The sequence below is a fragment of the Oncorhynchus nerka genome, linkage group LG3 (assembly GCF_034236695.1).
Source record: "Oncorhynchus nerka isolate Pitt River linkage group LG3, Oner_Uvic_2.0, whole genome shotgun sequence".
Taxonomy (NCBI): Eukaryota; Metazoa; Chordata; class Actinopteri; order Salmoniformes; family Salmonidae; genus Oncorhynchus; species Oncorhynchus nerka.
In genome coordinates this window covers 73790822-74079179 of record NC_088398.1, presented here as the reverse complement: position 1 = coordinate 74079179, position 288358 = coordinate 73790822, and the positions used below count along the sequence as shown (strand labels likewise).

The following is a 288358-nucleotide window of genomic DNA, read 5'->3' as shown; positions in this document are numbered from 1 at the left end:
CACCATAGCATGGGAAAACACTACAAACTAATCTCTCCCTTTCTTTCTCATTGCCTTTAAAATACTCTAGACTCTAAGCCCTGTCTAAGACAGGGGAGGGGACAGGGGACAGGGCGGATCATACCAAGGATCATTTAGCTATTGGATTTTTAATTTTAATAGGTATCAAAAAAATATATGAAAAAAATTATTGGATGAAACATTGAATTTGGCATTACATGGAACAACAGACAATCTTATAGAGAATCTAAAGGAAGTTTGTTCTGAAGTGTCCTGTATCTGAGAGATATAAGAATTATCAGGAAACTTTATTTTGTTATTTTTCATTTAGCCCTTATTTAGGAACTAAACTATCTCCATATATACTACCATTCATTGTTTTAAACTGGCGAACACCATCGTGTTAGTTGGAGTCTCATCTTTTAACAGAGTAATTCATCAGAATTAAACCGTTCGGACGCTACAGACATGTAAGAAGATGAATGTTTTCTCATGGTCCGACAAACACGATCTAGCTTTGCCACCTTTCAAATCCAATACAAATGTATTGGTCACACAGCTCCGACAGTGCAGTAATATCTAACAAGTAATATCTAACAATTACACAACATATACCCAAATACACACACATCTAGTAAAGGAATGGAATTAAGAATATAAAATATATGGACGAGCAATGTCATAGTGGCATAGAATAAGATACAGTAGAATGTTATACAGGTGTGTGCCTTTCCAAATCATGTCTAATCAATTGAATTTACCACCCTGTGGAGATACAGTATACGCATATGAGATGCAAGATATGTAGACATTATTAAAGTGACTAGTGTTCCATTTATTGTTCTTGTGATGGCTATTTAACAGTCTGATGGCCTTGAGATAGAAGCTGTTTTTCAGTCTCTCGGTCCCAGCATTGATGCACCTGTACTGACCTTGTCTTCTGAATGATAGCGTTTTGAACAGGCAGTGGCTCGGGTGGTTGATGTCCTTGATTATCTTTTTGGCCTTCCTGTGACATGGGGTGCTGTAGGTGTCCTGGAGGGCAGGTAGTTTGCCCCCGGTGATGTGTTGGGCAGACCACACCATCCTTCTGGAGAGCCCTGCGGTTGAGGACGGTGCAGTTGCCGTACCAAACGGTGATACACCCGGACAGGATTCTCTCGATTGTGCATCTGTAAAAGTTTTAGGGTTTTAGGTGACAAGCCAAATGTCTTCAGCCTCCTGAGGTTGAAGAGGAGCTGTTGTGCCTTTTTCACCACACTTCACCACACTGTCGGTTTAGGCTCCTGAGTGGCGCAGCGGTCTAAGGCACTGTATCTCAGTGCTAGAGGTGTCACTACAGAAACCCTGGTTTGAATCCAGGCTGGTAGAGGAAGATGTGGAGGGGCGATATCGGTGGATGCGGTGGATACGCAGCTCTAGCTTAAACATTTCCCGCGGGAAATTGTAGGCTAAGGGTTTAATAAATAAGATCCTCAGCTATTGGAGATTCTACTAAGCTAACATATGGAATTGTTTTAGGATGGTCATACCATGGATCATTTAGCTGTTTGATTTAGAATTTTAGGACCCCTGTAGGTATCCCCCCAAAATATTTTTAAAATGTTTGATAAAATATTGAATTAGGCCTTCTACTTTAGCCCATTGAAACGCATTGAAAAACACATTCATAAATGGCAAAACAGACAGTAAAAATAAATCATATGGAATAAGGTTTTGAGGTGTGTGTCCTATACAGTATACTTGTAAAGTATTCAGACCCCTTGACTTTTCCCACATTTTGTTAAGTGACAGCCTTATTCTATAATGTATTAAATTGTTTAATTTCCTCACCAATCTACACACAATACCCCATAATGACAAAGCAAAATTTATTTTAAATAAAAAACTGAAATATCACATTCAGACCCCTTTACTCAGTACTTTGTTGAAGCACATTTTCCTCATCAATCTACACACAATAACCCATAATGACAAAGTGAAACAGGTTTTTAGAAATGTTTGCAAATGTATTAAAAACAGAAATACCTTGCTTACATAAATATTCAAACCCTTTGCTTTGAGACTCAAAATTGAGCTCAGGAACACCCTGTTGCCATTAATAATACTTGAGATGTTTCTAAATCTTGATTGGAGTCCACCTGTGGTCAATTCAATTGATTGGACATGATTTGGAAAGGCACACACCTGTTTGACAGTTGACAGTGCATGTCAGAGCAAAAACCAAGCAATGAGGTCGAAGGAATCATCTGTAGAGCTCCAATACATGATTGTGTTGAAGCACAGATCTGGGGAATGGTACCAAAACATTTCTGCAGCATTGAAGGTCACCAAGAAACACAGTGACCTCCATCATTCATAAATGGAAGAAGTTTAGAACCACCAAGACTCTTCTTAGAGCTGGCCACTTGGCCAAACTGAGAAATCGGGTCAGGGAGGTGACCAAGAACCCGATGGTCACTCTGACAGAACTCCAGAGTTCCCCTGTGGAGATGGGAGAACCTTCCAGAAGGACAACCATCTCTGCGGCACTCCACCAATCAGGCTATAGTAGAGTGGCCAGATGAAAGCCACTCCTCATTAAAAGGCACATGACAGCCCGCTTGGAGTTTGCCAAAAGTCACATAAAGGACTCTCAGACCACGAAAAACAAGATTCTCTGGTATGATGAAACCAAGATTGAACTCTTTGGCCTGAATGCCAAACGTCACGTCTGGAGGAAACCTGGCACCATCCCTACGGTGAAGCACGGTGGTGGCTGCATCATGCTGTGGGGATGTTTTTCAGCAGCAGGGATTGGGAGACTTTTTAAATGTATTTTTTATTTTACCTTTATTTAACTAGGAAAGTCAGACAAATTCTTATTTCCAATGCTCTAACCACTAGGCTACCTGCCGCGATTAGTCAAGATTGAAGGAAAGATGAACATAGAAAAATAGATTCTTGTTGAAAACCTGCTCCAGAGTGCTCAGGACCTCAGACTGGGGCAAAGGTTTACCTTCCAACATGACAATGACCCTAAGCACACAGCCAAGACAATGCAGGAATGACTTCGGGACAAGTCTCTGAATGTCCTTGAGTGGCTCAGCCAGAGCCTGGACTTGAACCCGATCGAACATTTCTGGAGAGACCTGAAAATAGCTGTGCAGTGACACTCCCCATCCAACCTGACAGAGCTTGACAGGATCTGCAGAGAGGAATGGGAGAAACTCCCCAAATACAGGTGTACCAAGCTTGCCAAGAAGACTCAAGGCTGTAATCACTGCCAAAGGTGCTTCAACAAAGTTCAGAGTAAAGTGTCTGAATAGTTACGTAAATGTTTTTTAATTAGATTTTTTAAATAAATGTTTGCTTTGTCATTATGGGTTATTGTGTGTGGATTGATAAGGATTTTTAAAAAAAAATCTATTTTAGAATAAGGCTGTAACGTAACAAAATGTGGAAAAAGTCAAGGGGTCTGAACACTTTCCGAATGCACTGTATCCAGAGATATAAAGGAAATGTATCAGTTTTCTGGACACAGATTTTACCAAATTTTTTGTTGCCACAAAACTACCTCCATACTTTCATTCATTTTTTAAACCGGTACCAGGTTACCTTCAGACAGTCCCATGACACTTGTGGGGAATGTTGAGCAAAACGGAGAACACAATCGTATTGGTGAGAGTCTGACAAACGCTACTGTACTGTAACTTGGCCACCTTCCACCGCAGATTCAGAAAGCTGACATAGGCAGATGTGCAGCAGAGACAGTATTTTTAGTTTAAACTGACGGATTTTGATGGGGATATTTTTATTATGCTACTTAGATTGACGTACAGGTGCATCAATACACTCTTAAGGGTTGCCTTAATAAGCTCCTCATTCCCCCCAAATGTCCCAAAGCCAAAAATAAAGATATGTTTCTGGTGGTTAAGCACTGACTATACAAAACATTAAGAACTCCTGCTCTTTCCATGAAATAGACTGAATAGGTGAATCCAGGTTAACGCTATGATCCCTTATTGATGTCACTTGTTAATTCCACTTCAATCAGTGTAGATAAAGAGGAGGAGACAGGTTAAACAAGGATTTTTTTAGCCTTGAGACAATTTAGAAACGGATTGTGTATGTGTGCCATTCAGAGGTATGGTAGTAGGTGCCAGGTTTGTGTCAAGAACTGAAACACTGCTGGGGTTTTTACGCTCCCATGTGTGTCAAGAATGGTCCACCACCCAAAGGACATCCAGCCAACATGACACAACTGTCGGAAGCATTGGAGTCAATCTGGGCCAGCATCCCTATGGAAGGCTTTGGACACCTAATAGAACCCATGCCCCGATGAATTGAGGCTGTTCTGCGGGCAAAAAGGGAAACTTCACAACTTGACACTATTTGGGGTATTTTTCCTGTCTCCCTACATAATTCTGAGTGATGAGAGGATGATTCAGACATAAATATGCCCTATAGCTGTATTTAAAAAATATATTTCACACCGGGAAATTTCAACCAATGACATCATTGGTTGATTGATCCTGCTGTCTGATTAACAAAATAATATAGTCATGTTTTGTAGTCTTTATGTTTCTCCAACAGCACTTTATGTTTCCTCAACCGCACTTTATGTTCCTCCAATAGCACTTTATGTTTCCTCAACCGCACTTTATGTTTCTCCAACCGCACCTTGTTTCCTCAATCGCACTTTATGTTTCTCCAACCGCACTTTATGTTTCTCCAACCGCACCTTATGTTTCTCCAACCGCACCTTATGTTTCTCCAACCGCACCTTATATTTCTCCAACCGCACCTTATGTTTCTCCAACCGCACCTTATGTTTCTCCAACCGCACCTTATGTTTCTCCAACCGCACTTTATGTTTCTCCAACCGCACTTTATGTTTCTCCAACCGCACCTTATGTTTCTCCAACCGCACCTTATGTTTCTCCAACCGCATCTTATGTTTCCTCAATCGCACCTTATGTTTCTCCAACCGCACCTTATGTTTCTCCAACCGCACCTTATGTTTCTCCAACCGCACTTTATGTATCTCCAACCGCACCTTATGTTTCTCCAACCTCACCTTGTTTCTCCAACCGCACTTTATGTTTCCTCAACCGCACCTTATGTTTCTCCAACCGCACCTTATGTTTCTCCAACCGCACCTTATGTTTCTCCAACCGCACCTTATGTTTCTCCAACCGCACCTTATATTTCTCCAACCGCACCTTATGTTTCTCCAACCTTATGTTTCTCCAACCGCACCTTATGTTTCTCCAACCGCACCTTATGTTTCTCCAACCGCACCTTATGTTTCTCCAACCGCACCTTATGTTTCTCCAACCGCACCTTATGTTTCTCCAACCGCACCTTGTTTCTCCAAATGGTTGTCCTTGTTCAGTGGAGACATTGGACTTTCCTCAACGATATTCCTTTCTGACTGGACATGGCAGGATATCTAGGTTGACTCATTTTCTCTGGCTTTGTAAAGTCTACGGCCTGTAAGCAAGCCATACTTCTTTTTACTCACCCTCAAAGGCAGTCTTTCAAAGGCAGTCTTTCAAAGGCAGGCTTTTCAAAACAGGGGCGGTACCAGCTTACAGGTTCACTGTCTATCCGAGACTGCTAAATAATTAGCTACAATGGCTGCTTCTGATGATTCCTGTTTTCAAGAAGAGACTGACGCTGACATTTTTTTAAATATTATTTTAAAAGGAACATACAATCCTATTAAATTGAGCTGGAATACACTGAAGAGGAGTTGAGACGACGAGAAAAATAATTGTGAGACCAGCAAGCAGTGGCGACAGCCTAGACCAGCTGGACCTGGACTCAGGAGGGTAAATTACAAAACGAGTAAATAGTTTTGCTGTCGGTAGCTAGCTAGCAATATAATCTCTCTTTTAACCGAGGCAGTGTTGTTCAGTACAATTTGATGATTGATTTGGCCATAACTGGGCTTGCTAGAACCACTACAAGCCAAGCTAGCTGCGTTGTTCACTATACGTAGAATGTACTGTAGTCTAACATTATAGCTAGCTAACTAGCCTTGCTAGCCTCAGTGTCTCTGTATAAATGTTTTGATGATGATGGCGGAGAGTAAAGGAATGACTTTGGCTTGATGACTCAAGTTAGTCTGAATCTAGCTAGCTACCATGTGTCTGTGACATTTCTCCTATTCTACACCATGCTGCTACGGTAAGAACACAGACAGTACTCAACGATCTCCCATGAATGTCTTATAGTATTTTTCGTCTTTCTCTCACAGACAATATCTCTTGGATACAAATACGCTGATGACTCTCAATAAGAGATGTGAAAGGTCCCATAACAACAAACTCCCCTTGTATTAAAGTGACTCACTGCACCACCCAAACACACCATATGCCAGTATTCCCTTTGTAGAACTGTAGTATTTATTATAAGCATTAGTAGTATATTTTTCTTCTACTGTATATATATCATAAAATGCCATAACTGTTCCTGCATACTGCTGTGTAAACTCACCTCGGTCTCCAGAGCAAATAAACTTTGTCTTGAATACAAGTCATGTCTACTTATGTGCTGTGTTGACAGACTAATCTACTGTTTTATTATTAAGATATGTTTACTTGCCAACAAATTAGTTTAAATGATACACCAACTCCCTGCATCGTTTGTATTAGCAGTAAGACTGAAGCTAGTTTATCCAAATACATTTCATGAATATCACAATGAATTGATCATTAAGTTAAAATGAACTCTTTCTGATGCAGCTGGAATCATTTAGTCATTTAGTATAATACAGAATGCCTAATATACTCACCACTGCATTGTGGTATAGAAATTGCTAGCTGTTGTACATACAGTATGTATAAAATTGTGTTTTCATAATTATTTACATCAGTCTAACTGAATATGGATGTGTTGGTTGAATGTTTCAGGCAGGATCCAGAATGTTCTTTAGCTGGTGTGTTGGGGAATGACAGCTGGTTTAGAATAGAATTTAATAAAACTTTATTGTCAATCCAGGATGGACATTTTTCTTTGGCATCACCTTCCATTAAAAGGATCACATACGTACGTACATTCTCACATCATACACATTTAAACACATTTAAAATATCCAAGATGGCGTAGCAGTCAGGCATCTTTGTCTTGTCTCGTCCAATGTGTACATATCATTTTCTTCATGTTCTTTTTAATATTTTTCCTAAACCTCAACTTCAAAATACTCTCCTGCAACCCGCCTCACCCAATGTGGTGTGGATCTGTTTATTTTTGACTAAAGTTTTTCTATTTACCTCCGAACTGGAATACCTCAACTGAAGCTAGCTAGCTACCAGCTATCAATCAGCTAACCACTGCTAGCGGTCATCAGCTAACCTTTAGCTCGGAAAACTCTCGCCAGTTCATACAACGCGCTTCAAACCAGAGCATACCGGACCTGTTTTTCTCTCCATATCCCCAAATTCCTACCTCAAACTCTGAACCTTTTCATCTGGATCATCACAGCTAGCTAACCACAACCCGGGTTGACTACTCCTGGCTAATGTTTCCGTCCCGGAGCTAGCACCAACTAGCCTGGGGCTAGACCATGCTAGACCCATCTCCTGGCTCACTCCTGGGCTACAATATCCGGACCCCTTCTATTGCCGCTATGGGGCACGGAACCCCACCGATCCCATTCTGCTAACCTGCTAGGCCTGCTAGCTACCTGGAGCTACTTGGAACCCTACTAACTCCACGACTGGTCTATCAACGTCACTGCACGACTTACCCCCATCGCGACGTCCCCCAAAGGCTAACTTGTTAGCCCCGATCTACTAACTGCTAGCTTGCCTGCCCCGGTCTGCTAACTGCTAGACCCTGCTAACTGCTTGCTTGCTAACCTGGTCTGCTAAACGCTAGCTTGTTTAGCCCCGGCCTACTAACTGTTATCATTGGCCTGCTAACTGTCTGAATCGCCGTGTCCCCCAGTCAGCCCAACCACTCACTGGACCCATATGTTCACTTGGCTACGCATGCCTCTCTCTAATATCAATATGCCTCGTCCATTACTGTCCTGGTTAGTGACTACTATCTTATTTCACTGTAGAGCCTCTAGCCCTGCTCAATATGCCTTAACCAACCATGTTGTTCCACCTCCTACATATGCGATGACATCACCTTGTTTAAACGTCTCTAGAGACCAGATCTCTCTCATCATTACTCAATGCCTAGGTTGACCTCCAATGTACTCATATCCTACCTTACAAGTGTCTGTACACTATGCCTTGAAACTACGCTATCGTGCACAGAAACCTGCTCCTTTTACTCTCTGTTCCGAACATGCTAGACGGCCAGTTCTTATAGCATTTAGCCTTACCCTTATCCTACTTCTCCTCTGTTCCTCTGGTGATGTAGAGGTTAATCCAGGTCCTGCAGTTCCTAGCTCCACTCCCACTCCCCAGGTGCTCTCGTTTGTTGACTTCTGTAACCGTAAAAGCCTTGGTTTCATGCATGTTAACATTAGAAGCCTACTCCATAAGTTTGTCTTACTCACTGCTTTAGCACACTCTGCTAACCCGTATGTCTTAGCTGTGTCTGAATCCTGGCTTAGGAAAACCACCAAAAACCCTGAAATCTCCATCGCTATCTATAACATTTTCCTCCAAGATAGAACTGCCAAAGGGGGCGGTGTTGCAATCTACTGCAAAGATAGCCTGCAGAGTTCTGCATTACTATCTAAGTCTGTACCCAAACAATTCGAGCTTCTACTTCTAAAAATTCACCTTTCTAGAAACAAGTCTCTCACTGTTGCCGCTTGCTATAGACCTCCTTCTGCCCCCAGCTGTGCCCTCATTTACATTTACATTTAAGTAATTTACATTTAAGCTCTCTTATCCAGAGCGACTTACAAATTGGTGCTTTCACCTTATGACATCCAGTGGAACAGCCACTTTACAATAGTGCATCTAGGTCTTTTAAGGGGGGAGGGGATGCCATATGTGAGTTGATTGCCCCCCATCTATCTTCTGAGCTCGTGCTACTAGGTGACCTAAACTGGGACATGCTTAACACCCCGGCCATCTTACAATCCAAGCTTGATGCCCTCAATCTCACACAAATGATCAATGAACCTACCAGGTATAACTCCAAATCCGTAAACACGGGCACCCTCATAGATGTCATCCTAACTGACTTGCCCTCCATATACACCTCTGCTGTTTTCACGACCACCCCTCATCACTGTCAAACGCTCCCTAAAACACTTCTGCGAGCAGGCCTTTCTAATCGACCTGGCCGGGGTATCCTGGAATGACATTGACCTCATCCCGTCAGTAAAGGATGCCTGGCTATTCTTTAAAAGTGCCTTCCTCACCATCTTAAATAAGCATGCTCCATTCAAAAAATTGTCCTTGATTCACTCCAGACCTGTCTGCCCTTGACCAGCACAAAAACATCCTGTGGCATTCTGCATTAGCATCGAACAGCCCCCGTGATATGCAACTTTTCAGGGAAGTTAGGAACAAATATACACAGGCAGTTAGGAAAGCTAAGGCTAGCTTTTTCAAACAGAAATTTGCATCCTGTAGTTCTAACTCAAAAAAGTTCTGGGACACTGTAAAGTCCATGGAGAATAAGAGCACCTCCTCCCAGCTGCCCAGTGATCTGAGGCTAGGAAACACTGTCACCACTGATAAATCTACTATAATTGAAAATTTCCAAAAGCATTTCTCTACGGCTGGCAATGCTTTCCACCTGGCTACCCCTATCCCGGTTAACTGCCCGGCACCCTCCACAGCAACCCGCCACAGCCCCTACCATTTCTCCTTCACCCAAATCCAGATAGCTGATGTTCTGAAAGAGCTGCAAAATCTGGACCCCTACAAATCAGCCGGGCTAGACAATCTGGACCCTCTCTTTCTAAAATGATCTGCCTAAAATTGTTGCAACCCCTTTTACTAGCCTGTTCAACCTCTAATTTGTATCGTCTGAGATTCCCCAAAGAATGGAAAGCTGCCGCGGTCATCCCCCTCTTCAAGGGGGGAGAAACTCTAGCCCCAAACTGTTACAGACCTATATCCATCCTGCCCTGCCTTTCTAAAGTCTTCGAAAGCCAAGTTAACAAACAGATTATCGACCATTTCGAATCCCACCGTACCTTCTCCGCTATGTAATCTGGTTTAAGAGCAGGTCATGGGTGCACCTCAGCCACGCTCACGGTCCTAAACGACATCATAACCGCCATCGATAAGAGACAATACTGTGCAGCCGTATTCATCGACCTGGCCAAGGCTTTCGACTCTGTCAATCACCACATTCTTTGGTTTCTCAAATGATTGCCTCACCTGGTTTACCAACTACTTCTCTGATAGAGTTCAGTGTGTCAAATCGGAGGGTCTGTTGTCCGGACCTCTGGCAGTCTCTATAAGGGTGCCACAGGGTTCAATCCTCGGGCCGACTCTCTTCTCTGTATACATCAATGATGTTGCTCTTGCTGCTGGTGATTCTCTGATACACCTCTACGCAGACGACACCATTCTGTATACTTCTGGCCCATCTTTGGACACTGTGTTAACTAACCTCCAGACGAGCTTCAATGCCATACAACTCTCCTTCCATGGCCTCCAACTGCTCTTAAACGCAAGTAAAACTAAATGCATGCTATTCAACCGATCACTGCCTGCACCTGCTCGCCCGTCCAGCATCACTACTCTGGACGGCTCTGACTTAGAATATGTGGACAACTACAAATACTTAGGTGTCTCCTTCCAGACTCACATTAAGCATCTTCAATCCAAATTTAATCTAGAATTGGCTTCCTATATCGCAACAAAGCATCCTTCACTCATGCTGCCAAACAAACCCTCGTAAAACTGACCATCCTACCGATCCTCGACTTCGGGTGATGTTATCTATAAAATTGCCTCCAACACTCTACTCAACAAACTGGATGCAGACTATTACAGTGCCATCAGTTTTGTCACCAAAGCCCCATACACTACCCACCATTGCGATCTGTACGCTCTCGTTGGTTGGTCCTCGCTTCATACTCGTCACCAAACCCACTGGCTACAGGTTATCTACAAGTCTCTGCTAGGTAAAGCCCCACCTATCTCAGCTCACTGGTCACCATAGCAGCACCCACTCAAAACGTGCGCTCCAGCAGGGTATATCTCACTGGTCACCCCCAAAGCCAATTCCTCCTTTGGTCGTATTTCCTTCCAGTTCTCTGCTGCCAATGATTGGAACGAACTTCAAAAATCCCTGAAGCTGGAGACTCATATCTCCCTCACTAGCTTTAAGCACCAGCTGTCAGGGCAGCTCACAGATAACTGCACCTGTACATAGCCCATCTGAAAACAGCCCATCTACTGTATCTACCTACCTCATCCCCATTATTTATTTATCTTGCTCCTTTGCACCCCAGTATCTCTACTTGCACATTCATCTTCTACACATCTACCATTCCAGTGTTTCAATTGCTATATTGTAATTACTTCGCCACCATGGCCTATTTATTGCCTTAACTCCCTTAAGAACCTCATTTGCACTCACTGTATATCATATTTTTGCTTTATTTTGTTCTTGTGTATTATTGACTATGTTTTGTTTATTCCATGTGTAACTCTGTGTTGTTGTATGTGTCGAACTGCTTTGCTTTATTTTTGGCCAGGTCGCAGTTGTAAATGAGAATTTGTTCTCAACTAGCCTACCTGGTTAAATAAAGGTGAAATAAGTAATAAATAATAAACCAGTCTGTCATCATGTTGCATACTAACAAAATAGAGGACATTGATACATTCACTCAAAACAAACCGCTGTCCCAACTGCACTAGATAGATCAGTACATATACAAATACAATGTACTTAGCATTTAGTAGTCCAACAGCATAAGGAACGACTGAATGTTTGAACACGTTCTTCTTAGCTATGGGTACTCTGAAGTGCCGGCCAGAGGGAAGACTCTCCAACTGATGGTATAGAGGGTGGGAAGGGTCTCCCCCTGATGGTGTAGAGGGTGGATGGGTCTCCAACTGAGGGTGTAGAGGGTGGGAAGGGTCTCCAACTGAGGGTGTAGAGGGTGGATGGGTCTCCAACTGAGGGTGTAGAGGGTGAGAAGGGTCTCCACCTGATGGTGTAGAGGGTGGGAAGACTCTCCACCTGATGGTGTAGAGGGTGGGAAGTGTCTCCAACTGATGGTGTAGAGGGTGGGAAGGGTCTCCAACTGATGGTGTAGAGGGTGGGAAGACTCTCCACCTGATGGTGTAGAGGGTGGGAAGGCTCTCCAACTGATGGTGTAGAGGGTGGGAAGACTCTCCAACTGATGGTGTAGAGGGTGAGAAGGCTCTCCAACTGATGGTGTAGAGGGTGGGAAGACTCTCCAACTGATGGTGTAGAGGGTGGGAAGACTCTCCAACTGATGGTGTAGAGGGTGGGAAGGCTCTCCAACTGATGGTGTAGAGGGTGGGAAGACTCTCCAACTGATGGTGTAGAGGGTGGGAAGGGTCTCCAACTGATGGTGTAGAGGGTGGGAAGGGTCTCCAAGACTCTCCAACTGGTGGTGTAGAGGGTGGGAAGACTCTCCAACTGATGGTGTAGAGGGTGGGAAGGCTCTCCAACTGATGGTGTAGAGGGTGGGAAGACTCTCCAACTGATGGTGTAGAGGGTGGGAAGACTCTCCAACTGATGGTGTAGAGCACATATGTCAGAGTCAAGGCCCGCGGGCCACATCCGGCCCGCAAGAAGGTTTTTTACGGCCCCTGGGATGATCTTGATTTATTATTAGAACCGGCCCGCAGCAAGCCGGCAGCCCGCAGATCTTTTACACGCACCAATACTACATTTCCCACAATGCAAAGGTGACGCACCGAGCAGTAGGCTGCTTCATTTCAATATTTATTGGCACAGCAGTCGTCAGCATCACAGTAAAATTAACTTTCAGATACCCATCAAAAATGGCAAAACGGAAGGTGGATACTGAGAACCGGGGGTTTCAAACAAGGTGGGAGTCGGAGTATATGTTCACGAAGGTAGCTGGAAAACCTGTGTGTCTTCTGTGTGGAGAAAGTGTGGCGGTACTGAAAGAGTATAATCTGAGACGACATTATGAAACGAAACACGCGGACAAAAACAAGAATATGGACATGGAACAAAGGCTACAAAAAGGCAGAGGAATTAAAACGAGGCCTCAAATCTCGACAGGCTCTGTTCAAAAAAGCCAAATCACAAGGCCAGGCTGCTGTCAAGGCCAGTTTTATTTTGGCAGAAGAGATCGCTAAATCAGCCCGGCCATTTACGGAGGGGGATTTCATCAAAAACTGCATGATTAAAGTTTGTGACGAAGTTTGCCCAGAAAAAGGCAACTCTTTTAAATGTGAGTCTGAGCAGAAACACCATTGCCGAGAGAGTAGACCAGTTGTCCATCAATCTAAAAGAGCAGCTTGTGAAAAAGGGAAAAGATTTTATTGCATATTCCTTGGCTGTGGATGAGAGCACCGACATTTCTGACATTGCCCAGTTGTCAATTTTCATCCGCGGAGTGGACTCCAACCTAAGCGTGACAGAGGAGTTTTTGGCTTTACGTCCTATGCATGGCACAACTACGGGGCATGATTTGTATGAAGAGGTGTCAAGATGTGTAAATGAGATGGAGCTGCCTTGGGGAAAAACTCGTGGGTTTGACAACCGACGGAGCACCTGCGATGTGTGGACACAGGAGCGGACTGGTGGCGAAGATACGGGAAAAGATGCAAGAGGAAAACGCGACAGGTGAGCTGACAGCTTATCATTGTATCATACACCAGGAAGCGTTGTGCGGTAAAGCCTTGAAAATGGAGCATGTAATGAGCATCATCACGCGCACAGTTAACTTTATCAGAGCCAAAGGTTTGAATCACCGCCAGTTCAAGGCATTTCTGACGGAGTTAGAAACGGAGCATGGTGATTTGCCTTATCACACAGAGGTGCGATGGCTAAGCCAGGAAAGGTGCTTCAAAGATGTTTCGAGCTTCGTGAGGAGATTTGTCTGTTCTTGGACAGCAAAGGGAAAGACACAACACAACTCCGAGACGAAATGTTTCTGTGTGAAATGGCTTTTCTGTGTGACATTACGAGTCATCTGAATGCAATAAACTTGCAGCTGCAGGGTCGGGATCGTGTCATCTCTGATATGTACAGTACAGTGAAGGCATTTAAAACCAAACTGACTCTGTGGGAGACGAGATGCGGAAAGAAAATTTGAGCCACTTTCCCAGCTGCCAGACCATGAAAGAGAAGCTCTCTACCAGTGCGTTCCCGAGCACACAGTTGGCTGATAAAATAGGTATGCTTGCCGCTGACTTTCGACGCCGATTTGCTGACTTTGAAGCACAAAAAAGCAGGTTGGAACTGCTCGGTAACCCATTTGCTGTTGACGTGGAAAGCTCACCACCAAACCTCCAAATGGAGTTGATTGACCTCCAATGCAATGATGCACTGAGGGCAAAATATGCGGCAGTGGGTGCTGCGGAGTTCGCCCGTTTCCTCCCGGCACAATGCCCCAGCTGCGCATCCAGGCTGCTCAAACGTTGTCTATGTTTGGCAGCACATACCTGTGTGAACAACTGTTTTCTTTGATGAACCTGAACAAAACATCACACAGAAGTCGACTTACTGCTGAACACCTCCACTCAATTCTGAGGATTTCTTCAGCTCAGAGCCTTACCCCGAACATTGATGAACTTGTGGAAAAGATGGGACACCACCAAGTATCACCCTCAACCTCAAACAAGTGAACATTACTGTGCAATCACATATTTAGAGTTTTTACTCAGTTCAAGTTTAAAAGTTAAAATTTAATATTTGTTTTCACTGCATGTTACTTCTCCTTAAACAAAGTGTTGTTTTTGATTAATAGATTTTTGCACTTTATTTTTTTGTATTTCAATCCAATTATATTTTAAAAATATTTCAGTTGAGTGGATGATAGAAAATTGCTATTATTGTTTTTCTTTGAAGTAAATTTAGCCCACTTTTGCTAAAATAGAAAATATAGTCTACTGATGGTGCCTTGAATACCGGTTTCTTTCATTTAATGTTCATGTTATGGGGATATTTATATAAAGGAAATTTGTCTTTTGTGTCTGTTGAAAATTAAAGATTACTGACAGAGCCATAAGAAAATATTGCTTTATTTATCTGATCATATTGTAATATATTTGTTAGGTTTTCAGTAGGTTCAATTAGGTTCACTAGACTATATGCGTCATTTAAAAAATTTTCAATGAACATTCGAACAGTCCGGCCCTCGTCTTGTAGCTGATTTTTTTATTTGGCCCTCCGTCCATTTGACTTTGACACCCCTGGTGTAGAGGGAGGGAAGACACTCCAACTGATGGTGTAGAGGGTGGGAAGGGTCTCCAACTGAGGGTGGGAAGGGTCTCCAACTGATGGTGTAGAGGGTGGGAAGGGTCTCCAACTGAGGGTGTAGAGGGTGGGAAGGGTCTCCAACTGATGGTGTAGAGGGTGGGAAGGGACTCCAACTGACGGTGTAGAGGGTGGGAAGGGTCTCCAACTGATGGTGTAGAGGGTGGGAAGGGACTCCAACTGATGGTGTAGAGGGTGGGAAGGGTCTCCAACTGATGGTGTAGAGGGTGGGAAGACTCTCCAACTGATGGTGTAGAGGGTGCGAAGGGTCTCCAACGACAGCCAGTGTCTTCTTTTTGGTTGCTCAAATGTGCCTGTGGTCGACCAATTACTTTGCTAGCTGTGTTTACTATTCTGGTCAGTTTGCTTTTGCTCCTCATGCTCAGATGACCATACCAGACTGTCATATTGAATGTGAGGATGCTCTCCAACAAGCTGCTGTACACCCTCTCCAGAACATCCTTGCTGACCCCAAACCCCTTCAATTTCCTGATTAAGAACAGGCGTTGGCTTGCTTTAAAAAAAATACAGTCTGCATTCTATGTAAAACTCATCTTGTTATCAATTTGTGTCCCTAGGTATGTGAAACACTCAACCACCTCCACTGGATGGTCTTTCAGAGAGCGTGGTTGGGACATTGGTAAGCCACCTCAGTCTCTGTTATCTGGATAGGAGAGGATTTGGGGATGAATATGGTTTATTAGCAAGCTTTGGCACTGTGGTGATGTTACGTTTGGGAGGATGCGACTCTGGCTCCTCCTGGTTCTTTCTACACTCCACAGCCAGGTGGACAAGCCTCTCCTACACTTTATTCACCACCCACTGCTTTGACCTTTTGTAGAAGATTTGTTTGTACTGAAAGTCCCCTGGAAAGACATGAAGACTGATGACGAGGATGTGTAAAACATGAAGACTGATCATGAGGATGTGTAAAACATGAAGACTGATCATGAGGATGTGTAAAACATGAAGACTGATCACGAGGATGTGTAAAACATGAAGACTGATCATGAGGATGTGTAAAACATGAAGACTGATCATGAGGATGTGTAAAACATGAAGACTGATCATGAGGATGTAAAAAAACATGAAGACTGATCATGAGGATGTGTAAAACATGAAGACTGATCATGAGGATGTAAAACATGAAGACTGAAAAAAACATGAAGACTGAGGATCATGAGGATGAGGATGTGTAAAACATGAAGACTGATCATGAGGATGTAAAAAAACATGAAGACTGATCATGAGGATGTAAAAAAACATGAAGATTGATCATGAGGAGGTGTAAAACATGAAGACTGATCATGAAGATGTGTAACCATATATGAAACCATGTTCATATGTAAACGAAATAGACTGATATGTGTTTTGTTACTCTCAGAGTCAATAATGGGGCACTGAGATTTGCTGTTAGCAAAGATGTGAAAGGTTTGAGGGGAGCTTGACTTGTAGACAGTCTAGTTGTGTATTGTTGTCTACGAGTGCCGACAGTCATGCTGTTGAGTAGACAAGCAATGCCAACAATAGAGTGAATATGCTAGAAGAGTACACTAACAGCCCCTCTCCTGCATGCCAAAGAACTGTCTGCAGTGGTGTGAAAAGTGTGAGGAGCACTTGTCTTAATGACAGTATAGTGTTTTGGTGATTTTGTTTTCTAAAGAGGGTATTGTGCTTTTATAAATACCTTTGGCTGTCCTGGCTTGTTTCATAGTCAGATGATGTTGAGCTTGAGCTTGTTGCAGGCTGAGATATTTTATCCAGTGTGTCTACAGGCTCTGTACTACAAAAGCTGGTGACAAGATCAACGTCATCAGCAACAGGATGTCTGTAGGACTCACAGTAGTTAGTCAAATCAAGTCAAAGTTGATATGTCACATGCACCAAATACAACAGGTAGACCTTACAGTGAAATGCTTACTTACTAAACAACAGTGTAATTTGTAAGTAAAAACATGGGTATTAGGTGAACAATAGATAAGTAAAGATATAAAAACAGTAAAAAGACAGTGAAAAATAACAGTAGCGAGGTTATATACAGTAGGGAGGCTATAACAGTAGCAAGGCTATATACAGGCACCGGTTAGTCAGGCTAATTAAGGTAGTATGTACATGTAGGTATGGTTAAAGTGACTATGCACATATGATAAACAGAGAGTAGCAGCAGGGTAAAAGAGGGAGGGTGGGGCACAATGCAAATAGTGATTACCTGTTCAGGAGTTTTATGGCTTGGTGGTAAAAACTGTTGAGAAGCCTATTGGTCCTAGACTTGGAACTCTGGTACCGCTTGCCATGCGGTAGTAGAGAGAACAGTCTATGACTGGGGTGGCTGGGGTCTTTGACAATTTTTAGGGCCTTCCTCTGACACCGCCTGGTGTAGAGGTCCTGGATGGCAGACAGCTTGGCCCCAGTGATGTACTGGGCCGTACGCACTACCCTCTGTAGTGCCAAATCTTTTCAGTTTCCTGAGGGGGAATAGGCTTTGTCGTGCCCTCTTCACAACTGCCTTGGTGTGTTTGGACCATTCTAGTTTGTTGGTGATGTGGACACCGTGGAACTTGAAGCTCTCAACCTGCTCCACTACAGCCCCGTTGATGAGAATGGGGGTGTGCTCGGCCCTCCTTTTCCTATAGTCCACAATCATCTCCACGTTGAGGGAGAGGTTGTTATCCTGGCACCACACGGCCAGGTCTCCGACCTCCTCCCTATATGCTCATCGTTGAAAATGTCAGTGAAGACACTTGCCAGTTGGTCAGCACATGCTCGGAGTACACATCCTGGTAATCAGCCAGAGCATTTAGAAATGGAACTGAAGTTTCAACTGATTGGGTTGCCATGTTGTCGAATGTTGAAAAGTGATACCATTCTATCAGTTTTCCCCTTCACATCAAATAGGGAGCTATCCGATCAGCCAACATCAGCATTGCAGAAAATAAGTCAAGCTGAGGTAATGTAGCTAACTTTACCTAGATAACTAGCTAGCTAGCGAACAACATTTGTTTATCTAAACCAATATCTAGCTAGCTAGCTTTCATAATACGCTGGCTAGAAATTCCAAAGCACATCAATGATTTGCAACTTAGCAAGCTAACCTTAGTTTCGTTAGGTTACGTTAGCCAACATTAGCTAGCTAGCAAACTAGTTTACATACACCATAGCCAAATACATTGAAAGTCAGTTTTCACAATTCCTGACATTTAATCCTAGTAAAAATTCCCTATCTTAGGTCAGTCACTTTATTTTAAGAATGTGAAAAGTCAGAATAATAGTAGAGAGAATTATTTATTTTAGCTTTTTTTTCTTTCATCACATTCCCAATGGGTCAGAAGTTTACATACACTCAATTTGTATTTGGTAGCATTGCCTTTAAATTGTTTAACTTGTGTCAAACATTTCGGGTAGCCTTCCACAAGCTTCCCACAATCAGTTGGGTGAATTTAGGCCCATTCCTCCTGACAGAGCTGGTGTAACTGAGTCAGGTTTGTAGGCCTCCTTAATCACACAGACTTTTTCCAGTTCTGCCCACAAATTTTCTATGGGATTGAGGTCAGGGCTTTGTGATGGCCACTCCAATACCTTGACTTTGTTGTCCTTAAGCCATTTTGCCACAACTTTGGAAGTATGCTTAGCGTCATTGTCCATTTGGAAGACCCATTTGCGACCAAGCTTTAACTTCCTGACTGATGTCTTGAGATGTTGCTTCAATATATCCACATCATTTTCCGCCCTCATGATGCCATCTATTTTGTGAAGTATACCAGTCCCTCCTGCAGCAAAGCACCTCCATAACATGATGCTGCCACCCCCGTGCTTCACGGTTGGGATGGTGTTCTTTGGGCTTGCAAGGCTCCCCCTTTTCCTCCAAACATTACGTTGGTCATTATGGCCAAACAGTTCTATTTTTCTTTCATCAGACCAAGTACGATCTTTGTCCCCATGTGCAGTTACAAACTGTAGTCTGGCTTTTTTGTGGTGGTTTTGGAGCAGTGGCTTCTTCCTTGCTGAGCGGCCTTTCAGGTTATGTCGATATAGGACTCGTTTTACTGTGGATATAGGTACTTTGTACCTGTTTCCTCCAGCATCTTCACAAGGTCCTTTGCTGTTGTTCTGGGATTGATTTGCACTTTTCGCACCAAAGTACGTTCATCTCTAGGTGACAGTACGCGTCTCCTTCCTGAGTGGTATGATGGCTGCGTGGTCCCATGGTGTTTATACTTGCGTACTATTGTTTGTACAAATGAACGTGGTACCTTCAGGCATTTGGAAATTGCTCCCAAGGATGAATCAGACTTGTGGAGGTCTACATTTGATTTCTTTTTATTTTCCCATGATGTCAAGCAAAAAGGCACTGAGTTTGAAGGTAGGCCTTGAAATACATCCACAGGTACACTTCCAATGAAGTCAATTAGCCTATCAGAAGCTTCTAAAGCCATGACATCATTTTCCAAGCTGTTTAGAGGCACAACTTAGTGTATGTAAACTTCTACCCCACTGGAATTGTGATACAATGAATTATAAGTTAAATAATCTGTCTGTAAACAATTGTTGGAAAAATGTCATGCACAAAGTAGATGTCCAAACCGACTTGCCAAAACAACAGTTTGTTAACAAGAAGTTAGTGGAGTGGTTGAAAAGCGAGTTTTAATGACTCCAACCTAAGTGTATGTAATCTTCCTACTTCAACTGTATATATATATATTTTTTTACTTATATATTTTTTACTTAACACTTATTTTTCTTAAAACTGTTTTGTTGGTTAAGGACTTGTAGGTAAGGATTTCACTGTACGGTCTACACCTGTTGTATTCGGCGTTTGTGACGCATTTGATTTGATTTGATTATACCGTACCTAACGGGCCCAAAGCTGGGCATTCTACTTCTTTATCCCCTTCAGTTATCAAGTCTATAGATTTGTCAATACATGTTGTAGTTTAATATCGAGGGGGGCCTCGGCTACATGGCTGAGGGGGTATTGCGTTATAAGTGTGTGTGTGTGTGTTCCTGCGGGTGTGTGTGTGTGCCTGCGAGTGTGTGTGTGCCTGCAGGTGTGTGTGCTTGCAGGTGTGTGTGCTTGCAGGTGTGTGTGTGTGTGTGTGTGTGTGTGTGTGTGTGTGTGTGTGTGTGTGTGTGTGTGTGTTATAGCAAGGCTGGGGGGTACAGCCTATTTCTGAATACTTCCTGTGAGGAAGAGCTAAGAGTGCCCCATTCTCTAGCTTCCCATTGCTGGTTTTAGGAAGAGAATGCAGGTAACTTTTTATAACTTATTATTGGAGCATGCCCGTGTGTAAACCAACCACTTCCTTCTGCCCGTGTGTAAACCAACCACTTCCTTCTGCCCGTGTCTAAACCAACCACTTCCTTCTGCCCGTGTCTAAACCAACCACTTCCTTCTGGCCGTGTGTAAACCAACCACTTCCTTCTGGCCGTGTGTAAACCAACCACTTCCTTCTGGCCGTGTGTAAACCAACCACTTCCTTCTGGCCCGTGTCTAAACCAACCACTTCCTTCTGCCCGTGTCTAAACCAACCACTTCCTTCTGCCCGTGTCTAAACCAACCACTTCCTTCTGCCCGTGTGTAAACCAACCACTTCCTTCTGGCCGTGTGTAAACCAACCACTTCCTTCTGCCCGTGTCTAAACCAACCACTTCCTTCTGCCCGTGTCTAAACCAACCACTTCCTTCTGCCCGTGTGTAAACCAACCACTTCCTTCTGGCCGTGTGTAAACCAACCACTTCCTTCTGCCCGTGTCTAAACCAACCACTTCCTTCTGCCCGTGTCTAAACCAACCACTTCCTTCTGCCCGTGTGTAAACCAACCACTTCCTTCTGGCCGTGTCTAAACCAACCACTTCCTTCTGCCCGTGTCTAAACCAACCACTTCCTTCTGCCCGTGTCCAACCACTTCCTTCTGGCCGTGTCTAAACCAACCACTTCCTTCTGCCTGTGTCGTTCATTCTGCCCGTGTCTAAACCAACCACTTCCTTCTGCCCGTGTAAAACCAACCACTTCCTTCTGCCCGTGTAAAACCAACCACTTCCTTCTGCCCGTGTAAACCAACCACTTCCTTCTGCCCCAACCACTTCCTTCTGCCCGTGTCTAAACCAACCACTTCCTTCTGCCCGTTCCAACCACTTCCTTCTGGCCGTGTAAACGTGTAAACCAACCACTTCCTTCTGGCCGTGTGTAAACCAACCACTTCCTTCTGCCCGTGTCTAAACCAACCACTTCCTTCTGCCCGTGTCTAAACCAACCACTTCCTTCTGCCCGTGTCTAAACCAACCACTTCCTTCTGCCCGTGTGTAAACCAACCACTTCCTTCTGCCCCACTTCCTTCTGTGTCTAAACCAACCACTTCCTTCTGCCTGTGTCTAAACCAACCACTGTGTCTAAACCAACCACTTCCTTCTGCCCGTGTCTAAACCAACCACTTCCTTCTGCCCGTGTGTAAACCAACCACTTCCTTCTGCCCGTGTCTAAACCAACCACTTCCTTCTGCCCGTGTCCAACCACTAAACCAACCACTTCCTTCTGGCAAACCAACCACTTCCTTCTGGCAGTGTGTAAACCAACCACTTCCTTCTGGCCGTGTCTAAACCAACCACTTCCTTCTGCCCGTGTCTAAACCAACCACTTCATTCTGCCCGTGTCTAAACCAACCACTTCCTTCTGCCCGTGTGTAAACCAACCACTTCCTTCTGCCCGTGTGTAAACCAACCACTTCCTTCTGCCCGTGTCTAAAGCAAACACTTCCTTCTGCCCGTGTCTAAACCAACCACTTCCTTCTGCCAGACTGACAGACTGACAGACTGACTGACTGACTGACTGACGGGACGTTTTTGGTGTACAGTACTTTCCCACAGCTAAAACAAGAGACATGTCTGACTACTTCTCCTAATCAAATGTTTCTCTAAAATAAAAGTCGCACAGCATAATGACAGCAGTCAGGACAACGGATCAATCTTGGCAATGCTTAGCAACTCTCTGTGATGGAAATAAAACCCAAGTAGATTCCTTTAATAATTTAAAATTGAAAGTTTAATTCAACATGAATGAGTCAATTGTATCGTATGGGATTGGACTGCCAGTGTAGCTGTTTGGTGTAATAAGAAGGGACTGTTACAGTCCAACAGCCAACCATAACACAGATAAATAGCAAGGCCAAAATCCTCAAACTGCCTTGGATTTCAGACCTCCGCAGAAAAATGGAGTGGTAGAAAAGTTCAAACTTGATATCCACCAGAGTTGACATGGGTGATGAAGGGAGACAGGGAGAGAGGGAGACAGGGAGACAGGGAGAGAGGGAGTGGGACTGGGAGGCGCTGGATACAATGGGTGTGTGTGTGCCTGTGTGTCTGTGTGTGAGAAAGAGAGCAAGAGAGAGAGCAAAAGGAGAGAGTGTGAGAGAGAGAAAGTTAGACAGAGAGGGAGAATGGTTTATTACAACAATTGGAGCCATTACAAAGTATCAATAGCAGCGTAGATGAGATCGGAGGCTCCAGCTGCTCTTTGTGTACCACCAGGGTTCTATGAATCTATGAGTCCAGGAAAGGTGTAGGGGAGCTTGGGGAGAGGACCGCAGTTTGCCCCCTACTCCTCTCTGGCCCTCTGCCCTCCTCTCCCCCTCTGCCCAATTAAGGGGGACTCAAACTGACCACACACACACACACACACACACACACACACACACACACACACACACACACACACACACACACACACACACACACACACACACACACACACACACACACACACACACACACACGTGTCCCTTGCTCTAACCACTACTCTCAGGGATTGAGGGTTCCCCTTACACGGGCACACACACAAGACTAATAAAACTAGAAACCTGAAACACGCAACGTACGCTCACACACCAGCCCTTCATACCAGCCCTTCACTGTCCTCATGTTGTTCTGGATGCCCCCATCTTCTCTGCTCTAGCTGCCCTGCGAGACCATGTGTTGGTGCCACCAGATCACTGAGCTCATATGAGTGGCAATCACAGACAGACTAAGTAGCATCTGTAGTCACCTTGCACACAGGGATGTCCCCGACTTGAATAGCATAGAGCTGAAGCATAGCATAGAGCTGAAGCATAGCATAGAGCTGCAGCAGAGCAGTCTTGGCTGGCTGGCTGGATGGCTGGATGGCTGGCTGGCTGGCTGGCTGGCTGGCTGGCTGGATGGCTGGCTGGCTGGATGGCTGGCTGGCTGGCTGGCGGCTTGTCAATGTCATTTATGGTGAATGGTTGCCTGTTAATTGCTTGTGAATTAGTTTTGTCTATGGAGTGGAGTATTGGCTGCTAACAGGTAATGACGCAAACGATTTGATTTAGCTGCATTTCTGTAAAAGGGTGGAGTGAACAAGAGCTAGAAAGCAGAGGAAAGCTAGAGAGAGAAAGAGAGAGGTAGAGAAAGAGAGAGAGAGACAGAGAGAGATACAGACGTCCTAGTACTAAGGGTTGACACAATGTGAACTTTGGGACATCTGTCCGTCTGTCCCTTCATTTGTCTGTCTGCCTGTATGTCCCTCTGTCTGTCTGCTTGTATGTCCCTCTGTCTGTCTGCCTGTATGTCCCACTGTCTGTCTTCCTGTATGTCCCTCTGTCTATCTGCCTGTATGTCCCTCTGTCTGTCTGCCTGTATGTCCCTCTGTCTGTCTGCTTGTATGTCCCTCTGTCTGTCTGGCTGTATGTCCCGCTGTCTGTCTGCCTGTATGTCCCTCTGTCTGTCTGTCTGTCTGCCTGTATGTCCCTGTGTCTGTCTGTCTGCCTGTATGTCCCTCTGTCTGTCTGCCTGTATGTCCCTCTGTCTGTCTGCTTGTATGTCCCACTGTCTGTCTGCCTGTATGTCCCTCTGTCTGTCTGCCTGTATGTCCCTCTGTCTGTCTGCCTGTATGTCCCTGTGTCTGTCTGTCTGCCTGTATGTCCCTCTGTCTGTCTGCCTGTATGTCCCTGTGTCTGTCTGTCTGTCTGTCTGTCTGCTTGCATGTCCCTCTGTCTGTCCGTCTGCCTGTATGTCTCTCTGTCTGTCTGCCTGTATGTCCCTGTGTCCGTCTGTCTGTATGTCCCTGTGTCTGTCTGTCTGTCTGTCTGTCTGTCTGTCTGTCTGTCTGTCTGTCTGTCTGTCTGTCTGTCTGTCTGTCTGTCTGTCTGTCTGTCTGTCTGCCTGCCTGCCTGCCTGTATGTCCATCTGTCTGTCCGTCTGCCTGTATGTCCCTGTGTCTGTCTGCCTGCCTGCATGTCCCTCTGTCTGTCCGTCTGCCTGTATGTCCCTCTGTCTGTCCGTTGGTCTTTCTCCACGTACAAATTAATCCATCTGTCTCTCTGTACTTTAGATTGTGTGTTTTATAGAGCGTGTGTCTTATAGTGTGGGTGTGTGTATATGTGTTACAGTGTGTGTGTGTTATAGTGTGTGTGTATGTGTTAGTGTGTGTGCGTTATAGTGTGTGTGTTACAATGAGGATGTGTTATAGTGTGTGTGTGTGTGTGTGTGTGTGTGTATAGTGTGTGTGTGTGTTAAAGTATGTGTGTGTGTGTTATAGTGTGGGTGTGTTATAGTGTGTGTGTGTGTTACAGTGCGTGTGTATGTTATAGTGTGTGTGTGTGTTATAGTGTATGTATGTGTGTTATAGTGTGTGTGTGTTATAGTGTATGTGTGTGTGTTATAGTGTGTGTGTGTTACAGTGTGTGTGTGCGTGTGTTACATTTTGTGCGTGTGTGTGTGTTATAGTGTGTGTGTGTGTTACAGTGTAAGTGTGTGTGTTGTACTGTGTGTGGGTTATAGAGTGTGTGTGTTGTAGTGTGTGTGTGTTATAGTGTGTGTGCCATTAAGTCGGTGAGGGTATAATGTCGGTGACAGAGGAGTATTGTTGACAGATCCTGTGTCTTAAAGTGTGGGTCTGTGTGTATGTGTTAGTGTGTGAGTGTGAGTGTGAGTGTGGGAGTGGGAGGGGAGTGGGAGTGGGAGTCAGGAGCACGTGGGTGTGTGATGCATGAGATGACCTGGCAGCCTCTCCAATGTTATTCCCACACTCCCTCTACACACACACACAAGCACGAACGCTTGCACGCATACACACACACACACACACACACACACACACACACACACACACACACACACACACACACACACACACACACACACACACACACACACACACACACACACACACACACACACACACATAGAGAACTCAGTTATTTTATTACAAAGAGAAGAAACCCAATACAAGCACAAACAACCTCGGGCCAGACTCTTTCTTCTCCTCCAGGAATGACTTTTCATTAAAACAAATTGCTCTCCCAACAAGTTCTCTCATGACTGCTAAGCCACCGCCCTCCATACTACATATTTTCATGATTTACTTTTTTTTTCCTGAGATCTTTTGTTTTTTATTGTTCTACTGACAAATGGCATTGGTGTTAAGAGATTGTTGGGCAGTTAGGGGTGGGTATGGAGGGGTGGTGTGTGGGGGGTTGGGAAAGCAGTGTGTGCGCGTGTGTGCATCCTTTTGTGCGCGCGCGTGTGTGTGTGTGTGGGTGTGTGTGTGTGTGTGTGTGAAGGCCGTGGCTCACTGTCTCGAGACCCTCTCAGTAACAGGACTTCAGATCAGGGACTGGCCCTCTCAGTAACAGGACTTCAGATCAGGGACTGGCCCTCTCAGTAACAGGACTTCAGATCAGGGACTGACCCTCTCAGTAACAAGACTTCAGATCAGGGACTGACCCTCTCAGTAACAGGACTTCAGATCAGGGACCTCTCAGTAACAGGACTTCAGATCAGGGACCTCTCAGTAACAGGACTTCAGATCAGGGACCTCTCAGTAACAGGACTTCAGATCAGGGACTGACCCTCTCAGTAACAGGACTTCAGATCAGGGACCGACCCTCTCAGTAACAGGACACCAGATCAGGGACTGACCCTCTCAGTAACAGGACTCCAGATCAGGGACTGACCCTCTCAGTAACAGGACTCCAGATCAGGGAGTTCCCTGTTCCTACAGAGGAAATTATCATTGTGGGACTTTTGACATAATAATGAAGAGTTAGATAGATTAGAAAGGATTAGAAAGGACTAGAAAGGATTAGAAAGGATTAGAAAGGATTAGAAAGGACTAGAAAGGATTAGAAAGGATTAGAAAGGACTAGAAAGGACTAGAAAGGATTAGAAAGGACTAGAAAGGATTAGAAAGGATTAGAAAGGACTAGAAAGGACTAGAAAGGATTAGAAAGGACTAGAAAGGATTAGAAAGGACTAGAAAGGATTAGAAAGGATTAGAAAGGACTAGAAAGGATTAGAAAGGATTAGAAAGGATTAGAAAGGATTAGAAAGGACTAGAAAGGATTAGAAAGGATTAGAAAGGATTAGAAAGGACTAGAACTGATTAAAAGGGACTAAAGGATTAGAAAGGACTAGAACGGATTTGAAAACACAAATAGCTGTGGAATCAATTGAGATCCTACCATTTCCTGCTATGACTTCAATAGCTACTATAACAGTATAAATCACAAACGTTTGGAAACGATGTATCCCTTGTGTGTAGTCCATGAGGAGCCAGAGAAAAACACAAAGGTCCGGAGCTCTTCTGTAAATGTATTAATTCATACCACTGATTGTCCAGGGATTCTACTCACCTAGTGTCCCAGGTCTGAATCATTCCCTGATTAGAGGGGAATAATATAAACCACACAGTACTTTTCACCTTAACATCTTAGTTTGAGAAAAGGGGCTTCAGAAAATAGAGATGACCCACCTCTCGCCCCGTCTGTCTCTCCCTCTCTTTCCAGATCCAGACCAATAGACAGGAGAGATGGAGAGGTCCAAGAAGAGGACCAACAGAAGCAGCAGTACCCTTGGCCAAGGCTAGGAGCTCCACACCAACGCCCACTGTAAACCCTAACGCATTTTGAACTAAAATACTTCTAGTAAGTGGAACTCAAAGTTGATGAAAAGTCATTATTACTTCAAATGTTTATGTGGATCCGACTCAAGCTCACATCAACTCTATTTTTTTAGTTATGATAACATGGAAATGGAAAGGAAATGTTTTACCCAGCATGCTCTACTGCAGGCATATTTTGGGGGAATTGTTTAATATCTGTGTTTTTGCATGTACATTGAATGATTGATTAATCTTATGCTACACAAAGATAAATAACATACATTTTTGTAAACTAACTTTTTTGCACCTGTTACTGAAATGGTTGTTCCAGTTTAAACAGCTTAGGTCGTCTCCTCAAACAGTTCCTAACCCTGGCAGTCATTATGAATGCAGGTTGCAGGTGAATAACACCGCTAACTGGTCGATAGCAAAGCTCAGGATTCCAATAGGAATGGCACCTCACTTTGAAAGCCAGCATAATGTGACTTGCAGGTGGGGTTGCAAAAGTCTGGTAAATGTCCCAGGTTTTTCAGAAATCCTGGTTGGCTGATTCCTGAACATTTGTGGAAAGTTAGCCTGAATTATGCAACCCTACTTGTAGGCCTGATTTGGCTTGTAAACCATGAGTTTCAGGCCACTGTATTAGGTTGACGATAGGCCTCAAAATAAGGCCTTATAAGCTATGTAAATGTATTGTCATAAAGAGTTTAATGACAACATTGAAAATGAACTGAAAATGAATGAATTCAACAACCATGTCTCTGTCACTAACAAATACAGTCATCGGGGGTAACCCTACAATTCACTCGAAAAGACAAGTCACACTGGGAAATTATATTGGAGGCTTAGCTTAGCTAGGGCGTTTCTCAAAATGTTCAATCTGATACAACTCAAATCTGGACCCCTGCAGCAGGGCTGTTGAACTTATTCCATGGGGGGCTTAGTGTCTGCATGGAATGAGTAGTTGTTCCTTTCAATTAAGCCCTAGACAACCAGGTGTGGGGAGTTACTTTCTAATTAGTGATCTTAATTCATCAATCAGGCACGAGGAAAGAGCAAAAACCAGCAGACACTCACTCGGGTCCAACGTGGAGTGAGTTTGACAGGTGTTCTACAGGGTCACAGTGACTCTATCGGTTTGAGTAATGACTACAAAATAATTTTAAGTAACTGTAGGCTACTCAGACATATTAAGTGCAACAGGTTTGCTAAAAAAAATGGAGTAATGACAGCACAATGGGGTTTACACTGCCAATACAGAGAGAGAAGCAGGGAAAGCCTCACTCCATCACGTCAGTAAAGAGAACAAGAAAGAAACCGAAACAGAGAGAGAAAAGTCACTCCCAGTGAGAAGAGATGCAAACAGACAAACAGAGAGAGAAAAGTCACTCCCAGTGAGAAGAGATGTAAACAGACAAACAGAGAGAGAAAAGTCACTCCCAGTGAGAAGAGATTTAAACAGACCAGTGAGAAGAGATTTAAACAGACAAACAGAGAGAGAAAAGTCACTCCCAGTGAGAAGAGATGCAAACAGACAAACAGAGAGAGAAAAGTCACTGAGAAGAGATGCCCAAACAGTGAGAAGAGATTTAAGTGAGAAGAGATGCAAACAGACAAACAGAGAGAAGAAAAACAGACAAACAGAGAGAGAAAAGTCACTCCCAGTGAGAAGAGATGCAAACAGACAAATAGAGAGAGACAAGTCACTCCCAGTGAGAAGAGATTTAAACAGACAAACAGAGAGAGAAAAGTCACTCCCAGTGAGAAGAGATGCAAACAGACAAACAGAGAGAGAAAAGTCACTCCCAGTGAGAAGAGATTTAAACAGACAAACAGAGAGAGAAAAGTCACTCCCAAACAGACAAACAGAGAGAGAAAAGTCACTCCCAGTGAGAAGAGATGCAAACAGACAAACAGAGAGAGAAAAGTCACTCCCAGTGAGAAGAGATGCAAACAGACAAATAGAGAGAGAAAAGTCACTCCCAGTGAGAAGAGATGCAAACAGACAAATAGAGAGAGAAAAGTCACTCCCAGTGAGAAGAGATGCAAACAGACAAATAGAGAAACAGGCATAGAGAGAGAAAACAGTCGGAGAAGAGATGGACAAACAGGGAGAAAAGAAAGAAGAGGTGTCCAAAGAAGAGATGCAACAGACAAATAGAGAGAGAAAAGTCACTCCCAGTGAGAAGAGATGCAAACCCAGAGAGAAAAGTCTCTGTGTCTCCCTCTGAAATTCCTCCATGCCACTTTGACTTTACCCCCTATTCCCTACACCCATCCCACTTCCCAGCCAGCCCTCCCTGGCACCAGTATGCGGCCCCCAGCCCCCCTTTCTCCCCCCTCAGGGCTGCTGCTGTTGCTGGTCTTCTGCCCCCTAGTGGTTGTAGCGCAGGCCAGCAGCAGTAAGACGGAGAGCGGACACAGCACACACCATGGAGACACAGACCCAGACCGCTGTATGAGGCATCACTTCGTGGAGACCATCACACACTCCATCTACAAGTGCCACTCCAATGTAAGTCAGCTGAATGTGCACACACACACACACACACACACACACACACACACACACACTAGAATGTACACACACGCTCTTTCACACGCAGACAACGATACACTAGCAGATACCTAATGATAAAGAAGGTCAGAACATCCTGTAAATCAAAACAAACACGTATGCAGACACACACACACACACACACACACACACACACTCACACGCACACACACACACACACACACACACTGTAAGCCAATCCAGTGTTCCACCCCTAGTCTTCCTGCTAAGAAGCTGTTTAAGATAACAGGGCCAGTCCAGCTGACAAAGGAGCAGGAGCTTTTACATGATAAATATCAGAAGAGATCTGCCCCAAACCTCCAAAGCAGACCCCTGGGACTACAGATAGGGAACTCTCTCTAATGAGTCTAGTGAGTAGGTATTTTTCACTCTATGTTTCTCTGTCTGTATGTCCCTCTCTTTCACTGTCCCTCTCTTTCGCTCTCTCTGTCTCCGTTTCTCCCTCTCTCTGTCTCTCTCTCTCTGTCTCCGTTTCTCCCTCTCTCTGTCTCTCTCTGTCTCTCTCTCTCTGTCTCTTACGGTCTCTGTGAGTTCCTCAACCCAGACCAAAATTAAACAAGCCCCCATAGATAGAGCAGCAAATGTCTGCAGTGTGGCCCACATCCAACACCTCACTCAACAGCAGCGTGACTCACCTAGACCAGACAGAGAGAGAGAGAGTGAGAGAGATGGGGAAGGCAGAGATAAATAGAGGGGGTAGAGATAGAGACGGAGAGAGGGAAGAGAGTGGAGAAAGAGAGAGACGGAAAGAGAGGTGAGAGAGAGAGGTCTAATAGAAAGAGAGAAAGAAGAAGAGTGGAGAGACTAGAAAAAGATTGTGGCAAACAGCTGCTGAGTAACCCTAGTAACCCTGGTGTAGCGGTATAAGGCACTGCACCTCAGTGCAAGAGGTGTCACTACAGTCCCTGGTTCAAATCCAGGCTGAATCACATCCAGCTGTGATTGGGTGTCCCATAGGGCGGCGCACAATTGGCCCAGCGTCGCCGGGGTAGGCCGTCATTGTAAATAAGAATTTGTTCTTGACTGACTTACCTAGTTTTAAAAAATGAGGAGAGTTAGTTTCTCCCTCCCGGAGGCGTAATATACGGCATGTAGACAGGACAGCACTGGGGATCTGTAGTGATGAGTGACACTGGGGATGTGTAGTCGTGAGTGACAGTTCCTGATGTAAACGAGTTTAAATGAGTGTAAGTGATCCCTCACAGGGGACAGTTAATGGAGGGGGGCTGTCATTCCGTCTTTCTATTCTTCCCCCTCTCTCTCCCACCATGAGTCCATTTCATACATGCAGGGCCGTGGTTGTGTGTGCGCATTCAAGTGCTTGCAACTGTGTATGTAGGTGTTTGTGTGTCTGTAAGTGGGTAGGTGAGTACCCATCTGTTGTCATCTTGCCATGCGGTTCCCAATCTCCAGACCCTTCTCCTCTCTTTCCCTCTCCTTATCTCCCCTCTTCTCTTCCCTCCCAACACACACTGACACAAAGCCCTCAGCTCCCAACCTCTCTCTGTGAAAATACTAAAACACTTCCTAGCTGATAGCTCATCTTCTAGTCCTCAGAAGGAAGTTTCATCTAATGTTTACTGCATTTTTTTTATTGCTTATTTAACTTTTGTTTATATCCCCTGGCCCTAGCTATTGTTAGAGAGGGTCACATCGGTGGCGACACGAGGCAGTTGACAGGGGACATGACACAGGAGTCCACTTACAGTGTGTGTGTGTGTGTGTGTGTGTGTGTGTGTGTGTGTGTGTGTGTGTGTGTGTGTGTGTGTGTGTGCGCGCAGTGGTCACATTGCAGGCAGACCATCACCTCTAGATGAGGATCCGCTAGGAACATAGTGAAACAGGTTATCCATGTTGTGTAGCTAGGAACACAGTGAAACAGGTCATCCATGTTCTATAGCTAGGACCACAATGAAACAGGTCATCCATGTTATGTAGCTAAGAACACAGTGAAACAGGTCATCAATTATGTGTAGCTAGGAACATAGTGAAACAGGTAATCAATGTTGTGTAGCTAAGAACACAGTGAAACAGGTCATCTATGTTCTGTAGCTAGGAACACAGTGAAATGGGTCATCCATGTTGTGTAGCTAGGAACAGAGTGAAACAGGTCATCTATGTTGTGTAGCTAGGAACACAGTGAAATGGGTCATCCATGTTGTGTAGCTAGGAACAGAGTGAAACAGGTCATCCATTATGTGTAGCTAGGAACACAGTGAAACAGTTAATCAATGTTGTGTAGCTAGGAACACAGTGACACAGGTCATCCACGTTGTGTAGCTAGGAACACAGTGAAACAGGTCATCCATGTTGTGTAGCTAGGAACACAGTGAAACAGGTCATCCATGTTATGTAGCTAGGAACAAAGTGACACAGGTCATCCATGTTGTGTAGCTAGGAACAAAGTGAAACAGGTCATCCATGTTGTGTAGCTAGGAACACAGTGACACAGGTCATCCATGTTGTGTAGCCAGGAGCACATGGGTCATCTATGTTCTGTAGCTAGGAACACAGTGAAACAGGTCATCCATGTTCTGTAGCTAGGAACACAGTGAAACAGGTCATCCATGTTCTATAGCTAGGAACACAGTGAAACAGGTCATCCATGTTATGTAGCTAAGAACACAGTGAAACAGGTCATCCATTATGTGTAGCTAGGAACACAGTGACACAGGTCATCCACATTGTGTAGCCAGGAGCACAGTGAAACAGGTCATCCATGTTTTGTAGCTAGGAACACAGTGAAACAGGTCATCCATGTTGTGTAGCCAGGAGCACAGTGAAATGGGTCATCTATGTTCTGTAGCTAGGAACACAGTGAAACAGGTCATCTATGTTCTGTAGCTAGGAACACAGTGAAACAGGTCATCCATGTTGTGTAGCTAAGAACACAGTGAAACAGGTCATCCATGTTCTGTAGCTAGGAACACAGTGAAACCGGTCATCTATGTTCTGTAGCTAGGAACACAGTGAAACAGGTCATCTATCTTCTGTAGCTAGGAACACAGTGAAACAGGTCATCCATGTTGTGTAGCCAGGAGCACAGTGAAATGGGTCATCTATGTTCTGTAGCTAGGACCACAATGAAACATGTCATCCATGTTCTGTTGCTAGGAACACAGTGAAACAGGTAATCAATGTTGTGTAGCTAAGAACACAGTGAAACAGGTCATCCATGTTCTGTAGCTAGGAACACAGTGAAACCGGTCATCCATGTTATGTAGCTAGGAACACAGTGAAACAGGTCATCCATGTTATGTAGCTATGAACACAGTGAAACAGGTCATCCATGTTATGTAGCTAAGAACACAGTGAAACAGGTCATCCACGTTGTGTAGCTAAGAACACAGTGACACAGGTCATCCATGTTGTGTAGCTAGGCACACAGTGAAACAGGTCATCCATGTTATGTAGCTAGGAACACAGTGAAACAGGTCATCCATGTTATGTAGCTAGGAACACAGTGAAACAGGTCATCCATGTTATGTAGCTAAGAACACAGTGAAACAGGTCATCCATGTTGTGTAGCTAGGAACACAGTGACACAGGTCATCCACGTTGTGTAGCTAGGAACACAGTGAAACAAGTCATCCATGTTGTGTAGCTAGGAACACAGTGAAACAGGTCATCCATGTTATGTAGCTAGGAACAAAGTGACACAGGTCATCCATGTTGTGTAGCTAGGAACACAGTGAAACAGGTCATCCATGTTGTGTAGCTAGGAACACAGTGACACAGGTCATCCATGTTGTGTAGCTAGGAACACAGGTACACAGGTCATCCATGTTGTGTAGCCAGGAGCACATGGGTCATCTATGTTCTGTAGCTAGGAACACAGTGAAACAGGTCATCCATGTTCTGTAGCTAGGAACACAGTGAAACAGGTCATCCATGTTCTATAGCTAGGAACACAGTGAAACAGGTCATCCATGTTATGTAGCTAAGAACACAGTGAAACAGGTCATCTATTATGTGTAGCTAGGAACACAGTGACACAGGTCATCCACATTGTGTAGCCAGGAGCACAGTGAAACAGGTCATCCATGTTTTGTAGCTAGGAACACAGTGAAACAGGTCATCCATGTTGTGTAGCCAGGAGCACAGTGAAATGGGTCATCTATGTTCTGTAGCTAGGAACACAGTGAAACAGGTCATCCATGTTGTGTAGCTAAGAACACAGTGAAACAGGTCATCCATGTTCTGTAGCTAGGAACACAGTGAAACCGGTCATCTATGTTCTGTAGCTAGGAACACAGTGAAACAGGTCATCTATCTTCTGTAGCTAGGAACACAGTGAAACAGGTCATCCATGTTGTGTAGCCAGGAGCACAGTGAAATGGGTCATCTATGTTCTGTAGCTAGGACCACAATGAAACAGGTCATCCATGTTCTGTTGCCAGGAACACAGTGAAACAGGTAATCAATGTTGTGTAGCTAGGAACACAGTGAAACAGGTCATCCATGTTCTGTAGCTAGGAACACAGTGAAACAGGTCATCCATGTTATGTAGCTAGGAACACAGTGAAACAGGTCATCCATGTTATGTAGCTATGAACACAGTGAAACAGGTCATCCATGTTATGTAGCTAAGAACACAGTGAAACAGGTCATCCACGTTGTGTAGCTAAGAACACAGTGACACAGGTCATCCATGTTGTGTAGCTAGGCACACAGTGAAACAGGTCATCCATGTTATGTAGCTAGGAACACAGTGAAACAGGTCATCCATGTTATGTAGCTAGGAACACAGTGAAACAGGTCATCCATGTTATGTAGCTAAGAACACAGTGAAACAGGTCATCCATGTTGTGTAGCTAGGAACACAGTGAAACAGGTCATCCATGTTGTGTAGCTAGGAACACAGTGAAACAGGTCATCCATGTTATGTAGCTAGGAACACAGTGACACAGGTCATCCATGTTGTGTAGCTAGGAACACAGTGAAACAGGTCATCCATGTTGTGTAGCTAGGAACACAGGTACACAGGTCATCCATGTTGTGTAGCCAGGAGCACATGGGTCATCTATGTTCTGTAGCTAAGAACACAGTGAAACAGGTCATCCATGTTATGTAGCTAGGACCACAGTGAAACAGGTCATCCATGTTCTATAGCTAGGAACACAGTGAAACAGGTCATCCATGTTATGTAGCTAAGAACACAGTGAAACAGGTCATCCATTATGTGTAGCTAGGAACACAGTGACACAGGTCATCCACATTGTGTAGCTAGGAACACAGTGAAACAGGTCATCCATGTTGTGTAGCCAGGAGCACAGTGAAATGGGTCATCTATGTTCTGTAGCTAGGAACACAGTGACACAGGTCATCCATGTTGTGTAGCTAAGAACACAGTGACACAGGTTATCCATGTTGTGTAGCTAGGAACACAGTGAAACAGGTCATCCATGTTATGTAGCTAGGAACACAGTGAAACAGGTCATCCATGTTATGTAGCTAGGAACACAGTGAAACAGGTCATCCATGTTATGTAGCTAAGAACACAGTGAAACAGGACATCCATGTTGTGTAGCTAGGAACACAGTGAAACAGGTCATCCATGTTGTGTAGCTAGGAACACAGTGAAACAGGTCATCCATGTTATGTAGCTAGGAACACAGTGACACAGGTCATCCATGTTGTGTAGCTAGGAACACAGTGAAACAGGTCATCCATGTTCTATAGCTAGGAACACAGTGAAACAGGTCATCCATGTTATGTAGCTAGGAACACAGTGAAACAGGTCATCCATGTTGTGTAGATAGGAACACAGGTACACAGGTCATCCATGTTATGTAGCTAGGAACACAGTGACACAGGTCATCCATGTTGTGTAGCTAGGAACACAGTGAAACAGGTCATCCATGTTGTGTAGCTAGGAACACAGGTACACAGGTCATCCATGTTGTGTAGCCAGGAGCACATGGGTCATCTATGTTCTGTAGCTAGGAACACAGTGAAACAGGTCATCCATGTTCTGTAGCTAGGAACACAGTGAAACAGGTCATCCATGTTCTATAGCTAGGAACACAGTGAATCAGGTCATCCATGTTCTGTTGCTAGGAACACAGTGAAACAGGTAATCCATGTTCGGTAGCTAGGAACACAGTGAAACCGGTCATCCATGTTATGTAGCTAGGAACACAGTGAAACAGGTCATCCATGTTATGTAACTAGGAACACAGTGAAACAGGTCATCTATTATGTGTAGCTAGGAACACAGTGAAACAGGTCATCTTATGTTAACATGTTGTCATCCATGTTGCTAGCTAAGAACACAGTGAAACAGGTCATCCATGTTGTGTAGCTAAGAACAACAGTGAAACAGGTCATCCATGTTCTGTAGCTAGGAACACATGTGAAACAGGTCATCCATGTTATGTAGCTAATAATACAGTGAAACAGGTCATCCATGTTATAAAGCTCAGGAACACAGTGAAACAGGTCATCCATGTTCTGTAGCTAGGAACACAGTGAAACAGGTCATCCATGTTCTGTAGCTAGGAACACAGTGAAACAGGTCATCCATGTTGTAAAATAGCACAGTGAAAAACATATGTTATGAGCTAGGAACACAGTGAACAGGTCATCCATGTTCTGTAGCTAGGAACACAGTGAAACAGGTCATCCATGTTCTGTAGCTAGAACACAGAACAGGTTATCCATGTTGTGTAAAACACAGTGAATCCATGTTGTGTAGCTAGGAACACAGTGAAACAGGTCATCCATGTTATGTAGCTAGGAACACAGTGAAACAGGTCATCCATTAGCTAGGAACACAGTGAAACAGGTCATCCATGTTATGTAGCTAGGAACACAGTGAAACAGGTCATCCATGTTGTGTAGCTAGGAACACAGTGAAACAGGTCATCCATGTTCTGTAGCTAAGAACACAGTGACACAGGTCATCCATGTTGTGTAGCTAAGAACACAGTGACACAGGTTATCCATGTTGTGTAGCTAGGAACACAGTGAAACAGGTCATCCATGTTATGTAGCTAGGAACACAGTGAAACAGGTCATCCATGTTATGTAGCTAGGAACACAGTGAAACAGGTCATCCATGTTATGTAGCTAAGAACACAGTGAAACAGGACATCCATGTTGTGTAGCTAGGAACACAGTGAAACAGGTCATCCATGTTGTGTAGCTAGGAACACAGTGAAACAGGTCATCCATGTTATGTAGCTAGGATCACAGTGACACAGGTCATCCATGTTGTGTAGCTAGGAACACAGTGAAACAGGTCATCCATGTTCTATAGCTAGGAACACAGTGAAACAGGTCATCCATGGTATGTAGCTAGGAACACAGTGAAACAGGTCATCCATGTTGTGTAGATAGGAACACAGGTACACAGGTCATCCATGTTATGTAGCTAGGAACACAGTGACACAGGTCATCCATGTTGTGTAGCTAGGAACACAGTGAAACAGGTCATCCATGTTGTGTAGCTAGGAACACAGGTACACAGGTCATCCATGTTGTGTAGCCAGGAGCACATGGGTCATCTATGTTCTGTAGCTAGGAACACAGTGAAACAGGTCATCCATGTTCTGTAGCTAGGAACACAGTGAAACAGGTCATCCATGTTCTATAGCTAGGAACACAGTGAATCAGGTCATCCATGTTATGTAGCTAAGAACACAGTGAAACAGGTCATCCATTATGTGTAGCTAGGAACACAGTGACACAGGTCATCCACGTTGTGTAGCTAGGAACACAGTGAAACAGGTCATCCATGTTGTGTAGCCAGGAGCACAGTGAAATGGGTCATCTATGTTCTGTAGCTAGGAACACAGTGACACAGGTCATCCATGTTGTGTAGCTAAGAACACAGTGACACAGGTCATCCATGTTGTGTAGCTAGGAACACAGTGACACAGGTCATCCATGTTGTGTAGCTAGGAACACAGTGAAACAGGTCATCCATGTTCTGTAGCTAGGAACACATCCATGTGAACACAGTCATCATCCATGTTCTGTAGCTAGGAACACAGTGAACACAGTGAAACAGGTCATCCATGTTCTGTAGCTAGGAACACAGTGAAACAGGTCATCCATGTTGTGTAGCTAGGAACACAGTGATCCATGTTGTGTAGCTGTAACACAGGAAACAGGTCATCCATGTTCTATAGCTAGGAACACAGTGAAACAGGTCATCCATGTTATGTAGCTAGGCACACAGTGAAACAGGTCATCCATTATGTGTAGCTAGGAACATAGTGAATCAGGTCATCCATGGTATGTAGCTAAGAACACAGTGACACAGGTCATCCATGTTGTGTAGCTAAGAACACAGTGACACAGGTTATCCATGTTGTGTAGCTTTGAACACAGTGAAACAGGTCATCCATGTTATGTAGCTAGGAACACAGTGAAACAGGTCATCCATGTTATGTAGCTAGGAACACAGTGAAACAGGTCATCCATGTTAAGTCGCTCTGGATAAGAGCGTCTGCTAAATGACTTAAATGTAAATGTAAATGTAGCTAAGAACACAGTGAAACAGGTCATCCATGTTGTGTAGCTAGGAACACAGTGAAACAGGTCATCCATGTTGTGTAGCTAGGAACACAGTGAAACAGGTCATCCATGTTATGTAGCTAGGAACACAGTGACACAGGTCATCCATGTTGTGTAGCTAGGAACACAGTGAAACAGGTCATCCATGTTGTGTAGCTAGGAACACAGGTACACAGGTCATCCATGTTGTGTAGCCAGGAGCACATGGGTCATCTATGTTCTGTAGCTAGGAACACAGTGAAACAGGTCATCCATGTTATGTAGCTAGGAACACAGTGAAACAGGTCATCCATGTTCTATAGCTAGGAACACAGTGAAACAGGTCATCCATGTTATGTAGCTAGGAACACAGTGAAACAGGTCATCCATTATGTGTAGCTAGGAACATAGTGAATCAGGTCATCCATGGTATGTAGCTAGGAACACAGTGACACAGGTCATCCATGTTGTGTAGCTAAGAACACAGTGACACAGGTTATCCATGTTGTGTAGCTAAGAACACAGTGACACAGGTCATCCATGTTGTGTAGCTAGGAACACAGTGAAACAGGTCATCCATGTTGTGTAGCTAAGAACACAGAACACAGTTTTGAAAACAGGTCATCCATGTTGTGTAGCTAGGAACACAGTGAAACAGGTCATCCATGTTGTGTAGCTAAGAACACAGTGAAACAGGTCATCCATGTTTTGTAGCTAGGAAGACAGTGAAACAGGTCATCCATGTTGTGTAGCTAGGAACACAGTGAAACAGGTCATCCATGTTGTGTAGCTAGGAACACAGTGACACAGGTCATCCATGTTGTGTAGCTAGGAACACAGTGAAACAGGTCATCCATGTTGTGTAGCTAGGAACACAGTGAAACAGGTCATCCATGTTATGTAGCTAGGAACACAGTGAAACAGGTCATCCATGTTGTGTAGCTAGCCAGGAGCACATGGGTCATCTATGTTCTGTAGCTAGAACACAGTGAAACAGGTCATCCATCCATGTTCCATGTTCGGTAGCTAGGAACACAGTGAAACAGGTCATCCATGTTATGTAGCTAGGAACACAGTGAAACAGGTCATCCATGTTATGTAGCTAGGAACACAGTGAAACAGGTCATCCATGTTATGTAGCTAGGAACACAGTGAAACAGGTCATCCATTATGTGTAGCTAGGAACATAGTGAATCAGGTCATCCATGGTATGTAGCTAGGAACACAGTGAATCAGGTCATCTATGTTCTGTAGCTAGGAACACAGTGACACAGGTCATCCATGTTGTGTAGCTAAGAACACAGTGACACAGGTTATCCATGTTGTGTAGCTAAGAACACAGTGACACAGGTCATCCATGTTGTGTAGCTAGGAACACAGTGAAACAGGTCATCCATGTTATGTAGCTAGGAACACAGTGACACAGGTCATCCATGTTGTGTAGCTAGGAACACAGTGAAACAGGTCATCCATGTTGTGTAGCTAGGAACACAGTGAAACAGGTCATCCATGTTATGTAGCTAGGAACACAGTGAAACAGGTCATCCATGTTATGTAGCTAAGAACACAGTGAAACAGGTCATCCATGTTGTGTAGCTAGGAACACAGTGACACAGGTCATCCATGTTGTGTAGCTAGGAACACAGTGACACAGGTCATCCATGTTCTATAGCTAGGAACACAGTGAAACAGGTCATCCATGTTATGTAGCTAGGAACACAGTGAAACAGGTCATCCATGTTATGTAGCTAGGAACACAGTGAAACAGGTCATCCATGTATGTAGCTGGAACACAGTGAATCAGGTCATCTATGTTCTGTAGCTAGGAACACAGTGAAACAGGTCATCCATGTTGTGCTAGCACAGTGAAACAGGTAATCCATGTTCGGTAGCTAGGAACACAGTGAAACCGGTCAACCATGTTATGTAGCTAGGAACACAGTGAAACAGGTCATCCATGTTTTATAGCTAGGAACACAGTGAAACAGGTCATCCATGTTATGTAGCTAGGAACACATCCATTATGTGTAAACAGGTCATCCCATGTTGTGTAGCTAGGAACACAGTGAATCAGGTCATCTATGTTCTGTAGCTAGGAACACAGTGACACAGGTCATCCATGTTGTGTAGCTAAGAACACAGTGACACAGGTTATCCATGTTGTGTAGCAAAGAACACAGTGACACAGGTCATCCATGTTGTGTAGCTAGGAACACAGTGACACAGGTCATCCATGTTGAGTAGCTAGGAACACAGTGAAACAGGTCATCCATGTTGTGTAGCTAAGAACACAGTGACACAGGTCATCCATGTTTTGTAGCTAGGAACACAGTGACACAGGTCATCCATGTTGTGTAGCTAGGAACACAGTGAAACAGGTCATCCATGTTCTATAGCTAGGAACACAGTGAAACAGGTCATCCATGTTATGTAGCTAGGCACACAGTGAAACAGGTCATCCATTATGTGTAGCTAGGAACATAGTGGTGTAGCTATGACACAGGTCATCCATGTTGTGTAGCTAAGAACACAGTGACACAGGTCATCCATGTTGTGTAGCTTTGAACACAGTGAAACAGGTCATCCATGTTATGTAGCTAGGAACACAGTGAAACAGGTCATCCATGTTATGTAGCTAGGAACACAGTGAAACAGGTCATCCATGTTATGTAGCTAAGAACACAGTGAAACAGGTCATCATCCATGTTTTGTAGCTAGGAACACAGTGAAACAGGTCATCCATGTTGTGTAGCTCATGAGACCATCCATGTTTTGTAGCTAAGAACACAGTGAAACAGGTCATCCATGTTTTGTAGCTAGTTCATCCATGTTGTGTAGCTAGAACACAGTGACACAGGTCATCCATGTTGTGTAGCTAGGAACACAGTGAAACAGGTCATCCATGTTGTGTAGCTAGGAACACAGTGAAACAGGTCATCCATGTTCTATAGCTAGGAACACAGTGAAACAGGTCATCCATGTTATGTAGCTAGGCACACAGTGAAACAGGTCATCCATGGTATGTAGCTAGGAACACAGTGACACAGGTCATCCTATGTTCTGTAGCTAGGAACACAGTGAAACAGGTCATCCATGTTGTGTAGCTAGTGAACACAGTTGAAACACAGGTCATCCATGTTGTGTAGCTAGGAACACAGTGAAACAGGTCATCCATGTTGTGTAGCTAGGAACACAGTGAAACAGGTCATCCATGTCATCCATGTTGTGTAGCCATAGGAACACAGTGAAACAGGTCATCCATGTTATGTAGCTAGGAACACAGTGAAACAGGTCATCCATGTTATGTAGCTAGGAACACAGTGAAACAGGTCATCCATGTTATGTAGCTAAGAACACAGTGAAACAGGTCATCCATGTTGTGTAGCTAGGAACACAGTGAAACAGGTCATCCATGTTGTGTAGCTAGGAACACAGTGAAACAGGTCATCCATGTTATGTAGCAGGTCATCCATGTTGTGTAGCTAGGAACACAGTGAAACAGGTCATCCATGTTGTGTAGCTAGGAACACAGTGATCCATGTTGTGTAGCAGGGTCATCTATGTTCTGTAGCTAGGAACACAGTGAAACAGGTCATCCATGTTCTGTAGCTAGGAACACAGTGAAACAGGTCATCCATGTTCTATAGCTAGGAACACAGTGAAACAGGTCATCCATGTTATGTAGCTAGCACAGTGAAACAGGTCATCCATTACAGTGAATCAGGTCATCCATGTTATGTAGCTAGGAACACAGTGAATCAGGTCATCTATGTTCTGTAGCTAGGAACACAGTGACACAGGTCATCCATGTTGTGTAGCTAAGAACACAGTGACACAGGTTATCCATGTTGTGTAGCTAAGAACACAGTGACACAGGTCATCCATGTTGTGTAGCTAGGAACACAGTGAAACAGGTCATCCATGTTGTGTAGCTAAGAACACAGTGAACAGGTCATCCATGTTTTGAAAACAGGTGACATCATCCATGTTGTGTAGCTATGAACACAGTGAAACAGGTCATCCATGTTTTGTAGCTAGGAACACAGTGAAACAGGTCATCCATGTTGTGTAGCTAGGAACACAGTGAAACAGGTCATCCATGTTGTGTAGCTAAGAACACAGTGACACAGGTCATCCATGTTGTGTAGCTAGGAACACAGTGACACAGGTCATCCATGTTGTGTAGCTAGGAACACAGTGAAACAGGTCATCCATGTTCTATAGCTAGGAACACAGTGAAACAGGTCATCCATGTTATGTAGCTAGGAACACAGTGAAACAGGTCATCCATTATGTGTAGCTAGGAACATAGTGAATCAGGTCATCCATGGTATGTAGCTAGGAACACAGTGAATCAGGTCATCTATGTTCTGTAGCTAGGAACACAGTGAAACAGGTCATCCATGTTCTATAGCTAGGAACACAGTGAAACAGGTCATCCATGTTGTGTAGCTAGGAACACAGTGAAACAGGTCATCCATGTTGTGTAGCTAGGAACACAGTGAAACAGGTCATCCATGGTATGTAGCTAGGAACACAGTGACACAGGTCATCCATGTTGTGTAGCTAAGAACACAGTGACACAGGTTATCCATGTTGTGTAGCTTTGAACACAGTGAAACAGGTCATCCATGTTATGTAGCTAGGAACACAGTGAACAGGTCATCCATGTTTTGTCATCATCCATGTTGTGTAGCTAGGAACACAGTGAAACAGGTCATCCATGTTGTGTAGCTAAGAACACAGTGACACAGGTCATCCATGTTGTGTAGCTAGGAACACAGTGAAACAGGTCATCCATGTTGTGTAGCTAAGAACACAGTGACACAGGTCATCCATGTTTTGTAGCTAGGAACACAGTGACACAGGTCATCCATGTTGTGTAGCTAGGAACACAGTGAAACAGGTCATCCATGTTGTGTAGCTAGGAACACAGTGAAACAGGTCATCCATTATGTCATCCATGTTTCATCCATGTTATGTAGCTAGGAACACAGTGAAACAGGTCATCCATGTTCTGTAGCTAGGAACACAGTGAAACAGGTCATCCATGTTCTGTAGCTAGGAACACAGTGAAACAGGTCATCCATGTTCTGTAGCAGGTCATCCATGTTCTGTAGCTAGGAACACAGTGAAACAGGTCATCCATGTTCTATAGCTAGGAACACAGTGAAACAGGTCATCCATGTTATGTAGCTAGGAACACAGTGAAACAGGTCATCCATTATGTGTAGCTAGGTCATCCATCCATGTTATGTAGCTAGGAACACAGTGAATCAGGTCATCCATGTTCTGTAGCTAGGAACACAGTGAAACAGGTCATCCATGTTGTGTAGCTATGACACAGGTCATCCATGTTGTGTAGCTAGGAACACAGTGAAACAGGTCATCCATGTTGTGTAGCTAGGAACACAGTGAAACAGGTCATCCATGTTGTGTAGCTAGGAACACAGTGAAACAGGTCATCCATGTTGTTTTGTAGCTAGGAACACAGTGACACAGGTCATCCATGTTCTGTAGCTAGGAACACAGTGAAACAGGTCATCCATGTTCTGTAGCTAGGAACACAGTGAAACAGGTCATCCATGTTATGTAGCTAGGAACACAGTGAAACAGGTCATCCATGTTGTGTAGCTAGGAACACAGTGAAACAGGTCATCCATGTTGTGTAGCTAAGAACACAGTGACACAGGTCATCCATGTTGTGTAGCTAGGAACACAGTGAAACAGGTCATCCATGTTCTGTAGCTAGGAACACAGTGAAACAGGTCATCCATGTTGTGTAGCTAGGAACACAGTGAACACAGGTCATCCATGTTGTGTAGCTAGGAACACAGTGAGGTCATCCATGTTATGTAGCTACACAGTGAACAGGTCATCCATGTTGTGTAGCTAGGAACACAGTGACACAGGTCATCCATGTTGTGTAGCTAGGAACACAGTGAAACAGGTCATCCATGTTGTAGCTATGAAACAGGTCATCCATGTTTTGTAGCTAGGAACACAGTGAAACAGGTCATCCATGTTGTGTAGCTAAGAACACAGTGACACAGGTCATCCATGTTGTGTAGCTAGGAACACAGTGACACAGGTCATCCATGTTGTGTAGCTAGGAACACAGTGAAACAGGTCATCCATGTTATGTAGCTAGGAACACAGTGAAACAGGTCATCCATTATGTGTAGCTAGGAACATAGTGAATCAGGTCATCCATGGTGTGTAGCTAGTGAACACAGGTCATCCATGTTCTGTAGCTAGGAACACAGTGAAACAGGTCATCCATGTTCTGTAGCTAGGAAAACAGGTAGTGAATCATCCATGTTCATGTAGCTAGGAACACAGTGAAACAGGTCATCCATGTTGTGTAGCTACAGAAACAGGTCATCCATTATGTGTAGCTAGGAACAGTGAATCAGGTCATCCATGTTGTGTAGCTAGGAACACAGTGACACAGGTCATCCATGTTGTGTAGCTAAGAACACAGTGACACAGGTTATCCATGTTGTGTAGCTTTGATGTTCCATGTTATGCTAGGAACACAGTGAAACAGGTCATCCATGTTATGTAGCTAGGAACACAGTGAAACAGGTCATCCATGTTATGTCATGAAACAGGTCATCCATGTTGTGTAGCTAGGAACACAGTGAAACAGGTCATCCATGTTGTGTAGCTAGGAACACAGTGAAACAGGTCATCCATGTTATGTAGCTAGGAACACAGTGACACAGGTCATCCATGTTGTGTAGCTAGGAAAACAGGTCATCCATGTGAGCACAGGTCATCCATGTTGTGTAGCCAGGAGCACATGGGTCATCTATGTTCTGTAGCTAGGAACACAGTGAAACAGGTCATCCATGTTATGTAGCTAGGAACACAGTGAAACAGGTCATCCATGTTCTATAGCTAGGAACACAGTGAAACAGGTCATCCATGTTATGTAGCTAGGAACACAGTGAAACAGGTCATCCATTATGTGTAGCTAGGAACATAGTGAATCAGGTCATCCATGGTATGTAGCTAGGAACACAGTGAATCAGGTCATCTATGTTCTGTAGCTAGGAACACAGTGACACAGGTCATCCATGTTGTGTAGCTAAGAACACAGTGACACAGGTTATCCATGTTGTGTAGCTAAGAACACAGTGACACAGGTCATCCATGTTGTGTAGCTAGGAACACAGTGAAACAGGTCATCCATGTTATGTAGCTAGGAACACAGTGACACAGGTCATCCATGTTGTGTAGCTAGGAACACAGTGAAACAGGTCATCCATGTTATGTAGCTAGGAACACAGTGAAACAGGTCATCCATGTTGTGTAGCTAGGAACACAGTGAAACAGGTCATCCATGTTGTGTAGCTAAGAACACAGTGACACAGGTCATCCATGTTGTGTAGCTAGGAACACAGAACACAGTGACTAGGACAGGTCATCCATGTTCTATAGCTAGGAACACAGTGAAACAGGTCATCCATGTTATGTAGCTAGGAACACAGTGAAACAGGTCATCCATTATGTGTAGCTAGGAACATAGTGAAACAGGTCATCCATGTTATGTAGCTAGGAACACAGTGAACACATCTATGTTCTGTAAACAGGTCATCCATGTTGTAGCTAGGAACACAGTGAGGTCATCCATGTTGTGTAGCTAGGAACACAGTGAAACAGGTCATCCATGTTAGTGTAGCTCATCCAGGTAACAGGAACAGTGAAACAGGTCATCCATGTTCTGTAGCTAGGAACACAGTGACACAGGTCATCCATGTTGTGTAGCTAAGAACACAGTGACACAGGTCATCCATGTTGTGAGCTAAACAGGTCATCCATGTTGTGTAGCTAGGAACACAGTGAAACAGGTACACAGGTCATCCATGTTTGTAGCTAGGAACACAGTGAGCATCCATGTTGTGTAGCTAAGAACACAGTGAAACAGGTCATCCATGTTCTGTAGCTAGGAACACAGTGAAACAGGTCATCCATGTTATGTAGCTAGGAACACAGTGAAACAGGTCATCCATGTTCTATAGCTAGGAACACAGTGAAACAGGTCATCCATGTTATGTAGCTAGGAACACAGTGAAACAGGTCATCCATTATGTAGTGAATCAGGTCATCCATGGTATGTAGCTAGGAACACAGTGAATCAGGTCATCTATGTTCTGTAGCTAGGAACACAGTGAAACAGGTCATCCATGTTCTATAGCTAGGAACACAGTGAAACAGGTAATCCATGTTCGGTAGCTAGGAACACAGTGAAACAGGTCATCCATGTTATGTAGCTAGGAACACAGTGAAACAGGTCATCCATGTTCTGTAGCTAGGAACACAGTGAAACAGGTCATCCATGTTATGTAGCTAGGAACACAGTGAAACAGGTCATCCATGTTCTGTAGCTAGGAACACAGTGACACAGGTCATCCATGTTGTGTAGCTAAGAACACAGTGACACAGGTCATCCATGTTGTGTAGCTAGGAACACAGTGAAACAGGTCATCCATGTTGTGTAGCTAAGAACACAGTGAAACAGGTCATCCATGTTTTGTAGCTAGGAACACAGTGAAACAGGTCATCCATGTTGTGTAGCTAAGAACACAGTGACACAGGTCATCCATGTTGTGTAGCTAAGAACACAGTGACACAGGTCATCCATGTTGTGTAGCTAGGAACACAGTGACACAGGTCATCCATGTTGTGTAGCTAGGAACACAGTGAAACAGGTCATCCATGTTGTGTAGCTAGGAACACAGTGAAACAGGTCATCCATGTTATGTAGCTAGGAACACAGTGAAACAGGTCATCCATTATGTGTAGCTAGGAACATAGTGAATCAGGTCATCCATGTTATGTAGCTAAGAACACAGTGAAACAGGTCATCCTATGAAACAGGTCATCCATGTTCTGTAGCTAGGAACACAGTGAAACAGGTCATCCATGTTCGTAGCTAGGAACACAGTGAAACAGGTCATCCATGTTGTGTAGCTAGGAACACAGTGAATCAGGTCATCCATGTTATGTAGTAGCTAGGAACATCATGTTATGTAGTGAACACAGTGAAACAGGTCATCCATGTTATGTAGCTAGGAACACAGTGAAACAGGTCATCCATGTTATGTAGCTAGGAACACAGTGAAACAGGTCATCCATGTTGTGTAGCTAGGAACACAGTGACACAGGTCATCCATGTTGTGTAGCTAGGAACACAGTGAAACAGGTCATCCATGTTGTGTAGCTAGGAACACAGTGACACAGGTCATCCATGTTGTGTAGCTAGGAACACAGTGACACAGGTCATCCATGTTGTGTAGCTAGGAACACAGTGAAACAGGTCATCCATGTTCTGTAGCTAGGAACACAGTGAAACAGGTCATCCATGTTCTATAGCTAGGAACACAGTGAATCAGGTCATCCATGTTATGTAGCTAAGAACACAGTGAAACAGGTCATCCATTATGTGTAGCTAGGAACACAGTGACACAGGTCATCCACGTTGTGTAGCTAGGAACACAGTGAAACAGGTCATCCATGTTGTGTAGCCAGGAGCACAGTGAAATGGGTCATCTATGTTCTGTAGCTAGGAACACAGTGAAACAGGTCATCTATGTTCTGTAGCTAGGAACACAGTGAAACAGGTCATCCATGTTGTGTAGCTAAGAACACAGTGAAACAGGTCATCCACGTTCTGTAGCTAGGAACACAGTGAAACCGGTCATCTATGTTCTGTAGCTAGGAACACAGTGAAACAGGTCATCTATGTTCTGTAGCTAGGAACACAGTGAAACAGGTCATCCATGTTGTGTAGCCAGGAGCACAGTGAAATGGGTCATCTATGTTCTGTAGCTAGGACCACAATGAAACAGGTCATCCATGTTCTGTTGCTAGGAACCAAGTGAAACAGGTAATCCATGTTCGGTAGCTAGGAACACAGTGAAACCGGTCATCCATGTTATGTAGCTAGGAACACAGTGAAACAGGTCATCCATGTTATGTAGCTAGGAACACAGTGAAACAGGTCATCCATGTTATGTAGCTAGGAACACAGTGAAACAGGTCATCCATGTTATGTAGCTAGGAACACAGTGAAACAGGTCATCTATGTTCTGTAGCTAGGAACACAGTGACACAGGTCATCCATGTTGTGTAGCTAAGAACACAGTGACACAGGTTATCCATGTTGTGTAGCTAGGAACACAGTGAAACAGGTCATCCATGTTATGTAGCTAGGAACACAGTGAAACAGGTCATCCATGTTGTGTAGCTAGGAACACAGTGAAACAGGTCATCCATGTTGTGTAGCTAAGAACATCAGCTAGGAACACAGTGACACAGGTCATCCATGTTGTGTAGCTAGGAACACAGTGAAACAGGTCATCCATGTTGTGTAGCTAGGAACAGGTCATCCATGTTTTGTAGCTAGGAACACAGTGAAACAGGTCATCCATGTTGTGTAGCTAGGAACACAGTGACACAGGTCATCCATGTTGTGTAGCTAGGAACACAGTGAAACAGGTCATCCATGTTCTATAGCTAGGAACACAGTGAAACAGGTCATCCATGTTATGTAGCTAGGAACACAGTGAAACAGGTCATCCATGTTGTGTAGCTAGGAACACAGTGACACAGGTCATCCATGTTGTGTAGCTAAGAACACAGTGACACAGGTCATCCATGTTGTGTAGCTAGAACACAGTGAAACAGGTCATCCATGTTTTGTAGCTAGGAACACAGGAAACAGGTCATCCATGTTATGTAGCTAGGAACACAGTGAAACAGGTCATCCATGTTATGTAGCTAGAACACAGTGAAACAGGTCATCCATGTTGTGTAGCTAGGAACACAGTGAAACAGGTCATCCATGTTGTGTAGCTAGGAACACAGTGAAACAGGTCATCCATGTTGTGTAGCTAGGAACACAGTGACACAGGTCATCCATGTTGTGTAGCTAGTGAAACAGGTCATCCATGTTATGTAGCTAAGAACACAGTGAAACAGGTCATCCATGTTGTGTAGCTAGGAACACAGTGAAACAGGTCATCCATGTTGTGTAGCTAGGAACACAGTGAAACAGGTCATCCATGTTCTGTAGCTAGGAACACAGTGAAACAGGTCATCCATGTTATGTAGCTAGGAACACAGTGAAACAGGTCATCCATGTTGTAGCTAGGAACACAGTGAAACAGGTCATCCATGTTGTGTAGCTAGAACACAGTGAAACAGGTCATCCATGTGAGCTAGGAACACAGTGAAACAGGTCATCCATGTTGTGTAGCTAGGAACACAGTGAAACAGGTCATCCATGTTGTGTAGCTAGGAACACAGTGAAACAGGTCATCCATGTTCTATAGCTAGGAACACAGTGAAACAGGTCATCCATGTTATGTAGCTAGGAACACAGTGAAACAGGTCATCCATGTTCTGTAGCTAGGAACACAGTGAAACAGGTCATCCATGGTACTAGGAAGAACACAGTGAAACAGGTCATCCATGTTGTGTAGCTAGGAACACAGTGAAACAGGTCATCCATGTTGTGTAGCTAAGAACACAGTGAAACAGGTCATCCATGTTTTGTAGCTAGGAACACAGTGAAACAGGTCATCCATGTTGTGTAGCTAGGAACACAGTGACACAGGTCATCCATGTTGTGTAGCTAGGAACACAGTGAAACAGGTCATCCATGTTCTATAGCTAGGAACACAGTGAAACAGGTCATCCATGTTCATCCATGTTGTATAGCTAGGAACACAGTGAAACAGGTCATCCATGTTCTGTAGCTAGGAACACAGTGAAACAGGTCATCCATGGTATGTAGCTAAGAACACAGTGACACAGGTCATCCATGTTGTGTAGCTAAGAACACAGTGACACAGGTCATCCATGTTGTGTAGCTAAGAACACAGTGACACAGGTTATCCATGTTGTGTAGCTTTGAACACAGTGAAACAGGTCATCCATGTTATGTAGCTAGGAACACAGTGAAACAGGTCATCCATGTTATGTAGCTAGGAACACAGTGAAACAGGTCATCCATGTTATGTAGCTAAGAACACAGTGAAACAGGTCATCCATGTTGTGTAGCTAGGAACACAGTGAAACAGGTCATCCATGTTGTGTAGCTAGGAACACAGTGAAACAGGTCATCCATGTTATGTAGCTAGGAACACAGTGACACAGGTCATCCATGTTGTGTAGCTAGGAAGACAGTGAAACAGGTCATCCATGTTGTGTAGCTAGAACACAGTGACACAGGTCATCCACAGGTGGGTCATCCATGTTCTGTAGCTAGGAACACAGTGAAACAGGTCATCCATGTTTTGTAGCTAGGAACACAGTGAAACAGGTCATCCATGTTCTATAGCTAGCACAGTGAAACAGGTCATCCATGTTATGTAAGGAACACAGTGAAACAGGTCATCCATTATGTGTAGCTAGGAACATAGTGAATCAGGTCATCCATGGTATGTAGCTAGGAACACAGTGAATCAGGTCATCATGTTCTGAGCTACAGGTCATCCATGTTGTGTAGCTAAGAACACAGTGACACAGGTTATCCATGTTGTGTAGCTAAGAACACAGTGACACAGGTCATCCATGTTGTGTAGCTAGGAACACAGTGAAACAGGTCATCCATGTTGTGTAGCTAAGAACACAGTGACACAGGTCATCCATGTTTTGTAGCTAGGAACACAGTGACACAGGTCATCCATGTTGTGTAGCTAGGAACACAGTGAGACAGGTCATCCATGTTGTGTAGCTAAGAACACAGTGAAACAGGTCATCCATTATGTGTAGCTAGGAACATAGTGAATCAGGTCATCCATGTTGTGTAGCTAGGAAGACAGTGAAACAGGTCATCCATGTTGTGTAGCTAGGAACACAGTGACACAGGTCATCCATGTTGTGTAGCTAGGAACACAGTGAAACAGGTCATCCATGTTCTATAGCTAGGAACACAGTGAAACAGGTCATCCATGTTATGTAGCTAGAACACAGTGAAACAGGTCATCCATGTTGTGTAGCTAGGAACACAGTGAAACAGGTCATCCATGTTATGTAGCTAGGAACACAGTGAAACAGGTCATCCATGTTCTGTAGCTAGGAACACAGTGAAACAGGTCATCCATGTTATGTAGCTAGGAACACAGTGAAACAGGTCATCCATGTTCTGTAGCTAGGAACACAGTGAAACAGGTCATCAGGTCATGGTATGTAGCTAGGAACACAGTGAATCAGGTCATCTATGTTCTGTAGCTAGGAACACAGTGACACAGGTCATCCATGTTGTGTAGCTAAGAACACAGTGACACAGGTCATCCATGTTGTGTAGCTAAGAACACAGTGACACAGGTCATCCATGTTGTGTAGCTAGGAACACAGTGAAACAGGTCATCCATGTTGTGTAGCTAAGAACACAGTGACACAGGTCATCCATGTTTTGTAGCTAGGAACACAGTGACACAGGTCATCCATGTTGTGTAGCTAGGAACACAGTGAGACAGGTCATCCATGTTGTGTAGCTAAGAACACAGTGAAACAGGTCATCCATGTTTTGTAGCTAGGAAGACAGTGAAACAGGTCATCCATGTTGTGTAGCTAAGAACACAGTGACACAGGTCATCCATGTTGTGTAGCTAGGAACACAGTGACACAGGTCATCCATGTTGTGTAGCTAGGAACACAGTGACACAGGTCATCCATGTTGTGTAGCTAGGAACACAGTGAAACAGGTCATCCATGTTCTATAGCTAGGAACACAGTGAAACAGGTCATCCATGTTATGTAGCTAGGAACACAGTGAAACAGGTCATCCATTATGTGTAGCTAGGAACATAGTGAATCAGGTCATCCATGGTATGTAGCTAGGAACACAGTGAATCAGGTCATCTATGTTCTGTAGCTAGGAACACAGTGACACAGGTCATCCATGTTGTGTGAAACAGGTCATCCATGTTGTGTAGCTAGAACACAGTGACACAGGTCATCCATGTTGTGTAGCTAGGAACACAGTGAAACAGGTCATCCATGTTGTGTAGCTAGGAACACCATGTGTAGCTAAACACAGGTCATCCATGTTGTGTAGCTAGAACACAGTGACACAGGTCATCCATGTTGTGTAGCTAGGAACACAGTGACACAGGTCATCCATGTTGTGTAGCTAGGAACATGAAACAGGTCATCCATGTTGTAGCTAGGAAACACAGTGAACAGGTCATCCATGTTCTGTAGCTAAGAACACAGTGAAACAGGTCATCCATGTTGTGTAGCTAGTGAACACAGTGAAACAGGTCATCCATGTTGTGTAGCTAAGAACACAGTGACACAGGTCATCCATGTTGTGTAGCTAGAACACAGTGAAACAGGTCATCCATGTTGTGTAGCTAGGAACACAGTGACACAGGTCATCCATGTTGTGTAGCTAGGAACACAGTGAAACAGGTCATCCATGTTCTATAGCTAGGAACACAGGTCATCCATGTTGTGTAGCTAGGAACACAGTGAAACAGGTCATCCATGTTATGTAGCTAGGAACACAGTGAAACAGGTCATCCATGTTGTGTAGCTAGGAACACAGTGACACAGGTCATCCATGTTCTGTAGCTAGGAACACAGTGAGACAGGTCATCCATGTTGTATGTGAAACAGGTCATCCATGTTCTGTAGCTAGGAACACAGTGAAACAGGTCATCAATGTTGTGTAGCTAGGAACACAGTGACACAGGTCATCCATGTTGTGTAGCTAGGAACACAGTGAAACAGGTCATCCATGTTCTGTAGCTAGGAACACAGTGAAACAGGTCATCCATGTTATGTAGCTAGGAACCACAGTGAAACAGGTCATCCATGGTATGTAGCTAGGAACACAGTGAATCAGGTCATCCATGTTGTGTAGCTAGGAACACAGTGACAGGGTCATCCATGTTGTGTAGCTAGGAACACAGTGAAACAGGTCATCCATGTTGTGTAGCTAGGGAACACAGTGAAACAGGTCATCCATGTTGAGTAGCTAGGAAACAGGTCATCTTTGTGAAACACAGGAATCAGGTCATCCATGTTGTGTAGCTAGAACACAGTGAAACAGGTCATCCATGTTGTGTAGCTAGGGACACAGTGACACAGGTCATCCATGTTATGTAGCTAGGAACACAGTGACACAGGTCATCCATGTTGTGTAGCTAGGAACACAGTGAAACAGGTCATCCATGTTATGTAGCTAAGAACACAGTGAAACAGGTCATCCATGAGACAGGTCATCCATGTAGCTAGGAACACAGTGAAACAGGTCATCCATGTTGTGTAGCTAGGAACACAGTTGTGTTACACAGGTCATCCATGTTGTGTAGCTAGGAACACAGTGAAACAGGTCATCCATGTTCTATAGCTAGGAACACAGTGAAACAGGTCATCCATGTTATGTAGCTAGGAACACAGTGAAACAGGTCATCCATTATGTGTAGCTAGGAACATAGTGAATCAGGTCATCCATGGTATCCATGTTTTGTAGCTACACAGGTCATCCATGTTGTGGGAACACAGTGACACAGGTTATCCATGTTGTGTAGCTTTGAACACAGTGAAACAGGTCATCCATGTTATGTAGCTAGGAACACAGTGAAACAGGTCATCTATGTTGTAGTAGGAACACAGTGAAACAGGTCATCCATGTTGTGTAGCTAGAACACAGTGAAACAGGTCATCCATGTTGTGTAGCTAAGAACACAGTGAATCAGGTCAGGTCATCCAGTGTTCCATGTTGTGCTAGGAACACAGTGACACAGGTCATCCATGTTCTTGTAGCTAGGAACACAGTGAACACATCCATGTGAAACACAGGTCATCCATGTTCCATGTTGTGTAGCTAGGAACACAGTGAAACAGGTCATCCATGTTCTGTAGCTAGGAACACAGTGAAACAGGTCATCCATGTTATGTAGCTAGGAACACAGTGAAACAGGTCATCCATGTTGTGTAGCTAGGAACACAGTGAACAGGTCATCCATGGTATGTGTAGCTAGGAACACAGTGAAACAGGTCATCCATGTTCTGTAGCTAGGAACAAACAGTGAAACAGGTCATCCATGTATGTGTAGCTAGGAACACAGTGAATCCATGTTATGTAGCTAGGAACACAGTCATCATCATGTTGTAGCTAGGAACAGGTCATCAGGTCATAAACAGGTCATCCATGTTATGTAGCTAGGAACACAGTGAAACAGGTCATCCATGTTGTGTAGCTAGGAACACAGTGACACAGGTCATCCATGTTGTAAGAACACAGTGAGGTCATCCATGTTGTGTAACACAGTGACACAGGTCATCCATGTTGTGTAGCTAGGAACACAGTGAAACAGGTCATCCATGTTGTGTAGCTAGGAACACAGTGAAGGAACACAGTGACAGGTCATCCATGTTGTGTAGTTCTAGGAACACAGTGAAACAGGTCATCCATGTTGTGTAGCTAAGAACACAGTGACACAGGTCATCCATGTTTGTAGCTAGGAACACAGTGACACAGGTCATCCATGTTGTGTAGCTAGGAACACAGTGACAGGTCATCCATGTTGTGTAGTAGGAACACAGTGAAACAGGTCATCCATGTTGTTGTAGCACAGGAACACAGGAATGTCATCCATGTTAGCTATCCATGGAACACAGTGAAACAGGTCATCCATGTTGTGTAGCTAGGAACACAGTGAATCAGGTCATCCATGTTTCCATGTTGTGTAGCTAGGAACACAGTGAAACAGGTCATCCATGTTGTGTAGCTAGGAACACAGTGAATCAGGTCATCCATGTTGTGTAGCTAGAACACAGTGAAACAGGTCATCCATGTTTTGTAGCTAGAACACAGTGAAACAGGTCATCCATGTTATGTAGCACAGTGAAACAGGTCATCCATGTTGTGTAGCTAGTGAACAGTGAAACAGGTCATCCATGTTGTGTAGCTAGGAACACAGTGAACAGGTCATCCATGTTATGTAGCTAAGAACACAGTGAAACAGGTCATCCATGTTGTGTAGCTAGAACACAGTGACACAGGTCATCCATGTTCCATGTGTAGCTAGGAACACAGTGAAACAGGTCATCCATGTTCTGTAGCTAGGAACACAGTGAAACAGGTCATCCATGTTGATGTAGCTAGGAACACAGTGAAACAGGTCATCCATTATTAGCTAGAGTGAAAGGTCATCCATGTTGTGTAGCTAAGAACACAGTGACACAGGTCATCCATGTTGTGTAGCTAGAACAGTGAAACAGGTCAGTGTAATCACAGTGAAACAGGTCATCCATGTTATGTAGCTAGGAACACAGTGAAACAGGTCATCCATGTTGTGTAGCTAGGAACACAGTGAAACAGGTCATCCATGTTGTGTAGCTAGGAACACAGTGAAACAGGTCATCCATGTTGTGTAGCTAGGAACACAGTGAACAGGTCATCCATGTTGTGTAGCTAGGAACACAGTGAAACAGGTCATCCATGTTGTGTAGCTAGAACACAGTGAAACAGGTCATCCATGTTTGTGTAGCTAGGAACATGTTGTGTAGTGAATCAGGTCATCCATGTTATGTCAGCTAGGAACACAGTGAAACAGGTCATCCATGTTATGTAGCTAGGAACACAGTGAACAGGTCATCCATGTTCTATAGCTAAGAACACAGTGAAACAGGTCATCCATGTTTTGTAGCTAGGAAGGTTATCCATGTTGTGAAACAGGTCATCCATGTTATGTAGCTAGGAACACAGTGAAACAGGTCATCCATGTTGTGTAGCTAAGAACACAGTGACACAGGTCATCCATGTTGTGTAGCTAGAACACAGTGAAACAGGTCATCCATGTTGTGTAGCTAGGAACACAGTGAACAGGTCATCCATGTTGTGTAGCTAGGAACACAGTGAAACAGGTCATCCATGTTCTGTAGCTAGGAACACAGTGAAACAGGTCATCCATGTTGTGTAGCTAGGAACACAGTGAAACAGGTCATCCATGTTCTATAGCTAGAACACAGTGAAACAGGTCATCCATGTTATGTAGCTAGGAACACAGTGAACAGGTCATCCATTTGTGTAGCTAGGAACATAGTGAATCAGGTCATCCATGGTTGTAGCTAGCACAGTAGGAACAGGTCATCCATGTTGTGTAGCTAGAACACAGTGACACAGGTTATCCATGTTGTGTAGCTTTGAACACAGTGAAACAGGTCATCCATGTTATGTAGCTAGGAACACAGTGAAACAGGTCATCCATGTTATGTAGCTAGAACACAGTGAATCAGGTCATCCATGTTATGTAGCTAGGAACACAGTGAAACAGGTCATCCATGTTTGTGTAGCTAGGAACACAGTGACACAGGTCATCCATGTTGTGTAGCTAAGAACACAGTGAAACAGGTCATCCATGTTGTGTAGCTAGCTGAGAACACAGTGAAAACAGTGTTCATCCATGTTCTGTAGCTAGGAACACAGTGAAACAGGTCATCCATGTTGTGTAGCTAGGAACACAGTGAAACAGGTCATCCATGTTGTGTAGCTAGGAACACAGTGACACAGGTCATCCATGTTGTGTAGCTAGCACATGGAACACAGTGACAGCTAGGAACACAGTGAAACAGGTCATCCATGTTATGTAGCTAGGAACACAGTGAAACAGGTCATCCATTAGTGTAGCTAGGAACACAGTGAATCAGGTCATCCATGTTCTATGAATCAGGTCAGTTCTGTAGGAACAGGTCATCCATGTGAAACAGGTCATCCATGTTGTGTAGCTAGGAACACAGTGAAACAGGTCATCCATGTTGTGTAGCTAGGAACATAGTGAAACAGGTCATCCATGTTATGTAGCTAGGAACACAGTGAAGGAACAGGTCATCTATGTTCTGTAGCTAGGAACACAGTGAACAGGTCATCCATGTTGTGTAGCTAAGAACACAGTGAAACAGTTTTTGTAGCTAGGAAGACAGAAACAGCTGACACAGGTCATCCATGTTGTTGTGTAGCTAAGAACACAGTGAAACAGGTCATCCATCCATGACACAGGTTCCATGTTGTAGCTAGAACACAGTGAAACAGGTCATCCATGTTCTATAGCTAGGAACACAGTGAAACAGGTCATCCATGTTATGTAGCTAGGAACACAGTGAAACAGGTCATCCATGTTGTGTAGCTAGGAACATAGTGAATCAGGTCATCCATGTTCTGTAGCTAGGAACACAGAGTCATCCAACAGGTCATCCATGTTCCATGTTCTATAGCTAGGAACACAGTGAAACAGGTCATCCATGTTGTGTAGCTAGGAACATAGTGAATCAGGTCATCCATGGTATGTAGCTAGGAACACAGTGAATCAGGTCATCCATGTTGTGTAGCTAGAACACAGTGACACAGGTCATCCATGTTGTGTAGCTAGGAACACAGTGACACAGGTCATCCATGTTGAGTAGCTAGGAACACAGTGAAACAGGTCATCCATGTTGTGTAGCTAGGAACACAGTGAACAGGTCATCCATGTTGTGTCATCCATTCCATGTTGTGTAGGTCATATGGAACACAGTGACACAGGTCATCCATGTTTTGTAGCTAGGAACACAGTGAAACAGGTCATCCATGTTGTGTAGCTAGGAACACAGTGAAACAGGTCATCCATGTTGTGTAGCTAAGAACACAGTGACACAGGTCATCCATGTTGTGTAGCTAGGAACACAGTGACACAGGTCATCCATGTTGTGTAGCTAGGAACACAGTGAAACAGGTCATCCATGTTCTATAGCTAGGAACACAGTGAAACAGGTCATCCATGTTATGTAGCTAAGAACACAGTGACACAGGTCATCCATGTTGTGTAGCTTAGAACACAGTGAACAGGTCATCCATGTTGTGTAGCTAGGAACAGTGAAACAGTTGAGCTAGGAACACAGTGAAACAGGTCATCCATGTTATGTAGCTAGGAACACAGTGGTCATCCATGTTCTATAGCTAGTGAAACAGGTCATCCATGTTCTGTAGCTAGAACACAGTGAAACAGGTCATCCATGTTGTGTAGCTAGGAACACAGTGAATCAGGTCATCCATGTATGTAGCTAGGAACACAGTGAAACAGGTCATCAGGTCAGGTCATCCATGTTCTATAGCTAGGAACACAGTGAAACAGGTCATCCATGTTATGTAGCTAGGAACACAGTGAAACAGGTCATCCATGTTGTGTAGCTAAGACAGCCCAGGAACACAGTGAAAACAAGTCATCCATGTTATGTAGCTAGGAACACAGTGAAACAGGTCATCCATGTTGTGTAGCTAGGAACACAGTGAAACAGGTCATCCATGTTATGTAGCTAGGAACACAGTGACACAGGTCATCCATGTTGTGTAGCTAGAACACAGTGAAACAGGTCATCCATGTTCTGTAGCTAGGAACACAGTGAAACAGGTCATCCATGTTGTGTAGCTAGGAACACAGTGAAACAGGTCATCCATGTTGTGTAGCTAAGAACACAGTGAAACAGGTCATCCATGTTGTGTAGCTAAGAACACAGTGACACAGGTCATCCATGTTGTGTAGCTAGGAACACAGTGAAACAGGTCATCCATGTTGTGTAGCTAGGAACATCAGTGAACACAGGTCATCCATGTTATGTAGCTAGGAACACAGTGAAACAGGTCATCCATGTTATGTAGCTAGGAACAAAGTGAATCAGGTCATCCATGTTGTGTAGCTAGGAACACAGTGAAACAGGTCATCCATGTTGTGTAGCTAGAACACAGTGAAACAGGTCATCCATGTTGTGTAGCTAGGAACACAGTGACACAGGTCATCCATGTTGTGTAGCTAGGAACACAGTGAAACAGGTCATCCATGTTATGTAGCTGTAGCTAGTTAACACAGTGAAACAGGTCATCCATGTTGTGTAGCTACAGTGAAACAGGTCAACACAGTGAAACAGGTCATCCATGTTGTGTAGCTAGGAACACAGTGAAACAGGTCATCCATGTTGTGTAGCTAGGAACACAGTGAAACAGGTCATCCATGTTGTGTAGCTAGGAACACAGTGACACAGGTCATCCATGTTGTGTAGCTAACAGGTCACACACAGTGAAACAGGTCATCCATGTTAGGACCACAGTGAAACAGATTATCCATGTTGTATAGCTAGGAACACAGTGAAACAGGTCATCCATGTTATGTAGCTAACACAGAACACAGTGAAACAGGGTCATCCATGTTATGTAGCTAAGAACACAGTGACACAGGTCATCCATGTTGTGTAGCTAAGAACACAGTGAAACAGGTCATCCATGTTGTGTAGCTAGGAACACAGTGAAACAGGTCATCCATGTTGTGTAGCTAGGAACACAGTGAAACAGGTCATCCATGTTATGTAGCTAGGAACACAGTGACACAGGTCATCCATGTTGTGTAGCTAGGAACACAGTGAAACAGGTCATCCATGTTGTGTAGCTAGGAACACAGTGAAACAGGTCATCCATGTTCATAGCTAGAACACAGTGAAACAGGTCATCCATGTTATGTAGCTAAGCACACAGTGAAACAGGACATCCATTATAGTAGCTAGGAACATCCAGGTATGAATCAGGTCATCCATGGTATGTAGCTAGGAACACAGTGACACAGGTCATCCATGTTGTGTAGCTAAGAACACAGTGACACAGGTTATCCATGTTGTGTAGCTTTGAACACAGTGAAACAGGTCATCCATGTTATGTAGCTAGGAACACAGTGAAACAGGTCATCCATGTTATGTAGCTAGGAACACAGTGAAACAGGTCATCCATGTTGTGTAGCTAGGAACACAGTGAAACAGGTCATCCATGTTGTGTAGCTAGGAACACAGTGAAACAGGTCATCCATGTTGTGTAGCTAGGAACACAGTGAAACAGGTCATCCATGTTGTGTAGCTAGAACACAGTCATCCATGTTGTGTAGCTAAAACAGGGTCATCCATGTTATGTAGCTAGGTGAAACAGGTCATCCATGTTGAGGAACACAGTGAAACAGGTCATCCATGTTGTGTAGCTAGGAACACAGTGAAACAGGTCATCCATGTTGTGTAGCTAGGAACACAGTGAAACAGGTCATCCATGTTGTGTAGCTAGGAACACAGTGAAACAGGTCATCCATGTTATGTAGCTAGGAACACAGTGAAACAGGTCATCCATGTTATGTAGCTATGTAGCTAGGAACACAGTGAAACAGGTCATCCATGTTATGTAGCTAGGAACACAGTGAAACAGGTCATCCATGTTGTGTAGCTAGGAACACAGTGACACAGGTCATCCATGTTGTGTAGCTAGAACACAGTGACACAGGTCATCCATGTTGTGTAGCTAGGAACACAGTGACACAGGTCATCCATGTTGTGTAGCTAGGAACACAGTGAAACAGGTCATCCATGTTGTGTAGCTAGGAACACAGTGAAACAGGTCATCCATGTTGTGTAGCTAGGAACACAGTGAAACAGGTCATCCATGTTGTGTAGCTAAGAACACAGTGACACAGGTCATCCATGTTGTGTAGCTAGGAACACAGTGTTGTGTAGCTAGGAACACAGTGAAACAGGTCATCCATGTTGTGTAGCTAAGAACACAGTGACACAGGTCATCCATGTTGTGTAGCTAAGAACACAGTGACACAGGTCATCCATATTGTGTAGCTAGGAACACAGTGACACAGGTCATCCATGTTGTGTAGCTAGGAACACAGTGAAACAGGTCATCCATGTTCTGTAGCTAGGAACACAGTGAAACAGGTCATCCATGTTATGTAGCTAGGAACACAGTGAAACAGGTCATCCATGTTGTGTAGCTAGGAACATAGTGAATCAGGTCATCCATGGTATGTAGCTAGGAACACAGTGACACAGGTCATCCATGTTGTGTAGCTAAGAACACAGTGACACAGGTTATCCATGTTGTGTAGCTTTGAACACAGTGAAACAGGTCATCCATGTTATGTAGCTAGGAACACAGTGAAACAGGTCATCCATGTTCTGTAGCTAGGAACACATGTTAGCTAAGAACACAGTGAAACAGGTCATCCATGTTGTGTAGCTAGGAACACAGTGAAACAGGTCATCCATGTTGTGTAGCTAGGAACACAGTGAAACAGGTCATCCATGTTGTGTAGCTAGGAACACAGTGACACAGGTCATCCATGTTGTGTAGCTAGGAACACAGTGAAACAGGTCATCCATGTTGTGTAGCTAGGAAGACAGTGAAACAGGTCATCCATGTTGTGTAGCTAGGAACACAGTGAAACAGGTCATCCATGTTATGTAGCTAGGAACACAGTGAAACAGGTCATCCATGTTGTGTAGCTAGGAACACAGTGAATCAGGTCATCCATGGTATGTAGCTAGGAACACAGTGAAACAGGTCATCCATGTTGTGTAGCTAAGAACACAGTGACACAGGTCATCCATGTTTTGTAGCTAGGAACACAGTGAAACAGGTCATCCATGTTGTGTAGCTAGGAACACAGTGAAACAGGTCATCCATGTTGTGTAGCTAGGAACACAGTGAAACAGGTCATCCATGTTGTGTAGTAAGAACACAGTGAAACAGGTCATCCATGTTGTGTAGCTAGGAACACAGTGAAACAGGTCATCCATGTTGTGTAGCTAGAAAAACAGTGAAACAGGTCATCCATGTTATGTAGCTAGGAACACAGTGACACAGGTCATCCATGTTGTGTAGCTAGGAACACAGTGAAACAGGTCATCCATGTTGTGTAGCTAGGAACACAGGTAGCAGGTCATCCATGTTGTGTAAGGAGCACATGGGTCATCTATGTTCTGTAGCTAGGAACACAGTGAAACAGGTCATCCATGTTATGTAGCTAGGAACACAGTGAAACAGGTCATCCATGTTCTATAGCTAGGAACACAGTGAAACAGGTCATCCATGTTATGTAGCTAGGAACACAGTGAAACAGGTCATCCATTATGTGTAGCTAGGAACATAGTGAATCAGGTCATCCATGGTATGTAGCTAGGAACAGGAATCATCCATGTTTGTAGCTAGGAACACAGTGACACAGGTCATCCATGTTGTGTAGCTAAGAACACAGTGACACAGGTTATCCATGTTGTGTAGCTAAGAACACAGTGACACAGGTCATCCATGTTGTGTAGCTAGGAACACAGTGAAACAGGTCATCCATGTTGTGTAGCTAAGAACACAGTGACACAGGTCATCCATGTTTTGTAGCTAGGAACACAGTGACACAGGTCATCCATGTTGTGTAGCTAGGAACACAGTGAGACAGGTCATCCATGTTGTGTAGCTAAGAACACAGTGAAACAGGTCATCCATGTTTTGTAGCTAGGAAGACAGTGAAACAGGTCATCCATGTTGTGTAGCTAAGAACACAGTGACACAGGTCATCCATGTTGTGTAGCTAAGAACACAGTGACACAGGTCATCCATGTTGTGTAGCTAGGAACACAGTGACACAGGTCATCCATGTTGTGTAGCTAGGAACACAGTGAAACAGGTCATCCATGTTCTATAGCTAGGAAAACAGTGAAACAGGTCATCCATGTTTTGTAGCTAGTTAGACAGTGAAACAGGTCATCCATGTTGTGTAGCTAGGAACACAGTGACACAGGTCATCCATGTTGTGTAGCTAAGAACACAGTGACACAGGTCATCCATGTTGTGTAGCTAGGAACACAGTGACACAGGTCATCCATGTTGTGTAGCTAGGAACACAGTGAAACAGGTCATCCATGTTCTATAGCTAGGAACACAGTGAAACAGGTCATCCATGTTTTGTAGCTAGGAAGACAGTGAAACAGGTCATCCATGTTGTGTAGCTAAGAACACAGTGACACAGGTCATCCATGTTTTGTAGCTAGGAACACAGTGACACACATCCATGTTGTGTAGCCAGGAACACAGTGAGACAGGTCATCCATGTTGTGTAGCTAAGAACACAGTGAAACAGGTCATCCATGTTTTGTAGCTGAACACAGTGTCATCCATGTTGTGTAGCTAAGAACACAGTGCTAAGAACAACAGGTCATCCATGTTGTGTGTAGGCACAGGACACAGGTCATCCATGACACAGTGAAACAGGTCATCCATGTTATGTAGCTAGGAACACAGTGAAACAGGTCATCCATGTTTTGTAGCTAGGAAGACAGTGAAACAGGTCATCCATGTTGTGTAGCTAAGAACACAGTGACACAGGTCATCCATGTTTTGTAGCTAAGAACACAGTGACACAGGTCATCCATGTTGTGTAGCTAGGAACACAGTGACACAGGTCATCCATGTTGTGTAGCTAGGAACACAGTGAAACAGGTCATCCATGTTCTATAGCTAGGAACACAGTGAAACAGGTCATCCATGTTGTGTAGCTAGGAACACAGTGAACAGGTCATCCATGGTGTAGCTAGGAACATGAACATGTCATCCATGTTATGTAGCTAAGGAACACAGTGAAACAGGTCATCCATGTTCTGTAGCTAAGAACACAGTGAAACAGGTCATCCATGTTCTGTAGCTAAGAACACAGTGAAACAGGTCATCCATGTTCTGTAGCTAGGAACACAGTGAAACCGGTCATCCATGTTATGTAGCTAGGAACACAGTGAAACAGGTCATCCATTATGTGTAGCTAGGAACATAGTGAATCAGGTCATCCATGTTATGTAGCTAGGAACACAGTGACACAGGTCATCTATGTTCATGACCATCCATGTTGTGTAGCTAAGAAACACAGTGACACAGGTCATCCATGTTGTGTAGCTAGGAACACAGTGACACAGGTCATCCATGTTGTGTAGCTAGGAACACAGTGAAACAGGTCATCCATGTTGTATAGCTAGAACACAGTGAAACAGGTCATCCATGTTTTGTAGCTAAGAACACAGTGACACAGGTCATCCATGTTGTGTAGCTAGGAACACAGTGAAACAGGTCATCCATGTTGTGTAGCTAAGAACACAGTGAAACAGGTCATCCATGTTGTGTAGCTAGGAACACAGTGAAACAGGTCATCCATGTTCTGTAGCTAGAACACAGTGAAACAGGTCATCCATGTTGTGTAGCTAGAACACAGTGAAACAGGTCACCACAGTAGAAACAGTGAAACCGGTCATCCATGTTGTGTAGCTAGGAACACAGTGAAACAGGTCATCCATGTTCTATGTCATCCATGCTAGGAGGAACACAGTGAAACAGGTCATCCATGTTGTGTAGCTAGGAACACAGTGACACAGGTCATCCATGTTGTGTAGCTAGGAACACAGTGACACAGGTCATCCATGTTGTGTAGCTAGGAACACAGTGACACAGGTCATCATGTTGTGTAGCTAGGAACACAGTGAACAGGTCATCCATGTTGTGTAGCTAAGAACACAGTGAAACAGGTCATCCATGTTGTGTAGCTAGGAACACAGTGAAACAGGTCATCCATGTTGTGTAGCTAGAACACAGTGACACAGGTCATCCATGTTTTGTAGCTAGAACACAGTGACACAGGTCATCCATGTTGTGTAGCTAGGAACACAGTGAAACAGGTCATCCATGTTGTGTAGCTAGGAACACAGTGAAACAGGTCATCCATGTTGTGTAGCTAGGAACACAGTGAAACAGGTCATCCATGTTATGTAGCTAGAACACAGTGAACAGGTCATCCATGTTGTGTAGCTAAGAACACAGTGAAACAGGTCATCCATGTTGTGTAGCTAGGAACACAGTGACACAGGTCATCCATGTTAGGAACACAGTGAAACAGGTCATCCATGTTCTATAGCTAGGAACACAGTGAAACAGGTCATCCATGTTATGTAGCTAGGAACACAGTGAAACAGGTCATCCATGTTGTGTAGCTAGAACACAGTGACACAGGTCATCCATGTTGTGTAGCTAGGAACACAGTGAAACAGGTCATCCATGTTGTGTAGCTAGGAACACAGTGACACAGGTCATCCATGTTGTGTAGCTAGGAACACAGTGAAACAGGTCATCCATGTTCTAGGAACACAGTGAAACAGGTCATCCATGTTATGTAGCTAACACAGTGAACAGGTCAGTGTAGCTATGGTGGAGCTACACAGGTCATCCATGTTCTGTAGCTAGGAACACAGTGACACAGGTCATCCATGTTGTGTAGCTAAGAACACAGTGAAACAGGTCATCCATGTTGTGTAGCTAGGAACACAGTGACACAGGTCATCCATGTTGTGTAGCTAGAACACAGTGAAACAGGTCATCCATGTTCCATGTGTAGCTAAGAACACAGTGACACAGGTCATCCATGTTGTGTAGCTAGGAACACAGTGACACAGGTCATCCATGTTGTGTAGCTAGGAACACAGTGAAACAGGTCATCCATGTTGTGTAGCTAGGAACACAGTGAAACAGGTCATCCATGTTCTGTAGCTAGGAACACAGTGAAACAGGTCATCCATGTTTTGTAGCTAGGAACACAGTGAAACAGGTCATCCATGTTGTGTAGCTAAGAACACAGTGACACAGGTCATCCATGTTGTGTAGCTAGGAACACAGTGACACAGGTTCAGCTAGGATCCATGAAACAGGTCATCCATGTTCTGTTGCTAGGAACACAGTGAAACAGGTAATCCATGTTGTGTAGCTAGGAACACAGTGAAACAGGTCATCCATGTTGTGTAGCTAGGAACACAGTGAAACAGGTCATCCATGTTATGTAGCTAGGAACACAGTGAAACAGGTCATCCATGTTCTGTAGCTAGGAACACAGTGAAACAGGTCATCCATGGTATGTAGCTAGGAACACAGTGAATCAGGTCATCCATGTTCTGTAGCTAGGAACACAGTGACACAGGTCATCCATGTTGTGTAGCTAGGAACACAGTGACACAGGTCATCCATGTTGTGTAGCTAGGAACACAGTGACACAGGTCATCCATGTTGTGTAGCTAAGAACACAGTGAAACAGGTCATCCATGTTGTGTAGCTAGGAACACAGTGAAACAGGTCATCCATGTTGTGTAGCTAAGAACACAGTGACACAGGTCATCCATGTTGTGTAGCTAAGAACACAGTGACACAGGTCATCCATGTTGTGTAGCTAGGAACACAGTGACACAGGTCATCCATGTTCTGTAGCTAGGATCACAATGAAACAGGTCATCCATGTTATGTAGCTAGGAACACAGTGAAACAGGTCATCCATGTATGTGAGGAACAGTGTCATCCATGTTATGTAGCTAGGAACACAGTGAAACAGGTCATCCATGTTGTGTAGCTAGGAACACAGTGACACAGGTCATCCATGTTGTGTAGCTAGGAACACAGTGAACATCATGTTATGAAACAGGGTCATCCATGTTGTGTAGCACAGTGAAACAGGTAGGAACACAGTGAAACAGGTCATCCATGTTGTGTAGCTAGGAACACAGTGTCATCCATGTTCTGTAGCTAGGAACACAGTGAAACAGGTCATCCATGTTGTGTAGCTAAGAACACAGTGACACAGGTCATCCATGTTGTGTAGCTGTGTCCAGCTAGGAACACAGTGAAACAGGTCATCCATGTTGTGTAGCTAGGAACACAGTGAAACAGGTCATCCATGTTGTGTAGCTAGGAACACAGTGAAACAGGTCATCCATGTTCTATATCCATGTTCTGTAGCTAGGAACACAGTGAAACCGGTCATCCATGTTCTGTAGCTAGGAACACAGTGAAACAGGTCATCCATGTTCTGTAGCTAGGAACACAGTGAATCAGGTCATCCATGGTATGTAGCTAAGAACACAGTGACACAGGTCATCCATGTTCTGTAGCTAGGAACACAGTGACACAGGTCATCCATGTTTTGTAGCTAGGAACACAGTGACACAGGTCATCCATGTTGTGTAGCTAGGAACACAGTGAGACAGGTCATCCATGTTGTGTAGCTAAGAACACAGTGAAACAGGTCATCCATGTTTGTAGCTAGGAACACAGTGAAACAGGTCATCCATGTTGTGTAGCTAAGAACACAGTGACACAGGTCATCCATGTTGTGTAGCTAGGAACACAGTGACACAGGTCATCCATATTGTGTAGCTAAACACAGTGACACAGGTCATCCATGTTGTGTAGCTAGGAACACAGTGAAACAGGTCATCCATGTTCTGTAGCTAGGAACACAGTGAAACAGGTCATCCATGTTATGTAGCTAGGAACACAGTGAAACAGGTCATCCATGTTATGTAGCTAGAACACAGTGAAACACATCCATGTTATGTAGGAACATAGTGAATCAGGTCATCCATGTTGTGTAGCTACAGTGACACACAGTTGTGTAGCTAACAGGTCATCCATGTTGTGTAGCTAGGAACACAGTGAAACAGGTCATCCATGTTGTGTAGCTAGGAACACAGTGAAACAGGTCATCCATGTTATGTAGCTAGGAACACAGTGAAAGAGGTCATCCATGTTGTGTAGCTAGGAACACAGTGAAACAGGTCATCCATGTTATGTGTAGCACAATGACACAGGTCATCCATGGTGTAGCTAGGGAACACAGTGAAACACATCCATGTTGTGTACAGTGAAACACAGGTACACAGGTCATCCATGTTGTGTAGCTAGGAACACAGTGAAACAGGTCATCCATGTTGTGTAGCTCACAGGTTTCCATGTTGTGTAGCTAGGAAGACAGTGAAACAGGTCATCCATGTTGTGTAGCTAAGAACACAGTGAAACAGGTCATCCATGTTTTGTAGCTAGGAACACAGTGACACAGGTCATCCATGTTGTGTAGCTAGGAACACAGTGACACAGGTCATCCATGTTGTGTAGCTAGGAACACAGTGAAACAGGTCATCCATGTTCTATAGCTAGGAACACAGTGAAACAGGTCATCCATGTTTTGTAGCTAGGAAGACAGTGAAACAGGTCATCCATGTTGTGTAGCTAAGAACACAGTGACACAGGTCATCCATGTTGTGTAGCTAAGAACACAGTGACACAGGTCATCCATGTTGTGTAGCTAGGAACACAGTGACACAGGTCATCCATGTTGTGTAGCTAGGAACACAGTGAAACAGGTCATCCATGTTCTATAGCTAGGAACACAGTGAAACAGGTCATCCATGTTATGTAGCTAGGAACACAGTGAAACAGGTCATCCATTATGTGTAGCTAGGAACATAGTGAATCAGGTCATCCATGGTATGTAGCTAGGAACACAGTGAATCAGGTCATCTATGTTCTGTAGCTAGGAACACAGTGACACAGGTCATCCATGTTGTGTAGCTAAGAACACAGTGACACAGGTTATCCATGTTGTGTAGCTAGGAGCACAGTGACACAGGTCATCCATGTTGTGTAGCTAAGAACAGAGTGAAACAGGTCATCCATGTTGTGTAGCTAGTAACACAGTGAAACAGGTCATCCATGTTGTGTAGCTAAGAACACAGTGACACAGGTCATCCATGTTGTGTAGCTAAGAACACAGTGACACAGGTCATCCATGTTGTGTAGCTAGGAACACAGTGACACAGGTCATCCATGTTGTGTAGCTAGGAACACAGTGAGACAGGTCATCCATGTTGTGTAGCTAAGAACACAGTGAAACAGGTCATCCATGTTGTGTAGCTAGGAACACAGTGAAACAGGTCATCCATGTTGTGTAGCCAGGAGCACAGTGAAATGGGTCATCTATGTTCTGTAGCTAGGATCACAATGAAACAGGTCATCCATGTTCTGTTGCTAGGAACACAGTGAAACAGGTAATCAATGTTGTGTAGCTAGGAACACAGTGAAACAGGTCATCCATGTTCTGTAGCTAGGAACACAGTGAAACCGGTCATCCATGTTATGTAGCTAGGAACACAGTGAAACAGGTCATCCATGTTCTATAGCTAGGAACACAGTGAAACAGGTCATCCATGGTATGTAGCTAGGAACACAGTGAATCAGGTCTTCTATGTTCTGTAGCTAGGAACACAGTGACACAGGTCATCCATGTTGTGTAGCTAAGAACACAGTGACACAGGTCATCCATGTTGTGTAGCTAGGAACACAGTGACACAGATCATCCATGTTGTGTAGCTAGGAACACAGTGAGACAGGTCATCCATGTTGTGTAGCTAAGAACACAGTGAAACAGGTCATCCATGTTGTGTAGCTAGGAACACAGTGAAACAGGTCATCCATGTTGTGTAGCTAAGAACACAGTGACACAGGTCATCCATGTTGTGTAGCTAAGAACACAGTGACACAGGTCATCCATGTTGTGTAGCTAGGAACACAGTGAAACAGGTCATCCATGTTATGTAGCTAGGAACACAGTGAAACAGGTCATCCATGTTATGTAGCTATGAACACAGTGAAACAGGTCATCCATGTTGTGTAGCTAAGAACACAGTGAAACAGGTCATCCACGTTGTGTAGCTAAGAACACAGTGACACAGGTCATCCATGTTGTGTAGCTAGGAACACAGTGAAACAGGTCATCCATGTTATGTAGCTAGGAACACAGTGAAACAGGTCATCCATGTTATGTAGCTAGGAACACAGTGAAACAGGTCATCCATATTATGTAGCTAAGAACACAGTGAAACAGGTCATCCATTATGTGTAGCTAGGAACACAGGTCATCCATGTTCTGTAGCTAGGAACACAGTGAAACAGGTAATCAATGTTGTGTAGCTAAGAACACAGTGACACAGGTCATCCATGTTGTGTAGCTAGGAACACAGTGACACAGGTCATCCACGTTGTGTAGCTAGGAACACAGTGAAACAAGTCATCCACGTTGTGTAGCCAGGAACACAGTGAAACAGGTCATCCATGTTGTGTAGCTAAGAACACAGTGAAACAGGTCATCCATGTTCTGTAGCTAGGAACACAGTGAAACCGGTCATCTATGTTCTGTAGCTAGGCACAGTGAAACAGGTCATCCATGTTGTGTAGCCAGGAGCACAGTGAAATGGGTCATCTATGTTCTGTAGCTAGGACCACAATGAAACAGGTCATCCATGTTCTGTTGCTAGGAACACAGTGAAACAGGTAATCAATGTTGTGTAGCAAAGAACACAGTGAAACAGGTCATCCATGTTCTGTAGCTAGGAACACAGTGAAACCGGTCATCCATGTTATGTAGCTAGGAACACAGTGAAACAGGTCATCCATTATGTGTAGCTAGGAACATAGTGAATCAGGTCATCCATGGTATGTAGCTAAGAACACAGTGACACAGGTCATCCATGTTGTGTAGCTAAGAACACAGTGACACAGGTCATCCATGTTGTGTAGCTAGGAACACAGTGAAACAGGTCATCCATGTTGTGTAGCTAAGAACACACTGACACAGGTCATCCATGTTGTGTAGCTAAGAACACACTGACACAGGTCATCCATGTTGTGTCCCTCTGACAGACACACAGTGAAACAGGTCATCCATGTTGTGTAGCTAAGAACACACTGACACAGGTCATCCATGTTGTGTCCCTCTGACAGACACACAGTATGGAGCCATTAGAACAACCAACATCACTAATTAGGGCGTTGATACCGGGTGTGTCACCCCTGTTATGCTGCTCTAACGGAGCGAACACAAGTCTTCAGGTCTCAGGCGAGGTTACTTCCTTGCTGAGTGGCCTTTCAGGTTATGTCGATATAAGGACTAATTTTACTGTGGATATAAATACTTTTGTACCTGTTTCCTCCAGCATCTTCACAAGGTCCTTTGCTGTTGTTCTGGGATGATTTGCACTTTTCGCACCAAAGTACGTTCATCTCTAGGAGACAGAACATGTCTCCTTCCTGAGCGGTATGATGGCTGCGTGGTCCCATGGTGAACCAAACTTGTGGAGGTTTACAATTATTTTTGGCTGATTTCTTTTGATTTTCCCGTGATGTCAAGTTTAAGGTAGGCCTTGAAATACATCCACAGGTACACCTCCAATTGACTAAAATGATGTCAATTAGCCTATCAGTAGCTTCTAAAGCCATGACATCATATTCTAGAATTTTCCAAGCTGTTTATAGGCACAGTCAACTTAGTGTATGTAAACGTCTGAACCACTGGAATTGTGATACAGTGAATTGTAAGTGAAATAATCTGTCTGTAAACAATTGTTGGAAAAATTACTTGTGTCATGCACAAAGTAGATATCCTAACCGACTTGCCAAAACTATAGTTTGTTAACAAGAAATTTGGAGAGTGGTTGAAAAATGAGTTTTAATGACCCCAACCTAAGTGTATGTATACTTCCGACAACTGTATATCCTCTTTGAAAATATGTTGAAAAACAATATCTTGAAATTAATGTCTCTATCAGCAACTGTCAATTACTGTCTCCTTCCGGAGACACCTGAAACCCCACCTCTTTAAGGAATACCTAGGATAGGATAAAGTAATCCTTCTCACCCCCCTTAAAAGATTTAGATGCACTATTGTAAAGTGGCTGTTCCACTGGATGTCATAAGGTGAACGCACCAATTTGTAAGTCGCTCTGGATAAGAGCGTCTGCTAAATGACTTAAATGTAAATGTAAATGTTACTCATGTGATTTACATGTGTGTGTGTGTGTGTGTGTGTGTGTGTGTGTGTGTTTGTGTGTGTGTGTGTGTGTGTGTGTGACTAACTCAGAGCTTTCAATGTCAACAATGAGACAGCCTAGCCAAACTCCTATTACTGCACGTGCCAGGCCACAGATTAGGTCAGACTGCAGGCTCTAGATTACACTAAATCGAATCAAATTAAATGTATTTGTCACATACACATGGTTAGCAGATGTTAATGCGAGTGTAGCGAAATGCTTGTGCTTCTAGTTCCGACAATGCAGTAATAACCAATGGGTAATCTAACCTAACAATTCCAAAAGTACTACCTTATACACACAAGTGTAAAGGGATAAAGAATATGTACATAAAGATATGTGAATGAGTGATGGTACAGAGCGGCATAGGCAAGATGCAGTAGATGGTATCGAGTACAGTATATACATATGAGATGAGTAATGTAGGGTATGTAGACAAAGTGGCATAGTTTAAAGTGGCTAGTGGTACATGTATTACATACAGATGCAGTAGATGATAGAGTACAGTATATACATATACATATGAGATGAATAATGTAGGGTATGTAAACATTATATTACGTAGCATTGTTTAAAGTGGCTAGTGATATATTTTACATCAATATCCATCAATTCCCATTATTAAAGTGGCTGGAGTTGAGTCAGTGTGTTGGCAGCAGCCACTCAATGTTAGTGGTGGCTGTTTAACAGTCTGATGGCCTTGAGATAGAAGCTGTTTTTCAGTCTCTCGGTCCCTGCTTTGATGCACCTGTACTGACCTCGCCTTCTGGATGATAGCGGGGTGAACAGGCAGTGGCTCGGGTGGTTGTTGTCCTTGATGATCTTTATGGCCTTCCTGTGACATCGGGTGGTGTAGGTGTCCTGGAGGGCAGGTAGTTTGCCCCTGGTGATGCGTTGTGCAGACCTCACTACCCTCTAGAGAGCCTTACGGTTGTGGGCGGAGCAATTGCCGTACCAGGCGGTGATACAGCCCGACAGGATGCTCTCGATGGTGCATCTGTAGAAGTTTGTGAGTGTTTTTGGTGACAAGCCGAATTTCTTCAGCCTCCTGAGGTTGAAAAGGCGCTGCTGCGCCTTCTTAACGATGCTGTCTGTGTGGGTGGACCAATTCAGTTTGTCTGTATTGTGTACGCCGAGGAACTTAAAACTTACTACCCTCTCCACTACTGTCCCATCGATGTGGATGATGTGGATAGGGGGACTAGAGAATGTGGACTAGAGAATACAAAGCCTGACTGGTGACAGTGACTATATAGACTACAGCTCTTATATAGACTACAGTATATAGACTACAGCTCTTTGAACAGGTTAACATAACTTTATTGTTTTCTAAACTCCCTTGAAGTGCTCATGTATGTTTTTTCTCCTTTCCTCCCCTCTCCTCCCTCTCCTCTCCTTCTCTCTCCTCTCCTCCCTCCCTCCCTCTCCTCTTCTCTTCTTCTCTCTCCTCTCCCCCCTCTCCTCTCCTCTCCTCCCCTCCCCTCTCCTCCCTTCCTCCTCTCCTCCCTCTCCTCTCCTTCTCTCTCCTCCCTCCCTCTCCTCTTCTTCTCTCTCCCCTCTCCTCTCCTCTCCTCCCCTCCCCTCTCCTCCCTTCCTCCTCTCCAGATGGTGTTGCTAGCTCGGTGCGAGGGCCACTGCAGCCACACGTCCCGCTCCGACCCTCTCATCTCCTTCAGCTCGGTGTTGAAGCAACCCTTCAAGAGTACCTGTTTCTGCTGCAAGCCCCACACCTCCAAGCTGAAGGCTGTGAGACTCCGCTGCGCCGGAGGGAGCCGCATCACAGCAACCTACCGCTACATTCTCGCCTGCAACTGTGAGGAGTGCAGCTGAGCTGGGAAAAATACTTTTTAAAACTCTAGAACTCTAGAACTCTAGAACTGTCTCCTTGAGAACGTTTCTGCACCTGCGAGTCGACAGCTGTGAAGAGTGGAATCCTAGAACATGTAAATTAGAAGAACCTGCACCTTTGTAGAACCTATAAGTCCAGGCCCTACCCATGGACCGAGTCAGTGTTTTTGGTCCCTGTATAATGATTAAATTACGATGATTTAAACTTCCCCTGGCCTTCATTTGCAAGTAGTGGAACCCTTAGTGCCCAATAGAACTCTAGAACCTGAGAGTATAGGCTAGACCCATGGAGGAATCTAGAACCGTCATGCCTGTTTGTGATGAGGACTCCAGCGCCCCAACGACTATCTGCCTTTTAGAATGTTGTTCCTAGGGAAGGGAGGGCAGGAGATTTCTGAACCAATAACAATAATGGATTGGACTTATATAGCGCATTTCTACCAACTGAACTACTCCAAGCGCTTTACATAGTAACTCACCTCATACACCACTTGGAGGAATGTACCATTTCATGGTTCTACATCTGTTTCTAGACCTGACTGAGAAGTCAGTCATGAGATCCTTCATTCTTCTTGACTCTTTGTCAAATTGCTTTGTCAATCCTCTAAATATACCACTTATCAGTCTGGACCAAGACTCACCTGAGCTCCTGTCCTCATCCAGTAGCTCAGTCCCCAAACTGAGACTCATTAGGAACCCTGTTCCCAAATTCTGTGTGTCTAGAACCAAGAGAACACTCGGCTCCTCAAGGCTCCCAGAAGGAGTTAGTCCTGCTAATCCATCGAGGGTAGATGACATTTCCCAGAATCCTATAGAACACTGTCTTCTCCCTCATGTGTTCAGACCCAGAAACAACTAATTACACACACCGTCTCCCCACTCTCACCACTAATTACATCTATAAATGTATGGTGCCGACGTCATAAAACCCAACAGCACAACATGCATAATTAAAAGCAGCATGGGACAGAGCAGGCCGTGTATCCTATGAGATACATGTGTAATGACTGTGCTTAACTACACCTTCCCCCTGTCTCCTAGCCAGGCCATAAACATGTAACATACTCCACCAGATCTTCACCTACAGTTGAAGTTGGTAGTTTACATACACCTTTGCCAAATACATTTCAACTCAGTTTTTCACAATTCCTGACATTTAATCCTAGTAAAAATTCCCTGTTATAGTTCAGTTAGGATCACCACTTTATTTTAAGAATGTGAAATGTCAGAATAATAGTAGAGAGAATGATTTATTTCAGCTTTAATTTCTTTCATCACATTCCCAGTGGGTCATAAGTTAACATACACTCAATTAGTATTTGGTAGCATTGTCTTTAAATTGTTTAACTTGGGTCAAATGTTTCGTGTAGCCTTCCACAAGCTTCCCACAATACGTTTGGTGAATTTTGGCCCATTCCTCCAGATAGAGCTGGTTTAACTGAGTCAGGTTTGTAGGCCTCCTTGCTCGCACACGCTTTTTCATTTCTGCCCACAAATCTTCTATAGGATTGAGGTCAGGGCTTTGTGATTGCCACTCCAATACCTTGACTTTGTTGTCCTTAAAGGCACAGTCAACTTAGTGTATGTAATCTTCTGACCAACTGGAATTGTGATACAGTCAATTATAAGTGAAATAATCTGTATGTAAACAATTGTTGGAAAAATTACTTGTGTCATATACAAAGTTGATGTCCAAACCGACTTGCCAAAACTATAGTTTGTTAACAAGAAATTTGTGGAGTGGTTGAAAAACAAGTTTTAATGACTGGAACCTAAGTGTTTGTAAACCTCCGACTTCAACTGTATCTGTGTGAAACATGATGAACCCTGGCAGGCCATATCACCAGCTGATGTACTCTCAGAGAACAGACTCTTACACAATGAGTGCTTTGGCCATAGCCCAGGGGAATATAACGCAAAATGCATCAGAGTGCAAAAGTGGAGTTTCCAGAGGGACATTCTGTTGTTGGGATGGCTACACGCTATGTTTGGGAGATACAGTGATGGGAAACCATTGTGCGCAGTGGTATATGGACTGAAAAATGGTCTGTCAATGCTCTGTGAAACTGATGATTTGGTGGTTGTTATTGTTGAAACTATTAATATTATTATCGTGCCAGAGTTTATGATTACTGACACATGATTTGCTATCATTAAGTACTTCACTAATTATGTAATTTCAATATTTAGATACTTTGAGAATGGAATCTGTGTGTTACAGCTCGTGCTGCTCACAATTCAAATACATTTTTTTGACTTACTCTGGATTTGTGCATGTTACCACTTTAGTGCATTTAAGACAGTCCCAAACCATTGGATTTATCAGGAGTCAGGTACTGTGTCTATCTACCAGACGAAGGTATGGGGAGAGGGTTCCATTTTAGAATCGAGCAGAATGGTGTTAAGATAATGATGGACTAAAGAAAAGACCTCAGAGTCCCACAGAAGTGATGACTGAAGTGCTTCGAAATCCTGTTGAGAAAGAGATCACACACACAAACACACATGCACACGCACACACACACACACACACACACACACACACACACACACACACACACACACACACACACACACACACACACACACACACACACACACACACACACACACACACACCTTTGTTCTTAGCTATGGCCTCTAACTGTGCCGTCCTCTAGGAAATCATACAAATTGCTGGTTTGATTTGTTAATGCAGATCATGACTGACAGCGCGACTGGCTGCGTCACACGTCAACCTAATAAACAGTCCTTTTGTTTCTGCCTGTCTCCTCTCTGTGTGTGTCTTCCTCACCAGCACACACACACACACACACACACACACACACACACACACACACACACACACATAAACACACACACACACACACAAACACACATAAACACACACACACAGTAGTCATTCTAATAACATAAACAACACCCTCAAATATCAGCTTTAGAATTCATTTCAGTTCCTGGGTCGTGTCCAGGTGACACAATAAGGCGCATATAGTATTTTCATAACGTCTCAAATCATCCATATTATAACACAGACCTTTACTTTTCTCAAAAAGAGTGATAATAATACAAATCATCCAAAGGAAATGGTTTGATTACGCACAGCCCTAGGTTTCTATATCAAATCAAATGCATTTGTCAAATCTAATCAAATCTAAATGTTTAAAAATCTAATCTAATCAAATCAAATCTAATCTAATTGTATTTGTCGCACGCACCGAATGCAAGAGGTCGAGCTAGATCTTACTGTGAAATTATGACTTACAAGCCCTTAACCAACAATGCAGTTAAGAAGTAATATTAAGAAAATATTTACTGAATAAACTAAAGTAAAAAATAAAAAAGAACACACTAAAATTACATATCAATGACATATCAATCAAGCAAGTCAATGTGCGGGGTACAGATGGGTTGAGGTAGTTTGTACATGTAGGTAGGGGTAATGTGACTATGAATGATAATTATAAACAGAGCGTAGCAGAAGTGCAAAAATGTGCGGGTGGAAGCTGTTAATGAGCCTTTTGCACATAGACTTGGCGCTCCGATACCGCTTGCCATGCGGTCGCAGAAAGAACAGTCTATGACTAGGGTGGCTGGAGTCTTTGACAATTTTTAAGAACTTCCTCTGACACTGCCTGGTATAGAGGTCCTGGATGGCAGGAAGCTTGGCCCCAGTGATGTACTTGGCCGTACATTGCCCTTTGTAGCGCCTTACGGTCGGATTCTAAGCAGTTGCCATAGCAGGCGGTGATGCAATCTGTCACAGCGCTCTCGATGGTGCAGCTGTATAACTTTTTGAGGATCTGGGGACCCATGCCAAATCCTTTCAGTCTCCTGAGGGGAAAAAGGTGTTGTCGTACCCTCTTCACGGCTATCTCAAATCAAATCAAATGTTATTTGTCACATACACATGGTTAGCAGATGTTAAAGCGAGTGTAGCGAAATGCTTGTGCTTCTAGTTCCGACAATGCAGTAATAACCAACAAGTAATCTAACTAACAATTCCAAAACTACTGTCTTATACACAGTGTGAGGGGATAAAGAACATGTACATAAAGATATATGAATGAGTGATGGTACAGAGCAGCATAGGCAAGATACAGTAGATGGTATCGAGTACAGTATATACATATGAGATGAGTATGTAAACAAAGTGGCATAGTTAAAGTGGCTAGTGATACATGTATTACTTAAGGATGCAGTAGATGATATAGAGTACAGTATATACGTATGCATATGAGATGAATAATGTAGGGTATGTAACATTATATTAGGTAGCATTGTTTAAAGTGGCTAGTGATATATTTTACATCATTTCCCATCAATTCCCATTATTAAAGTGGCTGGAGTTGAGTCCGTGTCAGTGTGTTGGCAGCAGCCACTCAATGTTAGTGGTGGCTGTTTAACAGTCTGATGGCCTTGAGATAGAAGCTGTTTTTCAGTCTCTCGGTCCCAGCTTTGATGCACCTGTACTGACCTCGCCTTCTGGATGATAGCGGGGTGAACAGGCAGTGGCTCGGGTGGTTGTTGTCCTTGATGATCTTTATGGCCTTCCTGTAACATCGGGTGGTGTAGGTGTCCTGGAGGGCTGGTAGTTTGCCCCCGGTGATGCGTTGTGCAGACCTCACTACCCTCTGGAGAGCCTTACGGTTGTGGGCGGAGCAGTTGCCGTACCAGGCGGTGATACAGCCCGCCAGGATGCTCTCGATTGTGCATCTGTAGAAGTTTGTGAGTGCTTTTGGTGACAAGCCGAATTTCTTCAGCCTCCTGAGGTTGAAGAGGCGCTGCTGCGCCTTCTTCACGATGCTGTCTGTGTGAGTGGACCAATTCAGTTTGTCTGTGATGCGGACACCAAGGAACTTGAAACTCTCGACCCGCTCCACCAGCCCCGTCGATGTGAATGTGGGGCTTGTTTGGCCCTCCTTTTCCTATAGTTCAACGATCAGTTCCTTAGTCTTGCTTACATTGAGAGAGTGGTTGTTGTCCTGGCACCACACTGCCAGGTCTTTGACCTCCTCCCTATAGGCTGTCTCATTGTTGTCGGTGATCAGGCCTACCACTGTTGTGTTGTCAGCAAATGTAATGATGGTGTTGGAGTCGTGCTTGTCCACACAGTTGTGGGTGAACAGGGAGTACGGAATGGGACTAAGCACGAACCCCAGAGGGGCCCCTGTGTTGAGGATCAGCGCGGCAGATGTGTTGCTACCTACCCTTACCACCTGGGGGCAGCCCCTCAGGAAGTCCAGCATCCAGTTGCAGAGGGAGGTGTTTAGTTCCAGGATCCTTAGCTTAGTGATGAGATTTGTGGGCACTATGGTGTTGACCAATGAGCTATAAGGACGGATGATGACTTCACAGTCTGATGCTCTTTAGAACGGTGCAAAACACAACATGATCAGTTTGACCTGTTGCTGCTGGGTAAAGTATGGTTGGAAGGAATATCCTACGTTGTTTTAATCATATAGTGCATTTCAGGTCTTTATATTAGACATGAAGATTACCTGTACTAGTGGTGAACCATGCAAGGTAAAAAGTGGATGTGTCGAGAGTTGTGTGTATAGATACAATACACTACACACACTGTTAATGTACACCAACATTATGTACTGGACACTACACACACTGTTAATATAGACCAACATTATGTACTGGACACTACACACACTGTTAATATAGACCAACATTATGTACTGGACACTACACACACTGTTAATATAGACCAACTTTATGTACTGGACACTACACACACTGTTATTGTAGACCAACTTTATGTACTGGACACTACACACACTGTTAATATAGACCAACATTATGTACTGGACACTACACACACTGTTAATATAGACCAACATTATGTACTGGACACCACACGCTGTTATTGTAGACCAACTTTATGTACTGGACACTACACACACTGTTATTGTAGACCAGCTTTATGTACTGGACACTACACACACTGTTAATATAGATCAACTTTATGTACTGGACACTACACCCACTGTTAATATAGACCAACTTTATGTACTGGACACTAAACACACTGTTATTGTAGACCAATATTATGTACTGGACACTACACACACTGTTATTGTAGACCAACATTATGTACTGCGAAAGTAAATAAACAAAAACACAGGAACACACACAGTAATATTCAGTGGATCAATAGGAAGATAACAGAGGCACTGCTGAGAGAACATGGATCAAGTATGTTGATGTCATTAAACTTGAGCAAAATAACTTACAGTTATTTTTTTTCTCATTTTCTATTGCTCTCCAAAGTCACAGAAGATAGTGTACTATCCTCTTTATTACAGTAAAGCATCAATCCATCCATCACCATCCTTTGTAGTTACTGAAAACGTACACTAATCTTTAATTGTGTTTCCAGAACACAGTCAACAACAAAAACAAGTTACAATCTGCCTTCTAAAATCAACTGTATTTATACAACCCAATCCCTCAGGTTTTTATTTAACTAGGCAAGTCAAGTTAAGAACAAATTCTTACTTACAATTACAACCTACCCCAGCCAAACCCAGACGATGCTGGGCCAATTGTGCCCCACCCTATGGGACTCCCAATCACAGCCAGATGTGACACAGCCTGGATTTGAACCAGGGACTGTAGCAACAGCTCTTACACTGAGATGCAGTGCCTTAGACCACTTTGCTACTTGGGAGCCCATTATCGTTGTTATAGGTGTAAAGCTCCTCTAGATTCATTGGGAGCCTTAGATTAGCCATCACCAAACATAACATATTTATTCCACTTATCTGGTCCTTTCAGATCTGGTAACCCCAAAGCTGTATAGGACTGTGGGTAATTTTTGGATTGGGTACATGAAATTAACCCTGTCCTCCAGAGCGCGGTTTCTCAAACTCGGTCCTGGGGCCCCACCTGGGTGCACCTTTTGGTTTTTGCCCTAGCACTACACATCTGATTAAAATCATCAAAGCTTCATGAGTTGGTTGTTTAAATCAGTGGTGTTGTACTATGGCAAAACCAAAATGTGCACCCAGGACCGAGTTTGGGGAACCCTGCTCCAGGGTAAAAGGTATTGTGTGACATTGTCGCCCTCTGTTGGGCCATTGGAATACACACACCCTGTTAAATAAACTCTACTCTCAATAATTGCCTGCAGTTTGGGCAAACTCCATCCATTCCAAATCCAGTTACTGATAGCTACATTCCATCTCCTCTCTTCTTGCCAATCCATGGCTTCTTTAACCAACATCAACATATACTACCATAGACTGTTCTCTCTGCTTGCTGTGCGGGAGCAGTACCAAGTCTGGAACCAACAGGACCGTGAAAAGCTTTTACCCCCAAGCAATAAGACCGCTAATTATCTCATTGAATGGCTACCTGGACTACCTGCGTTAACTCTATGCATTGACTCTATGCACACACACTGGACTCTAACCACGCACTCACACATACTTACACTGACACCCCAACACACACTGCAACCATAGCACAGCACAGTTAAAGTGGCAAATGGACAGTTTCTCTCAGTTCTGGGGAGCTGGTCCACAGTCATGAACATTGACAGTTTGAATCTAACCTGGGATTTTGTAGTCGCTAGCGACGCAAACCAGGGTGCACCGATACGGACAAACTTCCTAGTAAAATACGGGGTTGTACTTGATTTGAGAAAGAAAAACATGTTGTGTTTTGGGGAAGCAGATTCCGTTGATTTTCAGGGGAGGGGCAGGGGGAGTGTGTAAAGTGGTGATTAATGACACGATTATTCCCTCCAGAAGTGAAATGTTTATAACTGGTTAAGTTGAGGGGACAGTAAACAATGACAAAACTGAGGGTGTTGAAATATTTGACAAGAGCAACCTGTTGCTGGCATGTACCGTTGGTATCTCAGTGAAGGAGAAACTGCCCGTTTGTGTGATGAATGTTACTCCGGAATCACAGTTACTGAGGGAGGGCACTGAACTGTGGGTTTCTCTATCTGGGAGAAGGGTAATGAAGACACTATCATTGCTAGCCTACAGGATTCTAGCCAGCTGCTGTACTCTCCCATCACACTGAACTGTGGGGTTTCTCTATCTGGGAGAAGGGTAATGAAGACACTATCATTGCTAGCCTACAGGATTCTAGCCAGCTGCTGTACTCTCCCTTCACACTGAACTGTGGGGTTTCTCTATCTGGGAGAAGGGTAATGAAGACACTATCATTGCTAGCCTACAGGATTCTAGCCAGCTGCTGTACTCTCCCATCACACTGAACTGTGGGGTTTCTCTATCTGGGAGAAGGGTAATGAAGACACTATCATTGCTAGCCTACAGGATTCTAGCCAGCTGCTGTACTCTCCCATCACAGCAAAGTGGGACAAAGAACAGTTATTGCAAGAGATGGACATACAGTTAAAGTGGGAAGTTTACATACACTTAGATTTGAGTCATTAAAACTTGTATTTCAACCACTCCACAAATGTCTTGTTAACAAACTATAGTTTTGGCAAGTCAGTTAGGACACAAGTCACTTTTCCAACAATTGTTTACAGACAGATTATTTCACTTATAATTCACTGTATCACAATTCCAGTTGGTCAGAAGATTACATACACTAAGTTGACTGTGCCTTTAAACAGCTTGGAAAATTCCAGAAAATGATGTCATGGCTTTAGAAGCTTCTGATAGGCTAATTGACATAATTTGAGTCAATTGGCGGTGTACCTGTGGATGTATTTCAAGGCCTACCTTCAAACTCAGTGCCTCTTTGCTTGACATCATGGGAAAAATCAAAAGAAATCAGCCAAGAACTCAGAAAAGAATTGTAGACCTCCACAAGCCTGGTTCATCATTGGGAGCAATTTCCAAACACCTGAAGGTACAATGTTCACCTGTACAAACAATAGTACACAAGTATAAACCATGGGACCACGCATGTAACGGCTGTCTTCCTCCGACGACGATGAGGAGGAGTAGTAAGGATCAGAGGACCAATGCGCAGCGTGGTACATGTTCATGCCCTTTATTAAAACAAGCAAACACTGAAACAAAACAATAAATGACACGTGAAATAACTAACCGAAACAGTTCCGTGTGGAACACACAGACACAGAAAATAAACACCCACCAAACACAAGTTGGAAAAGGATACCTAAGTATGATTCTCAATCAGAGACAACTAATGACACCTGCCTCTGATTGAGAACCATACCAGGCCAAATGCAAACACAACATAGAAAATGGACAAACCCACCCAACTCACGCCCTGACCCTACTAAAACAAAGACATAACAAAGGAACTAAGGTCAGAACGTGACAACGCAGCAATCATACTGCTCAGAAAGGAGACGCTGTCTCCTAGAGATGAACGTACCTTGCGAAAAGTGCAAATCAATCCCAGAACAACAGCAAAGGACCTTGTGAAGATGCTGGAGGAAACAGATACAAAATTATCTATATCCACAGTAAAACGAGTCCTATATCGACATAAACGGAAAGGCTGCTCAGCAAGGAAGAAGCCACTGCTCCAAAACCGCCATAAAAAAGCCAGGCTACGGTTTGAAAATGCACATGGGGACAAAGACCGTACTTTTTGGAGAAATGTCCTCTGGTCTGAGGAAACAAAAATAGAACTGTTTGGCCATAATGACCATCGTTATGTTTGGAGGAAAAAGAGGGAGACTTGCAAGCCGAAGAACACCATCCCAACTGCAAAGCACGGGGGTGGCAGCATCGTTTGGTGGGGGTGCTTTGCTACAGGAGGGACTGGTGCACTTCACAAAATAGATGGCATCATGAGGACGGAAAATGATGTGGATACATTGAAGCAATATCTCAAGACATCAGTCAGAAAGTTAAAGCTTGGTCACAAATAGGCCTTCCAAATGGACAATGACCCCAAGCATACTTCCAAAGTTGGGGCAAAATGGCTTAAGGACAACAAAGTCAAGGCATTGGAGTAGCCATCACAAAGCCCTGACCTCAATCCTATAGACACTTTGTGGGCAGAACTGGAAAAGCGTGTGCGAGCAAGGGAGGCCTACAAACCTGACTCAGTTACACCAGCTCTGTCAGGAAGAATAGGCCAAAATGTACCCAACTTATTGTGGGAAGCTTGTGGAAGGCTACCCGAAATGTTTGACCCAAGTTAAACAATTTAAAGGCAATGCTTCCAAATACTAATTGAGTGTATGTAAACTTCTGACCAACTGGGAATGTGATGAAAGAAATAGAAGGTGAAATAAATCATTCTCTCTACTATTAATCGGACATTTCACATTCTTAAAGTAAAGTGGTGATCCTGACTGACCTAAGACATGGAATTTCTACTAGGATTAAATGTAAGGAATTGTGAAAAACTGAGTTTAAATGTATTTGGCTAAGGTGTATGTAAACTTCCAACTTCAACTGTAGATTGTAGCTGAGAGTTGTAAAGGAAATGATGGGGAGGTATGTGGGAGTGTGGGTTGCACAAAACTAGTCCATCATAGGATTGACACAGGGGACACCAGGCCTATCAAACAGGCATTGAGGAGGGTGCCTGTTGCAAGCAGAGTTTTACAAGCATTTGCAGGACATGTTAGAAACGGGAGTAGTTAACCCATCCAGCAGTTCATCGCCAGCACCAGTGGTGTTAGTAAGAAAGAAGGACCGCTCAATAAGGTACTGTGCGGATTACAGAAGGTTAAGCGAGAACACTGTTAATGATGCTTATCCACTTCCTACGATCGACGAAACCTTGGAATTGCTTGCTGGTGCTCAGTGGGAACTGACAAATCAAGATGCACCCAGAGTATCATTGCAAAACTGCGACAAAGAGAGGGCTTTTCAAATTCCAGGTCGTGGGGTTTGGTTTGAGAAATTCTCCAAGCAGCTTCCAGTGTCTCATGCACCTGGTTTTGGCTGATTTACAGTGGACAACATGTTTGGTGTATTTAGATGACATCATAGTGTTTGGTCATACATTCCAAGAGCATATGAAGCGTTTAGACAAGGTTGGTGTATTTAGATGACATCATAGTGTTTGGTCATACATTCCGAGAGCATGTGAAGCGTTTAGACAAGGTTGGTGTATTTAGATGACATCATAGTGTTTGGTCATACATTCCAAGAGCATGTGAAGCGTTTAGACAAGGTTTTCAGCAGATTGGAGCATTTAATTAGGGTTAATTAAGGATTTAATTAAGGTGAAGCCATTTGTTCAGGTCACAGGTGAGCTACCACTGACCCCATGAAAACAGAGAAAGTCACATCATGGCCTAGCCCCGAGTCACAGACAGAGGCTAGAAGCTTTTTAGGCCTGGCGTCATACTACAGGATAGTAATAATAAACATTCATGAAAATACAAGTGTTATACAATGGTTAAAAGATTCTTGTTAATCCAGCCGCTTTGTCAGATTCAAAAAGGCTTTACGGCGAAAGCCTAACATGTGATTATCTGAGGACAGCACCCACAGTCAAAAGCATATAAACATTTTCCAACCAAGCAGAGGAGTCACGAAAGTCAGAAATAGCAATAAAATAAATCACTTACCTTTCAAGATCTTCATCTGGTTGCAATCACAAGGGTCCCAGCTACATAATAAATGGTACTTTTGTTCGATAAAGTCCTTCTTCATATCCCAAAACTCTGTTTTGTTGGCGCGTTTTGTTCAGTAATCCACTGGCTCAAAGGTGGTCAAAACATGCAGACGAATACATCCTAATAGTACCGGTAAAATTTGTCAAAACATGTCAAACGATGTTTATAACTAATCCTCAGGGTGTCAATTATCTAAATAATCAATAATATTTCAACCGGACAATAGCGTATTCAATAGAAAGGAAAAACAACGAAGAGCGTGCACACAGTCACGCGCACAAACCAGTACTGCATGATTCCCCAGTCCCCTGACCAAAAGGTCTCATTCTTCTTCATTTTTCAGAAAACAAGCCTGAAACCATGTCTAAAGACTGTTGACATCTAGTAGAAGCGATAGGAACTTTAATCTAGGCCCTAACCATTACATAGTCAATAGGCATTCAATGGAAAACCACTCACATCAAAAAAATCCCACTTCCTGGATGGATTTTCCTCTGGTTTTCACATGCGATATCAGTTCTGTTATACTCACAGACATTACTTTAACAGTTTTAGAAACTTCAGAGTGTTTTCTATCCAATACTACAAATATATGCATATCCTAGCTTCTGGGCCTGAGTAACAGGCAGTTTACTTTGGGCATGTCATTCATCCGAATTTCTGAATACTAGGGGCATCACTAAAAGGTTTAACATTTCCGATACTTTTTGCTGGGGAGGACATTTCTACATTCTGAACTGATCACATCTCACTGAGGTGGCTGAGTAACTTCAAAACAACCTGAGGGACAGTTGGCTCGATGGTTAGAGAAACTGGATCAGTTTGACTATGATATCGTCCACAGGCTAGGGACACTGCACAGTAATGCGGATGGTGTGTCACGCCAACACACACAGTCAGAGAGTGTGGACACAGCCGTCTCACAGGAGGCCGCTGTCAGTCTGAAAGCCATCGTAAACAAGCCTCAGGATGTCACTATTGAGCCTGTAGTTGGAGCTCAAACAAGCCAGACAGTACCCAAAAATGCAGCTTTCCTTTTGGAAGCACAGGATAGAGACCCAGTGGTCTCCCAGTTAAAGACATGGACAAAAGAGAGTAGAGCAGAGCTCCCTGTGGAGTTGCAATTGGAGCCAAAGTTCACGCCTTTCAAACAAGTGTGGGGGCATTACATGTGAATAATGGAGTGTTATTCCTTAAGAGTCAGAACTATGAGACAGATGACACCATCTGGACAGGGGTTGTACCAGATGAGCTACGAGATACTTACCTTTATCCACCAATGATGGAACAGGAGGCCATTTAGTTGTTGAAAAACTCACCAGTAAAATTAGAGCAAGATTTTATTGGCCAGGCTGACAGAGAGCCATAATGCAGTGGTGTAATAGCTGCACTGCATGTAAGTTACAGGGTCCAGCCCCCAGAGCACCCATGACAAGTTCTGTCACAAGCAGACCTTTTGAGAGGATAGCTGTAGGCTTAATGGGTCTGTTTACAGAGACGGGACGAGGTAATTATGGTAGTGCTAGATGGTAATGGTTATGGTAGTGTTAGTCTGACACTACATTATTACTGCATCATTCCTGGGAGACGAGGCCATACTCCAAACTATTTAATAAAATGATGTTTTTGCTTTCTGTCTCTATTGGATATTCAGTTAGAGAGCGCTTGTCAAGAAGGGTGGTTGGTGTGATGACATCTTTGCGCAATCTGTTTCAGGGTTGATGGGAAAAGAAGGCCACCAGTGGTTTGTCCAACATTTGGAAATCCCTGTAGGTCTCTTCCACCTTCAGCACAGACAGACCCGGCAACAGTCCAACCATTCCTTTGTACAACATAGAAACAGGAAGCACAACTGGCACACTGAGCTGAGAGAAGTATGCCGTCTGGAAGAGCAATCCGACTGCATGATTGTAAGGAGCAGTGCCTGTTACACATGTGAAATCTACGATGGGGGGAGGACGACAGGGTCAGAATCTCAAAGAACAATCTAAACAGATCCCAGAGACAGAAAAGCATGTGATTAGAGATATTGTTAAAAACCAACTGCCAAATACAGTATATTTAGGCCTACTTAACCAACTGCCAAATACAGTATATTTAGGCCTACTTAACCAACTGCCAAATACAGTATATTTAGGGCTACTAAACCAACTGCCAAATACAGTATATTTAGGCCTACTTAACCAACTGCCAAATACAGTATATTTAGGCATGCCAAATACAGTATATTTAGGCCTACTAAACCAACTGCCAAATACAGTATATTTAGGCCTACTAAACCAACTGCCAAATACAGTATATTTAGGCATGCCAAATACAGTATATTTAGGCACACTAAACCAACTGCCAAATACAGTACATTTAGGCCTACTAAACCAACTGCCAAATAGAGTATATTTAGGCCTACTAAACCAACTGCCAAATACAGTACATTTAGGCCTACTAAACCAACTGCCAAATACAGTATATTTAGGCCTACTAAACCAACTGCCAAATACAGTATATTTAGGCATGCCAAATACAGTATATTTAGGCGAACTAAACCAACTGCCAAATACAGTACATTTAGGCATGCCAAATACAGTATATTTAGGCCTACTTAACCAACTGCCAAATACAGTATATTTAAGCCTACTTAACCAACTGCCAAATACAGTATATTTAGGCCTACTAAACCAACTGCCAAATACAGTATATTAGGCCTACTTAACCAACTGCCAAATACAGTATATTTAGGCACACTAAACCAACTGCCAAATACAGTATATTTAGGCCTACTTAACCAACTGCCAAATACAGTATATTTAGGCCTACTAAACCAACTGCCAAATACAGTATATTTAGGCCTACTTAACCAACTGCCAAATACAGTATATTTAGGCCTACTTAACCAACTGCCAAATACAGTATATTTAGGCCTACTTAACCAACTGCCAAATACAGCATATTTAGGCCCACTAAACCAACTGCCAAATACAGTATATTTAGGCACACTAAACCAACTGCCAAATACAGTACATTTAGGCCTACTAAACCAACTGCCAAATACAGTATATTTAGGCCTACTAAACCAACTGCCAAATACAGTATATTTAAGCCTACTGTATGTGTTGGTATTTAAGCCTACTGTATGTATTGGTATTTAAGCCTACTGTATGTGTTGGTATTTTAGCCTACTGTATGTGTTGGTATTTAAGCCTACTGTATGTGTTGGTATTTAAGCCTACTGTATGTGTTGGTATTTAAGCCTACTGTATGTGTTGGTATTTAAGCCTACTGTATGTGCTGGTATTTAAGCCTACTGTAAGTGTTGGTATTTAAGCCTACTGTATGTGTTGGTATTCAAGCCTACTGTATGTGTTGGTATTTAAGCCTACTGTAAGTGTTGGTATTTAAGCCTACTGTATGTGTTGGTATGTAAGCCTACTGTATGTGTTGGTATTTAAGCCTACTGTATGTGTTGGTATGTAAGCCTACTGTATGTGTTGGTATTTAAGCCTACTGTATGTGTTGGTATTTAAGCCTACTGTATGTGTTGGTATGTAAGCCTACTGTATGTGTTGGTATTTAAGCCTACTGTATGTGTTGGTATTTAAGCCTACTGTATGTGTTGGTATTTAAGCCTACTGTATGTGCCGGTGTTAAAACATTAAGGACACAGCATACAAAACATTTTAGACAGTGTATATCCTGTACAGCCAGCAGTTTTTGTAACCTGATGTCTAATCCTAACACTTACCCTCCCTGGCCAATTAGACCCCTAACCTTTGGATCTGCCGGCTGATTGTGCAACATCCAACATTTAAACTTGACACTTAAACATCTGAACATAGACTTGTTGCAAAATTTGAACAATCCTATGCTAGCTTTCTCCCTACTCTCACACTGTGTCGCTTCTTGTTCTTATTTAGTAACCTTGTCCGAGAGAGATTTACACTGTTGTCTAAACGGCACGCCAGAGTAAGCCTACGCGAAACACAGCCCTTATTTTAAGTGTTTCAAAAATTCCGCTATTGGAAAAATGAATGGTAGAAAAAACGAAAGACACTAACCCGTGAAAAATGGTGGTAAAGAATGTAGTGTCATTTTGGAGTCACTTTTACTGTAAATAAGAATAGAATATGTTTCTAATCACTTCTAGATGAATGTGGATGCTACCATGATTACGAATAATCCGAATGAATCATGAATAATGATGAGTGAGAAGTTACATAAATACTCAGCTCCTGCCCAAGTCAACCACTGTGACATATCAGATGTGCTGGTACTCAGCTCCTGCCCAAGTCAACCACTGTGACATATCAGATGTGCTGGTACTCAGCTCCTGCCCAAGTCAACCACTGTGACATATCAGATGTGCTGGTACTCAGCTCCTGCCCAAGTCAACCACTGTGACATATCAGAGGTGCTGGTACTCAGCTCCTGCCCAAGTCAACCACTGTGACATATCAGAGGTGCTGGTACTCAGCTCCTGTATAAGTCAACCACTGTGACATATCAGAGGTGCTGGTACTCAGCTCCTGCCCAAGTCAACCACTGTGACATATCAGAGGTGCTGGTACTCAGCTCCTGCCCAAGTCAACCACTGTGACATATCAAACACAGATATGGGAATGGCATTGGTTAACTACTGGGCAGCTATTCTGGTCATTGTGTCTGGGTAAACCACCACAAATATACACACACATACACACACGCTGTTATGGGATTTTTATGAATAATGACTAAATTATGTATACATTTAACTTAGAACTATGTGTCTGTCTATCCCTGTTCTCTCCTCTCTGCACAGACCATACAAACGCTCCACACCGCATGGCCGCGGCCACCCTAATCTGGTGGTCCCAGCGCGCACGACCCACGTGGAGTTCCAGGTCTCCGGTAGCCTCTGGAACTGCCGATCTGCGGCCAACAAGGCAGAGTTCATCTCAGCCTATGCCTCCCTCCAGTCCCTCGACTTCTTGGCTCTGACGGAAACATGGATCACCACAGACAACACCGCTACTCCTACTGCTCTCTCTTCGTCCGCCCACGTGCTCTCGCACACCCCGAGAGCTTCTGGTCAGCGGGGTGGTGGCACCGGGATCCTCATCTCTCCCAAGTGGTCATTCTCTCTTTCTCCCCTTACCCATCTGTCTATCGCCTCCTTTGAATTCCATGCTGTCACAGTTACCAGCCCTTTCAAGCTTAACATCCTTATCATTTATCGCCCTCCAGGTTCCCTCGGAGAGTTCATCAATGAGCTTGATGCCTTGATAAGCTCCTTTCCTGAGGACGGCTCACCTCTCACAGTTCTGGGCGACTTTAACCTCCCCCACGTCTACCTTTGACTCATTCCTCTCTGCCTCCTTCTTTCCACTCCTCTCCTCTTTTGACCTCACCCTCTCACCTTCCCCCTACTCACAAGGCAGGCAATACGCTCGACCTCATCTTTACTAGATGCTGTTCCTCCACTAACCTCATTGCAACTCCCCTCCAAGTCTCCGACCACTACCTTGTATCCTTTTCCCTCTTGCTCTCATCCAACACTTCCCACACTGCCCCTACTCGGATGGTATCGCGCCGTCCCAACCTTCGCTCTCTCTCCCCCCGCTACTCTCTCCTCTTCCATCCTATCATCTCTTCCCTCTGCTCAAACCTTCTCCAACCTATCTCCTGATTCTGCCTCCTCAACCCTCCTCTCCTCCCTTTCTGCATCCTTTGACTCTCTATGTCCCCTATCCTCCAGGCCGGCTCGGTCCTCCCCTCCCGCTCCGTGGCTCGACGACTCATTGCAAGCTCACAGAACAGGGCTCCGGGCAGCCGAGCGGAAATGGAGGAAAACTGCCTCCCTGCGGACCTGGCATCCTTTCACTCCCTCCTCTCTACATTTTCCTCCTCTGTCTCTGCTGCTAAAGCCACTTTCTACCACTCTAAATTCCAAGCATCTGCCTCTAACCCTAGGAAGCTCTTTGCCACCTTCTCCTCCCTCTTGAATCCTCCTCCCCCTCCCCCTCCTCCCTCTCTGCAGATGACTTCGTCAACCATTTTGAAAAGAAGGTCGACGACATCCGATCCTCGTTTGCTAAGTCAAACGACACCGCTGGTTCTGCTCACACTGCCCTACCCTGTGCTCTGACCTCTTTCTCCCTCTCTCTCCAGATGACATCTCGCGTCTTGTGACGGCCGGCCGCCCAACAACCTGCCCGCTTGACCCTATCCCCTCCTCTCTTCTCCAGACCATCTCCGGTGACCTTCTCCCTTACCTCACCTCGCTCATCAACTCATCCCTGACCGCTGGCTACGTCCCTCCCGTCTTCAAGAGAGCGAGAGTTGCACCCCTTCTGAAAAAACCTACACTCGATCCCTCCGATGTCAACAACTACAGACCAGTATCCCTTCTTTCTTTTCTCTCCAAAACTCTCGAACGTGCCGTCCTTGGCCAGCTCTCCCGCTATCTCTCTCAGAATGACCTTCTTGATCCAAATCAGTCAGGTTTCAAGACTAGTCATTCAACTGAGACTGCTCTTCTCTGTATCACGGAGGCGCTCCGCACTGCTAAAGCTAACTCTCTCTCCTCTGCTCTCATCCTTCTAGACCTATCGGCTGCCTTCGATACTGTGAACCATCAGATCCTCCTCTCCACCCTCTCCGAGTTGGGCATCTCCGGCGCGGCCCACGCTTGGATTGCGTCCTACCTGACAGGTCGCTCCTACCAGGTGGCGTGGCGAGAATCCGTCTCCTCACCACGTGCTCTCACCACTGGTGTCCCCAGGGCTCTGTTCTAGGCCCTCTCCTATTCTCGCTATACACCAAGTCACTTGGCTCTGTCATAACCTCACATGGTCTCTCCTATCATTGCTATGCAGACGACACACAATTAATCTTCTCCTTTCCCCTTCTGACGACCAGGTGGCGAATCGCATCTCTGCATGTCTGGCAGACATATCAGTGTGGATGACGGATCATCACCTCAAGCTGAACCTCGGCAAGACGGAGCTGCTCTTCCTCCCGGGAAGGACTGCCCGTTCCATGATCTCGCCATCACGGTTGACAACTCCATTGTGTCCTCGTCCCAGAGCGCTAAGAACCTTGGCGTGATCCTGGACAACACCCTGTCGTTCTCAAATAACATCAAGGCGGTGGCCCGTTCCTGTAGGTTCATGCTCTACAACATCCGCAGAGTACGAACCTGCCTCACACAGGAAGCGGCGCAGGTCCTAATCCAGGCACTTGTCATCTCCCGTCTGGATTACTGCAACTCGCTGTTGGCTGGGCTCCCTGCCTGTGCCATTAAACCCCTACAACTCATCCAGAACGCCGCAGCCCGTCTGGTGTTCAACCTTCCCAAGTTCTCTCACGTCACCCCGCTCCTCCGCTCTCTCCACTGGCTTCCAGTTGAAGCTCGCATCCGCTACAAGACCATGGTGCTTGCCTACGGAGCTGTGAGGGGAACGGCACCTCAGTACCTCCAGGCTCTGATCAGGCCCTACACCCAAACAAGGGCACTGCGTTCATCCACCTCTGGCCTGCTCGCCTCCCTACCACTGAGGAAGTACAGTTCCCGCTCAGCCCAGTCAAAACTGTTCGCTGCTCTGGCCCCCCAATGGTGGAACAAACTCCCTCATGACGCCAGGACAGCGGAGTCAATCACCACCTTCCGGAGACACCTGAAACCCCACCTCTTTAAGGAATACCTAGGATAGGATAAAGTAATCCTTCTCACCCCCCCTTAAAATACCTAGATGCACTATTGTAAAGTGGCTGTTCCACTGGATGTCATAAGGTGAAAGCACCAATTTGTAAGTCGCTCTGGATAAGAGCGTCTGCTAAATGACTTAAATGTAAATGTAAATGTAACTATAAAACTAAACAGAATCCTACTCTGTTACTGTATGAATGTATGAATCTTATTATAATCATAATACTGAATATAATGTGTGTGGTTTTAGTCAAGAATTAGAACAAGGACTTTCTGTTCCTTGTTAGAAACTAATGGAGCTGTCGTCAGACCGGCTGGAATACTGTGTTCCTTACAGGACATTCTGTCCCTACCCAGGGAGGGGAGAGACCTTGGGCTTGTAGTAGATTGTTTAACAGGTGGCAGACAATGTGAGAAGGCTTGTGAACTATATTGCCATTGTATCTGAGAGGAGGAGGGACATTTATGATGAAATGTGAGGTATATAAACCACTGTAAATGGTATTATGACCAGAGCTCTCGAGAATAAACACTATTGGCTCATTTTGGTGGCTGGTCTCTATCCATTTTATTTATTTTTTATTTTTTATTTAACCTTTATTTAACCAGGTAGGCAAGTTGAGAACAAGTTCTCATTTACAATTGCGACCTGGCCAAGATAGAGCAAAGCAGTTCGACACATACGACACTGTAACGGCTTTCTAATGGTGAAGGAGAGTCGGACCAAACTGCAGCGTGTCTATTGTGATTCATCTTTAATAACCAAACGTAACACACAACAAAACACTAACACTACAAAACGAAAACCGAAAACAGCCTATACAAGTGTCTACTAACCTCTAACCAGGACATCAAGACACACAGGACAATCACCCACAATACAACCAAAGAATATGGCTGCCTAAATATGGTTCCCAATCAGAGACAACGGTAAACACCTGCCTCTGATTGAGAACCACTTCAGACAGCCATAGACTCTCCTAGAACACCCCACTAAGCTACAATCCCACTATACACACATTCCAAAATCCCAAGACAAAACACACCACAATACAAAAACTCTATGCCACACCCTGTCCTGACCCAATACATGAAGAAAACCCAAAATACTTAGACCAGGGCGTGACAGAACCCCCCCTAAGGTGCGGACTCCCGAACGCACCTCAAAACAAATAGGGAGGGTCCGGGTGGGCGTCTGTCCATGGTGGCGGTTCCGGCGCGGGACGTGGACCCCACTCAATTAATGTCTTAGTCCCCTCTCCTCGCGTCCCTGGATAGTCCACCCTCGCCGCCGACCATGGCCTAGTAGTCCTCACCCAGAAACCCACTGGATTGAGGAGCAGATCGGGACTGAGGGGCAGCTCGGGACTGAGGCAGCTCGGGACTGAGGGGAAGCTCAGGAGTGAGAGGAAGCTCAGGAGTGAGAGGAAGATCAGGAGTGAGAGGAAGCTCAGGAGTGAGAGGAATCTCAGGCAGGTTAATGGATCTACCAGATCCTGGCTGGCTGGTGGTTCCGACAGATCCTGGCTGACTGGCGGATCCTGGCTGACTGGCGGATCCTGGCTGACTGGCGGATCCTGGCTGACTGGCGGATCCTGGCTGACTGGCGGATCTGGCAGATCCTGGCTGACTGGCGGATCTGGCAGATCCTGGCTGACTGGCGGATCCTGGCTGACTGGCGGATCCTGGCTGACTGGCGGATCCTGGCTGACTAGCGGTTCTGGCAGATCCTGGCCGACTGGCGGATCCTGGCTGACTAGCGGATCTGGCAGATCCTGGCTGACTGGCGGATCCTGGCTGACTAGCGGATCTGGCAGATCCTGGCTGACTGGCACTTCTGGCGGATCCTGGCAGACTGGCGGATCCTTGCTGACTGGCGGATCCTGGCACACTGGCGGATCCTGGCTGAATGGCGGATCTAACTGATCCTGGCAGACTGGCGGCACTGGTGGCGCTGGGCAGACTGGCGGCGCTGGGCAGACTGGTAGCTCAGGCGGCGCTGGGCAGACTGGCGGCACTGGCGGCGCTGGGCAGACGGGTGGCTCAGACGGAGCTGGGCAGACTGGCGGCGCTGGGCAGACTGGCGACGCTGGGCAGACTGGCGGCGCTGGGCAGACTGGCGGCGCTGGGCAGACTGGCGGCGCTGGGCAGACTGGGAGCACTGGCGGCGCTGGGCAGACTGGCGATGCTGGGCAGACTGGCGGTGCTGGGCAGACTGGTAGCTCAGGCGGCGCTGGGCAGACTGGCGGCACTGGCGGCGCTGGGCAGACTGGCGGCGCTGGGCAGACTGGTAGCTCAGGCGGCGCTGGGCAGACTGGCGGCACTGGCGGCGCTGGGCAGACGGGCGGCTCAGACAGACGGGCAGCTCAGACGGCGCTGGGCAGACGGGTAGGCGCTGGGCAGACGGGTAGCGCTGGGCAGACGGGTAGCTCAGACGGCGCTGGGCAGACGGGTAGCTCAGACGGCGCTGGGCAGACTAACAGCTCTGGATGCTTCATGCAGGCTGACAGCTCTGGCTGCGCTGAACAGAGGAGTACTGGTGCCTCTGGAATGAGGGGCTCTGGCGCCTCTGGCATGAGGGGCGGTAGCTCTGACAGCGCCGGACAGGCGGGAAGCTCCGGCAGCGGCGCCGGACAGGCGGGACGCTCCGGCAGCGGCGCCGGACAGGCGGGAGGCTCCGGCAGCGGCGCCGGACAGGCGGGAGGCTCCGGCAGCCCGGACAGGCGGGAGGCTCCGGCAGCGGCGCCGGACAGGCGGGAGGCTCCGGCAGCGGCGCCGGACAGGCGGGAGGCTCCGGCAGCGGCGCCGGACAGGCGGGAAGCTCCGGCAGCGGCGCCGGACAGGCGGGACGCTCCGGCAGCGGCGCCAGACAGGCGGGACGCTCCGGCAGCGGCGCCGGACAGGCGGGAGGCTCCGGCAGCGGCGCCGGACAGGCGGGACGCTCCGGCAGCGACGCCGGACAGGCGGGAGGCTCCGGCAGCGGCGCCGGACAGGCGGGACGCTCCGGCAGCAGCGCCGGACAGGCGGGAGGCTCCGGCAGCGGCGCCGGACAGGCGGGACGCTCCGGCAGCGACGCCGGACAGGCGGGAGGCTCCGGCAGCGGCGCCGGACAGGCGAGAAGCTCCGGCAGCGGCGCCGGACAGGCGGGACGCTCCGGCAGCGCTGGACAGGCGGGACACACTGTAGGCCTGATGCGTGGTGCTGGCACTGGTGGTAATGAACCGAGGACACGCACAGGAAGCCTGGTGCGGGGAGCTGCTACCGGAGGGCTGGGGTGTGGAGGTGGTACTGGATAGACCGGACCGTGCAGGCGCACTGGAGCTCTTGAGCACCGAGCCTGCCCAACCTTTCCTGGCTCGATGCCCACTCTAGCCCGGCCGATACGAGGAGCTGGAATATACCGCACCGGGCTATGCACCCGCACTGGGGACACCGTGCGCACCACTGCATAACAAGGTGCCTGCCCGGTCTCTCTAGCCCCCCGGTAACCACAGGAAGTTAGCGTAGGTCTCCTACCTAGCGTAGCCATACTCCCTGTGAGCCACCCCCCAAGAAATTTTTGGGGCTGACTCTCAGGCTTCCATCCGCTCTGCCGTGCTAGCTCCTCATAATGCCGCCTCTCTGCTTTTGCTGCCTCCAGCTCGGCTTTGGGGCGACAATAATCTCCAGGCTGATCCCAGGGTCCTTTACCGTCCAGTACCTCCTCCCATGTCCATTTCTCCAGGTAGTGCAATCTCTCCCACTGTAGCTGCTGCTCTGGCATGAGGGGCGGTAGCTCTGACAGCGCCGGACAGGCGGGAAGCTCCGCGGCGCCGGACAGGCGGGACGCTCCGGCAGCGGCGCCGGACAGGCGGGACGCTCCGGCAGCGGGACAGCGGGAGGCTCCGCGGCGCCGGACAGGCGGGACGCTCCGGCAGCGGCGCCGGACAGGCGGGACGCCCGCAGCGGCGCCGGACAGGCGGGACGCTCCGGCAGCGGCGCCGGACAGGCGGGAGGCTCCGGCAGCGGCGCCGGACAGGCGGGAGGCTCCGGCAGCGCTGGACAGGCGGGACGCACTGTAGGCCTGATGCGTGGTGCTGGCACTGGTATGCCGTGCATACTATGCCACGCCAACAGCTTTCTTTCTACTCTGTCCACTACATCCTCCACACTCTCAGACTCAGCACTCTGCTTCGCCGACAGCTCCAATTCCATCCATGGCTCTGCCCAGGGTCCTTTTCCGTCAAGGATCTCCTCCCAAGTCCATTTATCCAAAGAGTGCAGCCTCTCCCACTGCTGCTGCTGCCTCTGTTGCTTCTCCTGCTGCTGCCTTTGCTGCTGCTGCTGTTGCTCCTGCTGCACCTGTCGCTTCTCCTGTGGCTCCTGCCTGTTGACACGCTGCTTGGTCCTGTGGTGGGTGATTCTGTAACGGCTTTCTAATGGTGAAGGAGAGTCGGACCAAACTGCAGCGTGTCTATTGTGATTCATCTTTAATAACCAAACGTAACACACAACAAAACACTAACACTACAAAACGAAAACAGCCTATACAAGTGTCTACTAACCTCTAACCAGGACATCAAGACACACAGGACAATCACCCACAATACAACCAAAGAATATGGCTGCCTAAATATGGTTCCCAATCAGAGACAACGGTAAACACCTGCCTCTGATTGAGAACCACTTCAGACAGCCATAGACTCTCCTAGAACACCCCACTAAGCTACAATCCCACTATACACACATTCCAAAATCCCAAGACAAAACACACCACAATACAAAAACTCTATGCCACACCCTGGCCTGACCCAATACATGAAGAAAACCCAAAATACTTAGACCAGGGCGTGACAGACACAGAGTTACACATGGAGTAAAACAAACATACAGTCAATAATACAGTAGAAACAAGTTAATATACAATGTGAGCAAATGAGGTGAGATAAGGGAGGTAAAGGCAAAAAAAGGCCATGGTGGCAAAGTAAATACAATATAGCAAGTAAAACACTAGAATGGTAGATTTGCAGTGGAATAATGTGCAAAGTAGAAATAAAAATAATGGGGTGCAAAGGAGCAAAATAAATAAAATAAAATAAATACAGTAGGGAAAGAGGTAGTTGTTTGGGCTAAATTATAGGTGGGCTATGTACAGGTGCAGTACTCTGTGAGCTGCTCTGACAGCTGGTGCTTAAAGCTAGTGAGGGAGATAAGTGTTTCCAGTTTCAGAGATTTTTGTAGTTCGTTCCAGTCATTGGCAGCAGAGAACTGGAAGGAGAGGCGGCCAAAGAAAGAATTGGTTTTGGGGGTGACCAGAGAGATATACCTGCTGGAGCGCGTGCTACAGGTGGGTGATGCTATGGTGACCAGCGAGCGGAGATAAGGGGGGACTTTACCTAGCAGGGTCTTGTAGATGACCTGGAGCCAGTGGGTTTGGCAACGAGTATGAAGCGAGGGCAGCAAGGTCGCAATGGTGGGTAGTATATGGGGCTTTGGTGACAAAATGGATGGCACTATAATAGACTGCATCCAATTAGTTGAGTAGGGTATTGGAGGCTATTTTGTAAATGACATTGGCGAAGTCGAGGATTGGTAGGATGGTCAGTTTTACAAGGGTATGTTTGGCAGCATGAGTGAAGGATGCTTTGTTGTGAAATAGGAAGCCAATTCTAGATTGAACTTTGGATTGGAGATGTTTGATATGGGTCTGGAAGGAGAATTTACAGTCTAACCAGACACCAAGGTATTTGTAGTTGTCCACGTATTCTAAGTCAGAGCCGTCCAGATTAAATAAAATCAAATCAAATCAAATTTTATTTGTCACATACACATGGTTAGCAGATGTTAATGCGAGTGTAGCGAAATGCTTGTGCTTCTAGTTCCGACAATGCAGTGATAACCAACAAGTAATCTAACTAACAATTCCAAAACTACTGTCTTATACACAGTGTAAGGGGATAAAGAATATGTACATAAGGATATATGAATGAGTGATGGTACAGAGCAGCATACAGTAGATGGTATCGAGTACAGTATATACATATGAGATGAGTATGTAGACAAAGTAAACAAAGTGGCATAGTTAAAGTGGCTAGAGTAGTGATGTTGGACAGGCGGGCAGGTGCATGCATTTAGTTTTACTTGTATTTAAGAGCAGTTGGAGGCCACGGAAGGAGAGTTGTATGGCATTGAAGCTTGCCTGGAGGGTTGTTTAAAACCGTGTCCAAAGAAGGGCCAGAAGTATACAGAATGGTGTCGTCTGCGTAGAGGTGGATCAGAGACTCACCAGCAGCAAGAGCGACATCATTGATGTATACAGAGAAGAGAGTGGGTCCAAGAATTGAACCCTGTGGCACCCCCATAGAGACTGCCAGAGGTCCGGACAACAGACCCTCCGATTTGACACACTGAACTCTATCAGAGAAGTAGTTGGTGAACCAGGCGAGGCAATCATTTGAGAAACCAAGGCTGTCGAGTCTGCCGATGAGGATGTGGTGATTGACAGAGTCGAAAGCCTTGGCCAGATTAATAAATACGGCTGCACAGTAATGTTTCTTATCGATGGCGGTTAAGATATCGTTTAGGACCTTGAGCGTGGCTGAAGTGCACCCATGACCAGCTCTGAAACCAGATTGCATAGCGGAGAAGGTATGGTGAGATTCGAAATGGTCGGTAATCTGTTTGTTGACTTGGCTTTCGAAGACCTTAGAAAGGCAGGGTAGGATAGATATAGGTCTGTAGCAGTTTGGGTCAAGAGTGTCCCCCCCTTTGAAGAGGGGGATGACCGCAGCTGCTTTCCAATCTTTGGGAATCTCAGACGACACGAAAGAGAGGTTGAATAGGCTAGTAATGAGGGTGGCAACAATTTTGGCAGATCATTTTAGAAAGAAAGGGTCCAGATTGTCTAGCCCGGCTGATTTGTAGAGGTCCAGATTTTGCAGCTCTTTCAGAACATCAGCTGACTGGATTGGGGAGAAGGAGAAATTATGCAAATAAGAACCTTACAAATCCTTAGAAACAGACAGTGTTTTAATTGAATTGGTTAGTGAACACATAAGAACTAAATTTATCAGACACACGCTGACCACTTCCAGTGTAGGTTCCCCTTGACCCCCCAGCCCCTCAACCCCCTAAACCCTCTCAACCCCCTCAACCCCACTGACCTAGAGAGAGTGGACAGTGATGTACTAGTGTGGAGCTTTACTAGCTTAACTCATATGGAATCCAACTCGGATTATAGGATTAACCACAATATACCCATTATGAATCATATACTACACCCTTCTGGACACCCACTAGGGACACAGATCTCAGTCTACACACTCTCTATATACTACAGTGCTCTATACCACATACCACTCTCATTGATATCCTCCATATAAGACTAGACTCGTATGGTGGTAAGGCTAGGTCCCCAGACACCTCAAGTAGTTACCACAGCGATCTAGAGTCACTGAAGGGCCAGGGCTAGAGGAATAGGCTCAGTTAGCTGGAGGTTGTTTTGGACCCCCGAGGCGTCATGCTCATCAGAGGCACGTGCCTCCTCAGATTTGCCCAGTTTTTTTTACAATTGTTTTTTTGTTGTTGCTTCTCTGTAATACTACTAGCCACCTAGCAATTTTATGAAGTTGGCTTTAGCTAGCTCTCAGATACTGTGGGTTACCAATCTCCCAACCTCACATCTAGCTACCCAGAAGCCATTTCAGGCTGTCAATCAAGTTAGAGTAGCTAGCTTATGTAACTATCTTAGGCGGCATGGCTGCTGGCAAGGTGGGTTGACTTCAGAAAAGCAATAAATAACTAAATGTACTGGATAACATGACTTTCAACATTTTACCCAGATTTCAGCAGAGTTGCAGCGAAACATATTCAGTTAAATTTTTTAAAATAACTCTAGTCAGGAGTATACAGACAGCTCAAGCGACATGCTTAGATATGTAGAAAAATACACATTTTTGTTTTGTTTACATAGAATTAGACTTTTACTGCAGTGGGCTAAATCAGGGTCACGCAGAGTGATTCTTGATAGTCTAAAACAAATCTACTTTGAAACTAAAGTCTACACCTCACACACATTGTTTGTCTGTCTGTCTGTCTGTCTGTCTGTCTGTCTGTACAATGTCCAAATCATATCTGAGCAACTAACCGATCGCTGCAGCTGTACATAGTCTATCGGTAAATAGCCCACCCATTTTTACCTACCTCATCCCCATAATGTTTTTATTTATTTACTTTTCTGCTCTTTTGCACACCAATATCTCTACCTGTACATGACCATCTGATCATTTATCACTCCAGTGTTAATCTGCAAAATTGTAATTATTCGCCTACCTCCTCATGCCTTTTGAACACAATGTATATAGACTCCCCTTTTTTTTCTACTGTGTTATTGATTGTTAATTGTTTACTCCATGTGTAACTCTGTGTTGTCTGTTCACACTGCTATGCTTTATCTTGGCCAGGTCGCAGTTGCAAATGAGAACTTGTTCTCAACTAGCCTACCTGGTTAAATAAAGGTGAAATATATATTTATTTATTTTAAATAAAAAAAATATCATACAGTAAGTAGAAGCCTATTGTTTTATTGGAGGCAATGAGCGGTTTCTTTCTAGGACAAGGAGCAATGATTGTGCCTCTCACCTGTCATATCACCACAGAATCATGCAGAGTAGGCTACAACCCGTAGGCGGAGTCGGTTAAATTGGGCCTGTCTCCGCCGCTTTTAATACAGATGCGATCCTCTGTCCTCGTGGCGTTTAGCACCACCGAGCAAGGCGAGCGAACGGCAGGGTTGGTAGAGAGCGAGAGATAGACAGTGTGAGAAAGAGAGAGCGGCATAACAACACCATGACAGCACAGAACACATACGACGTTATAGTTATTGGAGGAGGAATATCAGGTACGTGCAATTTAAAGGAACGCTTCCAAAGATTTTGCTGCATTTAGCAAATAGACTAGTGGAAATATTACAATAGTACGCGAGACAGGGAATTGAAAGCAACTCAGGGTGATATTGCACGAATCTCAGCCACTTCGCTTTATGTAAGTAGCCAACTGTTGCATAGACATATTTTCAACATTGTAGCCTGAAACGAAACGTGCGCTGTTATTGTAATGCAATATAGGCTGCAATAACCATGCTCTGTTTTTGATTCAAAGTTGAATAGGCGTTGTGCTTATTATGGACTTACTGTGCAGTTTCAGTTCATTTGCTTTGCACATAGACAATCTCCTCCGTGATGCTGAATCCCCTGATAAAATGTCGCCTTATAGGAAGTAGTGTTCAAATGCAACATATTGGACCACAATATTATAATATAATATTGCTCTATTATAAACTATATTGCTTACAATACAACAACTGGCTTATCTTTGTACGTGCTATTTTTTTGTTGTTTTATGCACATGAACATGAAATTGGCAAGGGATCATCAACTAGATTCAGTCACGGTCTGATTTGTTCTTGCGAGGATGGTCAGGAAGCTGGAACTAATCCTCTAATCGTTTGTTGACGGCAAATTGACTGCAAGAAGCCCAAACATATATAATATGTGAATAGCGGTTAAGAGCGTTGGGCCAGTAACTGAAAGGTTGCTGGTTAGAATAGCTGAGCCGATTTGGTTAAAACAATCCGTCGATATGCGCTAGAGTAACCCACATTTCTCCTGCAAATCGCTCTGGATAAGAGCGTCAGCTAAAATGTAAATGTAAAACAGAATCAATTCAAAAACTTGTTTACATTTGTAGACGATCACATATACAGTATCCTTATATTATAGGTGGGAATACTTTGGAACAGATTTCACATATTGAAATCACTTGGAGTTGATTTGCTGGTGTTTTTACAGTCTTAAATCGAACAATAAAAAATAAAAAAATGTGCTCAGAACTTGGGGGGAAATATAATCGCCCACGGGCTGCCAGTTGGGGAACCCCGCAGTAGGCTATAGGCGGACATTCATCTTACCGACTAAGGTTGCTGTAATTCTACATATTACAGACACAAACTTCAAAAATCATACCTTACCTTATTCTAATGATCTCACCTCAAACAAACGGCTATCTCGTAGGCTATTTGAGGCAGGAGGGGAATAGCCTTGTTATGCAACAGGTGGAACTCTCATGTCAGCATTTAACACAACTAGTAGTCACAGTTTGTCTGATATGTCATTCCCTGGGATGTCATTTGAGTTGCTGATGAAGTTTCATCTCATCTGAAACATAAAGCTGTGTCCTGATTTGAAAGTCTGACTATCCCCACATTTTACACACAGCTGAGTTGTGTGGCATTTTTTTTGTCCGTGTGCAAATTACTGTATGGGGGTAGACTCATACAGGGCTGGACACTCTCATAAGAAATTAAGGATCCCTTAGAAAAGGTTTAAGCGTCTGGTAAAAATAGTGAGAATAGGCTACTGTACAGATCTGTCCCATGACATATAGTTAGTTCTCTGTGGCTGTGTTTACAGGCAATTCTTTTTTTTCACACTAATTTGTCTTTTGACCAGTCAGATCAGCTCTGAAAAAGATATGATGTGAAAGATCTTATGTGATTGGTCAAAATACCAATTCATGAAAAAATCTATTAGAATTGGACTGCCTGTGTAAACTCAGCCTATTGCAGCTTGAGGTTGGGTCTCCTCCCTCATGAAATATGTTGGATTAGAGCGTGTCAAATGTTATTGCCAATGGCCGCTCAAGCCATGAACTTTCTAATGACTATCCAGCTCATGTTGTTGTGATGTTGTTTTGTCTAAATTGCAAGTCTTTCTGTTGCTTCAAACATTTTGAGATTCTTTATGTAATGATTAGCGCTATGAAAGTTGAATACATTATTATTACTATTATTATTATTAAAACAGGGTGGAAAAGAATGCTTATGTTAACAGAAATACTGAATGTCTACATCCTATGGCTGAATCAATGTCTCTAGTCATGTCTGAACTCCAGACAGTATTTGTTTTTGAGACAGGGAATCATTTAGTTGCAAATCATCCATCATAATCTGTTGGGGATCATGTCAGCTTTGGCACTGATCATATACAGCCTCCGGTGTTTCCTAATGTCACTCAGTGGGTGTTTTAGATGTAGAAATATAATTTATAGAACGGATTCCCATTCAAGAGTATTTTGTGACGGTTGAACACATTCTATTTCTATAGTTGTAGAAGAGTGGTGAGGTAATAAATAGTAAGCTAACTCTTCTTTCCTGGAGACATCAATAATTATATAATATATGCGATTTAGCAGGCATTTTTATCCTAAGCAACTTACAGTCATGTGTGCATCATTTTTTACGTACAGTGCAGTGAAAAAGTATTTGTCCCCTTACTGATTTTCTCTATTTTTCCATATTTTGGATACGGAATGTTATCAAATCGTCAACCAATACCAAATATTAGAAAAAGGGACCCTACGTTTACAACAAAAAAATATATACAGTGGGGAGAACAAGTATTTGATACACTGCCGATTTTGCAGGTTTTCCTACTTACAAAGCATGTAGAGGTCTGTAATTGTTATCATAGGTACACTTCAACTGTGAAGTGTGAAGTTTTTCTGAATCCAAAAAATCACATTGTATGATTTTTAAGTAATTCATTTGCATTTTATTGCATGACATAAGTATTTGATCACCTACCAACCAGTAAGAATTCCAGCTCTCACGGACCTGTTCGTTTTTCTTTAAGAAGCCCACCTGTTCTCCACTCATTACCTGTATTAACTGCACCTGTTTGAACTCGTTACCTGTATAAAAGATACCTGTCCACACATTCAATCAAACAGACTCCAACCTCTCCACAATGGCCAAGACCAGAGAGCTGTGTAAGGACATCAGGGATAAAATTGTAGACCTGCACAAGGCTGGGATGGGCTACAGGACAATAGGCAAGCAGCTTGGTGAGAAGGCAACTGTTGGCGCAATTATTAGAAAATGAAAGAAGTTCAAGATGACGGTCAATCACCCTTGCTCTGGGGCTCCATACAAGATCTCACCTCGTGGGGCATCAATGATCATGAGGAAGGTGAGGGATCAGCCCAGAACTACACGGCAGGACCTGGTCAATGACCTGAAGAGAGCTGGGACCACAGTCTCAAAGAAAACCATTAGTAACACACTACGCCGTCATGGATTGAAATCCTGCAGCGCACGCAAGGTCCCCCTGCCAATGACCATCTGGATGATCCAGAGGAGGAATGGGAGAAGGTCATGTGGTCTGATGAGACAAAAATAGAGCTTTTTGGTCTAAACTCCACTCGCCGTGTTTGGAGGAAGAAGAAGGATGAGTACAACCCCAAGAACACCATCCCAACCGTGAAGCATGGAGGTGGAAACATCATTCTTTGGGGATGCTTTTCTGAAAAGGGGACAGGACGACTGCACCGTATTGAGGGGAGGATAGATGGGGCCATGTATCGTGAGATCTTGGCCAACAACCTCCTTCCCTCAGTAAGAGCATTGAAGATGGGTCATGGCTGGGTCTTCCAGCATGACAACGACCCGAAACACACAGCTAGGGCAACTAAGGAGTGGCTCCGTAAGAAGCATCTCAAGGTCCTGGAGTCGCCTAGCCAGTCTCCAGACCTGAACCCAATAGAAATTATTTGGAGGGAGCTGAAAGTCCGTATTGCCCAGCGACAGCCCCGAAACCTTTCTGCTCACTCTTGCATGCAGAGCTGCTTTAACTCAGCAACATTTGTGGATTTTCAAGCATATGCAAAAGCAGATATAGTATTTTCTCCCTTTTTATAATTTTATCACAGCACTGTATGGGTATTGAAAGCAATATCCTGGTGTTGCAAGAGCCAAAGCTGAGCCATGCTCTACCAACTGAGCTAAAGAGGACCGCATGAGGTGTCAAATGTTGTGGTTGAGGAAGTGTCACACTGGGCTACTACAGCAGTTGACAAGAGGGACCTGTGTAGAACTCTGCACCCAAAGACTGTTTCTATGAGAAGAACTCAGAGTTGAGCTTGACCACTAATCCTTGGTACTAACCACATATCTATATTTTACTGTATTAATTCCTGTATTAAGACAAAACCCTGCACACTGCTCTGTCTAGTTCTAAGAGTAAAACATCCTGGTGATATTTGATTAATGTGCTTAAACTGGCACGTTTGGGTGATGCAACCATCATCAGGGTCTGTATAACTCTTCCTCGGCCCGCTCTGAATGATACGGCTGGGACTCGTCCAAAGTCCCACTTCCTGATTTCATAACTTCTGTCTTGAGCTCAGTCCAGTTGCGTACAGTCCAGCTCCAGTACGGAATATAATTAGAATACAATACAATATAATAGAAATATAAATCCTTAATTGTCTACACTGTGGTGAAATTAACCACGATCCTGTTCGAGGCTCGACGATCAGGAGACGGAAATGTTGACTCCCGATCCCTTTAAAATACCACACAGTGTCAGTCATCTCCACTGCAGCAGCTCACTACGCAAGAGCTGGTTGATGAAGATAGGGTATGCATAGAAGTAGAATGATCTTCTATTTCAAATCAAATTGTATTTGTCACATGCGCCGAATACAACAGGTGTAGACCTTACAGTGAAATGCTGAATACAACAGGTGTACTTACAGTGAAATGCTGAATACAACAGGTGTACTTACAGTGAAATGCTGAATACAACAGGTGTAGACCTTACAGTGAAATGCTGAATACAACAGGTGTAGACCTTACAGTGAAATGCTGAATACAACAGGTGTACTTACAGTGAAATGCTGAATACAACAGGTGTAGACCTTACAGTGAAATGCTGAATACAACAGGTGTAGACCTTACAGTGAAATGCTGAATACAACAGGTGTACTTACAGTGAAATGCTGAATACAACAGGTGTAGACCTTACAGTGAAATGCTGAATACAACAGGTGTACTTACAGTGAAATGCTGAATACAACAGGTGTAGACCTTACAGTGAAATGCTGAATACAACAGGTGTACTTACAGTGAAATGCTGAATACAACAGGTGTAGACCTTACAGTGAAATGCTGAATACAACAGGTGTACTTACAGTGAAATGCTGAATACAACAGGTGTAGATCGTACAGTGAAATGCTGAATACAACAGGTGTAGATCGTACAGTGAAATGCTGAATACAACAGGTGTAGATCGTACAGTGAAATGCTGAATACAACAGGTGTAGATCGTACAGTGAAATGCTGAATACAACAGGTGTAGATCGTACAGTGAAATGCTGAATACAACAGGTGTAGATCGTACAGTGAAATGCTGAATACAACAGGTGTAGATCGTACAGTGAAATGCTGAATACAACAGGTGTAGATCGTACAGTGAAATGCTGAATACAACAGGTGTAGATCGTACAGTGAAATGCTGAATACAACAGGTGTAGATCGTACAGTGAAATGCTGAATACAACAGGTGTAGATCGTACAGTGAAATGCTGAATACAACAGGTGTAGATCGTACAGTGAAATGCTGAATACAACAGGTGTAGATCGTACAGTGAAATGCTGAATACAACAGGTGTAGATCGTACAGTGAAATGCTGAATACAACAGGTGTACTTACAGTGAAATGCTGAATACAACAGGTGTAGACCTTACAGTGAAATGCTGAATACAACAGGTGTACTTACAGTGAAATGCTGAATACAACAGGTGTAGATCGTACAGTGAAATGCTGAATACAACAGGTGTAGATCGTACAGTGAAATGCTGAATACAACAGGTGTAGATCGTACAGTGAAATGCTGAATACAACAGGTGTAGATCGTACAGTGAAATGCTGAATACAACAGGTGTAGATCGTACAGTGAAATGCTGAATACAACAGGTGTAGATCGTACAGTGAAATGCTGAATACAACAGGTGTAGATCGTACAGTGAAATGCTGAATACAACAGGTGTAGATCGTACAGTGAAATGCTGAATACAACAGGTGTAGATCGTACAGTGAAATGCTGAATACAACAGGTGTAGATCGTACAGTGAAATGCTGAATACAACAGGTGTAGATCGTACAGTGAAATGCTGAATACAACAGGTGTAGATCGTACAGTGAAATGCTGAATACAACAGGTGTAGATCGTACAGTGAAATGCTGAATACAACAGGTGTAGATCGTACAGTGAAATGCTTACTTATGAGCCCCTAACCAACAATGCAGTAAAAAAATACAGATAAGAATAAGAAATAAAAGTAACAAGTAATTAAAGAGCAACAGTAAAATAACAATATTGAGACTATATATCAAATCAAATCAAATCAAATTTTATTTGTCACATACACATGGTTAGCAGATGTTAATGCGAGTGTAGCGAAATGCTTGTGCTTCTAGTTCCGACAATGCAGTGATAACCAACAAGTAATCTAACTAACAATTCCAAAACTACTGTCTTATACACAGTGTAAGGGGATAAGGAATATGTACATAAGGATATATGAATGAGTGATGGTACAGAGCAGCATACAGTAGATGGTATCGAGTACAGTATATACATATGAGATGAGTATGTAAACAAAGTGGCATAGTTAAAGTGGCTAGTGATACATGTATTACATAAGGATGCAGTCGATGATGTAGAGTACAGTATATACGTATGCATATGAGATGAATAATGTAGGGTAAGTAACATTATATAAGGTAGCATTGTTTAAAGTGGCTAGTGATATATTTACATCATTTCCCATCAATTCCCATTATTAAAGTGGCTGGAGTTGGGTCAGTGTCAATGACAGTGTGTTGGCAGCAGCCACTCAATGTTAGTGGTGGCTGTTTAACCGGTACAGAGTCAATGTGATGGGGCACTGATTAGTTGAGGTAATATGTACATGTAGGTAGAGTTATTAAAGTGACTATGCATAGATGATAACGACAGAGAGTAGCAGTGGTGTAAAAGGTGGGGGTGCAAATAGTTCAACAATACAGTTTAAAAAAGAGATAAGAATAAGAAATAAAAGTAACAAGTAATTATAGAGCAGCAGTACAATAACAATAGCGAGGCTAAATACAGGGTAGCGTAGCAGTTTTTCTGTAGGGGAGCAGAGCTGCATTTACATGCAATTGTTCTCCAATACAATTTGACCTTATTCTGTCTTTCTGGTACTCCTATAAGTCTTTAGCCAGAATGTTCTGGCTTAGAGCTTATCCTGTATAAACATTGGTACTGAATGGCTCATCTTGTTATTGTTCTGGATAAAAGCTTTCACATCGCTGTCTGTCTGACTGTCTTGTCTGTTTGTTGGTCGGTCGATAGGTTGGTCGGTTCCTGTGTTTTACTTGTATTTTTATTTCACCTTTATTTAACAAGGTAGGCTAGTTTAGAACAAGTTCTCATTTACAATTGTCACCTGGCCAAGATAAAGCAAAGCAGTGCGACATATACAACAACACAGAGAATTACACATAGAATAAACAAACATACAGTCAATAATACAGTAGAAAAAAAGTATATATACAGTGTGTGCAAATGAGGTAAGATAAGGGAGGTAAGGCAATAAATAGGCCATGGTGGCGAAGTAATTATAATATACCAATTAAACACTGGAGTGATTGATGTTCAGAAGATGAATGTGCAAGTAGAGATACTGGGGTGCAAAGGAGCAAGATAAATAAATAAATACAGTATGGGGATGAGGTAGTTGGATGGGCTATTTACCAATGGGCTATGTACAGGTGCAGTGATATGTGAGCTGCTCTGACAACTGGTGCTTAAAGCTAGTGAGGGAGATATGAGTCTCCAGCTTCAGTGATTTTTGCAGTTCGTTCCAGTCATTGGCAGCAGAGAACTGGAAGGAAAGGCGACCAAAGGAGGAATTGGCTTTGGGAGTGACTAGTGAGATATACCTGCTGGAGCGCGTGCTGCTATGGTGACCAGTGAGCTGAGATAAGGCAGGGCTTTACCTCGCAGAGACTTGTAGATGACCTGGAGCCAGTGGGTTTGGCGACAAGTATGAAGCGAGGGCCAGCCAACATTCACATAATGAACCACATACGTTTTTTTTCAGATTCGATATCATCAGTGTGCCATATTACAGGTTACTTTATCAGTTCCAGCTGTTGAATGTTGTATCACAGATGTAATTTTGGCCTGTCTGTGAATTACTATGATTTATGATTGAGAAATGAATTCCATAGAGAGAGTTCCAGAACAGATTTTGAGTTCTGAGGAATAAGCCAGGTTTCCTCACTCCTGTGAGTCTTCCCAATGACGTTGTTTTCATGGAAGAAATACATATTTCTCAATTACTCCTTTGTGTTTATAAAAGCATGTGACAGACATGCAAGTTGATGTTACTACAAATTTGCACATGATTAGAAGTGTGTTCATCTTTTCTCCTCTCTCTCTCTGCTTCCTTCTCTCTCAATTCCTGTTTCTCCCTCTCTCTCCTCACTCTCTCTCTCTGTCACACTAGGTCAAGGTTTAAATTGCTCTATTTATCTGAGCTGTTCCTCTTTTAGAAGGTGACAATGAGGTCCACTTATGACAATCACTGTCTCTAATCAAAGGAGAGAGATTTGGAGGGAGGTGTTCTTATGTACTGAGCAGTGGAGAGCTGAGTTCTTCTGGCTGCAAATGCAATTGTCATCTGCCAGCCTTCACCCAGCCACCAGCCCATTGGTCCCCAGGGGAGCTAGCAACAGCAGCAGCACATTCCTAGAGAACTGTTACTAAACCAATGGCACAGGAGAGGGAAAGGAACAATAGAAGAAGTGGAGAATAATCCTACTGAGCGAGAAAGGGAGGAACTTAGTTTGAGAAAGCAAGAGGGGGAAGAGAGGTAAAGAAAAGGGAGATATAGGAAGGGTAACCCACTGAAACCACTTTCTACTATAAGCAAACAAGTTAATAACTTTTGACAACCGACTGTGGTAGGTCAGGCTATCATTCACTATGCATCTCGAAGTAGGAATGCTGATCTAGGATCAGGTCCTCCTCGTCCATGTAATCTTATAAATTATGATCTAAAAGGCAAAACTGTTCCTAGACCAGCACTCCTACTCTTTATGCTTTATATAGGCCCAGGACTCCAAACAGCCCCAGAAGATTTTACTGGCTAGCTTTGACTGGGCCGTTGACTAAGGGCCAGAAGTTTCTAGAAAGTGGCTGGATTCCACTTCTGCTGAACCTTTCCCCTGGAACGTTGGTGTTAAAGTTAAGTAGGTATGTAATTGCATCACGCTTAATGGAAATCCTGGGTCAAGACACAGTAGATGTTTCTAAAGGCCTCCAGTTTGCCTTTTGTATTGATGTTAGTGGAGGCAGAGAGCCCTGGGATCAGTGTACTGTGTAACACGGATAAATGTGTTGTAGTGCTGTACTGTTTATACGGTCTTCGATTTGGAACAAATGTTCAGGGGCTTCAGGGCCTAAAGCAATGAAGGTTGGGGAGAGGTAGTGCGTGTCTGTGTGTGCTCCATTTGTGTGTCTTGATTCCTTGTCGGACTTGCTTAAGAGCATTGGTATTTAGGAATCTGGAAGAAAGCCAGGGAAAACAATACCACCAGCGTGCACACGCACGCACACACACACTCTCTAACTTTCACCTAAGAACTGGGCTGGGCTTAGTGGCCTGTAGCTGCCATGCAGCCAATGGTTATAATTAGGGATGGATATAAAGCTAGCCCGAGGCTAGTACTTTTGAGACTTGGCTAGTAGAACATTTTCCCAACTAGCCTGATAGGCCAGTAAAATGTGGTTATTTTCAAACATCGCATGACACATCATTTGGACTTGAATGTTAACCGGGCTAGTATAAATCTACTAGCCCTGCTGGCCAGTGCCCAAAACCCTTTAATTCAGTTCAACCTCTCTTTCGTATCGTCTGAGATCGTATCGTCTGAGATCTGAGATCTCCAAAGATTGGAAAGCTGCTGCGATCATCCCCCTCTTCAAAGGGGGAGACACTCTAGAATCAAATCAAATCAAATGTATTTATATAGCCCTTCTTACATCAGCTGATATCTCAAAGTGCTGTAGAGAAACCCAGCCTAAAACCCCAAACAGTAAGCAATGCAGGTGTAGAAGCACAAACTGCTACAGACCTATATCTATCCTACCCTGCCTTTCTAAGGTCTTCGAAAGCCAAGTTAACAAAAAGATCACCAACCATTTTGAATCCCACCGTACCTTCCTTCACTATGCAATCTGGTTTCAGAGCTGGTCATGGGTGCACCTCAGCCACGCTCAAGGTCCTAAACGATATCATAACCACAATCGATAAGAGACAATACTGTGCAGCCGTATTCATTGACCTGGCCAAGGCTTTCGACTCTGTCAATCACAACATTCTTATCGGCAGACTCAACAGCCTTGGTTTCTCAAATGATTGCCTCGCCTGGTTCACCAACTACTTCTCAGACAGAGTTCAACTCTTTTCTCTGTATACATCAATGATGTCACTCTTGCTGCTGGTGATTCTCTGATCCACCTCTACACAGACGACACCATTTTGTATACTTCTGGCCCTTCTTTGGACACTGTGTTAACTAACCTCCAGACGAGCTTCAATGTCATTACAACTCTCGTTCCGTGGTCTCCAACTGCTTTTAAATGCAAGTAAAACTAAATGCATGCTCTTCAACTGATCGCTGCCCATACCTGCCCACCTGTCCAGCTTCGCTACTCTGGATTGTTCTGACTTAGAATATATGGACCACTACAAATACCTAGGTGTCTGGTTAGACTGTAAACTCTCGTTCCAGACTCACATGAAGCATCTCCAATCCAAAATTAAATCTAGAATCAGCTTCCTATTTCACAACAAAGCACCCTTCACTCATGCTGCCAAACATACCCTCGTAAAACTGACTATCCTACCGATCCTTGACTTCGGTGATGTCATTTACAAAATAGCCTCCAACACTTGACTCAGCAAATTGGATGTAATCTATCACAGTGCCATCTGTTTTGTCACCGAAGCCCCATATACTACCCACCACTGCGACCTGTATTCTCTCGTTGGCTGGCCCTCGCTTCATATTCGTCGCCAAACCCACTGGCTCCAGGTCATCTATAAGTCTTTGCTAGGTAAAGCCCTGCCTTATCGCAGCTCACTGGTCACCATAGCAGCACCTATCCGTAGCACGTGCTCCAGCAGGTATATCTCACTGGTCACCACCAAAGCCAATTCCTCATTTGGCTGCCTCTCCTTCCAGTTTTCTGCTGCCAATGACTGGAACGAACTGCAAAAATCACTGAAGCTGGAGACTCATATCTCCCTCATTAGCTTTAAGCACCACAGATCACTGCACCTGTTCATGGCCCATCTGTAAATAGCCCATCCAACTACCTCATCCCCCATACTGTTATTCATTTGATTTAATTTTCTCCTTTGCACCCCAGTATCTCTACTTGTACACTCCTCTACTGCACATCTATCACTCCAGTGTTTAATTGTTGTATTGTAGTTATTTCGCCACTATGGCCTATTTATTGCCTTAATTCACCTCATTTCTATTGTGTTATTGACTGTATGTTTTGTTTATTCCATGTGTAACTCTGTGTTGTTTGTGTCGCACTGCTTTGCTTTATCTTGGCCAAGTCACATTTGTAAATGTTGTTCTCAACTAGCCTACCTGGTTAAATAAAGGTGAAATAAAATATATAATAATAATAATAATAAAAAATTCCATCCATGGCTAACCTCTCTAAAGAGGACACTGTGTTGTGTAGTGTAGTGTTGTATAGTGTTGTGTAGTGTTGTATCCTCCGTGTACAAATTTAAAAAACAAATAATGCATGCAGAGCAGAATTAGGCCGACACCCACTAATTATCAAAATCCAGAAAAGAGCCGTTAAATTCTACAACCACCAAAAAGAAAGTGATTCCTTAACCTTCCATAACAAAGCCATTACCTACAGAGAGATGACATTTACATTTACATTTAAGTCATTTAGCAGACGCTCTTATCCAGAGCGACTTACAAATTGGTGCATTCACCTTATGACATCCAGTGGAGCAGCCACTTTACAATAGTGCATCTAAATCTTTTAAGGGGGGTGAGAAGGATTACTTTATCCTATCCTAGGTATTCCTTAAAGAGGTGGGGTTTCAGGTGTCTCCGGAAGGTGGTGATTGACTCCTCTGTCCTGGCGTCGTGAGGGAGTTTGTTCCACCATTGGGGGGCCAGAGCAGCGAACAGTTTTGACTGGGCTGAGCGGGAACTGTACTTCCTCAGTGGTAGGGAGGCGAGCAGGCCAGAGGTGGATGAACGCAGTGCCCTTGTTTGGGTGTAGGGCCTGATCAGAGCCTGGAGGTACTGAGGTGCCGTTCCCCTCACAGCTCCGTAGGCAAGCACCATGGTCTTGTAGCGGATGCGAGCTTCAACTGGAAGCCAGTGGAGAGAGCGGAGGAGCGGGGTGACGTGAGAGAACTTGGGAAGGTTGAACACCAGACGGGCTGCGGCGTTCTGGATGAGTTGTAGGGGTTTAATGGCACAGGCAGGGAGCCCAGCCAACAGCGAGTTGCAGTAATCCAGACGGGAGATGACAAGTGCCTGGATTAGGACCTGCGCCGCTTCCTGTGTGAGGCAGGGTCGTACTCTGCGGATGTTGTAGAGCATGAACCTACAGGAACGGGCCACCGCCTTGATGTTAGTTGAGAACGACAGGGTGTTGTCCAGGATCACACCAAGGTTCTTAGCGCTCTGGGAGGAGGACACAGTGGAGTTGTCAACCGTGATGGCGAGATCATGGAACGGGCAGTCCTTCCCCGGGAGAAGAGTCCCCTAAGCAAGCTGGTCCTTGGGCTCTGTTCACAAACACAAACAGACCCCAGAGAGCTCCAAGAATGCAATTAAACTCAACCAAATCATGAGAAAACAAAAATAAATTTACTTGACACATTGGAAACAATCAACAACAAAAAAACTGTGCAAACTAGAATGCTATTTGGCCCTAAACAGAGAGTACACAGTGAAAGAATACCTGACCACGTGACTTTGACTATGTACAGACTCCGTGAGAATAGCCTTGCTATTGAGAATGGCCGCCGTAGGCAGACCTGGCTCTCAAGAAAAGACAGGCTATGTGCTCACTGCCCACAAAATGAGATATAAACTGAGCTGCACTTCCTAACCTCCTGCCAAATGTATGACCATACTAGAGACACATATTTTCCTCAGATTACACAGACCCACAAAGAATTTGAAAATAAACCCAATTTTGATAAACTCCCATATCTACTATGTGAAATACCACAGTGTGCCATCACAGCAGCAAGATTTGTGGCAATATTTGTCACAAGAAAAAGTGAAGAACAAACACAATTGTAAATACATATTTCTGTTTATTTATTTACCTTTTTGTTCTGTACTTGACCTTTTTGTTCTGTACTTTACCTTTTTGTTCTGTACTTTACCTTTTTGCACATCGTTACAACACTGTAGATAGACATAATATGACATTTGAAATGTCTTTATTCTTTTGGAACATTTGTGAGATTAATGTTTACTGTTATTTATTTTAAGTTTATTTCTCTTTTGTTTGTCTGTTTCACTTGCTTTGGCAATGTAAACATATGTATTCCATGCCAATAAATCTGTTAAATTGAAATTGAATTGGAGGTAGGGGGAGGTGGAGAGGGAGGGGAGCTGAGTGTAACATGTTTAGGGAGGACAGCTTTCATGGACCAGAAGCTTTATTCACCCAGGAATAATCAGCTACAGACTAGAGAAAAATGTATTCTCCCAATCAGTCAGATGAACAAACATACAGTATTTCAAACATAATGTATTCCAACCCATAGCTGCCATTGTGTCTAGAGTGAGAGAGACATCTATAGTCTGATTCATCTATAGCAGGTAAATATAAACACACATACTACTGAGATATCTAATGATAAAAGTGAGTTGTGCTTTTTTCTTGTTTGCTCAGCTGGAGAGACAGAGGGGGTAATCTCAGGCTTCTGTCTGTGTCTCTCTCACTCTGTGTGTGTGTGTGTTTTATTGTAATTGGGCAAACAGAAAGGGAATATAGATGAGGGTGGCTGAGGGAATTTTAGAAACACTTCAAATAAGGTCTGTTTCGTGTCGGCTTTTGATAACCATGTAAATGTCACTCGGACAAGGTGACTTTTATCAATATATTCGGCTATTATGACATCATAGAGCCTCTGACTCTGCAGATCTCTGATTTATGTAAATCTCAGATAATCTCAATCGTTTTGTTCTGGACATAACCACCATTTGTTTTTGTTCCGTTCCATTGTTCCGACCAGCAAAATAAAGTCCCGAACTGGTTCTCACCCTCCAAAAAGTACCGGTTCTTATCGTTCTTTTGTGTTTTTATTTCATTTAGCTCATTAGATAACTTCCTCAATTAGTGCGGATAGAGCAACTTGCTATGGAACGGACAAGCTAGATGCGACGGACCTTTTGCAGGTGGGGAAAGAGGGTGGAGGAGGAGGCTCATCTTGTGATGACATGCGTTATCTCAATTACACCCATATCATTATACCTACGGAGGAGCGGCCTCTATGGAGGAACTTTGCATTTCTTTGGACTTATGAGAGTTGGCTGGACCAGAGCAAGCTAGGTAACAAGCTAGGTAACAAGCTAGGTAACAAGCTTGTGTGTGCAGAGCGGTAGCAGAGCGGTAGCAGAATTAGAAACATGTCTTCCCTTTTTGTAGTTGATACATCCAATGTGAAACATGATAACGATAGTATCCCTAACTAGCATTGTAAATTAATTCTTGACTAATAAATAAAGTATCTTTCCCTATCTTCTGAATGGGGTTTGCAACGTTATGGGGGGTAGCCTACACATGTGCACACACTGGCAAATATTTCCTGCCAGACTCTTACTGAAATAAGTCTGACTCACAGAGTGGCAGGCAGACTGACTGAAATAAGTTTCTGAGTGAAAGAGTGAGGGCTTTGAATAGGGGCTTTGTTGCATTTTTTTGTGGGACTCAAATTTTTTCCTTTTTTTCCCCAAAGCTACTTAGCACCTAGACTCAGGGCATACAATAATAGAGCTGAAGAACTCAACATAGAGCACGCCAATCTTTCTGTAGATGGTTATTAGTTCTCTGATGGACTCACAGGCAGCATAATCAACAGCTATTATTCATGCTGTGTTAGTGTAGCTAGTTGTACTCTCTCTCTATCCTGTTGTACTCTCTCTCTATCCTGTTCTACTCTCTCTCTATCCTGTTCTACTCTCTCTATCCTGTTGTACTCTCTCTCTATCCTGTTCTACTCTCTCTCTATCCTGTTGTACTCTCTCTCTATCCTGTTGTACTCTCTCTCTATCCTGTTGTACTCTCTCTCTATCCTGTTGTACTCTCTCTCTATCCTGTTGTACTCTCTCTCTATCCTGTTCTACTCTCTCTCTATCCTGTTGTACTCTCTCTCTATCCTGTTGTACTCTCTCTCTATCCTGTTGTACTCTCTCTCTATCCTGTTCTACTCTCTCTCTATCCTGTTCTACTCTCTCTCTATCCTGTTGTACTCTCTCTCTATCCTGTTCTACTCTCTCTCTATCCTGTTCTACTCTCTCTCTATCCTGTTCTACTCTCTCTCTATCCTGTTGTACTCTCTCTCTATCCTGTTGTACTCTCTCTCTATCCTGTTCTATCCTGTTGTCTCTCTATCCTGTTGTACTCTCTCTCTATCCTGTTCTACTCTCTCTCTATCCTGTTGTACTCTCTCTCTATCCTGTTGTACTCTCTCTCTCCTGTTCTACTCTCTGTTCTACTCTCTCTCTATCCTGTTCTACTCTCTCTCTATCCTGTTGTACTCTCTCTCTATCCTGTTCTACTCTCTCTATCTGTTCCTGTTCTACTCCTGTTCTACTCTCTCTCTATCCTGTTCTACTCTCTCTCTATCCTGTTGTACTCTCTCTCTATCCTGTTCTACTCTCTCTCTATCCTGTTGTACTCTCTCTCTATCCTGTTCTACTCTCTCTCCTGTTCTATCCTGTTGTACTCTCTCTCTATCCTGTTGTACTCTGTCTATCCTGTTCTACTCTCTCTCTATCCTGTTCTACTCTCTCTATCCTGTTGTACTCTCTCCTGTTCTCTATCCTGTTCTACTCTCTCTATCCTGTTCTACTCTCTCTCTATCCTATTCTACTCTCTCTCTATCCTGTTCTACTCTCTCTCTATCCTGTTCTACTCTCTCTCTATCCTGTTCTACTCTCTATCCTGTTCTACTCTCTCTCTATCCTGTTCTACTCTCTCTCTATCCTGTTGTACTCTCTCTCTCTCTCTCTCTATCCTGTTGTACTCTCTCTCTATCCTGTTGTACTCTCTCTCTATCCTGTTCTACTCTCTCTCTATCCTGTTGTACTCTCTCTCTATCCTGTTGTACTCTCTCTCTATCCTGTTCTACTCTCTCTATCCTGTTCTACTCTCTCTCTATCCTGTTGTACTCTCTCTCTATCCTGTTCTACTCTCTCTCTATCCTGTTCTACTGTTGTACTCTCTCTATCCTGTTGTACTCTCTCTCTATCCTGTTGTACTCTCTCTATCCTGTTGTACTCTCTCTCTATCCTGTTGTACTCTCTCTCTATCCTGTTCTACTCTCTCTCTATCCTGTTGTACTCTCTCTCTATCCTGTTGTACTCTCTCTCTATCCTGTTCTACTCTCTCTCTATCCTGTTCTACTCTCTCTCTATCCTGTTGTACTCTCTCTCTATCCTGTTGTACTCTCTCTCTATCCTGTTGTACTCTCTCTCTATCCTGTTCTACTCTCTCTCTATCCTGTTGTACTCTCTCTCTATCCTGTTGTACTCTCTCTCTATCCTGTTGTACTCTCTCTCTATCCTGTTGTACTCTCTCTCTATCCTGTTGTACTCTCTCTCTATCCTGTTCTACTCTCTCTCTATCCTGTTGTACTCTCTCTCTATCCTGTTGTACTCTCTCTCTATCCTGTTGTACTCTCTCTCTATCCTGTTGTACTCTCTCTCTATCCTGTTCTACTCTCTCTCTATCCTGTTGTACTCTCTCTCTATCCTGTTGTACTCTCTCTCTATCCTGTTGTACTCTCTCTCTATCCTGTTGTACTCTCTCTCTATCCTGTTGTACTCTCTCTCTATCCTGTTGTACTCTCTCTCTATCCTGTATCTACTGTACTCTCTCTCTATCCTGTTGTACTCTCTCTCTATCCTGTTCTACTCTCTCTCTATCCTGTTGTACTCTCTCTCTATCCTGTTGTACTCTCTCTATCCTGTTGTACTCTCTCTCTATCCTGTTGTACTCTCTCTCTATCCTGTTGTACTCTCTCTCTATCCTGTTGTACTCTCTCTCTATCCTGTTGTACTCTCTCTCTATCCTGTTGTACTCTCTCTCTATCCTGTTGTACTCTCTCTCTATCCTGTTGTACTCTCTCTCTATCCTGTTGTACTCTCTCTCTATCCTGTTGTACTCTCTCTCTATCCTGTTGTACTCTCTCTCTATCCTGTTCTACTCTCTCTCTATCCTGTTGTACTCTCTCTCTATCCTGTTGTACTCTCTCTCTATCCTGTTCTACTCTCTCTCTATCCTGTTGTACTCTCTCTCTATCCTGTTGTACTCTCTCTCTATCTGTTGTATCCTGTTCCTGTACTCTCTCTCTATCCTGTTGTACTCTCTCTCTCCTGTTGTACTCTCTCTCTATCCTGTTGTACTCTCTCTCTATCCTGTTGTACTCTCTCTCTATCCTGTTGTACTCTCTCTCTATCCTGTTCTACTCTCTCTCTATCCTGTTGTACTCTCTCTCTATCCTGTTGTACTCTCTCTCTATCCTGTTCTACTCTCTCTATCCTGTTGTACTCTCTCTATCCTGTTGTACTCTCTCTATCCTGTTCTACTCTCTCTCTATCCTGTTGTACTCTCTCTCTATCCTGTTCTACTCTCTCTCTATCCTGTTGTATCCTGTTCTCTCTCTATCCTGTTGTACTCTCTCTCTATCCTGTTGTACTCTCTCTCTATCCTGTTGTACTCTCTATCCTGTTGTACTCTCTCTCTATCCTGTTCTACTCTCTCTCTATCCTGTTGTACTCTCTCTCTATCCTGTTGTACTCTCTCTCTATCCTGTTCTACTCTCTCTCTATCCTGTTCTACTCTCTCTCTATCCTGTTGTACTCTCTCTCTATCCTGTTCTCTCTCTCTATCCTGTTCTACTCTCTCTCTATCCTGTTCTACTCTCTCCTCTACTCTCTTCTATCCTGTTCTCTCTCTCTATCCTGTTCTACTCTCTCTCTATCCTGTTGTACTCTCTCTCTATCCTGTTGTACTCTCTCTCTCTATCCTGTTGTACTCTCTCTCTGTCCTGTTCTACTCTATCCTGTTCTACTCTCTCTCTATCCTGTTGTACTCTCTCTCTATCCTGTTGTACTCTCTCTCTATCCTGTTCTACTCTCTCTCTATCCTGTTCTACTCTCTCTCTATCCTGTTCTACTCTCTCTCTATCCTGTTGTACTCTCTCTCTATCCTGTTGTACTCTCTCTCTATCCTGTTCTACTCTCTCTCTATCCTGTTGTACTCTCTCTCTATCCTGTTCTATCTGTTCTCTCTCTATCCTGTTCTACTCTCTCTCTATCCTGTTCTACTCTCTCTCTATCCTGTTGTACTCTCTCTCTATCCTGTTGTACTCTATCCTGTTCTATCCTGTTGTACTCTCTCTATCCTGTTGTACTCTCTCTCTATCCTGTTCTACTCTCTCTCTATCCTGTTCTACTCTCTCTCTCTATCCTGTTCTACTCTCTCTCTATCCTGTTGTACTCTCTCTCTATCCTGTTGTACTCTCTCTCTGTTCTACTCTCTCTCTATCCTGTTGTACTCTCTCTCTATCCTGTTCTACTCTCTCTCTATCCTGTTGTACTCTCTCTCTATCCTGTTGTACTCTCTCTCTATCCTGTTGTACTCTCTCCTGTTCTACTCTCTGTTCTACTCTCTCTCTCCTGTTGTATCCTGTTGTACTCTCTCTCTATCCTGTTGTACTCTCTCTCTATCCTGTTCTACTCTCTCTCTATCCTGTTGTACTCTCTCTCTATCCTGTTGTACTCTCTCTCTATCCTGTTGTACTCTCTCTCTATCCTGTTGTACTCTCTCTCTATCCTGTTGTACTCTCTCTCTATCCTGTTGTACTCTCTCTCTATCCTGTTGTACTCTCTCTCTATCCTGTTCTACTCTCTCTCTATCCTGTTCTACTCTCTCTCCTGTTGTACTCTCTGTTGTACTCTCTCTCTATCCTGTTCTACTCTCTCTCTATCCTGTTCTACTCTCTCTCTATCCTGTTGTACTCTCTCTCTATCCTGTTGTACTCTCTCTCCTGTTGTACTCTCTCTATCCTGTTGTACTCTCTCTCTATCCTGTTGTACTCTCTCTCTATCCTGTTCTACTCTCTCTCTATCCTGTTCTACTCTCTCTCTATCCTGTTGTACTCTCTCTCTATCCTGTTCTACTCTCTCTCTATCCTGTTCTACTCTCTCTCTATCCTGTTGTACTCTCTCTCTGTTGTACTCCTGTTCTACTCTCTCTCTATCCTGTTCTACTCTCTCTCTATCCTGTTGTACTCTCTCTCTATCCTGTTCTACTCTCTCTCTATCCTGTTGTACTCTCTCTCTATCCTGTTGTACTCTCTCTCTATCCTGTTGTACTCTCTCTCTATCCTGTTCTACTCTCTCTCTATCCTGTTCTACTCTCTCTCTATCCTGTTCTACTCTCTCTCTATCCTGTTCTACTCTCTCTCTGTCCTGTTCTATCCTGTTCTACTCTCTCTATCCTGTTGTACTCTCTCTCTATCCTGTTCTACTCTCTCTCTATCCTGTTGTACTCTCTCTCTATCCTGTTGTACTCTCTCTCTATCCTGTTCTACTCTCTCTATCTATTCTACTCTCTCTCTATCCTGTTGTACTCTCTCTCTATCCTGTTCTACTCTCTCTCTATCCTGTTCTACTCTCTCTCTCTATCCTGTTGTACTCTCTCTCTATCCTGTTGTACTCTCTCTCTATCCTGTTGTACTCTCTCTCTATCCTGTTCTACTCTCTCTATCCTGTTGTACTCTCTCTCTATCCTGTTCTACTCTCTCTATCCTGTTCTACTCTCTCTCTATCCTGTTCTACTCTCTCTCTCCTGTTCTACTCTCTCTCTATCCTGTTGTACTCTCTCTCTATCCTGTTCTACTCTCTCTCTATCCTGTTGTACTCTCGCTCTATCCTGTTGTACTCTCTCTCTATCCTGTTCTACTCTCTCTCTATCCTGTTCTACTCTTTCTCTATCCTGTTCTACTCTCTCTCTATCCTGTTGTACTCTCTCTCTATCCTGTTCTACTCTCTCTCTATCCTGTTGTACTCTCTCTCTATCCTGTTGTACTCTCTCTCTATCCTGTTCTACTCTCTCTCTATCCTGTTCTACTCTCTCTCTATCCTGTTCTACTCTCTCTCTATCCTGTTCTACTCTCTCTCTATCCTGTTCTACTCTCTCTCTATCCTGTTGTACTATCCTGCAGAAATGACCAATCTAACATGCTATTTCACATCTCTCCTCCCTATAATTGCTTTTCGATACGGCCACTTTGTTTGTTAGATTTGAAATGGCAAATCACTGTCTGAGCCCCGAAAACATGAGACGGGAAATGTGATTGCCGCATCTTGTAAATGTCTCCCCTCTGCAGATCAATATATAGCGTTTTTAGGGCCTAGGGACAGTGACAGAAGGTACTCTTGGATTTTTGTTTTGTTTTGTGTTGCTGTTCTGTTTAGGTAGAGCAGGGAAAGAACGTTCCACGTTGTCAGAGGCAGAACTGTTTCATCTCACTGTTTTGAGACGTCTTTGAGTTTCACACGCACACACAAACACAGGAAGGAAGGAGGGAGGGAGAGAAGGAAGGAAGGAAGGAGGAGGTAGTTAGGGGAAGAGAGGGGTGGGAGAAAGAGAAAGGAGAGTAAAAAGAGGGATCAAAGTTGAGCATAGAGGGATATACGAGCTGAGTGATTATGTGTCTGCTCTGATTGGGTTAGACAGTGGTCAAATCTAGTACCAGGCTAGAGTCTCATCTATTACAGGTAGATTACTAGGGATAATTTACGATCATAGTTGGGCTCCTGGTCCTGTGCTCAAACAGCATCTCAGAGTAAGAGTACTGATCTAGGATCAGGTTCCCCCTGTCCATAACATATTATTCAATATGATCTGAAAGACAAAACGGATCCTATTGTCTATCAGCACTCTGAGACTTTGTGAATACGGGTCCTGGCCTTGTTTGGCCCCTGAGATGACCATGGGGCCTGAATGTGTCTACTTTCAACAACCTTAAACACTATAATAAATTCCTTATCGATGCAACAACTTGGGACTGTCGTGACAGCTTGTAAGCTATTGAACAAAATACACTCCTAGTGTTTTGTGCTGTGTATTATTAGTCTATTATAGCATTGTACCTATGTAGTAAGATGAGCTGCTTATGTCACCCCTACTAAGGAGGACCGGCTGTAAGCTGGTTTTGGTCCTCTGAATAGTAGAGGCAAGGCAATCGGACAACAATGAAAACATTTACCTCTGCCAACACACACACACACACACACACACACACACACACAAGTGGCTCCATCTCTACATTTACTGTTGTCATGGTAACGAGGCTGTCCTCACAATCTTGTTGCCCAGTAATAAGCACTGTGTGTATTGACACTGGTAGAAGCCAGATGAGCATATGTTTGTGTGTTGCGGTGGATGTTTTGTAACCCAAGATCTTTCATGTTTAAACGCTGAGATGACGGTGCACTCCTGTGGTTTAGTTCCTTGGGTGTGCACATGAGTGCATGGGTGTTGGTGCTGTGTATGTGCGTGTGACTGTGTATTTATCACACAAACTCTGTAGTTTCATCTGTAGCATTTCTTAATATTATTCAGTTCCTTTGGCTTTGATGCCTCTGCGATCTGACAGGGGTGTCAGTGGCCTGACTGTGAACACTTTGAAAGCCTCTGGGTTGGGGTCAGTGATAAAGTAGTCTACAGTACTACTGCCAAGAGGTGAGCTATAGGTGTACCTACCGTAGGAGTCCCCTCGAAGCCTACCATTGACTATGTACATGCCCAGCGTGCGACAGAGCTGCAGGAGTTGTTGGTTATGTTGTTGTAGTTGTGCCTAGGGGGGCATATGGGGGAGGGAATGCTATCACCTTCAGGCAGGTGTTTGTTCCCCTGTGTGCTGAGGGTGTTAGGTTCTTGTCCAGGCATTTAGGTCGCCACAGACTAGTACATGTCCCTGGGTCTGGAAATGATTGGTTTCCCCCTCCAGGGTGGAGAAGCTGTCTTCATTAAAGTGGGGGGATATAGAAAGCACACAGGAGGACATTTTTCTGTCATGAAGTGGCCCTTTCTGGGTATAGATAGTGGCTCCTCCCCCTCTCTTTCACTCTCTCTCCTACACCCAGGTTTTGTTATCTCAGGTCATAAATTCCTGGTGGAGACTCTCACCCCATGGTCATGCAGAAAGAGTGGGAGAGAGCACAGAGAGAATAAAGAACTTCACTTGGCCGAACTCCTAAATCCCCAAAATGGGAGATTAAACACTATTGCTACTTTTGAGAATGTGGGAATAGTCCATGGACACTTAAGGGACAGTTGTGACGAGTGTGTTTTCATTTGGTGATCTCATGACGTACAAGAAACACACATAACTGTATCTCTTAAAGTGTACATTTCCCAGCTGTCAGGTTTACATGTAAATAATGTGAAAAGTATGTGATTAAACATGAAACTATTTGTGAAAATATGTCATGTGATATTAACCTTCTAAATGAGAGTATGGATTCTGTCAATTATATGCATATTCTAGCATCTTGTCCTGACAAAACATCCCGTTTACTATCTGTCCACCAATAGAAGCTCAACAGAAGTTGGGTGATGCAACAGGACAACGACCCAAAACACAGAAGTAAATCAACAACAGAATGGCTTCAACAGAAGAAAATACGCCTTCTGGAGTGGCCCAGTTAGAGTCCTGACCTCAACCTGAGTGGCCCAGTCAGAGTCCTGACCTTCTGGCGTGGCCCAGTTAGAGTCCTGACCTTCTGGAGTGGCCCAGTTAGAGTCCTGACCTCAACCTGAGTGGCCCAGTTAGAGTCCTGACCTTCTGGTTTCAGTTCAGCAATATTCCTAGGATGTCTGGTGTGAACCGCTCTCTTGAGGTCATGCCACAGCATCTCAATCTGCTTGAGGTCAGGACTCTAACTGGGCCCCTTCAGAAGGTCAGGACTCTAACTGGGCCACTCCAGAAGTTCAGGACTCTAACTGGGCCACAGCATCTCAGTTAGAGTCCTGAACTTCTGGAGTGGCCCAGTTAGAGTCCTGACCTTCTGGAGGGGCCCAGTTAGAGTCCTGACCTCAAGCAGATTGAGATGCTGTGGCATGACCTCAAGAGAGCGGTTCACACCAGACATCCTAGGAATATTGCTGAACTGAAACCGGTTTGTAAAGAGGAATGGTCCAAAATTCCTCCTGACCGTTGTGCAGGTCTGATCCGCAACTACAGAAAACGTTTGGTTGAGGTTATTGCTGTCAAAGGAGGGTCAACCAGTGATTAAATCCAAGGGTTCACATACTTTTCCCACCCTGCACTGTGAACAGTGTGTTCAATAATGACATGAATAATTGTTTGTGTATAATTGTTTGTTTGTGTGTTATTAGTTTAAGCAGACTGTGTTTATATATTGTTGTGACTTAGATGAAGATCATACCAAATTTGTTGACCAATTTATGCAGAAGTCCAGGTAACTCCAAAGGGTTCACATACTTTGTCTTGCCACAGTATGTGTTCAAATGAGTTCTCCACCACTACATGATGAAAGAGTTAGTGAAATGACACACCATTCCCTGTATAGAGCACTACTTCTGACCAGAGTGCCATGTAGAGCCCTAGGCTAAATGAGAAGTGGGTTACCATGTATTGGAGCTGAAGTTAGCCTAGTGGTTAGAGCGTTGGCCAGAAACTGAAAGGTTGCTGGATTGAATCCCTGAGCTGACAAGGTAAAAAAATCTGTCGTTCTGCCCCTGAACAAGGCAGTTAACCCACTGTTCCCCGTCCCCACAGTGACCGTACGTACAGCTGAGTTCGGAAGTTTACATACACTTAGGTTGGAATCATTAAAACTCATGTTTCATATCCTAAGTTGACTGTGCCTTTAAACAGTTTGGAAAATTCCAGAAAATTATGTCATGGCTTTAGAAGCTACTGATAGGCTAATTTACATTATTTGAGTCAATTGGAGGTGTACCTGTGGATGTATTTCAAGGCCCAATTTCAAACTCAGTGCCTCTTTGCTTTCCCTTTCATCATGTAGTGGTGGAGAACTCATTTGAACACATACTGTGGGAAAATCAAAATAAAGGCATTTTTTGCAGGCCTCCACAAGTCTGGTTCATCCTTGGGAGCAATTTCCAAACTCCTGAAGGTACCAATGTTCATCTGTACAAACAATAGTACGCAAGCATAAACACCATGGGACCACGCAGCCGTCTTACCGCTCAGGAAGGAGACACATTCTGTCTCCTAGAGATGAAGGTACTTTGGTGTGAAAAGTGCAAATCAATCCCAGAACAACAGCAAAGGACCTTGTGAATATGCTGGAGGAAACGGGACCAAGGTATCTATATCCACAGTAAAACGAGTCCTATATTGCCATAAACTGAAAGGCCGCTCAGCAAGGAAGAAGCCACTACTGCAAAACCACCAGACAAAAGCCAGACTACGGTTTGCAACTGCACATGGGGACAAAGATTGTACTTTCTGGAGAAATGTCATCTGGTCTATTGAAACAAAAATAGAACTGTTTGGCCATAATGACCATTGTTATATTTGGAGGAAAAAGGAGGGAGGCTTAAGAACACCATCCCAACCGTGAAATACGGGGGTGGCAGCATCATGTTGTGGGGGTGCTTTGCTGCAGGAGGGACTGGTGCACTTCACAAAATAGATGGCTTCATGAGGCAGGAAAATTATGTGGATATATTGAAGCTGCATCTCAAGACATCAGTCAGGAAGTTAAAGCTTGGTCCCAAATGGGTCTTCTAAATGGACAATGACCCCAAGCATACTTCCAAAGTTGTGGCAAAATGGCTTAAGGACAAAGTCAAGGTATTGGAGTTGCCATCACAATGCCCTGTCTTCAATCCGATAGAAAATTTGTGGGCAGAAATGAAAAAGCGTGTGCGAGCAAGGAGGCCTACAAACCTGACTCAGTTACTCTAGCTCTGTCAGGAGGAATGGGCCAACATTCACCCAACGTATTGTGGGAAGCTTGTGGAAGGCTACCCAAAACGTTTGACCCAAGTTAAACAATTTAAAGGCAATGCTACCAAATACTAATTGAGTGTATGTAAACGTCTGACCCACTGGGAATGTGAATGAAATAAAATCTGAAATAAATCATCCTCTACTAGTATTCTGACATTTCACATTCTTACATGAAGTGGTGATCCTAACTGACCTTGGGGCGGCAGGGTAGCCTAGTGGTTAGCGCGTTGGACTAGTAACAAGTTCAAACCCCCGAGCTGACAAGGTACAAATCTGTCCTTCTGCCCCTGAACAGGCAGTCAACCCACTGTTCCTAGGCTGTCATTGAAAATAAGAATTTGTTCTTAACTGACTTGCCTAGTTAAATAAAGGTAAAATTAAAAAAAAGACAGGTTATTTTGTACTAGGATTAAATGTCAGGAATTGTGAAAACACCGTTCAAATGTATTTGACTAAGGTGTATGTAAACTTCCGCCTTCATTTGTTTATATATATATATATATATATATATATAGCAACACCTCTCCCATAAGCATTTCAGTCTCTGCTATAGATGTTATATCCTTATTTTGCTACTGCTGTATCATCAAACAAATTATCTAAGTGAGTCTCAGAATTGGCTAATATATGAATGTTATCTGATGTAAGGAAATTTTTGATTTCATGAACCTTATTTCTTAAGCTACATATATTAATATGGGCTCTTTTCAGCCCTTTCCTGAGTAGCTTATCAGAGAGACATAATATGAAAAAGAGCAAACAAAGCAAGAAAAATAATACGTTCAGCAGTGAATCTTTTAAGCAATGGCTTTTTTTTCTGGCCACTCTTCCGTAAAGCCCAGTTCTGTGGAGTGTACGGCTTAAAGTGGTCCTATGGACAGATACTCCAATCTCCGCTATGGAGCTTTGCAGCTCCTTCAGTGTTATCTTTGGTCTTGTTGTTGCCTCTCTGATTAATGCCCTCCTTGGCTGGTCAGTGAGTTTTGGTGGGCGGCTCTCTCTTGGTAGGTTTGTTGTGGTGCCATATTCTTTCTATTCTTCGTGGGATGTTCAAAGTTTATGATATTTTCTTATAACCCAATCCTGATCTGTACTTCTCCACAACGTTGTTCCTGACCTGTTTGGAGAGCTCCTTGGTCTTCATAGTGCCGCTTGCTTGGTGGTGCCCCTTGCTTAGTGGTGTTGCAGACTCTGGGGCCTTTCAGAACAGGTGTATATATATATACTGAGATCATGTGACACTTAGATTGCACACAGGTGGACTTTAGTTAACAAATGATGTGACTGACTTCAGTGGTCAAATGCTCACCTTCGATGACCACAGGCATGCTAGAGAAGTTTGCTCTTCCCAGTTTCAACTGTACTGGACAGATTGCAGGCGTTGTTGTCCAGCGGTTTGCTGATGTCAACGCTTTGAACAGAGTGCCCCATGGTGGCTGTGGGGTTATGGTATGGGCAGGCATAACCTATGGACAATGTACACCATTGCATTTTATCGATCTCCATTTGAATGCACAGAGTGCACTCCGTGACGAGATCCTAAGGCCCATTTTCATGCCATTTATCCGCTGCCATCACCTCATGTTTCAGCATGATAATGCACGGCCCCATGTCTCAAGGTTCTTAACACAAATCCTGGAAGCCGAAAATGTCCAGTTCTTCCATGGCCTGCATACTCACCTGACGTCACCCATTAAGCAGGTTTGGGATGCTTTGGCACAACCTGTACGACAGCGCGTTCCAGTTTCCATCAATATCCAGCAGGCTACAGACAATAGAAGCTGTAAAGGATGAAATCAAACAAAAATAGACCAAGTATTGAAACTTTGCATGACAAAATAACATTTATTGACCCCCAACTTCAAGCAATAAGATAAAAGTACAAAGCCACCTGTAATGTTTCTTGTTCTCCCTCGCTCATCTCCTACTTGTGGTGACAGCAGGTTTATGCTGAAAGACAAATTCCAGAAAAATAGGTTAAAACATTAATTAATTAATCCCCTATAGCTTGTTGTTGCCTGTTGACTGCTACAACTGTACTAAAATGCCCTTTACACACCAGTGGAGGTTAGTATGAGGCGCTATACGAGGAAGGGCTCATTGTAACGTCTGGAATGGAATAAATGGAACAGAGGAAAAAAGTAGTTTCCATGTGTTTGACAACGTTCCTTTTTTTCCATTCCTGACAATTCATTGAGTCCATCCTCTTATACCTCCTCCCACCGGCCTCCTCTGGTACACACTCAACCTGCTTCCAACCAAACAACCATCTATACTGAACAAAAATATAAATGCAACAATTTCAAAGATTTTACTGAGTTACAGTTCATATAAGGAAATCAGTCAATTTAAATAAATTAGGCCCTAATCTATGGGTGCAGCCATTATAACATACAGAAAATGACACATATATAGATGTTGCCAAAAAAATTATTGCTAAATGTTGAATTAATATGGAAATGACTAAAAGTAAAGTGGGGTTAGGCCCACCCACCTGGGAGCCAGGCCCACCCATTTGGAAGCCGGAACCAGGCCCAGCCAATCAGAATGAGTTTTTTTTCCCCACTAAAGGGCTTTATTACAGATAAATTCTCCTCAATTACATTAGCTGTCCAGATGTGGAAGTCCTGGGCTGGCGTTACATGTGGTCTGCAGTTGTGATGCCGGTTGAACGTACTGCCAAATTCTCAAAAACAATGTTGGAGGCGGCTTATTGTAGAGAAATTAACATTCAACTATCTGGCAACCGCTCTGGTGGACATGCCTGCAGTTAGCATGCCAATCTGTGGCGTTGTGTGACAAAACTGCACATTTTAGAGTGGGTTTTTATTGTCCGCAGCACAATGTGCACCTGTGTAATGATCATGCTGTTTAATCAGCTTCTCGATATGCCAAACCTGTCAGGTGGATGGATTATCTTGGCAAAGGAGAAATGCGCACTAACAGGGATGTAAACAAGTTTGTGCGCTATATGAGAGAGCTTTTTGTGCATATGGAACATTTCTGGATCCTTTTATTTCAGCTCATGAAACATGGAACCAACACTACATGATGCGTTTTATATTTTTGTTCAGTATATATTTAGCTTCATATTTACTGCATATTACTGCAACTCGCTGTTGGCTGGGCTCCCTGCCTGTGCCATTAAACCCCTACAACTCATCCAGAACGCCGCAGCCCGTCTGGTGTTCAACCTTCCCAAGTTCTCTCACGTCACCCCGCTCCTCCGCTCTCTCCACTGGCTTCCAGTTGAAGCTCGCATCCGCTACAAGACCATGGTGCTTGCTTACGGAGCTGTGAGGGGAACGGCACCTCAGTACCTCCAGGCTCTGATCAGGCACTACACCCAAACAAGGGCACTGCGTTCATCCACCTCTGGCCTGCTCGCCTCCCTACCACTGAGGAAGTACAGTTCCCGCTCAGCCCAGTCAAAACTGTTCGCTGCTCTGGCCCCCCAATGGTGGAACAAACTCCCTCACGACGCCAGGACAGAGGAGTCAATCACCACCTTCCGGAGACACCTGAAACCCCACCTCTTTAAGGAATACCTAGGATAGGATAAAGTAATCCCTCTCACCCCCCTTAAAAGATTTAGATGCACTACTGTTCCACTGGATGTCATAAGGTGAATGCACCAATTTGTAAGTCGCTCTGGATAAGAGCGTCTGCTAAATGACTTAAATGTAAATGTAAATGTATGTGACTTCTGAAGGTAATTGGTTGCACCATATCTTATTTAGGGGCTTCATAGCAAAAGGGGTGAATACATATGCACGAACCGCACCACTTTCCGTTTTGGATGTCGATTTTTTTTTAAACAAGTTCTTTTTTTCATTTCACTTCACCAATTTTGGCTATTTTGTGTATGTCCATTACATGATATCCAAATAAACATGAATTTAAATGACAGGTTGTAATGTAACAAAATAGGAAAAATGCCAAGGGGGATGAATACTTTTGCAAGTCACTGTAGTGATGGAGAACTCATGTGAACACAGAGTTGCAAAGAAAAAGCCATACTGTATCTCAGGCTGGCCAATAAAAGATTAAGATGGGCAAAAGAACACAGACACTGGACAGAGGAACTCTGCCAAGATGGCCAGCATCCCGGAGTCGCCTCTTAACTGTTGACGTTGAGACTGGTGTTTTGTGGGTACTATTTAATGAAGCTGCCAGTTGAGGACTTGTGAGACGTCTGTTTCTCAAACTAGACACTTGTCCTCTTGCTCAGTTGTGCACCAGGGCCTCCCACTCTTTCTATTCTGTTTGCGCTGTTCTGTGAATGGAGTAGCACACATTGCGTTGCACGAGATCTATATTTTCTTGACAATTTCTCACATGGAATAACCTTCAGTTTTCAGCTGTGCTAACATATTTGCAAAAGGGTTGTCTAATGATCAGTTAACAACAAATGGATCATTATCATTTTAAAAGGCTATTTTAAAATTGACAAAAACATGTGCTTTTCTTGCAAAAACAAGGGCATTTCTAAGTGACCCCAAACTTTTGAACGGTAGTGTAAGCTTTGCACAGTGACAAGTCACGCTCCTGAATAAGGTTTGAGTGTGTCAGTCTGATGGAACCACCCTTTTTGAACAAACTGCATATAATGATGGGTTAAGAAAATACACATCAGACCAGAGGGCCATAAAGCTGCAGCTTACGTTTAAAGTGGTCTGAACTCTGAATCTCAACACGAGGTAGAGACGATAAACTGACCTCCCGGACAATCGCTGGTACAGCTGATTAGCTGTCTTAAGTAAAGTATCTTTGAAAGTGATATTAAGTGGGACCATTCTACTACTCTGTTCAAACCATCATATTACGTTACTCTCATCACCCCACTGGGAACCATCGGCACGGCTGGCTAGCCTTTCTTCAAAGAAGCATCTTCCAGTGCGAATGGAGGGAGAAACTCTGTAGTTCTGTTCAGGACTACACGACAAGTCACCGGATACCGGACAACTGCAGAGGAGAACAACAGAAGACTTGTTGGAACCTTTTTGGACAATCAGAGCCTTACAAGCGTGCCGCAAAATGGCCCAACCCCCTCTCCAAGTTGGCCCGGTTCCGAGAGAGATACACGGTGAACCAAGGCATTTCATCCATGATTTCTTACTCCAAGCAGGCGGTGGTTCGTGTGCAAAATATAGGATTACTGTATGTGAGAGTAGTTTCTAAGTGTACCAACGTTAAATGTTTCTGTCCATCTCTCTCTCGCCCTCCATGTCTTTTTTAACAAGCAGCCATATTGTTGTCAGTCCGCTAGGGACCTGTTTTTAAAGTATTAAGTGTGTATGTTACCATTTTAAAGTAGCTTGTAAATATATAATTAAACCAATTTGTGTAGTACTGAACCATATGGCACCGGAGAGGATGGCTGACTGTTTTACGTGCTCCTAACCAATTGTGCTATTTTTTTATTTTATTTTTTGAGTTGTGTAACTTATTTTTTTTTACTAATTTTGTCCATCATGTTGCTTCTACTGTCACTTATGACTGAAAATAAATTCTGGACATCAGAACAGTGATTACTCACCTCGAACTGGAAGAAGCTTTTTCCTTTTAATGAGACCGAAGCGAAGTACATACTGCTTTCTCGGGAACAGGCCCAAATCCCTGTAATTTGCATGAAGAAAAAAGACGGAGAAAAAGGGTGCGGAGGTCGGGCTGCCTTTTGAGAATTAGAGTGTTCATTTCAACTCGAATAGACAGCACAGCAAAAACTGGACATCCAGAGTGCATCAAACATGATTTAGAGCCTGTTTATGGAAAACAAGTTCTCTGTATTTCAATGTTGCAACTTGCTGAAAACTGTCCACAATGTTCATTTCATTATTAACTCCCAACTCCTCCCTCTAAATACAACCCATATTTATGTTTATTTATTTTCCCTTTTGTACTTTAATTATTTGCTCATAATATTACATTTGAAATGTTTTTTTGTTTTTGTTTTACTTTTGTGAGTGTAATGTTTACTGCCATTTTTTTAATTGTTTATTTCACTTTTGTTTGTCACGTTCTGATCTTTTATTTCCTTTGTTTTGTCATTATTTAGTATGGTCAGGGCGTGAGTTGGAATGGGCAGTCTATGTTTGTTGTTCTATGATTTGGGGATTTCTATGTTTCGGCCTAGTATGGTTCTCAATCAGAGGCAGGTGTCATTAGTTGTCTCTGATTGAGAATCATACTTAGGTAGCCTGGGTTTCACTGTTTGTTTGTGGGTGTTTGTTTCCGTGTCTGTGTTTTTCACCACACCACACTGTACTGTTTTGGGGTTCGTTCCACATTTATTGTTTTTGTATTTCAGTTGTGTTCATGTGTAGTATATCTTATTAAAAGAACCATGGACACTTATATTGCATATTGGTCCTCCGATCCTTCTCGCCTCTCCTCTTCGGAAGAAGAGGAGGAAATCCCTTACATTGTTCATTATCTATTTCACTTGCTTTGGCAATGTAAACATATGTTTCCCATGCCAATAAAGCCCTTAAATTGAAATGTTATTGAGAGAGAGCAAGAGAGAGAGAGAAACCGGAATTGAGAGGGAAGCAAAGACCTTCATTCTCCCAGAGAAGTCATTATCTTCTAGCATTTCATTCAAAAACTCACTGACCTTTTCCTCAATGGTAGTAATCCCTTTAGGGCCATTCTCCATGCTTCACCCGGCCATTCTCCATCGTTCACCCAGCCATATTCCTTGTGGTTCACCCAGCCATATTCTCCATGCCTTACTCCATAGTGGAGAGTAAACAACCCAGCACCACTCCACGTTCTACTGCAAACACTAGCCCTATAACCCTATCCTGTATCAAGACTTCAAAATAGTCTCTTTTGTACCTTTATACAGTATTCACTGCATTGTGTACTGAACAGCAATTTAAAAAGCAACAATTTCAACGATTTTATTGAGTTACAGTTCATATACGGAAATCAGTCAATTGAAATAAATTCATTGGGCCTAATCTATGGATTTCACATGACTGGGCAGGGGCAAAGTCATGAGTGGGCCTGGAAGGCTATCCAGACCTGCCAATTAGAATGAGTTTTTCCCCACAAAAAGGTTTTATTGCAGACAGAAATACTCTTCAGTTTCATCAGCTGTCCAGGTGGCTGGTCTCACACAATCCAGCTGGTGAAGAAGCCGGATCTGGAGGTCCTGGGCTGGCATGGTTACATGCGGTCTGCGGTTGTGAGGCATGTTGGACATACTGACAAATTCTCTAAAACGATGTTGAAGGCGGCTTATAGTAGAGAAATGAACATTAAATTCTCTAGTAACAGCTCTGGTGGACATTCCTGCAGCCTCACCTTGAGACATCTGTGGCATTGTGTTGTGTGACAAAACTGCACATTTTAAAGTGGCCTTTTAATGTCCCCAGCACAAGGTGCACCTGTGTAATGATCATGCTGTTTAATCAGCTTCTTGATATGTCTCTACTTCCAAGTGAAAGGGAAAACACCCATTGAATGTAAAAGGCTCTTTCAGAGAATGTGCCTCTCTCTCAATTCAATTCAATTTGCTTTATTGGCATGACGTAACAATGTACATATTGCCAAAGCTTATTTAGGATATTTACAATATAAAAAAATGAGAATCAAAATTGTCAACGGGACATCAGTAACAACAATAACCAAGGGTCAAAATAACCGTACATTCAACAATAACAATAAGCATACAGTAGAGTACATGTGCTGGTTGATTGGTCTGTCAGACACTGTCCCTCAACTTATGGCAGGCAGCAATGTCGTGCTCTGCCAACCCACAGCTCTCTGCGTCCTCCCCCATCAGGACAGGTAGCCTACTCTCATCAGAGAGGTCTTTGAAACCTTGAATAAGGGTTTCAAATCTGGGGAAATTACACTCTAATTGTTTTATACTTTTTACATTTTGTCAGGAAATGCAGCTCCGTCTCAGGTTCTGCTGTTGTGCAGTGGTTGCACAGCCATTCCTCTACAGGGAGCCAGGTTTTCCTGTGTCTACCCTTCTCAATGGCAAGGCTGTGCTCACTCAGCCTGTACTTTGTCAAAGTTTTTCTAAGGTTTTGATCAGTGACCATGGTCAAATATTTAGCCATGGTGTACTGTTGATTTAGGGCCAGATAGCACTGCATTTTGCTTTGTGTTTGTGCTTGTGTTTCCCAATAAACAATGTAGTTTTGTTTGGACTGTGTTGTAATTTGGTTTATTCTGATTGATTGGATGTTCTGGTCCTGAGGCTTCTGTGTGTTAGTAGAACAGGTTTGTGAACTCAGCTCCAGGACCAGCTGGGCAAGGGGACTCTTTTCTTTGCTCAGCTCTTGGCATTGCAGGGCTTGGTAATGATATGAGAGGGGGTCACTGTATTTTAGATGTTTCCAAAACTTAATGGCTCTTTTTTTAGTTTTTTTTATTAGTGGATATTGGCCTAATTCTGCCCTGCATGCATTGTTTGTAGTGTTCCTCTGAACGTGTAGGAGAATCTTACTCTGCATGCAGGGTTTCAATGGGATGTTTGTCCCATTTTATGAAATCTTGTTTTGCATGTGGACCCCACACCTCGTTGCCATAAAGTGCAATTGGTTCAATGACATATTCAATTAGTTTTAGCCACATTTTAATAGGTATTTCAATTTGAATTAGCTTTTTAATGGCGTAGAATTCCCTGCGTAATTTCCCTCTCAGTTCATTCACTGCCCTATTAAGGTGTCCAGTTGAGCTAAGTAGTTGTAGTGTGTGCAGTACTCTATATATTTTGTACCAATTGAAAACTTTGGTGTCACGTGACTAGGGTGGGCATTCTAGCTTCTTTATTTCTATGGTTTGGCGGGTATGGTTCTCAATCAGGGACAGCTGTCTATCATTGTCTCTGATTGGGAATCATACTTAGGCAGCCTTTTTCCCACATGTGTTTTGTGGGTAGTTATTTTCTGTTTTCTGTATAGTTTATGCACCTGACAGAACTGTTTCGGTATTCCCTCTTGTTTATTTTGTTCGAGTGTTTTGTGATCAAATAAAATCATGAACGCTTACCCCGCTGCGCTTTGGTCCGATCCTCATTACGACGAGAGCCGTGACATTTGGTCTAATTCCCTGAGATCTGGATCTTCTCTGGAAAATCATTATTTTAGTATTTTTGTGGTTTACTGCCAGGGCCCACATCTGGCAGTACTGCTCTTGCAGGTCCAGGCTCTGCTGTAGGCCATGTGCTGTGGGTGACAGCAGGCATAGGTCATCTGCGAAGAGTAGGCATTTAACTGAATGCCTACTCCACTGAATTGTGGAGACTAACACAAGGGAATGAGGATTTTTCTAGAATAGTGGCCAATTCATTGATGTACATTTTGAAGAGTGCAGGGCTCAGATTGCAACCCTGACGAAGGCCCCGCCCCTGGTTAAAGAATTTGGTTATTTTCTTGCCAATTTTAATGCTACACGCATTGCCAGTATACATTGATTTAATTATGTCATGTTTTACCCCCTACACCACTTTCAATAACTTTGTAGAACAGTCCTGTATGCCAAATCGAATCAAATACTTTTTGGAAGTCGATAAGTATTTGGTATTATTTTGGTGGACATGTTTATCTCTCAGGTTGTGTAGGGTGTAAATATGATCAGTTGCACGATGTTTTGGTATTAAACCAATTTGGCATTGTGCTTATTAAGGAAGTTTAGAACTCATACATTTATAATACTACAGAAAACCTTCCTCCGGTTACTGTTCACACCAATGCCTCTCTAATTGTTAGGGTCAAATTTGTCTCCGTTCTTAAAGATTGGGGTTATGAGTCCTTGATGTCAGGGAAATAACCTACACTCAGGATCAAATTAAACAGTTTTAATATAGCCAATTGAAATGTTGCACTAGTGAGTTTGAGCATCTCATTTAGGATGCCATCAGGTCCGCATGCTTGTTTTACATTTGATGGCCTGAAGTTTCTTATAGAGCTCCTGGTCAGTAATTGGGGAGTCCAGTGGATTTTGATTGTCCTTTATAGTTTTTCTAATCCATTCAACTTCTCATGAATTTGGTGTTGTTCTGCGTTTGTGTCAATTTGAACGGTGTTGTAGAGTGTTTTAAAATGGGTTGTCCATATGTCACCATTTTGTATCGCTAATTCCTCTTGTTTCGATTATTTATTTTTTTCTTCCAATTTTGCCAGACGTTGTTTGTTTATGGACTCCTCAATTAGTGTCAGCTGCTTGCTGTTGTACTGTGCTTTTTTTGGTTCTGAGTGGTACGTTTATAGAGTTTTAAAGTCTCACAGTTATGAAGGCGTAATTCTCTGTGCTTTTGTTGGATAGTGTTCTACGTTTTTTCCTTATAATTTTACAATCTGCATCAAACCATTTGTCATCTGTGATCATAAAAAAAAAAAAAAAAGTTTTATCAATTTCAATTGTGCTTCTTTTGCCATTTGCCTGAATATATAGTTGATGTTTGTACTGCTAGATTGATGCCTTCTTTACTGTGAGTGAAAGTGGTATCCAGAGAGTTATCTTAGAGTGTTTGGATATTTTGGTTACAGGTTGCTTTCTGGTATTCTTCTGTGCTGTTTTGGGCCCATCTGTATGAATGTCTGATGTTCTACATCTCACTGGGCTGTGAACGCATGGTTGTTTCTATGTCTGTTCTTTTGAGGAACAATGTCATTTGGCTCTGATCAGACAGAGGTGTTAGTCACTTGACAGTGAATGACTTGGGAGAGAAGGGGTCCACGTCTGTGATCATATAGTCTACTGTACTGTGGCCAAGAGATGAGCAGTAGGTGAATCTCCCCAAAGAGTCCCCCCGTAACCTACCATTGACAAAGTACAGACCCAGGCTTCTTACAGAGCTGCAAACGATTCTTTCTCCGTCTCTCTCTCTTGTCTGTGTTTGTGTGTGTGAGAGCATATGGCATCAGGCTCATTTCATGTCTTTTATCACACAATCATTGTTGTTTGTCCAATTCAGACAAATGACCTCTCTCCAAATGGAACTGAGCAACAAAAAAATCCTTTGATGTTAGGAAGGATTCACTATTACACCCCCCCCCTCAAAATGTTGTTTCTCAAAGCAATACTCAGAGTGAAGTTATCTTATTTTTCCAGAGTGCTGTTGGCATAAACAACAAAGTGAAACGGTCAGAGCTTGTTTTTGTTTTGAACAATTGAGCTTGTCTGACCTTTGGATAGAGAACACCTAATAGTATCAATTTACTTAAAATAAATAGTACTCACCCAGAGTGGTGTGTGTGTGTGTGTGTGTATGGGGGTGTAGAAGCTTGGTAAAAGTATACTTACTTACTTATACCCTGGTAGCTTTCCAGACTTAAGCGTGCTCTGGAGAGATGGAGGGATACACGTCTGGAGGGATGGAGAGGGATGGGGGCCATAAAAACATTTAGACAGATGTGAGCACCTGTTGAGAGATTGCAACATAGACTGTGAAGAGGAATACAATATGTATTTCTTTATCAAGTCCATCTCTCTCTCTCTCATTTTGTCCCTCTGTCTCTTGTCTCTTGCGCACTTTCTATCTCTTTCTCTCTGGGACATTGCTGCCTGTGCGTCTTCTGTCTGAATGACCGCTTGACTGACAAAGGACAGAGAATCCACTGTGTGTGTGTGTATGTATGTATGTATGTATGTATGTATGTGTGTGTGTGTACGTGTGCCATTGTGACCTTGCCTAGCTTCAACTGTAATTACACGTGTGAAATGTGATGACTTATTGAATCACGCTATAGACAGAGATGGCCTTAGGGTCACTATGGTAACTGTGAAAGAATATAATGCACTCACACTGCAATGACAAACTGGTCTGAAGTCAATGCAACATGCAGCCATTGGCTAAGTGAGCCTGCTGGAGGGACAGTGGACACCCATGCTGGAGACCCTAGTATCAACTCATCTGTCCACAACAATATTGAAAAGCCGGAAACAAGACCGCCAGATTATGATTGGGAGTCGTCTGACTGTTGAGCAGCAGAGGAAAACCAGACTAGTCTTATCTGTGGAGAAAGAATGTTGTGTCTTAAATTACACCCTATTGCCCATGTAGGGAACTACGATTCCTCAGATGTGTGTGTTGAGGGTGTGGAAGTCTTGTGCTCTTTCCTATTCTGCTTTCTATACTCACATGATATTGAGGTGAGCAGGTGGTCACTGAGTACAGAGGTCAAGGGTGGCATATACAGTATAGGGGCTTATGTAGAGAGAGAGAGAGAGAGAGAGAGAGAGAGAGAGAGAGAGAGAGAGAGAGAGAGAGAGAGAGAGAGAGAGAGAGAGAGAGAGAGAGAGAGAGAGAGAGAGAGAGAGAGAGAGAGAGAGAGAGAGAGAGAGAGAGAGAGAGAGAGAGAGAGAGAGAGAGAGAGAGAGAGAGAGAGAGAGAGAGAGAGAGAGAGAGAGAGAGAGAGAGAGAGAGAGAGAGAGAGAGAGAGAAAATATGGGTTTACGTCCACCATTGTTCCTGTACACAAGAAAGCAAAGGTTACTAAACTAAATGACTATCACCCCGTAGCACTCACTTCTGTCATCATAAAGTGCTTCGAGAGGCTAGTTAAGGATCATATCACCTCTAGCTTACCTGACACCTGAGACCCACTTTAATGTGCTTTACCGCCCCATCCTGGACTTCCTGAAGGGTTAAAGGTAGGAAACAACACCTCCACTTTACTGATCCTCAACACAGGGGCCCAGCAAGGGTGCATGCTCAGCCCCCTCCTGTACTCCCTGTTCACCGATGACTGCGTGGCCACGCACGCCTCCAACTCAATCAAGTTTGCAGATGACACAACAGTAGTAGGCCTGATTACCAACAATAATTAGCCTATAGGGAGGAGGTGAGGGCCCTGGGAGTGTGGTGTCAGGAAATTAAACTCACTCGACGTCAATATCCGGGCCCCTTCTACTGCCGGTACGGGGCACGGAACTCCGCCGATCATTCACGACTCGACTACGACTTATTCTACTCGAGGGGGTACTCAACTGGCCTCTACATCGTGACCACCCCTGAATGCCCATCCGCAAGCCGCATCCCGCTAGCTGTCTAGAGCATATTGGACTGTTAGCTGTATAGATTCATTGGGCAATTTCTTGGGCCACTATACCTATTTTGCCAATTGGACTTGGACCCCTCTGCTACTCGGAACCCTACTAATCCATCACGACTGGTCTATTGACGTCACCAACGCGGAGGCTAAAATAGACTTTACTCCGTTGAGACGTCCCTCTAAGGCCCTTCTGCTAGCTTGCTAGCCCCAGTCTGCTAGCTTGTAGCCCCGGCCTGCTAGCTGTCTGAATCGCCATGTCTCCAGCCAGCCCAACCACTCACTGGACCCCCATTGATCACCCGGCTATGCATGCCTCTCCCTAATATCAATATGCCTTGTCCATTACTGTCCTGGTTAGTGATTATTGTCTTATTTCACTGTAAAGCTTCTAGCCCTGCTCAATATGCCATAACCTACCATTTAGTTCCACCTCCGACATAAGCGGTGACATCACCTGGCTTAAATGTTTCTAGAGACAATATCTCTCTCATCATTACTCAATGCCTCCAATGTACTCCTACCATACCTCTGTCTGTACATTATGCCTTGAATCTATTCTCTCACACCCTGGAACCTGCTCCTTTTACTCCCTGCTCTGAACGCACTAAAAGACCAGTCCTGTTAGCCTTTAGCCGTACCTTCATCCTACTGCTCCTCTGTTCCTCTGGTGATGTAGCAGTTAATCCAGGCCCCACTGTTAACATTAGAAGCCTCCTCCCTAAATTTGTTTTATTCACTGCTTTAGCACCCTCAGCCAACCCGGATGTCCTAGCCGTGTCTGAGTCCTGGCTTAGGAAGTCCACCAAAAACCCTGAAATTTCCATCCCTAACTATAACATTTTCCCGACAAGATAGAACTGCCAAAGGGGGCGGTGTTGCAATCTACTGCAGAGATAGCCTACAGAGTTCTGTCTTACTATCCAGGTCTGTACCCAAACAAATCAAACTTCTACTTCTAAAAATAAATTTTTCCAGAAACTGTTAACGCTTGCTATAGACCACCCTCTGCCCCCAGCTGTGCCCTGGACACCATATGTGAATTGATTGCCCCCCATCTATCTTCAGAGCTCGTGCTGCTAGGTGACCTATACTGTGACATGCTTACCACCCCGGCCATCCTACAATCTAAGCTTGATGCCCTCAATCTCACACAAATTATCAATGAACCCACCAGGTACAACACGGGCACCCTCATAGATATCATCCTTATCAACTTGCCCTGCAAATACACCTCTGCTGTTTTCAACCAAGATCTCAGCGATCACTGCCTCATTCCCTGCATCCATAATGGGTCTGCGGTCAAACGACCACCCCTCATCACTGTCAAATGCTCTCTAAAACACTTCAGCGAACAGGCCTTTCTAATCGACCAGGCCTGGGTATCCTGGAAGGATATTGACCTCATCCCGTCAGTAGAGGATGCCTGGTTATTCTTTAAAAGTGCCTTCCTCACCATCTTAAATAAGCATGCCCCATTCAAAAAAAATTGAACCAGGAACAGATATAGCCCTTGGTTCACTTCAGACCTGACTGCCCTTGACCAGCACAAAAACATCCTGTGGCATTCTGCATTAGCATTGAACAGCCCCCTTGATATGCAACTTTTCAGGGAAGTTAGGAACAAGTATACACAGGCAGTTAGGAAAGCTAAGGCTAGCTTTTTCAAGCAGAAATTTGTGTCCTGTAGCACAAGCTCAAAAAGTTCTGGGACACTGTAAAGTTCATGGAGAATAAGAGCACTTCTTCCCAGCTGCCCACTGCACTGAATCTTGGAAACACTGTTAGCACCGATAAATCCACATAAATTGAGAAATTCAATAAGCATTTTTCTACGGCTGGCCATGCTTTCCACCTGGCTACCCCTACCCTGGTCAACAGCTCTGCGCTCCCCACAGCAACTCTCCCAAACCTCCCCCACTTCTCCTTTCCCCAAATCCAGATAGCTGATGTTCTGAAAGAGCTGCAAAATCTGGACCCCTATAAATCAGCCGGGCTAGACAATCTGGACCCTCTCTTTCTAAAAGTATCTGCAAAAAATTGTTGCAACCCCTATTGCTAACCTGTTCAACCTCTCTCAACCTCGTATTGTCTGAGATTCCCATAGATTGGAAAGCTGCCACGTTCACATCCCCCTCTTCAAAGGGGGAGACACACTAAACCCAAACTGCTACAGACATATATCTATTCTACCCTGCCTTTCTAAGGTCTTTGAAAGCCAAGTTAACAAACAGATTTCCAACCATTTCGAATCTCACCGTACCTTCTCCGGTATGCAATCTGGTTTCAGAGCTGGTCATGGGTGCACCTCAGCCACGCTCAAGGTCCTAAACGATATCATAACCGCCATCGATAAAAGACATTACTGTGCAGGCGTATTCATCGACCTGGCCAAGGCTTTCGACTCTGTCAATCACAACATTCTTATTGGCAGACTCAACAGCCTTGGTTTCTCAAATGATTGACTCGCCTGGTTCACCAACTACTTATCCGATAGAGTTCAGTATGTCAAATCGGAGGTACTGTTGTCCGGACCTCTGGCAGTCTCTTTGGGGGTGAGCTGAGATAAAACCAAATGCATGCTCTTCAACCGATCGCTACCCACACTTGCCCGCCCGTCCAGCATCACTACTCTGGACGGTTCTGACTTAGAATATGTGGACAACTAAAAATACCTATGTGTCTGGTTAGACTGTAAACTCTCATGCCAGACTCACGTTAAACATCTCCAAACCAAAATTAAATCTAGAATCGTCTTCCTATTTCGCGAACAACATACCCTCATAAAATTGGCCATCCTACCGATTCTCCACTTCGGTGATGTCATTTACAAAATAGCCTCCAACACTCTACTCAACAAATTGAATGCAGTCTATCACAGTGCCATCCGTTTTGTCACCAAAGCCCCATATACTACCCACCATTGCGACCTGTATGCTCTCTTTGGCTGGCTCTCGATTCACACTTGTCGCCAAACCCACTGGCTCCAGGTCATCTACAAGTCTCTGCTAAAGCCCCGCCTTATCTCAGCTCACTGGTCACCATAGCAGCACCCACTCGTAGCAAGCGCTCCAGCAGGTATATCTCACTGGTCACCCCCAAAGCCAAAGCATTCCTTTGGCCGCCTCTCCTTCCAGTTCTCTGCTGCCAATGACTGGAACGAACTGCAAAATTCTCTGAAGCTGGAGACTCATACCTCCCTCACTAGCTTTAAGCACCAACTGCCAGAGCAGCTCACCGATCACTGCACCTGTACATAGCTCATCTGTAAATAGCCCATCCAATCTAACTCATCCCCATACTGTATTAATTTATTTAACTTGCTCCTTTGCACCCTAGTAACTCTACTTGCACATTCATGTTCTACACATCCTACCATTCAAATGTTTAATTGCTATATTGTAATTACTTTGCCACCATGGCCTATTTATTGCCTTCATCCTACCTCATTTGCACATACTGAATAAATATTTTTCTACTGCATTATTGATTGTATGTTTGTTTATTCCATGTGTAACTCTGTGTTGTTGTATGTGTCGCACTGCTTTGCTTTATCATGGCCAGGTCGCAGTTGTAAATGAGAACTTGTTCTCAACTAGCCTACCTGGTTAAATAAAGATGAAATGAATTCATTAATTAAAACAAAACAAAGGAGCTGATCGTGGACTTCAGGAAACAGAGGAGGAAACGCCTCCACATCGACTGGATCACAGTGCAGAAGGTAGAAAGCTTCAAGTTCCGCAGAGTACACGTCACTGACGATCTGAAATGGTCCACCCACACAGACAGTGGTGAAGAAGGCGCAACAGCGCCTCTTCGACCTCAGGAGACTGAAGAAATTTGGCTTGGCCCCTAAAACCCTCACAAACTTGTACAGTTGAGCGCATCTGTCAGGCTGTATCACCACCTAGTACGGCAACTACACCGCCCGCAACTGCAGGGCTCTCCAGAGAATGTGCAGTCTGCCCAACGCGTCATCGGGGTCAAACTACCTGCCCTCCAGGACACCTACAGCACCCGATGTCACAGGAAGGCCAACAAAAATCATCAAGGACAACAACCACCCGAGCTACGGCCTGTTCACCCCGCTATCATCCAGAAGGCGAGGTCAGTACAGGTTTATCGAAGCTGGGGCTGAGAGACTGAAAAACAGCTTCTATCTCAAGGCCATCACTGTTAAATAGCCATCACTAGCCGGCTTCCACCCCGTTACCTAACCCTGCACCTTAGAGTCTGCTGCCCTAGACTTTGGAATCTCTGGCCACTTTAATAATGGAACACTAGCCACTTTAATAATTGTTTAAATAAATGTTTACATACTGCTTTACTCATCTCATCTGTGTGTGTATATACTGTATTCTATTCTACTGTATTTTACTCAATGCCTCTCTGACATTGCTCAATATAACATTTATATATTTCTTAATTCCATTCTTTTACTAGATTTGTGTGTATTGTTGTGAATTGTTAAATACTACTGCACTGTTGGAGCTAGGAACACAAGTATTTCACTACACCAGCAATAACGTCTGCTAAATACATGTGACCAATAATGATTTGATTTTGATTTGATTTAAAGTTCCTAAATTATGACACCATTCTCCTTGATTCTTACCAATGTTGTACTACTATTTTTACTGACTTGGCCAAAGCTTCTGATACGGTAGACCATTCCATTCTTGTGGGCCGGCTAATGAGTATTGGTGTCACTGAGGGGTCTTTTGCCTGGTTTGACATTTGAAATGTCTTTATTCTTTTGGAACTTCTGGGAGTGTAATGTTTACTGTTAATTTTTGTATTGTTTATTTCACTTTTGTTTATTATCTATTTCACTTGCTTTGGCAATGTTAACCAATGTTTCCTATGCCAATATAGCCTTTAAATTGAAATGTATCAGTGTTCCTCCACTGGGCCAAGGAGCTGTACCTCTAGCCTTCTGCTTTCTCACAGACTCATACTGTATCACAACCTGCCATATTACATGGTTCTCCTCTCCTGATCTACACAACAGAACAAAGCACAGGGAGGTTGATAGGGGGAAAGGTTGATAGAGGGGGAAGGGATGAGAGGGGGAAGGGATGAGAGGGGGGAATGATGAGAGGGGAAGGATGAGAGGGGGAAGGTAAACAGATGTGAAAAGTGGGGATAGTTTATATACAAAATATTTTTATCATATATTCAGCATCATGTCTCTCTCTCGCTCTATCAGAGGGGATCGTTGGATAGTTTATATACAAAATGTTTCATATAATCAGCATCATGTTTACACTTACCTCTCCTCCTCTCTCTCTGTCTGTTTCTCGCTCTCTCTGGCCGTCTGTCTCTTTCTCAGGGCTGAGTGCAGCTAAGCTGTTGAAGGAGAAAGGGCTGAGTCCTGTGGTTCTGGAAGCTAGAGACCGGGTTGGTGGACGGACCTTCACCGTACAGGTAAGACCTGTCAGACCAAAGGCCAGTCAATGTGTAATCCCTATAAGAATCAGCTTTACATGTTCATAGCGAAAACATTTTTAAGCAACTGATTTGGTTATAGATTCAAACACAATTGATCTATGGGATTAGGATTGTGCACTCTCTCTCTCCCCCCCCTTCCCCAGAATGAGCAGACTAAGTATGTTGACCTGGGCGGGGCCTACGTCGGGCCTACTCAGAATCGTATCCTCCGATTGGCTAAAGAGTGTGGAGTCAAGACCTACAAAGTCAACGAGGAGGAGAGACTGGTGCATTATGTAAAGGTCTGTGTGCGCGTGTGCCTGTTTGCTGAAAACCAGTGTAGGACCAGTATTAGCCACATCTGTCCCTCAAAAACAGTGGCAATTGTTATCCAGGGAGGCCTGAACAGACAGATCCATCATAGATCCATTGGTTTCTCTGAAACACTGTGGCCGCAGGGCTTTGCTTCGGCCAGTATTGACCACTTCCATTAGATAACAGATAACTTCCTGCTCTGGCCATCTCACACTCTAATGCACAGGAAATGCACGTCTCTCTTTCAGTCATGACTATGTTTTGAAAGAACAGAATACTAAATCAAATGTTATTTGTCACATGCACCGAAAACAACGGGTGTAGACATTAACATGAAATGCTTGCTTACGAGCCCTTCCCAACAATGCAGAGTAAAAAATGAATTAAGCTATATACAGACAGCACTTAGGGCAATTACGGTGACCATTTTACTGCCACACCAGCGGTTACGAGTCATGAAGGCAGTCAAATTCCAAATGACTGTTTAGGCACGGTAATTCGATTTCTCCAAGATCTGATGCTGCTGCTGGTCATTGGTAGCGTACCAAACTTGCTACCTGCCTGGGGAAGTGGTTCTTCCTTTAAAAGTTGCGGCACACTGCAGCACAGCTTGTGAGGTGCTGCAGAATATATATATTTATATATATATAAAAATGCACCTTTATAATAAAATCATTATATGCATAATTGCATTTGCGATCACTTGATAATGTTTTTTTCTGCTAATGGAAGATTCAAGCTTACAGCCTATTACCATGTGGACATTGCTGTGCTTATAATGTGAAGAAATAGCCTAATAGGTTATCAACATTTTAAGCTAAACGTTCTGATCTGTTGCATCAGCCACATTGTATAAAACATTTTGTTTTATGCTAGGGGTTGTATTAATTTGGGATCTATCGCATCCCACAACTGTCCCAGACTCTTTTGAATATTTATTTCTCACACAGAATAGGTGGACTTTTGTACTATGGGGGATAGTAGATTGACATGGGCTAGTGCTTTTGCTGTTCATTAGGTCGACTCTTTTTGTTGGCTGACGAGAAGTAAATGTGGACAGTTCTTCCAATATCTTCAATATGCACCTCGGAGTTGCATTAGAACGCATTCAGTTGCGTCCCCAATGTGTCCGTCTTCACTTGAAGCCTTTAAGAAAGACCTGATCACGTGACGGAGAGCCATGTGAGTGAGAGGACTTCCAATTGCACAGCACACTCAGGGAGAAGGGCACATCGCAGCACTCCGGGCCGCAAAAGGCATGTTTTTTTAGGGTGCATTACGGCCAAAAAGGGGATGCTGCCGTGAAATTCAAGGCATTATCACGTGCTTGTCAAATTGTGAATGAGAGACTATTTGAGTGTAAACAGCCTGCACAAAAACTAAGCAGAGCTCATGCCTTTTAAGTGACTTTTAACAAGTCATCATTAGAGTCGCATCATGCAGCCTTACAATGTATTAAACATCTAAACATATATCCCAACGTTTGTAGAACAACTAAAGTTACATAAATTAACTCTAAAATGAAGCATTTGCTAACCGCTCAATACAGAGGATGATATTCTTCTCTTCTGAAATGGACAATTTTCTTAATTTCATGCATCTTTAGACTTGTCTAAAACACAAATGATGGATTTATTATGAAGGTGTAAGCTATATTACATGGATTTATTAGACTTTTTAAAATGACTTGTATGCTATATGTGGAAGCCAGGAGATGGGTTAATTGTTAAATAACAGTCAATTACCGTGAGACCGACCGACTGTCACAGCCCTAGGAGCACTAGTACCAGATTACTAGTATCAGAACCCTAGACTAGGTACCCCTTTTCCCCCTTACCCCTTAGCCTCAACCACAACCCTAACCTCTACTCCACATAGTTGCTCATAAGTTCTGATGACAATATGGTCATTTCCAGCATGGCCATCTAGTGACCATCCACCCGTGTGCCCAGCCTCTCTGGAGCATTAGCAGTGAGCATTAGCAGTGAGCGTTAGCAACTGGAGATGCTAATCTCTGCCTGAAGGAGTTTTCTAATGTGGTTTCTCCTCCCCAGAGTGGCCCGGAGAGAGGGAGGAAAGAGAGAACAGAGAGAGAAAAAAGAAAGCCCTGCAGCCACCCCCCTTTCTCTTTCTTTCTCCCCCCTCTCTCTCCTTTCTTTCTTTTTCTCTCCCCCCTCCATCTTTATCCTCTCTCTCCAATATATCCCTCATATATTGTTACACTAGTAGCAGCATTATTCTTAACACACAGTATTGTCTACCTCCATATTAGATTGGTCCCTCTGGCTTCAGCCTTACACCCAGGTTAACCTACTCCCTCCACTGTAAATCAGTGGGCTCTCTGAACTGGTTTCTACTGTATGGGGCTGATCTCAATACCCTTCCTGTGTGATGGGGCATGTTGAGGGAGGATGTTAGCAAACGCTGAAACCATAAAAACATGGACTTTGGAGTCATTCACTATCAATCACACACACATGACCAGACATGCGCACGTAGGCCTATGTACACACACACACACTAGTGTGACCCCCCCCCCCCCTCCACTACACACACACACATACACACACACACACAGCAGTAAAGTAGAATGCAGTAGAGTGGTCATGTGGATGATGTCACAGGGTTCCGTGGGTTCTCGTGGAAGAGCCCTCTGGCACATGACATCATTCAACCCTGCTCTACTAGGCATGCCCAGAACCACCCCTACATCTCAATAGTTTGCTTCTTTCCTCATCTCCTTCCTTTTGTTATAAGGAAATGTATTTCATTAGTCTTGTACTGTATAATATTTGTGTATTTATTATGGCAATTGAACCAGAGAACAGTGTGTTTAGGGACAGTGGCCTGGTCCCATGCTACATAGATCTGGGACCAGGCTATGACATGTCTACTGCTGTTAAATAACAGTATGCCTAGCTTCAGTAGACTCAGATCTCAGATCTCAACCCTAACCCTAGCTTTATCTCTACATCCCTGTTTAACCTTAAAGCTAGGGTTATCTCCCTGTTCAATCCTAACCCTAGCTTTATCTCTACACCCCTGTTTAACCTTAACCCTAGCTTTATCTCTACATCCATGTTTAACCTTAACCCTAGCTTTATCTCCCTGTTCAATCCTAACCCTAGCTTTATCTCCCTGTTCAACGTTAACCCTAGCTGTATCTCCCTGTTCAACCTCAACTATAGCTTTATCTCCCTGTTCAACGTTAACCCTAGCTGTATCTCCCTGTTCAACCTCAACCCTAGCTTTATCTCATTGTTCAACCTTAACCCTAGCTTTATCTCCTTGTTCAACCTTAACCCTAGCTTTATCTCCCTGTTCAACCTCAACCCTAGCTTTATCTCCTTGTTCAACCTTAACCCTAGCTTTATCTCCCTGTTCAACCTTAACCCTAGCTTTATCTCCCTGTTCAACCTTAACCCTAGCTTTATCTCCCTGTTCAACCTTAACCCTAGCTTTAGCTCCTTGTTCAACCTTAACCCTAGCTTTATCTCCCTGTTCAACCCTAACCCTAGCTTTATCTCCCTGTTCAACCCTAACCCTAGCTTTATCTCCTTGTTCAACCTTAACCCTAGCTTTATCTCCCTGTTCAACCTTAACCCTAGCTTTATCTCCCTGTTCAACCCTAACCCTAGCTTTATCTCCCTGTTCAACCTTAACCCTAGCTTTATCTCCCTGTTCAACCTTAACCCTAGCTTTATCTCCCTGTTCAACCTTAACCCTAGCTTTATCTCCCTGTTCAACCTCAACTATAGCTTTATCTCCCTGTTCAACGTTAACCCTAGCTGTATCTCCCTGTTCAACCTCAACCCTAGCTTTATCTCATTGTTCAACCTTAACCCTAGCTTTATCTCCTTGTTCAACCTTAACCCTAGCTTTATCTCCCTGTTCAACCTCAACCCTAGCTTTATCTCCTTGTTCAAACCCTAACTCCTAGCAACCCCTAACCCTTTTATCTCCTGTTCAACCTTAACCCTAGCTTTATCTCCCTGTTCAACCTTAACCCTAGCTTTATCTCCCTGTTCAACCCTAACCCTAGCTTTATCTCCCTGTTCAACCTTAACCCTAGCTTTATCTCCCTGTTCAACCTTAACCCTAGCTTTATCTCCCTGTTCAACCTTAACCCTAGTTTTATCTTAGAGCACTTGGCAGTCCAGTTCTGTGAGCTTTTAAGGTTTACCACTTCGCGGCTGAGCCGTTAGTCCTAGACGTTTTCACTTCACAATAAAAGCACTTACAGTTGACCGGGACGAACTGACTTGTTGGAAAGCTGGCATCTTATGACGTTGTCACGTTTGAAAGTCACTGAGCTGTTCAGTAAGGCCATTTTACTGCCAATGTTTGTCTATGGAGATTGCATGGCTGTGTGCTTGATTTTATACACCTGTCAGCAACAGGTGTGGCTGAAATAGCCGAGTCCACTAATTTGAAGGGCGTCCAAATACTTTTGTATATATAGTGTACCTCCCTCCATCACTACAGTATCCCTACACATGTAAATATGGTATTGGAACAAAATAATATATATATTTCCTGTGTATATAGTATGCTTACTTCCTTTATTTCGTATTTCCTATTTTAAAAGTTTAGTTTTTTATGTAATATATTATATATTACATTGTTATTGATTATTGCATTGTTGGGGTTTGAGTTTGCAAGAAAGTCATTTCACTCTACTTGTGCATAATGTAATAAAACATTTGAAACTTCTTCTCTTTCCCTCTCTCCCTCCTTCTCTTGCGCTCTCCTTCTCTCTGGCTCTCAATCGAATTTGTTCTTAATGCTTTTCTGGCAGACAACCTGTTTCTTTGTAAAATCATTTCACTTCATTAATCCCATCACAGTGACAGAGAGAGCGCTAAATATACCTTAGCCGCTAATGCTAGGTCAATGCCAGCTGCCCACTGTCATTAGCCTATGCATTGTCCAAACGCACAGCTAACATCTGTTAGCTAGCGATTACAACATCTTTCATCTAATTTCTCATATGTGATGTCTTGGGAAAGGACACGTGTTACAGAGAAAAGAGGCATGGTTGTGTATAGGACTCTAGGGTTAGAGTTGAACAGGGATGTGGACATGAAGCTAGGGTTAGAGTTGAACAGGGATGTGGACATGAAGCTAGGGTTAGAGTTGAACAGGGATGTGGACATGAAGCTAGGGTTAGAGTTGAACAGGGATGTGGACATGAAGCTAGGGTTAGAGTTGAACAGGGATGTGGGCATGAAGCTAGGGTTAGAGTTGAACAGGGATGTGGACATGAAGCTAGGGTTAGAGTTGAACAGGGATGTGGACATGAAGCTAGGGTTAGAGTTGAACAGGGATGTGGACATGAAGCTAGGGTTAGAGTTGAACAGGGATGTGGACATGAAGCTAGGGTTAGAGTCAGGGATGTGGACACGAAGCTAGGGTTAGAGTCAGGGATGTGGACATGAAGCTAGAGTTAGAGTCAGGGATGTGGACATGAAGCTAGGGTTAGAGTTGAACAGGGATGTGGACATGAAGCTAGGGTTAGAGTTGAACAGGGATGTGGACATGAAGCTAGGGTTAGAGTTGAACAGGGATGTGGACATGAAGCTAGGGTTAGAGTTGAACAGGGATGTGAACATGAAGCTAGGGTTAGAGTTGAACAGGGATGTGGACATGAAGCTAGGGTTAGAGTCAGGGATGTGGACATGAAGCTAGGGTTAGAGTTGAACAGGGATGTGGACATGAAGCTAGGGTTAGAGTCAGGGATGTGGACATGAAGCTAGGGTTAGAGTTGAACAGGGATGTGGACATGAAGCTAGGGTTAGAGTCAGGGATGTGGATATGAAGCTAGGGTTAGAGTTGAACAGGGATGTGGACACGAAGCTAGGGTTAGAGTCGGGGATGTGGACATGAAGCTAGGGTTAGAGTTGAACAGGGATGTGGACATGAAGCTAGGGTTAGAGTTGAACAGGGATGTGGACACGAAGCTAGGGTTAGAGTCAGGGATGTGGACATGAAGCTAGGGTTAGAGTCAGGGATGTGGACATGAAGCTAGGGTTAGAGTTGAACAGGGATGTGGACATGAAGCTAGGGTTAGAGTTGAACAGGGATGTGGACATGAAGCTAGGGTTAGAGTCAGGGATGTGGACATGAAGCTAGGGTTAGAGTTGAACAGGGATGTGGACATGAAGCTAGGGTTAGAGTCAGGGATGTGGACATGAAGCTAGGGTTAGAGTCAGGGATGTGGACATGAAGCTAGGGTTAGAGTTGAACAGGGATGTGGGCATGAAGCTAGGGTTAGAGTTGAACAGGGATGTGGACATGAAGCTAGGGTTAGAGTCAGGGATGTGGACATGAAGCTAGAGTTAGAGTCAGGGATGTGGACATGAAGCTAGGGTTAGAGTTGAACAGGGATGTGGACATGAAGCTAGGGTTAGAGTTGAACAGGGATGTGGACATGAAGCTAGGGTTAGAGTTGAACAGGGATGTGGACATGAAGCTAGGGTTAGAGTTGAACAGGGATGTGGACATGAAGCTAGGGTTAGAGTTGAACAGGGATTTGGACATGAAGCTAGGGTTAGGGATGAACTGGGATGTAGAAATGAATTAGGGTTGAACAGGGATGTGGAGATAAAGTTAGGGTTGAACAGGGATGCAGAGATAAAGCTAGGGTTTGGGTTGACCAGGGATGTGGACATGAAGCTAGGGTTAGAGTTGAACAGGGATGTGGACATGAAGCTAGGGTTAGAGTTGAACAGGGATGTGGACATGAAGCTAGGGTTAGAGTTGAACAGGGATGTGGACACGAAGCTAGGGTTAGAGTCAGGGATGTGGACATGAAGCTAGGGTTAGAGTCAGGGATGTGGACATGAAGCTAGGGTTAGAGTTGAACAGGGATGTGGACATGAAGCTAGGGTTAGAGTTGAACAGGGATGTGGACATGAAGCTAGGGTTAGAGTCAGGGATGTGGACATGAAGCTAGGGTTAGAGTTGAACAGGGATGTGGACATGAAGCTAGGGTTAGAGTCAGGGATGTGGACATGAAGCTAGGGTTAGAGTCAGGGATGTGGACATGAAGCTAGGGTTAGAGTTGAACAGGGATGTGGGCATGAAGCTAGGGTTAGAGTTGAACAGGGATGTGGACATGAAGCTAGGGTTAGAGTCAGGGATGTGGACATGAAACTAGAGTTAGAGTCAGGGATGTGGACATGAAGCTAGGGTTAGAGTTGAACAGGGATGTGGACATGAAGCTAGGGTTAGAGTTGAACAGGGATGTGGACATGAAGCTAGGGTTAGAGTTGAACAGGGATGTGGACATGAAGCTAGGGTTAGAGTTGAACAGGGATTTGGACATGAAGCTAGGGTTAGGGATGAACTGGGATGTAGAAATGAATTAGGGTTGAACAGGGATGTGGAGATAAAGTTAGGGTTGAACAGGGATGCAGAGATAAAGCTAGGGTTTGGGTTGACCAGGGATGTGGACATGAAGCTAGGGTTAGAGTTGAACAGGGATGTGGACATGAAGCTAGGGTTAGAGTTGAACAGGGATGTGGACATGAAGCTAGGGTTAGAGTTGAACAGGGATGTGGAGATAAAGTTAGGGTTGAACATGGATGCAGAGATAAAGCTAGGGTTTGGGTTGACCAGGGATGTGGACATGAAGCTAGGGTTAGAGTTGAACAGGGATGTGGACATGAAGCTATGGTTAGGGATGAACTGGGATGTAGAAATGAATTAGGGTTGAACAGGGATGCGGAGATAAAGCTAGGGTTTGGGTTGACCAGGGAGTGTGCATAGATACAGTGCAAAGATTTAAATATAAGGTCAATAAAGATACAAGGTTAACTCAGTACGTATTACTACAGTGCATTCGGAAAGTATTCAGACATTTTCCATATTTTGTTACGTTACAGCCTTATTCAAAAATGGATAAAATATTGTTTTCCCCTCATCAATCGACACACAATACCCCATAATGACAAAGCAAAAACAGTTTTGTAGAAATGTTTCAAATGTATTAAAAATAACATCTGAAATATCAAGCTTGAATCACCTGTATTTGGGGAGTTTCTCCCATTCTTCTCTGCAGATCCTCTCAAGCAGCTCTGTCAGGTTGGATGGGGAGCGTCGCTGCACAGCTATTTTCAGGTCTCTCCAGCGATGTTTTATCAGGTTCAAGTCCAGGCTCTGGCTGGGCCACTCAAGGACATTCAGAGACTTGTCCCAAAGCCATTCCTGTGTTGTCTTGACTGTGTGCTTAGGGTCATTGTCCTGTTGGAAGGTGAATCTTCACCCCATCTGAGGTCCTGAGCACTCTGGAGCAGGTTTTCATCAGGGATCTCTCTGTACTTTGCTCCGTTCATCTTTCCCTCGATGCTGACTAGTCTCCCAGTCCCTGCCGCTGAAAGACATCCCCACAGCATGATACTGCCACCACCGTGCTTCACCGTAGGTATGGTTACAGGTTTCCTACAGACGTGATGCTTGGCATTCAGGCCAAAGAATTCAATCTTGGTTTCAGACCACAGAATCTTGTTTCTTATGGTATGAGAGTCCTTTAGGTGCCTTTTGGCAAACTCCAAGCAGGCTGTCATGTGCCTTTTACTAAAGAGTGGCTTCCATCTGGCCACTCTACCATAAAGGCCTGATTGATGGAGTGCTGCAGAGATGGTTGTCCTTCTGGAAGGTTCTCCCATCTCCACAGAGGTACTCTGGAGATCTGTCAGACCATCAGGTTCTTGGTCACCTCCCTGACCAAGACCTTTCTCGCCCGATTGCTCAGTTTGGCTGTGCGGCCAACTCTAGGCAGAGTCTTGATGGTTCCAAACTTCTACCATTTAAGAATGATGGAGGCCATTGTGTTCTTGGGGACCGTCAATGCTGCAGACATTTTTTGGTACCCTTCCCCAGCTCTACGGAAAGTTTCTTCGACCCCGTGGCTTGGTTTTTGCTATGACATTCACGGTCAACTGTGGGACCTTAAATAGACAGGTGTGTGGCTTTCCAAATCATGTCCAATCAATTGAATTTACTACAGGTGGACTCCAATCAAGTTGTAGAAACATCCCAGGGATGATCAACGGAAACAGGATGCACCTGGCTCAACCCCTTCAGTCATTGATCAAGGCTTTATAGCACAACCTTGGACACTACACCACACTACACTCCACTCTGTACTACACTCCACTCCACTAAACTACACTATATTACACTCTATTAAACTGCACATTAGCCAGAATTAGCCAATCAAGGTCCAGCCATCCAGCTGCTTGCCAACCCATTGTGTAATTAGGGATAGCGTCCACACTAGCTGCTAATCAGCTTTACTACTAGCGAGCGCTAATACTAATCCAAAAGGCCAATCCTGGTTCCTCATATCAGCAAACTACTGCCTTACACTGTCTATCAGCTGCCTGCTGCAACCTCAGCACTGCTTTGGTTAATGCTTGAGGAATCGCTATCAGAAATTGAGAAAGAGGCCACCCACTGGGCACAGACGTCATTTCAACGTCCTAGTTTTGATTTACATTTGGTTGAGTTGTCAACTAACGTGAATTCAACGCGATATCAAGAAAACATGTCGTTTGATTTATGGTTAAAAGTTGGGTAGGAAAAAAAGAAAGAAATTCCCTTATGTTGATGACTTTGCTAATCCAATCAGTTTTTTCCAAGTTGATTCACAACGTCATCACATCAACATTTTTGTTGAAATGATGTGTAAACATTGTTGATTTAATACGTTTTCCCCCAGTGGGCAGTAATTATTAAATTGATATGCGGAACTTTTTGAAGTACAGTTGCTAATTGGCTAATGATAAATCGCTATCAGATATTGAGAAACAGTGAACGGCTTTGATGTCATGCCCGTTATTTCATCATAATTTTCAGTGTAGTAATGGTGACCTGTATTCATTGGACTAATAAAAGAGTTCCTAACACACTGGGAGACGTAAAACACTACAACACCTGCTTACAGCCGTCGCACCTGTTTACAGCCGTCGCACCTGTTTACAGCCGTCTCACCTGTTTACAGCCGTCGCACCTGTTTACAGCCGTCGCACCTGTTTACAGCGCACCTGTTTACAGCCGTCGCACCTGTTTACAGCCGTCGCACCTGTTTACAGCCGTCGCACCTGTTTACAGCCGTCGCACCTGTTTACAGCCGTCTCACCTGTTTACAGCCGTCGCACCTGTTTACAGCCGTCGCACCTGTTTACAGCCGTCTCACCTGCTTACAGCCGTCGCACCTGTTTACAGCCGTCGCACCTGTTTACAGCCGTCGCACCTGTTTACAGCCGTCTCACCTGTTTACAGCCGTCGCACCTGTTTACAGCCGTCGCACCTGTTTACAGCCGTCTCACCTGCTTACAGCCGTCGCACCTGTTTACAGCCGTCGCATCTGTTTACAGCCGTCTCACCTGTTTACAGCCGTCGCACCTGTTTACAGCCGCCGCACCTGTTTACAGCCGTCTCACCTGTTTACAGCCGTCGCACCTGCTTACAGCCGTCTCACCTGTTTACAGCCGTCTCACCTGTTTACAGCCGTCTCACCTGTTTACAGCCGTCGCACCTGCTTACAGCCGTCGCACCTGTTTACAGCCGTCGCACCGCACCTGTTTACAGCCGTCTCACCTGTTTACAGCCGTCGCACCTGTTTACAGCCGTCGCACCTGTTTACAGCCGTCTCACCTGTTTACAGCCGTCGCACCTGTTTACAGCCGTCGCACCTGTTTACAGCCGTCGCACCTGTTTACAGCCGTCGCACCTGTTTACAGCCGTCGCACCTGTTTACAGCCGTCTCACCTGTTTACAGCCGTACAGCCGTCGCACCTGTTTACAGCCGTCTCACCTGTTTACAGCCGTCTCACCTGTTTACAGCCGTCGCACCTGTTTACAGCCGCCGCACCTGTTTACAGCCGTCTCACCTGTTTACAGCCGTCTCACCTGTTTACAGCCGCCGCACCTGTTTACAGCCGTCGCACCTGTTTACAGCCGTCTCACCTGTTTACAGCCGTCTCACATGTTTACAGCCGTCTCACCTGTTTACAGCCGTCGCACCTGTTTACAGCCGTCTCACATGTTTACAGCCGTCTCACCTGTTTACAGCCGTCGCACCTGTTTACAGCCGCCGCACCGGTTTTAAAAGTATACTTTAACATAACACAATGTACTGTACTGCATACATTATTAAGTCAGCCCTCTGCCCCTCCTTGATCCAGAGGGGTTGGGTAGAATGTGGAAGACATATTTCGGTTGAATGCATTCAGTTGACTGACTAGGCATCCCCTTTCCCTTCCCTTGTGTTTTCTATTCTATGTTGTTTCACTTTCTGCTCTGTAGCAAATTCACAACAGATGCTGTGATATATCCTCCTCCTCTCTTTTCCCCGTTTCCATGGTAACAGACCTGTTGCTCTCTCCACAGCGCTGGGCAATGCATTTTCAGACTCTCTGTATTTCATGCATGCGTGTGTGTGTGACACATCTATCATCCAGGGTATGAAATAACCGCTGTCAGGGCCTTCAGACCGACCCATTTAACTGTCAACCTTTGTGCTTTACACAAGTTATGTAAGAGTAACACACACACACACACACAAACTATCCCCCAGTGCACTTGCAGTTAACTGAACTGATATGGCTTCCCCAGCCTTTTTTTTAAAGCCACACGCCCCCTTGGAAATGAAGCACAGATAAGGTATTCAATCTGTATCACTGAGGCGTGAAAGAAATGTAAAGGTCATTTCAGAATGAGCCGACACATGCAGCGTTCACCATGAATGCAGTCTGCGATAAGGCGGGAACATTGTCTTTAAATTTCAATCACGCCATAACGCTGAACTCCTACGATACGGATTGAATAGAGCCATTTAGGATCCTTAACGCCAAATACAGCCTTTTCATTCACAGTGAAAGTGTCAGTGACAGGCTTCCAGGATGCTAAACTCTCTCTCGGCGGGGTTATTAGAGGTGTAGTGTGACATCCTACACGATTACCAGTATACAAGGCTAGCCTGGATAAACCACACTGAATTCTGCATTCACCATTCACTTCAACAACAGTCAAACACAGGGAAATCAGTTGGATGCCAAGCTAGAAGCGAGGGGACATGACCTTAATACCTTTGACACCTCCCACTACCCGTGACCACATTCATAACCCTGTAGGGGTTGAGAAATAGTGTGAGATTGAGAGTGTGAGAATGTTATCTGCCTTGTTGAATGTGCAATCAGTTGCAATCGTTCATCTGTGGGGGACCATTACGCAAGCAGGCGTATGGTTATCATCGTCCTTGGGAGCTAGCTGCAGGAGAGGGGTTGCTTCATCGTCCCCTCTGTTGGAGCTGGCAGGAGAATAATGTCTATTTCAATTCAAAAGTAGACTTGACCTGAATGTCAGTAGAACTGAGACGTTTGCAAAAGATTGCATTCTCAGTTCACTATTAGGAGTCTTCAATCTATGGTTGATGATGATGAAGGTGATGCTGTTACTGCTGCTGTGATTTCGTTCCAAGTCACTTCCACCTTAATGCGTAAAGACCGAAGAGTCTGGAGGACCAATGCATCAGACGTGGCCTTCATTAACTCATACAGAAAGACCAGGAGAACCTCCCAGCGCATAGGTATTGGCTTGATTGAAATCCTCTACCAACCAATCATCTCCCACACCTTCCCCCTAACCCTCCCCCCGTACGCTAGCACACCACAAGCACAGAGCCACGCCTCAGTCATGTGATTGGCTCAAATTAAATGATGACAAATATAAAACGCCATGGTCACGCCCACTGAGGCCGACATTGTCTCTTTGAAGTCCCATGCGTGTATACGTTGGTGATGATGATAACTACCCCTTCCATGTTGTAGTGGCAGAATTTGGGGTGAGCTGTTGTAACTTGTTGCTCGTATAAAATAACTTGTGTAAACAATGTGATTTTATTATGACCTCTCACTATGTGGCAGCAGGTAGCCTAGTAGTTAGAGCGTTGGACTAGTAACCAGCAGGTAGCCTAGTAGTTAGAGCGTTGGACTAGTAACCAGCAGGTAGCCTAGTAGTTAGGGCGTTGGACTAGTAACCAGCAGGTAGCCTAGTAGTTAGAGCGTTGGACTAGTAACCAGCAGGTAGCCTAGTAGTTAGAGCGTTGGACTAGTAACCAGCAGGTAGCCTAGTAGTTAGAGCGTTGGACTAGTAACCAGCAGGTAGCCTAGTAGTTAGAGCATTGGACTAGTAACCAGCAGGTAGCCTAGTAGTTAGGGCGTTGGACTAGTAACCAGCAGGTAGCCTAGTAGTTAGGGTGTTGGACTAGTAACCAGCAGGTAGCCTAGTAGTTAGTGCGTTGGACTAGTAACCAGCAGGTAGCCTAGTAGTTAGGGCGTTGGACTAGTAACCAGCAGGTAGCCTAGTAGTTAGGGCGTTGGACTAGTAACCAGCAGGTAGCCTAGTAGTTAGGGCGTTGGACTAGTAACCAGCAGGTAGCCTAGTAGTTAGTGCGTTGGACTAGTAAACAGCAGGTAGCCTAGTAGTTAGGGCGTTGGACTAGTAACCAGCAGGTAGCAAAGTAGTTAGGGCGTTGGACTAGTAGCTGACAAAGTAAAAATCTGTCGTTCTGCCCCAGAACAAGGCAGTACCCACTGTTCCTAGGCCATCATTGAAAGTAAGAATTTGTTCTTAACTGACTTGCCTAGTTAAATAAAGATAAAATGAAAACAATGTGTAAATGTAAGGGACATGGAACCATTCACTCTTTGACTTCTTCCCTGTGAAGAGAGAGATCTCTCCTGCAGCTGCTTGATTAAATATTGTTATATTATACAATTAAATAGTCTCTGCCTTAATCTTTGAATGAAATTTGACACAACATTATGTTGTCCCATGTTGTGTCGTACAGGGGAAGTCCTACCCATTCAAAGGCTCCTTCCCCCCCATGTGGAACCCATTTGCCCTGATGGACTACAACAACCTGTGGAGGAAGATGGATGAGATGGGCAGCGAGGTAAACACACCCATCATCTCTCTTTCTCTTCTTTCTTCCTTTCTTTGCTTTCTTTTAGGTGGTTCTAGAATTTAACTGCTATTTTTCTGGATTTTGATATTTAGTGGTATCGGCCTAATTCTGCTCTGCATGTATTATTTGGTGTTTTACATTGTACACGGAGGATATTTTTGCAAAATTCCTCATGCAGTCTCAATTGGGTGTTTGTCCCATTTTGGGAATTCTTGATTGGTGAGCAGACCCCAGACCTCACAACCATAGAGGGCAATGGGTTATAACTGATGCAAATATTTTTTAGCCAGATCCTAATTGGTATGTCAAATTTGATGTTCCTTTTGATGGACATAGAAGGCCCTTCTTGCCTTGTCTCTCAGATCATTCACAGCTTTGTGGAAGTTACCTGTGGCGCTGATGTTTAGGTCGAGGTATGTACTGTTTTTGTTTTGTTTGCTCTAGATGGAATTTGTATTCGTGGTCCTGGGAACTGGACCTTTTTTGGAACACCGTTATATTAGTCTTACTGAGATTTACTGTCGGGACCCAAGTCTGACAGAATCTGTGTGGAAGATCTAGGTGCTACTGTAGGCCCTTCTTGGTTGTGGACAGAAGCACCAGATCATCAGCAAACAGAAGACATTTGACTTCAGATTCAAGTAGGGTGAGGCCTGGTGCTGCAGACTGTTCTAGTACGCTTGCCAATTTGTTGATATATATGTTGAAGAGGGTGGGGCTTAAGCTGCATCCCTGTCTCACCTCCCGGACCTTTTTTAACCGCACACTTGTTGTTTGTGAACATGGACTTTATAATGTATCTTTTTCCCCCAACACCACTTTCCATCAATTTGTATAGCAGACCCTCGTGCCAAATTGAGTCTAAAGCTTTTTTGAAATCAACAAAGCATGGGAAGACTTTGCCTTTGGTTTTTTGGTTTGGTTTGTTTCTCTCGTAACACATTGAATATCTTTATCTCTCTCTAAGCCGGGCAGCCACCCCCTCCACAACCCCTTGTCCAATCCCAAACCAACCCCTAATTCTGAGAATTTATTGATGCTCCCTCCCTCGTGCTATGTGTTCTAGATCCCCAGAGAGGCTCCATGGAAGGCTCCACATGCTGAGGAGTGGGACAAGATGACCATGAAGCAGCTCTTTGATAAGATCTGCTGGACCAGGTGCTGTACTACACTCATTTTACAATACACTCAGGACCATTCAACTCAATGCAGCATGTTTTAGTAATGTACAATTTTGTAATTGAGTTCTTGTGTGTGTGTGTGTGTGTGTGTGTGTGTCTGTCTGTGTCTGTGCGACTCCCTCTCCCCACAGTTCTGCGAGGCGGTTCGCCACTCTGTTTGTGAACGTGAATGTGACCTCTGAACCCCACGAGGTGTCTGCCCTGTGGTTCCTCTGGTACGTCAAGCAGTGTGGAGGGACCATGAGGATCTTCTCCACCACCAACGGAGGACAGGTACTGTACACACTTTGATGGCTGACTGGCTGGCTGCCTGGCTAGCTGTCTCTGTCTGTATTTCTGGCTGACTGATGGACTTTCTGTCTTCCTGCCTGCCTGTCTGTCTGGCTGTCTCTCTAACTCTGGGGAATGGCTCTTTCATATCCATACGGGGTCCTAGCATGTCTCTCTGAATATGTGTATGTGCATGGAAATCATAATGAGGACAAGATTGCGATGAAATAAGGTAAACCCTATTTTTTTGCTTTGGTTCTAGGTTTACTGAGCTGATCCAAGAGCCATTTCAACTGAGCTCAGTAAACTCTCCTCCATGTTAAAACAAACCATTCCACACCGATTACATTCTCATTTGGATCCTACTTAGATTGGAACCATTAAACCTCTGGTCTGTCCTTCAACCCTCCAAAGGATTTTCAGTTCCCTGCTCCTTCATTTAGGAACATAATCCCTCCCTCCACATGACTGTTCCTGCTCCTTCATTTAGGAACATAATCCCTCCATATGGCTGACCCTGGTCATTCCCTGCTCCCCCATTTAGGACCATAATCCCTCCCTCCACATGACTGTTCCTGCTCCTTCATTTATTACCATAATCCCTCCCTCCACATGACTGTTCCTGCTCCTTCATTTAGGACCATAATCCCTCCCTCCACATGACTGTTCCCTGCTCCTTCATTTAGGAACATAATCCCTCCATATGGCTGACCCTGGTCATTCCCTGCTCCCCCATTTAGGACCATAATCCCTCCCTCCACATGGCTGTTCCTGCTCCTTCATTTAGGAACATAATCCCTCCCTCTACATGGCTGTTCCTGCTCCTTCATTTAGGACCATAATCCCTCCCTCCACATGGCTGTTCCTGCTCCTTCATTTATTACCATAATCCCTCCCTCTACATGGCTGTTCCTGCTCCTTCATTTAGGAACATAATCCCTCCATATGGCTGACCCTGGTCATTCCCTGCTCCCCCATTTAGGACCATAATCCCTCCCTCCACATGGCTGTTCCTGCTCCTTCATTTATTACCATAATCCCTCCCTCCACATGACTGTTCCTGCTCCTTCATTTAGGACCATAATCCCTCCCTCCACATGACTGTTCCTGCTCCTTCATTTAGGAACATAATCCCTCCCTCCACATGACTGTTCCTGCTCCTTCATTTAGGACCATAATCCCTCCCTCCACATGACTGTTCCTGCTCCTTCATTTAGGAACATAATCCCTCCCTCCACATGACTGTTCCTGCTCCTTCATTTAGGACCATAATCCCTCCATATGGCTGACCCTGGTCATTCCCTGCTCCCCCATTTAGGACCATAATCCCTCCCTCCACATGGCTGTTCCTGCTCCTTCATTTAGGACCATAATCCCTCCCTCCACATGACTGTTCCCTGCTCCTTCATTTAGGAACATAATCCCTCCATATGGCTGACCCTGGTCATTCCCTGCTCCCCCATTTAGGACCATAATCCCTCCCTCCACATGACTGTTCCTGCTCCTTCATTTAGGACCATAATCCCTCCCTCCACATGACTGTTCCCTGCTCCTTCATTTAGGAACATAATCCCTCCATATGGCTGACCCTGGTCATTCCCTGCTCCCCCATTTAGGACCATAATCCCTCCCTCCACATGGCTGTTCCTGCTCCTTCATTTAGGAACATAATCCCTCCCTCTACATGGCTGTTCCTGCTCCTTCATTTAGGAACATAATCCCTCCATATGGCTGACCCTGGTCATTCCCTGCTCCCCCATTTAGGACCATAATCCCTCCCTCCACATGGCTGTTCCTGCTCCTTCATTTATTACCATAATCCCTCCCTCCACATGACTGTTCCCTGCTCCTTCATTTAGGAACATAATCCCTCCATATGGCTGACCCTGGTCATTCCCTGCTCCCCCATTTAGGACCATAATCCCTCCCTCCACATGACTGTTCCTGCTCCTTCATTTAGGAACATAATCTCTCCATATGGCTGACCCTGGTCATTCCCTGCTCCCCCATTTAGGACCATAATCCCTCCCTCCACATGACTGTTCCTGCTCCTTCATTTAGGACCATAATCCCTCCCTCCACATGACTGTTCCCTGCTCCTTCATTTAGGAACATAATCCCTCCCTCTACATGGCTGTTCCTGCTCCTTCATTTAGGAACATAATCCCTCCATATGGCTGACCCTGGTCATTCCCTGCTCCCCCATTTAGGACCATAATCCCTCCCTCCACATGGCTGTTACTGCTCCTTCATTTAGGAACATAATCCCTCCCTCTACATGGCTGTTCCTGCTCCTTCATTTAGGAACATAATCCCTCCATATGGCTGACCCTGGTCATTCCCTGCTCCCCCATTTAGGACCATAATCCCTCCCTCCACATGGCTGTTCCTGCTCCTTCATTTATTACCATAATCGCTCCCTCCACATGACTGTTCCTGCTCCTTCATTTAGGAACATAATCCCTCCCTCCACGTGGCTGTTCCTGCTCCTTCATTTAGGACCATAATCCCTCCCTCCACATGACTGTTCCTGCTCCTTCATTTAGGAACATAATCCCTCCCTCCACATGACTGTTCCTGCTCCTTCATTTAGGGCCATAATCCCTCCCTCCACATGACTGTTCCTGCTCCTTCATTTAGGAACATAATCCCTCCCTCCACATGACTGTTCCTGCTCCTTCATTTAGGAACATAATCCCTCCCTCCACATGGCTGTTCCTGCTCCTTCATTTATTACCATAATCCCTCCCTCCACATGGCTGTTCCTGCTCCTTCATTTATTACCATAATCCCTCCCTCCACATGGCTGTTCCTGCTCCCCCATTTAGGACCATAATCCCTCCCTCCACATGGCTGTTCCTGCTCCTTCATTTATTACCATAATCCCTCCCTCCACATGGCTGTTCCTGCTCCCCCATTTAGGATCATAATCCCTCCCTCCACATGACTGTTCCTGCTCCTTCATTTAGGACCATAATCCCTCCCTCCACATGACTGTTCCCTGCTCCTTCATTTAGGAACATAATCCCTCCATATGGCTGACCCTGGTCATTCCCTGCTCCCCCATTTAGGACCATAATCCCTCCCTCCACATGGCTGTTCCTGCTCCTTCATTTATTACCATAATCCCTCCCTCCACATGGCTGTTCCTGCTCCCCCATTTAGGACCATAATCCCTCCCTCCACATGGCTGTTCCTGCTCCTTCATTTATTACCATAATCCCTCCCTCCACATGACTGTTCCTGCTCCTTCATTTAGGAACATAATCCCTCCCTCCACATGACTGTTCCTGCTCCTTCATTTAGGACCATAATCCCTCCCTCCACATGACTGTTCCCTGCTCCTTCATTTAGGAACATAATCCCTCCATATGGCTGACCCTGGTCATTCCCTGCTCCCCCATTTAGGACCATAATCCCTCCCTCCACATGACTGTTCCTGCTCCTTCATTTAGGACCATAATCCCTCCCTCCACATGACTGGTCCCTGCTCCTTCATTTAGGAACATAATCCCTCCATATGGCTGACCCTGGTCATTCCCTGCTCCCCCATTTAGGACCATAATCCCTCCCTCCACATGGCTGTTCCTGCTCCTTCATTTAGGAACATAATCCCTCCCTCTACATGGCTGTTCCTGCTCCTTCATTTAGGAACATAATCCCTCCATATGGCTGACCCTGGTCATTCCCTGCTCCCCCATTTAGGACCATAATCCCTCCCTCCACATGGCTGTTCCTGCTCCTTCATTTATTACCATAATCCCTCCCTCCACATGACTGTTCCCTGCTCCTTCATTTAGGAACATAATCCCTCCATATGGCTGACCCTGGTCATTCCCTGCTCCCCCATTTAGGACCATAATCCCTCCCTCCACATGACTGTTCCCTGCTCCTTCATTTAGGAACATAATCCCTCCATATGGCTGACCCTGGTCATTCCCTGCTCCCCCATTTAGGACCATAATCCCTCCCTCCACATGGCTGTTCCTGCTCCTTCATTTAGGAACATAATCCCTCCCTCTACATGGCTGTTCCTGCTCCTTCATTTAGGAACATAATCCCTCCATATGGCTGACCCTGGTCATTCCCTGCTCCCCATTTAGGACCATAATCCCTCCCTCCACATGGCTGTTCCTGCTCCTTCATTTATTACCATAATCACATGACTGTTCCTGCTCCTTCATTTAGGAACATAATCCCTCCCTCCACGTGGCTGTTCCTGCTCTTTCATTTAGGACCATAATCCCTCCCTCCACATGACTTCCTGCTCCTTCATTTAGGAACATAATCCCTCCCTCCACATGACTGTTCCTGCTCCTTCATTTAGGGCCATAATCCCTCCCTCCACATGACTGTTCCTGCTCCTTCATTTAGGAACATAATCCCTCCCTCCACATGACTGTTCCTGCTCCTTCATTTAGGAACATAATCCCTCCCTCCACATGGCTGTTCCTGCTCCTTCATTTATTACCATAATCCCTCCCTCCACATGGCTGTTCCTGCTCCCCCATTTAGGACCATAATCCCTCCCTCCACATGACTGTTCCTGCTCCTTCATTTATTACCATAATCCCTCCCTCCACATGACTGTTCCTGCTCCTTCATTTAGGAACATAATCCCTCCCTCCACATGACTGTTCCTGCTCCTTCATTTATTACCATAATCCCTCCCTCCACATGACTGTTCCTGCTCCTTCATTTATTACCATAATCCCTCCCTCCACATGACTGTTCCTGCTCCTTCATTTATTACCATAATCCCTCCCTCCACATGACTGTTCCTGCTCCTTCATTTAGGACCATAATCCCTCCCTCCACATGACTGTTCCCTGCTCCTTCATTTAGGAACATAATCCCTCCATATGGCTGAACCTGGTCATTCCCTGCTCCCCCATTTAAGACCATAATCCCTCCCTCCACATGGCTGTTCCTGCTCCTTCATTTAGGAACATAATCCCTCCCTCTACATGGCTGTTCCTGCTCCTTCATTTAGGAACATAATCCCTCCATATGGCTGACCCTGGTCATTCCCTGCTCCCCCATTTAGGACCATAATCCCTCCCTCCACATGGCTGTTCCTGCTCCTTCATTTATTACCATAATCCCTCCCTCCACATGACTGTTCCTGCTCCTTCATTTAGGAACATAATCCCTCCCTCCACGTGGCTGTTCCTGCTCCTTCATTTAGGACCATAATCCCTCCCTCCACATGACTGTTCCTGCTCCTTCATTTAGGAACATAATCCCTCCCTCCACATGACTGTTCCTGCTCCTTCATTTAGGACCATAATCCCTCCCTCCACATGACTGTTCCTGCTCCTTCATTTAGGAACATAATCCCTCCCTCCACATGACTGTTCCTGCTCCTTCATTTAGGAACATAATCCCTCCATATGGCTGACCCTGGTCATTCCCTGCTCCCCCATTTAGGACCATAATCCCTCCCTCCACATGGCTGTTCCTGCTCCTTCATTTAGGACCATAATCCCTCCCTCCACATGACTGTTCCCTGCTCCTTCATTTAGGAACATAATCCCTCCATATGGCTGACCCTGGTCATTCCCTGCTCCCCCATTTAGGACCATAATCCCTCCCTCCACATGACTGCTCCTGCTCCTTCATTTAGGACCATAATCCCTCCCTCCACATGACTGTTCCCTGCTCCTTCATTTAGGAACATAATCCCTCCATATGGCTGACCCTGGTCATTCCCTGCTCCCCCATTTAGGACCATAATCCCTCCCTCCACATGGCTGTTCCTGCTCCTTCATTTAGGAACATAATCCCTCCCTCTACATGGCTGTTCCTGCTCCTTCATTTAGGAACATAATCCCTCCATATGGCTGACCCTGGTCAATCCCTGCTCCCCCATTTAGGACCATAATCCCTCCCTCCACATGGCTGTTCCTGCTCCTTCATTTAGGAACATAATCCCTCCCTCCACATGACTGTTCCCTGCTCCTTCATTTAGGAACATAATCCCTCCATATGGCTGACCCTGGTCATTCCCTGCTCCCCCATTTAGGACCATAATCCCTCCCTCCACATGACTGTTCCTGCTCCTTCATTTAGGAACATAATCCCTCCATATGGCTGACCCTGGTCATTCCCTGCTCCCCCATTTAGGACCATAATCCCTCCCTCCACATGACTGTTCCTGCTCCTTCATTTAGGACCATAATCCCTCCCTCCACATGACTGTTCCCTGCTACTTCATTTAGGAACATAATCCCTCCATATGGCTGACCCTGGTCATTCCCTGCTCCCCCATTTAGGACCATAATCCCTCCCTCCACATGGCTGTTCCTGCTCCTTCATTTAGGAACATAATCCCTCCCTCTACATGGCTGTTCCTGCTCCTTCATTTAGGAACATAATCCCTCCATATGGCTGACCCTGGTCATTCCCTGCTCCCCCATTTAGGACCATAATCCCTCCCTCCACATGACTGTTCCTGCTCCTTCATTTAGGAACATAATCCCTCCATATGGCTGACCCTGGTCATTCCCTGCTCCCCCATTTAGGACCATAATCCCTCCCTCCACATGACTGTTCCTGCTCCTTCATTTAGGACCATAATCCCTCCCTCCACATGACTGTTCCCTGCTACTTCATTTAGGAACATAATCCCTCCATATGGCTGACCCTGGTCATTCCCTGCTCCCCCATTTAGGACCATAATCCCTCCCTCCACATGGCTGTTCCTGCTCCTTCATTTAGGAACATAATCCCTCCCTCTACATGGCTGTTCCTGCTCCTTCATTTAGGAACATAATCCCTCCATATGGCTGACCCTGGTCATTCCCTGCTCCCCCATTTAGGACCATAATCCCTCCCTCCACATGGCTGTCCCTGCTCCTTCATTTATTACCATAATCGCTCCCTCCACATGACTGTTCCTGCTCCTTCATTTAGGAACATAATCCCTCCCTCCACGTGGCTGTTCCTGCTCCTTCATTTAGGACCATAATCCCTCCCTCCACATGACTGTTCCTGCTCCTTCATTTAGGAACATAATCCCTCCCTCCACATGACTGTTCCTGCTCCTTCATTTAGGACCATAATCCCTCCCTCCACATGACTGTTCCTGCTCCATTTAGGAACATAATCCCTCCCTCCACATGACTGCTCCTGCTCCTTCATTTAGGAACATAATCCCTCCCTCTACATGGCTGTTCCTGCTCCTTCATTTAGGAACATAATCCCTCCATATGGCTGACCCTGGTCAATCCCTGCTCCCCCATTTAGGACCATAATCCCTCCCTCCACATGGCTGTTCCTGCTCCTTCATTTAGGAACATAATCCCTCCCTCCACATGACTGTTCCCTGCTCCTTCATTTAGGAACATAATCCCTCCATATGGCTGACCCTGGTCATTCCCTGCTCCCCCATTTAGGACCATAATCCCTCCCTCCACATGACTGTTCCTGCTCCTTCATTTAGGAACATAATCCCTCCATATGGCTGACCCTGGTCATTCCCTGCTCCCCCATTTAGGACCATAATCCCTCCCTCCACATGACTGTTCCTGCTCCTTCATTTAGGACCATAATCCCTCCCTCCACATGACTGTTCCCTGCTACTTCATTTAGGAACATAATCCCTCCATATGGCTGACCCTGGTCATTCCCTGCTCCCCCATTTAGGACCATAATCCCTCCCTCCACATGGCTGTTCCTGCTCCTTCATTTAGGAACATAATCCCTCCCTCTACATGGCTGTTCCTGCTCCTTCATTTAGGAACATAATCCCTCCATATGGCTGACCCTGGTCATTCCCTGCTCCCCCATTTAGGACCATAATCCCTCCCTCCACATGGCTGTCCCTGCTCCTTCATTTATTACCATAATCGCTCCCTCCACATGACTGTTCCTGCTCCTTCATTTAGGAACATAATCCCTCCCTCCACGTGGCTGTTCCTGCTCCTTCATTTAGGACCATAATCCCTCCCTCCACATGACTGTTCCTGCTCCTTCATTTAGGAACATAATCCCTCCCTCCACATGACTGTTCCTGCTCCTTCATTTAGGACCATAATCCCTCCCTCCACATGACTGTTCCTGCTCCTTCATTTAGGAACATAATCCCTCCCTCCACATGACTGTTCCTGCTCCTTCATTTAGGAACATAATCCCTCCCTCCACATGGCTGTTCCTGCTCCTTCATTTATTACCATAATCCCTCCCTCCACATGGCTGTTCCTGCTCCTTCATTCAGGAACATAATCCCTCCCTCCATGTGGCTGCTTCTTCATTCAGGAACATAATCCCTCCCTCCACATGGCTGTTCCTGCTCCTTCATTTAGGAACATAATCCCTCCCTCCACGTGGCTGTTCCTGCTCCTTCATTCAGGACCATAATCCCTCCCTCCATGTGGCTGTTCCTGCTCCTTCATTCAGGAACATAATCCCTCCCTCCATGTTCCTGCTCCTTCATTCAGGAACATAATCCCTCCCTCCATGTGGCTGCTCCTTCATTCAGGACCATAATCCCTCCCTCCACATGGCTGTTCCTGCTCCTTCATTTATTACCATAATCCCTCCCTCCACGTGGCTGTTCCTGCTCCTTCATTTAGGAACATAATCCCTCCATCCACATGGCTGTTCCAGGGCGTTCCTTCCACCTTCATTTAGAGGCATAATCCCTCTCTCCACATGGCTGTTATTCAGATCCCAGGGAGACACCATTCTTCTTGTTTACTTTGGGATGGCCCCATTGCCTAGGTGACGGAGGATTGTGACACATTGGGGTAATTAGAGGATGTTGTTGTGAGGTCACCCACTTTCATTTCCTGTTTGGTCTGCCTGTTCTCTGGCTCCGGTTTTGACAGAAGCTCCAGTTCTGTGTTCAAGATCTGAGTCCAGACTCGCTATTTTTAATGTATTGATTCAGTGTGGTAGAGCAATAGAAGGTAGAGCAATAGAAAAGCATGTGAGTGCTAAAATTAGCTCTCAAGAGTGTGCTTCTCCCCTTTTGAAGTCGATTTTAATGCATGCTATGCATAGCATAGTTGCATATGAGGTTGCACTGCATATACAGTAGGGTCTGAAAGTATTGACATTTTTTCTCACGGCAGGTTTTATTTTTTATTTCACCTTTATTTAACCAGGTAGGCTAGTTAAGAACGAGTTCTCATTTACAACAGCGACCTGGCCAAGATAATGCAAAGCAGTTCGACACATACAACAACACAGAGTTAGACATGGAACAAACAAGCCTACAGTCAATAACACAATAGAAAAAATAAAGTCTATATACAGTGTGTGCAAATGGCGTGAGGAGGTAAGGCAATAAACAGGCCATAGTAGCGAAGTAATTACAATTTAGCAAATTAACACTGGAGTGATAGATGTGCAGATGATGATGTGCAAGTAGAAATACTGGTGTGCAAAAGAGCAGAAAAGTAAATAAAAACAATATGGGGATGAGGTTAGTAGATTGGATGGGCTATTTACAGATGGACTATGTACAGCTGCAGCGATCGGTTAGCTGCTCAGATAGCTGATGTTTAAAGTTAGTGAGGGAAATATAAGTCTCCAGCATCAGCGATTTTTGCTATTCGTTCCAGTCATTGGCAGCAGCGAACTGGAAGGAAATGCGGCCAAATGAGGTGTTGGCTTTGGGGATGACCCGTGAGATATACCTACTGGAGCGCTTGCTAGGTATTCTAGTGGTTAAAGCGTTGGACTAGTAACTGAAGGTTTCTGGATCAAATCCCAGAGCTGACAAGGTAAAAATCTGTCATTCTGCCCCTGTTCCCCGGTAGACCGTCATTGTAAATAAGAATTTGTTCTTAACTGACAAGCCTAGTTAAATAAAGTTTTAAAAAATTTGACACCATTGATAAAGATGAGCACAAATTATGTATAAAATAAACAATTCAAATACTGAGCTATATTGCATGCTCAAAACATTTGGAAATATATTATTTTATACTAATGAAATTGCTCAGAGAAAGAGATATTGTTTAACAAGTAAACCAATTTTTCTCAAAAAGTAGGAGGCAAAATGATTGACACCCTGTTTGCAATACCTTACCTTGCGAGGATAACGGCACTGAGCCTTTTTCTGAGCCTGAGAGGGACATTAGACCATTCCTCCATATAGAATCCTTCCAGATCCTTGATATCCTTCGTCTGCGCTTGTTCTTCATGATGCTCTCTGCGCTTTTAACGGACCTCTGAGACTATCACAGTGCAGGTGCATTTATACGGAGACTTGATTACACACAGGTGGATTGTATTTATCATCATTAGTCATTTAGGTCAACATTGGATCATTCAGAGATCCTCACTGAACTTCTGGAGAGAGTTTGCTGCACTGAAAGTAAAGGGGCTGAATAATTTTGCACGCCCAATTTTTCAGTTTTTGAATTGTTAAAAAAGTTTGAAATATCCAATAAATGTCGTTCCACTTCATGATTGTGTCCCACTTGTTGTTGATTCTTCACAAAAAAATACAGTTTTATATCTTTATGTTTGAAGCCTGAAATGTGGCAAAAGGTCGCAAAGTTCAAGGGGGCCGAATACTTTCGCAAGGCACTGTAAACAATCCACCACCATATTTTACAGTAGATATTGGGTTATTTTCTGCTCATACATTCACATTTCGACACAAAACCCACCACTGGTGTCCGTGGCCAAAGAGCTCTATTTTCATGTCATCCAACAAATGTAAATGCCTGGAGTTTGCTAAACAGCATTGGCACTTGGATTGGAACCGGTGCTTTGGTCGGATGACATGAAAATAGAGCTCTATGACCAAACTCCCGGGGCATAGGCATTGGCTTAATCTAGCAACACCTTTCCCCTAACCCACCCCATACACTAGCACACCACAAGCACAGAGCCACGTCTCACAGTCATGTGATTCCCTAAAATGAAATGATGACAAATACTTTACTCAGTAGGTCACTCCCACTTTGGCCAGCTTTGAGTTGTTGATATACCAGGCTTATATTCGCTGTGCACAATAACCTGGGACGAGGTTATATCCTCACCTCTTTGCTTACAATCATATCATGAGTAACCTAATTAATTGCTCGCACAACTTAGAATGCTCTAAACTCTAAAGTAAACAGGTTGTTTTCCATCTTTCTGTGCGCCTCAGATCGCACAGGAAACAGAATTCTCAGAGGCATCAACTCATGACAATCCAACCATAAACTGGCTCAAGATGCTGAATTTCACACTGTACCGGATAACCTGACAAAGTAGAAGATGTTTAAATGTTCACATTGTTATACTGAAAGTTGTATCAGTTTCATATCAACTAAAGTCTGTAATGATGCATGTTTATGGAATTCCGAATGACTATATCATCTTGAGACTTGACCTTTGAGCCATTATGACTTTGAGCCATTAGGTCTTTGAGCCATTAGGTCTTTGAGCCATTAGGCCTTTGAGCCATTAGGCCTTTGAGCCATTATGACTTTGAGCCATTAGGTCTTTGAGCCATTAGGCATTTGAGCCATTAGGTCTTTGAGCCATTAGGTCTTTGAGCCATTAGGTTTGAGCCATTAGGTCTTTGAGCCATTAGGCCTTTGAGCCATTAGGCCTTTGAGCCAGTATGACTTTGAGCCAGTATGTCTTTGAGCCATTAGGACTTTGAGCCATTAGGTCTTTGAGCCATTAGGTCTTTGAGCCATTATTCCTTTGAGCCATTATGTCTTTGAGCCATTAGGCCTTTGAGCCATTATGTCTTTGAGGCCTTTGAGCCATTAGGTCTTTGAGCCATTAGGTCTTTGAGCCATTAGGTCTTTGAACCATTAGCTTTTGACACCAAACTGTAGGAGGAAATGCCCTGCTATTCATGTTGTATTATGTCCTTCCATCTGAGATGTAACTTGCTCTCGCTTCTTGCATATTGAATGTAAATGCATGTACCCAGAAGAATTCTGTATTAAATGTGTTACTTCGGCCACAATATGGCCTCGAGTCTCCTCCCTCTCCAGCCAAGTCAATTTATCAGAAATGACGGGTCTACAAAGTTAACTGAGGAAAGTTTACACTAACCAGGACTAAGCTTTGTTTACATTGTAATGTGACCCACGCTCACTTTCCAATCCACCCCCCTGCCTGACTGGTTCCAGTCTAATCCACCCCCCCGCCTGACTGGTTCCAGTCCAATCCACCCCCTCTACCTGATTGGTTCCAGTCCAATCCACCCCTCTGCCTGACTGGTTCCAGTCCAATCCACCCCCCTGCCTGACTGGTTCCAGTCCAATCCACCCCCTCTACCTGATTGGTTCCAAAACACCTCCTGCGTGTTGTTCTACTGAAGTATCCTAAAGCCAGCCTAGATTAAAAAAGGGCCACCGCCCAAATGTACAACTACTGTTCACCTCAGCTGCATCAATCAACTGTCCCAGGGGGCTGGCTGTCTTAGACTGAGTTTGAGGTATTTTTGTGGAGGCAGAAGAAGGACCAGAATAGCTAGTTTATGTCTCATAGGGTGTAAATCTGGCACTGATGCAAAAAGTTTCACACACTCAGCCCGTAGAGAATACTAAATCTTACACTGTCAAAATCTTGTCAAAAGTAATGCACTACACTGATAATGAATAGAGTATAATTTGATGTTTATCCTAGCGTTACAACTTTATTGTCCACTGTGACAAATGTGTCTTCTGCTGTCTTGTGTTTTTCCCAACCCCCTGGAAATCACACAGATGAGAGACTAGAAGCAGCACAGGGTCAGCCACAGATGAGAGACTAGAAGCAGCACAGGGTCAGCCACAGATGAGAGACTAGAAGCAGCACAGGGTCAGCCACAGATGAGAGACTAGAAGCAGCACAGGGTCAGCCACAGATGAGAGACTAGAAGCAGCACAGGGTCATTTAACATTTACATTTAAGTCATTTAGCAGACGCTCTTATCCAGAGCGACTTACAAATTGGTGCATTCACCTTATGACATCCAGTGGAACAGCCACTTTACAATAGTGCATCTAAATCTTTTAAGGGGGGGGGTGAGAAGGATTACTTTATCCTATCCTAGGTATTCCTTAAAGAGGTGGGGTTTCAGGTGTCTCCGGAAGGTGGTGATTGACTCCGCTGTCCTGGCGTCGTGAGGGAGTTTGTTCCACCATTGGGGGGCCAGAGCAGCGAACAGTTTTGACTGGGCTGAGCGGGAACTGTACTTCCTCAGTGGTAGGGAGGCGAGCAGGCCAGAGGTGGATGAACGCAGTGCCCTTGTTTGGGTGTAGTGCCTGATCAGAGCCTGGAGGTACTGAGGTGCCGTTCCCCTCACAGCTCCGTAGGCAAGCACCATGGTCTTGTAGCGGATGCGAGCTTCAACTGGAAGCCAGTGGAGAGAGTGGAGGAGCGGGGTGACGTGAGAGAACTTGGGAAGGTTGAACACCAGACGGGCTGCGGCGTTCTGGATGAGTTGTAGGGGTTTAATGGCACAGGCAGGGAGCCCAGCCAATAGCGAGTTGCAGTAATCCAGACGGGAGATGACAAGTGCCTGGATTAGGACCTGCGCCGCTTCCTGTGTGAGGCAGGGTCGTACTCTGCGGATGTTGTAGAGCATGAACCTACAGGAACGGGCCACCGCCTTGATGTTATTTGAGAACGACAGGGTGTTGTCCAGGATCACGCCAAGGTTCTTAGCGCTCTGGGAGGAGGACACAATGGAGTTGTCAACCGTGATGGCGAGATCATGGAACGGGCAGTCCTTCCCCGGGAGGAAGAGCAGCTCCGTCTTGCCGAGGTTCAGCTTGAGGTGGTGATCCGTCATCCACACTGATATGTCTGCCAGACATGCAGAGATGCGATTCGCCACCTGGTCATCAGAAGGGGAAAGGAGAAGATTAATTGTGTGTCGTCTGCATAGCAATGATAGGAGAGACCATGTGAGGTTATGACAGAGCCAAGTGACTTGGTGTATAGCGAGAATAGGAGAGGGCCTAGAACAGAGCCCTGGGGGACACCAGTGGTGAGAGCACGTGGTGAGGAGACAGATTCTCGCCACGCCACCTGGTAGGAGCGACCTGTCAGGTAGGACGCAATCCAAGCGTGGGCCGCGCCGGAGATGCCCAACTCGGAGAGGGTGGAGAGGAGGATCTGATGGTTCACAGTATCGAAGGCAGCCGATAGGTCTAGAAGGATGAGAGCAGAGGAGAGAGAGTTAGCTTTAGCAGTGCGGAGCGCCTCCGTGATACAGAGAAGAGCAGTCTCAGTTGAATGACTAGTCTTGAAACCTGACTGATTTGGATCAAGAAGGTCATTCTGAGAGAGATAGCGGGAGAGCTGGCCAAGGACGGCACGTTCAAGAGTTTTGGAGAGAAAAGAAAGAAGGGATACTGGTCTGTAGTTGTTGACATCGGAGGGATCGAGTGTAGGTTTTTTCAGAAGGGGTGCAACTCTCGCTCTCTTGAAGACGGAAGGGACGTAGCCAGCGGTCAGGGATGAGTTGATATGCGAGGTGAGGTAAGGGAGAAGGTCTCCGGAAATGGTCTGGAGAAGAGAGGAGGGGATAGGGTCAAGCGGGCAGGTTGTTGGGCGGCCGGCCGTCACAAGACGCGAGATTTCATCTGGAGAGAGAGGGGAGAAAGAGGTCAGAGCACAGGGTAGGGCAGTGTGAGCAGAACCAGCGGTGTCGTTGACTTAGCAACGAGGATCGGATGTCGTCGACCTTCTTTTCAAAATGGTTGACGAAGTCATCTGCAGAGAGGGAGGAGGGGGAGGGGGAGGAGGATTCAGGAGGGAGGAGAAGGTGGCAAAGAGCTTCCTAGGGTTAGAGGCAGATACTTGGAATTTAGAGTGGTAGAAAGTGGCTTTAGCAGCAGAGACAGAAGAGGAAAATGTAGAGAGGAGGGAGTGAAAGGATGCCAGGTCCGCAGGGGAGGCGAGTTTTCCTCCATTTCCGCTCGGCTGCCCGGAGCCCTGTTCTGTGAGCTCGCAATGAGTCGTCGAGCCACGGAGCGGGAGGGGAGGACCGAGCCGGCCTGGAGGATAGGGGACATAGAGAGTCAAAGGATGCAGAAAGGGAGGAGAGGAGGGTTGAGGAGGCAGAATCAGGAGATAGGTTGGAGAAGGTTTGAGCAGAGGGAAGAGATGATAGGATGGAAGAGGAGAGAGAAGCGGGGGAGAGAGAGCGAAGGTTGGGACGGCGCGATACCATCCGAGTAGGGGCAGTGTGGGAAGTGTTGGATGAGAGCGAGAGGGAAAAGGATACAAGGTAGTGGTCGGAGACTTGGAGGGGAGTTGCAATGAGGTTAGTGGGAGAACAGCATCTAGTAAAGATGAGGTCGAGCGTATTGCCTGCCTTGTGAGTAGGGGGGGAAGGTGAGAGGGTGAGGTCAAAAGAGGAGAGGAGGGAAAGAAGGAGGCAGAGAGGAATGAGTCAAAGGTAGACGTGGGGAGGTTAAAGTCGCCCAGAACTGTGAGAGGTGAGCCGTCCTCAGGAAAGGAGCTTATCAAGGCATCAAGCTCATTGATGAACTCTCCGAGGGAACCTGGAGGGCGATAAATGATAAGGATGTTAAGCTTGAAAGGGCTGGTAACTGTGACAGCATGGAATTCAAAGGAGGCGATAGACAGATGGGTAAGGTGAGAAAGAGAGAATGACCACTTGGGAGAGATGAGGATCCCGGTGCCACCACCCCGCTGACCAGAAGCTCTCGGGTGTGCGAGAACACGTGGGCGGACGAAGAGAGAGCAGTAGGAGTAGCAGTGTTATCTGTGGTGATCCATGTTTCCGTCAGTGCCAAGAAGTCGAGGGACTGGAGGGAGGCATAGGCTGAGATGAACTCTGCCTTGTTGGCCGCAGATCGGCAGTTCCAGAGGCTACCGGAGACCTGGAACTCCACGTGGGTCGTGCGCGCTGGGACCACCAGATTAGGGTGGCCGCGGCCACGCGGTGTGGAGCATTTGTATGGTCTGTGCAGAGAGGTGAGAACAGGGATAGACAGACACATAGTTGACAGGCTACAGAAGAGGCTACGCTAATGCAAAGGAGATTGGAATGACAAGTGGACTACACGTCTCGAATGTTCAGAAAGTTAAGCTTACGTAGCAAGAATCTTATTGACTAAAATGATTAAAATGATACAGTACTGCTGAAGTAGGCTAGCTGGCAGTGGCTGCGTTGTTGACTTTGTAGGCTAGCTGGCAGTGGCTACAGTGCTGCTATTCGGGGGCTAGCTGGCTAGCTAGCAGTGTTGATTACGTTACGTTGCGTTAAAAGAACGACAATAGCTGGCTAGCTAACCTAGAAAATCGCTCTAGACTACACAATTATCTTTGATACAAAGACGGCTATGTAGCTAGCTATGTAGCTAGCTACGATCAAACAAATCAAACCGTTGTACTGTAATGAAATGAAATGAAAATGTGATACTACCTGTGGAGCGAAGCGGAATACAGATGAGACTAGAAGCAGCACAGGGTCAGCCACAGAGTAGCACCCTCCTGGAACAGGTCTTATTAGCCTGTATCTGATTGATATGACTGGTGATACTGTATTTGCATTTCAGGAGAGGAAGTTTTTGGGAGGTTCCAGCCAGATCAGTGAGTGTATGGCCAAAGAGCTGGGTGAGCGGGTCAAGATGGAGTCTCCTGTTTACAAGATCGACCAGACAGGGGACATGGTCGAGGTCGAGACGCTCAACAAGGAAACATACAAGGTGAGTGAGAGAGCAACCATCAACATAATTACAATCTCGTCAGAGCACATTCCACTGAGTAGGAGCCTACTGATTTCAGGTTGTGCCTATGCTGCCATCTAGAGCTTGTTTGTTCATAATACGTGGCACCTCATGATGTGGCCCATGTTATGACTGCTGTACATTTGCATTCTAGAACTCCAGGAACATTCTAGGAATCATTCATTCAACCATACAACTCACTGAGCTTACAAAGCCCCTTAGACATTCATGTTTGCCTGTCAGTAAATTCCTACAGCTTTTGACAGTGTGTATGTTCGTGTGTGTGTTCGTGTGTTCAAATCAAATGTTGTTTGTCACATACACATGGTTAGCAGATGTTAATGCAAGTGTAGCGAAATGCTTGTGCTTCTAGTTCCGACCATGCAGTAATAACCAACGAGTAATCTAACCTAACAATTTCACAACAACTACCTTATACAAACAAGTGTAAAGGAATGAAGAATTTGTACATAAAAATATATCAATGAGTGAAGGTACAGAACGGCATAGGCAAGATGCAGTAGACGGTATCGAGTACAGTATATACATATGAGATGAGTAATGTAGGGTATGTAAACATAAAAGTGGCATTGTTTAAAGTGTCTAGTGATACATGTATTACATCAAGATGGCAAGATGCAGTAGATGGTATAGAGTACAGTATATACATATGAGATGAGTAATGTAAGGTATGTAAACATTATATGAAGTGGCATTGTTTAAAATGGCTAGTGATACATTTATTACATCAATTTTTACATTATTTAAGTGGCTGGAGTTGAGTCAGTATGTTGGCCTCAGACCTCACTACCCTCTGGAGAGCCTTACGGTTGTGGGTAGAGCAGTTGCCGTACCAGGCAGTGATACAGCCCGACAGGATGCTCTCGATGGTGCATCTGTAAAAGTTTGTGAGTGCTTTTGGTGACAAGCCAAATTTCTTCAGCCTCCTGAGGTTGAAGAGGCACTGCTGCGCCTTCTTCACCACTCTGTCTGTGTGGGTGGACCAATTAAGTTTGTCTGTCATGTGTACACCGAGGAACTTAAAACTTACTACACTCTCCACTACTGTCCCATCGATGTGAATAGGGGGGTGCTCCCTCTGCTGTTTCCTGAAGTCCACGATCATCTCCTTTGTTTTGTTGACGTTGAGTGTGAGGTTATTTTCCTGTTTGTGTGTGTGTGTTTGTGTGCATGCGCGTGCACATATGTGTAAGCCAGATGGATTGTTGTCAGTAAGCTGGTCTTCATCTCTCTGTCCAGGCGACATCCTCTCCCCCAGATAAAACCCATTAAGCAGTAGCATAGAGCTGCTTAGCCACCGGGGTGGACTGGAGATGTACACACTACCCACTGGGCACAGACCTCAATTCAACTCCTATTCCACATTGTTTCAGTGTAATTTCATTGAAATGACGTGGAAACAATGTCGATTCATACAGTGTGTGCCCAGTGGGTAGACACTACACACTACACACTGCACACTACACACTACACACTGCACACTACACACTACACACTAGACACTACACACTAGACACTACACACTACATACTACACAGGCCTCAACTCGTGTTTTGTTTCTCCCAGGCCAAGTATGTGATTGTGGCGACCCCTCCTGGTCTGAACTTGAAGATGCACTTCAACCCCGAGCTGCCCCCTCTCAGAAACCAGCTGATCCACAGGGTCCCCATGGGCTCTGTCATCAAATGTATTGTCTACTACAGAGAGAACTTCTGGAGGAAGAAAGGTAACAAGGGAGGGATGGAAGGAAGTTCCATGGGCTCTGTCATCAAATGCATGGTCTACTATGGAGAGAACTTGAGTGATAATCTCCTCTTCTCCTCATCCCTGATCCTCCTCCCCTCCTCCGCATCCCTGATCTTCTCTCTCCTCTTCTCTTCTCTTCATCCCTGATCCTCTCTCTCCTCCGCATCCCTGATCCTCTCTCTCCTCTCCGCTCCTCATCCCTGATCCTCTCTCTCCTCATCCCTGATCCTCTTTCTCCTCTCTTCCTGTCCTCCTCTCCTGCATCCTTCTCCTTTCTCTCCTCTCTCTCTCTCTCTCTCTCTCTCTCTCTCTCTCTCTCTCTCTCTCTCTCTCTCAGGGTACTGTGGCACTATGGTGATCGAGGAGGAAGAGGCCCCCATTGGCTTGACTCTGGATGACACAAAGCCCGATGGGACTGTGCCCGCCATTATGGGGTAAACACATAACTTTAGTTTCCTGTATCCCAACATGATTACCCATAGAGAATGAGAAACTGTGGTTTACTTAGTGGTATTACTGTAACTTTATTTCTCCTGTTCCTATGCCTTAGCTTCATCCTGGCCCGCAAGTGCAGGAAGCTATGTGGACTGACGAAAGAGGAGAGGTAAACATCTGTCTGGCTGTTTCTCATGTTCAGTCCCTACAGTGTGTTCTACATCACTTCCTCATGTGTATACTATGCTAGTACGCATGTTATCAGCATTAAGAGTTTAACCCTATCCCTTCCTTAACCCTTAAAGATGGTTGTTGCCCCCTGTAGGAAGAAGAGGATCTGTGAGATCTACTCCAGAGTGCTAGGCTCAGAGGAGGCTCTGCATGTGAGTGGAACCACTACTGCTGCCACTACTACTGCTGCTGCCACTACTACTACTACTGCTCCTACTACTACTACTAATCCTGCTGCTACTACTACTACTGCTACTACTACTACTACTACTACTACTACTACTGCTACTACTACTACTACTACTACTGCTCCTACTACTACTACTAATCCTGCTGCTACTACTACTACTGCTACTACTACTACTACTACTGCTGCTGCTACTACTTACTGCTGCTGCTACTACTACTACTACTACTGCTCCTACTACTACTGCTAATCCTGCTGCTGCTACTGCTGCTGCTGCCGGCTGTGCTGTACTGCTGCTGCCGCTGCTGCTTTGCTGCTATAACTGCTGCTGCTGCGCTGCACTGCACTACTGCTACTGCTGCTACCACTACTGCTGCTGCTACCACTGCTGCTGCCTACTACCACTACTGCTGCTGCTGCACTACTGCTACTGCTACTGCTACTACTGCTGCTGCTGCTGCTGCTACTGCTACTGCTTCTGCTACCAGCTGCTGCTGCTAGTCATAAATGCTACTGCTACGCCGCTGCTACTAATGCTGCTGCTACTACTACTGGCTACTGCACCGCTATTACTAATGCTGCTGCACTGCCACTACTACTGCCCGGCCACTGCTGCCGCTGCTGCTGCTGACCACTGCTGCTGCTGCTGCTGCTGTTACTGCTGCTGCTACTACTACTGCTGCTGCTGCTGCTGCTGCCGCGCTGCTGCTGCTCGCTATTACCTGCTGCTACTACTGCTGCTACTACTGCTGATGCTGCTGCTACTACTACTGCTGTTACTGCAGCACTACTTCGCTGTTGCTGTTACTACTACTACACTGAACGATTGCGCACAATTGCTGCTGCTTGCTGCTGCTGCTGCTGCTGCTGCTGCTGCGCGGATTGCCTGCTGCTATACTGCTGTTGCTGCTGCTGTGACGGCGGCAGCAACTGTTGCTGCTGCTACTAACGGCAACATGCTGCTGCTGACGGCAGCAGCAACAGCGACTGCTTGCTGCTGCTGCTGCTGCTGCTGCTGTAACGATTTATACTGCTACTGCAACAGCAGCAGCAGCTGTGGCTGTAACGCTGCTGTTGCTGCTCGTTGCTATTGCTGCTGCTACTATTACTACTACCACTACAGCGGCAGCGCTGCTGCTGCTACTGCTGCTGCTGCTGCTGCCACTACCACCAGCTGCTGCTACTGCTGGCAACGCTGCTGCTGCTGCCAATACCACTGCGCTGCTGCTGCTACTGCCGCTGCCTTTGCACTACTGCTTCTGTTGCTGCTGCTGCTGCTGTTGCTGCTGTTACTACTGCTACTGCTATCGCTGATGCCTGCTACTACTGCTTCTGCTACTACTGCTGCTGCTGCTATTACAACTTTACTACTGCTACTACTGCTGCTGATGCTACTACTACTACTACTGCTGTTACTACTACTACTACTATGGCGCGACTACTGCTGCTGCTGCTGCTACTGCTGTTTTTGCTGCTACTACTACTACTAATGGTCTGTTACTGCTGCTACTACTGCTGCTGCTGCTGCTAATCCTGCTGCTGCTACTGCTGCTGCGCTACTGCTGCTACTGCTACCACTACACTGCTTACGCTGCTGCTGCTGTATCCCGCTGCTGCTGCTGCTGCCACCAGCAGCATTACTAATGCTGCTGCTGCTGCTGCTGCTGCTGCTGCTGCTTACAGCACTGCTGCTACTACCACTGCTGGCTACTGCTGCTGCACTACTACTACTACTTGCCTTGTTGCTACCACTGCTGCCAACGGTCTGCTGCTGCTACTACCACTACTGCTATAGCTATTACTAATGCTGCTGCTACTGCCTAATACTGCTGCTACTGCTACTACTGGCAACTGGCACTACTACTACTGCTACTACTGCTGCTCGCTACTACTACTGCTGTTACTACTGCTACTACTACTGCTGCTGCTGCTGCTACCACTAGCAACTGCTACTACCTATTACTAAATACTGCTGCTACTGCACTGCTGCTGGTCTGGCTACTACTAATACTGCTGCTGCTACTTAACAACTGCTGCTGCTACTTACTGCTGTGGCAACCACGGCAGCTTAACAGCAACGGTTGATGCCCCAGCAGCTGCTGTTTATGGCTGGCGCTAGCAACCTTGCTGCTGCTGCTGCTGCAGCAGCAGCGGCAAAGCCCAGGCTGTGGCTGCTGCTGCTGCTGCGCGGCATATTTGGCGACGGTGTGCTGCTGCTGCTGCTGGCAACGATTTGCTTAGCAGCAGCCCGATTTTAACAGCAACAACAGCGACCCAGCGGCGCGAAACCTTAGCGAGCAACAACAACAGCAGCTTGTTTAGCAACGTAACAACCTTGACGGCAGCGGCAGCAGCAGCAGCAACCAGCAGCGGCAGCAACCACTTAGCAGCAGCGGCAGTTTTGCTGCTGCTGCCATGGCAGCGGCAACAGCAGCAACAGCAGCGATTTGCATAACAGCAGCAACAGCGGCGGCAGCCCAGCAGCGGCGGCTTAACCTTGCCCAGCGGCGTTTGCTGTTGCTGCTGCTGCTGTGGCGGCGGCAGCCTTGCTCAACACTGCTGCTGCTGCTGCTGTTGCTATTGCTGCTACTGCCTTTTGCAGCACTGCTCTGCTGCTGCTGCTGCTGTTACTGCTGCTGCTGCTACTGCTGATGCCACTACTGCTGCTGCTGCTGTTGCTGCTACTACTACTGCTGCTGTTACTACTACTACTGCTACTCACTGCAGCAGCAGCTGCTTCCTGCTGCTACTACTGCTGTTACCACTACTGCTGCTGCTGCTGCTACTATCACTGCTAGCAGTGCTGCTGCTAATACCACTACCACTGTGCTGCTGCTGCTGTTCACTGCTGCTGCTACTGCTGCTGCCTTTCTGCTGCTGCTGCTTCATACTTGTTGCTACTGCTACTGCTACTTTCAATATCAAGGTTACTGCTGCTGCTGCTGCTGCTACTACTCAGCAGCAGCAGCTGCTGCTTTGCTGCTGCTGCTACCGGGTTCACTACCACCGCTGCTGCTGCTGCTGCTGCTTGCTGCTGCTGCTGCTGCTGTTACTACGGTACCACTGCTGCTGCTGCTGCTAGCTACCGCTGCTGCTGCTGCTCAACGCTGTTACCACTGCTGCTGCTGCTCTACTACCACTACAACTAATCCTGCTGCTGCTACTACTTCACTGCTGCTGCCGCTTATTACTGCTACTGCTGCTGCTAGTCTTACTACTGCTGCTGCTGCCATTACTAACACTGCGTGTGCACACCACTCACTTCACTACCACTGCCGCTGCTGCTGCTGGCTACTGACCACTACCACTACCACCACTGCTGCCGCTGCTGCTGCTACTACCACGCCACCACTGCTGCTGCTGCTGCTGCCGCCACCACTGCCACTGCTGCTCGCCACCACCTGCTAACACTGCTTCACTGCCACCTCGCTATTATCGTTGCTGCTGCTGCTGCTGCTAATGCTATAGCTGCTATGAACGTTTGCTGTTGCTAATGCTGCTGCTGCGCTGCTGCAGCTACTTGCCCTGTTAGCAACAACTGGCTGCTTAGCACTTGTTGCTGCTGCTGCTGCTGCTGGCGGCAGCAGCAGCAGCGCTGCTGCTGCTGCTGCTGCTGCGCTGTTGGCAACGTGCTGCTGCTGCTGCTGCAGCGTTGCTGCTGGCAACGTTGCTGCTGCTGCTGCTGCTGCTGCTGCGGCAACGGCAACAACGCTGTTGTGCGCAGCGTTGCTGCTGCTGCTGCTGCCAGCGGCTGCTGCTGCTGCCAACAACGGCAGCGGCATGCTGCTGCTGTAACCGATTTGCTGCTGCTGCTGTAACGGCGGCAGCGGCTACTGCTGCTGTTAGCAACGTTTGCTGCTGCTGCTGCTGCGGCAACGCTGGCATTGCTGTGCTGCTGCTGCTGCTGGCGCTGCTACCACTGCTGCTGCAGCAGCAGCGCTGCTGCTGCTTGGCTGCTACTGCTGCTGCTTGCTACTGCTGCTGCTGCTGTGATTGCAGCACCTGCTGCTGCTGCTACTGCCAGCACCACTGCTGCTGCTGCTGCTGCTGTTACCATTACCTGCTGCAGCAGCACCTGCTGCTGCTGCCACTGCTACTGCTGCTGCTGCTACCACTACTACTACCACTGCTGCTGCTGCTGCTGCTGCTGTGTTGCTACTGCTGCTGCTGCTGCCACCAGCAGCTGCTGCTGCTGCTGCTGTTACTGCTGCTGCTGCTGCCACAGCAACAACACTGCTGCTGCTTCACCAGCAGCACTGCTGCTGCTGCTGGCGGCTGCTGCTTCTGCTGCTGCTTCGCTACGGCACTGCTGCTGCTGCTGTTACCTGCTGCCACTGCTGCTGCTGATGCCACGCCTTGCTGCCACTACCACGCTGCGCTGTTACAGCTGTTGCTACCTGCTGCTGCTGCTGGATTACTGCTGCTGCTGCTGGCTGTTGCTTAACGCTGCTGCTGCTTTGCTACTGCACTACCACTTGCTGCTGCTGCTGCTGCTGCCTAGCAGCAGCGGCACTGCTGCTGCTGCTGCTGCCGTTGCTGCTGCTGCTGCTGCTGCTGTTAGCAGCAGCAGCAACACCTGCTACTACAGCTGTTACTAATGCTACTGCTACTACTGCTGTTGTTTGCTGCTGCTGCTGCTGCTGTAACAGCAGCCTTTTCTACTGCTGCTACTTGGCTGCCACTACTACTGCTTACTGCTACTGCTACTAATATTGCCTGCTTTGCTACCCTTGTTGCTGTTACTACTACTACTGCTGCTGCTGCTGCTACTACTTTGCTACTGCTGTTGCTACTGCTACTTTCACTACTGCTGCTGCTGCCACAGCAGCTGCTGCTGCTGCTGCTACTAACGTTTGCTGTTGCTGCTACTTCATCAGTTGCTGCTACTGCTCTCTTGCTGTTAATACTGCTGCTCCTACTGCTACTGCTGCAACAGCAACACTACTGCTACTACTGCTGTTACTACTACTACTGCTAGCAGCAGCAGCACTACTGCTCTTGCTGTTGCTGCTGCTTCTCACTGCTGCTGCCACTGCTGTTGCTGCTGCTGTTACTTTGCTACTGCTACTGCTGCAGCAGCTACTACTGCTACTACTGCTACTGCTGCTGTTACTACTTCACTGCTGTTGCTACTTTGCTACTGCTGCTGCTGCTGCTGCTACTACTTCACTGTTACTGCTGCTACTACCACAACGCTGCTGCTGCTGCTAGCTACCACCGCTGCTGCTGCTGCTGCCACCACCTGCGCTGCTGCTGCTACAGCAGCAGCTTGCTATTGCTACTGCTGCTGCTGCAACGTTACTGTTGCTGCTGCTGCTGCTGGCAACGGTTGCTGCTGCTGCTGCTGCAATGTTGCTGCTGCTGCTGCTGCTGCTGCTGCTGCTGCTGCTGCTGTTTGCTGCAACAACGGCAACGCTGCTGCTGCTGCCCAGCGATTTGCTGCTGCTGCTGCTGCTGCTGCTGCCTTTGCAGCGGCAACGCTGCTGCGCAGCGTTTGCTGCTGCTGCTGCTGGCAGGCATGCAACCGCTGCCTTGCTGCACTGCTGTATTGCGCAACATTTGCTGCTGCTGCTCCTGCTGCTGCTGCTGGCAACTGCTGCTGCAACGATTTGCTGCTGCTGCTGCTGCAACGAGCTGCTGCTGCTGCTGCTGCTGCAACAGCGCTGCTGCTGCTGCTGCTGCTGCAGCGATTTGCTGCTGCTGCTGCTGCTGCTGCCAGCAGCAGCGCTTGCTGCTGCTGCTGCTGCCAGCTGCTGCTGCTGCTAACGTTGCTGCTGCTGCTGCTGCTGCTGCTGCTGCTGCCTTTCTACTGCTGCTGGCTGCTGCTGCTGCGCTGCTGCTGCTGCTGCTGCTGTTACTGCTGTTACTGCTGCGCTGTTGCTGCTACTACTTAACTGCTGCTACTGCTACTGCTGCTGTTACTACTGCTACTGCTGCTGTAGCAGCAGCTGCTGCACAACTACTACTACTGCTGTTACTACTACTACTACTACTACTACTGCTCAGCAGCCTTTTCTACTGCGACCTGCTTCCGCTGCTGCTACTACTGCTATTACAACTGTTACTACTGCTACTACTACTGCTGATGCTACTACTACTACTACTGCTGTTGCTGCTGCTGCTGCTGCCGCTGTTGCTGCTGCTACTGCTGCTGCTGCTTCTAGCTACTACCAGCGACTACTGCTGCTACTGCTGGCTACTAACGTTTACTGCTGCTGCTACTGCTACTGCACCTTGCTGTTACTACCACTACTGCGTGCTGCTGCTCCTGCTGCTACTGCTGCAACTACTGCTGCTGCTGCTGCTGCTACTACTACTGCTGCTGCTGCTGGCAACAACCACTCTGCTATGTGCGGTTGCTACTACTGCTACTACTACTACTACTACTACTATTGCTGCTGTTGCTGCTGCTACTACTACTACTGCTGCTGCTAGCAACTACTACTACTACTGCTGTGCTGCTGCTACTACTACTACTACTGCTGTTACTACTACTACTGTTTGCTGCTGCTACTATACCACTGTGATTATCTGCTACTGCACCAGCAGCTACTCTTGCTGTTACTACTACTGCTCTACTACTGCTGGCTTATGCTGCTGCTACTACTTTACTGCTGCTGCTGCTGGCTGCTACTGCTGCTGCTGCTGCTACTTGCTACTGCTGCTGCTGCTACGGCAACCAGCAGCTGCTGCTGCTCTTTACTACTACTGCTGCTCCTGCTGCTACTTGCGGCAACAGTTGCTGCTGGCTGCTTGCTGACAACTGGCGGCGGCTTAGCAGCAACAGCTGCTTAATGTTGCTGCTGCTGCTGCTGGCAGCAGCGGCAGCGGCGTAGCAACTGCTGCTGCTGCTGCTGCAGCGGTGTAGCTGCTGCTGGCAACAGCGGCTGCTGCTGCGGCGCGCAGCAACAGCTGCAGCGGCTGTTGGCAATCAACAGCAACGACTGCTGCTGTTGCTGCTGCAGCAGCAGCAGCAACAGCAACGCTAGCAGCGGCTGGCAACAACAGCGGCTGCGGTGCAGCAGCCAGCAGCTGCAGCTGCTGCTGCTGTTGGCAACGTTTGCAGCAGCGCTGCTGCTGCTGCAACAGCGGCAGCTGCTGCTGCTGCCAACGGCGCTGTCTAACAGCAGCAGCAGCAGCTGTAGCGGCGGCGGCGGCAACATGCTGCTGCTGGCAACTTGCTTTGCTGCTGCAATAGCTGTAACGGCAGCGGCAGTAACTGCGGTACGCGCAACCTTAGCTGCAGCAGCGGCATGTTGGCTGCTGCTACTGCTGCTGATGCTTACTGCTATACGCTAACTGCTGCTGTTGCTACTGCTGCTGCTGCGTTGTTTGCTGCTGCTGCTGCTGCTGCTGCTGCTGCTGCTGCAACAGCACTACTGCTACTGCTGCTGCTACTACTGCTGCTGCTGCTGCTGCTGCTGCTGCTGCTACTACTGCTAGCTGCTGCTGCTGCTACTACTACTACTGCTGCTGCTGCTGCTGGCAACGTTTGCTGCTGCTGCTGCTGCTGCTGGCTGCTGCTGCGGCGCGCTACTCAACGCTTGCACTGCTGCTGCTGCTGCTGCTGCTGCTGCTGCTGCTGCTGTTACTGCGGCTGCTGCTGAACTGCTGCTGCTGCTAACTTGCTGCTGCTGCTGCTGATTGCTGCTGCTGCTGCTGCTGCTGCTACTTTGCTGCTGTTGCTGCTGCTGCTAGCTGCTGCTGCTGCTGTGCTACTGCTTGCTGCTGCTGCTGGCAGCTGCTTAACTGCTGCTGCTGCTGCTTAACGGTTGCTGCTGCTGCTCCTGCTGCTGCTGCAACTGCAGCAGCAACAACGATTTGCTGCTGCTGCTGCTGCTGCAACGTTTGCTGCTGCTGCTGCTGCTGCTGCTGCAGCAGGCAGCGGCAGCTGCTGCTGCTGCTGCTGCTGCTGCTGCCAACGGCTGCTGCTGCTGCTGCTTGCTGCTGCTGCTGCTGCTGCTGCTGCTGCTGCAGCGTTGCTGCTGCTGCTGCTGCTGCTGCTGCAGCAGCTGCTGCTGCTGCTGCTGCTGCTGGCAGCGGCGGCAGCATGCTGCTGCTACTGCTGGCAGCAGCAGCAGCAGCGCTGCTGCTGCTGCTGCTGTTGTTGCTGCTGCTGCTGCTGCTGCAGCAACGGCTGCTGCGTACTGCTTCCAACAACGTTTGCTGCTGCTGCTGCTGCTTGGCAGCTGCTGCTGCAGCAGCTGCTGCTAACTGCTGTTGCTGCTGCTGCTACTACAGCTACTACTACTATACTGCTGCTGCTGCTGCTGCTATAACGCTGCTGCTGCTACTGCTATTTGCTGCTGCTGCTGCTGCAACAGCGGCTACTGCTGCTGGCATAACGGTGCTGCTGCTGCTGCTGCCAGCAGCAGCGGCTGCTGCTGTGACGTTGCTGCTGCTGCTGCTGCTGGCAACAGCAGCGGCCAGCAACTGCTGCTACTACTGTTTGCTGCTGCTGCTGCTGCTGCTGCTGGCAGCGGCTGCTGCTGCTGCTACTACGGCTGTTTGCTGCTGCTGCTGCTGCTGCTGCTGCTGCTGCTGCTGCTGCTGGCTGCTAGCTACTGTTGTTACTACTACTACTACAACCCGGCGGCAACTAGCAACTGCTACTATTGCTAGGCTTCTGCTACTGCTACTGCCTTTTCTACTGCTTAACAACGGCAACTGCTACTAACGTTTGCTACAGCAACGATTTGCTGCTGCCGAGCTGTAACACTGCTGCTGCTGCTATGGCAACGTTGCTGTTACTACTGCTTTGCTGCTACTGCTGCTGCTGCAGCAGCTGCGCTGCTACTGTAGCTTCTGCTACTACTGCTGCTGCTGCTGCTGCTGCTGTTGCTGCTGTTGCTGCTGGTGCTGCTACTGCTGCTGCTGCTGCTGCTGGCAACAGCAGCACTGCTGCTACTGCTGCTGCTGCTGCTGCTGCGCAGCTGTTGGCTGCGTTGCTGCTGCTGCTGCTGCTATACTGCTACTGCTGCTGCTGCTGCCAACGCAACTGCTGCTGCTGCTGCTGGCTAACTGCTAACGCTGCTGCTGCTGCTGTAACCGCGCTGCTGCTGCTGGTTCTGCTGCTGCAACAACTGCAACTGCAGCAACGCTGTTGCTGCTGCTACTGCTGCTGGTTCTGCTGCTGCTGCTGCTGCTGCTAGCAGCAACGCAGCGCTGCTGCTGCTGCCAACGATTTGCGCTGCTACTGCTACTGCTGCTGCTGCCCAGCGCAGCAACTGCTGCTGCTGTTACAGCGACGGCGGCTGCTGCTGCTGCTGCAACTGCTGCTGCTGCTGCTGCCGGCAGCGGCTGCTGCTGCTGTAGCGGCAGCAGCTGATTGCTGCCAACGTTGCTGCTGCTGCTGCTGCTGCTGCAGCGGCAGCCTTGCTGCTGCTGCTGCTGTTGCTGCTGCTGCTGCTGCTGCTGCTGCTGCTGCTGCTGCAGCAGCCTTGCTGCGCTGCTGCTGCTGCCAGCTGCTGCTGCTGCTGCTGCCTGCCCAGCAGCAGCAACTGTTGCTGCTGCTGCTGCTGCGTTGCTGCTGAAACTGCTGCCAACCGTTGCTGCTGCTGCTGCTGCTGCTGCTGCTGCTGCTGCTGCTGCAGCAGCAGCGCTGCTGCTGCGGCAGCGGCTCGGCAGCCACTGCTGCTGCTGCTAGTTGCTGCTGCTGCTGCTGCTGCTGCAACAGCAGCAGCAGCTGCTGCTGCTGCTGCGTGCTGCTGCTGCTACTGCTGCTGCTGCTGCTGCTGCCGCGCGGCAGCAACTGCAACTGCTTTGCTGCTTTCTGCTAACAACTGCAACTTGTTGCTGCTGCTGCTGCGCTGCTGCTGCAGCGGCGACAGCGTTGCCACAGCTGCTGCCAGCAGCTAGCTGCTGCTGTTGCTGCTACAGCAACGTTGCTGCTGCTGCTGCTGCTGGCAACGCAACAACTTGTGCCTGCTGCTGCTGCTGCTGCTGCTGCTGCTGCTTTGCCCAATATCAATTTGCTGCTGTTACTGCTGCTGTTACTACTGCTGCTGCTACCAGCTGCTACTGCTGCTGCTACTGCTGCTGCTACTGCTGCTGCTGCTGCTGCTGCTGCTACTACTACCAGCAGCAGCAGCAACTTCTGCTGCTACTACTGCTATTAGTACTACTATTACTACTAGTACTGCTACGCTCTTAGAAAAAAAGGTGCTATATAGAACCTAAAAGGGTTCTTTGGCTGTCCCCATAGGATAACCCTTTATGGTTTTACATAGAACTCGAAAGGGTTCTACATGGATCCAAAAAGGGTTCTCCTATGGAAATACCCAAAGAACTCGTTTGGAACCCCTTTCTGACAGTGTAATACCACCACTACTGCTTGGAACTGGAAAGCTTAATTGAAACACCCCTGTTCTGCTAAAAAGCCAAAGGATGGGACTGGAGAAATATAACCACTCTCAAAGGACTGACCATCCATTATACAGTTTCAACCACGTTTTGTGGCTATACAGTGTTTGCTTACATTTACATTGTCTACAAACATTCGAGTAAAACAACCCCCAACCAATACGAGTACCAACCCCCAGCCCGATACGAGTACCAACCCCCAGCCCGATACGAGTACCAACCCCCAGCCCGATACGAGTACCAACCCCCAGCCCGATACGAGTACTAACCCCCAGCCCTCTGTCCCAGCCTGTGCACTATGAGGAGAAGAACTGGTGTGAGGAGGAGTATTCTGGAGGCTGCTACACTGCTTACTTCCCCCCTGGTATACTCACCCAGTATGGCAAGTAAGTAACAGACACACCCAGGCACACACACACACACAGTGATTTATATGTTGATGATGTAAAGAATATTTGCTGGTCTGTGGTGTGTAATGAGGAGCAACCAGATGCTGCACTTGACGCATTTATGTAACTACTTATTCCAGTTGCTAATTTATTTTATTTTATTTAACCTTTATTTACTTTTTATTTCACTAATAAGCACGCACCCATTAAGAAAATTACTGTATAAACTGTTAAATCCCCTTGGATTGATGAGGAATTTAAAAATTGTATGGTTGAGGCCAAAGGTAGGGCAATTTAGTTTTTTAATTTTACTAGCCAAGTCAGTTAAGAACAAATTCTTATTTTCAATTAAGTCCAAGGAACAGTGGGTTAACTGCCTTGTTCAGGGCAGAATGACAGATTTTTTTTTATTTTGTCAACTTGGGATTTGAACTTGCAACCTTTCATTTAGCAGTCCAACACTTTAACCACTAGGCTACCTGCCACACCAAGTCTTGCAGCCCAACTGAATGGCGAATGTACGGCAAATTAAGAAATCATGTGACTAAACTAAATAAAAATAAACTACACTATGTAACAAAGATAAATTATATAAAGAGTGATAGTAAAAAGCTTTGGGGCACCTTAAATGACATTTTGGGGAAAAAAGCCAACTTGGCTCCTTCAGAATCAGATGGCTTATTCATCAAAAGTCCACTGTTATTGCAAAGTACTTTAATTACTTTTTCATTGGCAAGATAAGCAAACTTAGGGATGTCATGCCAGCAACAAACGCTGACACTACACATCCAAGTGTATTGGATCAAATTATGAAAGACAAGAATTGTACTTTTGAATTACGTAAAGTCAGTGTGGAAGAGGTGAAAAAATGATTGTCTATCAACAATGAAAAGCCACCAGGGTCTGACAATATAGATGGAAAATTACTGAGGATAATAGCAGACGATATTGCCACTCCTATTTGCCACATCTTCAATTTAGGCCTACCAGAGAGCATGTGCCCTCAGGCCTGGAGGGAAGCTAAAGTCATTCCCCAAGGGCCCCTGGAGCGGCACGGTAGCCTAGTGGTTAGAGTGTTGGACTAGTAACCACAAGGTTGCAAGTTCAAAACCCCGAACTGACAAGGTCAATCTGTCATTCTACCCCTGAACAGGCAGTTAACCCACTGTTCCTAGGCCGTCATTGAAAATAAGAATTTTTTCTTAACTAAAAAATATAAAAAATAGTAAAGCCCCCTGACTCAAATAGCCGATCTGTCAGCCTGTTACCAAGCCTTAGTAAACTTCTGGAAAAAAATGTTTGACCTGGTACAATGCTATTTTACAGTAAACAAATTGACAGCAGAATTTCAGCATGCTTATAGGGAAGGACACTCAACAAGCAAAGCATTTACTGACTGATGATTGGCTGAGAGAAATGTATGATAAAATGATTGTGGGGGCTGTCTTGTTAGACTTCAGTGCAGCTTTTGACATTATTGATCATAGTCTACTGCTGTAAAAATGTATGTGTCATGGCTTTACACCCCCTGCTATAGTGTGGTTAAAGAGTTACTTGTCAAATAGAACACAGAGAGTGTTCTTTAATGGAAGCCTATCAAATATAATCCAGTTAAAATCAGGGTAGCTGTTTAGGCCCCTTGCTTTAAAAACAAATTCTAACGACATGCCACTGACTTTGAGTAAAGCCAGAGTTTCTATGTATGGGGATGACTCAACACTGTACACATCCGATACCACAGTGACTGAAATGACTGCAATACTCAACAAAGAGCTGCAGTTAGTTTCAGAGTGGGTGGCAAGGAATAAGTTAGTCCTAAATATATCTAAAACTAAAAGTATTGTATTTGGAACAAAACACACACTAAACCCTAAACCTCAACTAAATCTTGTAATAAATCATGTGGAAATTGAGCAAGTTGAGATGACTAAACTGCTTGGAGTAACACTAGATTGTAAACTGTCATGGTCAAAACATATTGATGCAGTAGTAGCTAAGATGGGGAGAAGTCTGTCTATAATAAAGCGATGCTCTGTCTTCTTAACAACACTATCAACAAGGCAGGGCCTACAGTCCTTAGTATTGTCTCACCTTGACTACTGTTCAGTCGTGTGGTCAGCTGCCAAAAAAAATTACTTAGGAAAATTGCAATTGGCTCAGAACAGGGAAGCACGGCTGGCCCTTGGATGTACACAGAGAGCTAATATTAATAATATGCATGTCAATCTCTCCTGGCTGAAAGTGGAGGAGAGATTGACTTCATCACTACTTTTATTTATGTTGAATGCACAGAGCTGTCTGTCTAAACTACTGGCACACAGCTCAGACACCCATGCATACCCCACAAGACATGCCACAAGAGGTCCCCAAGTCACAGTCCCCAAGTCCAGAACAGACTATGGGAGGCACACAGTACTACATAGAGCCATGACTACATGGAACTCTATTCCACATCAAGTAACTGACTCAAGCAGTAAAATTTTGATTTAAAAAAACAGATTAAAAAACATCTTATGGAACAAGCAGCTAATGGGGATTCATAATAAATACAAATACACACTGTGTGACCTTATCTAACCTTTATATCTCTCCTTCTCCCTCCTCTCCTTCCCCCTCTGTGTAGGGTTCTCAGGGAGCCAGTAGGCAGACTGTACTTTGCAGGAACAGAGACAGCTACTGAGTGGAGTGGCTACATGGAGGGGGCTGTTCAGGCAGGGGAGAGGGCTGCCAGAGAGGTGAGAGCCTTCATCATCATCATAATAATACATGCATTTATTTCATATACCCCCCTCCCTCTTGTGTATTGTTTTAGTATTATACATTAATTCATTGTTGTTCCAGGTCATGTATGAAATGGGCAGGATTCCACAGAGTCAGATCTGGCAAACAGAGCCTGAGTCAGTGGTAAGGATTCAATGCGACCCAAAACAATGGATACTTAAGTCACATACCAAACTCATTTGGGTTCAAATGTAAAGTATCTAAAGGACATTATAGAAAGTAGACCTAACTTAGTTTCCCCCCTAACTCTCTCCCCCATCTCCTCTCTCGCTCTAACAGGAAGTCCCAGCACTCCCGTTTGTCACCACCTTCTGGGAGCGAAACCTTCCATCTGTGGGCGGGTTCATCAACTTCCTGGGCGTAGCCTCCGTCCTGTCTGTTGCCACTGCAGCAGGCATGTTGGCCTATCAGAAGGGGCTTCTCACCCGGAGCTAAACCTAAACCCCTCCCACCACCTCCTCTCCTGCATCTCCAGAGGGCAATTCTCTGATGGCACACTATTCCCTTTACAATGCACTTCTTTTGACCACAGCTAGAGTAGTGCTCCACTTTTGACCACATAGAGTTCTGGTCTAAAGTAATGCACTTTATAGGAAACAGGTTGCCATGTTGCCACTCTGTGTCATAGGCCTTGGTAAAGACTGTTCAGCTCTGTCATTCACTACTGTACCGTCCATTGTTCTAAAAACCTCCATCCTCCACAGTGTCCCAACACAGGATCTATCAAGACCAGCTCACAATAATATTGTCTGTTCTGCTAAGATTGCTCTTTGATACCTGAGATGGGAGATGAGAGAGAATCCCTAGCTAAAAATAAGTCTGTGATTCAGACTCTCATACCAATGAAGGATGGCAACTAAATCAGAGTTATTGAAACAGTAGCTTTCCCAATGAAGTTATCATTCACAAATCTGCATTGACTGTTTGAGAATGTGTGTTAATTACCTCTGCTGATTTTAGGTGCTGACTAATCTGATCTATAATGTCATAGAACCTGTAAAACCAGCTCTAAGATGAAGTCTAGTAACAGTTTAGCAACGGCATAATATTGTCAGAATATCTGTGTTATTAATGCATCCAGAATCCTACATCCAGAGGTGTTTCCGTTACGTTGCTCTCAACAGACATAGTATTCCTTGTAAAGAGAATGGAAACCTTTTTTTAATGTATTTTCAGGATTAGATGATTTAATTCATTGTTGTTGTAATTTAATCTCCTATGAGTATATTTGAAATATTATGCATTTGATTTTTTTTCCAATGAGGCTCGATCCTCGATGATAGTCATGAATTGTATTCTGAAGATGTCCATCATTTTATTGTCTGGGACCATTTTGAAGATTACCGAACAACAACTAAAATACTAAGAATATTACTACAGTAATACAAGAATATTATATTCTCTCATCTATGATTTCAGTAGGTCTCCATCCATTATTTCACACAACCTGTGTGCACATGGGTGTGATTATGGAAATACTTTATTTGTAACCTTTCTATTTAAATGCTCTCATTTATACATATTGATTGATCATAGAAATATTTAAGGCAGTATTTATTTAGCCGCCTACCCGTTAACCAGCTAAATAAACACGGCCTATATTTCAACTTATCGTCTTGATTCTCCCATGTATTTCTGCTGAAGCCAGAGCATACCCTATGGAAGAGGCACATCATTTACCAGAAAGTAGCCTTGTAGTTTTAGACTTTTTGTAGACTTTTTGAATGGTCTTCAATGGGCAAAAATGTAAGGCAATGGTCTTCAAGCTAAATACTTCATAAATTTTGGAAGTAAATTCATCCACAAATACAAATATAATTTTATACACATCTTAAATGATCGCTTACATTTTTTAATGATGTGATCATCAAGCCCATTGAAAAGATTAGGGGACATCACCTCGAAGTAAAGCAGGAGGTGTGGATACTTTCAGAGGGTATTGAGCTTGCTTCTAACTACAGCTAATTTGCCCATGATACTGAATAAGTCCAGTTTCACAGTATTTTCAGCAGATATTCCTCTCTTCGCCTAACAAATATGTATGAAACAGATTTCTATCCAATAATAAAGATCCCTCTAAAAAAATAAATAAATAACAACAGTGGAAGAAAATAAAATGTGAGTGAAATAACATCAATATCTAGATCTATAGATGAACAGAATTACTGCTCTGAGTAGATAAGAGAATCAACCTGTAAGAGCATCCGTTCTGAAGCATACTGTACGGTCGGTCTTACAGTGAGTGGTGGAACATTGTGATGTTGTCCCTAAAGACGTGTGCGTACGCCGTGAGTGTAGTCCATCTTGCCTTAATATAAGTTGTGGTGTTTTAACATTTTTCAAGTGCCTGTGTGACTCACACTCATTTCCCATCCCCCCTTCCGCTGTACCCCCCTGTGTGGTTCATTTGGCGTTAACTAGAGCTCATTGGCCACTTTTGGATTGAGTGCTCATTCTGATATGTCTTAATTTCTTGTTCTTGATTTTTTTTAAACATTTGTGTATTGTTACTGTTTTGCTAGATATTGTGGCACTGTTGGAGCTAGAAACATAAGCTTCATGCTGCACCTGCGATAACATCTGCAAACATGTGTACGTGACCAATAAAATGTCATTTGATTTTGACACCTTCTTAGGCCATTGACTGAGCTCTGTTTCCGGCAGGCGAGCGTCTGAGGCTGAACAAACAATCACGCTAACATCCATGATGCTACAGTTAGCTTTCTGGCACCAGTTGTGTATGTGTGAATCTTAAAATGGCCGACTGTGAACTGTGTAAATCCGCCCATACATCTCTAGCTAAACTATCTATCTATATGTTCTGAAATGTTGTTATTGCTGTACTCCTCAGATATGCTATCTATCCCTTAGCTTAGCTTACATCCTACCGTGACACTAAACCTGAACCCCTACCCCCAGGCTCCAAGCATTTCTCTCTTTTTTGCATTTGATTCACCTCAAAGTAACTTTTGCTCAGAGGCCTGGTTGTAACCAGAATCAGATGAGTAGGGATTGGACCATGATGTCAAGAAAGATCTCAACATTCTCAAAGAAGTATAGTCGAAGAACAGTCTGTTTGTTCTGATGGAAAACTAGTGAACGGAACTACAGGAACCAACTGGAAACAGCTGCTCCCTGGTGTCCTGGATGACATCACCAGTGTCCTGGTTCCCTGTGTGACATCATCAGTGTCCTGGTTCCCTGTGTGACATCATCAGTGTCTAATCCCTCTGTGAGACTGCTTCTAGGCCTGACACTGTCTGTTCTATTCCGTCCCTCTCTCAATGGCTGGCTGTGTGTGAAATGTCATACCTTCTAATCGGCTAATTGCATTCTTTGATGTCTTTATATGATTCCTCTCCTTCCTCAAAGATGGTGATAAAAACATTGAATTTACCTCCTACTGGTCTCTCTCTGGGTCATTTGTCTAGTGTGTGTGTGTGGATGTGTTTAACTATACTTGTGGGGACCAGAAGTCCCCACAAGAATAGTACACGAACAAACACTTGACCAACTGGGGACATTTTTGTTAGGTCAAATGCTATTTCTAGGATTAAGTTTAGAATTAGTGTCAGGGTTAGAATTAGGTTTAGGAAGATAGTTGATGTGGTTGTTTATTCTGCCACATGGTGAGATATGGCCTAATAGGAAGATAGTTGATGTGGTTGTTTATTCTGCCACATGGTGAGATATGGTCTAATAAGAAGATAGTTGATGTGGTTGTTTATACTTCCACATGGTGAGATATGGCCTAATAGGAAGATAGTTGATGTGGTTGTTTATCCTGCCACATGGTGAGATATGGCCTAATAGGAAGATAGTTGATGTGGTTGTTTATTCTGCCACATGGTGAGATATGGTCTAATAAGAAGATAGTTGATGTGGTTGTTTATACTTCCACATGGTGAGATATGGCCTAATAGGAAGATAGTTGATGTGGTTGTTTATACATCCACATGGTGAGATATGGTCTAATAAGAAGATAGTTGATGTGGTTGTTTATTCTGCCACATGGTGAGATATGGCCTAATAGGAAGATAGTTGATGTGGTTGTTTATACATCCACATGGTGAGATATGGCCTAATAAGAAGATAGTTGATGTGGTTGTTTATTCTGCCACATGGTGAGATATGGTCTAATAGGAAGATAGTTGATGTGGTTGTTTATACTTCCACATGGTGAGATATGGCCTAATAAGAAGATAGTTGATGTGGTTGTTTATACTTCCACATGGTGAGATATGGCCTAATAAGAAGATAGTTGATGTGGTTGTTTATTCTGCCACATGGTGAGATATGGCCTAATAGGAAGATAGTTGATGTGGTTGTTTATACATCCACATGGTGAGATATGGCCTAATAAGAAGATAGTTGATGTGGTTGTTTATTCTGCCACATGGTGAGATATGGCCTAATAAGAAGATAGTTGATGTGGTTGTTTATTCTGCCACATGGTGAGATATGGCCTAATAAGAAGATAGTTGATGTGGTTGTTTATACATCCACATGGTGAGATATGGCCTAATAAGAAGATAGTTGATGTGGTTGTTTATTCTGCCACATGGTGAGATATGGCCTAATAGGAAGATAGTTGATGTGGTTGTTTATTCTGCCACATGGTGAGATATGGCCTAATAAGAAGATAGTTGATGTGGTTGTTTATACTTCCACATGGTGAGATATGGCCTAATAAGAAGATAGTTGATGTGGTTGTTTATACATCCACATGGTGAGATATGGCCTAATAAGAAGATTGTTGATGTGGTTGTTTATTCTGCCACATGGTGAGATATGGCCTAATAAGAAGATAGTTGATGTGGTTGTTTATTCTGCCACATGGTGAGATATGGCCTAATAAGAAGATAGTTGATGTGGTTGTTTATTCTGCCACATGGTGAGATATGGCCTAATAGGAAGATAGTTGATGTGGTTGTTTATTCTGCCACATGGTGAGATATGGCCTAATAGGAAGATAGTTGATGTGGTTGTTTATTCTGCCACATGGTGAGATATGGCCTAATAAGAAGATAGTTGATGTGGTTGTTTATTCTGCCACATGGTGAGATATGGCCTAATAGGAAGATAGTTGATGTGGTTGTTTATTCTGCCACATGGTTTGATATGGTCTAATAAGAAGATAGTTGATGTGGTTGTTTATTCTGCCACATGGTGAGATATGGCCTAATAAGAAGATAGTTGACGTGATAACTGAGACGGTATAGATATGGTCTGGTTATGTACATATACAGTACCAGTCAAAAGTTTGGACATACCTACTCATTCAAGGGTTTTTCTTTATTTTTTACTATTTTCTACACTGGAATAATGGTGAAGATATCAAAACTATGAAATAACACATGGATTCATGTACTAACCCAAAAAGTGTTAAACAAATATATAGAAAACAAAATATATTTTAGATGCTTCAGCTTTGCACACTCTTGGAATTATCTCAACCAGCTTCACCTGGAATGCTTTTCCAACAGTCTTGAAGGAGTTCCCACATATGCTGAGCACTTGTTGGCTGCTTTTCCTTCAATCTGCGCTACAACTCATCCCAAACCATCTCAATTGGGTTGAGGTCGGGTGATTGTGGTGGCCAGGTCATCTGATGCAGCACTCCATCACTCTCCTTCTTGGTTATATAGCCCTTACACGGACAGGAGAGTTTTGTGTCATTGTCCTGTTGAAAAACAAATGATTGTCCCACTAAGCGCAAACCAGATGGGATGGCGTATAGTTGCAGAATGCTGTGGTACCCATTCTGGTTAAGGGTGCCTTGAATTCAAAATAAATCATGGACAGTGTCACCAACAAAGCACCCCCAAGCCATCACACCTCCTCCTCCAAGCTTCACGGTGGGAACCACACATGCAGAGACCATCCGTTCACCTACTCTGCGTCTCACAAAGACACTTAAATTGGTACCAAAAATCTTACATTTGGACTCATCAGACCAAAGGACAGATTTCTAACAGTCTGCTCGTGTTTTTTGGCCCAAGCAAGTCTCTTCTTATTATTGGTGTCCTTTAGTAGTGGTTTATTTTCAGCAATTCGACCACGAAGGCCTGATTTATGAAGGCCAAGAGGGACTTGCCTAGTTAAATAAAGGTGAAATTAAAAATTCACACAGTCTCCTCTGAACAGTTGATGTTGAGATGAGTCTGTTACGAACTCTGTGAAGCATTTATCTGGGCTGCAATTTCAGCAGAGGTAACTCTGGATCTTCCTTTCCTGTGCTGGTCCTCATGAGAGCCAGTTTCATAATTGCGCTTGATGGTTTTTGCGACTGCACTTGAAAACATTGTCTAAGTTCTTGAAATATTCTGCATTGACTGACCTTCATGTCTTGAAGTAATGATGGACTGTCGTTTCTCTTTGCTTATATGAGCTGTTCTTGCCATAATATAGATTTGGTATTTTACCAAATAGAGCTATCTTCTATACATCACCCCTACCTTGTCACAACATAACTGATTGGCTCAAACACATTAAGAAGGAAAGAAATTCCACAAATTAACTTCTAACAAGGCACACCTGTTAATTGAAATGCATTCCAGGTGACTACCTCATGAAGCTGGTTGAGAGAATGCAATAGTGTGCAATAATGTCATCAAGGCAAAAGGTGGCTACTTTGAAGAATCTCAAATATTATATGCATTTTGATTTGTTTAACACTTTTTTGGTTATTACATGATTCCATAAGTGTCATTTCATAGTTTTGATGTCTTCATTATTCTACAATGTAGGAAATAATAAAAATAAAGAAAAACCCTTGAATGAGTAGGTTTGTCCAAACCTATGACTGGTACTGTGTCACATTTATATCAATGTGAATAGGCCTAATAATTATAATGTAATTAGAAACAAATATATATACACATAAAATATAAATTCATTATATAAATTGTAATAAATAGTTACATAAGTAAATCATTTTCTATCTTTTCTGAGTTTCCACCATGTTAGTTGCATGTTCCACCGTTATGTATATATGCCTAACATGGTGGAAATTTGGAGGCTAAGTTAGCGATCAAGATCCAGCTAGCATAATGGTGAACACTTGAAGAGAATTTAAACTTTTCTGTCAAACATATTTTGATATTATAAACTGTTATAACATGTTCATCTAATGTAGCCTAACATGTTGAAAATGTACGATTCAGAAATACTGACTAACATCCTGAAACGTGAAAATATAGATAAAACCGAGTGTTGATACAGAGTTAGCATTACGCTGTTGTTTTCCCGCCCAAATAATGATTGACACTTCCTGAATGTGATGTCATTGTGGGAAGGGGCTGTTTTTTGAAGGGGTATTACTACAAACTAACAGCGTGGAGAGTGAAATCAGGGACACACAGAAAATCTTAAATACAGTAACAATAAATGCAATAATATTTTTTTGTCAGATATTTTTAGTAGCACTATAAAATAATTCATAAATATATTGATTATTTAATTATTTAATGGCTTATATTTCTCATAGAAGTCAATGAATAGCATCCGGGGACCACGCCTACATCCACTGAAAACAAAATGGTCAAAAGGTGCTATTTCCTGGGGACAGAAAAGGCACATCATAACTGGAATGACCCTACGACCACTTGGCTACATAGCTGATGCCTGCTGGACTGTTCATTAATCACGGTACTCCATTTTTTTGTTTGTCTGTCGGCCCCAGCCTCGAACTCAGGCCCTGGAATAGTTAACTGACCCTCTCTGCCCATTCATCACCATTTTACATGTTGTTGTCTTAGCTGATTAACTGTTGTTTGTCTTACCCGTTGTTGTCTTAGCTAGCTCTCCCAATCAACACCTGTGTTTGCTTTATGCCTCGCTTTTTGTCTCTCTCTAATGTCAATATGCCTTGAATATTGTTGTTTAGGATTGTTATCATTATTTTAGTTCACTGCGGAGCCCCTAGTCCCACTCAACATGCCTCCTCTTTTGTCCCACCTCCCACACATGCGGTGACCTCACTCAGCATAACTAGTGCGTCCAGAGATGCAACCTCTTTTATCGTCACTCAATGCCTAGGTTTATCTCCACTGTACCCACACCATACCATACCCCTGTCTGTACATTATGCCCTGAATCTATCCCACCACGCCCAGAAATCTGCTCCTTATGTTCTCTGTCCCCAACGCACAAGACAACCAGTTTTGACAGCCTTTAGCCGTACCCTCATCCTCATCCTACTCCTCCTCTGTTCCTCGGGTGATGTGGAGGTTAACCCAGGCCCTGCGTGTCCCCAGGTGCTCTCATTTGTTGACTTCTGTAACCCTTGGTTACATGCATGTTAACATCAGAAGCCTCCTCCCTAAGTTTGTTTTAATCACCACTTTAGCACACTCAGCCAACCCTGATGTCCTTGCCATGTCTGAATCCTGGCTTAGGAAGGCCAAATATTTATTTTTCATCAAAGCCCCATATACCACCCGCCACTGCGACCTGTATGCTCTCGTCGGCTGGCCCTCGCTTCATATTCGTTGCCAGGCCCACTGGCTCCAGGTCATTTATAAGTCTTGCTAGGTAAAGCTCCACCATATCTCAGCTCACTGGTCACCATAACAACACCCACCCGTAGCACGCGCTCCAGCAGGTATATCTCACTGGTCATCACCAAAGCCAACACCTCCATTGGCCGCCTTTCCTTCCAGTTTTCTGCTTCCAATGACTGGAACGAATTGCAAAAATCGCTGAAGCTGGAGACTTATATCTCCCTCACTAACTTTAAGCATCAGCTATCTGAGAAGCTTACAGATCGCTGCAGCTGTACACAGCTCATCTGTAAATTGCCCATCCAATCTACCTACCTCATCCCTATATTGTTTTTATTTACTTTTTTGCTCTTTTGCACACCAATATTTCTACTTGCACATCATCATCTGCACATTATTACTCCAGTGTTAATTTGCTAAGTTGTAATTACTTTGCTACTATGGCCTACTTATTGCCTTACCTCCTCACGCCATTTGCACACACTGTATATAGACTTTTTCTATTGTGTTATTGATTGTATGTTTGTTTATTCCATGTGGAACTCTGTGTTGTTGTTTGTGTCTCACTGCTTTGCTTTATCTTGGCCTAACTGGCCTACCTGGTTAAATAAAGGTGAAATAAAATAAATACATAAAAAATAGTAGTAGAAGTAGTAGTAGTAGGGGTTTATTTTGACTAAAATGGAAGTTATATATAAGTTTGAGTATCAGATGGACTGTGTTAAGTTCATTTGAAGTAATCCATCTATTCTGAAGCTCACCATTGTAAATACAAATGAACAATTAGCACTTACTTAGCACATACTGTTGGCAACATTAGAATCACCATGGTTACGGTAAAGCCAGTAGGGGTCCAGGAGCACAGTGAGTTCGTGATGAAAGGACTGAAAAACAAAGGAATGAAAGAGATGTGGAAGAGACAGAAAAGAGGAATGTTTAAGCACACCCAAACACACCATACACACCACACATACTGTAACAAACGTACATGCACGCACACACACACCACACACACTATACGTGCAGGCAGGCAGGCACGCACACACATACACACACCTAAAGAGTTTGGTTGATTTACAGAAAGTTCTCAACATAACCGAAGCAGGAGATTGCATTTAAGTGAGATGAAAGTAGATCGACTTGTTTCCCTATCTAAAGCTAGCACATCAGCCCCCTCCTGGAGTTTAGAGGTTATAGTCCAGGAAGAGAAGGTTAGGAGGAAGAGAGGGTTTGGAGGAAGAGAGGGTTAGGAGGAAGAGAGGGTTTGGAGGAAGAGAGGGTTAGCCGGAGGAGAGGGTTAGGAGGAGGAGAGGGTTAGGAGGAGGAGAGGGTTAGCATGAGGAGAGGGTTTGGAGGAAGAGAGGGTTAGCCGGAGGAGAGGGTTAGGAGGAGGAGAGGGTTAGGAGGAGGAGAGGGTTAGCATGAGGAGAGGGTTAGGAGGAGGAGAGGGTTAGCCGGAGGAGAGGGTTAAGGAAGAGGAGAGGGTTAGGAGGAGGAGAGGGTTAGCCGGAGGAGAGGGTTAGGAGGAGGAGAGGGTTAGGAGGAGGAGAGGGTTAGCCGGAGGAGAGGGTTAGGAGGAGGAGAGGGTTAGGAGGACGAGAGGGTTAGGAGGAGGAGAGGGTTAGCCGGAGGAGAGGGTTAGGAGGAGGAGAGGGTTAACATGAGGAGAGGGTTAGGAGGAGGAGAGGGTTAGCCGGAGGAGAGGGTTAGGAGGAGGAGAGGGTTAGCATGAGGAGAGGGTTAGGAGGAGGAGAGGGTTAGCCGGAGGAGAGGGTTAAGGAAGAGGAGAGGGTTAGGAGGAGGAGAGGGTTAGCCGGAGGAGAGGGTTAGGAGGAGGAGAGGGTTAGCATGAGGAGAGGGTTAGGAGGAGGAGAGGGTTAGCCGGAGGAGAGGGTTAGGAGGAGGAGAGGGTTAGGAGGAGGAGAGGGTTAGGAGGAGGAGAGGGTTAGCCGGAGGAGAGGGTTAGGAGGAGGAGAGGGTTAGGAGGACGAGAGGGTTAGGAGGAGGAGAGGGTTAGCCGGAGGAGAGGGTTAGGAGGAGGAGAGGGTTAACATGAGGAGAGGGTTAGGAGGAGGAGAGGGTTAGCCGGAGGAGAGGGTTAGGAGGAGGAGAGGGTTAGCATGAGGAGAGGGTTAGGAGGAGGAGAGGGTTAGCCGGAGGAGAGGGTTAGGAGGAGGAGAGGGTTAGCATGAGGAGAGGGTTAGGAGGAGGAGAGGGTTAGCCGGAGGAGAGGATTAGGAGGAGGAGAGGGTTAGGAGGAGGAGAGGGTTAGCATGAGGAGAGGGGTTAGGAGGAGGAGAGGGTTAGCCGGAGGAGAGGGTTAGGAGGAGGAGAGGGTTAGCATGAGGAGAGGGTTAGGAGGAGGAGAGGGTTAGCCGGAGGAGAGGGTTAGGAGGAGGAGGGTTAGCCGGAGGAGAGGATTAGGAGGAGGAGAGGGTTAGGTGGAGGAGAGGGTTAGCATGAGGGAGAGGGTTAGGAGGAGGAGAGGGTTAGCATGAGGAGAGGGTTAGGAGGAGGAGAGGGTTAGCCGGAGGAGAGGGTTAGGAAGAGGAGAGGGTTAGGAGGAGGAGAGGGTTAGCCGGAGGAGAGAGTTAGGAGGAGGAGAGGGTTAGCATGAGGAGAGGGTTAGGAGGAGGAGAGGGTTAGCCGGAGGAGAGGGTTAGGAGGAGGAGAGGGTTAGGAGGAGGAGAGGGTTAGCCGGAGGAGAGGGTTAGGAGGAGGAGAGGGTTAGGAGGACGAGAGGGTTAGGAGGAGGAGAGGGTTAGCCGGAGGAGAGGGTTAGGAGGAGGAGAGGGTTAACATGAGGAGAGGGTTAGGAGGAGGAGAGGGTTAGCCGGAGGAGAGGGTTAGGAGGAGGAGAGGGTTAGCATGAGGAGAGGGTTAGGAGGAGGAGAGGGTTAGCATGAGGAGAGGGTTAGGAGGAGGAGAGGGTTAGCCGGAGGAGAGGGTTAGGAGGAGGAGAGGGTTAGGAGGACGAGAGGGTTAGGAGGAGGAGAGGGTTAGCCGGAGGAGAGGGTTAGGAGGAGGAGAGGGTTAACATGAGGAGAGGGTTAGGAGGAGGAGAGGGTTAGGAGGAGGAGAGGGTTAGCATGAGGAGAGGGTTAGGAGGAGGAGAGGGTTAGGAGGAAGGAGAAGGTTAGAAGGAAGAGAGGGTTAGGAGGAAGAGAGGGTTTGGAGGAAGAGAGGGTTAGGAGGAAGAGAGGGTTAGGAGGAAGAGATGGTGAGCAGGAGGATATGGTGAGCTTGAAGAAAGGGTTAGCAGGAGGAGAGTGTTAGCAGGAATATAAGGTTAGCAGGAGGAGAGGGTGAGCAGGAAGAGAAGGTTAGCAGGAGGAGAGGGTGAGCAGGAAGAGAAGGTTAGCAGGAGGAGAGGGTGAGCAGGAAGAGAAGGTTAGCAGGAGGAGAGGGTGAGCAGGAAGAGAAGGTTAGAAGGAAGACAGGGTTAGCATGAGAGAAGGGTTAGCAGGAAGAAGAGGATAGCAGGAAGAGAGTGTATGCAGGAGGAAGGGGTTAGGAGGAGGACAGGGTTGGCAGGAGGAGAGGATTGGCAGGAGGAAAAAGTAAGCAGGAAGAGATGCTTAACAGGAGTAGAGGGTTAGCAGGAATAGAAGGTTAGCAGGAGGAGGCGGTTAGCAGGAAGAGAGGGTGAGCAGGAGGACAGGGTTAGCTGGAGGAGGGGGTTAGCAGGAGGAGAGAGTTAGCAGGAGGACATGGTTAGCAGGAGGAAATGGTTAGCAGGAGGAGAGGGGTATCATGAGGAGGGACAATGCAATATTGGCTATGTGTTCATCTGGGCTCAAATAATATTTATCTTTAGGTATTTAGGCCTCAAATATCAGAAAGGGAGATCGAGATAGAGAGAGAGAGGAAGGGAGCAAGAGAAATAGAGAGAGAGAGAGTTAGCAGGGATGCAGAAAAAAACAGATATTAGGGGATACGTCACAACTTTCTCTCTCTGTCCTCTTTCTCTCTCTCTCCCCCTCCTCTCCCTCTCCCCACTCTCCCTTTCTCTCTCTCTCCCTCTCCCCCTTCAATCTTCACTATACTGTGCATACTGTATATCTCTCAGTAAGAAGCCCGACTCTTTGACTTTACCGCAGTAATTTCCCCACCCAGGGGATTAAACTCTGGGACTCTCACTCACGTCACTCTCTCCGTCCAGCGACAGATTTACTCCCTCCGTCTATTTATTTACTGCTCTGCCTCTTACGAAAGGATGGAGGGATGGAGAGAGTGACAAAGTGCCAGGCTGAAATTAAAACTAGGAGCCTGGCATAATTCACTTTAATTACTTCCTGCGAGGTCAGGGGCAAATCCTTTTCTTCTCTCTGCTTAGATGACTCCTTGTTCTTTAAGGTGAAAATATAGATGTTAGAAGTCAGATGGTTGGTAGACCAAAAAGACACAGTCAGATAGATGGTCTGTAGGCCAAAAAGACACAGATGCTAGTCTTCCAAGGACATGCTGTCTGTTTGCTAGTGTTTCAGTCTGCAGTCCCCATTTCACCAAGTACTACATAGTTACTGTTCAGTTTGACCCATCTTGCGCTCTTGCAATCTCGTATCCTGCCATCATTTCAGCTCCTTCGAACAGCTGCATGTCCTATAGGGTCTCCCCAGGTGAAACCAAGGGGCCATGGCCATAGAGAGTCCTATTGCAGTCTGTCTCAGACCAATACATCAGTATGACTAAGCTAATCTCTCTTTGCTTCTCTGCTTCTTTAGTGTAATCTCTCCCGTACTCTCCTCTCAGCATGCTGTACCTCTCTCTCCTAGTCTCCTAGTCTCCTTTACCTTCTTCCTCTTCTCTATATCTTGTTTCCCCTTCTCCTCCCCTGTCTTCTAACTGTCTGGTGTGTGTGACAGGTGTGTCAGTGTGAGTGATGTGAATCGTTAAGAAGCTGTGATCAGAAGAGATCCTCTCTGTTCTTTATCAGAGCTGTGTCACCACACAGCTGTGTAGCTAAAGAAGCAGACACACTCAGTAGCACTGCGTGGGTAAAAAAAACTAAAAAACATATTACAACCTATGTGTTGTGATAATTGGTTGTTTTGTCTATAACCTGGTAGTTCATATGCCTTGCGACCTTGATCTAAATGCTGGCAAAATAAAACACAGGAACAGAATAAATTCAACCACACATTTGTTTCATCACAAACTGGAGAGCAACCTCTGTCCGGTTCAGTCCACAAAGCAGGGTAGCCTAGTGGTTATAACGGTGGTTATAATCTGTCGTTCTGCCCCTGAACAGGCAGTTAATCCAAGTTCAAACCCCTGAGCTGACAAGGTACAAATCTGTTGTTCTGCCCCTGAACAGGCAGTTAATCCACTGTTCCTAGGCCGTTATTGAAAATAAGAATTTGTTCTTAACTGACTTGCCTAGTTAAATAAAGGTTAAAAAAATAAAAAATATATTGCATGTCCTACAGCATGGTCAAGCAAGTTAATATTTCCAAAATTTTCAGGCCGCAAAACAACTATTGATTTAGAACCACAGAGAGTTACCTCAAGACGCAAAGAAAACAGGAACTGCCTCCACTAATTCCAGCACCATTTCAACTTCAACATCGAATCACCTCTGCTTAGTCTAATACAGTGACAACTAAAAGATACCAAAAACAATTTAGTCCAATCAACGTAAGCTAAATAGGATGTGAATGTAAATGGGTTTCATTTCTGTGTGTGTCCGCGTGTGTGTGTGTGCGCATTCGTGCAAGTATAAAAATATGTTGACTCACCATACTTGTAGAGAAACTAACTTCCTTTCTTGGACGACGTTAGCTAGTTAACATTAGCCTTCTACATTTAGCTACATATTGAATTTACATCTTGTCAGGCCAGGGGCACAACAATGTATGACTTAATGGTTGGATCAAAATAGCAGTTATAATCATCGGCCAGTACAGAGAATTAAGTACAACCACAAGTTAAAATCCCTATCTCCACCCATGGCTAATTTAGGAAAGGGACAATTGTAGCTGGCTAGCTAGCCACCGGAGGACAACAACACAACGAAATGCAACAATTCAAGTTGTTTTTGTCAATGACGTATGCTCTCAATGTGATTTGTGACACCAAAATCCAAGCTGGCTTCCCTTTACACTTTTTTGTTGGTGCGCCAGGACTATTCACAGTTGAGCTTGTTCAGTTTAGCTCAATGCAGATTTGCTAATTTGTTTTGTGGACTGAACCGGTCTTTTTTTGTCAAGGGATGCCAAATCCTTGCTGGCTTCCCTTGCATTCCATTCAATGCTATGGGCGGCAACAATGTCATACTTGTTTGGACCAGACAGCATCAGATAGACGGCGTACAAGTAGAGAGACAGAGGGGCGCTGTTTTGCATCTCCATTATTTCTCCGGTGAGAAACATTCAGCCTTTTGCAAATTGACGGAAAATTATGAAACACCGATTACTTTATATCTATTTTTGTTTGTTTGTTTTTGGTCATTTTTGGGGGGAAGCCTGGCTTTCCTTGGCATCCATGAATACACACCACTGAACATACTACGCATCTCACTGGTAAAACTGGCTGGAAATAACACATCCAGTATACTGAAACAGAGATTTACTTTTTGACATTTTTATTCTTTATTTCTCTATACAGTATCCATACAGGACTGTCTGCATCATGAGCGACATACCCACAAAAATATCAATACTTTCATATCTCTAACATGTTCTCAGGTCATGCAGGATATAGACTGTATCTTTGCAAGTTCTGTCCTGAGCAGGTTCAAGTGTCACTCTGACTACACCCCTGATTCGCTAGAATGTCATATTCCTTTGGTTCCCACAGTGAATAATTCATTCTTAAAATGAATTAAAAGAAAACAGTTGAGTTTCCGGTCGGATTGCTCCGAGAAGGGATACACATTCCAAGTGTGACAAATCAACACATTCTAATTAAATTGAAGGCTAACGTGAAATCCTTTGGAGGTCCCAGCAGTGCTGTGCAATAACGCTGAACGCAGAGAGCTGATTCGCTGATTATCTCGGGCACAGTTACCTCTGGGTAATCCTCCTGCTACTCTTGTATGTGTGAGTGTGTGCGTGTGTGCGTGTGTGTGTGTGGCATGGTATACATCGTCCAATTAAATGCTTACTTGCAGGTTTCTTCTCGACAATGCAACAACAAGAATAAATAATGAAAGGTAAGAATACGAACACAAAGTCAGTCAATCAATCAATCAATCCAATGTATTTATAAAGTAATTCTTACATCAGCTGATGTCACAAAGTGCTGTACAGAAACCCAGCCTAAAACCCCAAACAACAAGCAATGAAGGTGTAGAACCACGGTGGCTAGGAAAAACTCCCTAGAAAGGCCGGAACCCAGGAAGAAACCTAGAGAGGAACCAGGCTATGAGGGGTGGCCAGTCCTCTTCTGGCTATGCCGGGTAGAGATTATAACAGAACATGGCCAAGATGTTCAAATGTTGTAGAGGGTGCAAAAGGTCAGCACCTCAGGAGTAATTGTCAGTTGGCTTTTCATAGCCGATCATTCAGAGTATCTCTACCACTCCTACTGTCTCTAGAGAGTTGAAAACTGCAGGTTTGGGACAAGGTAGCACATCCAATGAACAGGTCAGGGTTCCATAGCCACAGGCAGAACAGTTAAAACTGGAGCAGCAGCACAATCAGGTAGACTGGGGGCAGCAAGGAGTCCTCAGGTCAGATAGTCCTGAGGCATGGTCCTAGACCTCAGGTCAACCGAAAAAGAGAGAAAGAAGAAAGAAAGAATGAAAGAAAGAGAATTAGAGAGAGCATACTTAAATTCACACAGGACACCAGATAAGACCAGATTATCGTTTCCAAGATGGCGTAGCAGTGCAGACGTGTTTTGTTCGTCCTCTTGTGTACTTTTGTATTTTTTCAATTTTATTTCAATCTCTTCTCTATTTTAGTTCAATTATACCTTCCGGTAACCTGCCTCACCCAATGTGATACGGAACCGCTATTATTTTTAATTTTTAAACCTTATAGCAAGAACCACCTAGCCATCAGAAGCTAATCAGCTAATTAGCTACAAGCTATTTAGTCATTGTTAGCCACTGCTAGTGGCCTTTACCTTCTGCACAGGTACCAGCCCCTTTTTTAGCTTGGATAATACTCGCCAGCCTACCAGTAACGGACTGTCTCTCCACTACAACGCCGGATTCCTGCCCCAATCCCTGGACCATTCTCCTGATCTTCACAGCTAGCTAGCACCCACCGAGTTACCCAGTACCGAAGCTATCCCTGAGGCCCAACTCCCGGCCTACTCAGTTGTTCACCCGGACTCCACCCAAACACGACTAGAACACACAACTCCACCAGAATCTTGCCGTAAGCTCTGGACCTTGGCACCAGATCACCGCTGCTACCGAGTGGCTATAGTGGCCAATGCCCCTGCCCCGAAGCTAGCACCAGTTAACCGTGAGCCAGGCGCATCTCCCGGATAGAAAACGGACTTACTACAACTACAATACAGCTCTCGCCATCTGGCTTGGATCCTTAGTCAACACGGCGCCCCGCCGCACAACCACGACTGGTCTGCTGACAAATACTCCATCCGCTGTGTCTTCAACCGGCCTCCGTCGGATGTTGGAGCTGACGCGTCTACTATCCCCGGGCTACTAACTTTAAATGCCTTGTCGCCCACGTGCTAGCATGGTAGCGACTACTCCGCGGCTTCCCTGTTCCTTCTATTGCTGCCCCCTGGACCCTATGATCACTTGGCTACATAGCTGATGTTGCTGGACTGTCCATTAATCACGGTACTCCATTCTGTTTATTTATTTATTTATTTATTTTTATTTGTCGGCCCCAGCCGCGAACTCAGACGCTATGTGTAGTTAACTGACCCTCTCTGCCCAGTCATCGCCATTTTACCTGTTGTTGTTTTATCTGATTAGCTGTTGTTGTTTCATCCGTTGTTGTCTTCGTTAGCTTCGTTAGCTCTCCAAATCAACACCTGTGATTAATTTATGCCTCGATGTATGTCTCTCTCATATGTCAATATGCCTTCTATACTGTTGTTTAGGTTAATTATCATTGTTTTAGTTTACAATGGAGCCCCTAGTTCCACTCATTATACCTCTGATACCTTCTTTGTCCCACCTCCCACACATGAAGTGACCTCACCCATTATAACCAGCATATCCAGAGATACAACCTCTCTTATCATCACTCAGTGCCTGGGCTTACCTCCGCTGTACCCGAACCCCACCATACCCCTGTCTGCACATAATGCCCTGAATCTATTCTACCACACCCAGAAATCTGCTCCTTTAATTCTTTGTCCCCAACGCTCTAGGCGACCAGTTTTGCTTGCCTTTAGGCGCACCCTCATCCTACTCCTCCTCTGTTCCTCGGGTGATGTGGAGGTAAACCCAGGCCCTGCGTGTCCCCAGGCACCCTCATTTGTTGACTTCTGTGATCGAACAAACCTTGGTTTCATGCATGTCAACATCAGAAGCCTCCTCCCTAAGTTTGTTTTACTCAATGCGTTAGCACACTCTGCCAACCCTGATGTCCTTGCTGTGTCTGAATCCTGGCTTAGGAAGGCCACCAACAATTGTGAGATTTCCATACCCAGCTACAACATTTTCCGTCAATATAGAACTGCCAAAGGGGGAGGGGTTGCAATCTACTGCAGAGATAGCCTGCAAAGTTATGTCATACTTTCCAGGTCTATACCCAAACACTTCTAATTTAAAAATGAGCCTCTCCAGAAATAAGTCTCTCACTGTTGCCGCCTGCTATCAACCCCCTCAGCACCCAACTGTGCCCTGGACACCATTTGTGAATTGATCGCCCCCCATCTTGCTTCAGAGTTCGTTCTGTTAGGTGACCTAAACTGGGATATGCTTAACACCCTGGCAGTTCGACAATCTAAGCTAGATGCCCTCAACCTCACACAAATCATCAAGAAACCCACCAGGTACAACCCTAAATTCGAAAAACACGGGCACCCTCATACACATTATCCTGACCAACTTGCCCTCCAAATACACCTCCGCTGTTTTCAATCAGGATCTCAGCGATCACTGCCTCATTGCCTGCATCCGCTATGGGTCCGCGGTCAAACGACCACCCCTCATCTCTGTCAAACGCTACCTAAAACATTTCTGCGAGCAGGCCTTTCTAATCGACCTGGCCCGGGTATCCTGGAAGGATATTGACCTCATCCCGTCAGTCGAGGATGCCTGGTCATTCTTTAAAAGTAATTTCATCACCATCGTAGATAAGCATGCCCCGTTCAGAAAATGCAGAACTAAGAACAGATATAGCCTTTGGTTCACTCCAGACCTGACTGCCCTTAACCAGCACAAAAACATCCTGTGGCGGACTGCAATAGTTCCCACGATATACAACTGTTCAGGGAAGTCAGGAACCAATACACGCAGTCAGTCAGGAAAGCAAAGGCTAGCTTTTTCAAGCAGAAATGTGCATCATGTAGCTCTAACTCAAAGAAGTTTTGGGACACTTCTGCGAGCAGGCCTTTCTAATCGACCTGGCCCGGGTGTCCTGGAAGGATATTGACCTCATCCCGTCAGTCGAGGATGCCTGGTCATTCTTTAAAAGTAATTTCCGTGGAGAACAAGAGCACCTCCTCCCAGCTTCCCACTGCACTGAGGGTAAGTATCGCGGTCACCACTGATAAATCCATGATAATCAAAAATTTCAATAAGCATTTCTCAACGGCTGGCCATGCCTTCCTCCTGGCTACTCCTACCCCGGCCAACAGCTCCGCCTCCCTCGCAGCTACTTGCCCAAGCCTCCCCAGCTTCTCCTTCACCCAAATCCAGAAAGCAGATGTTCTGAAAGAGCTGCAAAACCTGGACCCATACAAATCAGCTGGGCTAAACAATCTGGACCCTCTCTTTCTAAAATTATCCACTGCCATTGTTGCAACCCCTATTACCAACCTGTTCAAACTCTCTTTCGTATCATCCGAGATCCCTAAAGATTGAAAAGCTGCCGTGGTCATCCCCCTCTTCAAAGGGGGTGACACCCTAGACCCAAACTGTTACAGACCGATATCCATCCTGCTCTGCCTATCTAAAGTCTTTGAAAGCCAAGTTAATAAACAGATCACTGACCATTTCGAATCCAACCGTACTTTCTCCGCTGTGCAATCCGGCTTCCGAGCCGGTCACGGGTGCACCTCAGCCACGCTCAAGGTACTAAACGATATCATAACCGCCATCGATAAGAGACAGTACTGTGCAGCCGTCTTCATCGACCTGGCCAAGGCTTTCGACTCTGTCGATCACCGTATTCTTATCAGCACACTCAATAGTCTTGGTTTTTCTAATGACTGCCTCGCCTGGTTCACCAATTACTTTGCAGACAGAGTTCAGTGTGTCAAATCGGAGGGCATGTTGTCCGGACCTCTGGCAGTCTCTATGGGGGTGCCACAGGGTTCAATTCTCGGGCCGACAATTTTCTCTGTAAATATCAATGATGTCACTCTTGCTGCGGGAGATTCACTGATCCACCTCTATGCAGACTACACCATTCTGTATACTTCGGGCCATTCCTTGGACACTGTGCTAACTAACCTCCAAACGAGCTTCAATGCCATACAACACTCCTTCCGTGGCCTCCAACTGCTCTTAAACGCTAGTAAAACCAAATGCATGCTTTTCAACCGTTTGCTGCCTGCACCCGCCCGACTAGCATCACCAACCTGGACAGTTCCGACCTAGAATATGTGGACAACTATAAATACCTAGGTGTCTGGCTAGACTGTAAACTCTCCTTCCAGACTCATTTTCCAGACTCATCCAAAATCAAATCTAGAATCGGCTTTCTATTTCGCAACAAAGCCTCCTTCACTCACGTCGCCAAACTTACCCTCGTAAAACTGACTATCCTACCGATCCTCGACTTCGGCGACGTCATCTACAAAATAGCTTCCAACACTCTACTCAGCAAACTGCATGCAGTCTATCACAGTGCCATCCGTTTTTGTCACCAAAGCCCCATATTCTACCCACCACTGCGACCTGTATGCTCTAGTCGGCTGGCCCTCGCTACATATTCGTCGCCAGAACCACTGGTTCCAGGTCATCTACAAGTCTATGCTAAGTAAAGCTCCACCTTATCTCAGTTAACTGGTCACGATAACAACACCCACCCGTAGCACACGTTCCAGAAGGTATATTTCACTTATCATCCCCAAAGCCAACACCTCATTTGGCCGCCTTTCCTTCCAGTTCTCTGCTGCCAGTGACTGGAACGAATTGCAAAAAGTTGGAGACTGTTATTTTCCTCATCAACTTTGAACATCAACTATCTGAGCAGCTAACCGATCGCTGCAGCTGTAAATAGTCCATCTGTAAATAGCCCACCCAATCTACCTACCTCATCCCCATACTGTTTTTATTTTGTTTACTTTTCTGCTTTTCTGCACACCAGTATCTCTAAACTTTCAATCTGCATTACTGGACCCTATTCCAACTAAACTACTGAAAGAGCTGCTTGCTGTGCTTGTCCCTCCTATGTTGAACATGATAAATGGCTCTCTATCCACCGGATGTGTACCAAACTCACTAAAAGTGGCAGTAATAAAGCCTCTCTTGAAAAAGCCAAACCTTGACCCAGAAAATATAAAAAAACTATCGACCAATATCGAATCTCTCATTCCTCTCAAAAATTTTGGAAAAAGCTGTTGCGCAGCAACTCACTGCCTTCCTGAAGACAAACAATGAAATGCTTCAGTCTGGTTTTAGACCCCATCATAGCACTGAGACTGAACTTGTGAAGGTGGTAAATGACCTTTTAATGGCGTCAGACCAGGGCTCTGCATCTGTCCTCGTGCTCCTTGACCTTAGTGCTGCTTTTAATACCATCAATCACCACATTCTTTTGGAGAGATTGGAAACCCAACTTGGTCTACATGGACAAGTTATCTGTCGGAGAGATATCAGTTTGTCTCTGTAGATGTCCTCTGACAAATCAACTGTAAATTTTGGTGTTTCTCAAGTTTCCGTTTTAGGACCACTATTGTCTTGAAGATATATTTTACCTCTTGGTGAGGTTATTCGGAAACATAATGTTAACTTTCACTGCTATGCGGATGACACACAGCTGTGCATTTCAATGAAACATGGTGCCCTCACTGGAAGCCTGTGTTGCAGACATAAGGAAGTGGATTTTGACAAATTGTCAAATGCTTAACTCAAAACAGAGGTACTAGTTCTAGGTCCCAAGAAACAAAGAGATCTTCTGTCGAATCTGACAATTCATCTTGATGGTTGTACAGTCGTCTCAAATAAAACTGTGAAGGACCTCTGCGTTACTCTGGACCCTGATCTCTCTTTTGATGAACATATCAAGACTGTTTCAAGGACAGCTTTTTTCCATCTATGTAACATTGCAAAAATCAGAAACCTTCTGTCCAAAAATGATGCAGAAAAATGAATCCATGCTTTTGTCACTTCTAGTGACAATGCTCTACTTTCCGGCTACCCGGATAAAGCACAAAATAATCTTTAGTTGGTGCTAAACACAGCTGCTACAATCTTGACTAGATCTTGACTAGAACAATGTGATTATATTACTCCAGTGCTAGCCTCTCTACACTGACTTCCTGTTAAGGCTAGTGCTGATGTCAAGGTTTCTACTACAAAGCATTACATCGGCTTGCTCCTACCTATCTTTCCGATCATACCTACACATACACTACGGTCACAAGACGCAGGCCTACTTACTGTCCTTAGAACATCTAAGCAAACAGCTGCAGGCAGGGCTTTCTCCTATAGAGCTCCGTTCTTATGGAATGGTCTGCCTATCCATGTGAGAGACACAGACTCGGTCTCGACCTTTAAGTCTTTATTGAAGACTCATCTCTTCAGTAGGTCCTATGATTGAGTGTAGTCTGGCCCAGGAGTGTGAAGATGAATGGAAAGGCACTGGAGCAACTGAGTCACTGGCTTGCTGGTGCTCTTCCATGCCGTCCCTAGGAGGGGTGTGCCACATGAGTGGGTTGAGTCACTGATGTGATCTTCCTGTCTGGGTTGGTGCCTCCCCCCCTTGCGTTCGTGCCGTGGGGGAAATCTTCGTGGGCTATACTCTGCCTTGTCTCAGGATAGTAAGTTGGTGGTTGAAGATATCCCTCTAGTGGTGTGGGGGCTGTGCTTTGGCAAAGTGGGTGGGGTTACATCCTGCCTGTTTGGCCCTGTCCGGGGGTATCGTTGGACAGGGCCACAGTGTCTCCAAACCCCTCCTGTCTCAGCCTCCAGTATTTATGCTGCAATAGTTTATCTGTCGGGGGGCTAGTGTCAGTCTGTTATATCTGGAGTATTTCTCCTGTCTTATTTTTTATTTGTATTTTTTATTTCACCTTTATTTAAACAGGTAGGCTAGTTGAGAACAAGTTCTCATTTGCAACTGGGACCTGGCCAAGATAAAGCAAAGCAATGTGAAACAGACAACAACACAGAGTTACACATGGAATAAACAATAAACAAGCCAATAATACAATAAACAAGTCAATGACACAGTATGTCATGTATTGTCATGTTATGTCTTGTTCCTGTTCTTTCTCTTCACTTCGTTTCCCCCTGCTGGTCGTATTAGGTTACCTTCTCTCCCTTTCCTTCCCCCAGCTGTTCCTCATCTCCTCTAACTACCTCGTTTACTCTCTCCCACCTGTTCCCTTTTTTCCCTCTGATTAGGTCTCTATTTCTCTCTCTGTTTCTGCTTCTGTCTTTGTCAGATTCTCGTTTGCTTCACCCTTGTCCCGTCCTGTCGTAATCTGCCTCTTCATCAGATGCTACGTGTGATCAGGTACCTCTGTCCTCTACAACCCGCGCCTACCCGGAGAGACCAGCAGTCTGTTGCCGCTAACCCTGCTATTCTCCTCTGCTGCTAGAAGGGGACTCTCCTGTAAAGATCAGAGGACTTTATGATTTATTTGTCGCCCTCTCTGCGGGTTGTCTATTTTGTCAACCGATACATCTGAAGAGGATTTATGTCTTCCCTGTGTTTGGACATTAAAAGACTCTGTTTCTGTTAAACCGCTTTTGGGTCCTCACTCACCTGCATAACAGAAGAATCTGACCAAGAATGGACCCAGCGACTTCGGATCCTCTCCACTCAGCCGTCGAGATCCAGGGAGCGATGCTAGGCAGACACGAGCAGGAATTGTCTGCTGCTCGACATGCCGTTGAGACCCTGGCCGCCCATGTCTCCGACCTCTCGAAACATATTCACCATCTCCGCCTCGATCCACCGGCTACTTCCAGGGCTTCCGAGTCTCCGGAGCCCAGAATTAATAACCCGCCGTGTTACTCTGGGGAGCCCACTGAATGCCGCTCGTTCCTCACCCAGTGTGATATTGTGTTTTCTCTCCAGCCCAGGAGAGATGATACGGGTTTTTGATCGTTCTGTTTTTGGGGAAGAAGCTTCCAGGGCCCTGTCTTCCCTATGTCAAGGTAATCGATCCATAACTGATTACTCTATAGAGTTTCGCACTCTTGCTGCCTCCAGTGACTGGAACGAGCCGGCTTTGCTCGCTCGTTTTCTGGAGGGTCTCCGCGCGGAGGTAAAGGATGAGATTCTCTCCCGGGAGGTTCCTTCCAGCATGGATTCCTTGATTGAACTCGCTATTCGCATAGAACGACGGGTTGATCTTCGTCACCGAGCTCGTGGAAGGGAGCTCGCGTTATCCGTTGCCCCCCTCTCCGCATCACTACCATCTTCCTCCACTGGCTCAGGTGCTGAGCCTATGCAGCTGGGGGGTATTCGCATCTCGACTAAGGAGAGGGAACGGAGAATCACCAACCGCCTTTGTCTCTATTGCGGTTCCGCTGGTCATTTTGTCATTTCATGTCCAGTAAAAGCCAGAGCTCATCAGTAAGTGGAGGGCTACTGGTGAGCGCTACTACTCAGGTCTCTCCTTCAAGATCCTGTACTACCTTGTCGGTCCATCTACGCTGGACCGGTTCGGCAGCTTCCTGCAGTGCCTTGATAGACTCTGGGGCGGAGGGCTGTTTTATGGACGAAGCCTGGGCTCGGGAACATGACATTCCTCTCAGACAGTTAGGGGAGCCCACGGCCTTGTTCGCCTTGGATGGTAGTCCTCTCCCCAGGATTCAGCGTGAAACGCTACCTTTAACCCTCACTGTCTCTGGTAATCATAGCGAAACCATTTCTTTTTTAATTTTTCGTTCACCTTTTACACCTGTTGTTTTGGGCCATCCCTGGCTAGTGTGTCATAATCCTTCTATTAATTGGTCTAGTAATTCTATCCTCTCCTGGAACGTCTCTTGTCATGTGAAGTGTTTAATGTCTGCTATCCCTCCTGTTTCCTCTGTCTCTTCTTCACAGGAGGAGCCTGGTGATTTGACAGGGTGCCGGAGGAATATCACGATCTGCGCACGGTGTTCAGTCGGTCCAGGGCCACCTCCTTCCTCCGCACCGGTCGTATGATTGTAGTATTGATCTCCTTCCGGGAACCACTCCCCCGGGGGTAGACTATACTCTCTGTCGGCTCCCGAACGTAAGGCTCGCGAAGATGATTTGTCTGTAGCTCTCGACGCCGGTACCGTAGTCCCTTCCTCCTCTCCCGCCGGAGCGGGTTTTTTTTTTGTTAAGAAAAAGGACGGGACCCTGCGCCCCTGCGTGGATTATCGAGGGCTGAATGACATAACGGTTAAGAATCGTTATCCGCTTCCCCTTATGTCTTCAGCCTTCGAGATCCTGCAGGGAGCCAGGTTTTTCACTAAGTTGGACCTTCGTAACGCTTACCATCTCGTGCGCATCAGGGAGGGGGACGAGTGGAAAACGGCGTTTAACACTCCGTTAGGGCACTTTGAATACCGGGTTCTGCCGTTCGGCCTCGCTAACGCTCCAGCTGTCTTTCAGGCATTAGTGAATGATGTACTGAGAGACATGCTGAACATCTTTGTTTTCGTTTACCTTGACGATATCCTGATTTTTTCACCGTCACTCCAGATTCATGTTCAGCACGTTCGACATATCCTCCAGCGCCTTTTAGAGAATTGTCTTTATGTGAAGGCTGAGAAGTGCTCTTTTCATGCCTCCTCTGTCACATTTCTCGGTTCTGTTATTTCCGCTGAAGGCATTAAGATGGATCCCGCTAAGGTCCAAGCTGTCAGCGATTGGCCCGTCCCTAAGTCACGTGTCGAGCTGCAGCGCTTTCTCGGCTTCGCGAATTTCTATCGTCGTTTCATCCGTAATTTCGGTCAGGTGGCAGCTCCTCTCACAGCCCTTACTTCTGTCAAGACGTGCTTTAAGTGGTCCGTTTCTGCCCAGGGAGCTTTTGATCTCCTCAAGAAGCGTTTTACATCCGCACCTATCCTTGTTACACCTGACGTCTCTAGACAGTTCATTGTCGAGGTTGACGCGTCAGAGGTGGGCGTGGGAGCCATTCTTTCCCAGCGCTCCCATTCTGACGACAAGGTCCACCCTTGCGCGTATTTTACTCATCGCCTGTCGCCGTCGGAACGTAACTATGATGTGGGAAACCACGAACTGCTCGCCATCCGCTTAGCCCTAGGCGAATGGCGACAGTGGTTGGAGGGGGCGACCGTTCCTTTTGTCGTTTGGACTGACCATAGGAACTTTGAGTACATCCGTTCTGCCAAACGACTTAATGCGCGTCAGGCTCGTTGGGCGCTGTTTTTCGCTCGTTTCGAGTTCGTTATTTCTTATCGTCCGGGCTCTAAGAACACCAAGCCTGATGCTTTATCCCGTCTCTTCAGTTCTTCAGTAGCCTCCACCGACCCCGAGGGATTCTCCCTGAGGGGCGTGTTGTCGGGTTGACTGTCTGGGGAATTGAGAGGCAGGTAAAGCAAGCACTCACTCACACTCCGTCGCCGCGCTTGTCCTAGGAACCTTCTTTTCGTTCCCGTTCCTACTCGTCTGGCCGTTCTTCAGTGGGCTCACTCTGCCAAGTTAGCCGGCCACCCCGGCGTTCGGGGTACGCTTGCTTCTATTCGCCAGCGTTTTTGGTGGCCCACTCAGGAGCGTGACATGCGTCGTTTCGTGGCTGCTTGTTCGGACTGCGCGCAGACTAAGTCCGGTAACTCCCCTCCTGCCGGCCGTCTCAGACCGCTTTCCATTCCCTCTCGACCGTGGTCTCACATCGCCTTAGACTTTATTACCGGACTGCCTTCGTCAGCGGGGAAGACTGTTATTCTAACGGTTGTCGATAGGTTCTCTAAGGCGGCTCATTTTATTCCCTCGCTAAGCTTCCTTCTGCTAAAGAGACGGCACAAATCATCATTGAGAATGTTTTCAGAATTCATGGCCTTCCGTCAGACGCCGTTTCGGACAGGGGTCCGCAATTCACGTCTCAATTTTGGAGGGAGTTTTGCCGTTTGATTGGGGCTTCCGTCAGTCTCTCTTCCGGTTTTCACCCCCAGTCTAACAGTCAAGCAGAACGGGCCAATCAGACTATTGGTCGCATCTTACGCAGTCTTTCTTTTCTTAACCCTGCGTCTTGGGCAGAACAGCTCCCCTGGGCAGAATACGCTCACAACTCGCTTCCTTCGTCTGCGACCGGGCTATCTCCTTTTCAGAGTAGCCTCGGGTACCAGCCTCCTCTGTTCTCGTCCCAGCTCGCCGAGTCCAGCGTCCCCTCCGCTCAGGCTTTTGTCCAACGTTGTGAGCGCACCTGGAAGAGGGTCAGGTCTGCACTTTGCCGTTATAGGGCGCAGACTGTGAGAGCCGCTAATAAGCGTAGGACTAAGAGTCCTAGATATTGTCGCGGCCAGAGAGTATGGCTCTCCACTCAAAACCTTCCCCTTAAGACAGCTTCTCGCAAGTTGACCCCGCGGTTCATTGGTCCGTTCCGTATTTCTCAGGTCATTAATCCTGTCGCAGTGCGACTTCTTCTTCCGCGACATCTTCGTCGCGTCCACCCGTTCTTCCATGTCTCCTGTGTTAAGCCCTTTCTTCGCGCCCCCGTTCGTCCTCCCCCCCCCATCCTTGTCGAGGGCGCACCTATCTACAGGGTCCGTAAGATTTTGGACATGCATCCTTGGGGCCATGGTCATCAGTACCTAGTGGATTGGGAGGGGTACGGTCCTGAGGAAAGGAGTTGGGTTCCATCTCGGGACGTGCTGGACCGTTCGCTGATCGATGATTTCCTCCGTTGCCGCCAGGTTTCCTCCTCGAGTGCGCCAGGAGGCGCTCGGTGAGTGGGGGGGTACTGTCATGTATTGTCATGTTATGTCTTGTTCCTGTTCTTTCTCTTCACTTCGTTTCCCCCCTGCTGGTCGTATTAGGTTACCTTCTCTCCCTTTCCTTCCCCCAGCTGTTCCTCATCTCCTCTAACTACCTCGTTTACTCTCTCCCACCTGTTCCCTTTTTTCCCTCTGATTAGGTCTCTATTTCTCTCTCTGTTTCTGCTTCTGTCTTTGTCAGATTCTCGTTTGCTTCACCCTTGTCCCGTCCTGTCGTAATCTGCCTCTTCATCAGATGCTACGTGTGATCAGGTACCTCTGTCCTCTACAACCCGCGCCTACCCGTAGAGACCAGCAGTCTGTTGCCGCTAACCCTGCTATTCTCCTCTGCTGCTAGAAGGGGACTCTCCTGTAAAGATCAGAGGACTTTATGATTTATTTGTCGCCCTCACTGCGGGTTGTCTATTTTGTCAACCGATACATCTGAAGAGGATTTATGTCTTCCCTGTGTTTGGACATTAAAAGACTCTGTTTCTGTTAAACCGCTTTTGGGTCCTCACTCACCTGCATAACAGCTTTTTAATGATCTTTGCGACAGTATCAAAAATAAATTTGAGATTTGTTCTTATTTTCCTCAATTAAGTTGTAAAAATAGGATGATCGAGCAGCAGTCAGGGCTCTTCGATACTGCACGGTACTGTCTTTCCAAGCTAGTCGGAAGACTTCCAGTTTAGTGTAGCGACATTTCCGTTCTAATTTTCTGGAAGCTTGCTTCAGAGGTCGGGTATTTTCTGTATACCAGGGAGCTAGTATCTTATGACAAGTGTTTTTTGTTTTTAGGGGTGCGACTGCATCTGCATCTAAGGTTAGATGGTTAACTGATTTTTGTACTCTGACGTTAACTGATTTTTGTACTCTGGCGTCCTTGAGTAGGTGGAAGGAATCTGGAAGGGCGTCTAGGAATCTTTGGGTTGCCTGAGAATTTATAGCATGGCTTTCGATGATCCTTGGTTGGGGTCTGAGCAGATTATTTGTTGCGATTGCAAACATAATAAAATGTTGGTCCGATAGTCCAGGAATGAGGAAAAATATTAAGATCCAGAACATTTATTCCACGGGACAAAACTAGGTCCAGAGTATGACTGTGACAGTGACTAGGTCCAGAGACATGTTGGACAAAACCCACTGAGTCAATGATGGCTCCGAAAGCCTTTTGGAGTGGGTCTGTGGACTTTTCCATGTGAATATTAAATTTGCCAAAAATCTGAATATTTTCTGCCATGACTACAAGGTCCGATAGGAATTCAGGGAACTCAGTGAGGAACGCTGTATATGGCCCAGGAGGCCTGTAAATAGTAGCAATAAAAAGTGATTGAGTAGGGTGCATAGATTTCATGACTACTGTAGAAGCTCAAAAGATGAAAGCTCAGTCGTTTTTTGTTGTTGTAAATCGACGTTTGCTATCGTAAATGTTAGCAACACCTTCACTTTTGCTGGATGCACGGGGGATATGGTCACTAGTGTAACCAGTCAGGCCAATCACATCAAGATTATGATCAGTGATTAGTTCATTGACTATAACTGCCTTGGAAGTGAGGGATCTAACATTAAGTAGCCCTATTTTGAGATGTGAGATATCACAATCTCTTTCAATAATGACAGTAAATGTCTAAGTAGAATACAATAAATCAAATCAAATCAAATTGTATTGGTCACATTAGCAGATGTTATTGTGAATATAGTGAAATGCTGGTAAGCGTGTGTGTGTGTGTGTGTGTGTGTGTGTGTGTGTGTGTGTGTGTGTGTGTGTGTGTGTGTATGTGTGTGTGTGTGTGTGTGTGTGTGTATATATGTGTGTGTACCTGGTGTTTGCTAGGGGCAGAAGGTCAGACAGTGAATAATCATGGCCAGGATGAATGATGGCCTCTCATAGTAATAATGTGTGTCAGTGTGTTGCCATGGTAATGTTTGAAATGACAGCTTACTATTTATTGCCACTAATGAAGTACTGCTGATGTGGACTCACTGAACTGCCAAAAGAGTAACAATCTGGATAAACCTTTACTTGATACCTGCAGACAAGGTACACCTACTTCTTAACATATTATTAAACCTATATAGACAGTTGCCAAACGTGAAACCAAAATAGTTGCTGTTTCTATAGACTGATGGTGTAATCATCACATTAAAACAAACTAAACCAAAAGAGACCTTTTACTGTACAGTGAATAGTACCTAGTGTGGTTTGAAACATGTCAAAGAGACTATTGTATACTTCTTCAAAAAGATCATTTGTATTGATTCTCAATGGAACAACCCATTCTAAAGTCTTCTAGCACTCTGCAGGCCTCTATATCATGTTGCTAGGTCAGGGCTTTACACAATGGGATGCCACAGATCCTTTGGCTATAGTCAGGTATAAAGGTAAAGGCTAAAACAGGCAGGACCTCAGTGTAGCAGCAGCACAGCTCTCAGGAACAACCGCAATCATGATGGGCAAAGTAAGTGAATGTTTCATCCCACACACTAAGTGTTTTAATTCACCAGTATAGTGGCTGGTTAAGTGAATGTTTCATCCCACACACTGCTTTAATTCACCAGTATAGTGGCTGGTTAAGTGAATGTTTCATCCCACACACTGCTTTAATTCACCAGTATAGTGGCTGGTTAAGTGAATGTTTCATCCCACACACTGCTTTAATTCACCAGTATAGTGGCTGGTTAAGTGAATGTTTCATCCCACACACTGCTTTAATTCACCAGTATAGTGGCTGGTTAAGTGAATGTTTCATCCCACACACTGCTTTAATTCACCAGTATAGTGGCTGGTTAAGTGAATCACAATTTTTAACTGATAGTTCACTTTTAAGTGAAGGTTCTTTTCAACTTCCTTACAGTTTTTTTTGTTTTAATTGTTAACCGATTATTTAGCATCACCTATAATAATCTAGCATTTGGGAGCTGGCATTTTAGGAGCATGTAGCAATTCTAGTTATAAAGCAACTTGTATCTGCAAATTCATATATATTTTTATACATTTTTCCATAATATAGTATATATTACTTTTGTGCTTACAGATCACCTTCTACGAGGACAGGAACTTCCAGGGTCGTTCCTATGAGACCAGCCAGGACTGCGCTGACATGTCCTCCTTCCTGAGCAGGTGTCACTCCTGCAGGGTTGACAGCGGTTGCTTCATGGTCTACGATCACAACAACTACATGGGAAACCAGTACTTCATGAGGAGGGGCGAGTACCCTGACTACCAGCGCATGGGAATGGGAATGAATGACTGCATCAGGTCCTGCCGCATGATCCCCATGGTAGGTGGAGAGAGCGGACGCCACTCAATAGTGGGAGTTAACAATGATGCTTTATTTCCCCATTCCACAAGAGGCCCATTGCCCCCCTAAGAGGCCCTGCTGGCCTCTCCCTGCCTGTAGTGATAGCCAGTACATTACAGTAGTGCGTTTTAATGGTTGTATTCTCGTATTTTACACATTTATATATAATTCTGACTCGTTGAATCATTGCTTTGCTCCTGACAGCACAAAGGAAACTTCAGGATGAGGATCTACGAGAGGGAGAACTTCGGAGGTCAGATGCACGAGATGACGGACGACTGTGACTCCATCCAGGTCCGTTACCGCATGTCAGACTGCCAGTCCTGCAACGTGATGGACGGCCACTGGCTGATGTACGAGCAGCCCCACTACAGAGGCAGGCAGATGTACATGAAGCCTGGAGAGTACAGGAACTTCAGTCAGATGGGCATGGGAATGGGAGGCATGAGCGGCAGCATGAGGTTCATGAGCATGAGGCGTATCATGGATAACATGTCCATGTAATATGCTCAGATGTTGTACTAAAATGGTGAATAAAATAATGTTCCCAATTCTACATTTTTGCATAATTGTCTTGTTTTTGTGGTGCGTTTACTCAGAACACTTCCTGGTAGATAATTAATTAATAATTTCACTATTTCACCCTCACAACTTTAACATTTTAAAGTTTAGGATAATTGTTAGGAATAGGTAGGTAACAGAGGAGGCTGGGGAGTTGGAGCTATAGGAGGTAGTGGCTGGAAAGGAATTAATGGAATGGTTTCAATCATATGGAAACCACTTGTTTGTCTGTGTCCATTTATTCCATTCCATCCATTACAATAAGCCCATCCTCATAGCTCCTCCCACCAGCCTCTTCTGGAAGGTAAAGCCTGTCCCATGCTTCCCGGTTGAAACAGTTTGCGCATATATTATGACAATATTTTATTAATGATTTATTATTTAATTTATTCTAACTTATGCAGAAGTATTTCCGGCTACGTTGTTGCTAAGGTGGCAGCAACGGGGCGGCAGGGTAGCCTAGTGGTTAGAGTGTTGGACTAGTAACCGAAAGGTTGCAAAGTTCAAATCCCCGAGCTGACAAGGTACAAATCTGTCATTCTGACCAGGCAGTTAACCCACTGTTCCTAGGCTGCCATTGAAAATAAGAATTTGTTCTTAACTGACTTGCCTAGTTAAATAAATTTTAAAAAACTGGGTCAGGTGCTGAGAGTGCCGGTATGCTTGATAAGTGAATGATTGCTCCTAGGTATTTAGGTAGTCTGGCTAGTTGGCTTCATAACAATATGTGTATGTGCTATATGTACAGTAATATTGTAGTTGAATGAAAGTTGTCTTTAATATATTAACCGACTGAGCTTTCTTTAAATTACTATTGCGGCCACGAACGGCCTTGTTTTTCTAGCAATAATTTGCGTCAATATCGCAGAATGAACTGCTTTGTCTTGTTTCTACCAATGTAATTCATATGGTAAAGACCCAAGCTGCTTGCTATAGCTAGCTAGCCAGTTAATGTTAGTCTGTCAGGAAAGAAAAGTTGTGTATAGCGGTAAATTTGGGCTGCGCTCACGAAGCGTCAAACTCAGCAGTCACATTCACTAGTTAGCCATACAGACAACCAGCTAACTAGCCACCAAAATGAAGGTTAGAGTCAATTGTGTTTGTCTGTTGGGCTTAGTTTAGGGTTTGTCATGTTTGCTAGGTGCAGATATTCATTGGCTATACATTGCCTGGTTTTCATATTATTTGACAGCTTAGCTGTCGTGTTAGGGTAGATGCCTGAGCAGTGGAGCTCATATGATATGAAGTTTTATTTGTTTACATAGCCAGCTAAGACGTTGCTTGTTTTGTCCTGTTTCTACTGATGCAATTCATTTGGAAACTGTCCCAGCTTTGTAACTAATCAGCTAACTTTGGCAATCTCTGTACTCTGTCAGGCAAGAAAGCAAGAGTTGATTGGAGGAGAAAAAGTGAGAGAGAGAGCAAGAGTCTGTCTGTCTGTGTGTCTGTGTGTGTGTTTCAAATTGTTTTAGTCATATGTGAGTGAGGGGATGAAACGGGAAGCGTGTAACGGTATCACACAATATATTATGTGGAATGGGAAGCTGTAACGGTATCACACAATATATTATGTGGAATGGGAAGCTGTAACGGTATCACACAATATATTATGTGGAATGGGAAGCTGTAACGGTATCACACAATATATTATGTAGAATGGGAAGCTGTAACGGTATGACACAATATATTATGTAGAATGGAAAGCTGTAACGGTATCCCACAATATATTATGTGGAATGGGAAGCTGTAACGGTATCACACAATTTATTATGTAGAATGGGAAGCTGTAACGGTATCACACAATTTATTATGGAAACCCCTTATTGTGATTGGATGAGAAAAAGAAAGAGGAAGGAAGAGAGGGACAGTGTGAGAGGGAGAGATTATGTCCCTGACCACAATTGTATTATTTGTTGCTCTGCTTCCTCTGTTACTCTGTTCCTCTTGGTCAGTGAAGCGGGGGAAGTGATGTGGAGAGTCAGGGCTCAGCAGCAAAAGGCAGGGAGGAAGAGGAGTTAGAGATGATTGGAGGGAAGTGATGTGGAGAGTCAGGGCTCAGCAGCAAACGGCAGGGAGGAAGAGGAGTTAGAGATGATTGGAGGGAAGTGATGTGGAGAGTCAGGGCTCAGCAGCAAACGGCAGGGAGGAAGAGGAGTTAGAGATGATTGGAGGGAAGTGATGTGGAGAGTCAGGGCTCAGCAGCAAACGGCAGGGAGGAAGAGGAGTTAGAGATGATTGGAGGGACAGAGATGTGGAGAGTCAGATGGAGAGAGTCAAATGTCCGCATCATAAATGCGGACATTGTGTGGGGGACCCTGCAAAGGCCCCTTCCCAGAATCCGCAGACACTGGTCCCTAAAGGCATTCAAAATGCAGCTTGTGCTTTCACTTTGTGATATGGCTACAGTGACAGGAAGAGAGGAGCCAGGAGTGTGGCACCAGGGCGTGTGGACCGAGTTGTAACTCATATGGAAGCAAGGGTAGTTTGAAGGGCACAAGAGAGGGTTTGTGGTGTGCACTCGGAGTGGACGCAGGGCAAAGAGTGGGAGATTTGTAGAAGCCTCCTCTGGGTGCTCTGTGTTCTGTGCCACTTTGCAGGAAGGGGCCATGCTTCCAGAAGTTCCATGACATGTTGTAGGCTAAACGAAAACACTAAGTGACAGTGTGAAATATGACCTACAAATCTATCAGGGAAATTGTGTACTTTTTAAAAATAGTCTCTGATCAGTTGTTGGGTTTTGTACCTTCTCTCTTCATCTGTCTCTATCTAATAATTGTTTTATTCACTGAATTGTTGTCAAAGTAGGCTAATATTTCTACATTTTGTGTCAGGCCTGGTCTGTACTCAATCTTATTGAGAGAGGTTACCTAAGTAAGAATCAAATAGCCTACTTTGTGTGGGTTTGGAAAAACAGTGCATTCGGAAAAGTATTCAGACCCCTTGACTTTTTCCATTACATTACAGCCTTATTCTAAAATGGATTAAATCATATTTTTTCCTCACCAATCTACACACAATACTCCATAATGACAAAGCGAAAACAGGTTTTTAGAAATGTTTGCAAATGTTAAAAAACACAAAAAAAACTTAGAGCTACGAGAGGATCATGTCTAGGCACAGATCTGTGGAAGGGTACCAAAACAATTTTGCAGCATTGAAGTTTATTTTTAATTTTTATTTGTTTTATTTCACCTTTATTTAACCAGGTAAGCAAGTTGAGAACAAGTTCTCATTTACAATTGCGACCTGGCCAAGATAAAGCAAAGCACTTCAACACATACAACGACACAGAGTTACACATGGAGTAAAACAAACATACAGTCAATAATACAGTATAAACAAGTCTATATACGATGTGAGCAACTGAGGTGAGATAAGGGAGGTAAAGGCAAAAAAAGGCCATGGTGGCAAAGTAAATACAATATAGCAAGTAAAACACTGGAATGGTAGATTTGCAGTGGAAGAATGTGCAAAGTAGAAATAAAAATAATGGGGTGCAAAGGAGCAAAATAAATAAATAAATAAAATACAGTAGGGAAAGAGGTAGTTGTTTGGGCTAAATTATAGGTGGGCTATGTACAGGTGCAGTAATCTGTGAGCTGCTCTGACAGTTGGTGCTTAAAGCTAGTGAGGGAGATAAGTGTTCCCAGTTTCAGGGATTTTTGTAGTTCGTTCCAGTCATTGGCAGCAGAGAACTGGAAGGAGAGGCGGCCAAAGAAAGAATTGGTTTTGGGGGTGACCAGAGAGATATACCTGCTAGAGCGCGTGCTACAGGTGGGTGATGCTATGGTGACCAGCGAGCTGAGATAAGGGGGGACTTTACCTAGCAGGGTCTTGTAGATGACATGGAGCCAGTGGGTTTTGCGATGAGTATGAAGCGAGGGCCAGCCAACGAGAGCGCACAGGTCGCAATGGTGGGTAGTATATGGTGCTTTGGTGACAAAACGGATTGCACTGTGATAGACTGCATCCAATTTGTCTCCCTCTTGGAGGCTATTTTGTAAATGACATCGCCGAAGTCGAGGATTGGTAGGATGGTCAGTTTTACAAGGGTATGTTTGGCAGCATGAGTGAAGGATGCTTTGTTGCGAAATAGGAAGCCAAGTACCCCAAACAGAATAAGTTTGGAACCACTAAGACTCTTTCTAGAGCTGGCCACACGGCCAAACTGGGCAATCGGGGGAGAAGGGCCTAGGTCAGGGAGGTGACCAAGAACCCAAATGTCACTCTGACAGAGCTACATGGTTCCACTGTGGAGATGGGAGAACCTACTCCTCCAGCACTTTACCTTAAAGTCAGTTAAGAACACATTCTTATTTACAATGACGGCCCACCAAAAGGCAAAAGGCCTCCTGCCAAGATGGGGGCTGGGATTTAAAATAGAAATATAGGTCAAAACACACATCACAACACTACATAAAGAGAGACCTAAGAAAACAACAGCATGGCAGCAACACATGACAACACTGCGTGGTAGCAACACCACATGGCAACAACATGGTATCAACACAACATGGCAGCAGCACAATGTGGTAGCAGCACAAAACAGGGTACAAACATTATTGGGCACAGATAACAGCACAAAGGCAAGAAGGTAGAGACAACAATATATCATGCAAATCAGCCACAACTGTCAGTAAGTGTCCATGATTGAGTCTTTGAATGAAGAGATGGAGATGAAACTGTACAGTTTGAGTGTTTTTTCCAGCTCATTCCAGTCACTAGCTGCAGAAAACTGAAAAGAAGAGTGACCCAGGGATGTGTGTGCTTTGGGGATCTTTAACAGAATGTGACTGGCAAAACGTGTGTTGTATGTGGAGGATGAGGGCTGCAGTAGATATCTCAGATAGGGGGAAGTGAGGCCTAAGAGGGTTTTATAAATAAGCATCAACCAGCGGGTCTTGCGACGGGTATACAGAGATGACTTGGGCTCCCGAGCGGTCTAAGGCACTTCATCTCAGTGCTAGAGGCATCACTACAGACACCCTGGTTCGAATCCAGGGAGTCCCATAAGGCGGTGCACAACCGGCCCAGCATTATCTGGGTTTGACTGGTGTAGGCTGTCATTGTAAATAAGAATTTGTTCTTATTAAATACAGTTTTTTTTTTTTAAGTTTACAGACAAGTATAGAGTGCAGTGATGTGTCCTATAATGAGCATTGGCAGCAAATCTGATGGCCGAATGGTAAAGAACATCTAGCCGCTCGAGAGCACCTTTATCTGCCGATCTATAATTTACTTCTCCGTAATCTAGCATAGGTAGGAATGTAATCTGAGTCGGGGTTAGTTAGGCAGCTGGGGGGAAAGAGGAGCGATTACGATAGAGGAAACCAAGTCTCGATTTAACTTTAGCCTACAGCTTTGATATGTGCAGAGAGGACAGTGTACCATTTAGCCATACTCCCAAGTACTTGTCTGAGGTGACTACCTCAAGCTCCAAACACTCAGAGGTAGTAACCACACCGGTGGGGAGAGGGGCATTCTTCTCACCATGACCTTTGTTTTAGAGGTGTTCAGAACAAGGATAAGGGCAGAGAAAGCTTGTTGGACACTAAGAAAGCTTTGTTGTAGAGCATTTAACACACAAGTCAGGAAGGGGCCAGCTGAGTATAAGACTGTCTCATCTGCATATAAATGGATGGGAGAGCTTCCTACTATGTTGTTATTGTAAATTGAGAAGAGCCTTGGGGTACTCCCTTGGTGACAGGCAGTGGCTGAGACAGCAGATGTTCTGACTTAATACACTGCACTCTTTGAGAGAGGTAGTTAGCAAACCAGGTCAAAGACCCATCAGAGACACTAATGTTCCTTAGCTGACCCACAAAAATGAAAGCCCTTATGGTAGTGGCCAGACAAAAGCCACTCCTCGGTAAAAGGCACATGACAGCCTGCTTGGAGTTTGCCAAAAGCCACCTAAAGGACTCTCAGACCATGAGAAACAACCGTCTCTGGTCTGAGGAAACCAAGATTTTACTCAAATAGCCTACTTTGTGTGGGTTTGGAAAAACAGTGCATTCGGAAAAGTATTCAGACCCCTTGACTTTTTCCATTACATTACAGCCTTATTCTAAATCACGTATGGAGGAAACCTGGCACCATCCCTACGGTGAAGCATTGTGGTCCCAGCATCATGTTGTGGGAATGGTTTTCAGCGGCAGGGAGACTAGTCAGGATCCAGGGAAAGATGAAGGGAGCAAAATACATAGAGCTCCTTGATGAAAACCTGCTCCAGAGTGCTCAGAACCTCAGACTGGGGTGAAGGTTCACCTTCCAACAGGACAACAACCGTAAGCACACAGCCAAGACAATGCAGGAGTGGTTTCGGGACAAGTCTCTGAATGTCCTTGAGTGGCCCAGCCAGAGTCCGGACTTGAACCCAATCAAACATCTCTGGAGAAACCTGAAAATAGCTGTGCAGCAATGCTCCCCATCCAACCTTCAAGAGGGCCACCATTGTTCCTGTTCTCAAGAAAAATAAGGCAACTGAGCTAAACGACTATCGCCCCGTAGCACTCAATTCTGTCATCATGAAGTGCTTTGAGAGACTAGTCAAGGATCATATCACCTCCACTCTACCTGACACCCGAGAACACACTCCAATTTGCCTACCGCCCCAATAGGTCCACAGACGATGCAATCGCAATCACACTGCCCTAACCCATCTGGACAAGAGGAATACCTATGTAAGAATGTTATTTGTTGACTACAGCTCAGCATTTAACACCCTAGTTCCCTCCAAACTCGTCATTAAGCACCAGACCCTGGGTCTCGACCCTGCCCTGTGCAACTGGGTCGTGGACTTTCTGACGGTCTGCTATCTTAAATACAGTATCTTATGCATTCTAAATTACCGCCCATTTGAAAAAGGAAAATGCAATAAATATTTACTCTTTGGTAGATTTGTCGTAGATAGTAGGCCGGGTTGTCCAGCAGGGATTTCTTGTCCTTTGAAGATTCTCATTGGTAAACTTGTGGTAGAATAGATACTCTGTCCGTCCTCTCCTTGCCCACGTCTACAGTTATGTATCACTTATTTAGTGAATAAGGGTTCAAAGTTCATACCAAGTTGCTATGCTATATGCTCATGCTATATTCTGGCTGGTTTTGTCGAAATTCATCCTTCCGACATGTAGGTCGTCACCTTCACATTGAAATTCGATGCTAATTTAGGTGGTGGTGGTCTTTGTCCATTCAACGTGGGGACCTCAATTCTACAACAATTCCATGTTAATCTGATAACTATAATGTGTAAACTTTCCACGATACCGTTTATGTCGTCCTATCATCAGTAATCATGTCTCAGACGTGCCAACGCATATTTTCAACTGGTTGGATTACAGAAATATGGTTCCTTTCCCAATCATGTGATGTCACCAGACTCTCTCTCAATGTTAACAAAGGGATGTTCAATAGTCACATTGGTAGAGTAGAGAGAGGAAAAAGGGGAAAGGTATTTATGGGGGTCATAAACCTCCCCCAACAGGCCAGGTCATGACAACACCATTCTGTATACATCTGGCCCTTCTTTGGACACTGTGTTAAGGAACCTCCAAATGAGCTCCAATGCCATACAAAACTCCTTCTGTGGCCTCCAACTGCTCTTAAATGTTTGTAAAACAAAATGCATGCTCTTCAACCAATCGCTGCCTGCACCCGCCTGCATCACTACTCTGGACGGTTCTGACTTAGAATATGTGGACAACTACAAATACCTAGGTGTCTGGCTAGACTGTAAACTCTCCTTCCAGACTCATATTAAGCATCTCCAATCCAAAATAAAATCTAGAATCCTCTTCCTATTTTGCAACATACCCTCGTAAAACTGACTATCCTACCGATCCTTGACTTCGGTGATGTCATTTACAAAATAGCCTCCAACACAGCAAATTGGATGCAGTCTATCACAGTGCCATCCGTTTTGTTACCAAAGCCCCATATACTACCCACCACTGCGACCTGTATGCTCTCGTCGGCTGGTCCTCGCTACATTTTTGTCACCAAACCCACTGGCTCCAGGTCATCTATAGGTCTTTGCTAGGTAAAGCTCACTGGTCGCCATAGCAACACCCACCCATAGCACGCGCTTCAGCAGGTATATTTCACTGGTCATCCCCAAAGCCAACACCTCATTTGGCCGCCTTTCCTTCCAGTTCTCAGCTGCCAATGACTGGAATGAATTGCAAAGATCACTGAAGTTGGAGACTTATATCTCCGTCACTAACTTCAAGCATCATCTGTCAGAGCAGCTTACCGATTGCTGCAGCTGTACACAGCCCATCTGTAAATAGCCCAACCAAACAACTACCTACCTCATCCCCATATTTATTTTTGTTTTTCGGCTCTTTTGCACACCAGTATTTCTACTTGCACATCCTCATCTGCACATCTATCACTCCACTGTTAATTGCTACATTGTAATTACTGCGCCAGTATGTCCTATTTATTGCTTACCTCCTTACTTCATTTGTACACAATGTATAGAGATTTTTTTTCTACTGTGTTATTGACTGTATGTTTGTTTGTCCCATGTGTAACTCTGTCTTGTTGTTTGTGTCACACTGCTTTGCTTTGTCTTGGCCAGGTCGCAGTTGTAAATGAGAACTTGTTCTCAACTGGCCTACCTGGTTAAATAAAGATGAAATAAATAAAAACCTGGAGTCCAATCAATGAGACGAGATTGAAGATGGTCAGAGCTGCACTGCCCTATAAAAAACACTCACAAAATTAGAGTTTGCTATTCACAAGAAGCATTGCCTGTTGTGAACCATGCCTCGAACAAAATAGATCTCAGAAGACCTAAGATTAAGAATTGTTGACTTGCATAAAGCTGGAAAGGGTTACAAAAGTGTCTCTAAAAGCCTAGATGTTCATCAGTCTACAGATTGTCTATTAATGGAGAAAGTTCAGCACTGTTGCTACTCTCCCTAGGAGTGGCCGTCCTACAAAGATGACTGCAAGAGCACCAGCGCAGAATGCTCATTGAGGTTAAGAAGAATCCCAGAGCGTCAGCTAAAGACTCTGGAACATGCTAACATCTCTGTTGATGAGTATATGATACCTAAAACACTAAACAAGAATGGTGTTCATCTGAAGTTTGCAAAAGTGCACCTGGATGTTCCACAGCGCTACTGGAAAAATATTCTGTGGACAGATGAAACTAAAGTTGTGTTGTTTTGAAGGAACACACAACACTATGTGTGGAGAAAAAAAGGCACAGCACACCAACATCAAAACCTCATCTCAACTGTAAAGTATGGTGATGGGAGCATCATGGTTTGGGTCTGCTTTGCTGCCTCGGGGCCTGGACAGCTTGCTATCATGAATTCCCAACTTTATCAAGGCATTTTGCAGGAGAATGTTAGGCTATCTGTCCGCCAATTGAAGCTCAACAGAAGTTGGGTGATGCAACTGGACAACGACCCAAAACACAGAAGTAAATCAACAACAGCATGGCTTGAACATAAGAAAATACGCCTTCTGGAGTGGCCCAGTCAGAATCCTGACCTCATCCTGGCATGACCTCAACAGAGCGGTTCACACCAGACATCCCAAGAATATTGTGGAACTGAAACAGTTTTGTAAAGGGGAATGGTCCATAATTCCTCCTGAATGTTGTGCAGGTCTGATCCGCAACTACAGAAAATGTTTGGTTGAGGTTATTGCTCCCAAAGGAGGGTCAACCAGTTATTAAATCCAAGGGTTCACATACTTTTCCCACCCTGCACTGTGAATGTTTACACTGTGTTCGATAAAGACATGAAAACGTATAATTGTTTGTGTGTTATTAGTTTAAGCAGACTGTGTGTGTCTATTGTTGTGACCTGGGTGGAGATCAGATGAAATGTATGCAGACATCCAGGTATTTCCAAAGGGTTCACATACTTTTCTTGCCACTGAATGTCTGTTTGTTTGAAATGTGTGAGAAAATTAACTAAATATCTAATAAACGACTGATTCCATTATTATGTGATCTAGTCAAGGTAGTGAGCCTTGCATCACCTCTCAAATGTTTTCATTCCAGAATAATCTCTAAGAGGAAAAAAACTATGTGTGTCTGATACACATAGGAGCTTGATAGCAAGATCTCTAAATATGGGCAAATTCACTGCCCTTTTAACCAAATACAAGCAGGAATGCACCGTCCACCTGAATGAACATTTCTTAGCACCATGCTAGTGAAAACAAAAGACAGTAAACACACCCAGATTGTAATCTAATCAACTCAATTGAAATGATAGGAGTGCCCCTCTGTGTTTGAACTGATGGCCATCCAGCGAACAAACTTACTCAGTTTCCTCGTAAACAATACATCTATAGCACTTACAGTACAATACATCTATAGCGCTTACAGTACAATACATCTATAGCACTTACAGTTCAATAATCAACATTCATAGCTCTTTGTGAACTCCAAACGTGACAATTGAATTCACCCAGTAACATTAATTGAATCAGTCACCTCTCCCAGCATCCCCAAGGCCTTCCATGGGAATGCCTGCAAGTCTCTAGTCTTGTGTTCTACTACAATATTCACTGATATCTAAGCTCTTCAAGCTCTACAAGTTGGGAAAGGTTACTTGACCTTGCCATGCTATTTTGCTGTGGTGCACAATTTAAGAAAGGATGAACAGTTATACAGGTGTAACAATTGTACTATATATCAATTGTAAAATTACACTGTACATCCAAGGAGGCTGGTGAGAGGAGAGTTGATCATAGTAGAATGGTATGAAACATATTTCGTTCCAGCCATTGCAATGAGCCTGTTCTCCCATTTAAAGTGACACCAGCCGATCCGTCTGTACATGTATGTCCATGTAACTACATGTAAACACTGTAACCCTAGATGGCTTATACACTGTATACTGTACCTTTTAGTTGAATTGAACCTGTATTTTATTTCACCTTTATTTTGACAGGGAGTGATGCTAAGACCAAGGTATGTTTTACAGACAAGCTCTGTAATGACAAAAATATAAACATCAATACACGGAAAAACACAACCCGAGATACAAAACACAATCGTAGAAAACAAACATTCTTCAGTAAAAAAAAGTCCTCAATCAGCCGTCTGAATGGCCCTAGAGGCACCGAATCATTCACTTTATTCATCAACACTGTATGGCTCTTTATTGAATTAGCTACAGCTGTCATGACTACGAAGCCGGATAAATGTTTTGTTAAACACGAAAGCCTTACGGGGAACCTGGAGATAATCACAACTCGTTTCAAATGAATTTTCTGATTCAGAACCTGCCATAATTAAATCAGAAAGATAACCATGTAGAATGTCATTTCATTATGTCGCCTCGAAGAAGCCCGGGCACGTGGTCGTGCGTGTGCGTGTGTGTGTGTGCGTGTATCCAATCACTGTCTCTCTCCCGGTTTGTATGAAAAATGCCTCAGAGCTGTTTCAACAATCGTCCTGTGGAAGTGGCCATCTTCTCTGATGTGGTCACGCATGAATAAACATGGCGGCCAGGCGACAGAGAGAGGAGCATAGAGGAGTAGCAATCCTTTTGTCAGTAAACACCATTAATCGGCTGAATTAAAATCCTTATTTAAATTCACTGTATCTTAGAACGCAGGCAAAGTAACACATTAGCAGCAATGCTACGGTTAAGGGAGTCAAGGATATACTTTTCGCATCTTCGTCTACATTTGACCAGAACTGAGATCTCGGGAATCTGAGAGGACCTCTCAATCACAAGCCTTAGGGGGTGTGTCCCAGAACATCGAGTTCCCTTCTAACTCTACGTTAAAACAATGTTCTCTGACGTGCTACAATTATACACTATTCTGCTATTACTAATAGTGGATCATTGATCTTAAAGCTCTCTGAGCGTAGTTCTCACTTGTTGCCATCATACAGTATGTAATAGGGGTCTGTATGATAGCAACACACAATGTGGACTCAACCGGCTTTTTCCAAGACATTAAACTGTTAATACTGAACGGGACACGGACTGTACGTTAGCTGGTACAACAAAAGCCCATCAATGTTTTGTGTGTAATCAAGTTAAACCTCACTATGTGAATGAGTATGAATTGTATCTTTTTTTTGTATTTTATCATAGAACATACTAGTCTCTCTCTCATATATATATACACAGTGAGGCAAAACAAGTATTTAGTCAGCCACCAATTGTGCAAGTTCTCCCATGTAATTTTCATCATAGGTACACTTCAACTATGACAGACAAAATGAGAGAAAATCCAGAAAAACACATTGTAGGATTTTTTATGAATTTATTTGCAAATTATGGTGGAAAATAAATATTTGGTCACCTACAAACAAGCAAGATTTCTGGCTCTCACAGACCTGTAACTTCTTCTTTAAGAGGCTCCTCTGTCCTCCACTCGTTACCTGTATTAATGGCACCTGTTTGAACTTGTTATCAGCATAAAAGACACCTGTCCACAACCTCAAACAGTCACACTCCAAACTCCACTATGGCCAAGACCAAAGAGCTGTCAAAGGACACCAGAAACAAATTTGTAGACCTGCACCAGGCTGGGAAGACTGAATCTGCAATAGGTAAGCAGCTTGGTTTGAAGAAATCAACTGTGGGAGCAATTATTAGGAAATGGAAGATATACAAAACCACTGATAATCTCCCTCGATCTGGGTCTCCACACAAGATCTCACCCCATGGGGTCAAAATGATCACAAGAACGGTGAGCAAAAATCCCAGAACCACACGGGGGGACCTAGTGAATGACCCGCAGAGAGCTGGGACCAAAGTAACAAAGCCTACCATCAGTAACGCACTACGCCTCCAGGGACTGAAATCCTGCAGTGCCAGACGTGTCCCCCTGCTTACGCCAGTACACTGTATACACGGTGTATATATATATATCCAACCTTCACCATACAGATATGTGCACAGCCATCAATCTCTTTTATTGAATGATGCTCTCTCTATTCGTTGAGAAGTGGACTATGAGGACAGCTACCATACAGTATATCTCTCAGCAGCAGGCTTGTACACAATGGCGCTTTCAACTTGGTCGTCCTTGTATTTTCCATCTGTTAGAATTAGATTTTTTTGTTCCCATGGTTTCATGCTTCATGGATTCATGCGTTTCACTAAGAACTATTCTAAGTAGAAACATGTGAGTGTAGGTGTGTATGTGCATGAGCCTGTAAGACAGAGCTGTTAGTTTCATTCAGACAGACAGAACACAAACACACACACACACACACACACTTAGAAATTGTCCTGCCACACCCTTCCCTCTCGGTACAACAACGTAATTTGCATTCAATTATAAAAGCCAAATGAGGAACGTCAGTCCAACCTGTATGGAGAGTTTGACTGCATTCATGGCAACACTAATGATGTACGGTAATAGACAACAAAAATTTGAATGAGGTGAATTTTTATTTCTATTACATTTTTGATTGCATGTTTGTTTATCCCATTTGTAACTCTGCATTGTTGTTTTTGTCGCACTGCTTTGCTTTAACTTGGCCAGGTCACAGTTCTCAAGTGGCCTACCTGGTTAAATAAAGGTGTTCTCAAGTGGCCTACCTGGTTAAATAAAGGTGTTCTCAAGTGGCCTACCTGGTTAAATAAAGGTGTTCTCAAGTGGCCTACCTGGTTAAATAAAGGTGAAATAAACAAATCAAAATAAATGAAGAGACTGAGAGACTGGTAGTAACAGTGTCTTCACTGACATTTTCAACCCTACCTGTCTGAGTCTGTAATACCAACATGTTTTAAGCAGACCACCATAGTGCCTGTGCCCAAGAACACTAAGGTAACCTGCCTAAATGACTACAGACCCGTAGCACTCACGTCTGTAGCCACGAAGTGCTTTAAAAGGCTGGTCATGGCTCACATCAACACCAGTATCCCAGAAACCCTAGACCCACTCCAACTTGCATATTGCTCCAACAGATCCACAGATGATGCAATCTCAATTGCATTCCACACTGCCCTTTCCCACCTGGACAAAAGGAACACCTATGTGAGAATGCTGTTCATTGACTACAGCTCAGTTTTCAACACCATAGTGCCCTCAAAGCTCATCAATAAGCTAAGGACCCTGGGACTAAACACCTCCCTCTGCAACTGGATCCTAGACTTCCTGACGGGCCACTCCCAGGTGGTAAGGGTAGGTAACAACACAAGCGCCACGCTGATCCTCAACACAGGGGCCCATCAGGAGTGAGTGCTCAGCCCCCTCCTGTACTCAGTTTTCAGTCATGACTGCATGGCCAGGCACGACTCCAACACCATCATTAAATTTGCCGATGACAACAGTGATCACCCACAACAACGAGGCAGCCTATAGAGGGGAGGTCAGACCTGTCCGTGTGGTGCCAGAACAACAACCTCTCCCTCAATGTGATCAAGACAAAGGAGATTATTGTGGACTTTAGGAAAAAGAGAACCAAGCACACCCCCATTCTCATTGACGGGGCTGTAATGGAGCAGGTTGAGAGCTTCAAGTTCCTTAGTGTCCACATCATCAACAAACTAACATGGTCCAAGCATACCATGACAGTCGTGAAGCGGGCACGACAGAACCTATTCCCCCTCAGGAGACTGAAAAGATTTGGCCTGGGTCCTCAGATCCTCAAAAGGTTCTACAGTTGCACCATCGAGAGCATTGACATCACTGTCTGGTATAGCAAGTCCTCGGCCTCCGACCAACAAGGCACTACAGAGAGTAGTGCGAACGGCCCAGTACATCACTGGGGCAAAGCTTTCTGCCATCCAGGACCTCTACACCAGGCGGTGTCAGATGAAGGCCCTGAAAATTGTCAAAGACTCCAGCCAACCTAGTCATAGACTGTTCTCGCTGCTACCACACGACAAGCGGTACCAGAGCACCAAAGTCTAGGTCCAAGATGCTTCTAAACAGCTTCTACCCCAAGCCATAACACTCCTGAACATCTAGTCAAATGGCTACCCAGACTATTCACATTGCTGCCCCCCACCTCTCCACATCTCTGCCACTCTTTGTTGTCATCTATGCATATTCACTTTAATTAACTCTACCTACATGTACATACTACCTCAACTAACCGGTGCCCCCGCACATTGACTCTGTACCGGCACCCCCCTGTATATACTCTTAGTTTTTACTGCACCTTTTTACTTGTATCTCTTATTCTAATCTGTATTTTTTGAAACTGCTCTGTCGGTTAGGGGCTCGTAAGTAAGCATTTCACTGTAAGGTCTACACCTGTTGTATTGGGCGCATGTGACTAATAACATTTGATTTGAACACATTCTCTCTGACACAGTGATAATGTAGCCTGCTACTTCCAGAGCTGTCTTACCAACTCCTATAGTCATTCAATCTCTTCACTTCTCCCTCCCCCACAAAACCTCTTCTCTGCCTCTCACTTCATTTAGATTTCTCCACAACACCTCTCAGCTGAAGTCACTTATGGGCAGAAGGGACTACATGTTGACTTGTGGAGATAAGCCAAAGAGCATGCATACCAATGATTTATATATACACTAGATGACAGATAGGGGGCGCTGTGTTGAAGCCACCGTGCCTCACCAGTGTAAAAACTATTTAGGAAGCTATAGAAAAGCATGTATTAATGCCTACATTTGTTTTTGCCCTGTTTATTCTATTACAGACCTCTTAATTCATCATTTTACATTTATATTATGTGAGCTAAAAAATCTTAAATATATGAAAACGTTTTCCTTAAAGTAAACATTTTTGAAATGACAAACGTTACTGTCCCCACCCACTACAACAAAAAATACTCAAACACATGTAATTTTGTCCTAGAAACATGACATTGAAATAGCGTAGAATTCCATTGATTCCTATGGAGGACTACTGGGGAGTGTTAATGTGGCCGACCGTTGGCTTCAACACCTCTCGATTGTCAATACATAGCATCAACACGGTAGCCATGAAGTGCTTTGAAAGGCTGGTCATGGCTCACATCAACACCATCATACCAGAAACTCTAGACCCACTCCAATTCGCATACCGCCCCAACAGATCCAGAGATGACGCAATCTCAATCTCACTCCACACTGCCCTTTCCCTTCTTCTTTGTGTTTCTGTGTAATCCGAGGGAAATATGTGTCTCTAATATGGTCATAGATTTGGCAGGGGTTTAGGAAGTGCAGCTCAGTTTCCATCTCATTTTGTGGGCAGTGTGCACATAGCCTGTCCTCTCTTGAGAGCCATGTCTGCTTACGGCGGCCTTTCTCAATAGCAAGGCTATGCTCACTGTCTGTACATCGTCAAAGCTTTCCTTCATTTTGGGTCAGTCACAGTGGTCAGGTATTCTGCCATTCTCTGTTTAGGGCCAAATAGCATTCTAGTTTGCTCTGGGTTTTTTTGTTAATTCTTTCCAATGTGTCAAGTAATTATCTTTTTGTTATCTCATGATTTGGTTGGGTCTAATTGTGCTGCTGTCCTGGGGCTCTGTGGGGTCTGTTTGTGTTTGTGAGCAGAGGACCAGCTTGCTTAGGGGACTCCAGGTTCATCTCTCTTTAGGTGATGACTTTGTTAAGGAAGGTTTGGGAATCGCTTCCTTTTAGGTGGTTGTAGAATTGAATGTCTCTTTTCTGGATTTTGATCAGTAGCGGGTTTCGGCCTAATTCTGCTCTGCATGCATTATTTGGTGTTTTACAAGCATTTCACTACACCCGCAAAAACATATGCTTAACATGTGTATGTGACAAATAAAAATGTATGGTTTTTGATTAGTACAGAGTTTATTTTTGCAGAGTTCTGCATTCAGTCTCAATTTGACATTTGTCCCATTTTGTGAATTCTTGGTTAGTGAGCGTACCCCAGACCTCAAAACCGTAAAGAGCAATGGGTTCTATAACTGATTCAAGTGTTTTTAGCCAGATCCTAATTAGTGTAATTTTATGTTCCTTTTGATGGCATAGAAGACCCTTCTTGCCTTGTCTCTCAGATCGTTCACAGCTTTGTGGAAATTACCTGTGGCGCCGATGTTTAGGCCGAGGTATGTATCGTTTTTTTTGTGTGCTCTAGGGCAGCAATGCCTAGATGGAATTTATATTTGTGGTCCTGGCAACTCTTGAAATACCATTATTTTTGTCTTACTGAGATTTACTGTCAGGGCCCAGGTCTGACATAATCTGTGCAGAAGATCTAGGTACTCTGTAAGGCCTCCTTGGTTGGTTTTATAATGTTGTATGTCTTCCCCCCAATTTGAGACTTGCTCAGTACATTGTTCTCTCTCTCGGAGCGGCTGATGCCTCTGGACAGTGCCATATCTGTCTGACCAGTACTCCCTCTCCCTCCACCTCCTCATCACCCCCCCATCTCTCCCCAGTCTCCCTAACCTTCCTTCTCTATGCATGCTCAAACCTGACATTTGGTTTCATGCTGGAAGCAGCAGGATAGAGACAGGGCTAAAAAGGAAAGGAGCTGGGGAGAAAGAAACAGAGGGGGAGAAAGGGAGGAAGAGAGCGAGAGAGAGAGAGAGAGAGAGAGAGAGAGAGAGAGAGAGGGGGGAAGAGAGAGAGGGAAGAAGAGAAACAGGGAGAAAGAGAGAGGGAAGAAGAGAAAGAGAGAGGGACAGAGAGAGAGAGAGAAGAGAAATAGAGAGGGACAGAGAGAGACAGAGAGAGAGAGAGAGAGAGAGAGAGAGAGAGAGAAATAGAGAGGGACAGAGAGAGAGAGAGAGAGAAGAGAAAGAGAGAGGGACAGAGAGAGAGATGGAGTAAGCGAGAAATAGAGAGAGAGGGAGAAAGAGGGGGGAGAGGGAGGAAGAGAGACAGAGACAGTGGATAAGCAGAAAAGTGTGATGGTCGGCACTCAAAAAGAAAAAGCTTACTTCATTTTTTTATAAAAAAAATATTTTCACTGCATCAGGGATAGCATACGTTTCAGCTTTGCAGCCTTCTTCAGAGTGTAGGTATGTGTATGTGATAGATTAACAGAGAGAGGGAGAGAGGAAGACGATGTGAGAAGCAAACCAAGAGGGAGGAAGATAGATGGAGAGAAGGGGAGCAGTTGCCATGGTAACCTGTGGGTCGATGGGTCCAGGGTGCCAGGAGAGAAAGAGAGAGAGAGAGAGAGAGAGAGTGAGTGTGTGTTCAGGTTTAATTGCTGCTCTTTTAAGCCCAGTGAATTATGAGGGACAAATTAATAAAATCAAATAAATAAAAGTTTCACAGCATCGGCTTTGGTTGCTACAGTTTAGGACATACCTCACCTCCTTCCGCCAATCATTACCCCTTTTGAGTGTCCTAAAATGGACACTGTATGCTGTCAAGGTAAGTGGTGTCTTCCTATGTCCTCTCCACTCTGTAAATAAGGGATTGAATCAGAGTTTTAGTTCAGGTGAGGATAGTCAGCACTCAGACAGAGTTGGGGAGGAACTGATGACATGTACAGTGGTATGAGAAAGTATTCACCCCCATTGGCATTTCCCCACTTTGTTGCCTTACAACCTGAAATTAAAATGGATTTGAGGGGTTTGTGTCATTTGATTTTCACAACATGCCTACCATTTTGAAGAAGCAAAATATTTTTATTATTGTGAAGCAAACAAGAAATAAGACAAAAAAAAGTATCTTGGCGTATGTCTCTATAAGCTGGGCACATCGAGCCACTGGGATTTTGGCCCATTCCACAAGGCAAAACTGCTCCAGCTCCTTCAAGTTGGATGGGTTCCGCTGGTGTACAGCAATCTTTAAGTCATACCACAGATTCTCAATTGGATTGAGATCTGGGCTTTGATTAGGCCGTGTCTGTGTGTTTGTGTGTGTGTGTCTGTGTGTTTGTCTGTGTGTTTGTGTGTGTGTGTCTGTGTGTTTGTGTGTGTGTGTGTCTGTGTGTTTGTGTGTGTGTGTCTGTGTGTTTGTCTGTGTGTTTGTGTGTGTGTGTCTGTGTGTTTGTGTGTGTGTGTCTGTGTGTTTGTCTGTGTGTTTGTGTGTGTGTGTCTGTGTGTTTGTATGTGTGTTTGTGTGTGTGTGTCTGTGTGTTTGTATGTGTGTTTGTGTGTGTGCCTGTTGTCTGTTATATTGCTGTATATTGAATAAGCAATTACAGCATACATGTGATCACACCAGATGAAATGCTTTAAAGGTATTTTTTATTCTTGTGCATCAAGAGATGAACAAATTAAAAACACACACACACACACACACACAGTTAGTTTGTGTAAATGAGAAGTGCCAAGGTTCGTTTAGGAGCTGAGATGCCTTGGAAGAGAGTTAAAGCCAAAACCCATGGGAACAGCACTGCATTTACTCCTAATCAATATAAATGGTTATCCTCCACATGTAGGAACAGCCAGAGAAAAGCATTATCCATACATCACAAAGGAAAGGCTTTAACTACTGTGGTCACCTAGTGGAACCTGGCTGTTACCCCAATATCTGAGGGTGTTTCAGGGAGAGTTGGGATATGAAAAAAAAAACACATTTCCAATTTACAGATGTACATAAGTCATATAGATCCTTCTGTATCCTTCTGTATAAAATGATCTGTGATTTTCTGACACGAGGTCCGCTGATGTAAGATAAGAAACAATATATTTTTATTCCTAGCCTAGAGACCTGTTTAATGAAAGCAGACCTGGAATCAACCACAAATCAACGACAAAGTTATGTGCCCGCCACAGGTGGCTGGTGGCAACTTAATTGGGGAGGACGGGCGTATAGTAATAGCTGGAGATGAAATAAACGGAATGCTATCAAACACCATGTTGATGTCATTCCATTTACTCAATTCCAGCATTGTTATGAGCCGTCCTCCCCTCAACAGCCTCCTGTGACGATCGCGTGTGTACATGTATGAGCAAATGCTTGTGCATGTGTGTGTGTGTGTATGCATATGTGCACTGTGTGTGTGTGTATGTGTGTGCGTGCATGCTAGTGAAAAAGACTAAAAGTGTTAAAAAGAGTATTCTCCTGCCACCTTGGCTCTCTCTCTCACTCTCCTTCATATACTGTAAAATAGGAGCTGTCTGTGAGCAGGGAAATAAAATCAATAAATAAAAAATTAAAAAATATATAAAACGGAAAAGTGATGCGTGCAATATGTATTCACCCCTAAATAAGATCTGGTGCAACCAATTACCTTCACAAGTCACATCATTAGTTAAATATAGTCCACCTGTGTGCAATCTAAGTGTCACATGATCTGTCACATGATCTCAGAATATATACACCTGTTCTGAAAGGCCCCAAAGTCTGCAACACCACCAAACAAGCGGCACCACAGAGACCATGGAGGTCTCCAAACAGGTCAGGGACAACGTTGTGGAGAAGTACAGATCATACATGAAAATTTGAACATCCCACGGAGCACCATTAAATCCATTATCAAAAAATGGAAAGAATATGGCACCACAACAAACCTACCAAGTGAGGGCCGCCCACCAAGACTCACAGACCAGGCAAGGAGGGCATTAATCAGAGAGGCAATAAAGAGACCAAAGATAATCCTGAAGGAGCTGCAAAGCTCCACAGCGGAGATTGGAGTATCTGTCCAAAGGACCACTTTAAGTCGTACACTCCACAGAGCTGGGCTTTATGGAAGAGTGGACAGAATAAAGCCATTGCTTAAAGAAAAAAATAAGCAAACATGTTTGGTGTTCACCAAAAGGCATCTGGGAGACTCCCCAAAAATATGGAAGTAAGTAATCTGGTCAGATGAAACTAAAAACAATTTGGCCATCAAGGAAAACACTATGTTTGGCGCAAACCCAACATCCCCACAGTGAAGCATGGTGAAGGCAGCATCATGCTGTGGGGATGTTTTTCATCGCCAGGGACTGAGATACTGGTCAGAATTGAAGGAATGATGGATGGTGCTAAATACAGGGAAATTCTTGAGGGAAACCTGTTTCAGTCTTCCAGAGATTTGAGACTAGGATGGAGGTTCACCTTCCAGCAGGATAATGACCCTAAGCATCCTGCTAAAGCAACACTCGAGTGGTTTAAGGGGAAGCATTTAAATGTATTGGAATACACACATACAAACACACACACAGACACACACACATACAAACACACAGACAAACACACAGACACACAAACACACACGTCATTTAAACAGTGCCTTGCTGTGTAATATCAGTAAGGAAAATGCAGCAGAAACATGGTACCTTGCTGGGAGAGCTGGTGTGTGTGTGTGGGGGGGGGGTGTATTTGATGAGTATGCTCATGACAGCATGTATGGCCTGTGGATAGATGGGACTCTTCCCTCACACCATCACGTCCTTCTCTCACTCACTCTCACACACACACACGTGCGCACACATCAAACTCCCAAGATGCCTCACTGGCACTCACACACCTGTAGGTACACACGCTACTGCCTGACTTCTGGCTCGGCAGGAAGAGAGAAGACCCGAGGATGCAGGTAGTGTCGCTACTGCCTGACTTCTGGCTCGGCAGGAAGAGAGAAGACCCGAGGATGCAGGTAGTGTCGCTACTGCCTGACTTCTGGCTCGGCAGGAAGAGAGAAGACCCGAGGATGCAGGTAGTGTCGCTACTGCCTGACTTCTGGCTCGGCAGGAAGAGAGAAGACCCGAGGATGCAGGTAGTGTCGCTACAGGCTCTGACATACCGGCAGAGTGGTCACATCAAACCTATACCAGTTATACCTGTATACCAAATAGCTGTGTGCCGGCTTCAATTCCATCTCAGCACTAAAACACCTGATACAAATAACCAACTACTGTTTTGGTCTTCAGTCTGGGTCAGGTGGTTGAGTCAGGTGTGCTACTGACGAGCTAGAACGAAAGCCTGCACCCCCAGCATTTCTCCAGGACCGTTGTATTTGGAGACTCCTGCACTATACGCTAACCCTTAAGCATGTGTCCTCACAGTTGTCAGAGCATATGTAGAGACAGGCATTAGCATGCTCAGTGACAGATGGTAAGGACTGGTAATAATCACCCAGTAGAGAGCCTGACAGAAGATTACTAGAATACACACTGTCACAGCTCTGAGGAGTGTCATGTGCCATGGAGTGGGTCCCAATAGTCTAAAGTGGAATCCTTCCCTTGTGTCCTTAGGGTCCTAGTGAGGGTTAGTGTGTGCATATGTGAGTGTGTCTAATCCCAGGTATAGAGCTACTATACTTCAGAGATGCATCTCGTTAGACAGTGCCAGTCGTACTGTATTAAGAGAGGTGAGATCTCGATGGTGCTGTATTAGTAGAGGGGAGATCTCAGGCGTACTGTTTAAATAGAGGGGAGATCTCAGTCGTACTGTTTAAATAGAGGGGAGATCTCAGTCGTACTGTTTAAATAGAGGGGAGATCTCAGTCGTACTGTTTAAATAGAGGGGAGATCTCCGTGGTGCTGTTTAAATAGAGGGGAGATCTCCGTGGTGCTGTTTAAATAGAGGGGAGATCTCCGTGGTGCTGTTTAAATAGAGGGGAGATCTCCGTGGTGCTGTTTAAATAGAGGGGAGATCTCCGTGGTGCTGTTTAAATAGAGGGGAGATCTCAGTCGTACTGTTTAAATAGAGGGGAGATCTCAGTCGTACTGTTTAAATAGAGGGGAGATCTCCGTGGTGCTGTTTAAATAGAGGGGAGATCTCAGTCGTACTCTTTAAATACAACAAGGGGGGAAACCTTTCTCTCCCTCCATCTCACTGACACACAACAAGGGGGAAAACCTTTCTCTCCCTCCATCTCACTGACACACAACAAGGGGGAAAACCTTTCTCCCTCCATCTCACTGACACACAACAAGGGGGAAAACCTTTCTCTCCCTCCATCTCACTGACACACAACAAGGGGAAAAACCTTTCTCTCCCTCCATCTCACTGACACACAACAAGGGGGAAAACCTTTCTCTTCTCTCCCTCCATCTCACTGACACACAACAAGTGGGAAAACCTTTCTCTCCCTCCATCTCACTGACACACAACAAGGGGGAAAACCTTTCTCTCCCTCCATCTCACTGACACACAACAAGGGGGGAAACCTTTCTCCCTCCATCTCACTGACACACAACACGGGGGAAAACCGTTCTCTCCATCTCACTGACACATAACAAGGGGGAAAAACCTTTCTCTCCCTCCATCTCACTGACACACAACAAGGGGGAAAACCTTTCTCTCCCTCCATCTCACTGACACACAACAAGGGGGGAAACCTTTCTCTCCCTCCATCTCACTGACACACAACAGGGGGGAAAACCTTTCTCTCCCTCCATCTCACTGACACACAACAAGGGGGAAAACCTTTCTCTCCCTCCATCTCACTGACACACAACAAGGGGGAAAACCTCTCTTTCCCTCCATCTCACTGACCTTTGTTTTCTCCCTTCGTTTTCTCCGTCCAGTCTTTCAATCGCTTCATCTATTTTCTTCCTCTTTATATCCCCCCCCCATTCTATCCTTGCATTCACTCCCTCCTTTCTCTGATTCAATTAACCAGCACTGGGGGAGAACGGATCTCTACACCTTATCTAATCTAATGAGTTATTCACACACACACACACACACAAATACACACAGAGACACACACAGAGACACACACAGAGATACACACATAGACACACACAGAGATACACACAGAGACACACACAGAGACACACACAGAGACACACACAGAGACACACACAGAGATACACACAGACACACACAGAGATACACACAGAGACACACACAGAGATACACACAGAGACACACACAGAGACACACACAGAGATACACACAGAGATACAGTGTATTCAGAAAGTATTCAGACCCCTTGACTTTGTCCACATGTTGTTATGTTACAGCCTTATTCTAAAATGGATTAAATTGTTTTCCCCCCTCATCAATCTACACCCAATACCCCATAATGACCAAGCAAAAACAGATTTTCATAACTTTTTGCTAATTAATTACAAATAAAAAACAAAAATATCACATTTCCAGAAGTATTCAGACTCTTTACTCAGTACTTTGTTGAAGCACCTTCGGCAGTGTTTACAGCCTCAGGTCTTCTTGGGTATGACACTACAAGCTTGGCACACCTGTATTTGGGGAGTTTCTCCCAGTCTTCTTCTTGGGTATGACACTACAAGCTTGGCACACCTGTATTTGGGGAGTTTCTCCCAGTCTTCTTCTTGGGTATGACACTACAAGCTTGGCACACCTGTATTTGGGGAGTTTCTCCCAGTCTTCTTCTTGGGTATGACACTACAAGCTTGGCACACCTGTATTTGGGGAGTTTCTCCCAGTCTTCTTCTTGGGTATGACGCTACAAGCTTGGCACACCTGTATTTGGGGAGTTTCTCCCAGTCTTCTTCTTGGGTATGACACTACAAGCTTGGCACACCTGTATTTGGGGAGTTTCTCCCAGTCTTCTTCTTGGGTATGACACTACAAGCTTGGCACACCTGTATTTGGGGAGTTTCTCCCAGTCTTCTTCTTGGGTATGACACTACAAGCTTGGCACACCTGTATTTGGGGAGTTTCTCCCAGTCTTCTTCTTGGGTATGATACTACAAGCTTGGCACACCTGTATTTGGGGAGTTTCTCCCAGTCTTCTTCTTGGGTATGACACTACAAGCTTGGCACACCTGTATTTGGGGAGTTTCTCCCAGTCTTCTTCTTGGGTATGACGCTACAAGCTTGGCACACCTGTATTTGGGGAGTTTCTCCCAGTCTTCTTCTTGGGTATGACGCTACAAGCTTGGCACACCTGTATTTGGGGAGTTTCTCCCAGTCTTCTTCTTGGGTATGACGCTACAAGCTTGGCACACCTGTATTTGGGGAGTTTCTCCCAGTCTTCTTCTTGGGTATGACACTACAAGCTTGGCACACCTGTATTTGGGGAGTTTCTCCCAGTCTTCTTCTTGGGTATGATACTACAAGCTTGGCACACCTGTATTTGGGGAGTTTCTCCCAGTCTTCTTCTTGGGTATGATACTACAAGCTTGGCACACCTGTATTTGGGAGTTTCTCCCAGTCTTCTTCTTGGGTATGATACTACAAGCTTGGCACACCTGTATTTGGGGAGTTTCTCCCAGTCTTCTTCTTGGGTATGATACTACAAGCTTGGCACACCTGTATTTGGGGAGTTTCTCCCAGTCTTCTTCTTGGGTATGATACTACAAGCTTGGCACACCTGTATTTGGGGAGTTTCTCCCAGTCTTCTTCTTGGGTATGATACTACAAGCTTGGCACACCTGTATTTGGGGAGTTTCTCCCAGTCTTCTTCTTGGGTATGATACTACAAGCTTGGCACACCTGTATTTGGGGAGTTTCTCCCAGTCTTCTTCTTGGGTATGATACTACAAGCTTGGCACACCTGTATTTGGGGAGTTTCTCCCATTCTTCTCTGCATATCCTCTCAAGCTCTGTCAGGTTGTATGCGGGGCATTGCTGCACAGCTATTTTCAGGTCTCTCCAGAGATGTTCGATCGGGTTCAAGTCCGGGCTCTAGCTGGGCCACTCAAGAAGATTCCGAGACTTGTCCCGAAGCCACTCCTGCATTGTCTTGGCTGTGTGCCTAGGGTAGTTGTCCTGTTGGAAGGTAAACCTTCTCCCCAGTCTGAGGTCCTGAGCACTCTGGAGAAGGTTTTCATCAAGGATCTCTGTACTTTGCTCTGTTCATCTTTGCCTCGATCCTGACTAGTCTCCCAGTCCCTGCCACAGAAAACATCCCCACAGCTTGATGCTTCCACCACCATGCTTCAATGTAGGCACGTGAAGCTTAGCATTCAGGCCAAAGACTTCAATCTTGCTTTCATCAGACCAGAGAATCTCATTTCTCATGGTCAGAGAGTCTTTAGGTACCTTTAGCAAACTCTAAGCAGGCTGTTTTGTGCCTTTTACTGAGGAGTGGCTTTCGTCTGGCCATTCTACCATAAAGGCCTGATTGGCGGAGTGCTGCAGAGATGGTTGTACTTCTGGAAGGTTCTTCCATCTCTACACAGGAACTCTAGAGCTCTGTCAGAGTGACCATTGGGTTCTTGGTCACCTCTCTGACCAACGCCCTTCTCCCCCAATTGTTCAGTTTGGCCAAGTGGCAAGCTCTAGGAAGAGTCTTGGTTGTTCAAAACTTCTTTAATTTAAGAATGATGTATTGTACTCTTGGGGACCTTCAATGCTGCAGACATTTTTTGGTACCCTTCCCCAGATCGGTGCCTCGACACAATCCTGTCTCTGAGCTCTACAGACAATTCCTTCAACCTCATCGCTTGGTTTTTACTCTGACATGCACTGTCAACTGTGGGACCTTATATAGACAGGTGTGCCTTTCCAAATCATGTCCAATCAATTGAATTTACCACAGATGGGCCCCAATCAAGTTGTAGAAACATCTCAAGGATGATCAATGGAAACAGGATGCACCTGAGCTCAATTTCAAGTCTCATAGCAAAGTATCTGAATACTTATGGCACTGTATACACACACACACACACACACCACACACACACATATACACACACTCTCCAACACACACACAAACAAACTAACAAACACACACACCACAAAAGTTTTCCGTAACTGCATTGAACTGCATTGAAAATGAATTGAGTAATTTGTTTGTCTGGCCACTGAGGGCTAGTTGTTATATGTGGATGTGAATTAAACTAATGATAATTATCAACAGCAGCTCAAGACCCCGCTGGCTCTGTTCATTTGGCTGAAACCCAAAACTAAGCAAGGGTGTGTGCGTGTGCGCGCGTGTGTGTGTGTGTTTGTGTGTGTGTGCGTGTGCGTGCGCGTGTGTGTGCGTGTGCGCGTGTGCGTGTGCGCGTGTGTGTGCGCGTGTGCGTGCGCGTGTGTGTGTGTGCGTGTGCGGGTGCGCGTGTCCAAAGTAACCCCACATTTCATTGCCTTCCCTACGGAAGCCATTGCTCTGACATCACAAATGATGTTGCGGCTCAAGCGAACGCAATTAAAAATATTCTCCTAACTGCTTTTCACAGAGATAGGTCTTCATGGATGAATGGAGCGAGTGAATAATTGTGTTCCAACTAGTGAGGAGCAACAGTCCATTACATTCCTACAGCATGCCTGTCAGGGGACCAAACTCTGGAGGGCAAATGAAATTGAGCATACAGAAAAAACAGCTATTTTTCAAGGTAGGGCACATTTATTTGGGGAACAAGAGCTGTGTAGGGGATGAGGTTAAATACACACACACTTGTGGTAGGAGACACACTCTCACACACAGTGGTTTGGGAGCGCTGCATAAGGGAATTGGTTAAACACACACAGACACACTGCGAGTGAGTGAGTGAGTGAGTGAGTGAGTGAGTGAGTGAGTGAGTGAGTGAGTGAGTGAGTGAGTGAGTGAGTGAGTGAGTGAGTGAGTGAGTGAGTGAGTGAGTGCATATGTGCATATGTGCGTGTGTTTAATCCTCTCCAATTGGAGTAGATCCCCTGATTCATCTCTTGAGGAGGAATCAACTGTAGTGAAGGTGATCCAATCCTCAGGTAAGGGGTCAAAGGTTGTGACCTTATGAACCACTGATACAGTCCTGTGGTGTAGTCATTCATTCAGGTCAAACATTTACAAAGTTACAGATAGAAATGTAATGAATAGAGATAATACAATCCCCTATTCTACAGGAAAGACATCATCCACGGTAGCAAATATTATCTGTACTGACCGGGAAGAAGCACAACATACTATCTGTTGTACACAATATATTTCTATGTGAAGGTTCTGTGATGTTATGCATTCCTGATCAGGCATCTGTATCAGTCTTTTGAACTAGTCTGAGTTATCTGAGTACTGAGAAGACTTCATCATCCTAACAACACTGTCTGTCTGTCTGTCTGTCTGTCTGTCTGTCTGTCTGTCTGTCTGTCTGTCTGTCTGTCTGTCTGTCTGTCTGTCTGTCTGTCTGTCTGTCTGTCTGTCTGTCTGTCTGTCTGTCTACTCAGTGAATGTGTCAGGTAGAGACATTGGCAGAATTTTTGGCTGATCAGTCGCTTAGCTAATCTCTTTGAATTTGGGATTTAGTATCAGGGGAGCGAGAGAGACTCGGAGAGCGCAAGAGGGACAGAGAGAGAGAATACAGCTTATATGCACATTGCCCAAAATGAGGTGGAAACTGAGCTGCACTTCCTAACCTCCTGCCAAATGTATGACCATATTAGAGAGACATGTTTCCCTCAGATTACACAGACCCACAACCAATTCGAAAAACAAATCCAATTTTGATAAACTTCCATATCTACATGGGGAAATACCACAGTGTGTCATCACAGCAGCAAGATTTGTGACCTGTTGCCGCAAGAAAAGGGCAACCGGTGAAGAACAAACACCATTGTAAATACAACCCATATTTAAGTTTATTTATTTTCCCTTTTATACTTTAACTATTTGCACATTGTTATAACACTGTATATATATAATAAGACATTTGAAATATCTTTATTCTTTTGGAACTTCTGTGAGTGTAATGTTTACTGCTCGTTTTTATTGTTTATTTCACTTTTGTTTATTATCTATTTAACTTGCTTTGTCAATGTTAACATATGTTTCCCATGCCAATAAAACCCCATAAATTGAAATTGAATTGAATTGAGAGAGAGAGAGAGAGAGAGAGAGAGAGAGAGAGAGATAGAGAGAGAGAGAGAGAGAGAGAGAGAGAGAGCAGAGCTGTAATGCATCACCAACAGACAGTATCTTTTTAAACCCAGACACAGATTTACCATTCTCCTCATACCTCTCCTCCCTCCACCCTTCTTCTCTCTCTAACCCTGATAAGCACTCCAGCAAGACAGGAGCTCCGCAGTGGACAGATGGGTTACCTCACCACAGACACACACACACACACACACAGTGCCGCTCCGCTCCACTAGACCCCTCGCTCATTTCACCCCCTCCACCGGTAAACGGAATTATGAATCCGTTCTTCCGCGGCACACTGCACACGCATCAATCCGCTTAATGCTAACCAGCATTGATTTCTAGTCCGCTAATAACATTACGTGGAACATAATGTGTGAAGATTATGGTTTCTGGTGTTTGGCCTAATAATTTGATTCTATGTGTTTATATGTGCTACCCTTTGGTCCCAAAAGCCATACAAATGAACTGGCTGATGACGGTGCATGTGTTTTATTGACAACAGAACAACACCTGTTGGAGCACCCGGGCCACTGTGGAAAGACCTGGTGGGATTTAGCTGAAAAACAAATCACACTCATCTGGTCGTCTGGGGTTGACTGGATGTAAAGTGTGTCCTCCAGAGCTTTCTGTCCTACATTGCAGATGCAATCTTTTACTCCTCATCTCCAGTCAGATGTTGCTCCTGAGACCCCTGGACGAAATGATGGGTGACGGGTCTGGTTAAAGATTCAAACAGAGGAATGAGATCCCAGCTTTGTTGAATTAAAAAATTATCTTTTGTTTAAAATTTGACAAATTTACCGTCAGAATAGATAGCCCATAGCAGTCCATACTGTACTAAATGGAATATGTGGGTCTAGTATGGGTATCAGAAAAGAGACAGAGAGAGAGAGTACTTGAATAAGTAGGTGTGTCCAAACTTTAAACTGGTACTGTATGTGTAGATAGTACATTTTACGTTTAGGTTTTCAATATAATCCCGAATTGTTATTGATTTGGACACGTTAAAACTGTGTTTTGACATTGGGCTTATTTATCAAATGTCTACCATGTCTTATCAACAGGAGGCAGCGACAGCGTAATTTTCAACTTAAATTTTAGGAATATAAATTGAACTTTCAACATTCATTTCCAATGGGATTGTACTTCATCAGGTAAAAAACTGATGAATGAGTCTAAAAAGGTGCTACCATTTATTTATTTTGATTATATACAAGAAATCACTCAAATGGCTTTGCCCTGCCTAATCAGAATAATTATGTCTGCATAGCATTTTGTCTTCATTTCTGCCGATAAACTCAGGCTTATTTCTAAAGATTAACCCATGGTTTGTTTTGCTCATTTTGTCTTCATTTTCATTTTTGGAACCAGTCAGGCAACAACCGACACTGTACTGGTGTTAGGAGGCCCAATAGCTAAGGAGTTGGACCTGTAGCCGAAAGGTGGCCGGTTTGAATCCCAGGTTGGGTGCTGGAAAAAATGGGTGGAATTGAAATGACAACTGGAGGGCTGCAGGGTTCTCAACCTCACAACATATGTCGGTATAGTTAAAGTGTATAGAGGATAAACAGAGAGTAGCAGCAGTGTAGTGTAAAAGAGGGAGTTGAACGGATCCTTAGCTTAGTGATGGGCACTATGGTGTTGAATGCTGAGCTGTAGTCAATTAATAGCATTCTCATGTAGGGGTTCTTTTTGTCCAGGTGGGAAAGAGCAGTGTGGAGTGCAATGGGGATTGCATCATTTACATTTACATTTAAGTCATTTAGCAGATGCTCTTATCCAGAGCGACTTACAAATTGGTGCGTTCACCTTAAGACATCCAGTGGAACAGCCACTTTACAATAGTGCATCTAAATCTTTCAAGGGGGGTGAGAAGGATTACTTTATCCTATCCTAGGTATTCCTGAAAGAGGTGGGGTTTCAGGTGTCTCCGGAAGGTGGTGATTGACTCCGCTGTCCTGGCGTCGTGAGGGAGTTTGTTCCACCATTGGGGGGCCAGAGCAGCGAACAGTTTTGACTGGGCTGCGCGGGAACTGTACTTCCTCAGTGGTAGGGAGGCGAGCAGGCCAGAGGTGGATGAACGCAGTGCCCTTGTTTGGGTGTAGGGCCTGATCAGAGCCTGGAGGTACTGAGGTGCCGTTCCCCTCACAGCTCCGTAGGCAAGCACCATGGTCTTGTAGCGGATGCGAGCTTCAACTGGAAGCCAGTGGAGAGAGCGGAGGAGCGGGGTGACGTGAGAGAACTTGGGAAGGTTGAACACCAGACGGGCTGCGGCGTTCTGGATGAGTTGTAGGGTTTAATGGCACAGGCAGGGAGCCCAGCCAACAGCGAGTTGCAGTAATCCAGACGGGAGATGACAAGTGCCTGGATTAGGACCTGCGCTGCTTCCTGTGTGAGGCAGGGTCGTACTCTGCGGATGTTGTAGAGCATGAACCTACAAGAACGGGCCACCGCCTTGATGTTAGTTGAGAACGACAGGGTGTTGTCCAGGATCACGCCAAGGTTCTTAGCGCTCTGGGAGGAGGACACAATGGAGTTGTCAACCGTGATGGCGAGATCATGGAACGGGCAGTCCTTCCCCGGGAGGAAGAGCAGCTCCGTCTTGCCGAGGTTCAGCTTGAGGTGGTGATCCGTCATCCACACTGATATGTCTGCCAAACATGCAGAGATGCGATTCGCCACCTGGTCATCAGAAGGGGGAAAGGAGAAGATTAATTGTGTGTCGTCTGCATAGCAATGATAGGAGAGACCATGTGAGGTTATGACAGAGCCAAGTGACTTGGTGTATAGCGAGAATAGGAGAGGGCCTAGAACAGAGCCCTGGGGGACGCCAGTGGTGAGAGCGCGTGGTGAGGAGACAGATTCTCGCCACGCCAGCTGGTAGGAGCTGTGGATCATCTGTGGATCTGTTTGAGTGGTATTCTTAGCATATATGAAGGAAGTGACGGAACCCATTTTTGGTTCTATAAGGAGTGTAGGCGACTGCAGGGCACAGTCCTATAGGCCAATAATAAAACCCTCCAACAATGCATTTCCTCAAGTCAAGAATGATGCCTCCCTGTGCAACACTCTTGGAGTGAATCACAAATGCAGTTTTTTGATTCCTCATGTCCTCCCTCCTCATATCCTCCCTCCTCATGTCCTCCCTCCTCATATCCTCCCTCCTCATATCCTTCTCCAAGCATATTGGAACATCAGATCAGAGGTTCCTCCTCCCTCCTCATGTCCTCCCTCCTCATATCCTCCCTCCTCATATCCTTCTCCAAGCATATTGGAACATCAGATCAGAGGTTCCTCCTCCCTTCTCATGTCCTCCCTCCTCATATCCTCCCTCCTCATATCCTTCTCCAAGCATATTGGAACATCAGATCAGAGGTTCCTCCTCCCAGACCTCCAATGGCTTTTGAGGAGGCAAGAAGCACACAAGGAATTTCAGGGGAGAATCTCAATTACACACTCCTCACATCCTCTCTCCTCGCTTCCTTCTCAATACCCATTGGAGGAGAAGGTCAGAGAGGAAGGACCTCTGGCTTTCTCATCCAATCGTTTTTTAGAAGGAGTCTTGGAGAGAGGACATGAGGTATATGCAATTGAGATTCAGCATTGCTTTTTCCAATCCTCTTAGTACAGAAGATGAACATTTCACTCCGCTCCTGAAAAAATGTCTCACCTACAGTAGGGGCGAGATTGAAACACCATACCAAGAAAGAAAAATCAATACAATTATGCAAAGTCATCCAATCCTTTGATCAGAAATAAGCCTGGTAAAAATGAATTGTACATCAGATATATGCTTAAGGCCAAGCTCTAAGATATGTTTATAAATAATAACTAAATCAAACTATATTTCTAGCATACACAGTTAAGTAAACAGTAGGGCGGTGATGTTGGTGTTTAGTGCTTGGGTTAGATTTGAGTCCCCTCCGGTGTAGGGTAACCTACTTCGTTAAACACCCTGAAAGCAGGACGCATGATATTTACACACAGATACGCAGACACGCATACACACACATACACAGTGCACAAATACACAAACACACAAACACAAATACACAGTGCACACGTACAGACACACTGCACACACTCTCTCTCTATCTCACACCCTCACACATGCATACATACACAGTCCACACACAAATACAGACACAGAGACAGAAACACAAACACTCTGTCTGTCTGTCTGTCTGTCTGTCTGTCTGTCTGTCTGTCTGTCTGTCTGTCTGTCTGTCTGTCTGTCTGTCTGTCTGTCTGTCTGTCTGTCTGTCTGTCTGTCTCTCTCTCTCTCTCTCTCTCTCACACACACACACCTCCCAAGCACGTTCACCCTTTGAAGGTATAGGAGATCAGAGCTGCTGTGGGGAAGAGAGGAGAGGTGGAGAGAGGTGAGGAGAGGAGAAGAGAGGGGGAGCGAGGGAAGATAGAACCCAGAGGCAGAGCACCACAGTGGGGCAAGCTCTGATCCTCTCTCTCCCTGTGAGATGCAGGAGGATGGACTACAAGGTGTCAAAAGTGTTCCACAGGGATGCTGGCCCTATGTGGACACCAATGCTTCCCACAGTTGTGTCAAATTGACTGGATGTCCTTTGGGTGGTGGACAATTCTTGATACACACGGGAAACTGTTGAGGGTGAAAAACCCAGCAGCATTGCAGTTCTTCACACACTCAAACCAATGCTCCTGGCACCTACTACCGCACCCCGTTCAAAGGCACTTAAATCTTTATTTCACAGAAAAGTTCAATCCAAACCCCGTTGAATATGTAGGATATCACAGGACAAAGAACCAGACGAAAGGACCTTTTACATCACAATTCATGATTTGACTTTTAAATTATATGTCAAAGCATCTATAAAAGACTGCTGATGCTAGGAAATGTGGCTGAATGGTGGAAATGGCACAGTGAGGGACTGATTTACATTTATTTTATTTATTAGGATCCCCATTAGCCGACGCCAGTGGCGACAGCTAGTCTTACTTGGGTCCGACATATAAAGAAAAATACATTACAGACTAAATACATTCACTAAGGCATGGCTGGCTGTATCTAGTCTCTTCCTTCATAATTAGCAGTCAGGAGGCCAGTGTTCACGTGAGAATTTGGTTCTGGGTTCCGAGATTAGGCTGTATCTATTGGCGCGTTCAAGACAACTGGGAACTCAGACAAAAAATACCTCAGACCTTGGGAAAATTGTGACGTCAGTGTTCTTCAGGTCAGAGAAGTCGGAGCTATAGAATGGACTTGGAATTCCGAGATGGACAACCGTTCAAAATAATTTTACTGTCAGATTGTTTTGTTTTTTATATCTGGCGCACAGTGTAAAAGAGTGTTTCGCAAAAAAGGAAATGCTAATTAAAACAAGCATCTCTTACTGGACAAATTCAGGTAGGTCCCTCCCTCTCTGTTTGTTTGTTTGTCCCTCCTCTCTGTTAGTTTGCTGGTCCCTCCCTCTCTGCTAGTTTGCTGGTCCCTCCCTCTCTGTTAGTTTGCTGGTCCCTCCCTCTCTGCTAGTTTGCTGGTCCCTCCCTCTCTGTTAGTTTGCTGGCCCCTCCCCTTCTGTTAGTTTGCTGGTCCCTCCCTCTCTGTTAGTTTACTGGTCCCTCCCTCTCTGTTAGTTTGCTGGCCCCTCCCCTTCTGTTAGTTTGCTGGTCCCTCCCTCTCTGTTAGTTTGCTGGTCCCTCCCTCTCTGTTAGTTTGCTGGTCCCTCCCTCTCTGTTAGTTTGCTGGCCCCTCCCCTTCTGTTAGTTTGCTGGTCCCTCCCTCTCTGTTAGTTTGCTGGTCCCTCCCTCTCTGTTAGTTTGCTGGTCCCTCCCTCTCTGTTAGTTTGCTGGTCCCTCCCTCTCTGCTAGTTTGCTGGTCCCTCCTTCTCTGTTAGTTTGCTGGTCCCTCCCTCTCTGTTAGTTTGCTGGTCCCTCCCTCTCTGTTAGTTTGCTTCTGTTTGGTTCCTAGTGAATCTTCCTTAATTGTCTGCCTTCTCGCTGCATATCCACCAGGATGACCCACCACATAGTCACACTCACTTTCTCTCACTCTCTATCAGAGAAAGTAAAAAAAAAGGCCAATTTGCATCAGATTAACTCGCCAATCATCAGCAGAAGCCATATTGTAAAATGTGCAGACATTATCCTTGCTGATGGATTTAAGTGTGAGTGTGTGTGTGTGTGTGTGTGTGTGTGTGTGTGTGTGTGTGTGTGTGTGTGTGTGTGTGTGTGTGTGTGTGTGTGTGTGTGTGTGTGCGTGTGTGTGTGTTTGTGTGTGATGCCTGATGACATGAAAAATAAGCATCTTTCATTGCTCCCACGGTCAATGTTTATGATAGCAGAGGTCTCTCTGGAGCTTGTTTGAATAGAACTAAACTAAACCTTTTTTCTGGACAAACAAAAATAAATCATTGGATCTTGTCTGGAGCTAGACAACACTCCCTAACTATTCACTCTGCCTTAATTAGCCAATCAGGTGTGGGCTTGTTTAGGGCCCAGAAATGTCCTGTTATGCAGTGTGTGTGTGCGTGTGCGTGCGCGCGCGCGTGTGTGTGTGTGTGTGTGTGTGAGGTGGGTGTGTTTTGTCACCAAATGGGTATGATCAACTTAGAATGGACAGCAATGTTATAGTAGGAGCAACCACAGAGAGGGAGAGAGACAGAGAGACCAACTGAAAGGAAGTGATTCAAAAACCATCCATAACAAAGCCATCCCCTACAGAGAAATGCACCTGGAGAAGAGCCCCCTAAGCAAGCTGATCCTGGGGCTCTGTTCATAAACACAAACAGACCCCACAGAGCCCCAGGACAGCAACACAATTAGACCCAACCAAATCATGAGAAAACAAAAATATAGTTACTTTGAATGCTATTTGGCCCTAAACAGAGAGTACACAGTAGCAGAATACCTGACCACTGTGACTGACCCAAACTTAAGGAAAGCTTTGACTATGTACAGACTCAGTGAGCATAGCCTTGCTATTGAGAAAGGCCGCCGTAGGCAGACCTGGCTCTCAAGAGAAGACAGGCTATGTGTACACTGCCCACAAAATGAGGTGGAAACTGAGCTGCACTTCCTAACCTCCTGCCAAATGTATGACCATACTAGAGACACATATTTCCTTCAGATTACAAAGATCCACAAATAATTGGAAAACAAACCCAATTTTGACAAACTCCCATATCTACTTGGGAAAAACCACAGCCACAAGAAAAGGGCAACCAGTGAAGAACAAACACCATTGTAAATACAACCCATATTTATGTTTATTTGTTTTCGCTTTCGAACTTAAACTATTTGCACATCATTACAACACTGTATATAGACATAATATGACATTTGAAATGTCTTTATTATTTTGGAACTTCTGTGAGTGTAATGTTTACTGTTAATTTTTTATTCATTATTTCACTTTTGTTTATTATCTATTTCACTGCCTTTGTCAATGTTAACATACGTAGCCCTTACATTGAAATTGAATTGATTTCACTTCACTCTATGTACACAAGTCTTCCACTTAATTAAATACCTAATGAACAGTCAATGCACTACTGCTCTCTGTGATGGCGTTCTAGCTGTGTCTGAGTTTTCAGATTATGCATAATAGCCTTGCTGTTTTCTCATCATCCGAATCGCGTTATTTTACTATAGACTGGGTGCCAGTCTATTTTTGTTTCAGTCAACTTGTTGAGGTCTAGGTTACTCTTTTCCAGGTCTCCCTTTTGACAAAACCAATACACAAAAAGGCTGTTGTTATAGTTATGTTATTATAGTCTCAATGTATTATGCCCATTCAATTGCATAGCATGAGTTTTGTTTGAGTTAAAGAATTCTTAAGCAGGCCTTTAAATGCCAACTAGTGCGTGCTGGGCTGTCTTTCGCACTTTGGATTGGTGCGCCTTCTAACTTGCGGTTCATTAAAAGTGTATCAAGAAACTGCGACAAAAAAACAGACAATACAGCGCTCCCGCTTCGTCATCTTGACTCAAGCACCGTTTCAATGGTGATCCCGGAACGCAGCCGCTCCTGCGGAAGCGTAATGGAGGAGAGCGGAGCAGTTTCATAATAACCTTGGGTAGGAGGAGCTTTGTCATTCTGGAAGCTCTCTAAAAGAGGAGCGACCAATGACTGTATATGAAGGGAGCGACAGAGAGAGGAAAATTGGAGCAACGACAAAGTGAAAGAGAGAGCGAGAGAGAGACAGGCTAGTGATCCCCTGTCCGAATCCCATTTCCAATATATAGTTTTACCTACCTGATCGAGTCGCGTGTGTAAGGGCACCATGCGCGCTTTTCAAGGGCGATAAAACTATATATCATTTTCACCTCTTTTGGTATGTGAAGAATGTACAGTATTCGGATGTTCTTTAGAATAACAGTATTTACAGTAAATAGCTTGTTTTGTTTTTCAACTCAACAAGCTACACAGAGTAGTCAGCTGTAGTTTTTGCAGCGGGTTGTAAAGGCTAAGTGCGTTCTGGACTGTTGAATACCGTGGATCAGCGGGCGGGCACGCAACTCGGGTTGTTTATAACGTTTGACATTCCCACCGTATGCTCCGAGGAAAGTAGCCTAGGTAGGAAACGGGGAAACCCGGGCAAGGCGGGGCCGAACCGCAGACAGCCAAAGGGATTATTGAAGAACTCACGTTGCCTTGAAGCTTCGCCCTGTAGCCGATCCACTCGCAGAGTCGCATCGTTTTGGGGTAACAATATTTTTCCACCCATTGGAATTTGGGGAATCTTTATTCCCAACTACTTGGTGATTAGTCTACGCTTCAAGTAGCCTAGGCTACGGCGAACATAATTAGTTTGTATTTACACCTATTTAACGTCGGTTGTGGTTATTTGCTTTGGAATATACGTTCCAGGACGGATTTGGGGGGAATTGTTTCCCCAGACCCGTTGGACCATGGCGGACGACGATGTGCTGTTTGAAGATGTCTACGAGCTGTGTGAGGTCATTGGAAAGTACGTGTCACGTTGTCTTTTATTGCACGCTGCAGTTACTTTGTATCTCCTTTTTAGCTGTGTGTGTGTGTGTGTGTGTGTGTGTGTGTGTGTGTGTGTGTGTGTGTGTGTGTGTGTGTCTGTGTGTGTGTGTCTGTGTTCGTGTGTCTGTGTGTGTGTGTCTGTGTGTGTGTGTGTCTGTGTGTGTGTGCGCGCGCGCGTGTGACAACATGAAAGGCAGGCACTTCACAGTTCATCATGGTTTAGTGGAAAGTGGACACACACACACACACACACACACACACACACACACACACACACACACTGCATTGGACATGACAGCTGAACTGTAGTGCATATTACCAAGTCTAAATGAAACCATTTAATTCATAGATTTCAATCTCCTGTGCAAGATACAAGTGTCCTCCTAGCATTCCTCTATTGGCATTATCAGCTAAGTAATGACCTGTGTTTTCTTATAGGTATGAGACAATAGCATGTGTCATATACTGACATATTGTCATTTGCAGTTGTGACTAGGCTACATGCAGTTATTGTGGTGATAAAATCTCTTCCTCATTTGCTCACTCTCAAGAAATCTAATTATCTCAGAGCCAGTGAAAATGCACGATTACTTCTCTGTGGATGAATGTATCTTCCCTCTTAGTCTTGTGTTGTAGTTGCTTGCATTTTCCTGCAGTGACACCACCGTTATATTCTATTCTGTTGATTCTGTTGTATTGAGCCTCCTTTCACAGATGCTTGTGGGTACGAGTCTCCCAGTGTAGGAGGACGATGATGAATGACTAGTGGTTCAGCAGTCATGAAGTCCCAATACATTGGAACTCTGTCTGTCTGTCTGTCTGTCTGTCTGTCTGTCTGTCTGTCTGTCTGTCTGTCTGTCTGTCTGTCTGTCTGTCTGTGTGTCTGTGTTTCTTTCTTTCTTTTCAATCCTGGCCTTAGTGATCACTCAGGTGGTTAACAAGTGCCTTTCCCACACGTTAATCATCATATTGACAGGATCAGGTTATGTTCCAAGTGTGTGTGTGTGTGTGTGTGTGTGTGTGTGTGTGTGTGTGTGTGTGTGTGTGTGTGACTATTGTGTGACTATTGTGTGTACTGACTAGGCACTGGGCCTTCTGTAACAAGTTTAGGCAGGCCTGAAACCTGTGTGAGAAATTGAGAAAACACTGACAGGGTCTTGTTTAGGGCCCAGGAAGTACCTGATATTCAGTGTGTGTGTGTATGTGTGTTTGTGACCATGGTGTGTACTGACTGGGCCTACTGACAACCAGTATATCTGGAGGATGAACACACACACACAAACAAACACACAAGGCTGCTACTAAAGGCCAGACACAGTAGGATGAAGTTCACCAAACATACTGGTCAGTTTTGCTTAACTTTTTAAAACATTTATTTAACTAGGCAAGTCAGTTAAGAACAAATTCTTATTTACAATGACAGACCATCCCAGCCCATCCTAGTCTCAGTCCGATCCCAGTACTAGCCCATCCAAGTCCCAGTATCAGCCCATCCCAGTCCCAGCCCAGTCTCAGCCCAGTACTAGCCCAGTCCCAGCACATCCCATCCCAGCACCAGCCCAGTACCAGCCCAGTCCCAGTACCAGCCGAGTACCAGCCCATTCCAGCCCAGACCCAGTTCCAGCCCAGTCCCAGTCTAGTACCATCGCAGTACCAGCCCATCCCAGCCCAGTACTAGCCCATCCCAGCTCATTCCCAGTCCAAATGCCAATACCTGCCCATCCCAGCCCATCCCAGCACTAGCCCAGTGCATCCCAGCCCAGACCCAGCCCAGCCAGACCCAGTTCCAGCCCAGTCCCAGTCTAGTACCATCCCAGTACCAGCCCATCCCAGCTCATTCCCAGTCCCAATGCCAATACCTGCCCATCCCAGCCCATCCCAGCACTAGCCCAGTGCATCCCAGCCCAGACCCAGCCCAGCCAGACCCAGTTTGACCATTATTCCGCCTCCACCAAGCTTTACACCACAAGTTTTACACCACTCCAGCCGACGCTTGGCATTGCGCATGGTGATCTTAGGCTTGTGGAAACCCATTTCGTGAAGCTCACGACAAACAGTTATTGTGCTGACATTGCTTCCAGAGACACTTTGGAACTCGGAAGTGAATATTGTCCCATTCTGTGAACATGTGTGGCCTACCACTTCGAGGCTGAGCCGTTGTTGCTCCTAGACGTTTCCACCTCACAATAACAGCACTTACAGTTGACCGGGGCAGCTCTAGCAGGGCAGAAATGTTAAGAACTGACTTGTTGGAAAGGTGACATTCTATGACGGTGCCACGTTGAAAGTCACTGAGCTCTTCAGTACGGGCCATTCTACTGACAGTGTTTGTTTATGGAGATTGCATGGCCGTGTGCTCGATTTTATACACATGTCAGCAATGGGTGTGGCTGAAATAGCCGAATCCACAAATTTTAAGGGGTGTCCATGTACTTTTATATATATATAGTGTATGTAGGGCCTATATAGATCGGCTTAGCACTGACTGTGTTGCGAATAGTAGGGTTTCTGAGGTGTGCTGTCCTAGGGTATGTGTGTGTGAACGAGATTTAGGTGTGTGTGTGTTTGAGTGGGATTTGGCCTAAGCTCTCATTTTTAGAACACTGACCTTGGACACAAATCCTGTCTGTCTGTCAGCATGTGTGTGTGTGTGTGTGTGTGTGTGTGTGTGTGTGTGTGTGTGTGTGTGTGTGTGTGTGTGTGTGTGTGTGTGTGTGTGTGTGTGTGTGTGTATGTATGTGTCTGTGTATGTGTGTCTGTGTGTGTGTGTGTGTGTGTGTGGCATGTTGCTGTTAGATCCATTCACTCTATCCACCCTGCGGCTATCCCAAGACCAAGTTTGCAGGGGAGTGAGGATGTGGGAGCAGCTACTCTTCCTGGGGTCCGTCAACATTAAGGCGGACCCCAGGTCCGTACAATCTGTACAATCTGAAATATGTACAATCTGTAATGTACAATCTGAAATATTACATGACACTTTACTTTACACAAAACAATGTGTCTGGTTCTCCAAAGCTTTTTACTATGATTCTTTATGTCATTTATCTTTATTTCATAGTATAGTTTCTTCTTCTTTTAATTCAGTTTAGTCACATGTCAATTTGCAGTATATTTGCGAATCGGTTGTGCAGCCAGACTTATTTGCCTTTTTCATTGTGTCTCATCCCTTTCAACCATACCATTTTTAAATTCCTCGTCAATCTACAGGAATTTAACAGTTTTTACAGTAATTTTCTTAATGGGTACGTGCTTATTAGCAACTTGAATAAGCTATTTCATAAATGCGTCAAGTGCAGCATCTGGTTGCTCCTCATTACACACCACAGACCAACAAATATTATTTAGGTCAACAACATAGGAATCACTGCAAAAGTTCTTATATGACCTCTTGTACACTATATTAGGCCCAGCCTTTGGAACTTTGGATAGATATGGCTACTATATTGTGATTACTACATCCGATGGATTTGGATACTGCTTTAAAGCAAATTTATGCAGCATTAGTAAAGATGTGATCAATACATGTTGATGATTTCATTCCTGTGCTGTTTGTAACTATGCTGGTAGGTTGACTGGTAACCTGAACCAGGTTGCAGGCACTGGTTACAGTTTGAATATCTTCCTTGAGTGCGCAGCTTGATGAAAGCCAGTCAATATTTAAATCACCCAGAAAATATACCTCTCTGTTGATATCACATACATTATCAAGCATTTCACTCATGTTATCCAGATACTTACTGTTAGCACTTGTTGGTCTATATATAGCAGCTTCCCACCAGAATGGGCTTTAGGTGAGGCAGATGAACCTGTATCCATATTAATTCAACAGTATTTAACATGAGATCCTCTCTAAGCTTTACAGGATTGTGGTTCTGAATATAAATGGCAACACCTCCACCTTTGGCATTTCTGTCTTTTCTGTAGATGTTCTAACTGTGTATTGCTACCACTGTATCATCAACGGTATTATCTAAGTGCGTTTCAGAGATATATGAATGTATGACTGTCACTTGTTACTAGGAAATTATTGATTTCATTAACCTTGTTTCTTAAGCTACATATGTTAACGTGGGCTATTTTAGCACTTTTTTTGCGATACTTGATTGTTTTCATTACTTTACTGGGAAGCTTAGCAGAAGTAGACATGCTCATGTTATTAATGTTAGTAAAGGGTGAGCTGCACACAATGGAATTCCTACTAGGGCACACCGCAGCAGTGCTAACAGTATAACTCTGGTTTATAGGCACATGACTACTGCATACGATAGCTGTGGGTTCAGCAGAGGCATTCAGGGCAGTTAGAGGGACATAAATTAGGTTAGTTACATTGTGTCTTCCAACCCCCCTGGGATAATGTACATTTTCTGAAGCATTATGACAACTCATCACAATGGTAGGGATTACCTGAGCTGGGCTTGGGTCATTGATAAGTCTCAACGCAGCCTTATAATGCTGTGAAAGGATCCAGGAACCTAAATGATTTGGGTGGATCCCATCCTCCTTATAAAACAAGCTTTGTTTCTAGAAGGTATCAAAATTGTCAATGAATGAATAAAAGTCTGCTGAAATGTTCAATGCCACCATTTAGGGAGGGCACAGGGCCAGATATTATGGGCTGTTTGTTGGTGTCAAGAAGAGACACAATCAGTTCTTTAAAATAAATCTTCAGCTGTTCTAAGAGGCCCTTCATAATGTCATTGAATCGTGAACTATGATAGACTCAATTTCCTGATGCAGCTTTGCTCCAGGGACTGAGACATTTGCTCAGCATTGAACTGCCCAATACAACATCCGGAGAAAGGGATGGAAAGGGAGGGAGGGAGGGAGGGAGGGAAAGGGGGGATGTGTTTGGAATGTGTAAAGGTAGGAAGAGGTCCATTAGTTTGACTCTGAGACGTGCTTTACCTCCAGGCTATAGTCTTTTATAGTCAGGCTTCAGATCGACTCAGAACCCTGTGTGTGGGTGTGTGTCTGGTGGTGTGTGTGTCTGGTGGTGTGTGTGTGTGTCTGGTTGTGTGTGTGTCTGGTTGTGTGTGTGTCTGGTTGTGTGTGTGTCTGGCTGTGTGTGTGTCTGGTGGTGTGTGTGTCTGGTGGTGTGTGTGTGTGTCTGGTTGTGTGTGTGTCTGGTTGTGTGTGTGTCTGGTTGTGTGTGTGTCTGGCTGTGTGTGTGTCTTGTGGTGTGTGTGTGGGTGTGTGTCTGGTTGTGTGTGTGCCTGGTGGTGTGTATGTGTGGGTGAGTTGCATGTTAATGTTTGGACTTTGTGACAGCTCAGGCAAATTGTGTCAGTGCCAAGATGGGCTGTTTTACAGATGGACTGTTTTACAGATGGACTGTTTTAGATGGACAGATGGACTGTAAAATAAAAAGTGTTGAGCTGATTCTATTACACTGCTGTTTAGAACTTCGCCTTTTTTCATTGATGTGGATCTTCTACATGGTACACTCTTACTCACACACACACACACACACACACACACACACACACACACACACACACACACACAGACACACACACACACACACACACACACACACACACACACACACACACACACACACACACACCACACAGACACACACACAGACACACACACACACACACACACACACACACACACACACCACACAGACACACACACAGACACACACACACACACACACACACACACACACACACACTACGCTCACTTTCACTTTCACACACACCCAGTCACACACGCCAGGGTTTCCTTTAGGAAAATGTGGCACCGGACATGTGACCGGCAACATTGACATTTACCGAGAAATCTGCCGGACCTATATGCATTGGGTGTGTAACCTAATTAGGGCGTCCACCCACAGTGCTCAGAATGAAACAAATCACATTTAGATTAAGAGAACATGCAAATTGAGGATGCAAAGATTTGCCGTCCTGCTTACCAAATTCTGATTCACACTTTGAAGATGTCAGAATAACTGTCCACATTGACTTTTCCCCAAATGTATACAACCAGTAGGCCTAGGCTTCATGAAAAAAAATCTGATGCAACAGATCTGAAAATGTATCTTAAAATGTTGATCAACTATTATTTCTTCACATTATAAGCGCAGCAATGCACACAAGTGAATGTTTGTTCCATAATGCAATTAGCAGGAAACCAGTGTCAAAAGGGCGACTCTCACACAAACGGTTTCATGTGGCACAGATTCAAATATCTGTTAGAAATGTAGAAAGAGAGGAGATCTAATAGGCTACTTTGAAGCAAGATCAGACATGCCTCATATGTTTTAAAATGTTCAGGTTTCAAACACTTAAGTAGGCACAGCCTACTGCCGTCAGCTCATTGCAAAGTGGCGTGTGACACGCTGATGAAGCCTGCCTTCTGATGGTTGTTTGAGATGCTGCAGCAGCAGCTCTCACGCTGATGAAACCTGCCTTCTGATGGTTGTTTGAGATGCTGCAGCAGCAGCTCTCACGCTGTCTGACAGATTTACTGCTCCTCTGTATCTGTATGTTGTATGCGTGTGATAAATAAGATATATAATGAATATACTGTAGCCTATACACACACCAATTTAATTCCACTAAATTATGCTAATTAACCTATAGACCGATAAGCATGAGTACATCGGCTGGTATTTCCATCATTCAAGAGGCTAAAACGCCTCATTTCACAGTGGGACTTTTTCCTCTTCTTTTTTCACGCACACACACACACACACACACACACACACACACACACACACACACACACACACACACACACACACACACACAGTAGGCAGTAGGCCATGCAGTAGTCTGAGGCCTAGTACAGGAAACTACAGTAAAATTCAGTGTAGCCCAGCCCAGCTCCGTCCAGCCCAGCTCAGCTCTGTCCAACCCAGCTCCGTCCAGCCCAGCGCTCTTTCAGGCCCAGCTCCGTCCAGCCCAGCTTCTTCCAGCCCAACTTTGTCGAGCCCAGCTCCATCCAAGCCCAGCTTCTTCCAGCCCAACTCCGTCCAGCCCAGCTCTGTCCTGTATCTTAACAGTCTGTGCATGGGCGGCTTCAAAGATACTGAAAAGGCCTTACAACCTGGAATTACAATTTATTTTTGGGGGGGTTGTATCATTTGATTTACACAACATGCCTACCACTTTGAAGATGCAACATATTTTTTATTGTGAAACAAACAAGAAATAAGACAAAAATACTGAAAACTTGAGCGTGCATAACTATTCACCCCCTCAAAGTCAATACTTTGTAGAGCCATCTTTTGCAGCAATTACTGCTGCAAGTATCTGTATTGTCTCTAAGCTTGGCACATCTAGCCACTGGGATTTTTGCCCATTCTTCAAGGCAAACGGCTCCAGCTCCTTCAAGTTGGATGGGTTCATCTAGTGTACAGCGATCTTTAAGTCATACCACAGATTCTCAATTGGATTGAGGTCTGGGCTTTGATTAGGCCATTCCAAGACATTTAAATGTTTCCCCTGAAACCACTCAAGTGTTGCTTTAGCAGTATGCTTAGAGTTATTGTCCTGCTGGAAGGTGATCCTCCGTCTCAGTCTAAAATCTCTGGAAGACTGAAACAGGTTTCCCTCAAGAATATCCTTGTATTTAGCACCATCCATAATTCCTTCAATTCTGACCAGTGTCCCAGTCCCTGCTGATGAAAAACATCCCCACAGCATGATGCTGCCACCACCATGCTTCACTGTGGGGATGGTGTTCTCCGGGTGATGAGAGGTGTTGTGTTTGCGCCACACATGGCATTTTCCTTGATGGCCAAAAAGCTCAATTTTAGTCTCATCTGACCAGAGTACCTTCTTCCATATGTTTGGGGAGTCTCCAACATGCTTTTTGTCAAACACCAAATGTGTTTGCTTATTTTTTTCTTTAAAGTGGTCCTATGGACAGATACTTCAATCTCCACTGTGGAGCTTTGCATCTCCTTCAGGGTTATCTTTGGTCTCTTTGTTGCCTCTCTGATTAATGCCCTCCTTGCCTGGTCCATGAGTTTTGGTGGGCGACCCTCTCTTGGCAGGTTTATTGTGGTGCTATATTCTTTCCATTTTTTAATAATGGATTTAATGGTGCTCCGTGGGATGTTCAAAGTTTCTGAATTTGTTTTATAACCCAACCCTGATCTGTACTTCTCCACAACTTTGTCCCTGGCCTGTTTGGACAGCTCATTGGTCTTCATGGTGCCGCTTCTTTGGTGGTGCCCATTGCTTAGTGGTGTTGGAGACTCTGGGGCCTTTCAGAACAGGTGTATATATACTGAGATCATGTGACAGATCGTGTGACACTTAGATTGCTCACAGGTGGACTTTATTTAACTAATCATGTGACTTCTGAATATAATTGGTTGCACCAGATCTTATTTAGGGGTTTCATAGAAAAGGGGGTGAATACATATGCACGCACCACTTTTCATTTTTTTGTCTTTTTTTTTCTCACCAATTTGGACAATTGTGTGTGTGTCCATTACATGAAATCCACATAAAATCTTTTTATATTACAGGTTGTAATGCAACAAAATAGAAAACGTTTCCAAGGGGAATGAATACTTTTGCAAGGCACTGTATTTAACAATATCCTCACTGTGGGTTTAACAGTGGGCCTTGTCCTTTACCACACAGTGAAGTGAGTCTACTGTACCTTCATGTGAATAGAGTGACTTGCTTTTGCATTTTTATATATTTAGTCAGGGACTCGGGGCTTTAAGAGCCAACATGACATCATGTGTGTGCAGGGTGTGGGCAGGAGTGTGTGTGTTTGTGTGTGTGTGTACACGTTGTACTATACTTGTGAGTACCAGAAGGTCTCATGGAACAGTAAACCAGCAAACATTCAGGGAAATTAGGACATTTTGCCAGTCCTCACTTGTAGAAAGGCTATTTTATGCTTAAGGGTGTGTGTGTGTGTGTGCGTGCGTGCGTGCGTGCGTGCGTGCGTGCGTGCGTGCGTGCGTGTGTGTCTGCGTGCTAGAGACACTGACCCATGCTAGGTGAAGGGTTTGATGTTAGCTTGGGTTAAACAGTGTAATGGAAGAGCACAAGTGCATTAGCATCAGTGTGGCCAAAGGCAATACAGTATGAAGATCAACTTCTCCAATAGAAATCAAATCCTTGATCACAATTTTAGGTGATGTCATGGCGACATGTGCAGAAACACACTGCCCATGTGCAGGCCGTCCAATCAAAGGCACTCCTTTAATATGAAGTTGTTTTGACGAAAATGAAAACATGTCAGTTTGTCACTTTCACGAGGTTGGAGTAATAACATGTTCAATTACTTAAGACATTGGCTTTAATCCAGGTTGTGCCTTTAGATTTCGAGAAAATGAACAACTAAGGAAGAATTTTACACTTCTCTCATTGACTTCTCAAACCCCAATCCCCGGCCTGGTCTGTTTCGCAAGCGTTCCTTGGAAGCGTTCTCAGGATGTTGCACAGCTCATTGACAGATGTCACTATTGGGGACCAGAGCCTCCCACTCTTTGGTACTGGGATCCAGAGGCCCTGGCTGACAGTGTGGAGATAGTCACATGATAGCTAAGAAAAATCCCACGTATATTGCATTGATAAGAATGAACATTTCTTGTGTTGTGTATGTATTATTTGCCACGCACACCCAAATAGCATCCACATATTGGATTTGATTGAATATGGGCCCTAGCCTAGACCTCAGGAGAGACCAAAATCCTGAATGTGTGTCAAGCACAACCTCTCCGTTGGGGTTTTCTGAGGGGATAGGAGAAGGAAATCTGCTGAGAGGGTAGTTTTAGCATGCACAATTACCCATAGACGCAAGCGCAGTGTTCTCACATTCAGCTCTGAAATATTTACCCCTCTTGTCAAGCCCATGAAAACATAGCCTCCTGCAGCTCTCAGTGTGCAGCAACAAGTAAAATGCTCCTTCCAGCATTTTCACACATCCCTCTGAGGAACAAATCAGGAACATAACAATGTGGCGTTCTTCCCATTCCCATCATAACATTTGAGACAGTCTGCCAGTTGGCTATGTGATTTAGCTTAGCAGCTAGCTTAGGAAGCCAGTGTAGTCTACTGAGACCCCCCTTCCCCTGTCGCTAATGCTACTGTTAGCGACAGCAGCACTTTTTCAGGTCACTAACCCCAATGCTTCATTATAGATAACGGCACAAACTGTCTGATTGCTTTTCCCTGGCATGATCGGAATTTGGAATTGTAATTTTCCGAGAGGTCTCTCTCCGAGACACTGTCTTTGGTTTGCGTTCCATCTCAACTGACAGCAGTCTTTTACAATAACATCACACGACGAGGTAGGAGGCGACAGGCCTGTGTCCTAATATTGTGAGATGTTTTTTACTCCCTTGTCTGCTGAGTGAAACTTGAGCTTTTTAGTGCATCATAGTGCATTCTAGTTCAGTGGAGGTAAAGAGAGGAGATGTAGAGGGAGGGACACGGATTACTATAATGAAGAGATGAAGGATGGGCCATTGTCACTGATTTAGACCAGTGAATCATGGCAGAAGGTATCAGGCAGAGACCGAGGAGTAGGAAGTCCAGGAGGCAGGAGTGGGACAGGGGGCAGTAGCTGACTAGTGGTGGCTTTTCAGCAACCTGATGGTCTGGAGGTAGAAACTATTGGCCAGTCTGTTAGTTTTGCCATGATGCTCCTATACTGCTCGCGTCTGAGTGATGGAAGCGGGGGAGAACAGGCCATGGCTCGGGTGGCTGAGGCCCTTGATAATCTTCTTGGCCTTCCTGTGACACCTGGTGTTGTCAGTGTCCTGGAGAGGAGGCAGTGAGCACCCAATGTGGCGTTCGGCTGAGCTTACCACCCTCTGTAGTGCCTTGTGGTCAGCAGTAGTGGAGTTGCCGTACCAGGCTGTGATACTGCTCAACAGAATGCTTTCGATGGTGCTCCTTTAGAATACTCTGACGGCCCTCTGACACATGCCAAATGTCTTCAGCCTCCTTAAGTTGAAGAGTCGCTGTTGTGCCTTCTTCACCACGGTGTACGTGTGGTTTGACCATTTAAGCTCCTCAGAGATGTGTATGCTGAGTAACTTGACGTTTTTGACCTGGCACCACGCCATCAGAGTGCCTACCTCCTCTCTGCACGCCATCTCGTTGTTGTTGGTATTCAGACCTACTACTGTCGTTTTGTCAGTGAACTTGATGATGGCGTTGGAACTGTGTGAGGCCACACAGTCGTGGGTATACAGGAGTACAGGAGGGGACTGATGATGCATCCTTGTGGGCCCCCCGTGTTGAGGATCAGTGTGGAGGAGGTGAACCAGTTGCATAGAGTTCAGTCCCAGGGCCGTGAGCTTTGTGGTGAGCGTAGAGGGCACTATGGTATTGAAGGCCAAGCTGTAGTCAATGAAACATCATCCTCACATATGCATTGTTTTTGTCCAGGTGCGTGAGGGCTGTGTGCAGTTCAATGGCGATTGCGTCATCCATGGACTTGTTGGGGCAGTAGGCGAATAGGAGAGGGTTGTCTGTGTGTGACTGTGTGGTCCAGAGACTGCAGGCACAGCAGGTCCTGTTGTCTGACCAGATGACTCGTTCATTAATGCATTATTAATTCATGACCTTCCAGCTGCACTCAGAGTGTGTCATACGTGCAGAATTAGTCAACAAGCAGATCACCCATATACCAGGAGGAGAAGGTGGGGAATGAAAACACACACACACACACACACACACACACACACACACACACACACACACACACACACACACACACACACACACACACACACACACACACACACACACACACACACACTAGGGCTGTCCCAGTTTAAGAAACATGAAATGGGGGAATATTTACTGGTTGCTCAGGAGGTAAAGGGGAAGTCAGTTGTGTTGAATACATTTGACTAGTTGTGGAAAATGCTGGAGAAGGTAAGGATCAAGCCCAGCGTGCCAAACATGTGCTGTCAGGTTACAATATCATTTGTAACAGTACAAACAACACTAAATACATTATAACATTACATTATTTTTTTTGTAAACCCTTTGTTACAGCAAAGACTAAAAACAGTCGCATTCATTCGTTAATGCAATTTCCCAAATGGAACGGATTGTTTATTGTTTGCGCTAATTATTCAGGTTCGCTTTATTGTTTTATTTTGAAACTAAAATGCTTCATTGCATTTCAAATCATGAATGACTTGTATGCTGTGTGACATGAACGAATGAATGACTGATTGATAGATACAGTTCTGTAGTCTATATAAGTAGCCTATTGAAATATAGGCCCAAGTAAGTCAAGGTATTCATACTTAACAGGATGTGCTTTTAGGCCTACAGCTCGATGGTGGTTATACAAGGCCGCTATACCAAGCCTACTAATGATAACGACATTACTTATTATTATAATGAGGATCATAATAATAATAGTAATAATAACAATAAGAAGGAGATCAAGAAAAAGGAGGGTTATTATTAGAAGAAAAAAAATTCAGACAATTTGGAACAGTGTAAACAACACTAAATAATACCAGAGATTCTAATAGATTCTGTTCTAATAAAATGTTTTTTTTAAAACACGTGTAAAGCCATTATTACAGCATTGCAAAGAATCTGTGAAATTGTTTATCCGACATGTGGTTGCATGAGGCTTGGTGCTTGTAGAATCAGTAGGCTGTTTATCCGACATGTGGTTGCATGAGGCTTGGTGCTTGTAGAATCAGTAGGCTGTTTATCCGATTGGTGCAGAATCAGTAGGCTGTTTATCCGACATGTGGTTGCATGAGGCTTGGTGCTTGTAGAATCAGTAGGCTGTTTATCCGACATGTGGTTGCATGAGGCTTGGTGCTTGTAGAATCAGTAGGCTGTTTATCCGACATGTGGTTGCATGAGGCTTGGTGCTTGTAGAATCAGTAGGCTGTTTATCCGACATGTGGTTGCATGAGGCTTGGTGCTTGTAGAATCAGTAGGCTGTTTATCCGAGTGGTTGCATGAGGCTTGGTGCTTGTAGAATCAGTAGGCTGTTTATCCGACATGTGGTTGCATGAGGCTTGGTGCTTGTAGAATCAGTAGGCTGTTTATCCGACATGTGGTTGCATGAGGCTTGGTGCTTGTAGAATCAGTAGGCTGTTTATCCGACATGGGTTGCATGAGGCTTGGTGCTTGTAGAATCAGTAGGCTGTTTATCCGACATGTGGTTGCATGAGGCTTGGTGCTTGTAGAATCAGTAGGCTGTTTATCCGACATGTGGTTGCATGAGGCTTTGTAGAATCAGTAGGCTGTTTATCCGACATGTGGTTGCATGAGGCTTGGTGCTTGTAGAATCAGTAGGCTGTTTATCCGACATGTGGTTGCATGAGGCTTGGTGCTTGTAGAATCAGTAGGCTGTTTATCCGATGGTTGCATGAGGCTTGGTGCTTGTAGAATCAGTAGGCTGTTTATCCGACATGTGGTTGCATGAGGCTTGGTGCTTGTAGAATCAGTAGGCTGTTTATCCGACATGTGGTTGCATGAGGCTTGGTGCTTGTAGAATCAGTAGGCTGTTTATCCGACATGTGGTTGCATGAGGCTTGGTGCTTGTAGAATCAGTAGGCTGTTTATCCGACATGTGGTTGCATGAGGCTTGGTGCTTGTAGAATCAGTAGGCTGTTTATCCGACATGTGGTTGCATGAGGCTTGGTGCTTGTTAGGCTGTTTATCCGACATGTGGTTGCATGAGGCTTGGTGCTTGTAGAATCAGTAGGCTGTTTATCCGACATGTTTGCATGAGGCTTGGTGCTTGTAGAATCAGTAGGCTGTTTGCATCCGTAGAATCAGTGTGGTTGCATGAGGCTTGGTGCTTGTAGAATCAGTAGGCTGTTTATCAGTGGTTGCATGAGGCTTGGTGCTTGTAGAATCAGTAGGCTGTTTATCCGACATGTGGTTGCATGAGGCTTGGTGCTTGTAGAATCAGTAGGCTGTTTATCCGACATGTGGTTGCATGAGGCTTGGTGCTTGTAGAATCAGTAGGCTGTTTATCCGACATGTGGTTGCATGAGGCTTGGTGCTTGTAGAATCAGTAGGCTGTTTATCCGAATGTGGTTGCATGAGGCTTGGTGCTTGTAGAATCAGTAGGCTGTTTATCCGACATGTGGTTGCATGAGGCTTGGTGCTTGTAGAATCAGAATCCGAGTAGAGGCTTGGTGCTTAGAATCAGTAGGCTGTTTATCCGATGTGGTTGCATGAGGCTTGGTGCTTGTAGAATCAGTAGGCTGTTTATCCGACATGTGGTTGCATGAGGCTTGGTGCTTGTAGAATCAGTAGGCTGTTTATCCGACATGTGGTTGCATGAGGCTTGGTGCTTGTAGAATCAGTAGGCTGTTTATCCGACATGTGGTTGCATGTAGGCTTGGTGCTTGTAGAATCAGTAGGCTGTTTATCCGACATGTGGTTGCATGAGGCTTGGTGCTTGTAGAATCAGTAGGCTGTTTATCCGACATGTGGTTGCATGAGGCTTGGTGCTTGTAGAATCAGTAGGCTGTTTATCCGACATGTGGTTGCATGAGGCTTGGTGCTTGTAGAATCAGTAGGCTGTTTATCCGACATGTGGTTGCATGAGGCTTGGTGCTTGTAGAATCAGTAGGCTGTTTATCCGACATGTGGTTGCATGAGGCTTGGTGCTTGTAGAATCAGTAGGCTGTTTATCCGACATGTGGTTGCATGAGGCTTGGTGCTTGTAGAATCAGTAGGCTGTTTATCCGACATGTGGTTGCATGAGGCTTGGTGCTTGTAGAATCAGTAGGCTGTTTATCCGACATGTGGTTGCATGAGGCTTGGTGCTTGTAGAATCAGTAGGCTGTTTATCCGACATGTGGTTGCATGAGGCTTGGTGCTTGTAGAATCAGTTTTTATCCGACATGTGGTTGCATTGCATGAGGCTGTTTATCCGACATGTGGTTGCATGAGGCTTGGTGCTTGTAGAATCAGTAGGCTGTTTATCCGACATGTGGTTGCATGAGGCTTGGTGCTTGTAGAATCAGTAGGCTGTTTATCCGACATGTGGTTGCATGAGGCTTGGTGCTTGTAGAATCAGTAGGCTGTTTATCCGACATGTGGTTGCATGAGGCTTGGTGCTTGTAGAATCAGTAGGCTGTTTATCCGACATGTGGTTGCATGAGGCTTGGTGCAGTAGGCTGTTTATCCGAATCATGTTGGTGCTTGGAATCAGTAGGCTGTTTATCCGACATGTGGTTGCATGAGGCTTGGTGCTTGTAGAATCAGTAGGCTGTTTATCCGACATGTGGTTGCATGAGGCTTGGTGCAGTTGTTTAGAATCAGAGGCTTGGTGCTTGTAGAGGCTGTTTATCCGACATGTGGTTGCATGAGGCTTGGTGCTTGTAGAATCAGTAGGCTGTTTATCCGACATGTGGTTGCATGAGGCTTGGTGCTTGTAGAATCAGTAGGCTGTTTATCCGACATGTGGTTGCATGAGGCTTGGTGCTTGTAGAATCAGTAGGCTGTTTATCCGACATGTGGTTGCATGAGGCTTGGTGCTTGTAGTAGGCTGTTTATCAGTAGGCTGTTTATCAGTAGGGCTGTTTATCCGACATGTGGTTGCATGAGGCTTGGTGCTTGTAGAATCAGTAGGCTGTTTATCCGACATGTGGTTGCATGAGGCTTGGTGCTTGTAGAATCAGTAGGCTGTTTATCCGACATGTGGTTGCATGAGGCTTGGTGCTTGTAGAATCAGTAGGCTGTTTATCCGACATGTGGTTGCATGAGGCTTGGTGCTTGTAGAATCAGTAGGCTGTTTATCCGACATGTGGTTGCATGAGGCTTGGTGCTTGTAGAATCAGTAGGCTGTTTATCCGACATGTGGTTGCATGAGGCTTGGTGCTTGTAGAATCAGTAGGCTGTTTATCCGACATGTGGTTGCATGAGGCTTGGTGCTTGTAGAATCAGTAGGCTGTTTATCCGACATGAGGCTTGGTGCTTGTAGAATCAGTAGGCTGTTTATCCGACATGTGGTTGCATGAGGCTTGGTGCTTGTAGAATCAGTAGGCTGTTTATCCGACATGTGGTTGCATGAGGCTTGGTGCTTGTAGAATCAGTAGGCTGTTTATCCGACATGTGGTTGCATGAGGCTTGGTGCTTGTAGAATCAGTAGGCTGTTTATCCGACATGTGGTTGCATGAGGCTTGGTGCTTGTAGAATTAGTAGGCTATTAAACAAACACATAAACAGGCAACAGAAGCAGGATCTGTCTTATTTCTGTATAAGGATGATTTATAAAGCCAGGCACATTTAAGACATCGGCTATTGATTATGGACCTAATTAAGTTGGGGTTTCCTCTCTACTCACTATTCAAAGTCATTTAAGGCAAGAGCAGTTTTCTCGTCCCCTAACTCTGCTGTTCTCAACACCAATATGCTGGTTAACTTTGCTATTATGCACATAGCAACATGGTCTAGGAAAAGGTGCCAATTTAACTGTGGACTGATGTGTTTCAGAACCGCGGACAGCGACCGCTTTCCGATGCGGGAGAAAGCTCATCTGTTATAAAATAAAATACAATTCTTAGCGTCGCACCATTGTTCTTACGTAATTTAACCAAATACAATTTCAGTAGCACATGTCTTAGATTGATGGACTGTGCCATCCCCATAGCTTCCACAATGGATTAGTTCACTCAGACAGGTGTCTTGTACACCATGAATATATATATATATATATATATATATATATATATATATATATATATGCTACTGCTCAACTAAAGAAATCTAAGTTGACCAACAGCCTAAATCAAATCAAATCAAATCAAATATTATTTGTCACATACACATGGTTAGCAGATGTTAATGCGAGTGTAGCGAAATGCTTGTGCTTCTAGTTCCGACAATGCAGTAATAACCAACAAGTAATCTAACTAACAATTCCAAAACTACTGTCTTATACACAGTGTAAGGGGATAAAGAATATGTACATAAGGATATATGAATGAGTGATGGTACAGGGCAGCATAGGCAAGATACAGTAGATGGTATCAACAGTATATACATATGAGATGAGTATGTAAACAAAGTGGCATAGTTAAAGTGGCTAGTGATACATGTATTACATAAGGATGCAGTCGATGATATAGAGTACAGTATATACGTATGCATATGAGATGAATAATGTAGGGTAAGTAACATTATATAAGGTAGCATTGTTTAAAGTGGCTAGTGATATATTTACATCATTTCCCATCAATTCCCATTATTAAAGTGGCTGGCGTTGAGCCTATCGACCGAACAATCGACCAGTCGACTAAATGGGGTCTGCCCTAACACACACAAAATCAAATCAAATTGTATTGGTCACATACACATATTTAGCATATGTGTATGTTATTGCGGGTGTAGCTAAATGCTTGTGTTCCTAGCTCCAACAGTGCATTAGTATCTAGCAATTTACAATAATACACACAAATATAAAAGTAAAATAATGGAATTAAGAAATATATAAATATTAGGACGGGGCAATGTCGAAGTGGCATTGAGTAAAATACAGTAGAATAGAATACAGTATATACATATGAAATGAGTAAAACAGTATGTAAACATTATTAAAGTTACCAGTGTTCCATTATTAAAGTGACTTGTGATTCTATGTCTATGTATATAGGGCAGCAGCCTTTAAGGTGCAGTTTTGAGTAACCGGGTGGATGCCGGCTAGTGATGGCTTTTTAACAGTCTGATGGCCTTGAGAAAGTAGCTGTTTTTCAGTCTCTCTGTCCAGGCTTTGATGCACCTGTACAGACCTTTCCTTCTGGATGATAGTGGGGTGAACAGGCCGTGGCTCGGGGGGTTGATGTCCTTGATGATCTTTTTGGCCTTCCTGTTACATCGGGTGCTTTAGATGTACTGTAGGTCAGGTGATGTGTTGTGCAGACCGCACCAGCCTCTGGAGAGACTTGCGGTTGTGGGCGGTGCATTTGCCGTACCAGGCGGTGATACAGCCCAACAAGATGCTCTTGATTGTGCATCTGTAAAAGTTTGTGAGGGTCTCTGGGGCCAAGCCACATTTCTTCAGCCTCCTGAGGTTGAAGAGGTGCTGTTATGCCTCTGCTGTTGCACCTTCTTCACCACACTGTCTGTGTGGGTGGACCATTTAAGATTGGAAACGATGTGTACACCGAGGAACTTGAAGCTTTTCACCTTCTCCACTGCGGTCCCGTTGATATGGATAGATGCGTGCTCCCTCTGCTGTTTCCTGAAATCCACAATCAGCTCCTTTGTTTTGTTGATGTTGAGGGAGAGGTCATTTCTGTGGCACCACTCCGCCAGGGCCCTCACCTCTTCCCTGTAGGCTGTATCGTCATTGTTGATAAACACACACACACACACCATGTCTCTAAGGACAACCCCCTCCCAACCCCATCTGCTGTCTGTCTCTATCCCTGCTGTCTGTCTCTATCCCTGGTGTCTGTCTCCATCCCTGCTGTCTGTCTCTATCCCTGCTGTCTGTCTCCATCCCTGCTGTCTATCTCAATCCCTGCTGTCTGTCTCCATCCCTGCTGTCCTTCCCTGGCTCAAACATTGAGATCAATCGCCCCTCTCTCGTGTCCTGCCTCATCGCACCTCGGCGAACACTCAGACTTTGTCGCCTCATCCATATGGAGAAACTGACATCCTCATTAGGGACCAAAGAGTCTTTTTTCCCTTGGAGTGATTCTAGTGGTGTCTGACTCAGAGTAAAACAGGGCAAGACATACATCTGTCCAAGCAGCTGATGCAGCCAATGATATTTTAGGAATACATTTCTCTCCCTCCTTCCTTCCTTCCTCCCGTCCCGCTCTCTGTTTATTTTCTTTTGCTTTCATTTCTGGTGGGCCCTTTGACCCTTAACTAATTTCCTCCTTCCCTAAACACTCAGTAACCTGGGTAATGTCCTTGGCCACGCACACACACACACACACACCCAAGCTAACCTCATGAGGAGTCATTTTCAAGAAAACCATCTCTTTTTAGGATTCCATTTGGAGCTATAATTCCTCCAAAAAACACAAAATACCATCCATACAACCCACCATCTTTATTTTTTAAATGTTACCTTTATTTAACTCGGCAAGTCAGTTAAGAACAAATTCTTATTTTCAATGACGGCCTAGGAACAGTGGGTTAACTGCTTGTTCAGGGGCAGAACGACAGATTTGTACCATGTAAGCTCGGGGGTTTGAACTTGCAACCTTGCGGTTACTGGTCCAACGCTCTAACCACTAGGCTACCCTGCCGCCCCCATTCTCATTGACAGGGCTGTATTAGAGCATGTTGAGAGCTTCAAGTTCATTGGTGTCCACATCGCCAACAAACTAACATGGTCCAAGCACACCAAGACAGTCGTGAAGAGGGCACGACAAAACCTATTCCTCCTCAGGAGACTGAAAAGATTTGTCATGGGTCCTCCAGCTGCACCATCGAGAGCATCATGACTGGTTGCATTACTAGCTCGTATGGCAACTGCTCGGCCTCCTACCGCAAGGCACTAAAGAGGGTAGTGGGTACTAGAGGTCGACCGATTATGATTTTTCAACGCCGATACCGATACCGATTATTGGAGGACCAAAAAAAGACGATAATGATTTTTCGGCCAATTTCTAAATTTGTATTTGTAATAATGGCAATTACAACAATACTGAATGAACCCTTATTTTAACTTAATATAATACATCAATAAAATCAATTTAGCCTCAAATAAATAATGAAACATGTTCAATTTGGTTTAAATAATGCAAAAACAAAGTGTTGGAGAAGAAAGTAAAAGTGCAATATGTGCCATGTAAGAAAGCTAACGTTTAAGTTCCTTGCTCAGAACATGAGAACATATGAAAGCCGGTGGTTCCTTTTAACACGAGTGTTCAATATTCCCAGGTAAGACGTTTTAGGTTGTAGATACAATAGGAATTATAGGACTATTTCTCTCTATATGATTTGTATTTCATATACCTTTGACTATTGGATGTTCTTATAGGCACTTTAGTATTGCCAGTGTAACAGTATAGCTTCCGTCCCTCTCTTCGCCCCTACCTGGGCTCGAACCAGGAACACATCGACAACAGCCACCCTCAAAGCAGCGTTACCCATGCAGAGCAAGGGGAAAAAACACTCCAAGTCTCAGAGCGAGTGACATTTGAAACGCTATTAGCGCGCACCCCGTTAACTAGCTAGCCATTTCACATCGGTTACACCAGCCTAATCTTGGGAGTTGATAGGCTTGAAGTCATAAACAGCGCAATGCTTGAAGCGAAGAGCTGCTGGCAAAACGTACGAAAGTGCTGTTTGACTGAATGCTTACGAGCCTGCTGGTGCCTACCACCGCTCAGTCAGACTGCTCTATCAAATCATAGACTTAATTATAACATAATAACCCACAGAAATATGAGCCTTAGGTCATTAATATGGTCGAATCCTGAAACTATCATCTCGAAAACAAGATGTTTATTCTTTCAGTGAAATACGGAACCGTTCCATATTTTATCTAACGGGTGGCATCCATAAGTCTAAATATTCCTGTTACATTGCACAACCTTCAATGTTATGTCATAATTACGTAATATTCTGGCAAATTAGTTCGCAACGAGCCTGGTGGCCCAAACTGTTGCATATACCCCGACTCTGCGTGCAATGAACGCAAGAGAAGTGACACAATTTCACCTGGTTAATATTGCCTGCTAACCTGGATTTCTTTTAGCTAAATATCCAGGTTTAAAAATATATACTTGTGTATTGATTTTAAGGAAGGCATTGGTGTTATGGTTAGGTACACGTTGGAGCAACGACAGTCCTTTTTCACGAATGCGCATCGCATCGATTATATGCAACGCAGGACATGCTAGATAAACTAGTAATATCATCAACCATGTGAAGTTAACTAGTGATTATTATTGATTGATTGTTTTGTTTTTTATAAGGTAGGTTTAACGCTAGCTAGCAACTTACCTAGGCTTCTTACTGCCTTCGCGTAACAGGCAGGCTCCTCGTGGAGTGCAATGTAAAGCAGGTGGTTAGAGCGTTGGACTAGTTAACTGTAAGGTTGCAAGATTGAATCCCCGAGCTGACAAGGTAAAATCTGTCATTCTGCCCCTGAACAAGGCAGTTAACCCACCGTTCCTAGGCCGTCATTGAAAATAAGAATGTGTTCTTAACAGACTTGCCTAGATAAATCGGCCAAATCGGTGTCCAAAAAACAGATTTCCGATTGTTATGGAAACTTGAAATCGGCCCGAATTAATCGGCCATTCCGATTAATCGGTCGACCTCTAGTGCGTACGGCCCAGTACATTACCGGGGCCAAGCTTCCTGCCACCCGGGACCTCTATTCCAGGCGGTGTCTGAGGAAGGTCCTAAAAATTGTCAAAGACTCCAGTCACCCTAGTCATAGACTGTTGTCTCTGCTACCGCACGGAAAGCGGCACAGGAGCGCCAAGTCTAGGTCCAAGAAGCTTCTAAACAGCTTCTAACCCCAAGCCATAAGACCCCTGAACAGCGAATCAAATGGGTTCCCAGAATACTTGCATTGCCCCCCCCCCTTTGCCGCTGCTATAGTTGTAAAGTCACTGTCTCACATTGTGTGACAAGATCCCGATGGAGTGCTGTGGCTGTGTCATCTCCTGTGACTGGCCTAGCTGTTTACATCCTCTGACATTTAAAAAATATACTTTCATCGTTTTTCATGTTCTCGTATCCCAAAAAAAGTCCCAACGTTTCTCTATTCTGGTGAATATATTACTACGGGCCATGTGTATGTATTTGAGTTCCTGTGTGCTTTTGTGTGTGGTGTGTGTGTATGTATTTGAGTTCCTGTGTGCTTTTGTGTGTGTGTGTGTGTGTGTGTGTGTGTGTGTGTGTGTGTGTGTGTGTGTGTGTGTGTGTGTGTGTGTGTGTGTGTGTGTGTGTGTGCGCGTGTGAGTGTGCGTGTGTGTGTGTGTGTGCGCGCGCGCGCGACTGTCACTACGAAAATGAAATACTTTGATTTACTTTTGTGTGTGTGTTTCCTGAACTAATAGCACTGTTCCAGTCTTTATGGACACTGTACATTATTGAGCACAGTGAGAGAGACCGGGGAAAAAAGTGTGTGTGTTTGCAAATGTATAAAATTTAAAACTATAAGACTCTAAATTAAGCTCAGTTGCATCCTATTTCCATTGATCATCCTTGAGATGTTTCTACAACTTCTACAACTCGGATTCCAACTGTGGTAAATTCAATTGATTGGACATGATTTAGAAAGACACACATCTGTCTACATAAGGTCCCACAGTTGACAGTGCATGTCAGAGCAAAAACCAAGCCATGAGCTCGAAGGAATTGTCCGTAGAGCTCAGAGACAGGATTTTGTCGAGGCACCGATCTGGGGAAGGGTACCAAAACATTTCTGCAGCATTGAACGTGCACAAGAACACAGTGCCTCCATAATTCTTAAATGGAAGAAGTTTGGAACCACCATGACTCTTCCTAGATCTGGCTGCCATCAGAAGGGCTCTACAGTATAACAATCCTATTTCTGTGCTGTACTTCCTCACTCTCTGTGGAGCGAGGCCTATATTCACTCTGTGGAGAGAGCCCTATATTCACTCTGTGGAGAGAGCCCTATATTCACTCTGTGGAGGGAGCCCTATATTCACTCTGTGGAGAGAGCCCTATATTCACTCTGTGGAGAGAGCCCTATATTCAATCTGTGGAGAGAGCCCTATATTCACTCTGTGGAGAGCCCTATATTCACTGTGCAGGGAGATCTGAATTCACTCAGTGGAGAGAGCCCTATATTCACTCTGTGGAGGGAGCCCTATATTCACTCTGTGGAGAGAGCCCTATATTCACTCTGTGGAGAGAGCCCTATATTCACTCTGTGGAGAGAGCCCTATATTCACTCTGTGGAGGGAGCCCTATATTCACTCTGTGGAGGGAGCCCTATATTCACTCTGTGGAGAGAGCCCTATATTCACTCTGTGGAGGGAGCCCTATATTCACTCTGTGGAGAGAGCCCTATATTCACTCTGTGGAGAGAGCCCTATATTCACTCTGTGGAGAGAGCCCTATATTCACTCTGTGGAGGGAGCCCTATATTCACTCTGTGGAGGGAGCCCTATATTCACTCTGTGGAGAGAGCCCTATATTCACTCTGTGGAGGGAGCCCTATATTCACTCTGTGAAGAGAGCCCTATATTCACTCTGTGGAGAGAGCCCTATATTCACTCTGTGGAGAGAGCCCTATATTCACTCTGTGGAGGGAGCCGTATATTCACTCTGTGGAGAGAGCCCTATATTCACTCTGTGGAGAGAGCCCTATATTCACTCTGTGGAGGGAGCCGTATATTCACTCTGTGGAGAGAGCCCTATATTCACTCTGTGGAGGGAGCCCTAAAGATTACTACTCTTAATAGTCTAAAGGTCAATTCAAGTGGTGGGTAATCTCTCCTCAGCCTGCAGTCCTCTGGTTCTTCCGCATGTTTTTACTTCTGTGTGGATATTATTCCTGGTCATGGTTGTCACTTGCTGAGGAGCAGAGTGGCGAAGGAGATCTCGACTATCCTTGTCTTAGCTTTCGTTGTGGCTGGCCAGGTAAATATCACAGTAACCACTAGCCAGTAAGCACAAACTATTGAACAATGGCACTATTACAATAATGCAACCAACCAAACCATATTACTCTCTTGAACAGTTCACAAGCATGTGCAGTCAATTAAAGGGTTTATTTTCTCGTCTGTAGGCTACACTATTTACATTTTAGCTTCAAGACAAAAGCACAGAGTTGCTAACAGCATGTCTTTATCAAGTAATGTTAGCCTATAACAAAAATGAAAGACTAACCCTCTCATATGCGTGAGAAAGTACAGTAGGCCTACCTTACAACATTACAACAAACCTGGCTTCATTTTGATCAATATCATGCAAATATTTACATGTGGTAAAATCAAATTGCTACTGAAAACGTGGGTACAAGAGAATTCAAGGCAGGGTTGTGACAAGCTGTTTTATATGGAAGCCAATACTCGTTACCCCCACCCCCCAAAAAAATGCCTCATGATTTGTCAACTTGCACCATTTAGCCTGTGCTTCAGTCTGATCAACGGTAGCCTACTGATGACAACCACAGCTGCAGGTAACCCAGAGAATCTTATACTATGTATTTATAGCTTAAAATAGGTCCATTTATTTGTGTTCTGAGAATATGTGAATGTGTTCAAATTTGGTTTAAATTCTTACTTTTGTTGGCTAAGATAACTAGGCCTTTTCGATACAAAATTATTGACAGAAAATAATCAATCAACACAATAGTGATGACATACTGTAAGGCTATCTTTTAAATGACATATGTAATAAGGCTGCCGAACAAGATGGCTGCCGTTTTCCAGGCTTATAACCAATTGTGTTATTGAATCTGTTTCTTTGCCTTATTTGTAACTTATTTTGTACATAATGTTTCTGCCACCGTCTCTTATGACCAAAAAGAGCTTCTGGGTATCAGAACAGTGATTACTCACCTCGAACTGGACGAAGATTTTATCTTTAACGAGTCGGACGCGAATGATTTCCATCTGACACCGGACAAGGACCCAAATCCCTGTAATTCGCATGAAGAAGAAACTGAGATATACGGGATGTAGAGGCGGGGTGCCTTGTAAGAATCCGATGGTGATTGGGTAACCCGCCTCTACCTTCTGTACTATTAGCCCACGTGCAATCATTGAGTAATAAACTGGATGAGCTCCGATCAAGACTATCCTACCAACGGGACATTAAAAACTGTAATATCTTATGTTTCACCGAGTCGGGGCTGAACGATGACATGGATAACAGACAGCTGTCTCGGTTTTCCGTGCATCGGCAAGATAGAACTGCTGTCTCCTGTAAGACTAGGGGTGGCGGTCTGTGCCTATTTGTCAATAACAGCTGGTGACCGAAATCTAATATTGAGGAAGTCTCAAGGTTTTGCTCACCTGAGGTAGAGTATCTCATGTTAAGCTGTAGACCACCAAGAGAGTTTTCATCTATGTTTTTCATAGCTGTCTATTTACCACGACAAACCGATGCTGGCACTAAGACCGCACTCAACCAGCTGTATAAGGCCATAAACAAACAAGAAAGCCCTCATCCAGAAGCAGCGCTCCTAGTGGTCAGTGACTTTAATGCAAGAAACTTAAATCTGTTTTACCTCATTTATACCAGCATGTTACATGTGCAACCAGAGAGGGAAAACTCTAGACCACCTATACTCCACACACAAAGACACATACAAAGCTCTCCCTC

General features: G+C 44.9%; 3 protein-coding genes and 1 pseudogene across 3 annotated transcripts in view; all 4 read left to right on the top strand.

Moving 5' to 3' along the window:
* Positions 1 to 74549, top strand: part of LOC115121724 (norrin-like) — a 100897-nt gene extending 26348 nt beyond the window's left edge. The window contains exons 2-4 of the mRNA XM_065015736.1: positions 27143 to 27280; positions 29528 to 29752; positions 73454 to 74549. Coding sequence (XP_064871808.1) covers positions 29549 to 29752; positions 73454 to 73678 — 429 coding nt within the window. The 5' untranslated portion in view covers positions 27143 to 27280; positions 29528 to 29548 and the 3' untranslated portion in view covers positions 73679 to 74549. The remainder of the gene's footprint in view (positions 1 to 27142; positions 27281 to 29527; positions 29753 to 73453) is intronic.
* A 27098-nt stretch (positions 74550 to 101647) lies between these two features.
* Positions 101648 to 197509, top strand: LOC115121723 (amine oxidase [flavin-containing]). The gene is made up of 15 exons (XM_065015728.1): positions 101648 to 101806; positions 145464 to 145558; positions 145726 to 145863; positions 159735 to 159839; positions 160918 to 161009; positions 161164 to 161305; positions 177784 to 177933; positions 179542 to 179701; positions 180059 to 180155; positions 180272 to 180325; positions 180482 to 180539; positions 191225 to 191322; positions 193949 to 194060; positions 194167 to 194229; positions 194386 to 197509. Exons 1-15 carry the CDS (start codon positions 101755 to 101757, stop codon positions 194539 to 194541), a joined length of 1572 nt encoding a protein of 523 aa, XP_064871800.1. The 5' UTR covers positions 101648 to 101754; the 3' UTR covers positions 194542 to 197509.
* A 26642-nt stretch (positions 197510 to 224151) lies between these two features.
* LOC115122319 (gamma-crystallin M3-like) lies at positions 224152 to 225654 on the top strand. The gene is made up of 3 exons (XM_029651524.1): positions 224152 to 224255; positions 224832 to 225077; positions 225303 to 225654. Exons 1-3 carry the CDS (start codon positions 224244 to 224246, stop codon positions 225600 to 225602), a joined length of 558 nt encoding a protein of 185 aa, XP_029507384.1. The 5' UTR covers positions 224152 to 224243; the 3' UTR covers positions 225603 to 225654.
* A 36568-nt stretch (positions 225655 to 262222) lies between these two features.
* LOC115113406 (peripheral plasma membrane protein CASK-like) overlaps positions 262223 to 288358 on the top strand; it is a 242380-nt pseudogene continuing 216244 nt past the window's right edge.

Bases quoted from the DNA above. Each gene is read 5' to 3' on its own strand.
- LOC115121723 (XM_065015728.1), top strand. From the start codon at position 101,755: ATGACAGCACAGAACACATACGACGTTATAGTTATTGGAGGAGGAATA. The intron at 161,010-161,163 runs GTGCTGTACTAC...CTCTCCCCACAG, and splicing joins GATAAGATCTGCTGGACCAG to TTCTGCGAGGCGGTTCGCCA. The intron at 194,230-194,385 runs GTAAGGATTCAA...TCGCTCTAACAG, and splicing joins AAACAGAGCCTGAGTCAGTG to GAAGTCCCAGCACTCCCGTT.
- LOC115122319 (XM_029651524.1), top strand. The intron at 225,078-225,302 runs GTAGGTGGAGAG...TGCTCCTGACAG, and splicing joins CCTGCCGCATGATCCCCATG to CACAAAGGAAACTTCAGGAT.